Raw genomic sequence first — 267,595 nt, 5'->3', positions numbered from 1 at the left:
TGGTAATGTTTATTACTACTTGGTAATGTTTATTACTACTTGGTAATGTTTATTACTACTTGGTAATGTTTATTACTACTTGGTAATGTTTATTACTACTTGGTAATGTTTATTACTACTTGGTAATGTTTATTACTACTTGGTAATGTTTATTACTACTTGGTAATGTTTATTACTACTTGGTAATGTTTATTACTACTTGGTAATGTTTATTACTACTTGGTAATGTTTATTACTACTTGGTAATGTTTATTACTACTTGGTAATGTTTATTACTACTTGGTAATGTTTATTACTACTTGGTAATGTTTATTACTACTTGGTAATGTTTATTACTACTTGGTAATGTTTATTACTACTTGGTAATGTTTATTACTACTTGGTAATGTTTATTACTACTTAATACTTGGTAATGTTTATTACTACTTGGTAATGTTTATTACTACTTGGTAATGTTTATTACTACTTGGTAATGTTTATTACTACTTGGTAATGTTTATTACTACTTGGTAATGTTTATTACTACTTGGTAATGTTTATTACTACTTGGTAATGTTTATTACTACTTGGTAATGTTTATTACTACTTGGTAATGTTTATTACTACTTGGTAATGTTTATTACTACTTGGTAATGTTTATTACTGCTAATGTTTATTAGTACTTGGTAATGTTTATTACTACTTGGTAATGTTTATTACTACTTGGTAATGTTTATTACTACTTGGTAATGTTTATTACTACTTGATAATGTTTATTACTACTTGGTAATGTTTATTACTACTTGGTAATGTTTATTACTACTTGGTAATGTTTATTACTACTTGGTAATGTTTATTAGTTACTTGGTAATGTTTATTATTACTTGGTAATGTTTATTACTACTTGGTAATGTTTATTACTACTTGGTAATGTTTATTACTACTTGGTAATGTTTATTAGTACTTGGTAATGTTTATTACTACTTGGTAATGTTTATTACTACTTGGTAATGTTTATTACTACTTGGTAATGTTTATTATTACTACTTGGTAATGTTTATTACTACTTGGTAACGTTTATTACTACTTGGTAATGTTTATTACCACTTGGTAATGTTTATTACTACTTGGTAATGTTTATTACTACTTGGTAATGTTTATTACTTGATAATGTTACTTGGTAATGTTTATTACTACTTGGTAATGTTTATTACTACTTGATAATGTTTATTTACTTGGTAATGTTTATTACTACTTGGTAATGTTTATTACTACTTGGTAATGTTTATTACTACTTGGTAATGTTTATTACTACTTGGTAATGTTTATTACTACTTGGTAATGTTTATTACTACTTGGTAATGTTTATTACTACTTGGTAATGTTTATTACTACTTGGTAATGTTTATTACTACTTGGTAATGTTTATTACCACTGGTAATGTTTATTAGGTACTTGGTAATGTTTATTACTACTTGGTAATGTTTATTACTACTTGGTAATGTTTATTACTACTTGGTAATGTTTATTACTACTTGGTAATGTTTATTACTACTTGGTAATGTTTATTACCACTTGGTAATGTTTATTACTACTTGGTAATGTTTATTACTACTTGGTAATGTTTATTACTACTTGGTAATGTTTATTACTACTTGGTAATGTTTATTACTACTTGGTAATGTTTATTACTACTTGGTAATGTTTATTACTACTTGGTAATGTTTTTATTACTACTTGGTAATGTTTATTACTACTTGGTAATGTTTATTACTACTTGGTAATGTTTATTACTACTTGGTAATGTTTATTACTACTTGGTAATGTTTATTACTACTTGGTAATGTTTATTACTACTTGGTAATGTTTATTACTACTTGGTAATGTTTATTACTACTTGGTAATGTTTATTACTACTTGGTAATGTTTATTACTACTTGGTAATGTTTATTACTACTTGGTAATGTTTATTACTACTTGGTAATGTTTATTACTACTTGGTAATGTTTATTTACTTGGTAACTTGGTAATGTTTATTACTACTTGGTAATGTTTATTACTCAACTTGGTAATGTTTATTACCACTTGGTAATGTTTATTACTACTTGGTAATGTTTATTACTACTTGGTAATGTTTATTACTACTTGGTAATGTTTATTACTACTTGGTAATGTTTATTACTACTTGGTAATGTTTATTACTACTTGGTAATGTTTATTATTACTTGGTAATGTTTATTACTACTTGGTAATGTTTATTACTACTTGGTAATGTTTATTACTACTTGGTAATGTTTATTAGTACTTGGTAATGTTTATTACTACTTGGTAATGTTTATTACTACTTGATAATGTTTATTACCACTTGGTAATATTTATTACTACTTGGTAATGTTTATTACTACTTGGTAATGTTTATTACTACTTGGTAATGTTTATTACTACTTGGTAATGTTTATTATTACTTGGTAATGTTTATTACTACTTGGTAATGTTTATTACTACTTGGTAATGTTTATTACTACTTGGTAATGTTTATTACTACTTGGTAATGTTTATTACTACTTGGTAATGTTTATTACTACTTGGTAATGTTTATTACTACTTGGTAATGTTTATTACTTGGTAATGTTTATTACTTGGTAATGTTTATTACTACTTGGTAATGTTTATTACTACTTGGTAATGTTTATTACTACTTGGTAATGTTTATTACTACTTGGTAATGTTTATTACTACTTGGTAATGTTTATTACTACTTGGTAATGTTTATTACTACTTGGTAATGTTTATTACTACTTGGTAATGTTTATTACTACTTGGTAATGTTTATTACTACTTGGTAATGTTTATTACTACTATTACTTGGTAATGTTTATTACTACTTGGTAATGTTTATTACTACTTGGTAATGTTTATTACTACTTGGTAATGTTTATTACTACTTGGTAATGTTTATTACTACTTGGTAATGTTTATTACTACTTGGTAATGTTTATTACTACTTGGTAATGTTTATTACTACTTGGTAATGTTTATTACTACTTGGTAATGTTTATTACCACTTGGTAATGTTTATTACTACTTGGTAATGTTTATTACTACTTGGTAATGTTTATTACTACTTGGTAATGTTTATTACTACTTGGTAATGTTTATTACTACTTGGTAATGTTTATTACTACTTGGTAATGTTTATTACTACTTGGTAATGTTTATTACTACTTGGTAATGTTTATTACTACTTGGTAATGTTTATTACTACTTGGTAATGTTTATTACTACTTTGGTAATGTTTATTACTACTTGGTAATGTTTATTACTACTTGGTAATGTTTATTACTACTTGGTAATGTTTATTACTACTTGGTAATGTTTATTACTACTTGGTAATGTTTATTACTGCTTGGTGTGTTTATTACTACTTGGTAATGTTTATTACTACTTGGTAATGTTTATTACCACTAATGTTTATTTACTTGGTAATGTTTATTACTACTTGGTAATGTTTATTACTACTTGGTAATGTTTATTACTACTTGGTAATGTTTATTACTACTTGGTAATGTTTATTACTACTTGGTAATGTTTATTACTACTTGGTAATGTTTATTACTACTTGGTAATGTTTATTACTACTTGGTAATGTTTATTACTACTTGGTAATGTTTATTACTACTTATTAATGTTTATTACTACTTGGTAATGTTTATTACTACTTGGTAATGTTTATTACTACTTGGTAACTTGTTTATTACTACTTGGTAATGTTTATTACTACTTGGTAATGTTTATTACTACTTGGTAATGTTTATTACTACTTGGTAATGTTTATTACTACTTGGTAATGTTTATTACTACTTGGTAATGTTTATTACTACTTGGTAATGTTTATTACTACTTGGTAATGTTTATTACCACTTGGTAATGTTTATTACTTACTTGGTAATGTTTATTACTACTTGGTAATGTTTATTACTACTTGGTAATGTTTATTACTACTTGGTAATGTTTATTACTACTTGGTAATGTTTATTACTACTTGGTAATGTTTATTACCACTTGGTAATGTTTATTACTACTTGGTAATGTTTATTACCACTTGGTAATGTTTATTACTACTTGGTAATGTTTATTACTACTTGGTAATGTTTATTACTACTTGGTAATGTTTATTACTACTTGGTAATGTTTATTACTTACTTGGTAATGTTTATTATTACTTGGTAATGTTTATTACTACTTGGTAATGTTTATTACTACTTGGTAATGTTTATTACCACTTGGTAATGTTTATTACTACTTGGTAATGTTTATTACTACTTGGTAATGTTTATTACTACTTGGTAATGTTTATTACTACTTGGTAATGTTTATTACTACTTGGTAATGTTTATTACTACTTGGTAATGTTTATTACTACTTGGTAATGTTTATTACTACTTGGTAATGTTTATTACTACTTGTAATGTTTATTAATGTTTATTACTACTTGGTAATGTTTATTACTACTTGGTAATGTTTATTACTACTTGGTAATGTTTATTACTACTTGGTAATGTTTATTAGTACTTGGTAATGTTTATTACTACTTGGTAATGTTTATTACCACTTGGTAATGTTTATTATTACTTGGTAATGTTTATTACTACTTGGTAATGTTTATTACTACTTGGTAATGTTTATTACTACTTGGTAATGTTTATTACCACTTGGTAATGTTTATTACTACTTGGTAATGTTTATTACTACTTGGTAATGTTTATTACTACTTGGTAATGTTTATTACTACTTGGTAATGTTTATTACTACTTGGTAATGTTTATTACTACTTGGTAATGTTTATTACTACTTGGTAATGTTTATTACTACTTGGTAATGTTTATTACTACTTGGTAATGTTTATTACTACTTGGTAATGTTTATTACTACTTGGTAATGTTTATTACTACTTGGTAATGTTTATTACCACTTGGTAATGTTTATTACTACTTGGTAATGTTTATTACTACTTGGTAATGTTTATTACTACTTGGTAATGTTTATTACTACTTGGTAATGTTTATACTACTTGTAATGTTTATTACTACTTGGTAATGTTTATTACTACTTGGTAATGTTTATTACTACTTGGTAATGTTTATTACTACTTGGTAATGTTTATTAGTACTTGGTAATGTTTATTACTACTTGGTAATGTTTATTACTACTTGGTAATGTTTATTACTACTTGGTAATGTTTATTACTACTTGGTAATGTTTATTACCACTTGGTAATGTTTATTATGTTACTTGGTAATGTTTATTACTACTTGGTAATGTTTATTACTACTTGGTAATGTTTATTATTACTACTTGGTAATGTTTATTACTACTTGGTAATGTTTATTACTACTTGGTAATGTTTATTACTACTTGGTAATGTTTATTACTACTTGGTAATGTTTATTACTACTTGGTAATGTTTATTACTACTTGGTAATGTTTATTACTACTTGGTAATGTTTATTAGTACTCTTGGTAATGTTTATTACTACTTGGTAATGTTTATTACTACTTGGTAATGTTTATTACTACTTGGTAATGTTTATTACTACTTGGTAATGTTTATTACTACTTGGTAATGTTTATTACTACTTGGTAATGTTTATTACTACTTGGTAATGTTTATTACTACTTGGTAATGTTTATTACTACTTGGTAATGTTTATTACCTTGGTAATGTTTATTACTACTTGGTAATGTTTATTACTACTTGGTAATGTTTATTACTACTTGGTAATGTTTATTACTACTTGGTAATGTTTATTACTACTTGGTAATGTTTATTACTACTTGGTAATGTTTATTACTACTTGGTAATGTTTATTACTACTTGGTAATGTTTATTACTACTTGGTAATGTTTATTACTACTTGGTAATGTTTATTACTACTTGGTAATGTTTATTACTACTTGGTAATGTTTATTACTACTTGGTAATGTTTATTACCACTTGGTAATGTTTATTACTACTTGGTAATGTTTATTACTACTTGGTAATGTTTATTACTACTTGGTAATGTTTATTACTACTTGGTAATGTTTATTACTACTTGGTAATGTTTATTACTACTTGGTAATGTTTATTACTACTTGGTAATGTTTATTACCACTTGGTAATGTTTATTACTACTTGGTAATGTTTATTACTACTTGGTAATGTTTATTACTACTTGGTAATGTTTATTACTACTTGGTAATGTTTATTACTACTTGGTAATGTTTATTACTACTTGGTAATGTTTATTACTACTTGGTAATGTTTATTACTACTTGGTAATGTTTATTACTACTTGGTAATGTTTATTACTACTTGGTAATGTTTATTACTACTTGGTAATGTTTATTACTACTTGGTAATGTTTATTACTACTTGGTAATGTTTATTACTACTTGGTAATGTTTATTACTACTTGGTAATGTTTATTACTACTTGGTAATGTTTATTACTACTTGGTAATGTTTATTACTACTTGGTAATGTTTATTACCACTTGGTAATGTTTATTACTACTTTGGTAATGTTTATTACTACTTGGTAATGTTTATTACCACTTGGTAATGTTTATTACTACTTGGTAATGTTTATTACTACTTGGTAATGTTTATTACTACTTGGTAATGTTTATTACTACTTGGTAATGTTTATTACTACTTGGTAATGTTTATTACCACTTGGTAATGTTTATTACTACTTGGTAATGTTTATTACTACTTGGTAATGTTTATTACTACTTGGTAATGTTTATTACTACTTGGTAATGTTTATTACTACTTGGTAATGTTTATTACTACTTGGTAATGTTTATTACTACTTGGTAATGTTTATTACTACTTGGTAATGTTTATTACTACTTGGTAATGTTTATTACTACTTGGTAATGTTTATTACTACTTGGTAATGTTTATTACTACTTGGTAATGTTTATTACTACTTGGTAATGTTTATTACTACTTGGTAATGTTTATTACTACTTGGTAATGTTTATTACTACTTGGTAATGTTTATTACTACTTGGTAATGTTTATTACCACTTGGTAATGTTTATTACTACTTGGTAATGTTTATTACTACTTGGTAATGTTTATTACTACTTGGTAATGTTTATTATTACTTGGTAATGTTTATTACTACTTGGTAATGTTTATTACTACTTGGTAATGTTTATTACTACTTGGTAATGTTTATTACTACTTGGTAATGTTTATTACTACTTGGTAATGTTTATTACTACTTGGTAATGTTTATTACTACTTGGTAATGTTTATTACCACTTGGTAATGTTTATTACTACTTGGTAATGTTTATTACTACTTGATAATGTTTATTACTACTTGGTAATGTTTATTATTACTTGGTAATGTTTATTAGTACTTGGTAATGTTTATTAGTACTTGGTAATGTTTATTACTACTTGGTAATGTTTATTACCACTTGGTAATGTTTATTACTACTTGGTAATGTTTATTACTACTTGGTAATGTTTATTACTTCTTGGTCGTTTATTACTTGGTAATGTTTATTACTACTTGGTAATGTTTATTACTACTTGGTAATGTTTATTACTACTTGGTAATGTTTATTACCACTTGGTAATGTTTATTACTACTTGGTAATGTTTATTACTACTTGGTAATGTTTATTACTACTTGGTAATGTTTATTACCACTTGGTAATGTTTATTACTACTTGGTAATGTTTATTACTACTTGGTAATGTTTATTACTACTTGGTAATGTTTATTATTACACTTGGTAATGTTTATTACTACTTGGTAATGTTTATTACTACTTGGTAATGTTTATTACCACTTGGTAATGTTTATTACTACTTGGTAATGTTTATTATTACTTGGTAATGTTTATTACTACTTGGTAATGTTTATTACTACTTGGTAATGTTTATTACTACTTGGTAATGTTTATTAACTTGGTAATGTTTATTACTACTTGGTAATGTTTATTACTACTTGGTAATGTTTATTACTACTTGGTAATGTTTATTACTACTTGGTAATGTTTATTACTACTTGGTAATGTTTATTAAACTTGGTAATGTTTATTACTACTTGGTAATGTTTATTACTACTTGGTAATGTTTATTACTACTTGGTAATGTTTATTACTACTTGGTAATGTTTATTACTACTTGGTAATGTTTATTACTACTTGGTAATGTTTATTACTACTTGGTAATGTTTATTACTACTTGGTAATGTTTATTACTACTTGATAATGTTTATTACTACTTGGTAATGTTTATTAGTACTTGGTAATGTTTATTACTACTTGGTAATGTTTATTACTACTTGGTAATGTTTATTACTACTTGGTAATGTTTATTACTACTTGGTAATGTTTATTACTACTTGGTAATGTTTATTACTACTTGGTAATGTTTATTACTACTTGGTAATGTTTATTACTACTTGGTAATGTTTATTACTACTTGGTAATGTTTATTACTACTTGGTAATGTTTATTACTACTTGGTAATGTTTATTACTACTTGGTAATGTTTATTACTACTTGGTAATGTTTATTACTACTTGGTAATGTTTATTACTACTTGGTAATGTTTATTACTACTTGGTAATGTTTATTACTACTTGGTAATGTTTATTACTACTTGGTAATGTTTATTACTACTTGGTAATGTTTATTACTACTTGGTAATGTTTATTACTACTTGGTAATGTTTATTACCACTTGGTAATGTTTATTACTACTTGGTAATGTTTATTACTACTTGGTAATGTTTATTACTACTTGGTAATGTTTATTACTACTTGGTAATGTTTATTACTACTTGGTAATGTTTATTACTACTTGGTAATGTTTATTGGTAATGTTTATTACTACTTGGTAATGTTTATTACTACTTGGTAATGTTTATTACTACTTGGTAATGTTTATTACTACTTGGTAATGTTTATTACTACTTGGTAATGTTTATTACTACTTGGTAATGTTTATTACTACTTGGTAATGTTTATTACTACTTGGTAATGTTTATTACTACTTGGTAATGTTTATTACTACTTGGTAATGTTTATTACTACTTGGTAATGTTTATTACCACTTGGTAATGTTTATTACTACTTGGTAATGTTTATTACTACTTGGTAATGTTTATTACTACTTGGTAATGTTTATTACTACTTGGTAATGTTTATTACTGCTTGGTAATGTTTATTACTACTTGGTAATGTTTATTACTACTTGGTAATGTTTATTACTACTTGGTAATGTTTATTACTACTTGGTAATGTTTATTACTACTTGGTAATGTTTATTTACTTGGTAATGTTTATTACTACTTGGTAATGTTTATTACTACTTGGTAATGTTTATTACTACTTGGTAATGTTTATTACTACTTGGTAATGTTTATTACTACTTGGTAATGTTTATTACTACTTGGTAATGTTTATTACTACTTGGTAATGTTTATTACTACTTGGTAATGTTTATTACTACTTGGTAATGTTTATTAACTTGGTAATGTTTATTACTACTTGGTAATGTTTATTACTACTTGGTAATGTTTATTACTACTTGGTAATGTTTATTACTACTTGGTAATGTTTATTACTACTTGGTAATGTTTATTACTACTTGGTAATGTTTATTACTACTTGGTAATGTTTATTACTACTTGGTAATGTTTATTACTACTTGGTAATGTTTATTACTACTTGGTAATGTTTATTACCACTTGGTAATGTTTATTACTACTTGGTAATGTTTATTACTACTTGGTAATGTTTATTACTACTTGGTAATGTTTATTACTACTTGGTAATGTTTATTACTACTTGGTAATGTTTATTACTACTTGGTAATGTTTATTACTACTTGGTAATGTTTATTATTACTTGGTAATGTTTATTACTACTTGGTAATGTTTATTACCACTTGGTAATGTTTATTACTACTTGGTAATGTTTATTACTACTTGGTAATGTTTATTACTACTTGGTAATGTTTATTACTACTTGGTAATGTTTATTACCACTTGGTAATGTTTATTACCACTTGGTAATGTTTATTACTACTTGGTAATGTTTATTACTACTTGGTAATGTTTATTACTACTTGGTAATGTTTATTACTACTTGGTAATGTTTATTACTACTTGGTAATGTTTATTACTACTTGGTAATGTTTATTACTACTTGGTAATGTTTATTACTACTTGGTAATGTTTATTACTACTTGGTAATGTTTATTACTACTTGGTAATGTTTATTACTACTTGGTAATGTTTATTACCACTTGGTAATGTTTATTAGTACTTGGTAATGTTTATTACTACTTGGTAATGTTTATTACTACTTGGTAATGTTTATTACTACTTGGTAATGTTTATTACTACTTGGTAATGTTTATTACTACTTGGTAATGTTTATTATTACTTGGTAATGTTTATTACTACTTGGTAATGTTTATTACTACTTGGTAATGTTTATTACTACTTGGTAATGTTTATTACTACTTGGTAATGTTTATTACTACTTGGTAATGTTTATTACTACTTGGTAATGTTTATTACCACTTGGTAATGTTTATTACTACTTGGTAATGTTTATTACTACTTGGTAATGTTTATTACCACTTGGTAATGTTTATTTACTTGGTAATGTTTATTACTACTTGGTAATGTTTATTACTACTTGGTAATGTTTATTATTACTTGGTAATGTTTATTAGTACTTGGTAATGTTTATTACTACTTGGTAATGTTTATTAGTACTTGGTAATGTTTATTACTACTTGGTAATGTTTATTACTACTTGGTAATGTTTATTACTACTTGGTAATGTTTATTACTACTTGGTAATGTTTATTACTACTTGGTAATGTTTATTACTACTTGGTAATGTTTATTACTACTTGGTAATGTTTATTACTACTTGGTAATGTTTATTACTACTTGGTAATGTTTATTACTACTTGGTAATGTTTATTACTACTTGGTAATGTTTATTACTACTTGGTAATGTTTATTACTACTTGGTAATGTTTATTACTACTTGGTAATGTTTATTATTACTTGGTAATGTTTATTACCACTTGATAACGTTTATTACTACTTGGTAATGTTTATTATTTTACTTGGTAATGTTTATTACTACTTGGTAATGTTTATTACTACTTGGTAATGTTTATTACTACTTGGTAATGTTTATTACTACTTGGTAATGTTTATTACTACTTGGTAATGTTTATTACTACTTGGTAATGTTTATTACTACTTGGTAATGTTTTTATTACTACTTGGTAATGTTTATTACTACTTGGTAATGTTTATTACTACTTGGTAATGTTTATTACTACTTGGTAATGTTTATTACTACTTGGTAATGTTTATTACTACTTGGTAATGTTTATTACTACTTGGTAATGTTTATTATACTTGGTAATGTTTATTACTACTTGGTAATGTTTATTACTACTTGGTAATGTTTATTACTACTTGGTAATGTTTATTACTACTTGGTAATGTTTATTACTACTTGGTAATGTTTATTACTACTTGGTAATGTTTATTACTACTTGGTAATGTTTATTACTACTTGGTAATGTTTATTACTACTTGGTAATGTTTATTACTACTTGGTAATGTTTATTACTACTTGGTAATGTTTATTACTACTTGGTAATGTTTATTACTACTTGGTAATGTTTATTACTACTTGGTAATGTTTATTACTACTTGGTAATGTTTATTACTACTTGGTAATGTTTATTACTACTTGGTAATGTTTATTACTACTTGATAATGTTTATTACTACTTGGTAATGTTTATTACTACTTGGTAATGTTTATTACTACTTGGTAATGTTTATTACTACTTGGTAATGTTTATTATTACTTGGTAATGTTTATTACTACTTGGTAATGTTTATTACTACTTGGTAATGTTTATTAGTACTTGGTAATGTTTATTACTACTTGGTAATGTTTATTACTACTTGGTAATGTTTATTACTACTTGGTAATGTTTATTACTACTTGGTAATGTTTATTACTACTTGGTAATGTTTATTACTACTTGGTAATGTTTATTACTACTTGGTAATGTTTATTACTACTTGGTAATGTTTATTAGTACTTGGTAATGTTTATTACTACTTGGTAATACTACTTGGTAATGTTTATTACTACTTGGTAATGTTTATTACTACACTTGGTTATGTTTATTACTTACTACTTGTAATGTTTATAACTACTTGGTAATGTTTATTACTACTTGGTAATGTTTATTACTACTTTGTAATGTTTATTACCACTTGGTAATGTTTATTACTACTTGGTAATGTTTATTACTACTTGGTAATGTTTATTAGTACTTGGTAATGTTTATTACTACTTGGTAATGTTTATTACTACTTGGTAATGTTTATTACTACTTGGTAATGTTTATTACTACTTGGTAATGTTTATTATTACTTGATAAAGTTTATTACTACTTGGTAATGTTTATTACTACTTGGTAATGTTTATTACTTGGTAATGTTTATTACTACTTGGTAATGTTTATTACTACTTGGTAATGTTTATTATTACTTGGTAATGTTTATTACTACTTGGTAATGTTTATTACTACTTGGTAATGTTTATTACTACTTGGTAATGTTTATTACTATTTGGTAATGTTTATAAGTATTTGGTAATGTTTATTACTACTTGGTAATGTTTATAAGTACTTGGTAATGTTTATTACTACTTGGTAATGTTTATTACTACTTGGTAATGTTTATAAGTACTTGGTAATGTTTATTAGTACTTGGTAATGTTTATTACTACTTGGTAATGTTTATTACTACTTGGTAATGTTTATTAGTACTTGGTAATGTTTATTACCACTTGGTAACGTTTATTACTACTTTATAATGTTTATTACAACTTGGTAAAGGTTATTACTACTTGGTAATGTTTATTACTACTTTTTAATTTTTTTTACTACTTGGTAATGTTTATTACTACTTGGCAATGTTCATTACTACTTGATAATGTTTATTACTACTTGGTAACGTTTATTACTACTTGATAATGTTTATTACTACTTGGTAATGTTTATTACTACTTGATAATGTTTATTACTACTTGGTAATGTTTATTACTACTTGGTAACGTTTATTACTACTTGATAATGTTTATTACTACTTGGTAATGTTTATTACTACTTGGTAATGTTTATTACTACTTGGTAATGTTTATTACTACTTGGTAATGTTTATTACTACTTGGTAATGTTTATTACTACTTGGTAATGTTTATTACCACTTGGTAATGTTTATTACTACTTGGTAATGTTTATTAGTACTTGGTAATGTTTATTAGTACTTGGTAATGTTTATTACTACTTGGTAATGTTTATTACTACTTGGTAATGTTTATTAGTACTTGGTAATGTTTATTAAGTTTATTACTACTTGGTAATGTTTATTACCAACTTGGTAACGTTTATTACCACTTGGTAATGTTTATTACTACTTGGTAATGTTTATTACTACTTGGTAATGTTTATTACTACTTGGTAATGTTTATTTACTTGGTAATGTTTATTACCACTTGGTAATGTTTATTACTTGGTGATGTAACTTGGTAATGTTTATTACTACTTGGTAATGTTTATTACTACTTGGTAATGTTTATTTCAACTTGGTAATGTTTATTACTACTTGGTAATGTTTATTACTACTTGGTAATGTTTATTACTACTTGGTAATGTTTATTACTACTTGGTAATGTTTATTACAACTTGGTAATGTTTATTACTACTTGGTAATGTTTATTACTACTTGGTAATGTTTATTACTACTTGGTAATGTTTATTACTACTTTTTAATTTTTTTTACTACTTGGTAATGTTTATTACTACTTGGTAATGTTTATTACTACTTGGTAATGTTTATTACTACTTGGTAATGTTTATTACTACTTGGTAATGTTTATTACTACTTGGTAATGTTTATTACTACTTGGTAATGTTTATTACTACTTGGTAATGTTTATTAGTACTTGGTAATGTTTATTACTACTTGGTAATGTTTATTACTACTTGGTAATGTTTATTACTACTTGGTAATGTTTATTAGCACTTGGTAATGTTTATTACTACTTGGTAATGTTTATTACTACTTGGTAATGTTTATTACTACTTGGTAATGTTTATTACTACTTGGTAATGTTTATTAGTACTTGGTAATGTTTATTACTACTTGGTAATGTTTATAAGTACTTGGTAATGTTTATTACTACTTTATAATGTTTATTACTACTTGGTAATGTTTATAAGTACTTGGTAATGTTTATTATTACTTAGTAATGTTTATAAGTACTTGGTAATGTTTATTATTACTTGGTAATGTTTATTACTACTTATTAATGTTTATTACCACTTGGTAACGTTTATTACTACTTTATAATGTTTATTACAACTTGGTAAAGTTTATTACTACTTGGTAATGTTTATTACTACTTTGTAATGTTTATTACTACTTGGTAACGTTTATTACTACTATGTAATGTTTATTACTACTTGGCAATGTTTATTACTACTTGATAATGTTTATTACTACTTGGTAATGTTTATTACTACTTGCTAATGTTTATTACTACTTGGTAATGTTTATTACTACTTGGTAATGTTTATTATTACTTGATAAAGTTTATTACTACTTGGTAATGTTTATTACTGCTAATGTTTATTAGTACTTGGTAATGTTTATTAGTACTTGGTAATGTTTATAAGTACTTAGTAATGTTTATTATTACTTGGTAATGTTTATTACTAGTTGGTAATGTTTATTACTACTTGATAATGTTTATTACTACTTGGTAATGTTTATTATTACTTGTTAATGTTTATTACTATTTGGTAATGTTTATTACTGCTTGGTAATGTTTATTACTGCTTGGTTATGTTTATTACTACTTGTTAATGTTTATTAGTACTTGGTAATGTTTATTACTAGTTTGTAATGTTTATTACTACTTGGTAACGTTTATTACTACTTGGTAATGTTTATTATTACTTGATAAAGTTTATTACTACTTGGTAATGTTTATTAGTACTTGGTAATGTTTATTACTGCTAATGTTTATTAGTACTTGGTAATGTTTATTATTACTTGGTAATGTTTATTACTACTTGGTAATGTTTATTACTACTTGATAATGTTTATTACTACTTGGTAATGTTTATTATTACTTGTTAATGTTTATTACTACTTGGTAATGTTTATTACTGCTTGGTAATGTTTATTACTTCTTGTTAATGTTTATAAGTACTTGGTAATGTTTATTACTACTTGGTAATGTTTATTACTGCTTGGTTATGTTTATTACTGCTAATGTTTATTAGTACTTGGTAATGTTTATTACTACTTTGTAATGTTTATTACTATTTGGCAATGTTTATTACTACTTGATAATGTTTATTACTACTTGGTAATGTTTATTACTACTTGGTAATGTTTATTACTACTTGGTAATGTTTATTACTTTTTGTTAATGTTTATAAGTACTTGGTAATGTTTATTACTACTTGGTAATGTTTATTACTGCTTGGTTATGTTTATTACTACTTGTTAATGTTTATAAGTACTTGGTAATGTTTATTACTACTTGATAATGTTTATTACTACTTGGTAATGTTTATTACTGCTAATGTTTATTAGTACTTGGTAATGTTTATTACTACTTTGTAATGTTTATTTCTACTTGGTAACGTTTATTACTACTTGGTAATGTTTATTACTACTTGGCAATGTTTATTACTACTTGATAATGTTTATTACTACTTGGTAATGTTTATTACTACTTGATAATGTTTATTACTACTTGGTAATGTTTATTATTACTTGATAAAGTTTATTACTACTTGGTAATGTTTATTACTGCTAATGTTTATTAGTACTTGGTAATGTTTATTATTACTTGGTAATGTTTATTACTAGTTGGTAATGTTTATTACTACTTTATAATGTTTATTACTAGTTGGTAATGTTTATTACTACTTGTTAATGTTTATTACTACTTGGTAATGTTTATTACTGCTTTGTAATGTTTATTACTTCTTGTTAATGTTTATTAGTACTTGGTAATGTTTATTACTACTTGGTAATGTTTATTACTTCTTGGTAATGTTTATTACTGCTTGGTTATGTTTATTACTACTTGTTAATATTTATAAGTACTTGGTAATGTTTATTACTACTTGATAATGTTTATTACTACTTTGTAATGTTTATTACTACTTGGTAACGTTTATTACTAATTGGTAATGTTTATTACTACTTGGCAATGTTTATTAGTACTTGATAATGTTTATTACTACTTGGTAATGTTTATTACTACTTGATAATGTTTATTACTACTTGGTAATGTTTATTACTACTTGGTAATGTTTATTATTACTTGATAAAGTTTATTACTACTTGGTAATGTTTATTACTGCTAATATTTATTAGTACTTGGTAATGTTTATTACTACTTGGTAATGTTTATTATTACTTGGTAATGTTTATTACTAGTTGGTAATGTTTATTGCTACTTGATAATGTTTATTACTATTTGGTAATGTTTATTACTACTTGTTAATGTTTATTACTACTTGGTAATGTTTATTACTGCTTTGTAATGTTTATTACTTCTTGTTAATGTTTATAAGTACTTGGTAATGTTTATTACTACTTGGTAATGTTTGTTACTACTTGGTAATGTTTATTACTGCTTGGTTATGTTTATTACTACTTGTTAATGTTTATAAGTACTTGGTAATGTTTATTACTACTTGGTAATGTTTATTACTACTTCATAATGTTTATTACTATTTGGTAATGTTTATTACTGCTAATGTTTATTATTACTTGGTAATGTTTATTACTACTTGGTAATGTTTATACATGCTAAGAAAAATATCTAAGTTTTAAATAGTTTTTTATCTTCAAAAGTTTGGATTGTTTTCAGTTTAAATGACGATTAATAACTACTTGAACTGCTGTATACTGATACAAGTATACACACACATACTTGAACTGCTGAATACTGATTCAAATAAACATACACGTACTTGAACTGCTGTATACTGATACAAATATACACACACATACTTGAACTGCTGCATACTGATACAAATATACATACACATACTTGAACTGCTGTATACTGATACAAATATACATACACGTACTTGAACTGCTGTATACTGATATAAATATACACATACATACTGGAACTGCTGTATACTGATACAAATATACACACACATACTTGAACTGCTGCATATTGATACAAATATACACACACATACTTGAACTGCTGCATATTGATACAAATATACACACACATACTTGAACTGCTGCATACTGATACAAATATACACACACATACTTGAACTGCTGTATACTGATACAAATATACACACACATACTTGAACTGCTGCATATTGATACAAATATACACACACATACTTGAACTGCTGTATACTGATACAAATATACACATACATACTTGAACTGCTGTATACTGATACAAATATACACACACATACTTGAACTGCTGCATATTGATACAAATATACACACACATACTTGAACTGCTGTATACTGATACAAATTTACACACACATGCTTGAACTGCTGCATACTGATACAAATATACACAAACATACTTAAACTGCTGCATACTGATACAAATATACACACATATACTTGAACTGCTGCATACTGATACAAATATACATACACATACTTGAACTGCTGTATACTGATACAAATATACACACACATACTTGAACTGCTGCATACTGATACAAATATACACAAACATACTTGAACTGCTGCATACTGATACAAATATACACACATATACTTGAACTGCTGCATACTGATACAAATATACATACACATACTTGAACTGCTGTATACTGATACAAATATACACACACATACTTGAACTGCTGCATATTGATACAAATATACACACACATACTTGAACTGCTGCATACTGATACAAATATACACACACATACTTGAACTGCTGCATGCTGATACAAATATACATACACATACTTGAACTGCTGTATATTGATACAAATATACACACATATACTTGAACTGCTGCATACTGATACAAATATACATACACATACTTGAACTGCTGTATACTGATACAAATATACACATACATACTTGAACTGCTGTATACTGATACAAATATACACACACATACTTGAACTGCTGCATACTGATACAAATATACATACACATACTTGAACTGCTGTATACTGATACAAATATACACATACATACTTGAACTGCTGCATACTGATACAAATATACACACACATACTTTAACTGCTGTATACTGATACAAATATACACATACATACTTGAACTGCTGCATATTGATACAAATATACACACACGTACTTGAACTGGTGGATACTGATAATACCATTTTTTTCAGAATTTTTACCCCGATTTTGCTTAAAATCGCTCTTATTCCGGGCTATATATGAGATGAAAGGCAACTTATGAAGAGCACCCACCGCCAACTCTTTCGTTATTCTTGTCTGCCTGTTTAATGTCACTTTTATAACGCCCACCTAGTCACGTAACGAGAGTTTTCTAGTAACGGAACGCAGACCCTGAATATTTTCATATGCAATCCGGAAACGTGAACCAAATTTCTCATCCGGCTCTTTATCAATACATTTCTTCGAAATTTCGTGTCACTGTTTAAAAAATCGAATAAAATGAAAAACAAACTCAAGACGACCTTACCTGCTGTATTTTATTGGATAGTACATAGTGTAGTTCAGGACTGGTTGTTGTCAAAGTTTAAAGTATACAGTGAGATATCTATGTTACTCATTTGTGGTGTCGCATTATAGTTTTTAATTTCCCAAACCTTCAGAGTTTCCGCTGAGACACTGAGGATGGAGGACATTGTAATTATATCAGGTTTACTGTATGATTAATGCTCAGTGACTATTTTATTTGGTTTGAAGTTTCATTTTTCTGCAAATGCATGGGACAACGTTTCGCCTTCAGTATTAAGGTAAATGTATATCACTCTACGAACGCTGAGCCTACAGGGACTTCAAATCGACTTCTCTGTTGCACCTAAATTAGTCCAAAATACTAACTATTTGTTGTACAAAATGTTCGGTTTGTCAAATTACATGATTTAATCTCAGCTTTAACAAAAGTAAATAAATATAAGCTTATTTAAACGTAATTCGAAGTTTCTACAATTCAGTAATACAACGTGAATCATAGAAATATTTAATCATCACCAGCTGACCAATTATCAAGCGTTAATCACTACCAGTTATCCAATCACAGAACGTTAAACATTACAAGTTGACCAATCATCAAACACTAAACGTTGCAAGTTGATCAGTCAATAAGTGTCAATAATTATATTACTTTTAGCCTATACTATCTTTAATAAAACTAGATTAATCATTTAAAAATATTAACATTTATAAATACTGATCATATCTGATCAATCATACAAAATGTTCTTAGGATCTGTTTTGATTTTCGGTGTTCTTATTAATGTACTTCATAAAATTATTGACATATGTTACCATGAAACTTCTTATTGTAAGGGCCTCGTCTTTTCATTTCATTCAACAAAAATTTTGGGCTAATTCTAATAACGAATTTATCATCTTGGTTTTTTAGGGTAACAGCTAATACAGATATACTGGATCAGTTGGCAAAGATAAGTTATTGTTATTGAGTTAAGCACACAGCTACGAACCCGGCATGGCCAAGTGGTTAAGGCACTTGACTCGTAATCACACCAGACATGCTCGCCCTTTCAGCCGTGGGGGTGTTATAATGTGACGATCAATCCCACTATTCGTTGTTAAAAGAGCAGCTCAAGAGTTGGCGGTGGGTGGTGATGGTTAGCTACCTCTCCTCTTTGCTTACACTGCTAAATTAGGGACAGCTAGCACAGATATCCCTCTTTGCGCTAAATTCAAACCACAAAGCTACGTAAAGGGCTATACGTACTTTGCCGACCACGGTTATTGAAACACGGTTTTTATAAGTCAGCAGACATGCCGCTGTGCCACTGAATACAGTAAATATCTTGACATGAGAACCTTGTCCACTTGAAAATGAATGCCAACAAAATAAAGACTGGTCTTATTTAAAAGGAAAATTAACACAACCAGGGACTGTTTAACGTCTCGTTGCTGGGGTGGGACAAATGGGTAATTTTGGGGCCCTTGATGTGGTAATATTTGATCATTGGATATCACTTAATTGTAAGTTTATAAAATAACTCAGAAGAAATTGGAAAAAGTATACAACCAATGGCACAGCGGAAAGTTTGCTATAAACCAGGTTTTGATAACCGTGATGGGTAGCTTTGTTGCTTAATATTGCAAACAACAAGAACAGTTGACCAGAATTTGTCAGCTAGGAAGAGCAAATAAATCCGCTACCTATCCCAATCTTTGATCATAACAATGACACCTCCTGTTGGAACAGTATTAAAACATGTTCATTATCATAACAATGGAACCTCCTTTTGGAACAGTATTACAACACGTTCATTATCATAACAATGGCACCTCCTTTTGGAACAGTATTACAACACGTTCATTATCATAACAATGGCACCTCCTTTTGGAACAGTATTACAACACGTTCATTATTATAACGATGGCACCTCCTTTTGGAACAGTATTACAACACGTTCATTATCATAACAATGGCCCAATGTTTCTTCTATCTGAAAAAAGACATTATCACAACAATACCATGTCCCCTGAAAAGAAGTGTTATCTAAACAATTATATGTCTTCTTCAAAAGAAGTGTTATCATAACAATGCCATATCTTCTTCAAAAGAAGTGTTATCACAACAATTGTATGTCTTCTTCAAAAGAAGTGTTATCTAAACAATTATATGTCTTCTTCAAAAGAAGTGTTTTCACAACAATGCCATGTCGTATTCAAAAGAAGTGTTATCACAACAATTGTATGTCTTCTTCAAAAGAAGTGTTGTCATAACAATGCCATGTCTTCTTCAAAAGAAGTGTTATCTCAACAATGCCATGTCTTCTTCAAAACAAGTGTTATCTCAACAATTATTTATCTTCTTCAAAAGAAGTGTTATCACAACAGTTGTATGTCTTCTTCAAAAGAAGTGTTATCACAACAACCGAATGTCTGAATGTCTTCTTCAAAAGAAGTGTTATCTCAACAATTATTTATCTTCTTCAAAAGAAGTGTTATCACAACAATTGTATGTCTTCTTCAAAAGAAGTGTTATCACAACAACTGAATGTCTTCTTCAAAAGAAGTGTTATCTCAACAATTATTTATCTTCTTCAAAAGAAGTGTTATCACAACAATTGTATGTCTTCTTCCAAAGAAGTGTTATCACAACAACTGAATGTCTTCTTCAAAAGAAGTGTTATCTCAACAATTATTTATCTTCTTCAAAAGAAGTGTTATCACAACAATTGTATGTCTTCTTCAAAAGAAGTGTTATCACAACAATTGTATGTCTTCTTCAAAAGAAGTGTTATCACAACAACTGAATGTCTTCTTCAAAAGAAGTGTTATCACAACAATTGTATGTCTTCTTCAAAAGAAGTGTTATCACAACAATTGTATGTCTTCTTCAAAAGAAGTGTTATCACAACAACTGAATGTCTTCTTCAAAAGAAGTGTTATCACAACAATTGTATGTCTTCTTCAAAAGAAGTGTTATCACAACAACTGAATGTCTTCTTCAAAAGAAGTGTTATCACAACAATTGTATGTCTTCTTCAAAAGAAGTGTTATCACAACAACTGAATGTCTTCTTCAAAAGAAGTGTTATCACAACAATTGTATGTCTTCTTCAAAAGAAGTGTTATCACAACAACTGAATGTCTTCTTCAAAAGAAGTGTTATCACAACAATTGTATGTCTTCTTCAAAAGAAGTGTTATCACAACAACTGAATGTCTTCTTCAAAAGAAGTGTTATCACAACAATTGTATGTCTTCTTCAAAAGAAGTGTTATCACAACAATTGTATGTCTTCTTCAAAAGAAGTGTTATCACAACAACTGAATGTCTTCTTCAAAAGAAGTGTTATCACAACAATTGTATGTCTTCTTCAAAAGAAGTGTTATCACAACAACTGAATGTCTTCTTCAAAAGAAGTGTTATCACAACAACTGAATGTCTTCTTCAAAAGAAGTGTTATCACAACAATTGTATGTCTTCTTCAAAAGAAGTGTTATCACAACAACTGAATGTCTTCTTCAAAAGAAGTGTTATCACAACAATTGTATGTCTTCTTCAAAAGAAGTGTTATCACAACAATTGTATGTCTTCTTCAAAAGAAGTGTTATCACAACCATGCCTAGTCTTCTTTAAAACGAATGTTGTCACAGAATAACCTATTCATGTCATAAATGGAGGACAGCCTCTTAACAATGGATTTTTACCATGAGAATAAATTTTAAGAAGGATTCTTGTTGTTATTCATAAACAAACAAGTTCCGGAACGTGTATTTCGGCCTGTTGACAGCAGTTATTAAAATATAAGACATCCAATCTTAATGACACAAACGAGTAAATGGGCGGGAAGAAACAAACAAAAGCACATAATTGTAACGTATGATATTATGCCTGATAATAATAACCTTCGTAAAACAGTCGTACGTATTTCATGTGAGATCACATGGATGTGATCAAATGGATGAATGCTGTTATTCGACAGCAAAACTTGGTTTACCTGACATCAGATTGGGGTTTATATAACAACGCGATAGTGCATAACACGAAATCGATAGATACTTAAACACTAGAACGACAACCACGCCTTCCTGTTAAGCACCAAAAAGTCTGTTTAGTTCAAGTAAGGTTAATAAGAATTCTGTGTACCTGAATTCAAGGAGTAATTTTCCTGTTAGGTCTGTGTGTTTCTCTGAGCACACAGGTTTTAATAATTACTTCTTTCTTACAAAGTTTAATAGTGCTTTTGATTGCCTCAATATACAATTAATTTTATACTTGAAATATAGCTTATTTTATTGTGTAAATCTCTGTAAGTTTAGCTTATTTTATTGTGCCAAATTTCTGTAAATTTAAATTATTGTATTGTGCAAAATCTCTGTAGGTTTAGCTTATTTTATTGATCCAAATCTCTGTAAATTTAGATTACTTTATTGTGCCAAATTTCTGTAAATTGAACTTATTGTATTGTGCTAAATCTCTGTAAATTTAGTTTAATTTATTGTGCCAAATTTCTGTAAATCTAACTTATTGTATTGTGCTAAATCTCTGTAAGTTTAGCTTATTTTATTGTGCCAAATCTCTGTAAATTTAGCTTACTTTATTGTGCCAAATTTCTGTAAATCTAACTTATTGTATTGTACTAATTCTCTGTAAGTTTAGCTTATTTTATTGTGCCAAATCTCTGTAAATTTAGCTTACTTTATTGTGCCAAATCTTTCTAAATTTAACTTATTGTACTGTGCTAAATCTCTGTGTGTTTAGCTAATTTTATTGTGCCAAATCTCTCTAAATTTAACTTATTGTATTGTGCTAAATCTCTGTGAGTTTAGCTTATTTTATTGTGCCAAATCTTTCTAAATTTAACTTATTGTATTGTGCTAAATCTCTGTGAGTTTAGCTAATTTTATTGTGCCAACTCTCTGTAAATTTAACTTATTGTATTGTGCTAAATCTCTGTGAGTTTAGCTAATTTTATTGTGCCAAATCTCTGTAAATTTAGCTTACTTTATTGTGCCAAATTTCTGTAAATCGAACTTATTGTATTGTGCTAAATCTCTGTAAGTTTAGCTTATTTTATAGTGCCAAATCTCTGTAAATTTAACTTATTGTACTGTGCTAAATCTCTGTGAGTTTAGCTAATTTTATTGTGCCAAATCTCTGAAAATTTAACTTATTGTACTGTGCTAAATCTCTGAGTTTAGCTAATTTTATTGTGCCAAATCTCTCTAAATTTAACTTAATGTATTGTGCTAAATCTCTGTGAGTTTAGCTTATTTTATTGTGCCAAATGTTTGTAAATTTAACTTATTGTATTATACTAAATCTCTGTAAGTTTAGCTTATTTTATGGTGCCAAATCTCTGTAAATTTAGCTTACTTTATTGTGCCAAATCTCTGAACATTTAACTTATTGTACCGTGCTAGATGTCTGTGAGTTTAGCTAATTTTATTGTGCCAAATATCTCTAAATTTAACTTATTTATTGTGCTAAATCTCTGTGAGTTTAGCTTATTTTATTGTGCCAAATCTCTGTAAATTTAGCTTACTTTATTGTGCCAAATCTCTGTAAATTTAACTTATTATACTGTGCTAAATCTCTGTGAGTTTAGCTAATTTTATTGTGCCAAATCTCTCTAAATTTCGAAAGTAAAAACAATATTGTGTTGTTTGTTTAACCATGTGATTTCAGATTGAGTGGTTGCAATATTCGTTGTTATTTGATGTTAAAAGTATTAACAGACATAAAGTTTAACATTCCAGCATGATAGAACAAACTCTGAAGGATATTTTTTATAGTTCTAAAGGTATGAAAAGGAAGACTATAATTATGATCGATTTCCACAATTTAAGAGTACGGTTCAAACTAAGACTTAAAGATTAAAAATATAGACACTATAACATTTAAGGCCCGGCCTGGCCAGGTGGGTTAAGGCGTTCGACTCGTAATCTGAGGGTCACGAATTCGAATACTTGTCGCACCAAACATGCTTGCCCTTTCAGCCGTGTGGGCGTTACAATGTAACGGTCAATCCCACTATTTGTTGGTAAAAGAGTAGCCCAAGAGTTGGCGGCGGGTGGTGATGAGTAGCTGCTTTCCTTCTAGTCTTACACTGCTAAATTAGGGACGACTAGTGCAGATAGCCCTCGTTAGTTTTGTGCGAAATGCATAAAAAATTAACGTAACAGCTAAAACAGCTTGTTGTGAGATTACCTACCGATCAAAACATAGATGAAATAATGTTTAAAAACTTCGTGTTGCTATAGAACTCAAAACATCAAAAGACAAAATATAGATAGGTTGATGATGTGGTGGGATACTTAATGCAATAAAAATAAAAAGGCAGATAGTAAGAATTTAACGTAAAGTTATTTAACGTACTGAAAGCAACAGAAATAGATAGATGAAAGATAGTACAACGATAAATATCACATATGTCCCTAGTATGACATAAACCTCTACAACACATAAAGATATATATATATATATAGATTGCCATAAAATGTGTGCTTAGCAAAATAAAATTTAAACAAAAGATTTGGTAGAATTCTTCGTTTTTTATTGTTAATTAAGCCGGGTTTTGTTTCATGATGATAGTTTGATATCTGCTGTCTCTTTCCACTGGAGTCTTTGTCTTTAAACATACGTAGGTTTATTAAGTTGTTGGAGCTGTCATTATCAGAGCATATTGGGCAGAAAAGAATTTACATATCTACTTTCACTTTATTCGGGAGAGAGGTTCTGTTGGGATATATGTTAGTTTTGATCTATAACGTATAACAACTGATCTTTGTTCCTATCTTTTTCAATTAGTCTCATAAGCGAGTTAAATGAAACCAGAAAGTATAGAATACACTTCAGCATCCGGTTTTGTGACGGTACTAAATGCATCTCTGAGGTCAATGAAGGCGCAGGTAAACTGACAGAGGAGGTTTATAAGACAAGGAAGAATTTTTGTTTTCATGTCCATACAGAAAGAAAATACCGAGCGAAATTTTAAAAGTATACCTTGGTTATGATATTCTATAATGGAAGTCATGTAGTTAAGTTCACCTGTGAAGACGTTTGACAGTATCGAGAAGCGCACGTTCATCTATATCACTAAATTACTAGCCTTATCTATATCACTGAATTATTAGCTTCATCTATATCACTGAATTATTAGCTTCATCTATATCAGTGAATTACTAGCCTTATCTATATCAGTAAATTGCTAGCCTTATCTATATCAGTGAATTACTAGCCTTATCTATATCAGTAAATTGCTAGCCATATTTATATCAGTGAATTACTAGCCTTATCTATATCAGTGAATTATTAGCTTTATGTATATCAGTGAATTACTAGCCTTATGTATATCAGTGAATTACTAGCCTTATGTATATCAGTGAATTATTAGCTTTATGTATATCAGTGAATTACTAGCCTTATGTATATCAGTGAATTATTAGCCTCTTCTATATCAGTGAATTATTAGCTTCATCTATATCACTAAATTACTAGCCTTATCTATATCAGTGAATTACTAGCCTTATCTATATCAGTAAATTGTTAGCCTTGTCTATATCAGTGAATTACTAGCCTTATTTATATCAGTGAATTATTAGCCTTATCTATATCAGTGAATTACTAGCCTTATCTATATCAATGAATTATTAGCCTTATCTATGTCAGCGAATTATTAGCCCTGTCCATATCAGTGAATTACTAGCCTCGTCTATATCAGTAAATTAATAGCCTTGTCTATATCAGTAAATTGTTAGCCTCGTCTATATCAGTAAATTAATAGCCTTGTGTATATCAGTGAATTACTATCCTTGACTATATCAGTGCATTGTTAGCTCTGTCCATATCAGTGAATTACTAGCCTCGTCTATATCAGAGAATTGCCAGCCTTGTCTATATTAGTAAATCGTTAGCCTTATCTATATCGGTGAATTGTAATCTTCTATATCTCACCTTGTTAACTTTGTCTCTGCTAGGAATTGTTAACCTTGTCTCTAACATTGAATTGTTAACCCTGTTTCTGCTAGGAATTGTTAACCTTGTCTCTAACATTGAATTGTTAACCCTGTTTCTGCTAGGAATTGTTAACCTTGTCTCTAACATTCAATTGTTAACCCCGTTTCTGCCAGGATTTGTTAACCTTGTCTCTAACATTGAACTGTTAGCCCTACCTATATTAATGAATTTTAGTTTTGTTTCTATCAGTGAGTCGTTGGTACTGTGTCTACCAACGGTTTCTGAGTCATATTTCCTTCAATACATTTTGGTCTTTTTCTCTATTAATAAACTGTTAAAATATAAAGTTACTCAATTATGAAAACACTACGTGTCGTGAGCCCATTATTAAGTATCGGCAGCCTGTTATTCAGAAAATATTAAATACGGCTGTTCTGATTTAGCAAAAAATATATTTCTGTAAGTTTCTAAAGTAATAGAATCTGAGCTGACTAATTAAAAAGAAAAGTTTGAAAATCATTAAGCTGGTTTATCATGTGCTTACTTACCTAGAGCAAGCCAACATACCTCGTAATCGTGAGCAAGTAAAAGCGCTGATTGGCTAAAACGTTGGATGGCGCTACTTGCATACCTCTGATAGTCGTCTATTCTGCAGAGCACCGGGCGAAGCAAGTTAGTTGAGGCTGACTGACTAAACGATATAGACAACAAGTGCATCCAGCCGTGCTCTGAGGACCACTGACGATGTAATAGTCGTGTTTTATACCTGTTTCTCCAGTAAGAATGGATACCTGGACTGGACTGAAGGCGTTACTGACTCTTCTACTTGTTGTGAAAGGTAAGAACGTTCGTAGCACGAGATAAACGTGCTCTTTTGTGTGTATCAGCTTTGATTCCGTTATGAAGATTTATTTTAAAGTTTGTTTGATGATAAAATTCACTTTACGTGTCACAAGGAACGTCTTACTAATCTGTTGAACCTTTATTAAAGGAAATAAATCAGGAGTAAATGTATACATATATATCACAGGTTAGTGTGAGTAAAGTTAAAAACAAATTCGAAACCACCGTAAATATATATGTCGGAAATACTGGCCTTGCTTACGTTATATGTGTAACAGAACAATTAAAAGTATACAAAATAAGTCATTAAAACATTAAGAGCAAGGACTAGAAAGAAACAAGAGATCAACTTAGAGGAAAAGAAGAAAAGACAACAAAGTTGCAGTAAAGAAACAAAACTGATAAGAATATATTACAGACACTCAATTCTTATACAGTCTTAAACTGTACTGCTGACCCAGATCTGTGCTGGTGGCGAAGGAAACTGCTGTCTACAACAGAGGGTGTGTCCAATCAAAGAATTCATTAGGTCTCTACGCTACGGATTATATTTTCAGTTTTAACTTCCGTGATAAAAATTTGTAATCAAAACACAGAAGTAAAATCAGAATGTTATTAAATTGTGCAAGAAAGTGAAAAGCCGAACATTGGCTAATGTTACTTTAAGGTTATATAATTAGATATGAAATATTGGCTGAAGTTACTTTAAGTCTATAGAATTCGATATGAAACATTGAATAAACTTACTTTAAGGTTATAGAATTAGATATGAAACATTGGCTAAAGTTACTTTAAGGTTATTGAATTAGATATGAAACATTGGCTAAAGTAGCTTTAAGGTTATAGAATTAGATATGAAACATTGGCTAAAGTTACTTTAAGGTTATTGAATTAGATATGAAACATTGGCTAAAGTTGCTTTAAGGTTATAGAATTAGATATGAAACATTGGCTAAACTTACTTTAAGGTTATTGAATTAGATATGAAACATTGGCTAAAGTTACTTTAAGGTTATAGAATTAGCTATGAAACATTGGCTAAAGTTACTTTAAGGTTATAGAATTACAAGTTAGCTTTCTCTTTCCTACAGAATTGTACGTTAAGAGAGAGACATCACAAGTTAGCTTTCTCTTTCCTACAGAATTGTACGTTAAGAGAGAGACATCACAAGTTAGCTTTCTCTTTCCTACATAACTGTACGTAAAGAGAGAGACGCTACAAGTTAGCTTTCTCTTTCCTACACAACTGTACGTAAAGAGAGAGACGCTCAAAGTTAGCTTTCTCTTTCCTACACAACTGTACGTAAAGAGAGAGACGCTACAACTTAGCTTTCTCTTTCCTACAGAACTGTACGTAAAGAGAGAGACGCTCAAAGTTAGCTTTCTCTTTCCTACACAACTGTACGTAAAGAGAGAGACGCTACAAGTTAGCTTTCTCTTTCCTACACAACTGTACGTGAAGTGAGAGACGCTACAAGTTAGCTTTCTCTTTCCTACATAATTGTACGTAAAGAGAGAGACAATACAAGTTAGCTTTCTCTTTCCTACATAATTGTACGTAAAGCGAGAGACGCTACAAGTTAGCTTTCTCTTTCCTACAGAACAGTACGTAAAGAGAGAGACGCTACAAGTTAGCTTTCTCTTTCCTACAGAACTGTACGTAAAGAGAGAGACGCCACAGTTAGCTTTCTCTTTCCTACAGAACTGTACGTAAAGAGAGAGACACTACAAGTTAGCTTTCTCTTTCCTACAGAACTGTACGTAAAGAGAGAGACGCTACAAGTTAGCTTTCTCTTTCCTACAGAACAGTACGTAAAGAGAGAGACACTACAAGTTAGCTTTCTCTTTCCTACAGAACTGTACGTAAAGAGAGAGACGCTACAAGTTAGCTTTCTCTTTCCTACAGAACTGTACGTAAAGAGAGAAACCCTACAAGTTAGCTTTCTCTTTCCTACAGAACTGTACGTAAAGAGAGAGACGCTACAAGTTAGCTTTCTCTTTCCTACAAAACTGTACGTGAAGGGAGAGATGCTACACGTCAGCTTTCTCTTTCCTACATAACTGTACGTAAAGCGAGAGACGCTACAAGTTAGCTTTCTCTTTCCTACAGAACTGTACGTAAAGAGAGAGACACTACAAGTTAGCTTTCTCTTTCCTACAGAACTGTACGTAAAGAGAGAGACGCTACAAGTTAGCTTTCTCTTTCCTACAGAACTGTACGTAAAGAGAGAGACGCTACAAGTTAGCTTTCTCTTTCCTACAGAACTGTACGTAAAGAGAGAGACGCTACAAGTTAGCTTTCTCTTTCCTACAAAACTGTACGTGAAGGGAGAGATGCTACACGTCAGCTTTCTCTTTCCTACATAACTGTACGTAAAGAGAGAAACCCTACAAGTTAGGTTTCTCTTTCCTACATAACTGTACGTAAAGAGAGAGACGCTACAAGTTAGCTTTCTCTTTCCTACATAATTGTACGTAAAGAGAGAGACGCTACAAGTTAGCTTTCTCTTTCCTACATAATTGTACGTAAAGAGAGAGACGCTACAAGTTAGCTTTCTCTTTCCTACATAATTGTACGTAAAGAGAGAGACGCTACAAGTTAGCTTTCTCTTTCCTACATAATTCTACGTAAAGAGAGAGACGCTACAAGTTAGCTTTCTCTTTCCTACACAACAGTACGTAAAGAGAGAGACGCTACAAGTTAGCTTTCTCTTTCCTACATAATTGTACGTAAAGAGAGAGACACTACAAGTTAGCTTTCTCTTTCCTACACAACTGTACGTGAAGAGAGAGACGCTACAAGTTAGCTTTCTCTTTCCTACATAACAGTATGTAAAGAGAGAGACGCTACAAGTTAGCTTTCTCTTTCCTACAAAACTGTACGTGAAGGGAGAGATGCTACACGTCAGTTTTCTCTTTGCTACATAACTGTACGTAAAGCGAGAGACGCTACAAGTTAGCTTTCTCTTTCCTACAGAACTGTACGTAAAGAGAGAGACGCTACAAGTTAGCTTTCTCTTTCCTACAGAACTGTACGTAAAGAGAGAGACGCTACAAGTTAGCTTTCTCTTTCCTACACAACAGTACGTAAAGAGAGAGACGCTACAAGTTAGCTTTCTCTTTCCTACATAATTGTACGTAAAGAGAGAGACGCTACAAGTTAGCTTTCTCTTTCCTACATAATTGTACGTAAAGAGAGAGACGCTACAGTTAGCTTTCTCTTCCTACATAATTGTACGTAAAGAGAGAGACGCTACAAGTTAGCTTTCTCTTTCCTACATAATTGTACGTAAAGAGAGAGACGCTACAAGTTAGCTTTCTCTTTCTTACATAATTGTACGTAAAGAGAGAGACACTAGAAGTTAGCTTTCTCTTTCCTACACAACTGTACGTGAAGAGAGAGACGCTACAAGTTAGCTTTCTCTTTTCTACAGAACTGTACGTAAAGAGAGAGACGCTAAAAGTTAGCTTTGTCTTTCCTACAGAACTGTACGTAAAGAGAGAGACGCTACAAGTTAGCTTTCTCTTTCCTACAGAACTGTACGTAAAGAGAGAGACACTATAAGTTAGCTTTCTCTTTCCTACACAACTGTACGTGAAGAGAGAGACGCCACAAGTTAGCTTTCTCTTTCCTACAGAACTGTACGTAAAGAGAGAGACGCTACAAGTTAGCTTTCTCTTTCCTACATAACTGTACGTAAAGAGAGAGACGCTACAGTTAGCTTTCTCTTCCTACAGAATTGTACGTAAAGAGAGAGACACTACAGTTAGCTTTCTCTTTCCTACACAACTGTACGTAAAGAGAGAGACACTACAAGTTAGCTTTCTCTTCCTACACAACTGTACGTAAAGAGAGAGACACTACAAGTTAGCTTTCTCTTCCTACACAACTGTACGTAAAGAGAGAGACACTACAAGTTAGCTTTCTCTTTCCTACACAACTGTACGTAAAGAGAGAGACACTACAAGTTAGCTTTCTCTTTCCTACACAACTGTACGTAAAGAGAGAGACACTACAAGTTAGCTTTCTCTTTCCTACAGAACTGTACGTAAAGAGAGAGACGCTACAAGTTAGCTTTCTCTTTCCTACAGAATTGTACGTAAAGAGAGAGACACTACAAGTTAGCTTTCTCTTTCCTACATAACTGTACGTAAAGAGAGAGACGCTACAAGTTAGCTTTCTCTTTCCTACAGAATTGTACGTAAAGAGAGAGACACTACAAGTGAGCTTTCTCTTTCCTACAAAATTGTACGTAAAGAGAGAGACACTACAAGTTAGCTTTCTCTTTCCTACACAACTGTACGTAAAGAGAGAGACACTACAAGTTAGCTTTCTCTTTCGTACACAACTGTACGTAAAGAGAGAGACACTACAAGTTAGCTTTCTCTTTCGTACACAACTGTACGTAAAGAGAGAGACGTCACAAGTTAGCTTTCTCTTTCCTACATAACTGTACGTAAGTAGAGAGACACTACAAGATAACATATTATTTTTTCCCTCAGTTATCTTTCGAGAGTCACCTTTCATCTGTGCAAGTGACTAGTGACTAGTGAATATAAATTCAGTCACATGCAGTTAATTTGAAAGAGAATGTTTAAGATCGAGGGACGTTCAAAGAGTCTGTGTTTCAATAAGAACCATTATAAAATAACCTGTTATAAGTTATAAAACAATCTGTTATAAGTTATAAAACAATCTGTTATAAGTTATAAAACAACCTGTTATAAGTTATAAAACAATCTGTTATAAGTTATAAAACAACCTGTTATAAGTTATAAAACAAACTGTTATAAGTTATAAAACAACCTGTTATAAGTTATAAAACAATCTGTTATAAGTTATAAAACAACCTGTTATAAGTTATAAAACAACCTGTTATAAGTTATAAAACAACCTGTTATAAGTTATAAAACAATTTGTTATAAGTTATGAAACAATCTGTTATAAGTTATAAAACAACCTGTTATCCGGAACACACCCGTTCCCTCGTCACTTCAGAGGATCAGTTTTAAATCTGAACACTTATAACGCCAAAAGTCGGGTTTCAATATCAGCTGTGGGCAAAGCACAGGTAGTCCTTACTTAGCTTTGTTCTCAAAGCACAGGTAGTCCTAACTTAGCTTTGTTCTCAACAACCTAAACAAATAAACCTCTATAAGTGCAGAACTTTGTATTACTTGTCTTTAGAGATAGATAAACCTGTTAACCAACTTGTTAGAATAGTAAGTTTTTTGTAGAATTTCTTTAATTGTAGACTTGATTCAGGTAAGTTAACGTTAATTAACACTTTACAAGTAAATGTTTCAGACATAACGACTGAAACTAAATGAAGAAAACTACAAACAAACAAAGAGATTTTAATGAATTACCTTTTGATGAGATATTCTCGAAACGTTTTGTAATTTGCATATTTTATTACTCAAAATTTCGCCAGATGTATGAAACGCAACTCTGAAGAGATGACATTCACTGAATACAACTTTAACGTTTCGGATGAATTTTTTCTCCACGTGTCTGACATCTCACGTTTCGAGTACAAAAATCCGTCATGAAATATGCGCAGTTTGACGTTTCTCTATTTATTTTAAAATAGAATAACAATGCTTTGTTCGTGCGTCTTGTTATTCATCAACAGGTGGACAAGAAACAACAGAAGATAGTGCACGTTTACAATGATGACGAAATCTGAATGTTTAATAACAATACATCTGACTGATAGGAGAAAGGGTAGCCTTATATTAATCTAGATGGATTGTTCAGTGAAACATTATTTGAGATTTTAAACTACTACGTTTTAGGCCTATTGTTAGTGGCTTTAATACTACTGTAAAACGTTTCGTCCTGGAAATAATTAAGAAAAGATCGTAAAGAGAAGTTCTTTGGAAGCACGTTATCTTGTTCGGGCACAGCGAACACCAGCTCGTGGTGCGTGACGTGTGCTCGGGTTAATTGTACCTTAGATCGGCAACAACTACAGGCGTCCGATAAACCGCCTCGTGCAGAGATATTCATTTTCCACGTCCTTTGGCAGTCTGCAGTTACTGGGCGTTGGAGAAATTGTAAGTGTTTGCTATTTTATATTATGTAAACACAAATTCCAGGAACTAAGTTGTGTGACTCGCTGTGTGGTAAATAAACCACACGTGTTTTTTTTCACTATAGTTTGTCTGAGCTATTGATCGTCTATTTACTACGTTGACTCAGGTTATGTGTACAGAAAGATTTACGACGAACCACAAAAAATACGTACAGGAAATCTTCTACGCTCTTGACGTTTGTGTATTTTTGTGTTTTTAAGCACAAAGCTGCACAACGAGCGACCTGTGTTGTGCTTATCACGGGTATCGAAACCTGGTATTTTGCGATATAAGCCTGCTGACTGACCACTAAGCCACTGAGGTTCTCTTAATGTTGGAAAACGATTATTTACGGACTAATCAACGTGAAGGAAGTCATTATAACGATTAAGAGGGTGGAGTATTTGTGTGTTATTGAGCATAAAGCCACACAATGGGCTGTCAGTGCTGTGCCCATCGCAGATATCTGAGCCCAATCCTAGTTTTATGGCAATAGGCCGTCAGATTTACTGCTGAATTATGGGAGGGGAAAGTGGAAGGTCGTGTTCTGTGCATACCGTTTCGGTGTTTCAGTAAAATTACTAAACAATATGTTTTTCGTGTTGCACAAGTGTGTCTTGGAATAATTTCAAACGTAGCAAGGAATATTATAATTTATATATTCTATAAGTATGAAGAATATTTATACATATATCATAATAATCGTAATAATATCATCTTAATATCATATTTATTTCATGTACAGTTAGTATGAGACGCGAACACCATGGTATAGTTACACAGTATACTTGGGCCGTGATTATAAAAACGTCACTCAAGATAAAACAAAAACGGTTCCAATCATGACGCAGAACACGACACTAAGTCGTGAGGAATGACAACACTGTCCCATGGTAATGAATGCGCGTGCACAGTTCAAGATATGCAGAGTTAAATCGATATTCCAGCTTCGACATTAGAAAATAATACAAGACATTAAATATTTACGGTAAGATCGGATATCAGTTCTTGTTATGGTCAGTAGCCTATACTGTTGGATATCAACCTTTGTTATGGTCAGTGGTCTACACTGTTGGATATCAACCTTTGTTATGGTCAGTGGTCTACACTGTGGGATATCAACCTTTGTTATGGTCAGTAGTTTATACTGTAGGATATCAACCTTTGTTATGGTCAGTAGCCTATACTGTGGGATATCAAGCTTTATGGTCAGTAGTCTACACTGTGGGATATCAACCTTTGTTATAGTCAGTAGTCTATACTGTGGGATATCAAGCTTTATGGTCAGTAGCATATACTGTTGGATATCAACCTTTGTTATGGTCAGTAGTCTACACTGTGGGATATCAACCTTTGTTATAGTCAGTAGTCTATACTGTGGGATATCAAGCTTTATGGTCAGTAGCATATACGATCACCTATGTTTAATTACTAATTAGTTATGTACATACTAATACACAACTAATTTAAAATGTAAATTCTTTTAAAATATACCACTGTGAGAAAACTAAAACAATTAAAAGGAAACCTGTACTGACACTCGTTAGTATGAACCCGCGACCCTCAGATTACGAGTCGAGCGTATTAACATGCTATTCACTGACGAAAACCCCCAAAAAACAAGTGTGATTCTAGATCTCCTGACATTAGTGACTCTGGTACGTTACACATGAACTTACATATCAAAATGAGACCATCTACCAAGACTGAATCATTCAGAAAAAAACACGTCCTTTCACGTTTGGTGTTAAAAAGGGTTATTTTGTTTATTTCACAAATTTTCTCTCACAACTACCTAAGTGGAGTTTACGAATATCTGTTTCTAATTAAAAACTGAAAGTCAACAGGGAAAGCAACTAGTAAACAGTGAGCTACTCTTAGCTGACCTGATATGGGATTTGACTGTAACTCTTGTAACCATGAAAATGCGTAGACTGTCAACGGGCTGCGAACCACGAATTCTCATATGTACAGCTCGTCACATTTAAAGGGACCGTTGAAGTTTAACAGCGTTAGATATTGCTATAGTTGTTTCTTAGAGTTATGGAACTTAGAGTCCTGTTTCGTAGAGTTATGGAACTTAGCGTCCTATTTCGTAGAGTTATGGAACTCCGTGAATTATTAATACACTGATAAACACCTACCTACCTCCAAACCCAATGAAAAGCGTGCATTTATTTCAATAGAAGGATACAATACGTTATGTGTGCATTTGAAAATGTGACACCATCTTCAGTACGAAGTAACATTTGTACAGTTGCTGCTGTTTGTAATTAAACATGAAGCTACACAGTGAGATATCTGGGTATCAAAACCCGGTTTCTAGCAGTGCAACTCTAGATAAATACCGCTGTGCGACAGGGAGGCCACGTATACAATCGTTTTAATGAACCCAAGTACATTACTTATCCAAAATCTTGGATCGTTTTGAATTTCTCACAAAGCTACACGAGAGCCACCTGCACTAGTCGTCCCTAATTTAGTAGTGAAAGACTAGAAGGAAGGCAGCTAGTCATCACCAACCACTGTCAACTCTTGGGCTACTCTTTTACCAACGAATAGTAGGATTGACCATAACTTTATAATACCCCGACGGCTGAAAGGGCGAGCATGTTTGGTGTTACGGGGAGTCGAACCCGCGACCTTAAGATTGCGAGTCGATAGCCCTAACCACTTGGCTATGCCGTGCCTCAAGATTTTGGAACGGTAGCAAATGACACGAAAGGATGTAGGAAGAAAGAACTGCGTAAACTGCTGCACGTGACAAAATTAGGAAGAACTTATAACGTGTCTAATAATAATTACTGTTCATCTTTCATAGAGAAATACGGAACTAGTTGAAAACCAAACACGAACATTCTCTACGAGACACTGGTACAAGCTCCTAATTCTAAGTCATAAGCATATCACGTTTTTGGCTTTTAACACGAGATCAGCGACGTAATAGTTTTGTTTTACTTCAACATGTACTAATACTAAAGGTATTAACAACTGAAGCTTGAATCCATATTTTGTAATCAGTGTTATAACTGGTCGGTTATACAAGCAAAATGGTATCACTCCGTAATATAAACACCTTTTGTCTCAATACATTCTTTATACCAATTATGTTATTGTTTCTGTGGTTACTCGCGTGCATATTCCAATCACAACTCAACTTCAAATACACAATGGTGAAGTTTAAATCCAACATTTTTAGATGATTTTTGTTTTGGTTTTCGTATCATCGCTCAATAACTTCTCGCCACGTCCGTCTACTTTGTTGGGACACTAGGCACTAGTGCTACTAATGTTAATCCCATATGTTTCTGGTCCTGGAATTGTGATTGTCAAGTGATTCTGTTGTAATACCTCGATTACTGACACTCTAACACATTGTTTGTATTGAATGAGTAGAGTGACACTGCGCATGCCCGAACAGTTTTCTGACAACCACTTTTACATATCTCACAATATTTTTATGTCATTTTTGGGTTTCGTTTTCACTTTGTTCTTTAAGCACTGTGATAAGATCGAGTTTTAAATGTACTTTTCATTCTCTATTAGGCTTAACTACAAACAAAATAAAAATTCAATCCATATCCTGTAAGGCTTAATTACTTCCGAATTTATGCTTTCTGTTCAGTTTGAAAAATTAAACCGAAAAGACAAAGTTTAGTTTATACATAACTGAGACTACTAGAGTTTTGTCTCTTTAGAACTCAGTTTCATTTACTATTCTATCTCGTATCTTCTGAAGTTTTGAGTTTATACAAATTCTGATTATATTTGTATATAAAACGACGTTTTAGGTGGCAGTTGTCCAGTATGTACAATAGAAATGAGTAAACTGAGTGATTCAATATATAGAGAACGGAAGTTGTTTCTTTCAAAGCTTTACGAGGGCTAAGTGTTAACACCATCCATCGTTTATTATAGGGCCACTCTTGTTTAGTCAAATAATAGAATTTAACTGTCACTCCTATAACGCATCCTCGATCTCAGAGTAAGAAACCCGTATTTGCGACAACGGGACTCGAACTTTGCATTCTGGGATATTCACTTCAGGCACACTAACAACTAGTCGGTGAAAGAAACAATACAAAGAGAACATTTGAAATATAATTAGATAGTGTTGTTTTTTTCTTTCTTGTCATAAATCGTATAATATGCACGTTTGATTTCAAATTATTCAAAATCTTCGTAGCGTAGCTACAAAGCGAAGTCGTATATATTCCTTTAGGTTATCGACGAATATCGAAACTAGGATTCTTAGATTGGAGCTCACTGATAGTTTTATAATCAAATACCCAACACGTCGTTACTTGGTGATCAATTGTTTCACGTGCCAACGTTGATATAATTGATTTGATTTTGTCATCTTGAAAAGGTTTAAAACTGGTTCTAGCTAGAGACAGAAACAAAAAAATCGATATTAATACGTTTTTAATGTCTCGTATCAAAAGGGTAACAAAATGAGTTTTGATAACGTAGTGAAATGAAATACTGATTATTAAATGAACCACTAAGAAATATTTCCATTCGGTATAAAAATTAAAGAAAGTTAAGGTAAGCATTGAAGTGAATGAAATTTTTATTAAACAAGCCATCTTCAACGTGTTTTATACTAGCCATCTTCAACGTGTTTTATACTAGCCATCTTCAACGTGTTTTGTACTAGCCATCTTCAACGTGTTTTATACTAGTCATCTTTAACGTGTTTCATATTAGTCATCTTCAACGTGTTTTATACTAGCCATCTTCAACGTGTTTTATACTAGCCATCTTCAACGTGTTTTATATTAGTCATCTTCAACGTGTTTTATATTAGCCATCTTTAACGTGTTTTATACTAGCCATCTTCAACGTGTTTTATACTAGCCATCTTCAACGTGTTTTATACTAGCCATCTTCAACGTGTTTTATACTAGTCATCTTCAACGTGTTTTATATTAGCCATCTTCAACGTGTTTTATATTAGCCATCTTCAACGTGTTTTATACTAACCATCTTCAACGTGTTTTATACTAGTCATCTTCAACGTGTTTTATACTACCATCTTCAACGTGTTTTATACTAGCCATCTTCAACGTGTTTTATACTAGCCATCTTCAACGTGTTTTATACTAGCCATCTTCAACGTGTTTTATACTAGTCATCTTCAACGTGTTTTATACTAGCCATCTTCAACGTGTTTTATACTAGCCATCTTCAACGTGTTTTATACTAGCCATATTCAACGTCTTTTATACTAGCCATATTCAACGTGTTTTATACTAGCCATCTTCAACGTGTTTTATACTAGCCATCTTCAACGTATTTTATACTAGCCATATTCAACGTCTTTTATACTAGTCATCTTCAACGTGTTTTATACTAGCCATCTTCAACGTGTTTTATACTAGCCATCTTCAACGTCTTTTATACTAGTCATCTTCAACGTGTTTTATATTAGTCATCTTCAACGTGTTTTATACTAGCCATCTTCAACGTGTTTTATACTAGTCATCTTCAACGTGTTTTATATTAGCCATCTTCAACGTATTTTATACTAGCCATCTTCAACGTGTTTTATACTAGCCATCTTCAACGTGTTTTATACTAGTCATCTTCAACGTGTTTTATATTAGCCATCTTCAACGTATTTTATACTAGCCATCTTCAACGTGTTTTATATTAGTCATCTTCAACGTGTTTTATACTAGCCATCTTTAAGTTGCGTGTGATGGCTGGAAACGTTGCTAACCTTGAAGGTTAAATGGATTGCAAGGAGTATCATACACCTATATCATACACCTGTTATCATACAGCTGTTATCATACACCTGTTATTATACACCAACATTACAGGCTATACACGTTGTTTGGGTTATCATACATATTTCTGGAGACCTGGCCAACTTTACAGGCTATACACGTTGTTTGGGTTATCATACACCTGTTTGGAGACCTGAACAACATTACAGGCTATACACGTTGTTTGGGTTATCATACACCTGTTTGGAGGCCTGAACAACATTACAGGATATACACGTTGTTTGGGTTATCATACACCTGTTTGGAGACCTGAACAACATTACAGGCTATACACGTTTTTTTGGTTATCATACATATTTCTGGAGACCTGGAGTCTATAGAAGTTGTAAGGTTAATGGTTTACTTTGCTTGATTTTCTGCAAATGGCTTCACTTGGTCGTCCGAGTTCTATTGGAGGAAGAAAAGTTAAAACCATCGTAAATAAAACCTCTCACCAATGGTTGAGTTTATGGATGACCTTACTTGATAGTTGACAGCTAAAATAACCTGGAGACTTCGAAGTCTTCATAGTATGACATTTATAGGAATATGAAACTTGTATTATCTACAAGTTTGTTGACAGTGAAAGTTTGTCCTGCTTATTGTAGTTTTAAACTGAATTTGAACTTTTTCCACTTACGATGTAGAACTCAAATATGACATTATTCTGTAACAAAATACCAGAAGAAATGTTAGTTGGCCTCTGATTTGATGGAGTTACGACACGAGTTTAATACGTAAAAAAACAACATGTCGGAAGAGGTGACCACAACAAGTTCATACGTTTTTAATTCGATCGATATTAAGTAAACGTTTTGTACTGAACTAAATATGTTAAAATACATATAGCTTTGAAATGTGTGGACATTGTGTAATCACCAGGACATTTCAGGTCCCCTAAGATATATACATAGTGTAATCACCAGGACATTTCAGGTCCCCTAAGAGATATACATCGTGTAATCACCAGGACATTTCAGGTCCCCTAAGAGATATACATAGTGTAATCACCAGGACATTTCAGGTCCCCTAAGATATATACATAGTGTAATCACCAGGACATTTCAGATCCCCTAAGACATGTACATAGTATAATCACCAGGACATTTCAGGTCCCCTAAGATATATACATAGTGTAATCACCAGGACATTTCAGATCCCCTAGGACATATACATAGTGTAATCACCAGGACATTTCAGGTCCCCTAAGATATATACATAGTGTAATCACCAGGACATTTCAGGTCCCCTAAGAGATATACATAGTGTAATCACCAGGACATTTCAGGTCCCCTAAGATATATACATAGTGTAATCACCAGGACATTTCAGATCCCCTAACACATGTACATAGTATAATCACCAGGACATTTCAGGTCCCCTAAGATATATACATAGTGTAATCACCAGGACATTTCAGGTCCCCTAAGAGATATACATAGTGTAATCACCAGGACATTTCAGGTCCCCTAAGATATATACATAGTGTAATCACCAGGACATTTCAGATCCCCTAACACATGTACATAGTATAATCACCAGGACATTTCAGGTCCCCTAAGATATATACATAGTGTAATCACCAGGACATTTCAGGTCCCCTAAGAGATATACATAGTGTAATCACCAGGACATTTCAGGTCCCCTAGGACATATACATAGTGTAATCACCAGGACATTTCAGGTCCCTAAGATATATACATAGTGTAATCACCAGGACATTTCAGGTCCCTAAGAGATATACATAGTGTAATCACCAGGACATTTCAGGTCCCCTAAGATATATACATATAATCACCAGGACATTTCAGATCCCCTAACACATGTACATAGTATAATCACCAGGACATTTCAGGTCCCCTAAGATATATACATAGTGTAATCACCAGGACATTTCAGGTCCCCTAAGAGATATACATAGTGTAATCACCAGGACATTTCAGGTCCCCTAAGAGATATACATAGTGTAATCACCAGGACATTTCAGGTCCCCTAAGATATATACATAGTGTAATCACCAGGACATTTCAGGTCCCCTAAGATATATACATAGTGTAATCACCAGGACATTTCAGGTCCCCTAAGATATATACATAGTGTAATCACCAGGACATTTCAGGTCCCCTAAGATAAATACATCGTACAGTTTTTCTATATTCACAGTTCATTATGTAACATATAGGCTATTATGACAATCAATCAATGCATTAGTCCTAAGACTATAGATAAGATGATGGCATGAACTACTGTAATACATACTATTCACACAGCCATTAATCTACTATTGTAGTTCATACACTTCACATAACCCACAAGATAAAACAATGAGAGAAGGATGCTTTGAAAACGAAAGTTAAACAACTGTTAATTAGCTGGCTTCTTCTGACTGTATCTTTCAAATCACGAGCTCAGCGCATTGTTAACAAGTAGAAACAGACGACTGTAAGAATTCCAAAAGTCAGAGTTAACGTTGCTTTTCAAGAACAAAACTGCAAGAAATCATCCCACACTTGCTAATGAAGATTTACACCACGCAACGTTCTAACCGACACAGTTTATAAAAAGGTAATTCTGTTTCTTGCACAATAAAGTATCTTTGGAATAATAAACAGCAGAGAACTAAGAACATCACCAACAAAAAACTACTTGGAATTACTGTTTGTCACACACTGAATAATAAAGTCTAGTATTTCATTTCTTTGAACTGAGGATCGAAAGTTGTTCACTGGAACATCTCTTAACATGTTCAGATTTATTACTACACATTAATTCTACACCACCATATTTCTCAGTTCCTGTTCAGTCTACACCACCATATTTCTCAGTTCCTGTTCAGTGTACACCATCATATTTCTCAGTTCCTGTTCAGTCTACGCCACCATATTTCTCAGTTCCTGTTCAGTGTACACCACCATATGTCTCAGTTCCTGTTCAGTGTACACCACCATATTTCTCAGTTCCTGTTCAGTCTACACCATCATATTTCTCAGTTCCTGTTCAGTCTACACCACCATATTTCTCAGTTCATGTTCAGTGTACACCATCATATTTCTCAGTTCCTGTTCAGTGTACACCATCATATTTCTCAGTTCCTGTTCAGTCTACGCCACCATATTTTTCAGTTCCTGTTCAGTGTACACCATCATATTTCTCAGTTCCTGTTCAGTGTACACCACCATATTTTTCAGTTCTTGTTTAGTGTACACCATCATATTTCTCAGTTCCTGTTCAGTGTACACCATCATATTTCTCAGTTCCTGTTCAGTCTACACCATCATATTTCTCAGTTCCTGTTCAGTCTACACCACCATATTTCTCCGTTCCTGTTCAGTGTACACCACCATATTTCTCAGTTCCTCTTCAGTCTACGCCACCATATTTCTCAGATCCTATTCAGTGAACACCATCATATTTCTCAGTTCCTGTTCAGTGTACACCACCATATTTCTCAGTTCCTGTTCAGTGTACACCATCATATTTCTCAGTTCCTGTTCAGTGTACACCATCATATTTCTCAGTTCCTGTTCAGTGTACACCATCATATTTCTCAGTTCCTGTTCAGTGTACACCACCATATTTCTCAGTTCCTGTTCAGTGTACACCACCATATTTCTCAGTTCCTGTTCAGTCTACACCATCATATTTCTCAGTTCCTGTTCAGTGTACACCACCATATTTCTCAGTTCCTGTTCAGTGTACACCATTATATTTCTCAGTTCCTGTTCAGTCTACGCCACCATATTTCTCAGTTCCTGTTCAGTGTACACCATCATATTTCTCAGTTCCTGTTCAGTGTACACCACCATATTTTTCTGTTCCTGTTTAGTGTACACCATCATATTTCTCAGTTCCTGTTCAGTGTACACCATCATATTTCTCAGTTCCTGTTCAGTCTACACCATCATATTTCTCAGTTCCTGTTCAGTCTACACCACCATATTTCTCAGTTCCTGTTCAGTGTACACCACCATATTTCTCCGTTCCTGTTCAGTGTACCCCATCATATTTCTCCGTTCCTGTTCAGTGTACCCCATCATATTTCTCAGTTCCTGTTCAGTCTACACCATGATACACCTCAAACACCACCTTGTTTCCCAGATGAGCTATTATCTTAACATTGCAGCTGTTCCAAATCTAAAAATAAAATTGTAAGTTTAAGTCTTCAACTGTTTGTAATGAAAAACTGTGTTTTTATGTTCTGGTCTGTGCTTGTGTAATTAGCAACACTTTTAACTTTAAAAATACATTAGCTAATTCAAAGCCGTTTAACAGACGTCATTAATTCAAATGTTTCTTCGTTAGACGGCGTGAATAATTTCGTGATTAATCGCAAGAAAAACTTGCTTTGAAAACGATAAATTGTATACATTACCATTTTACATAGAACCGAAATAGTTGTTTATTTAGTATCAAACAACTATAGTAAATACGGTATGATTATACGCATAAGAATTGCTAGGTACTATAAAAGAAACACGTTAATTCACTGCATGTAGCTTAGAATGAAATACGTTGAGAGAAACGTATTTACCAAAACTAACTCTACATTATGCTTACACTTCGTAAGTGTAACGTAATGGAAACTAACTTGTTAGAAAATGTACTTAAATCGTTTGTTGTTGTTTTTTAAACTTAAATACCAAAATATTTTACTGTTCGAATGAGTTCATTATGCGAGTTCAGTGAAAGGTGTAATTGAGAATTCTGAGAAGTGAGGATGTGGCTGGACCATTACGAACGAGTGATGTCAGAACCATGCCTCATCATGTGCTGCGATTTCTTCTAAGAAAATGGAAAATAATAGCCTACCTACTGCCTGCTTTCTTGATGGCGTGGTTAACACGGAATGAGACAGATTTTATTATTCCCATCGTAGAAAACACACATAAACAACTTATTATAACGTGCCTTCTCTCTGGCTGGGTTCTTTGGTGGCGTTTTCTGAGCGAACAGTAGAGTCACTCAAATGTGAACGTGTCTGTTTCGAGCTCGCCCATTGTCATTTGGATGTGTGAAGAGGTGAGGAATATGACAGGTTTCGAGTTTTTACTGTATGATCCAGATGTTCCACAGGACAAAAAGATGATATAACTTGCCGTATGTTACGTGCCCTTCTTGTTCTCTCCAGAGCTGACTTCTGATGGTGTCAGCGAATAGAAATCAATCGTTGGATACTAGGTGTGACAATATCCAATTCAAAAAATACTTACATATACTCAAAAACTTATTTTCTGTATTTGATTATTTCTCAACAGTTTCAGCCCAAATATATTGGACTCATTTAACAAAAATGATTACCGCGCCTGGATATATGGAGAGAAACATAAATATGATTGATGATGTTAATTACTGTTCATTGGAGTTAAAACATTATTTAACCGCAATGTAGTTAAACCGTTTAGGTTTCATTAACTTATACAGAGTTAAACCGAACCATTAACCTCGCTGCTTAGGGTAGAGTTTGTTCACGTATTCACAATATTACGTTCGAAACCTAATTTAATAGAGATGCCAAGCACAGCATGAATCAATTTCTTTCAATGTCTTTTTTACACAGTTTATTACGATATATCCAAAATATTTTGTATATTAAGTTGGTATTATTTTAAAGCTTTGCTTTGGAACGGTTGATGTCAAATAACAAACCCAGCACCTGAAAAAAAGAGAAGAACTCTTCAAAGAGGAGGTTTTAAAGTGAAAACCAGGTTTATTATTTAACTCCTGAATAACGGAAAACGAAGAAGTTTTTATTTTGTTATTTTTTAAAAATAAGAACACGAACAATGAAATACATTGATTTTCGCTTTTTGAATAAAGAAAAACGAAAATTCGTTGTTCGTTTTTTTAAATAACATAAATAAGTTGATTCATTTTCATTGTTGATTAAAGTAAAATGTTTGTTTGTTTTTAATTTCGAGCAACGTTACACGACGGCTATCTGTGCTAGCCGTCCCTAATTTAGCAGTGTAAGACAAAAGGGAAGGCAGCTAGTCATCACCATTCACCCCCAAACGAATAGTGGGATTGACCGTCGCATTGTAACGCTCTCACAGCTGAAAGAACCAGTACGTTTGGTGCGAGGGGATAGGAACCCGCGACCTTCGGATTACGAGTCATGCGCCTTAACCACCTGGTGGCCATGCTGGGCCTGAAGTAATGTAAAGAAAGTATGAATTTGTTTTCCGTTGTTATTGTAACAAAATACAAACTGATTCGTTTTTGTTTTTTAGTTGTTGAAATAGGAGAAACGAACAATTAACCAGTTGTTTTTCAGTTTTTGAATAAGGAGAAACGAATAATGAACCAGTTTGTTTTTCAGTTTTTGAATAAGGAGAAACGAACAATGAACCAGTTTGTTTTTCAGTTTTTGAACAAGAAGAAACGAACAATGAACCAGTTTGTTTTTCAGTTTTTGAAGAAGGAGAAACGAACAATGAACCAGTTTGATTTTCAGTTTTTGAACAAGAAGAAACGAACAATGAACCAGTTTGTTTTTCAGTTTTGAAGAAGGAGAAACGAACAATGAACCAGTTTGTTTTTTTTTGAAGAAGGAGAAACGAACAATGAACCAGTTTGTTTTTCAGTTTTGAAGAAGAAGAAACGAACAATGAACCAGTTTGTTTTTCAGTTTTTGAAAGGGAGAAACGAATAATGAACCAGTTTGTTTCAGTTTTTAAGGAGAAACGAACAATGAACCATTTGTTTTTCAGTTTTTGAAGAAGGAGAAACGAACAATGAACCAGTTTGTTTTTCAGTTTTTGAAGAAGGAGAAACGAACAATGAACCAGTTTGTTTTTCAGTTTTTGAAGAAGGAGAAACGAACAATGAACCAGTTTGTTTTTCAGTTTTTGAACAAGAAGAAACGAACAATGAACCAGTTTGTTTTTCAGTTTTTGAAGAAGGAGAAACGAACAATGAACCAGTTTGTTTTTCAGTTTTTGAAGAAGGAGAAACGAACAATGAACCAGTTTGTTTTTCAGTTTTTGAAGAAGGAGAAACGAACAATGAACCAGTTTGTTTTTCAGTTTTGAACAAGAAGAAACGAACAATGAACCAGTTTGTTTTTCAGTTTTGAAGAAGGAGAAACGAACAATGAACCAGTTTGTTTTCAGTTTTGAAGAAGGAGAAACGAACAATGAACCAGTTTGTTTTTCAGTTTTTGAACAAGAAGAAAAGAACAATGAACCAGTTTGTTTTTCAGTTTTTGAAGAAGGAGAAACGAACAATGAACCAGTTTGTTTTTCAGTTTTTGAACAAGATAAAAAGAACAATGAACCAGTTTGTTTTTCAGTTTTTGAAGAAGGAGAAACGAACAATGAACCAGTTTGTTTTTCAGTTTTTGAATAAGGAGAAACGAACAATGAACCAGTTTGTTTTTCAGTTTTTGAACAAGAAGAAACGAACAATAAACCAGTTTGTTTTTCAGTTTTTGAAGAAGGAGAAACGAACAATGAACCAGTTTGTTTTTCAGTTTTTGAATAAGGAGAAACGAATAATGAACCAGTTTGTTTTTTCAGTTTTGAAGAAGGAGAAACGAACAATGAACCAGTTTGTTTTTCAGTTTTGAATAAGGAGAAACGAACAATGAACCAGTTTGTTTTTCAGTTTTTGAAGAAGGAGAAACGAACAAAGAACCAATTTGTTTTTCAGTTTTGAACAAGAAGAAACGAACAATAAACCAGTTTGTTTTTCAGTTTTGAAGAAGGAGAAACGAACAATGAACCAGTTTGTTTTCAGTTTTGAATAAGGAGAAACGAACAATGAACCAGTTTGTTTTTCAGTTTTGAAGAAGGAGAAACGAACAATGAACCAGTTTGTTTTTCAGTTTTTGAACAAGAAGAAACGAACAATGAACCAGTTTGTTTTTTCAGTTTTGAAGAAGGAGAAACGAACAATGAACCAGTTTGTTTTTCAGTTTTGAACAAGAAGAAACGAACAATGAACCAGTTTGTTTTTCAGTTTTTGAACAAGAAGAAACGAACAATGAACCAGTTTGTTTTTCAGTTTTTGAAGAAGGAGAAACGAACAATGAACCAGTTTGTTTTTCAGTTTTTGAATAAGGAGAAACGAACAATGAACCAGTTTGTTTTTCAGTTTTTGAACAAGAAGAAACGAACAATGAACCAGTTTGTTTTTCAGTTTTTGAAGAAGGAGAAACGAACAATGAACCAGTTTGTTTTCAGTTTTGAAGAAGGAGAAACGAACAATGAACCAGTTTGTTTTTCAGTTTTTGAAGAAGGAGAAACGAACAATGAACTAGTATGTTTTTCAGTTTTTGAACAAGGAAAAACGAACAATGAACCAGTTTGTTTTTCAGTTTTTGAAGAAGGAGAAACGAACAATGAACCAATTTGTTTTTCAGTTTTTAAATAAGAAGAAACGAACAATGAGCAAGTTTATTTCTCGTCATCCGTCAGCTTAAAGACGAACTGGTTTCTCTTTCATGTTTCTTTATTCGAAAAACAAACAGTTCGTTTTTCGTTATTCGAAAAGCGAACAACGAACTCGCTTCTAATTTCGGCTGGTTGTTCACACGAGTGGCTGACTTGAAGATTGATGAAACCGCTATTTGCAAAACTAATTTATATAGACAATTAATGTAAAGGTTTCCCAATGAAAATGCTCCCCGGAAAAAATAGTTACACTACAAATAAAATCAATATCTGGAACATGAACACATATGAACCATCACCAAGAAATATCTCGCTCTCTTGGCATTCATTATCCTCCATACGTGGTGGTCATAAAACTGGGAGAATAAGCTGGTAGGTCAGTTCTATGGACATCTGGTAAGACTCAATAATGGGATCTCATGAAATATTATTGATATTGTACAATGGCGTTGTTTGAACTGACACAGCTCTCTCAGTGAAGGGCAGAAGGCTACATCTTTAATGATGACAAGGAACCAGTAAATATTACCAATCCAGTTTTTAGGAGATAAAATACAATCTTGCTTACATTACATCACTGACAACGCAACAGTGATTTGTATGTATAAAACACCTTCTCTGTTGCAGTACTAATATCGGAGTGGAATGTTTTTAATGACGTCATATCGTGGTCAGTTCCTGAAGAGCACGTGACTGGTTAATTGATAAATTGTTGTACTATTTTACACGCGCAAGGTTCTTCAATGTAACTTAAGAACGTAGGGCGAAAGAAATGTCCCTTGCTGGTACGGCGGTAAGTCTACGAATTTACAACGCTAAAATCAGGGGTTCGATTCTCCTCGGTGGACTCAGCAGATGTGGCTTTGCTGTAAAGAAAACACTCGCACACATGAAATAACTGTGTGGTAAACTATTGTTGGTCAATGAGTTCAATAGACCTGTATCGTGTCACTGTAGACAATACTAACAAGATAAGAGAAACTTCTCACAGAAGTTGTGAGACATTCAGTCTTAACGTATCATAATATGTTTCAACTTGGTTTTAAAAGTATCAAACAATAACTCATACATTTCTTTGGTTGTCAGCATTTTGATTACGTCATCATAAGATTTATCTCGTGTTTCTTGTGTTTGTTTATTACGTCATATGAAGACGTGTCCTATGTTTCTAAGATTTTTTTGTTATGTTACAAGAAGATGTATGTTACTTTTCTAAGATTTTGATTACGTCATCATAAGATGTATCCTATATTCTTATGATTTGTTTATTACGTCATATGAAGACGTGTCCTATGTTTTTTAAGGTTTTGAGTACGTCATCATAAGATCTATCTTATGTTTCTATGGTTTGTTTATCACTGCACTAGAAGACGTATCCTATGTTTCTAAGATTTTGAGCATTATGTCACCATAAAATATACCCTATGATTCTAAGGGTTTCATTGTTACGTCACCATAATATCTTTTGCTCGTTCTGAATTTTACGCAAAGCTACACGAGGACTGTCTGCTAATTTGGCAGCGCAAGACTGAAGGGAAGGCAACTGGTCATCATCACCCACCGCCAAATTTTGGGCTTTCTTTATCAAAGAAGAGTGGAATTGACCATCACATTATAACGAAAACACAGCTGAAAGGGCAAGAATGTTTGATGTGAGGGGATTTAAGCACACGACCCTCAGTGAGAGCCCCTAATCACATGGCCATGCCGTGCCCTCAAGATCTGTTGTTTTTAAGGGTTTGGTCGCTACGCCACCAGATATATTCCATATTAGGAGTATTTTGCACTTTGCACTCTTTTCGGGAATACAGCTTTACACTTTGTAATGTGCGAGTTTTGAGAAAATAAATATCCGCATGTTCTCCTTTTCCCAGTGAAATTAGCAAAGAATTTCGTATCTTCGATGCAAGTTTCGCTTAGTGAATGACTGAAAAATGTATATTTAATTTTTACGTTTCGAATCAGGAATATTTCGAAAACTTTTGCAAAAAAAAACACGACAATGAAGTGTTTTCAGTTGTGCAGATTTTAAATCAGTCTTTACTACAGTTATCATTTCATAAACTTCACTTATAATTCTGTTGCTTCGATAGCTATACGTGCCATGCCTTCAAAAGGTCTTTTTCACCTACCAAACCTCATTGAGAGAAATATTTACCGACTTCATCTTGATACGTGTATTTATCAATTCGGAAATAACGGATAAGTCGTAAAAACTTTCCATAACTCTGCCATATACCCTCCGCCAAGCATTGATACCACATTAATTAGTATTCAGTACTGATAGAGATTATATGGTATTTGCTTTTCAATAATGAAAACCAATATAAAAAATGGAGAATGTAATACTCGTTTTTGGTTGCACAGGCGCCTACAATGACGAAGACTTTTGAGACTAAAATATAATTTCACAACAATATCTTTATTGTTTCAGTCACGTTTTCGGTAGAGCAGGCTCTTCAGACTCAAATACAATTTTACAACAGTATTTTTATTCTTTGAGTCATGTATTTGGAGTAGAATGTTGAGACTAAATTATAATTTTTCAACAATATTTTCATTGTTTGTGTCACGTATTCGGTAGAGCAGACTGTTGATACTAAGACATAATTTTACAACAATATTTTTATTGTTGGAGTCACGTATTTGATAAAGTAGACAGTGTAGAGTAAAATATAATTTTACAACAATATTTTTATTGTTTGAGATATGTATTAGGTAAGGAGACTGTTGAGACTAAAATAACAACAATATTTTATTGTTTAGGTCACGTATCTCACAAAGCAGACTGATGAGACTGAAATATAATTTTACAACAATATTTTTATTGTTTCACTCAAGTATTCAGTAACACCGACTTTTGAGACTAAGATATAATTTTATAACAATATTTTTGTTGTTTCAATAGCCTATTCCGTAGAGAATATTGTTATAATAAAATATAATTTAACAAGAATATTTTTATTGTTTGAGTCATGCATTCGGTAGAGCAGACTGTTGATACTAAGATATAACTTTACAACAATATTTTTATAGACTCAATCACGTTTTCGGTAGAGAAAGTTATTGAGACAGAAATTTTACAACAATATTTTTATTGTTTCAGTGGCGTATACGGAGCAGTCACTTGAGACTATTAACTAATTTTACAACAATATTTTTATTGTTTCAGTCACGTATTCGGTAAACCAGACTATTAAAACTAAAATATAATTTTACAACAATATTTTATACTTTTAGTCACGTATTCGGTAGGCAGACTTTTTAGACTAAGATATAAGTTTACAACAATATTTTTATTGTTTCATTCATGTATTCGTTAGAGCAGATTGTTGATACTAAAATATAATTTTACAACAATATTTTAATTTTTCAATACCGTATACGGCAGAGCAGAGTGTTGACACTAAAATATAAGTTAACATCAATGTTTTTATTGTTTGAATCACATATTTGGAAGAGCAGACGGTTGAGACTAAAATATAATTTAATAACAATAGTTTCATTGTTTGAGTCACTTAGTGCATAGATAAGACTGTTGAGAGTAAAATATAATTTTACAAAACTTTTTGTATTGTTTTAGTTAAGTATTAGGTAAAGCCGACTGTTGAGACAAAAATAAAATTCTAAACAATATTTTTATTGTTTCAGTAATGTATTTCATAAAGGAGACAATTGAGACAAAAATAATTTCACAACAATATTTTTTTCTTTCAGTCACGTATTCGCTAAAGCAGAGTGTTTATGCTAATATATAATTTTATAACAATGTTATCATTGTTTGATATCCTTATTTAATAAAACAGAGTATTAAGCCTAATATATAATTTTACAATAATATTTTTATTGATCAATAGCGTATTTGGTAGATCAGACTTTGAGATTAATATATAATTTTACAACAATATTTTTATTGTTTGAGACACGTATTCGTTTCAGCAGATTGTTGAGAGTAAATTATAATTTTACAACAATAATTTTATTGTTTGAGTTACGAATTTGGTATAGCCGACTGTTCAGGGTAAGGTATAACTTTACAACAGTATTTTTAATACTTCAGTCATGTTTCACTCGCATATGTAATAGTCACGGCTGTTGAGACTAAGATATAATTCTACGAAGCATATTTATAATTTTAATCACCTATTCCGTAGAATAGTGTTGAGACTAATATATAATTTAATAACAATATTTTTATTGTTTCATTCGCGTATTCAGTAGAGTAGACTGTTGAGACTGCAATATAATTGTACAACATTTTAATTGTTTGAGTCACGTATTCGGAAGAGCAGACTATTGATACAAAATGTAATTTTAGAACAATATTTTTATTGTATGAGTGACGTATTCCATAGAGCAGATAGTTTAAAGTAAAATATGATTTTACAACAATATTTTATTGTTTGAGTTACGTATTGGATAGAGGAGACTAAAACATAATTTTACAATAATATTTTTATTGTTTCAATCACGTACTCGGTAGAGCAGACTGTTGATAGTAAAGAATAATTTTAAAACAATATACTTATTCTTTATGTCACGTATTGCAAAAAGCAAACTATTGAGACTACAATTTAATTTTATAACAATATTTATATTGTTTCAGTCGCACGTTGAAGAGAGACGACTGTTGACACTAAGATAAAATTCAACAAAAAATAATTTTATTTTATTCGTCACCTATTTGGTAGAGTTGACTGTTGTAACTAAAATACAATTTTACAACAAAATGTTTATTGTTTCTCTCGCGTATTCGGTAGAGCAGAGTGTTGAGACTAAATTATAATTCTACAACAATATTTGTATTGTTTCAGTCGCGTATTCAGTGGAGCAAACTGTTGAGACTAAAATATAATTTTAGAGCAATATTTTTATAGTTTCAGTCACGTATTAGCTAGAGGAGACTGTTGATGCTAAAGTATAATTTTACTTAAATATTTTTAATGTTTAAGTTACGTATTCCATAGAGCAGACAGTTAAGAACAAAATATAATTTTACAACAACATTTTTATTGTTTGAGTCACGTTGTCCATACAGCAGAGAGTTTAAAGTAAAATATAAGTTTAAAACAATACTTTTATTGTTTGAGATATATATTAGGTAGAGGAGACTGTTGAAACGAAAATAGGATTTTACAACAATATTTTTATTGATTGAGTCACGTATTTCATCGAGCAGTGTGTTGAAAGTAAGTATAATTTTACCACAAAGTTACTAAATGTTCAGTCGCTTATTCGTTAAAGTAGAGTGTTGAGATTAAAACATAATTTTAGAGCAATATTTTTATTGGTTTATTTGTATATTAGTAGATCAAACTGTTGAGACTAAAATACAATTTTACAATAATATTTTAATTGTTTGAATACCTTATTATGCGATAAAGCAGAGTATTAATTCTGAGATATAATTTTCCAACAATATTTTTATTGTTTCAATAGCGTATCCATTAGAGCAGACTATTTAGACAAAGACATAATTCTACAGAAGTATTTTTACTGTGTCAGTCGCATATTCAATACAAACGACTGTTGAGTCTAAGATATAATTCTACAAAAATATTTTTATTGTTTCACTCACTTATTCGGTAGAGCAGAGTGTTGAGACTAATATATAATTTTACAAGAATATTTTTGTTGTGTGAGTCACGTATTCGCTAGAAACGACTGTTGAGACTAAGATACAATTCTACAACAATATATTTATTTTTTTAGTCACTTGTTCGGTTTAGCAGTGTTAGACTAAAATATAATTTTAGAACAGTATTTTGTTGTTTTAGTCGTGTATTCGGTTGAGCTGAGTGTTGAGACTAAAATGTAATTTTACAACAATATTTTTATTGTTTGAGTAACGTATTCGGTTGCACAGACTGTTGAGAGTAAGATATATTGTACAACAATATTTCTATTGTTTGAGTCACGTATTCAGTAGACTGTTGATACTAAAATATGTTTTATCAAATATATTTACGTATTCTGTAGAACCGACTGTTGAGAGAAATATATAATTGTATACAATATTTTATCGTTTTAGTCTCGTATTCAGTAGACTGTTGATACTAAAATATGTTTTATCAAATATATTTTCTACGTATTCTGTAGAACCGACTGTTGAGAGAAATATATAATTGTATACAATATTTTTATCGTTTTAGTCTCGTATTCGTTAGAGCAGACTGTTGAGACTAAGATATAAACTTACAACAATATTGTTTTTGTTTCAGTCGCGTGTTCGGAAGAGGAGACCGTTGAGACTATGATATAATTTTACAACAATATTTTTCTTGTTTCATTCGGTTATTCTGTAAAGCAGACTGTTGAGACTAAAATATAATTTTAGAACAATATTTTTATTGTTTGAGTGCCGTATTTGGGATAAAAATTTAAAAAAATGTTGACAATAAAATATATTTGTTCTGTAAGAACCTCATAATTGTTGAGCAGTAATTCTAACTCCTTATAAACGTTAGTATACGTGGTTCGATACCCTTTGTGGACATCCACAAGTATTCCATTGTTTAGTTCTTTACTTAACACTAAGAAGAAATATGTTTTTCGGGTAGCAAAAATGTTCATTATATACTTTCCCTAATGTGGTTCCTACATTAAAACCATAAAGTGCTTGCCTTTAAATTTGGTGTTAAAAATGACCGTTAACACAATATGAACAATCAGAAGTCACGATGTAAAAAGCAAACAACAATTATAGACAGTAAGGGAAAACTTACATAAATAAACCATGTAATTAATTGCTCATGTTTCTACCATCACAAATAAGGTTTGTTTGTTTGGAATTTAGTGCAAAGTTACATGAGGACTATCTGCGCTAGCTACCCCTAATCTAGCAGTGTAGGAATAGAGGGAATGTAGCTAGTCATCAACACCCAGCGCCAACACTTGTGCAACTCTTTTACTAACGAATAGTGGGATTGGCCGTCACAATATAACGTACTCATGTTTGGTAAGACAGGGATTCGAACCCGTGACCCTCTGATTACGAGTCGAACGCCTTCACCCACCTGGCCATGCCGGGTCCTGAGTGAAGGAAAACGATAGAACAGATACATATATTTTTGTAAAATCCCTCATAAAAAATAATAAGTGGAAAAACAAATTTTGTCGTTCTAGTTATTAGGCCTCTTAGCTATTGATCGTTCTAGTCATTAGCCCTATTAGTTATTGATCGTTCTAGTTATTATGCCTATTAGCTATTGATCGTTCTAGTTATTATGCCTATTAGCTATTGATCGTTCTAGTTATTAGGCCTATTAGCTATTGATCGTTATTAGCTATTGATATTATGCCTATTAGCTATTGATCGTTCTAGTTATTATGCCTATTAGGCCTATTAGCTATTGATCGTTCTAGTTATTATGCCTATTAGCTATTGATCGTTCTAGTTATTAGGCCTATTAGCTATTGATCGTTCTAGTTATTAGACCTATTAGCTATTGATCGTTCTAGTTATTATGCCTATTAGCTATTGATCGTTCTAGTTATTAGGCCTATTAGCTATTGATCGTTCTAGTTATTTGACCTATTAGCTATTGATCGTTCTAGTTATTAGGCCTATTAGCTGTTGATGTTTCGTCACAGAAATTAATACCCTCTCCTTTTTTCTAAAATATTTAAATTTTAAAAGTAAGAGTAAAACTTAGGCAAGTTACAAAAACTTGATGTAGAATGTTGGTTGACACACCAAGTTATTGAAAATTATACCTAATTAAACAACAAACTCGCATAAATAAATAAGCGAGGGGTAGCAGTATTGGTTATAGACGTCTTTAAGGTTATAAACTGGCTTATGAGTACAATTTATTTTTTGAAAGATCAAAGTTTTTGCTTTCGCATACGTTGGCTGTTAAAATAGTTATGTTGCAAGCTTTGTTTTAATGTTTCAGTTTATTCGCTTCGTGTTATGTGCTAGAAGATGTTTTGACATAATACAGTGATGATGTACAACTCCCAGTGTGTGGATTTAATGTTACAAGTGACGTCTCAAATTTCTAGAGACTTAGGTGAAGATGACGTAATGATATAAAACATGTAAATTAGCGATTAGTTAATTAGTTAGTGAGTGAGTTACTGTTGATCGATTACTGAATTAAAAAGTGTATTAATCAGCCTGTTTTGAGGCTATTCTGCTGATACCAGAAGAAATTTAATAAATCACTCTTTTAGTTTTATGTGTGTGTTAGGCCTATCGCTTGGCATCTTGTAGCACTAGTTGTGGAAGATATAAGACACTTTCCTCTTCGGTAAAGGAATAATAAACAAGAAACCATCCAAGGACAGACACCGTTATATAACTTGTGTCAGAATTGGGATTCATTTAATAGAAAGGGAACACAGACTAGATTTAAAAACGGTAGCGTTTATTTGAAGTGAAAGCCCGGCATGGCCAGGTGGTTAAGGCACTCGACTCGTAATCTGAGGGTCGCGAATTCGAATCCCCGTCGCACCAAACATGCTCGCTTTCTCAGCCGTGGAGGCGTTATAATGTGACGGCCAATTCCACTATCCGTTGGTAAAAGAGTAGCCCAAGAATTGGCGGTGGGTGGTGATGACTAGCTGCCTTCCCTCTAGTCTTACACTACTAAATTAGGGACGTCTAGCGCAGATAGCCTTCGCGTAGCTTCCTGCGAAATTAAAAACAAACGAAACCAAATCAAATTGACAAACACAAACACCAATAAATATGAATATGGAACAAGAGAGCCACCTATGACAAAAAAAAACAACTTTTGCATTACTCCAGTTATATTACTTTTCGAGGTATGGAAGATTTCTAAAACTTAACTTTTTGTCACGAATCTTTTTTATTGTATAGTTTAGCTGACAACCGTAGCAGGATTGTTCACATACAAAACTAACAGATTGTGACAGAAACGTAATGTAAGAGGTATATTAAAATAACTTTTAAAATGAATAGATAGAATAGTAAAAGTAAACAAGCCTTTCATCTTAGAGGACGCATCTAATCAATATTAAATAGTCTTCTAGTTGAGAGCAGTTATAAATATCAGGGCATTAGTGGATGACTTGTCAAACAGATTTGGAAAGGTACATCAGAAGGAAATTTCGACAACAAAGTGAGCAGAAGGAAAAGAAATAAAGGACTTTTGCCGAAGTTGCGGAAAGTCTTGTCCAGTTATCTGACACGAATAGTCCACGTAAAGTGTTGAATTATGTGACAACTTCATTGATACCATATTGGATGATGACATGTGAATTAGACTAAAATACAGTATAACCGTATTGGATGAGGACATGTGAATTAGACTAAAATACGGTAGAACCATATTGGATGAGGACATGTGAATTAGACTAAAATACAGTAGAACCGTATTGGATGAGGACATGTGAATTAGACTAAAATACAGTAGAACCGTATTGGATGAGGACATGTGAATTAGATTAAAATACAGTAGAACCATATTGGTTGAGGACATGTGAATTAGATTAAAATACAGTAGAACCATCTTGGATGAGGACATGTGAATTAGATTAAAATACAGTAGAACCATATTGGATGAGGACATGTGAATTAGACTAAAATACAATAGAACCATATTGGATGAGAACATGCGAATTAGATTAAAATACAGTATAACCCTATTGGATGAGGACATGTGAATTAGATTAAAATACGGTAGAACCATATTGGATGAGGACATGTGAATTAGATTAAAATACGGTAGAACCATATTGGATGAGGACATGTGAATTAGATTAAAATACGGTAGAACCATATTGGATGAGGACATTGAATTAGATTAAAATACGGTAGAACCATATTGGATGAGGACATGTGAATTAGATTAAAATACGGTGGAAAAATATTGGATGAGGACATGTGAATTAGACTAAAATACAGTAGAACCATATTGGATGAGGACATGTGAATTAGACTAAAATACAGTAGAACCATATTGGATGAGGACATGTGAATTAGACTAAAATACAGTAGAACCATATTGGATGAGGACATGTGAATTAGACTAAAATACAGTAGAACCATATTGGATGAGGACATGTGAATTAGACTAAAATACAGTAGAACCATATTGGATGAGGACAGTGAATTAGACTAAAATACAGTAGAACCGTATTGGATGAGGACATGTGAATTAGACTAAAATACAGTAGAACCATATTGGATGAGGACATGTGAATTAGACTAAAATACAGTAGAACCATATTGGATGAGGACATGTGAATTAGACTAAAATACAGAATAACCGTATTGGATGAGGACATTTGAATTAGACTAAAATACGGTAGAACCATATTGGATGAGGACAGTGAATTAGACTAAAATACAGTAGAACCGTATTGGATGAGGACATGTGAATTAGACTAAAATACAGTAGAACCATATTGGATGAGGACATGTGAATTAGACTAAAATACAGTATAACCGTATTGGATGAGGACATTTGAATTAGACTAAAATACGGTAGAACCATATTGGATGAGGACAGTGAATTAGACTAAAATACAGTAGAACCGTATTGGATGAGGACATGTGAATTAGACTAAAATACAGTAGAACCGTATTGGATGAGGACATGTGAATTAGACTAAAATACAGTAGAACCGTATTGGATGAGGACATGTGAATTAGATTAAAATACAGTAGAACCATATTGGTTGAGGACATGTGAATTAGACTAAAATACAGTAGAACCATATTGGATGAGGACATGTGAATTAGATTAAAATACAGTAGAACCATATTGGTTGAGGACATGTGAATTAGACTAAAATAATATAAGGTCAAGAGAGTTGTGATATGTTTGTTAGTTAGCTTGTTTGTTAGTTAGATGGCGCTGTTGATCGATTACTGAGTAACGATTACGTAAATTAGCAAGTTTTCAGTTTGTTCCGTGTTGGAGATTATTTAGTTTTATTTGTAATTTGACCTGCAGCTCAATGAACTAGTAATATAATAAAATATTAACCTTTCATAAAGTAAAATTGTCTTCACCTTCTGTTTATTGAATGATCAAAATGAACCTATCAAACACAAAAAATAATTACAACAATTATATAACAAATGGCTTTGTTTGAGTAAATTTAGATTGGGAGTAGATTAATTAATTATATGTTACGACATAAACTGATAATTAGTTATTAACTAAATGTTAAACATGATTTTAGAATAGTAATATATGTAGCTGAAATTAATTACACATATTAAATATTTGTATGATTAAAGATTTTGCTAAAGAATTGGCAGATTCACAATTGGACCTATTGATAGGTCCTGTGTTTTAGGGATATCAGTCTTATATTATAATATTGTTGAAAGTTATATGATCATCTCACTAAAGAGAAAATATTCTTACGCTGCCACAGCGTACTTACTTGTTTGGTTTGAATTTCACGCAAAGCTACTCGAGGGCTATCGCTGTTAGCCATCCCAAATTTAGCAGTGTAAGACAGTAAGTCATTACCACCCACAACCAACTCTTGGGCTACTCTTTTACCGACGAATACTGGGATTGACCGCCACATTATATCACCTCTACGACTAAAAGGGCGAGCATGTTTGGTGTAAGGGGGATTCGAACCAGTGATCCTCAGATTAAGAGTCGAGTACCTTAACCACCCGGGCCAGCTTATTTGTATTTATTAAATGAAATATTTGAAATCTTTCTGTTTAATACCAACATTTTTATCAATAGTTCATTTGGTTCGTGATGTTAAATACGATAATACTCAAATGAATGATTTTCTGTGATAGGTTATAACAGCTAAGTCTAATCTCTTAAATTAAAAATTATGCTTCTTTGAGTTTATTTTTGCGTTTAACAACAAACAAATAGAAAAAGTCAATCGGGTTTGCATAAACAATGATGTCATATTATTTAATTTATGTTAAGAATAATTTGTCTTAAATTTATAACGACATTTGATATTAATTAGCAACGTTTTAGAAATATTGTTGCACTTTTTAAGTCTTAGTTATGATTTAGTGTGATATGAAGAGTTCTTTGTCTACCTCACAGGTTCTGCCAGCTGGATATCTAATGTTGTTTTCTGTTAAGTTTTTACATGTTACTCATGAATAGAAATCCGTAACTGTTTTATATTCGTTTCTGTCACATTTTATAAGTGATCATGCGAAGAAATCAGTAGTAAAGACAAAGGTGTCGCTGATATAAATGTCTAAAAAGACCAATAATTCATCCGGGGATTTGGAAGTTTATGACGCTTTTTAGCTTTAAGCTGTCTCTTTGTATTGTGAGTTTTATCTCAGAGAGGATCTAAAGTGTCCGGGAGAAACATCATTATTTATAATCGTATTTTAAATTTTAAATTATATAAGATATTACCTCAAAGAAGTCCATTTTGATACCAGGACATAAGATGGGTTCGTTGTCATCTGCATTTGTCACTTATTTCTACTTAGAGAATTATTAAGTAAACACTTGTCTCTAATTGTATGAGTAAACAGTCAAACAGTCAATGATACAACGAATAAAATATTGCTCGTTTTTGGAGCTTTTTTATTACAGATTTTAAAAACTCAATTCCAAAGAAACGTTCGACAAAAAACATTGATGAAGGATTCGAAACAAATTGATTGTTTTCAATTTCGCGCAAAGCTACACGAGAACTATTTGCACCAGCCGTCCCTAATTTAGCAGTGTAAGTCTGGAGAGAACGCAACTAATCATCACCACCCACCGCCAACTCTTGAGCTACTCTTTTACCAACAAATTACGGAACTGACTGTCATATTATAACGCCCCTACGGCTGAAAGGGCGAGCATGTTTGGTGCGACAGAGATTCGAACCCGCGACCCTTAGATTACGAGTCGAGCGCCTTGACCCCCTTCAAAACAAATATATATACCCTAAATGTCGCTTGTCGTATATTTTTAATACCACTGTCCTTAGAAACTTGTTCCATTTGGAAGTTATATTAGCTTGAATATACTATTTATTACTTACTTTTATATAAAATTGTAGATAACACAGGCCTGCGATGGTTTTATTGTGTTAAAATGTTCACACGTTCCTGTACGCTGAATCAGAAAATTATTTTCACAAGACGTCAGATGTACTTTTAAATAAGTGAATCATTTTTAATGAAACCTTGTCACATTTTGTTACGCTAAAATGTTGACAACCACTGGCTGTAGATGTCTCTAGACCAATCGCGACGCGAAAGTCTTATAGATTGTTCTAGAACCGAAACATTATGGTAAGAAGCATTCATTGAAGTAGACAAAATAATAATTTGATCTAATGAAGATATTTCTGTCTTCCCGGTTTGTAAAAAAGAAATCTTTACTTGAAATAAAAAAAGAGAGTATTCTTTTCAAAATCTCCTTTCAGTGAATAATGAATAGTTGGTTGTTAAGCCTAAAACAATTTTTATGAAGTTTAAGCTTACGTTAAATAATATGTTTTGTGTGAACATTTAGAAACCACTTATCCTAACAGTTATATTTAAAGTACGTGAACTTTTCATGCGGCAAAGACTGAGTGAACGAACGTCTAGCTGTTTCACTATAGTAAAATGGAGTAATTGTTTAGATGACAGCATGTTTAATGTTGCACGTGTTTTTTATCTTCTTTCCCTCATATCAGTATAATTCTTGAAGCTGTTTATGGCCTGGTAACTGCTTGACAAAGTGCATTAATATCAGATTACATTGAGAAATGTAGCGGGTTTTTCAATATGACGCATAACGAGCTGATTTCCGCTTTCAAGCCACCACTGTTTCAGCTTATTTCTTGAAACAGTAGGTATTTTGTTTCCAAAAGTGACATCTATCTTGACCTGGTGTTAACAACCAGGTTTGTGAAAAAGGTGTCGCTGCAGTTGATGCATTTTAAAAAAAATATATTGTTTTGCCCATTTCAAAAATGAATTAGTAATTAATATAATAAAGTAAAGTAAGTTCTTCAAGTAGATGGCGCTGCAACCCACATTTTCTAAATTACTACTTAACCCCTCGTTTACGTCCTTCTTATCGACCAGCTTTGACGTACATTTTTTGCAGAGTTTATGACGTAGATAAAACACGATACAAAGCAGTTTATTGAGGTTAAAACGTGATAGAAAGTATTTCATCGAAGTTAGAGAGTGTTTAATGAAATGTGACGTCATCTTTATATTACTCAAAGTCTTACAGTTTCTTTTTCTGACCATTCAGTTTCTGCCTCTGACATTTTACTCCATTTATGAACCTCTAGACTGATATGAAACGTACTTTTTGTCTGTTTACAAATGTGAAAATTTATTGAAAAAAAGTTATTTGATTAAAATACAAATTAAAACAAATTAGTTTACGTAATGGGTTATTTTTTTTCCCTAGAGCCCAGAGATGAACTTAGCAACAAAAGGAAATCAAACACGTAAGGAATTTCTAGATGTTCGCCACTAAACATCTAATAATAGTGCAATTTATTTAAATTGCATCCAATCATCACGCAGTTTAATATTGATTGACAGAATGCAAATAACCTGTAAAATTATTTCTTTGGTTTAACTAATAATTCATCGTTTGTACTAGTTTCAGACACTTTAATAATTTCAAAATTAACAAGAGTAAAGGCAGTAAGCAACATATAATCATAGGTTTAAACTGTGATAATACGCTAATGATTATTTTCAGAACGTATACCTAAACTGACAAAACCATAACAACTAGCAGAACTGAATGTGTAAGTTGTAAGATTTGTTTGTCTGTTTATAGTTAAACAGAAAGCTACACAGTTGGGCTACTTGTGCTCCGCCCACAACACGTATCGAAATTCTAAGATGGGCTGCAATAAAATATTAATAAGATTCGTATTACTTTAAATTTTATAAATCATTTATTTAGCGAGAGGGGTTCTATGAGCAAAAGTGCACTCAAAACCACCAGGTGGCGTACCTGTCAACTGGAAAACGAGTTTAAAATTAAACTGATAATAACTCATGTTTTACTCATAATTTTGATTCATTTGAACATGCAAACTAGCTTTCAAATTAAGAAACAAACAACAATAAAATATGAATTATTTAGCTAAGATAATATAACTTAATTTTCTTATGATTAGATTAATGTATAAAATAGTGTTTAGTTTAAAAAAAAACAGTTAGAGAACAAAATAAGTGGCGAGGTTAAAAAAAAGCTATATACAAAACGTAATTAGACCCCAAAAATAATGAATCGTTTCTCTATACATGCTAGTATTATTATAGAAGCTTATATTACTCTTTCCAGCAGAAAATAAAACTAATTCGGACTTCAGGAACAGGTATTAGTTGAATTAAACACTGTACAATGTTTTGTTTTAAGAAATTCCGTAAAGTTTTGTCTTTCGAAATTTCTTTTGAGTTGTTTTGGGATTACTGATAATTGTTATTAAAATTCACAAATCAGAAAATGTGTTTCATAATATGTAGTACCATCAGCTGTTTATTGAAACACTTGTTTAATTAAGGGTGACAATTTAGATAAAATATAAATATTTTTAATTTGGTAGACAATTCATGCACGTGTGCTTTAAAGACAAGGCCAAAGACGTTACGGATTCAGGTATAGCTGTTACTAATTTTGTATGTAATAACATTAAAATCCAGAGCTTAGTCGGTGACTTAACTTCTTTAACCCTGAACCCTCCGACCATAAGGTAGAGTCACTAACACTTCTTGTACTTTCTAACACAGTGTTGTGTTATATTACAGAAGCAGACCGTTGTGTTAGGGATGACACGTATGACACTAATATATATTTACCTAAGGTGAATTTCTGATCATTCAACAGTGCCATGTTGACACGTATAAACTTAGTGTTTAGGGTTACGTTACAGTTATAACAGTGCCATGCTACCAAGTGTCGACTTCGTTAGGAGAGCTATGTCGAGCCCTTTCTGAAGAAAGATATTTTTAGAATGAACTCACCAAATACGAAAGGTTATACGACTTAATGGACGAACATCGTAAAACAGTAAATAACATTGGCAAGCTAAAAATTACCATAATAAAACAAGGCTGTAAAACCACTTATAAAATTACCATAATAAAACAAGGCTGTAAAACCACTTGTAAAATTACCATAATAAAACAAGGCTGTAAAACCACTTGTAAAATTAATATAATAAAACAAGGCTGTAAAACCACTTATAAAATTACCATAATAAAACAAGGCTGTAAAACTACTTGTAAAATTACCATACTAAAACAAGACTGTAAAACCATATGTATAATCATCATACTAAAACAAGACTGTAAAGCCATATGTAAAATCATCATACTAAAACAAGACTGTAAAGCCATATGTAAAATCATCATACTAAAACAAGACAGTAAAACCATATGTAAAATCATCATACTAAAACAAGACTGTAAAACGATATGTAAAATCACCATACTAAAACAAGACTGTAAAACCATATGTAAAATCACCATTCTAAAACAAGACTGTAAAACTACCTATAAAATCATCATACTAAAACAAGACTGTAAAACCATATGTAAAATCATCATACTAAAACAAGACTGTAAAACCATATGTAAAATCATCATACTAAAACAAGACTGTAAAACGATATGTAAAATCATCATACTAAAACAAGACTGTAAAACTAACTATAAAATCATCATACTAAAACAAGACTGTAAAACCATATGTAAAATCATCATACTAAAACAACACTGTAAAACTATATGTAAAATCATCATACTAAAACAAGACTGTAAAACGATATGTAAAATCATCATACTAAAAGAAGACTGTAAAACTACCTATAAAATCATCATAATAAAACAAGACTGTAAAACCATATGTAAAATCACCATAATAAAACAAAACTGTAAAACCATAGGTAAATCACCATACTAAAACAAGACTGTAAAATCACCATACTAAAACAAGACTGTAAAACCATATGTAAAATCATCATAATAAAAGAAGACTGTAAAACCATATGTAAAATCACCATACTAAAACAAGACTGTAAAACCATATGTGAAATCATTATACTAAAACAAGACTATAAAACCATATGTAAAATCACCATACTAAAACAAGACTGTAAAACCATATGTAAAATCACCAATCTAAAACAAGACAGTAAAATCATATGTAAAATCACCATACTAAAACAAGACTGTAAAACTACCTATAAAATCATCATACTAAAACAAGACTGTAAAACCATATGTAAAATCACCACTCTAAAACAAGACTTAAAAACCATATGTAAAATCACCATAATAAAAGAAGACTGTAAAACCATACGTAAAATCACCATACAAAAACAAGACTGTAAAACTACGTATAAAATCATCATACTAAAACAAGACTTTAAATCCGTATGTAAAATCACCATACTAACACAAGACTGTAAAACCATATGTAAAACCACCATACTAAAACAAGACTGTAAAACCATATGTAAAATCACCACTCTAAAACAAGACTGTAAAACCATATGTAAAATCACAACTCTAAAACAAGACTGTAAAACCATATGTAAAATCACCACTCTAAAACAAGACTGTAAAACCATATGTAAAATCATCATAATAAAAGAAGACTGTAAAACCATACGTAAAATCACCATCCAAAAACAATACTGTAAAACTACCTATAAAATCATCATACTAAAACAAGACTTTAAATCGTATGTAAAATCACCATAATAAAACAAAACTGTAAAACCATATGTAAAATCACCATACTAAAACAAGAATGTAAAATCATATGTAAATTCACCATACTATAACAAGACTGTAAAACCATATGTAAAATCATCATAATAAAAGAAGACGGTAAAACCATACGTAAAATCACCGTAATAAAACAAGACTGTAAAACTAACTATAAAATCATCATACTAAAACAAGACTTTAAACCATATGTAAAATCACAACTTTAAAACAAAACTGTAAAACCATATCTAAAATCACCACACTATAACAAGACTGTAAAACCATATGTAAAATTATCACACTAAAACAACGCTGTAAAACCATATGTAAAATCACCATACTAAAATAAGACTATAAAACTATATGTAAAATCATCATACTAAAACAACGCTGTAAAACCATATGTAAAATCACCATACTAAAATAAGACTATAAAACCATATGTAAAATCATCATACTAAAACAAGAGTGTAAAACTATATGTAAAATCACCACTCTAAAACAAGACTGTAAAACTATATGTAAAATCATCATACTAAAACAAGACTGTAAGACCATATGTAAAATCATTACACTAAAACAAGGCTGTAAAACCATATGTAAAATTATCACACTAAAACAACGCTGTAAAACCATATGTAAAATCACCATACTAAAATAAGACTATAAAACCATATGTAAAATCACCATACTAAAACAAGACTGTAAAACTACCTATAAAATCATCACACTAAAACAAGACTGTAAAACCATATGTAAAATCATCATACTAAAACAAGACTGTAAAACGATATGTAAAATCACCATACTAAAACAAGACTGTAAAACCATATGTAAAATCACCATTCTAAAACAAGACTGTAAAACTACCTATAAAATCATCATACTAAAACAAGACTGTAAAACCATATGTAAAATCATCATACTAAAACAAGACTGTAAAACCATATGTAAAATCATCATACTAAAACAAGACTGTAAAACGATATGTAAAATCATCATACTAAAACAAGACTGTAAAACTAACTATAAAATCATCATACTAAAACAAGACTGTAAAACCATATGTAAAATCATCATACTAAAACAACACTGTAAAACTATATGTAAAATCATCATACTAAAACAAGACTGTAAAACGATATGTAAAATCATCATACTAAAAGAAGACTGTAAAACTACCTATAAAATCATCATAATAAAACAAGACTGTAAAACCATATGTAAAATCACCATAATAAAACAAAACTGTAAAACCATAGGTAAATCACCATACTAAAACAAGACTGTAAAATCACCATACTAAAACAAGACTGTAAAACCATATGTAAAATCATCATAAAAAAGAAGACTGTAAAACCATATGTAAAATCACCATACTAAAACAAGACTGTAAAACCATATGTGAAATCATTATACTAAAACAAGACTATAAAACCATATGTAAAATCACCATACTAAAACAAGACTGTAAAACCATATGTAAAATCACCAATCTAAAACAAGACAGTAAAACCATATGTAAAATCACCATACTAAAACAAGACTGTAAAACTACCTATAAAATCATCATACTAAAACAAGACTGTAAAACCATATGTAAAATCACCACTCTAAAACAAGACTTAAAAACCATATGTAAAATCACCATAATAAAAGAAGACTGTAAAACCATACGTAAAATCACCATACAAAAACAAGACTGTAAAACTACGTATAAAATCATCATACTAAAACAAGACTTTAAATCCGTATGTAAAATCACCATACTAACACAAGACTGTAAAACCATATGTAAAACCACCATACTAAAACAAGACTGTAAAACCATATGTAAAATCACCACTCTAAAACAAGACTGTAAAACCATATGTAAAATCACCACTCTAAAACAAGACTGTAAAACCATATGTAAAATCATCATAATAAAAGAAGACTGTAAAACCATACGTAAAATCACCATCCAAAAACAATACTGAAAAACTACCTATAAAATCATCATACTAAAACAAGACTTTAAATCGTATGTAAAATCACCATAATAAAACAAAACTGTAAAACCATATGTAAAATCACCATACTAAAACAAGAATGTAAAATCATATCTAAAATCATCATACTAAAACAAGACTGTAAAACCATATGTAAAATCACCACTCTAAAACAAGACTTAAAAACCATATGTAAAATCACCATAATAAAAGAAGACTGTAAAACCATACGTAAAATCACCATACAAAAACAAGACTGTAAAACTACGTATAAAATCATCATACTAAAACAAGACTTTAAATCCGTATGTAAAATCACCATACTAACACAAGACTGTAAAACCATATGTAAAACCACCATACTAAAACAAGACTGTAAAACCATATGTAAAATCACCACTCTAAAACAAGACTGTAAAACCATATGTAAAATCACCACTCTAAAACAAGACTGTAAAACCATATGTAAAATCATCATAATAAAAAAGAAGACTCTAAAACTATACGTAAAATCACCATCCAAAAACAATACTGTAAAACTACCTATAAAATCATCATACTAAAACAAGACTTTAAATCGTATGTAAAATCACCATAATAAAACAAAACTGTAAAACCATATGTAAAATCACCATACTAAAAAAAGAATGTAAAATCATATGTAAATTCACCATACTATAACAAGACTGTAAAACCATATGTAAAATCATCATAATAAAAGAAGACGGTAAAACCATATGTAAAATCACCATAATAAAACAAGACTGTAAAACTAACTATAAAATCATCATACTAAAACAAGACTTTAAATCCGTATGTAAAATCACAACTTTAAAACAAAACTGTAAAACCATATCTAAAATCACCACACTATAACAAGACTGTAAAACCATATGTAAAATTATCACACTAAAACAACGCTGTAAAACCATATGTAAAATCACCATACTAAAATAAGACTATAAAACTATATGTAAAATCATCATACTAAAACATGACAGTAAAACCATATGTAAAATCATCATACTAAAACGAGACTGTAAAACTATATGTAAAATCACCACTCTAAAACAAGACTGTAAAACTATATGTAAAATCATCATACTAAAACAAGACTGTAAGACCATATGTAAAATCATTACACTAAAACAAGGCTGTAAAACCATATGTAAAATTATCACACCAAAACAACGCTGTAAAACCATATGTAAAATCACCATACTAAAATAAGACTATAAAACCATATGTAAAATCACCATACTAAAACAAGACTGTAAAACTACCTATAAAATCATCACACTAAAACAAGACTGTAAAACGATATGTAAAATCACCATACTAAAACAAGTCTGTAAAACTACCTATAAAATCATCACACTAAAACAAGACTGTAAAATCATATGTAAAATCACCATACTATAACAAGACTGTATAACCATATGTAAAATCATCATACTAAAACAAAACTGTAAAACTACCTATAAGATCATCATACTAAAACAAGACTGTAAAACGATATGTAAAATCACCACACTAAAACAAGACAGTAAAACCATATGTAAAATCACCATACTAAAACAAAACTGTAAAACCATATGTAAAATCACCATACTAAAACAAGACTGTAAAACTACCTATAAAATCATCATACTAAAACAAGACTGTAAAACGATATGTAAAATCACCACTCTAAAACAAGACGGTAAAACCATATGTAAAATCATCATAATAAAAGAAGACTGTAAAACCATATGTAAAATCACCATACAAAAACAAGACTGTAAAACTACGTATAAAATCATCATACTAAAACAAGACTGTAAAACGATATGTAAAATCACCACTCTAAAACAAGACGGTAAAACCATATGTAAAATCATCATAATAAAAGAAGACTGTAAAACCATATGTAAAATCACCATACTAAAACAAGACTGTAAGACCATATGTAAAATCATCACACAAAAACAAGGTTGTAAAACCATATGTAAAATTATCACACTAAAACAAGACTGTAAAACCATATGTAAAATCACCATACTAAAACAAGACTGTAAAACTACCTATAAAATCATCATACTAAAACAAGAATGTAAAACGATATGTAAAATCACCATACTAAAACAAGGCTGTAAAACCATATGTAAAATCATCATACTAAAAGAAGGCTGTAAAACCATATGTAAAATCACCATACTATAACAAGACTGTAAAACTACCTATAAAATCATCATACTAAAACAAGACTGTAAAACCATATATAAAATCACCACTCTAAAACAAGACTGTAAAACCATATGTAAAATCACCATACAAAAATAAGACTGTAAAACTACCTATAAAATCATCATACTAAAACAAGACTGTAAAACCATATGTAAAATCACCACTCTAAAACAAGTCTGTAAAACCATATGTAAAATCATCATAATAAAACAAAACTGTTAAACCATATGTAAAATCACCATACTAAAACAAGAATGTAAAACCATATGAAAAATCATCATAATAAAAGAAGACTGTAAAACCATACGTAAAATCACCATACTAAAACAAGACTGTAAAACTACCTATAAAATCATCATACTAAAACAAGACTTTAAATCCGTATGTAAAATCACAACTTTAAAACATAACTGTAAAACCATATCTAAAATCACCACACTATAAGAAGACGGTAAAACCATATGTAAAATGATCACACTAAAACAACGCTGTAAAACTATATGTAAAATCACCATACTAAAATAAGACTATAAAACTATATGTTAAATCATCATACTAAAACATGACAGTAAAACCATATGTAAAATCATCATACTAAAACGAGACTGTAAAACTATATGTAAAATCACCACTCTAAAACAAGACTGTAAAACTATATGTAAAATCATCATACTAAAACAAGACTGTAAGACCATATGTAAAAACATCATACTAAAACAAGGCTGTAAAACCATATGTAAAATTAACACACTAATACAACGCTGTAAAACCATATGTAAAATCACCATACTAAAATAAGACTATAAAACCATATGTAAAATCACCATACTAAAAGAAGACTGTAAAACTACCTATAAAATCACCATACTAAAACAAGTCTGTAAAACTACCTATAAAATCATCACACTAAAACAAGACTGTAAAATCATATGTAAAATCACCATACTAAAACAAAACTGTAAAACTACCTATAAGATCATCATATTAAAACAAGACTGTAAAACGATATGTAAAATCACCACTCTAAAACAAGACAGTAAAACCATATTTAAAATCATCATACTAAAACAAAACTGTAAAACTACCTATAAGATCATCATACTAAAATAAGACTGTAAAACGATATGTAAAATCACCACTCTAAAACAAGACAGTAAAACCATGTGTAAAATCACCACTCTAAAACAAGACTGTAAAACCATATGTAACATCACCATACTAAAACAAAACTGTAAAACTACGTATTAAATCATCATACTAAAACAAGACTGTAAAACCATATGTAAAATCACCACTCTAAAACAAGACTGTAAAACCATATGTAAAATCATCATAATAAAAGAAGACTGTAAAACCATATGTAAAATCACCATACTAAAACAAGACTGTAAGACCATATGTAAAATCATCATACTAAAACAAGACAGTAAAACCATATGTAAAATCATCATACTAAAACAAGGCTGTAAGACCATATGTAAAATCATCATACTAAAACAAGGCTGTAATACCATATGTAAAATTATCACACTAAAACAACGCTGTAAAACCATATGTAAAATCACCATACTAAAATAAGACTATAAAACCATATGTAAAGTCACCATACTAAAACAAGACTGTAAAACCATATGAGAAATCATTATACTAAAACAAGACTGTAAAATCATATGTAAAATCACCATACTATAACAAGATTGTGTAACCATATCTAAAATCATCATACTAAAACAAGGCTGTATAACTATATGTAAAATCATCATACTAAAACAAAACTGTAAAACTACCTATAAAATCATCATACTTAAACAAGACTGTAAAACCATATGTAAAATCACCACTCTAAAACAAGACTGTAAAACCATATGTAAAATCACCATACTAAAATAAGACTGTAAAACTACCTATAAAATCATCATACTAAAACAAGACTGTAAAACCATATGTAAAATCATCATAATAAAACAGGACTGTAAAACCATATGTAAAATCATCATAATAAAACAAGACTGTAAAACCATATGTAAAATCACAACTTTAAAACAAAACTGTAAAACCATATCTAAAATCACCACACTATAACAAGACTGTAAAACCATATGTAAAATTATCACACTAAAACAACGCTGTAAAACCATATGTAAAATCACCATACTAAAATAAGACTATAAAACTATATGTAAAATTATCATACTAAAACATGACAGTAAAACCATATGTAAAATCATCATACTAAAACGAGAATGTAAAACTATATGTAAAATCACCACTCTAAAACAAGACTGTAAAACTATATGTAAAATCATCATACTAAAACAACGCTGTAAAACCATATGTAAAATCACCATACTAAAATAAGACTATAAAACCATATGTAAAATCACCATACTAAAACAAGACTGTAAAACTACTTATAAAATCATCACACTAAAACAAGACTGTAAAACGATATGTAAAATCACCACTCTAAAACAAGACGGTAAAACCATATGTAAAATCATCATAATAAAAGAAGACTGTAAAACCATATGTAAAATCACCATACAAAAACAAGACTATAAAACTACGTATAAAATCACCATACTAAAAGAAGACTGTAAAACCATATGTAAAATCACCATACTAAAACAAGACTGTAAAACTACCTATAAAATCATCATACTAAAACAAGAATGTAAAACGATATGTAAAATCACCATACTAAAACAAGGCTGTAAAACCATATGTAAAATCACCATACTAAAATAAGACTATAAAACCATATGTAAAATCATCATACTAAAACAAGACAGTAAAACCATATGTAAAATCATCATACTAAAACAAGGCTGTAAGACCATATGTAAAATTATCATACTAAAACAAGACTGTAAAACTACCTATAAAATCATCATACTAAAACAAGACTGTAAAATCATATGTAAAATCACCATACTATAACAAGACTGTGTAACCATATCTAAAATCATCATACTAAAACAAGACTGTAAAACCATATGTAAAATCACCACTCTAAAACAAGACAGTAAAACCATGTGTAAAATCACCACTCTAAAACAAGACTGTAAAACCATATGTAAAATCACCATACTAAAACAAAACTGTAAAACCATATGTAAAATCACCATACTAAAACAAGACTGTAAAACTACGTATAAAATCATCATACTAAAACAAAACTGTAAAACCATATGTAAAATCACCACTCTAAAACAAGACTGTAAAACCATATGTAAAATCATCATAATAAAAGAAGACTGTAAAACCATATGTAAAATCACCATACAAAAACAAGACTGTAAAACTACGTATAAAATCATCATACTAAAAGAAGACTGTAAAACCATATGTAAAATCACCATACTAAAACAAGACTGTAAGACCATATGTAAAATAATCATACTAAAACAAGACAGTAAAACCATATGTAAAATAATCATACTAAAACAAGGCTGTAAGACCATATGTAAAATCATCATACTAAAACAAGGCTGTAATACCATATGTAAAATTATCACACTAAAACAACGCTGTAAAACCATATGTAAAATCACCACACTAAAATAAGACTATAAAACCATATGTAAAGTCACCATACTAAAACAAGACTGTAAAACCATATGTGAAATCATTATACTAAAACAAGACTGTAAAATCATATGTAAAATCACCATACTATAACAAGACTGTGTAACCATATCTAAAATCATCATACTAAAACAAGCTGTATAACTATATGTAAAATCATCATACTAAAACAAAACTGTAAAACTACCTATAAAATCATCATACTTAAACAAGACTGTAAAACCATATGTAAAATCACCATACTAAAATAAGACTATAAAACTATATGTAAAATCATCATACTAAAACATGACAGTAAAACCATATGTAAAATCATCATACTAAAACGAGACTGTAAAACTATATGTAAAATCACCATACTAAAACAAGACTGTAAAACTACCTATAAAATCACCACACTATAACAAGACTGTAAAATCATATGTACAATTATCACACTAAAACAACGCTGTAAAACCATATGTAAAATCACCATACTAAAATAAGACTATAAAACTATATGTAAAATCATCATACTAAAACGAGACTGTAAAACTATATGTAAAATCACCACTCTAAAACAAGACTGTAAAACTATATGTAAAATCATCATACTAAAACAAGACTGTAAGACCATATGTAAAATCATCACACTAAAACAAGGCTGTAAAACCATATGTAAAATTATCACACTAAAACAACGCTGTAAAACCATATGTAAAATCACCATACTGAAATAAGACTATAAAACCATATGAAAAAAAAACCATACTAAAACAACACTGTAAAACTACCTATAAAATCATCACACTAAAACAAGACTGTAAAACGATATGTAAAATCACCATACTAAAACAAGTCTGTAAAACTACCTATAAAATCATCACACTAAAACAAGGCTGTAAAACGATATGTAAAATCACCACTCTAAAACAAGACTGTAAAACGATATGTAAAATCACCATACTAAAACAAGTCTGTAAAACTACCTATAAAATCATCACACTAAAACAAGACTGTAAAACGATATGTAAAATCACCACTCTAAAACAAGACGGTAAAACCATATGTAAAATCATCATAATAAAAGAAGACTGTAAAACCATATGTAAAATCACCATACAAAAACAAGACTGTAAAACTACGTATAAAATCATCATACTAAAAGAAGACTGTAAAACCATATGTAAAATCACCATACTAAAACAAGACTGTAAAACTACTTATAAAATCATCATACTAAAACAAGAATGTAAAACGATATGTAAAATCACCATACTAAAACAAGGCTGTAAAACCATATGTAAAATCTCCATACTAAAACAAGACTATAAAACCATACGTAAAGTCACCATACTAAAACAAGACTGTAAAACCATATGTGAAATCATTATACTAAAACAAGACTGTAAAACCATATGTAAAATCACCATACTAAAACAAGACTGTAAAACTACCTATAAAATCATCATACTAAAACAAGACTGTAAAATCATATGTAAGATCACCATACTATAACAAGACTGTGTAACCATATCTAAAATCATCATACTAAAACAAGGCTGTATAACTATATGTAAAATCATCATACTAAAACAAAACTGTAAAACTACCTATAAAATCATCATACTTAAACAAGACTTTAAAACCATATGTAAAATCACCACTCTAAAACAAGACTGTAAAACCATATGTAAAATCACCATACTAAAATAAGACTTTAAAACTACCTATAAAATCATCATACTAAAACAAGACTGTAAAACCATATGTAAAATCATCATAATAAAACAAGACTGTAAGACCATATGTAAAATTATCACACTAAAACAAGGCTGTAAAACTATATGTAAAATTATCACACTAAAACAACGCTGTAAAACCATATGTAAAATCACCATACTAAAATAAGACTATAAAACCATATGTAAAATCACCATACTAAAACAAGACTGTAAAACTACCTATAAAATCATCACACTAAAACAAGACTGTAAAACGATATGTAAAATCACCATACTAAAACAAGTCTGTAAAACTACCTATAAAATCATCACACTAAAACAAGGCTGTAAAACGATATGTAAAATCACCACTCTAAAACAAGACGGTAAAACCATATGTAAAATCATCATAATAAAAGAAGACTGTAAAACCATATGTAAAATCACCATACAAAAACAAGACTGTAAAACTACGTATAAAATCATCATACTAAAAGAAGACTGTAAAACCATATGTAAAATCACCATACTAAAACAAGACTGTAAAACTACCTATAAAATCATCATACTAAAACAAGAATGTAAAACGATATGTAAAATCACCATACTAAAACAAGGCTGTAAAACCATATGTAAAATCACCATACTAAAATAAGACTATAAAACCATATGTAAAATCATCATACTAAAACAAGACAGTAAAACCATATGTAAAATCATCATACTAAAACAAGGCTGTAAGACCATATGTAAAATCATCATACTAAAACAAGACTGTAAAACTACCTATAAAATCATCATACTAAAACAAGACTGTAAAATCATATGTAAAATCACCATACTATAACAAGACTGTGTAACCATATCTAAAATCATCATACTAAAACAAGGCTGTAAAACCATATGTAAAATCACCATACTATAACAAGACTGTATAACTATATGTAAAATCATCATACTAAAACAAACTGTAAAACTACCTATAAAATCATCATACTAAAACAAGACTGTAAAACCATATGTAAAATCACCACTCTAAAACAAGTCTGTAAAACCATATGTAAAATCATCATAATAAAACAAAACTGTAAAACCATATGTAAAATCACCATACTAAAACAAGAATGTAAAACCATATGAAAAATCATCATAATAAAAGAAGACTGTAAAACCATACGTAAAATCACCATACTAAAACAAGACTGTAAAACTACCTATAAAATCATCATACTAAAACAAGACTTTAAATCCGTATTTAAAATCACAACTTTAAAACAAAACTGTAAAACCATATCTAAAATCACCACTCTATAACAAGACTGTAAAACCATATGTAAAATTATCACACTAAAACAACGCTGTAAAACCATATGTAAAATCACCATACTAAAATAAGACTATAAAACTATATGTAAAATCATCATACTAAAACATGACAGTAAAACCATATGTAAAATCATCATACTAAAACGAGACTGTAAAACTATATGTAAAATCACCACTCTAAAACAAGACTGTAAAACTATATGTAAAATCATCATACTAAAACAAGACTGTAAGACCATATGTAAAATCATCATACTAAAACAAGGCTGTAAAACCATATGTAAAATTATCACACTAATACAACGCTGTAATACCATATCTAAAATCACCATACTAAAATAAGACTATAAAACCATATGTAAAATCACCATACTAAAACAAGACTGTAAAACTACCTATAAAATCACCATACTAAAACAAGTCTGTAAAACTACCTATAAAATCATCACACTAAAACAAGACTGTAAAATCATATGTAAAATCACCATACTGTAACAAGACTGTATAACCATATGTAAAATCATCATACTAAAACAAAACTGTAAAACTACCTATAAGATCATCATACTAAAACAAGACTGTAAAACGATATGTAAAATCACCACTCTAAAACAAGACTGTAAAACCATATGTAAAATCATCATAATAAAAGAAGACTGTAAAACCATATGTAAAATCACCATACAAAAAGAAGACTGTAAAACTACGTATAAAATCATCATACTAAAAGAAGACTGTAAAACCATATGTAAAATCACCATACTAAAACAAGACTGTAAAACTACGTATAAAATCATCATACTAAAACAAGACTGTAAAACCATATGTAAAATCACCACTCTAAAACAAGACTGTAAAACCATATGTAAAATCACCATACAAAAAGAAGACTGTAAAACTACGTATAAAATCATCATACTAAAAGAAGACTGTAAAACCATATGTAAAATCACCATACTAAAACAAGTCTGTAAGACCATATGTAAAATCATCATACTAAAACAAGACAGTAAAACTATATGTAAAATCATCATACTAAAACAAGGCTGTAAGACCATATGTAAAATCATCATACTAAAACAAGGCTGTAATACCATATGTAAAATTATCACACTAAAACAACGCTGTAAAACCATATGTAAAATCACCATACTAAAATAAGACTATAAAACCATATGTAAAGTCACCATACTAAAACAAGACTGTAAAACCATATGTGAAATCATTATACTAAAACAAGACTGTAAAACCATATGTAAAATCACCATACTAAAACAAGACTGTAAAACTACCTATAAAATCATCATACTAAAACAAGACTGTAAAATCTTATGTAAAATCACCATACTATAACAAGACTGTGTAACCATATCTATAATCATCATACTAAAACAAGGCTGTAAAACCATATGTAAAATCACCATACTATAACAAGACTGTATAACTATATGTAAAATCATCATACTAAAACAAAACTGTAAAACTACCTATAAAATCATCATACTTAAACAAGACTGTAAAACTACCTATAAAATCATCATACTTAAACAAGACTTTAAAACCATATGTAAAATCACCACTCTAAAACAAGACTGTAAAACCATATGTAAAATCACCATACTAAAATAAGACTTTAAAACTACCTATAAAATCATCATACTAAAACAAGACTGTAAAACCATATGTAAAATCATCATAATAAAACAAGACTGTAAGACCATATGTAAAATTATCACACTAAAACAAGGCTGTAAAACTATATGTAAAATTATCACACTAAAACAACGCTGTAAAACCATATGTAAAATCACCATACTAAAATAAGACTATAAAACCATATGTAAAATCACCATACTAAAACAAGACTGTAAAACTACCTATAAAATCATCACACTAAAACAAGACGGTAAAACGATATGTAAAATCACCATACTAAAACAAGTCTGTAAAACTACCTATAAAATCATCACACTAAAACAAGGCTGTAAAACGATATGTAAAATCACCACTCTAAAACAAGACGGTAAAACCATATGTAAAATCATCATAATAAAAGAAGACTGTAAAACCATATGTAAAATCACCATACAAAAACAAGACTGTAAAACTACGTATAAAATCATCATACTAAAAGAAGACTGTAAAACCATATGTAAAATCACCATACTAAAACAAGACTGTAAAACTACCTATAAAATCATCATACTAAAATAAGAATGTAAAACGATATGTAAAATCACCATACTAAAACAAGGCTGTAAAACCATATGTAAAATCACCATACTAAAATAAGACTATAAAACCATATGTAAAATCATCATACTAAAACAAGACAGTAAAACCATATGTAAAATCATCATACTAAAACAAGGCTGTAAGACCATATGTAAAATCATCATACTAAAACAAGACTGTAAAACTACCTATAAAATCATCATACTAAAACAAGACTGTAAAATCATATGTAAAATCACCATACTATAACAAGACTGTGTAACCATATCTAAAATCATCATACTAAAACAAGGCTGTAAAACCATATGTAAAATCACCATACTATATCAAGACTGTATAACTATATGTAAAATCATCATACTAAAACAAAACTGTAAAACTACCTATAAAATCATCATACTAAAACAAGACTGTAAAACCATATGTAAAATCACCACTCTAAAACAAGTCTGTAAAACCATATGTAAAATCATCATAATAAAACAAAACTGTAAAACCATATGTAAAATCACCATACTAAAACAAGAATGTAAAACCATATGAAAATCATCATAATAAAAGAAGACTGTAAAACCATACGTAAAATCACCATACTAAAACAAGACTGTAAAACTACCTATAAAATCATCATACTAAAACAAGACTTTAAATCCGTATTTAAAATCACAACTTTAAAACAAAACTGTAAAACCATATCTAAAATCACCACTCTATAACAAGACTGTAAAACCATATGTAAAATTATCACACTAAAACAACGCTGTAAAACCATATGTAAAATCACCATACTAAAATAAGACTATAAAACTATATGTAAAATCATCATACTAAAACATGACAGTAAAACCATATGTAAAATCATCATACTAAAACGAGACTGTAAAACTATATGTAAAATCACCACTCTAAAACAAGACTGTAAAACTATATGTAAAATCATCATACTAAAACAAGACTGTAAGACCATATGTAAAATCATCATACTAAAACAAGGCTGTAAAACCATATGTAAAATTATCACACTAATACAACGCTGTAATACCATATCTAAAATCACCATACTAAAATAAGACTATAAAACCATATGTAAAATCACCATACTAAAACAAGACTGTAAAACTACCTATAAAATCACCATACTAAAACAAGTCTGTAAAACTACCTATAAAATCATCACACTAAAACAAGACTGTAAAATCATATGTAAAATCACCATACTGTAACAAGACTGTATAACCATATGTAAAATCATCATACTAAAACAAAACTGTAAAACTACCTATAAGATCATCATACTAAAACAAGACTGTAAAACGATATGTAAAATCACCACTCTAAAACAAGACTGTAAAACCATATGTAAAATCATCATAATAAAAGAAGACTGTAAAACCATATGTAAAATCACCATACAAAAGAAGACTGTAAAACTACGTATAAAATCATCATACTAAAAGAAGACTGTAAAACCATATGTAAAATCACCATACTAAAACAAGACTGTAAAACTACGTATAAAATCATCATACTAAAACAAGACTGTAAAACCATATGTAAAATCACCACTCTAAAACAAGACTGTAAAACCATATGTAAAATCACCATACAAAAAGAAGACTGTAAAACTACGTATAAAATCATCATACTAAAAGAAGACTGTAAAACCATATGTAAAATCACCATACTAAAACAAGTCTGTAAGACCATATGTAAAATCATCATACTAAAACAAGACAGTAAAACTATATGTAAAATCATCATACTAAAACAAGGCTGTAAGACCATATGTAAAATCATCATACTAAAACAAGGCTGTAATACCATATGTAAAATTATCACACTAAAACAACGCTGTAAAACCATATGTAAAATCACCATACTAAAATAAGACTATAAAACCATATGTAAAGTCACCATACTAAAACAAGACTGTAAAACCATATGTGAAATCATTATACTAAAACAAGACTGTAAAACCATATGTAAAATCACCATACTAAAACAAGACTGTAAAACTACCTATAAAATCATCATACTAAAACAAGACTGTAAAATCTTATGTAAAATCACCATACTATAACAAGACTGTGTAACCATATCTATAATCATCATACTAAAACAAGGCTGTAAAACCATATGTAAAATCACCATACTATAACAAGACTGTATAACTATATGTAAAATCATCATACTAAAACAAAACTGTAAAACTACCTATAAAATCATCATACTTAAACAAGACTGTAAAACCATATGTAAAATCACCACTCTAAAACAAGACTGTAAAACCATCTGTAAAATCACCATACTAAAATAAGACTGTAAAACTACCTATAAAATCATCATACTAAAACAAGACTGTAAAACCATATGTAAAATCATCATAATAAAACAAGACTGTAAAACCATATGTAAAATCACCACTCTAAAACAAGACTGTAAAATTATATGTAAAATCACCATACTAAAATAAGACTGTAAAACTACCTCTAAAATCATCATACTAAAACAAGACTGTAAAACCATATGTAAAATCACCACTCTAAAACACGTCTGTAAAACCATATGTAAAATCATCATAATAAAACAAGACTGTAAAACCATGTGTAAAATTACCATACTAAAATAAGACTATAAAACCACATTTAAAATCATCATACTAAAACAAGGCTTTAATACCATATGTAAAATTATCAGACTAAAACAACGCTGTAAAACCATATGTGAAATCATTATACTAAAACAAGACTGTAAAACCATATGTAAAATCACCATACTAAAACAAGACTGTGTAACCATATCTAAAATCATGATACTAAAACAAAGCTGTAAAACCATATGTAAAATCACCATACTATAACAAGACTGTAAAACCATATGTAAAATCATCATACTAAAACAAAACTGTAAAACTACCTATAAAATCATCATACTAAAACAAGACTGTAAAACCATATGTAAAATCACCACTCTAAAACAAGACTGTAAAACCATATGTAAAATCACCACTCTAAAACAAGTCTGTAAAACCATATGTAAAATCACCACTCTAAAACAAGACTGTAATACCATGTATGAAATCACCATACTAAAATAAGACTGTAAAACTACCTCTAAAATCATCATACTAAAACAACACTGTAAAACCATATGTAAAATCACCACTCTAAAACACGTCTGTAAAACCATATGTAAAATCATCATAATAAAACAAGACTGTAAAACCATATGTAAAATTACCATACTAAAATAAGACTATAAAACCACATGTAAAATCATCATACTAAAACAAGGCTTTAATACCATATGTAAAATTATCACACTAAAACAACGCTGTAAAACCATATGTGAAATCATTATACTAAAACAAGACTGTAAAACCATATGTAAAATCACCATACTAAAACAAGACTGTGTAACCATATCTAAAATCATGATACTAAAACAAGGCTGTAAAACCATATGTAAAATCACCATACTATAACAAGACTGTAAAACCATATGTAAAATCATCATACTAAAACAAAACTGTAAAACTACCTATAAAATCATCATACTAAAACAAGACTGTAAAACCATATGTAAAATCACCACTCTAAAACAAGACTGTAAAACCATATGTAAAATCACCATACTAAAATAAGACTGTAAAACTTCCTATAAAATCATCATACTAAAACAAGACTGTAAAACCATATGTAAAATCACCACTCTAAAACAAGTCTGTAAAACCATATGTAAAATCACCACTCTAAAACAAGACTGTAATACCATGTATAAAATCACCATACTAAAATAAGACTGTAAAACTACCTCTAAATCATCATACTAAAACAACACTGTAAAACCATATGTAAAATCACCACTCTAAAACAAGTCTGTAAAACCATATGTAAAATCATCATAATAAAAGAAGACTGTAAAACCATATGTAAAATTACCATACTAAAATAAGACTATAAAACCATATGTAAAATCATCATACTAAAACAAGGTTGTAAAACCATATGTAAAATTATCATACTAAAACAAGACTGTAAAACCATATGTAAAATCACCATACTAAAACAAGACTGTAAAACTACCTATAAAATCACCATACTAAAACATGACAGTAAAACCATATGTAAAATCATCATACTAAAACGAGACTGTAAAACTATATGTAAAATCACCACTCTAAAACAAGACTGTAAAACTATATGTAAAATCATCATACTAATACAAGACTGTAAGACCATATGTAAAATTATCACACTAAAACAAGGCTGTAAAACTATATGTAAAATTATCACACTAAAACAACGCTGTAAAACCATATGTAAAATCACCATACTAAAATAAGACTATAAAACCATATGTAAAATCACCATACTAAAACAAGACTGTAAAACTACCTATAAAATCATCACACTAAAACAAGACGGTAAAACGATATGTAAAATCACCATACTAAAACAAGTCTGTAAAACTACCTATAAAATCATCACACTAAAACAAGGCTGTAAAACGATATGTAAAATCACCACTCTAAAACAAGACGGTAAAACCATATGTAAAATCATCATAATAAAAGAAGACTGTAAAACCATATGTAAAATCACCATACAAAAACAAGACTGTAAAACTACGTATAAAATCATCATACTAAAAGAAGACTGTAAAACCATATGTAAAATCACCATACTAAAACAAGACTGTAAAACTACCTATAAAATCATCATACTAAAATAAGAATGTAAAACGATATGTAAAATCACCATACTAAAACAAGGCTGTAAAACCATATGTAAAATCACCATACTAAAATAAGACTATAAAACCATATGTAAAATCATCATACTAAAACAAGACAGTAAAACCATATGTAAAATCATCATACTAAAACAAGGCTGTAAGACCATATGTAAAATCATCATACTAAAACAAGACTGTAAAACTACCTATAAAATCATCATACTAAAACAAGACTGTAAAATCATATGTAAAATCACCATACTATAACAAGACTGTGTAACCATATCTAAAATCATCATACTAAAACAAGGCTGTAAAACCATATGTAAAATCACCATACTATATCAAGACTGTATAACTATATGTAAAATCATCATACTAAAACAAAACTGTAAAACTACCTATAAAATCATCATACTAAAACAAGACTGTAAAACCATATGTAAAATCACCACTCTAAAACAAGTCTGTAAAACCATATGTAAAATCATCATAATAAAACAAAACTGTAAAACCATATGTAAAATCACCATACTAAAACAAGAATGTAAAACCATATGAAAAATCATCATAATAAAAGAAGACTGTAAAACCATACGTAAAATCACCATACTAAAACAAGACTGTAAAACTACCTATAAAATCATCATACTAAAACAAGACTTTAAATCCGTATTTAAAATCACAACTTTAAAACAAAACTGTAAAACCATATCTAAAATCACCACTCTATAACAAGACTGTAAAACCATATGTAAAATTATCACACTAAAACAACGCTGTAAAACCATATGTAAAATCACCATACTAAAATAAGACTATAAAACTATATGTAAAATCATCATACTAAAACATGACAGTAAAACCATATGTAAAATCATCATACTAAAACGAGACTGTAAAACTATATGTAAAATCACCACTCTAAAACAAGACTGTAAAACTATATGTAAAATCATCATACTAAAACAAGACTGTAAGACCATATGTAAAATCATCATACTAAAACAAGGCTGTAAAACCATATGTAAAATTATCACACTAATACAACGCTGTAATACCATATCTAAAATCACCATACTAAAATAAGACTATAAAACCATATGTAAAATCACCATACTAAAACAAGACTGTAAAACTACCTATAAAATCACCATACTAAAACAAGTCTGTAAAACTACCTATAAAATCATCACACTAAAACAAGACTGTAAAATCATATGTAAAATCACCATACTGTAACAAGACTGTATAACCATATGTAAAATCATCATACTAAAACAAAACTGTAAAACTACCTATAAGATCATCATACTAAAACAAGACTGTAAAACGATATGTAAAATCACCACTCTAAAACAAGACTGTAAAACCATATGTAAAATCATCATAATAAAAGAAGACTGTAAAACCATATGTAAAATCACCATACAAAAAGAAGACTGTAAAACTACGTATAAAATCATCATACTAAAAGAAGACTGTAAAACCATATGTAAAATCACCATACTAAAACAAGACTGTAAAACTACGTATAAAATCATCATACTAAAACAAGACTGTAAAACCATATGTAAAATCACCACTCTAAAACAAGACTGTAAAACCATATGTAAAATCACCATACAAAAAGAAGACTGTAAAACTACGTATAAAATCATCATACTAAAAGAAGACTGTAAAACCATATGTAAAATCACCATACTAAAACAAGTCTGTAAGACCATATGTAAAATCATCATACTAAAACAAGACAGTAAAACTATATGTAAAATCATCATACTAAAACAAGGCTGTAAGACCATATGTAAAATCATCATACTAAAACAAGGCTGTAATACCATATGTAAAATTATCACACTAAAACAACGCTGTAAAACCATATGTAAAATCACCATACTAAAATAAGACTATAAAACCATATGTAAAGTCACCATACTAAAACAAGACTGTAAAACCATATGTGAAATCATTATACTAAAACAAGACTGTAAAACCATATGTAAAATCACCATACTAAAACAAGACTGTAAAACTACCTATAAAATCATCATACTAAAACAAGACTGTAAAATCATATGTAAAATCACCATACTATAACAAGACTGTGTAACCATATCTATAATCATCATACTAAAACAAGGCTGTAAAACCATATGTAAAATCACCATACTATAACAAGACTGTATAACTATATGTAAAATCATCATACTAAAACAAAACTGTAAAACTACCTATAAAATCATCATACTTAAACAAGACTGTAAAACCATATGTAAAATCACCACTCTAAAACAAGACTGTAAAACCATATGTAAAATCACCATACTAAAATAAGACTGTAAAACTACCTATAAAATCATCATACTAAAACAAGACTGTAAAACCATATGTAAAATCATCATAATAAAACAAGACTGTAAAACCATATGTAAAATCACCACTCTAAAACAAGACTGTAAAATTATATGTAAAATCACCATACTAAAATAAGACTGTAAAACTACCTCTAAAATCATCATACTAAAACAAGACTGTAAAACCATATGTAAAATCACCACTCTAAAACACGTCTGTAAAACCATATGTAAAATCATCATAATAAAACAAGACTGTAAAACCATGTGTAAAATTACCATACTAAAATAAGACTATAAAACCACATTTAAAATCATCATACTAAAACAAGGCTTTAATACCATATGTAAAATTATCAGACTAAAACAACGCTGTAAAACCATATGTGAAATCATTATACTAAAACAAGACTGTAAAACCATATGTAAAATCACCATACTAAAACAAGACTGTGTAACCATATCTAAAATCATGATACTAAAACAAGGCTGTAAAACCATATGTAAAATCACCATACTATAACAAGACTGTAAAACCATATGTAAAATCATCATACTAAAACAAAACTGTAAAACTACCTATAAAATCATCATACTAAAACAAGACTGTAAAACCATATGTAAAATCACCACTCTAAAACAAGACTGTAAAACCATATGTAAAATCACCACTCTAAAACAAGTCTGTAAAACCATATGTAAAATCACCACTCTAAAACAAGACTGTAATACCATGTATGAAATCACCATACTAAAATAAGACTGTAAAACTACCTCTAAAATCATCATACTAAAACAACACTGTAAAACCATATGTAAAATCACCACTCTAAAACACGTCTGTAAAACCATATGTAAAATCATCATAATAAAACAAGACTGTAAAACCATATGTAAAATTACCATACTAAAATAAGACTATAAAACCACATGTAAAATCATCATACTAAAACAAGGCTTTAATACCATATGTAAAATTATCACACTAAAACAACGCTGTAAAACCATATGTGAAATCATTATACTAAAACAAGACTGTAAAACCATATGTAAAATCACCATACTAAAACAAGACTGTGTAACCATATCTAAAATATAATGATACTAAAACAAGGCTGTAAAACCATATGTAAAATCACCATACTATAACAAGACTGTAAAACCATATGTAAAATCATCATACTAAAACAAAACTGTAAAACTACCTATAAAATCATCATACTAAAACAAGACTGTAAAACCATATGTAAAATCACCACTCTAAAACAAGACTGTAAAACCATATGTAAAATCACCATACTAAAATAAGACTGTAAAACTTCCTATAAAATCATCATACTAAAACAAGACTGTAAAACCATATGTAAAATCACCACTCTAAAACAAGTCTGTAAAACCATATGTAAAATCACCACTCTAAAACAAGACTGTAATACCATGTATAAAATCACCATACTAAAATAAGACTGTAAAACTACCTCTAAATCATCATACTAAAACAACACTGTAAAACCATATGTAAAATCACCACTCTAAAACAAGTCTGTAAAACCATATGTAAAATCATCATAATAAAAGAAGACTGTAAAACCATATGTAAAATTACCATACTAAAATAAGACTATAAAACCATATGTAAAATCATCATACTAAAACAAGGTTGTAAAACCATATGTAAAATTATCATACTAAAACAAGACTGTAAAACCATATGTAAAATCACCATACTAAAACAAGACTGTAAAACTACCTATAAAATCACCATACTAAAACAAGACTGTAAAACCATATGTAAAATCATTATACTAAAACAAGACTGTAAAACCATATGTAAAATCACCATACTAAAACAAGACTGTAAAACTACCTATAAAATCATCATACTAAAACAAGACTGTAAAACGATATGTAAAATCACCATACTAAAACAAGATTGTAAAACTATCTATAAAATCATCATACTAAAACAAGACTGTAAAATCATATGTAAAATCACCATACTATAACAAGACTGTATAACCATATGTAAAATCATCATACTAAAACAAGACTGTAAAACCATATGTAAAATCACCACTCTAAAACAAGACTGTAATACCATATGTAAAATCACCATACTAAAATAAGACTGTAAAACTACCTCTAAAATCATCATACTAAAACAACACTGTAAAACTACCTATAAAATCATCATACTAATACAAGACTGTAAAACCATATGTAAAATCACCACTCTAAAACAAGACTGTAAAACCATATGTAAAATCACCACTCTAAAACAAGACTGTAAAACCATATGTAAAATCATCATAATAAAAGAAGACTGTAAAACCATACGTAAAATCACCATACAAAAACAAGACTGTAAAACTACCTCTAAAATCATCATACTAAAACAACACTGTAAAACTACCTATAAAATCATCATACTAATACAAGACTGTAAAACCATATGTAAAATCACCACTCTAAAACAAGACTGTAAAACCATATGTAAAATCACCACTCTAAAACAAGACTGTAAAACCATATGTAAAATCATCATAGTAAAACAAGGCTGTAAAACCATATGTAAAATTATCCCACTAAAATAAGACTGTAAAACCATATGTAAAATCACCATACTAAAACAAGACTGTAAAACTACCTATAAAATCATCACACTAAAACAAGACTGTAAAACGATATGTAAAATCACTATACTAAAAGAAGGCTCTAAAACCATATGTAAAATCATCATACTAAAACAAGACGGTAAAACCATATGTAAAATCATCATACTAAAACGAGACTGTAAAACTATATGTAAAATCTCCACTCTAGAACAAGACTGTAAAACTATATGTAAAATCATCTTACTAAAACAAGACAATAAAACCATATGTAAAATCACCATACTAAAACAATACTGTAAAAACTACCTATAAAATCATCATACTAAAACAAGACTGTAAAACGATATGTAAAATCACCACTCTAAAACAAGACTGTAAAACCATATGTAAAATCACCACTCTAAAACAAGACTGTAAAACCATATGTAAAATCATCATAATAAAAGAAGACTTTAAAACCATACGTAAAATCACCATACAAAACAAGACTGTAAAACTACCTATAAAATCATCATACTAAAACAAGACTTTAAATCCGTATATAAAATCACCACTTTAAAACAAGACTGTAAAACCATATGTATAATCACCATACTGAAACAAGACTGTAAAACCATATGTAAAATCACCATACTAAAACAACGCTGTAAAACCATATGTAAAATCATCATACTAAAACAAGACTGTAAAACCATATGTAAAATCATCATAATAAAACAAAACTGTAAAACCATATGTAAAATCACCACTCTAAAACAAGACTGTAAAACCATATGTAAAATAATCATAATCAACAAGACTGTAAAACCGTATGCAAAATCACCACTCTAAAACAAGACTGTAAAACCATATGTAAAATCATCACTTTGAAACAAGTCTGTAAAACCGTATGTAAAACCACCTTTTCATCGCACAGTGCTGTTGCTACCAAATTTGTCGTCTTGGAAAAATCTCTTTCTGGAAGTGACTTCTGTTAGTTTTTACATTTCTATTGGGTATAATATTATCTTACACACAGATCGTTGAATAAATGATAAACATTTGATATAGTTTTGTCAAACAGATATCTTTCAGCTTATGAATGATGAACATGAAAGATCTTCTGATCTTTAAATCATAAAAACGATTTGTAATCTTCGCATTAGCATTGACAAAAATGTTGTCACTGCCATTAGTGTTCACCTGTTTTCATCTGTTACTAGACGCCACACTATGTTTAACACTGCAGAGTAGGAGAATTGCAAGTCTCTTTCCGTATGGTTCTGAGACCCAAAGCTGGTCCATATTTCTTTGTGTTTTAATGTAATTAAGTGAAAGGAAAATCGTTACTTGGAAAACCCTAAATCTTTAATCTGAGCACATTTTTATAATTGAGTGTATGATTATATTTTGTCAGAAAGTTCTTGCTAATAATTGAAAAAACTTCAGTGGTATCCACTACTTATGAAATGCCACACAGTTTCAAAATGTAGTTGTGATACATCCGTTCCACCACGACCATGTATCAGTTATGGTTGCTATATGACTTTCTGTTTTCAATATTCAAAAATAATATAGTAGAATATTTGGAGGTACGGTTTTTTTCATTCACATATTTCTACAATTTTTAATCCATGTACATTACGGTAATTACGTTAAAATAAATTATTTAATAAAGTTGTAATAACAAACTATTTACTATCAGATTTGTGAGAACATGTTTCATGTTTCAAACTGCACTTGTGAGTATCAGGTCAACATTAGGAACGAATTCTTATGAATGTTTTATTCGTACCTTCAAATCATTTACTTTGAGCACAAGTTAATGACAAGCATTTTCAACTGTTTACCTTCCACCTTCACTTTCAATCTGAGGATCGCAGGTTTGAATCCCCGTCACACCAAACGTGCTCGCCTTTTCAACCGTAAGAGCGTTATAATTTGACGGTCAATCACACTATTCATTGGTAAAAGAGTAGCCTAAGAGCTGGTGGTGGGTGGTGATGACTAGTTGCCTTCCCTCTAGTCTTACACTGCTAAATTAAAAACGACTAGCGCAGATAGCCCTCGTGCAGCTTTGAAGAAATTCAAAACAAACAAAGGAACCTTCACTTTCATTGAACCTATTCTTTTATCACATATGTAGTGTTTATATAAACACGCTTTTAATCCGGAAATTTTTACTTTTTCTCGTAAACTAATCCGGTCACCCCACACACCTTCTGGGTGTTTTAACAGACCGTTCATTTAAACACCCGCAATCTCATTTAACCTTAACGATTCTAAAAATAACCAGCCCATCAATCAATCTACATACAATCCTATCATCTGTCAATGTAGCGAACTATTAAAGTAATCTTCCTTGAGTATAATCACTTCCTAACTAATCTGTTCATAGATTCATCTGTTCATTGAATCACTACTAACTAACAATAAATAATTTTATATTTTCTGCCATCATTCAGTCCACTTCATCAACACACCTAAGTTATCCTAACCCAGACACTGCTGTGTATCATGTTTCTTTCTTTCAAGTCAACGTCTTATAAAACTAATCAGTTGTTCATCCGTCCCTCAGCTATCTGTGGTGTATCTTATAAAACTAATCAGTTGTTCATCCGTCCCTCAGCTATCTGTGGTATATCTTACAAAACTAATTAGTTGTTCATCCGTCCCTCAGCTATCTGTGGTATATCTTACAAAACTAATTAGTTGTTCATCCGTCCCTCAGCTATCTGTGGTGTATCTTACAAAACTAATTAGTTGTTCATCTGTCCCTCAGCTATCTGTGGTATATCTTACAAAACTAATTAGTTGTTCATCCGTCCCTCAGCTATCTGTGGTATATCTTACAAAACTAATTAGTTGTTCATCCGTCCATCAGCTATCTGTGGTATATCTTATAAAACTAATTAGTTGTTCATCCGTCCCTCAGCTATCTGTGGTATATCTTACAAAACTAATTAGTTGTTCATCCGTCCCTCAGCTATCTGTGGTATATCTTATAAAACTAATTAGTTGTTCATCCGTTCCTCAGCTATCTGTGGTATATCTTACAAAACTAATTAGTTGTTCATCCGTCCCTCAGCTATCTGTGGTATATCTTACAAAACTAATTAGTTGTTCATCCGTCCCTCAGCTATCTGTGGTATATCTTACAAAACTAATTAGTTGTTCATCCGTCCCTCAGCTATCTGTGGTATATCTTACAAAACTAATTAGTTGTTCATCCGTCCCTCAGCTATCTGTGGTATATCTCACAAAACTAATTAGTTGTTCATCCGTCCCTCAGCTATCTGTGGTATATCGATTAATTTTACTTCCTTAGTTATTTAGTCTTAACTGCTTATTGTATAACAGTTTCTGTGACAAAGAAGTGAGGCCCGGTATGGCCAAGCGGTTAAGGCAATTGACTCGTGATCAGAGGATCGCGGGTTCGAATCCCCGTCACATCAAACATGCTAGTTCTCACAGCCGTAGGGAAGTTATGATGTTGCTCTCAATCCCACTATTCGTTAATAAAAGAGTAGCCCAAGAGTTGGCGGTGGGTTGTGATGACTAGCTCCCTCCCTCAAGTCTTACACTACAAAATTAGGGACGGCCAGCGCAGATAGCTGTCGTGTATCTTCGCACGAAATGCAAAACAAATAAACTATTTCTCTCGTTCGCACCGAACATCACGTGAATTTTAATAGAAAGTAGAGATTGTTTGTTAGTCCTAGAATTACGATAAGAAGTACCTAACACAAAAGTTGAGATTAAAATCGCTTTATAATAACATCACTTTACTTGTTTAAATATATATTTTTATTGCAGTATTTATTTCGTTTCCACAAATAACCAAAGATCCAAAACTTCCGTTAGAACTGTAATTATATCCTCTTTATTGTTAATGGAACAGACACAACATATATAACATTTCAGTACAGCCATACCCCTGGTAACTAAGTTCCAAGTTTCACTGTATTTGGGTATTGATGTTAAATACTCAGGAGGGTCAGGTACATTTGACCTCTTCCTCCCTCCCGAACGATTATAGCATCTGTCTTTAGGGTTTTTTTTAAGCTTTGGGCCAGAGTAAAAGTATAACATCATACTCAGGCCCATTTCAGGGCGCAGTCCATGCATGGACGAACAAGAAGTTTTTGGTTTTTTTTCCTTTTATTATTTCTGTTGTGTTTTTTTTTCTTCATTTTTTATTATTTTTTTGTATTTTCATATATATATATATTTTTGTATTTTTCTCCTTTTTCTTCATGGAGAGAATGCTACTACTACTTGTAGTAACACACACACACACAAAGGAAGTAATAATAATTATTATTATTCAATACTTGAATAATAATTCAATAAGAGAGAGAAAGAAGTAATAATGATTAAAAAGAAAATAATAATTATAAAAAATAAAAAGAAACAAGGACTAAGTGTCTAGTGCATAGTGGCCAGCTTGTGTTACATTTCTTAAATATATGTTAAAAGGGGAGAGGTATTTAGGACCATTTACATCATGTACGTGATATCTGTCGAGATCACACATTAAGTCATTTTTATGCCAATTCTTATTGAAATATTTTAGAGAATTATGCAAGAGTCTTTCAGATATTGTATCTATGTTTGCATACTTGTGCATGAATGTGGTTGAGGTGCTACGTGGTACTTTATATGCTGAAGTTAGTACTGAATTTTGTATACGTTGAAGTTCCTGTACATGTGTGGGTGCTATGTTAATCCAGGCAGGTGATGCATATTCTATTGTTGGTCTAATGTACGTTTTGTAGATTTTAAGTATGTTGTCTGGTGATGTTCCTTGGATTTTACCTGAAAGACTTCTTGCATAGTTTGCTCTTTTCCAGATTCGTATCAGTATATTTCTAATATGTGGTAACCACGTTAATTTTGAATCATAGGTTAGACCTAGAAATTTAGCAGAAGTAGCAGTCAGTAAAAGTGATCCATTCATATAGAGTTTTGGTGGATCTTTTTTCAGCTCATTCAGTCTGCTGAATAATATGACTTGGGCTTTTGGAATATTGATTTTGATTCTGTATTTCTGGCAGTATTCTTTGATGTTATTTAGGACTGGTTGTAGGTTCGTTGCTGCTATTGACGGAGTGGGGGCACTTTTCCAGACTGCTACATTATCAGCGAACTTGGTAACTAAAACTTGTTTTGTTTTTGTTTTTCGAATTTCGCGCTAAGCTTCTCGAGGGTTCTTTGCGCTAGCCGTCCCTAATTTAGCAGTGAAAGACTAGAGGGAAAGCAGCTAGTCATCACCACCCACCGCCAACTCTTGGGCTACTCTTTTAACAACGAATAGTGGGATTAACCGTCACATCATAACATCCCCATGACTGAAAGGGCGAGCATGTTTGATGCGAACCCGCGACCCTCAGATTATGAGTCGCACGCCTTAACTCACCTGGTCATACCGGGCCAACTAAAACTTTTCCAAATATTAAAGCAACAACCACAAATTTATAAAGCGTGACCCTTATTTTGGCCTACTACATATTACCCAAGGAAAAAAAAATCCTTTCTTTTGTTCCTGGCCGTAAAGTGTTATTTCCCGATTGCTTATGTCTAAATTAGACGGAAAAGTCCTAGTTTTCTCTTCAAACTTTGCTTTTGTGAATTGGGAGAGTATAACGAAAACATGACGGTAGACTATATTTGGGGATGATACGTGAAAGTGATTTACATTACAGTCGCAAATCACGAAAAACTACTCACTTCTAAACATTTTTGTATAACTTTAGTATAAATACATGTAAATCTTGATTCATATGTTGTTTTATTCAGACCTTATGTAAATAAAAATGTATAAATTTGTCCGTTTTTACATAGAAAATAGATTAATTTCTAAATTTCATAATCCAGGTCACAAAATCAAAGTTTGAAGGGAATAATGGCCATTTTCTGTACTTTTACAACATAAGAAATTCAGAAATAACACACACTATTCAGGAACAAAACTTGTGTTACATAGTGTAATAACACATACTATCCAGGAACAAAACTTGTGTTACATAGTGTAATAACACATACTATCCAGGAACAAAATTTATGTAACATAGTGTAATAACACATACTATCCAGGAACAAAACTTGTGTTACATAGTGTCATGTATAAAGCTGCCACAATAGAAATTCAATGTTATAAGGCTGTGATTGTGGTTTAGTTCGTGTTTCATTACTTTGTGATGTCTACTTTATTTATAATACTCTTTGTTGTTTACTTTTCATGTCATACCAGTATACAATATACACTTTATCTTTAGAAAGCGCTGCTTATGCATCCATCGATATGTAGCGCCATCTGTTAGGTTGTAAAAATATTTAAGGAGTGCATCATATGTTTAGTATAAACATATTTTGATATTTATCGTAATATCAAAAGCGGATGCTCACAGACATGTCAAATAAGCGGGAAAAATTTTGTAGCGATAGTCCAAACCGACTATGTGCTAGCCCCGTTGACCTGAACAGGTAGTTAGGTGATATACTAAAACGTTCTTGTTGTAGAAATATTGGAACTGCTATAGCAGAAGTGTTATCAACAATAAATACTTTGAATGGTCTGATTTTTGCTTAGGAATAAATTTAATACCGTGTTTTTTTATCGGCGCGTGAATTATAAAGTACCACAGAACTTAAGATAGTGAATTGTCCAGAAATAAATGTCGTTTTTCAAATGCAAAGTTTGAAAAAGTATAAACCAATGTTGTGAAACATGCTTTAATCAAAGTAAGCAACATTTGTTTCAAAACACTTTTGCTAACGTGTAACGATGTTGTTTATGTCCATAGTGCAGAAATCTGGGTTTCTGAGGTCAATGAACTCCCTGAAAGCTTTCTCTGCAGCTGGCTGGTTTTTAAAGCGTTTATTGTTCAAAAGGTTGTCAGAGTGCTTGAAAAAATGAAAATCAGTCTTGGAAAAAGGACGAGCATGTTTGGTGTGACGGAAATTTGAACCGCAAGCCTCGGATTATGCGTTAAGTTGCTTAACCACTTGGCCAGTTATTCTTAGGACCGACCCGGCATGGCCAGGTGGGTTAAGGCGTGCGACTCGTAATTTGAGGGTCGCGGGTTCGCATCCCCGTCGCGTCAAACATGCTCGCCCTTTCAGCCGTGGGGGTGTTATGATATTACGGTCAATCCCACTATTTGTTGGTAAAAGAGTAGCCCAAGAGTTGGCGGTGGGTAGTGATGACTAGCTGCCTTTCCTCTAGTCTTACACTGCTAAACTAGGAACGGCTAGCGCAGATAGCCCTAGAGTAGCTTTGTACGTAATTTAAAACAAACAAAATTCATAAAACCACAATCCTTTTAAACTGTTTGATATTCCTTCATTACACTTTGTCACGTAGGGTGAAATAAAACCACAATAAAAGAATATTGGAGTTTTGTGTTACCGACAGATGTCTAAGACAGAAAACATTCGTCAAGCAATCTGACGGTCATGGGTTCGAATCCCGGTTCTACCAAACATGCTTCTCCTTTCAGCCGTGACGGTCAATCCCACTATCCGTTGATAACAATGTAACCCAAAAGGTTGGCGGTTGGTTTTGATGACTAGCTTTCTTTCTTCTAGTCTTTCACTTTTAAGGTAAGGGTGGCTGGCGCAGATAGCCCTCGTGTAGCTATTTTCAAAAAGAAACAAACATGGGTAATTTTTCTCACCGTTAATTGTGATTTACCTACAGCTATTTGAAACAGAGAATATGTCATTATATACTAGTTTTGTTTACTGTCAGATAGTTGAAACAGAGAATATATCAGTAACCCAAACGTTATTCTTACCGTCAGATGTCTGAAACAGAATATGTCAGTAACCCAAATTTTGTTGTTACCGTCAGATGTCTGAAACAGAATATGTCAGTAACCCAAACTTTATTGTTACCGACAGATGTCTGAAACAGAAAATGTCAGTAAACCAACCTTTTTTGTTACCGTCAAATGTCTGAAACAGAATATGTCAGTAAACCAACCTTTGCTGTTACTGCCAGATGTTTGGAACAGAAAATATGTCAGTGAACAGTTTAATTTGATCAAGAAACAGAACTTTTACTTTTTAAACAGATAATGGTGGGTTAAAATCGAATATATAATACGTATGTTTATAATTATATTGTTCCATTTTTAGAGACTGGACAGCTTCTTTCATCGAAAAGACCTGAACATATTTGCTCGTAACTTGAAAGATCAATATAAAGGTTAATATATTTCATGAAGCGTTCATTTTATGTTTGCGAAAGATTGTATTTTTTATTGTAAACACATGGCGTTTTGGATTACAAAAAAGTTTTATAACATTTGAACGGTGTGTGAAATAATTTTTGGACAATGAATAACATTAACTGGGTTAGCTATAAAAATTAAGTGGTTTTTGATAAATTTAGAAAGTTAAAAATGTGTAAACTGCTTGAGACTTACCTATGTTTTATGTCCTTACTAGTATATATTCTCTGATGTTTGGTTTGTTTGTTTTTGAATTTCGCGCAAAGCTACACAAGAGCTGTCTGCGCTAGCCCTCCCTAATTTAGCAGTGTAAGACTAGAGGGAAGGCAGCTAGTCATCATCACCCACCGCCAACTCTTGGGCTACTCTTTTACCAACGAATAGTAGGATTGACCTTTATATTATAACGCTCCTACGGCTGAAAGGGCGAGTATGCTTGATGCGATAGAGATTTGAACCAGCGACTCTCAGATTACGAGTTGAGCACGTTAATCACCTGGCCATGCTGGGCCTCTGATGTTTGAAGGAGATGTCGAAATATATAATGCAGTTGAATGTAACTATTTCTAGAGTGAGCTCAGTAGTTATTTAGTTAATGTTTAATGTGTTAATTTTCTGTATTTCATATTGATATTGTCATTCTTGTCCTAGAAATGGGCTAATAAGTCAGGTCAGAGGTATTTAAGGTTTATACCTAGCCATCCATGATTTATAGCTGTTTTCCCAATGGTAGAGTAGCCTGCAAGAAGTACCCGACATTTGAGTATCCACAGATAGCCGTATAACACAATTTATTGTACTTCCGCAGAGTTTTTTTAATTTTGGGCAAAGCTACACGAGGGTTATCTGTGCTAGCCGTCCCTAATTTAGCAGCGTAACACTAGAGGGAAGGCAGCTAGTCATCACTACCCACCACTAACTCTTGGGCTACTCTTTCACTAACAAATATTGGGATTGACCGTCACATTATAACGCCCCCACGGCTGAAAGGGCGAGCATGTTTGGTGTGAAAGGGATTCGAACTCGTGAACCACCTAGCCACGCTGGACCTTTTTGCAGAGAAACATAGTTTTGCTCTTTATATATATATAAACGGTATTTCCAAAGTGATTTGTCTGTGACGTCATACAAATAGAACCTTAGTACGAGAGTATAATATGTGAAGCCACTGAATGTTAAAGTACTTTTGGCAGTTGTTTTTCTGAAGGAGAGACAGTTTTGTCCCATAAAAAGAGGTTTGACTTCTCATGTTACTAATAATTTCATGAGTTATTTACATGCAACATTGTTAAAACAAGTCCAGTGTTGTACATTTATAAATGTATCACCACACGTCTGTACCTTCAACAGTGTTTAGACTTATTATGTTAGTAATTTCGTGAATTATTTACACGTAACATTGTTTTAAACAGATAATTGCACCGTCATGGTCCCGTGGGACGTACAACGTACAGAAACAAGTAATATACATTTAACATACAGGAAGGATGACATTAGCACACAGCTGTCCTTCTGATTGGTGGGTTACGTGTCGTTCGATAGAAACAACTTTCAGCGAAGTTTTAAACTCCTATTCGGCTGTAAGAATAAGCGAGTTATCACGGAATGTCCACCTAAACCTGAAAGTTTGAAATGGTTTGGAATTTTCTCTTCTCGCTCTGCTAGCTGGTTTCTTTGTTCAGTTCATACTTTTATGGTATTTGCAGCCCCGTATTTCCCTGTTGTATGGTAGTCCGTATAGGCTTTTATAATGCTAAAGTTCTCGAGAGAACAAAATCATAATAATAAAAACCCAGGGTTTTTCAGCGTTGCATGCCGTAAAGCTGTTGTAACGTTCGCGTCAGCAACGCCTACAAATGGTAGGAAAAATGATTTGTTATATAGAATTTCTCTACAGCGATTTGCGTCCGTGAAGGAGGGAAGAATGTATCTGGCCATATATTCAGTTTAACTGTAGACGATCAAATTTAAATTCGTAGCGTAGTTATGTTCCGACTAGTGCTTTATGACATAACAAGGAAATGTAACGTGTTTTGTTTTTAACGAGGTGGTTATAGAAACGTTTTTGCCTTTAACGTTTCGATACAAGAAAAAACGGACAGTGCAGAAAATATCACAAATTCCAAAATGCTAAAGGCCAGACATGGCTAGGTGGTTAAGGCACTCGACTCGTAATCTGAGGTTCCCGGGTTCGAATCCACGTCACACCAAACATGTTCGCCCTTTCAGCTGTGGGAGCCTTAAAATGTGACGGTCAATCCCACTATTTTTGGTAAAAGAGTAGCCCAAGAATTGGTGGTGATGACTAGCTGCCTTTCCTCTAGTCTTACCCTGCTAAATTAGGGACGGCTAGCGCAGATAGCCTTCGAGTCGTTTTGCGCGAAATTCAAAGCAAACCAACTTAAAATGCTAAAGCTTATAAAAATATAGATTTTTTTTTTCAAGTTTCTTAGTTGAATTTTCAACGCATCCAATTATATTCTTTGACTTAAGTGTTCTTGCTTCGAGGGTACTTTGTTGTATATGAATAATTATTCCTGTGTTTAGTTTCTAAAAGGAGGAACTCAGTATTTTAATTACCGATACAATAGGCCTAATGATCATTGCTTAAGTAGGGCGGGTGTCTCGTCTTCGGTAAACAAACTGTTCAAGTGAAGCTACAACCTATTCCGACAAACACTGTACGAAAAAGCGCTGTTAATTGATTGCGTTTCGAGAAGACAGGTTTAACCTGATATGTGAACAACATAACATCTGCTAAGGTTATTACATCTAGTGGAAACTTGCAACACTACCACGGGTATAATTAACACGATAGTAGCAAAAGCCGGGCTACACCTAATTTGATGATGATAGATAAACTAATGACATTTATAATACACCATTGTCTCGTGACAAGAATGAAACTTAAGTTTATAATTAATACCTAAGGTGATAGTTAAATTAGTCCAGACAAAAAGATAATTTGTCATTTAATCAGTTAATTAGATACAGAAATATGGAAATATTTTTGTGTGTTATTTCTTTATAATTTAAACGTATTATATTGTTGTTTGACTGATAGGACGTTCAACGTCACTTGATCGCGTGGTTTAAAATCTAAAATTTTTCTCTATGGATTTAAAAAAAGTTTTAACATTTTAAAATACGAGTTATGCTATTGTAGAAGGTAATTCATCTCCTTCTGGATTTTAAAGCTACACAGAGAGCCAAGAAATGAGATACGTTTATGTTTATGCTAATTAGTCTTTTAGTTACTTTAGTGCTATAATTAGCGAGTTTATGACGCGAAGCCATAACCGATTCTCTTTATGTTTTAGTAGAGCGAGGGAATCGCGAAACTGTCTACTGTGAAATGAGGCCTATCAATAAAAATTAGATGAACTAATTTGTAGAACGTTCTTTATGATAAAACTGATTTGAGTATCCACTCACGGTTGGTTCAAAATAACCCGTCTAACAAGAGACCCTTTTGAAACAATGTATTATTTGATGCGTATTACAAAGTAAGACAGATGTATTAAATGTTATTGTTTCATATTGTGATTATTCTTTTGTCTACCTATCAAATAAGGAAAAAGGAAATAATTATAATATCATGTTAAATAAACTAACGCCACCTGAAGAGAAGTGGTGCAAACTTTTCAGTTTGAATACTTATGGTAAATAAAGTTATGATAACACTTGAATTAAAGTATTTTTTCATATCACAAAATATTAGTCTAGCATCCGCAGTGTCGCAACATTTGTCTCTTTTCATCTGTACAAAATAAATGGATATATGTTTACTTAGAGGATGTGTGCACCTGCTTCAAGTTGGTCTTTCACTCAGAAATCTTGGGTACCTATTTGTGGTTGGTCTTTCATTTATAGATTGCGTGTACTCGTATGTAGTTAGTTGGTCTTTTATCTGGAGACCTCACGCACTCACTTGTAATTGGTCTTTCATTTACAGACCGTGTCTACTTCTTTGTAGTTGGTCTTTCTTTTAAATATTTCGTGTACTCGCTTATAACCTGGAGACCTCATGCACTCATTTGTCGCATTTCTTTAGAAACCGTGTATACTCGATTGTAGTTCTTATTTCGTTTAGAGACCGTGTCTACTTCTTGGTAGTTGGTCTTTCATTTAGAGACCTCATGCACTCACTTTGAGTTGGTCTTTCATTTAAAGACCTTATTTAACGCATGAAGAATACCATTTCACATCATTTCTTGCTTTAGCTGTTGGTGAACAAACGGGAAAAGATTAGGTATAGAAAAGCTACTTTCAATCGAGTTTTTCGCCATGAAACACTTTACAAACATACAAAGTGTTGAGCCAAGAAGTTACGTTGGTAAAACAAAGTGTATTCATAATACGAGATTATACTCTGTATATACAGAGAATTATAATTCCGCGTTTTAACAGAATCTGATGAAAAAATAACCGTTGTATAGTTCACGAGTTTTAGTAACTCTCTTTAACAATTAACAGAAGTGTTATTATAAGTTCAAAGAAAGTAATTTACACTTGGCTTTCGGTATCATTACCTGCTCTTATAACTGGAGAACATCTTTCAATTTTACTTCGATTATTTGTCACTATGTGTTCATAAGTCTTCTAATCTCGCTTGATAATGCGTGTCTTGTTGCTAGGTGGCGCTAGCGTTTGGTGAAACGTCAGCGTCACACTGGCCATATTACTGTTAGCGGAGCATAACGATCTGAGAAAAATCGATATTCTGTCATCATGTTTTGCTTCAAGCTTTATCTATCTTAACTTCTAGTCATAGGCTCTACCTTATTCTGATGTACAGTTTAGAAACACTGTGATATATATTGAAGAAAACTGTACTACAGAAATATTCCAATGTTTATAATAAGCGACATTAAATTATCATAATAATGGTTGTTAAGCGGTGGCCGAAGATAACAAAAGGAATTACTGTATACAGTGAATTACAGAATAACTACTGAATATAGTGTTAACCTTTGTACAGAATAACTACTGAATATAGTATTAACCTTTGTACAGAATAACTACTGTATAGTGTTAACCCTTGTACAGAATAACTATTGAATACAGAGTTAACCCCTGTACAGAAGCCTACTGTATAGTGTTGACCCTTGTACAGATATCTACTGTATACAGTGTTAACCCTTGTACAGAATAACTATTGTACTGATGAAACCACTAAACAGATAATTACTATGCACAATAAACCTGTACCAGTAACTAGTTTATAGTGTTATTTTGGTTTCAAGTGAAAACGATATACAACAAGAACAGTAACAAAGTTTGACTTACTTTGTAAGATAGAAAAACGATCTTATATTCTTAAGTTATTTTGTTTAATATCTCTAAGGATAATCCTAACTAAGTGTTAAGGGTAATCCTAACTAAGTGTTAAGGGTAATCCTAAGTGTTAAGGGTAATCCTAACTAAGTGTTAAGGGTAATCCTAACTAAGTGTTAAGGGTAATCCTATCTATGTGTTAAGGGTAATCCTAACTAAGTGTTAAGGGTAATCCTAACTAAGTGTTAAGGGTAATCCTATCTAGTGTTAAGGGTAATTCTAACGATGTGTTAAGGGTAATCCTAAGTGTTAAGGGTAATCCTAAGTGTTAAGGGTAATCTTATCTATGTGTTAAGGGTAATCCTATCTATGTGTTAAGGGTAATTCTAACTAAGTGTTAAGGGTAATCCTAACTATGTGTTAAGGGTAATCCTAACTATGTGTTAAGGGTAATAAGGGTAATCCTAAGTGTTAAGGGTAATCCCATCTATGTGTTAAGGGTAATCCTAACTAAGTGTTAAGGGTAATCCTAACTAAGTGTTAAGGGTAATCCTATCTATGTGTTAAGGGTAATCCTAACTAAGTGTTAAGGGTAATCCTAACTATGTGTTAAGGGTAATCCTAACTAAGTGTTAAGGGTAATCCTAACTAAGTGTTAAGGGTAATCCTAAGTGTTAAGGGTAATCCTAACTAAGTGTTAAGGGTAATCCTAACTAAGTGTTAAGTGTCTTGAATATGTAAAGTTACCACTGAAGACTCATTAATTAAAATTACTTTTCACAACGTGTTCTCATCAACAGGTTTATAGAAAGGTAGGAAGATGCTGTTATCTAACAAGTAATCTTCAGACTATGAAATATTAACTTCATAATAATATTGTATAAGATAACACCAGGATTCTTTTCTAATACAAAGTATAACTGAGCACGTTACTCATAGAATATTGTTCATAATGATTTGGACTCAACAAATAAACTTATATTTCCACTGTTTATCGGTGCTTACTTAGCAATAGGTTTCTTTCAGTTTCAGAATATTTTTCATTGTTATTCGGAATCATTAAACAAATTTAGTTGTTTTTTTTTACAATCAACGGAATGAGCACACGTTTCATTTTTATCCAACAATTTACAATAGAATGATGTTTGTTTGTGTTTAAGAATTTTCACGCAAACCTACACGGGGCCATCTGTATATAGTCATCCGTAATTTTGAACTGATGGAGTAGACCCATCTGCTTCCCCTCGGATACTGTTATCTGGCCGAATAGTGTGATCTAATTGTCAGTGTCACACGCGCCAAGACTCCAAGGTGTGTAAAGTGTTTCGCGGAGACGAGAATCGAACCTTGAACTTTCGATAACAGTCTATACAAGCTATCATCAAGTTTAGATTATATTTATAATGCTAGGAAAATACATATTTTTTCTCGTTGTGGATGCGTGAAAAGTAAACTGATTTGAACTAAACAGTTTGTTTGTTTGTTTTAATTTCGCGCAAAGTTACACGAGGGCTATCTGCACTATCCATCCGTAATTTAGCAGTGTAAGACTAGAGGGAAGGCAGTTATTCATCACCAACTCTTAGTCTACCATTTTGCCAACGAATAGTAGGATTGACTGTAACATATAACGCTCCCACTGCCGAAAGGGCGAACATGTTTAGTGTGACAGGGAATCGAACCCGTGATCCTTAGATTACTGGTCGAGCACCTTAACCACATGACCATTCCGGGCCTAAAGTGAAAATAAATCGTTAAACGGCCCATACACAGAAAGCTACTTTTATTAACGTTAACATTAATTATTTATCGTGAAATATATTAATTATTTTGAAAGGCAGTTATCTCTTTTAAGGCACCATCTTTATCCTTTAGGCTATTCTCACTATTCATAAAATGTTAGACATAATCACCGTTCGTCTGTCTTGTTAATCACAATATATAAGATGCTACTATTCAATATTTCATTATAAACTTTGCGCTTAACTTGTCTAAAAAAATGTTTTCAGAGACTGTTTTATCCGTAATGTGACTTTTAGTTCCAGAGTTTCTAGTAGTGTAACACCTATATGATGTCCATTTTCTTTCTTCTTCAGCCATTAGTTCTAATTAGTTTACATGGCTGTGAGCGTCGAAGGCTGAAAACGTGGACTCTGTAAAAACACAGATATCGTCTGCACGCAGCTTCGTTATTCAGTTTTTGTATTTTCATCGGAAAATTCAATAGAACCTCTTGTGTGCTTGAAAACAACACGGAAATTACGGTTTTTTTTTTGTATATGCAATTACCAGTCTAATTCTATATGCTTGTAATAATTAAGTGTTCTAACATAATATGTGATAACAAGCATCTCAGCTTTTCGTTTTTAACAACATAGCTAATACATTAATCCTAAAAAAAACAAACATTAGTGAGGGAAAATAGAACAGTGATAATACTTAATTATTACAAATACTACCTTTGAACGTTAGAAGTCTTATCAGTGAAACTTAGGACTTGTATTAAAAAGCAAAGAAAAACGTCGATATTTATCGAAGTGTTTTAAATGTAACTAGAAAACATAAACTATTAATACTGTGAGAGAGATAGAAAACATGTCGCCTTGCTAGCACTGATAAAACATTTGCTATTCATATATTTACGTCACACACTGCCAGGGTTTAAATGACAAGAAACACAGAGGAGTGCGTAAGAACTAAAACATGTTAATGTTCCCATGATTTTTGAATACAATTTATCAAACATTATAATGGCACGCGCGCGCACACACACACATATATACGTAATGATAACGTAATTAGGCCCAGCATAGCCAGGTGCTTACGATGTTCGGCTCGTAACCTGAGGGTCGCAGATTTGAGCCTCCGTCACACCAAACATGTTCGCTCTTTCAGTCATGGAGACTTTACAATGTTACGGTCAATGCCGCTATTCGTTGGTAAAAAGAGTAGCCCAAGAGTTGGCGGTGGGTAATGATGACTAGCTGCTTTCCGTCTAGTCTTATACTGCTAAATTAGGGATGGCTAAGGGCCCGGCATGGCCAAGGGTGTTAAGGCGTTTGACTCGTAATCCGAGAGTCACGGGTTCGAATCCCGGTCGCGCCAAACATGCTAGCCATTTCAACCGTGGGGGCGTTATAATGTAATGGTCAATCTCACTATTCGTTGGTAAAAAGAGTAGCCCAAGAGTTGGCGGTGGGTAATGATGACTAGCTGCTTTCCGTCTAGTCTTATACTGCTAAATTAGGGATGGCTAAGGGCCCGGCATGGCCAAGGGTGTTAAGGCGTTTGACTCGTAATCCGAGAGTCACGGGTTCGAATCCCGGTCGCACCAAACATGCACCATTTCAACCGTGGGGCGTTATAATGTAATGGTCAATCTCACTAAAAAGAGTAGCCCAAGAGTTGGCGGTGGGTAATGATGACTAGCTGCTTTCCGTCTAGTCTTATACTGCTAAATTAGGGATGGCTAAGGGCCCGGCATGGCCAAGGGTGTTAAGGCGTTTGACTCGTAATCCGAGAGTCACGGGTTCGAATCCCGGTCGCACCAAACATGCTAGCCATTTCAACCGTGGGGGCGTTATAATGTAATGGTCAATCTCACTATTCGTTGGTAAAAAGAGTAGCCCAAGAGTTGGCGGTGGGTGGTGATGACTAGCTGCCTTCCCTCTAGTCTTACACTGCTAAAGTAGGGACGGCTATCTACGCTAGCCGTCGAGTAGCTTTACGCGAAATTCAAAAAAACAACGAAACAACAAGGGACGGCTAGCGCAGATAGCCCTCGTGTAGCTTCGCGCGAAATTCAAAAGGAAACAAAGAAATAACGTAATTACATGTATTAAAGTAATTTTTATTTGGATGTAATTAAGCGCTTCGGATAATACAGTTTACTCAAAGAATAACTTACGTTATGTTTTAACGATTCCAGATAACATTATCTTTTGTAATTTAGCAGAGCCAAGTGAAAAGATCTTCATCTAAAACTTTTGTGAATTAATTCAGATTAATTAAATATTCCTGATTTAATTAGAGAACCTTCGACGGATTTTCCTAAGTTAATATTTTTAATCTTAACTTTCGACTCAGTAATAAAACATCCAACTTTCTCTAACCAAACCCGGTGGTACACGTTCAAGTTGTTTTTTATCTTTTTTACTGGAAAACTAATTAAGTCAACCAATGAGGATTTGCGTTTTTTTAATGGAGAATTACAAAATATTCTTACAAGTTTTAAAGTAATTTACTAGACAATGATATTATTTCCATTACATCTCACGTGCTTTTTTTTTTTTTTCTATATCATCATTAACGTAAGAGGTTACAAGTTTTATTACGCTGTGATTGGTGTATACATATCTCGAGACGTTATAAAAAGCAAAAGTTTCTCTAATTGAATAGGCTATAGTAGAGGTGCTATAGCTGAGCCGGAAAAGATTATGAGTCCGTAAGGAGTCTCTAGTTGTGCTCTTGAACGTTTCGTTTTGATTGAAGTGTACCCTGGTGAATAGATAGGCCAGACACGATCAGCTCTGTTTATCGAGGAAGGAGTTTTCTCCTATAACAACCTTTCCTGTACATATAGGAGAGAGATTGTCAGTTTCGCAAGCCGGAAATGACGGAACTGAATTTATTCTGTGTGGACTCACTTCTGGTGGAAGAGGATTCCCTGTGGATTAACTTCCAAGCTGTCCGGTAGTCCGGTAATGAAATCTGTTTCTCGATGCAAGTAAAACAAAAAGAAAACCATTTTCCCGAGATATGATACAAGTTGTTGAATCTCGTAAAACGTATTAAAGAAGTATCCTCGTGGAGCGAGCTGTGGTGCTGATAGAAATAAAAATTTAATATTCCCAATGTCCTTGCTTTAGGTTTTTAGCAAGAAGAAGAGATTAAAATGAAAAGCAATCCAGGTAAAATAATAAAACAAATACCGTTAAAAATATGTTCATACACAATTAATTATAGGCTGACATAACAATGTTTAATTTGGTTTTCGAAGCACAGATCTATATAATGGGCTATCTGTGCTTTGCCTATCATGGATATCGAAATATGGATTCTAATGTTGTAAACCCGCAGAATTACCGCTGTGCTTCTGGGGGTGGGGCGTTTAACTAGCGTAGAAAATATGTATTTTATTTGTGTCTAAGCGCGAGGATACACTACGGGGGCTATCTTTGTTGCGCCGATCGCAGGTATCAAACGTATATTTTAAGCGTTATTAGTTGTCACATTTATTACTGAGCATCCGAGAGGCAAAAAAGAGTAAATAAATCATATCAGACGAGATACAATTTGACAGTATTATTTTAAGGAATCCACAGTCTCAGAGTAGGGAACCATGAATTCTCCGATTCCTAGTCGGGACACGTTAACCTATTATTACCACGCCTAGCCCACAAAACGATAAATCAGCTAATATGTATATTTTATACCTTGCGTCACAGAGCTAACACAAAGAGCAATTCTACCACGTGTCCTATGACGTATTGCAATAGAAAACCATCTTCAGTATCAGAAACAAACATTACTCATTTTGAACGTAGATTCTAATACATAATTAATAATAGTTTAATCAATTTAATTACATACAATTATAAGAAATGAAAAAAAGGAAACAGATCAATTACCTGTTTGTATCCGATCTGTCTATTTATCTACACAACTATCCACCATATGTAAACTAAATAACTTTATGTTTATCAGATATCTACACAACTATCCACCATATGTAAACTAAACAACTTTCTGTTCCTCACACATCTACAGAACTATCCACCATATGTAAACTTAATTACTTTATGTTCTTCACACATCTACAGAACTATCCACCATATGTAAACTAAACAACTTTATGTTCCTCACATATCTACACAACTATCCACCATATGTAAACTATACAACTTTATGTTCCTCACACATCTACAGAACTATCCATCATATGTAAACTTAATTACTTTATGTTCCTCACACATCTACACAACTATCTACCATATGTAAACTAAACAACTTTGTGTTCCTCACACATCTACACAACTATCCACCATATGTAAACTAAACAACTTTATGTTCCTCACACATCTACACAACTATCCACCATATGTAAACTAAACAACTTTATGTTCCTCACACATCTACACAACTATCCACCATATGTAAACTAAACAACTTTATGTTCCTCACACATCTACACAACTATCCATCATATGTAAACTAAACAACTTTATGTTCCTCACATATCTACACAACTATCCATCATATGTAAACTATACAACTTTATGTTCCTCACATATCTACACAACTATCCATCATATGTAAACTAAACAACTTCATGTTCCTCACATATCTACACAACTATCCATCATATGTAAACTATACAACTTCATGTTCCTCACACATCTGCACAACTATCCATCATATGTAAACTATACAACTTTATGTTCCTCACACATCTACAGAACTATCCACCATATGTAAACTAAACAACTTTATGTTCCTCACATATCTACACAACTATCCATCATATGTAAACTATACAACTTCATGTTCCTCACACATCTGCACAACTATCCATCATATGTAAACTATACAACTTTATGTTCCTCACACATCTACAGAACTATCCACCATATGTAAACTAAACAACTTTATGTTCCTCACATATCTACACAACTATCCATCATATGTAAACTAAACAACTTTATGTTCCTCACATATCTACACAACTATCCACCATATGTAAACTAAACAACTTTATGTTCCTCACATATCTACACAACTATCCATCATATGTAAACTAAACAACTTTATGTTCCTCACATATCTACACAACTATCCACCATATGTAAACTAAACAACTTTATGTTCCTCACACATCTGCACAACTATCCATCATATGTAAACTAAACAACTTTATGTTCCTCACACATCTACAGAACTATCCACCATATGTAAACTAAACAACTTTATGTTCCTCACACATCTACAGAACTATCCACCATATGTAAACTAAACAACTTTATGTTCCTCACATATCTACACAACTATCCACCATATGTAAACTAAACAACTTTATGTTCCTCACACATCTACACAACTATCAATTATATGTAAGCTAAACAACTTTCTGTTCCTCAGATATCTACACAATTATCCATCATATGTAAACTAAACAACTTTCTGTTCCTCACACATCTACACAATTATCCATCATATGTAAACTAAACAACTTTCTGTTCCTCAAATATCTACACAATTATCCATCATATGTAAACTAAACAACTTTCTGTTTCTCAGATATCTACACAATTATCCATCATATGTAAACTAAACAACTTTCTGCTCTCCTAATGAAATAATGACTTGTTGGGTTCCATAAAGGACAACAGAAACAATAAATAACATAAAAATAATGACACGCAATTTGCTGTCGTAAATCTGACCATATGGTCCGTATATATAAATTCCAAATTAAACAACAACAACGAATCAAGGTAAACTATGAATGTCGGAGGTCAAGGTTACATTGGCCAATATGTATGTTACAATAGGCAGAAAACGTGACACAAAATTTACACATACTTTCGTTGTGTATTCTTGTCTACTCAAATCACACTCGTGCTCAATTAAAATCTAAATCTTAATCACGGTTTAATCACTTTTACTTTAATTTGTGATTTGTACAGTTGGGTGAGTTCCTGTTCATCGGTTAGTAAACAGGAAGCATGATGGGCCAAAGCTAAGGACACGGCTGGTGACAAAGGAGAAACTGGTTTTGATTTACTAATTTTCGTCATGCGTCCAGCCATGTTATAACTACATTAAATTAAATCAACTTGCACTACCTTTATTTACATAAGCTTCTGTTTAGAAAAGTGGTTATGTAGCATGCTTCACAACTTTACAAAATCAAACTGTTCGAGGCTCTAAGCCTTTAAATCGGTCACGACTCTGTGGGTTCGTGATAGACTTGTGTATTAAATCAAATCAAGAACCACTGTAACTGAAAGGCAACCGAGTAGAGTCAGTTTCCTTTGTTTTCACGATGAAGATAAATTTCTCGTGCGGCTCGTGCCTCTGAATAACCTTTCACGTTTGACTCTTCTGATTTAATAACTCACCAACTCAGTCCAATAAAATCACCAACTCACTCAGTCCAATACAAAAAAGGAAAGAAATTTTATAGTTCGGTTGATGAAATAAATCTGTTCCATTAACCTCATCAATAATAGATACTTAAATAACATCAACGTTTACTAGTGTTAATGAAATATTAACGCATCAAGTCACGGAAGACATCTCCCAATGTCTCAGCGAAAACTCTGAAGGCTTATAATTCTAAAAATCAAGTTTTGATCCCTGTAATAAGCACAGCACAGATGGCCCATTGTATTAATTTGCGCTTAAAAAAATACAAAACCCAAACCAAACACAACACGCTTTCTTGTTTCAACTTAACAAAAAAAAGAGGTAACAGGTTCGATCCCAGATCATACTTATTGGATTGAAAGTAGCTGTGACAATACAACGGTTTCTTTTTGCAGGTGGTTTACATTCTTATCTGACACTGGTTTTTAATGTTTTATTAACTCTGTGTAATGATTGGTCTATCCTAAATCAAATACCTCTGCATAATTTTGTCTGGTCATCTATAGTGTACCTGAACTTTTGTTTAGGTTCACTTACAACGTTAGTACACTTGTGTTAACGGCAAACCCCAGGAGACAATTGTATGTGCTATCAGTGGATCTTAGCTTTCTTCAGTGAAATGTCACAGTTTTATTAAGCCTAAAAAAATGTCGCTCAGGTTGAAAATACTAAACATTAATATGATGATTTAATAACGAAACAGTTGCGTCTTAAACACATACAACAACAGCCTGTTACTTCTACTAAACAAATGATTGATGTCTCCAGACAGAAATTAAATATATAAATTATTGCATAAAAAACTTATATCTCTCATTTAATAGAGTAATTACCATTAATTTAAATTACGCAGACCGCTGTTTACCAGCTCTTCGCTACACTATCCTTGTTGAAAACCATACCGAGAGAGAATCGATTTATTTTTATTTTGATCTCAATACGCCCTATTTGACGCTCATATTTTCACCATTTTTTAAACAAAAGAAGCTCCTAGAAGCTGTTATTAGAACGACTAGATGACACGAATTCTGAAAACTTTTATTTAAAGCTGAAAACAAATAAACTAAGGTTGTTTTATGTATCCTCGGCACACCTTTATATTGATAGCACTAGTTTCATTGGTTGTTTTCCTTACACAACAGATATTAGATTATCTTATGATCCTGGAGAAAAAAACACAAACAGAAACTAAGTGAAGCTCGTATCTGTATTTTTCTCACATCTAATATCTTTCATTTCAACGTGAAACAAAATAACCCTTATTACAGATATAATTTCGTATATTTTCGTGAACAACGTGACACTAGAAACTTCGTGTAGTTCACAAGTGTAGTAATACAACTGAGAAGTTTATAAATGGACCACCATCTACACGTTGTTTTCGATACTTACACCATCTACACGTTGTTTTCTATACTTACACCATCTACACGTTGTTTTCGATACTTACTGGGTCTGCACCTGCTATTTCGAGTACAAAATGTATTAATTTTCACAGGTGATCTTCTCCCAAGTAGAAACTAGGACTCGTTATATATTAGGACTAACATTTTTATATCGAATGATTTGTTTTTCAATTTATAAGAATATCTTAATACCACATAGTGGGCCAAGTGGGTTAGGGCGTTCGACACGTAATCTGAGGGTTACTGTTTCGGAGCCCGGTCGCACCAAACATTCTCGCCCTTTAAGCCGTGTGAGCGTTATAAATGTGACGGTCAATCCCACTATTCGTTGGTAAAAGAGTAGCCCAAAAGTTGGCGGTGGGTAGTAATGACAAGCTGCCTTCATCGTAGTCTTACACTACTAAATTAAGGAGAGCTAGCGCAGATAACCCTCGTGTAGCTTTGCGCGAAATTCAAAAAACAAGCAAACAATACCACATAACCTTTTTTTTTTTTTTAATAAAGTTTCCATCATCTTAAAACTGTTATTTTCTATTTACTTTCTTAAAAATATATTTTGTAACGTATACAATTAAAGTACAAACATATGGTTTTAAAATATTGGTTTCACTGGAGCAGGATTTCATCCGTAAGGCTGTGCTATTTTACATTCAACAATTCTTCGATCAGTGTTTCTTACGTTTCAAGAAATTTACAATAATAGTTTTATTTATTAATTACTTATAGCCGATTCGTAGTTCATACACTCGTTTGAGAACAAAACAATAAGTATAATAAGGGGCGTTCTTTCCATAACGCCCCTTCCCATGAAACGGTGACTCCATGACAAGCCAGTGATTTGGCTTATAACCCTAAAAAAACTAGGTTAAGATATCCACAGTTTTTGAGGCACAGGTAGCTCAGTGTAACTTTATGCTTTCCAATAGACAAACTAATACATTTTTTTTTTCTAATTAAACTGTTATTGATAAATATCATAAAACGAGATTACAGATACTGATATCGTGCTGTACCTACTGAATTAGAACAAATCGAACTGTAAACTGTAACCAGAGGGCGAGCAATCCGACAGCAGCGTCCTCTTCCACATGACTCGGTAGGTTTAAGAGGGTAGCGTGATCGGTTGTTACTTTAAAACACTCTAATAGCTGAACGTGAAGAACGCATCTCAAGCTCAAATCTGAGATTTTTACGAACCTCTGTTCAACACGTTATCACAGTGGAACTAAAAACAAACCTTATTTTAAAATTAGTAGTTCCTGTGACAATAAAACAAATAAACTAACTGGATTTGTTTTGTTTTAATTTTGCGTAAAGCAGGGGTTCTTAACCAGGGGTGCGAAGATGATTTCCAAGGGGTGCGAGGATGCCCATGAATAATTAAAGCAAATCTATATTTTTACATAAGAGTATGCTTTATATTTCTCCAGGAGGTGCGAGAAATGATTACTGATTTGAAAGGGGTGCAAACACTGAAAAAGGTTAAGAACCACTGGCGTAAAGGTACACGAGGGCTATCTGCGCTAGACGTCCCTAATTTAGTAGGCCCGGCATGGCCAGGTGGTTAAGACATTCGACTCTTAATCCATCCGAGGTCGTGGGTTCGAGTCCCTATGACATCAAACATGCTCGCCCTTTCAGCCGTTATAATGTGACGGCCAATCCCACTTGGTAAAAGAGTAGCCCAAGAGTTGGCGGTAATGACTAGCTGACTTCTTTCTTGTCTTACACTGCTAAATTAGAGACAGCTAGCGCAAATAGCCCTATGCTTTTTCTTTGCACGAAATTCAAACCAAACATTTTATCAATGAAAAGTGGGATTCATCGGAACATTATAACGCTCCCACGGTTGAGTAAGTTTAGTGTGATTGTGATTCAAACCCGTGACTCTGGATTACGAGTTCAACGCCCTAACCATTTGGCAATGCAGGGCCGGTCTACGTGGGAAATTGTATAAGGCTTGTATAGAAATATATGTTACAAGTACGTAAATCCTCACCGATCAACTGTTCATGTTTCGTCGCTAGAGGCGATATATATTATATGAATTAAAACCATCGCTGTTAGCTGTTTTATTGAAATAATTGATACTTTAATCGTGACAATATTGTAAAAACTTACAGAAAATGTTTATTTTATATTCAAGGATTCTATGAAGAAAGTTAAGGACTTTTTGGAGACAGTAAATATATATGTGTTAAAGTTTCAAGGTAAAATTAAGCAAAATAATGATTCTTAGGCTTAACAAAATTTGTCACTTAATTAGGTTCAGCTCAGACTTATTTTATCCTTATGGTTTATATGGAGAGTTTACACTTTTATTTTTACCTTCTGTTAGATAGAACTCTTGGTTTGATCGGTGATAAAACATTTAATAGTGTTAGAAACTTTTGTGTAATTTAAAGAGAAACATGAGGAGACAAAATGAGAACAGTAGTTAAAGTAATAAATAAGATGAACTGGAATGAATGTATAGTTTATTGTTGTTTGTAATAAGCACAAAGGGCCATCTATGCTCTGCTCACCACGGGTATCGAAACCCGATTTTTAGTGTTGTAAAACATGTCCCTTTGCTACTGGGGGAAGGCGAATGGATATAAAAGGGCATATCAAATTTATATATGCATTCATGTTTTATAACAGTTTGTACCATACGATAGATACCACAGGTACTTTTGTAAGCAAGCGTCTTGTAAAATATATTCTGTTAAGATTATTTACTTTTGGAGGCATTTAGAAAACAATAAGATACCATTCAATTCTCATAAGAATGCAGAACGATTATTTCTGTGTCTCCATTAATCCAATATATTTTATACTCAGAATTTGAATTTTTACATGGTCTGAGTTTTAAAAACCCTTTCACTCATCCATTCTTCCGAGTATAAATTGGTATTTGAGCAGAAAATCGAATTTATTTTCCCCCGCCTTTTTAATAAATGTGCCATTAACAACAGAAAACACATTGTTTCAAGAATAGAAACTCCCTTTCATCAAATTACAGCAAGGTGGGTACCGCAGAACTGAAAAGCACTCTATTCGTCGTTGCTAGCCGTATGTTATATACAAACCATTAAATTTTATTTATATATATATATATATACATATAAAAGCGACGCATTATTTTCACTAAGATCTCGTGCAAAGTTTATATTGATAAAGAATGTTACTTGGAAGTTACTAATAAAAACGTTATAACTATGTTAATAATAAATATATTATTAATGAAGACAATATTCGCATCTTACTAATAAAAATGTGATTAACAAGGATGATACTTGGGTGTTACTAATAAATATGTTACTTGTATGTTATTAATAAATATGTTACTTGGTTGTTTGTTTGTTTTTAATTTCGTGCAAAGCTGCACGAAGGCTATCTGTGTAAGACTAGATGGAAGGCAACTAGTCATCACCACCAACCGCCAACTCTTGGGCTACTCTTTTACCAACGAATAGTAAGATTGACGGTCACGTTATAACGCTACCACCGCTGAAAGTGTGAGCAATTTTGGTGGGACGGAGATTCGAACCCGCGATCCTCGGATTACGAGTCGAGTGCCTTAACCACCTGGTCATGCATGCCTTCTTGGTTATTATTAATGAATATGCTTCTTGGATGTTACCAATAAACATTTTACTTGTTTGTTAGTTATTTGGATGTTGTTAGTAAATATGTTACTAAATCAGATGAGCTTACTTTTAGAAGCTTTAGAATGGCTATAAACGCTCATGCTAAATGTGCAGAAATATATATGTGTTGTGTTTTATAACAAATGGAAAGTTACAATGACATACACACTACACACATTGAACAGTCTGATATAGTTCCTTAAAATATACACAGAAACAAATATACTCGCATATATTTAATCTCTGATACCACCTAAACCAGATGGCGTTCTTTAGATAGAGAAAAAAATTTATAACGAAATAACTTTACAAAAATTAACCAATATTAATCAGGGATTTTTTTCGAAGTGTTAATTTAAATACATCGTTAGACATATTCAATACAAACCGACTTTTAACTCAGAAAATAGTAATAATTTAATATATCGGTATGCCAACTCGTCTTCCGTTAGGGTACAATATAATACTAAGTCGTAGTTTATGTAAGCCTAATCTTTTATCACTTCTGGTGAACTTTTGTGTTACGTATTTTGCATTAGTATTTTAAAATACTGACAGATACCCGTAAACCATCTGCAGTCAAATTAGTATCCTTGTTATAAAAGTACTTCTTTAAACACAGGATTTCTAGAATAATACAAAATATTTTTGATCGGAGACACCAGACTTAAGCCTAACATTACTCATGTATGATCCATATTCAATAAAGAACTAAATTAACACTGTATCTTATTTACATTTTTCCTTAGTTTAGTCAAGGCTAAACTTTACCGTACTTTATACTGTCAATATATAAACTTATATTATAGTTCTATGACTTACTAGAACTTCTTTAAAAAACTACGACAACATTTGAACACGTTATTGTACAAAATGTCTTCTAAGATATACTTATAACCGCCTTTTCTTTGCGACCGTACGTGTGAAGTGCGTGCGCATCCGTATTTAGATAGTGAGGTGAGCACGCATTTTTAGAAAAGACAGAAACTGACTTTTATAATAATAAATTACCTTCATTCTCTAGGTTGAAGGTCGTTCCTCTCTTTAGTGATTTAGGTTGTTTAAATAAAGCTTAATTTTAAGAAATTTTAGTTCAATACTTTTTATTTGTTTCTTGAAGCGTCTGAAGTTGTTTAAAGAACGTTGGAAGATCATAATAAGTGTTGAAAAAAATCTATACTAGACTAACATGTATGTACATACACAGGGGGTGGACAAAAACGTGGCCCCATTTAAAATGTTGTTAATTTGTTATATATTTTAGTAGATAATAAAAAATATGTAAAACTATGTTTTAGAACGTATTCGACGAGATCTGTTCAAAAATGATTCCAAATCCTAGTTTTAACACTGACTATCGTACATACTTTTATGATTTTCGTTGTGTTTTCTCATAAAAATTGTTGTACACCTGCTGTAGTTTCTTAGATCTCCTTATTCCAATCAGCCTACAAAATGATCAAACAAGTTTCTCTCTAATAATCAAACGTAAAAATGAATCCCAAGATGACACAAACCAGTTTCACAAGTTAGTATTTAGTAATCATTCCCTTGTATTTCAGTACTGCTTCACATCAACATGACATGCTTTCAATGTGTTTGTACAGATAGTCCTGAGTAATTGACTGCCATCATTCTTTGAATGCTTAAAAAATTCATCTTCTGAGTTTAGTTTGCTATCCTTCGTTAATCGGATTAACACAGTCCATAAATTTTTCAGTTAGATTGATATCATGATTTGATATTTGGACAGATCTCATCGAGTGTGTTCTAAAAACATATAGTTTTACATCTTTTTTCTTCTGTTATCTAATAAAAAAATGAACAAATCAATAACATTTTCAAAGAGAGTCTTTTTTTTCTTGTCCATACCATGTATAATATAAATCTCTGATCATGAGGAAACACAACTTTAGGTGTTATATATAAGTATTAATATTGTTATATGTCCTGTTAGTATATTTTCTCTGAATCACTTCGTCATAACGACATATTAATAAAGTAGGTGATGAAATGTCATTGGGATTATGGCCGAAAATCTAGCTAACCAGTATGGTAATAAGCGATAAATCAATGTATTTTGATTAATTAATTAAATTATATTCATTAAAGTGTATTCAACTTCGAGTTAATTTTCAGTTCTGATCTGTGCAGACAGTTCACTTAAATCAAAGGTTAAAGATAATTGTTACGTAACCTTAAGTTGTTTCTCTTTGCTTAATGACTCGTCTTGTTTATGTGAATTTAAAACTGTTGTTTATTCTGTTTTTTACAGCTGCTAACACACTGCGGATCTTGAAACTCGTTGTTCCACAGACCGTGCAATCGGGTGAAGCAGTGGAACTGACATGCGCATACGATCTGGAGGGAGATAACCTCTACTCCATTAAATGGTACCGTGACGACATGGAGTTTTTTCGGTTTGTGCCCAGAGATAATCCACCCTGGCAATTCTTTCCACTGAAGGGAATCAAAGTGGACGTAAGGAAAGATAAGTTTGTTTCAGTCTAAGTGTTAGTTACCTACAGAAGACAGTATATTTGCCACTATTGGATATTCTTCAGTAATTGTTCGTGAAGGATTGACACTGGAAGTATAAATACACGCCAGATACAGAACATTCCAGAACACTTTGTGTATACGAACTAAAACTTAAAGATTTACTTCGGGTTTTGGTGTGTCAAATAAATTAAATATTTACTAATCATACATTGTAACGTTTATGTTAATTTGTCAGTAAAAAGTATTAGCAACTTCTACTCTGATATATTTCAACTCCCTTACCCCATTCTAAGTGTCTACATCATAAGTCTTAATACGTATAACTATGAAAATCGAGATTAGCCTTATTTTGAGGCTCCGGCTTGGTACGAATGTTCGTATTAAACACAAAGAGATCAAATCTTTCATTTAATAAACATAAGTAAGCCGGCCCGACATGGCCAAGTGGTTAAGGCACTCGATTCCTAATCGCGGATTCGAATCCCCGTCACGCCAAATTCGCACGCCCTTTCAGCCTCGATGGTGTTAGAATGTGACTGTCAATTCCGCCATTCGTTGATTAAAAAATAGCCGAAGCCTTGTCGATGGGTGGTGATGAGTAGTTGTGTTCATTCAAATTTTTAAATTAGGGAAAACTAGCGCAGATAACCATCGTGTAGCTTTGCACGAAATTAATAAAAAACAACAAAAGAAACCTAATTGGGAATAAAAGAGATAGTCCCTTGTATGAGTTTGTGCTTAACTACAAAAAGGAGAACAACTCAGACATATTTGGACCTGTAGTCTGTCGGTAGAAAAAGTTCGTAACCGTCTCTTGTTTGTTCGTTTATCGAAGTTCGTGGTTTGTAATTTACTAACAGTTAGAAGCCACATATATTGTTTTAAATAATTCCGCATCTGCTGATTAAGTCCAAACTTAATCCTAAGTTATGGTTAAGAAGCTAATAAACTTTGAGCAGAACTTAATGATAGTAACCAGAAAGAAGTAAAACTTAATGATAGTAACCAGAAAGAAGTAAAACTTAATGATAGTAACCAGAAAGAAGTAAAACTTAATGATAGTAACCAGAAAGAAGTAAAACTTAAGCTTAGCAAAACTGAGTTTTTCGTTGTTATGAACTAACTGATAGGACTTAACTCGCTATGGTTCTTTAGTTTAACTTATAGGAAGAAATTAAAAAGTAAGGCATGACAATTACTTGTTATTTTGTGCTGAATTCAGTTTTCCTTTAACCGATTCATAATATATAAGTCATTAATTTCTCAAAAGTCCACAAAACAGGGCTTGATATAAGTAAAGTAATAGGCCCATTTAAAAGGCATTCAGATATACATCATTACCATAATAATGATTTACCGTTAACTAAAATTATTGATGATGTTTGCTAATACTAGTTTCTCTTTTAACTGTACAATAAAACATGGCCAGTTAAAGAGTTATTGTGTAGAATGTTTTTCAGTTCTTATATAATCTGAGTGGTCAATTGTATCCAAGTGTTAAAGCGTTGGTTGATGAGTGGATGACCATATTCAGTTGTTGAAGTGTTGATTAACAAGTGGATGGCCATATTCAGTTGTTGAAGTGTTGATTAACGAGTGGATGACCATATTCAGTTGTTGAAGTGTTGATTAACGAGTGGATGGCTATATTTAATTGATGAAGTGTTGATTAACGAGTGGATGGCTATATTTAATTGTTGAAGTGTTGATTAACGAGTGGATGGCTATATTTAATTGATGAAGTGTTGATTAACGAGTGGATGGGTATATTTAATTGATGAAGTGTTGATTAACGAGTGGATGACCATATTCAGTTGTTGAAGTGTTGATTAACGAGTGGATGACCATATTCAGTTGTTGAAGTGTTGATTAACGAGTGGATGGCTATATTCAGTTGTTGAAGTGTTGATTAACGAGTGGATGGCTATATTCAGTTGATGAAGTGTTGATTAACGAGTGGATGGCTATATTCAGTTGTTGAAGTGTTGATTAACGAGTGGATGGCTATATTCAGTTGTTGAAGTGTTGATTAACGAGTGGATGGCTATATTCAGTTGTTGAAGTGTTGATTAACGAGTGGATGGCTATATTCAGTTGTTGAAGTGTTGATTAACGAGTGGATGGCTATATTCAGTTGTTGAAGTGTTGATTAACGAGTGGATGGCTATATTCAGTTGTTGAAGTGTTGATTAACGAGTGGATGGCTATATTCAGTTGTTGAAGTGTTGATTAACGAGTGGATGGCTATATTTAATTGATGAAGTGTTGATTAACGAGTGGATGGCTATATTCAGTTGTTGAAGTGTTGATTAACGAGTGGATGGCTATATTTAATTGATGAAGTGTTGATTAACGAGTGGATGGCTATATTCAATTGTTGAAGTGTTGATTAACGAGTGGATGGCTATATTTAATTGATGAAGTGTTGATTAACGAGTGGATGGCTATATTTAATTGATGAAGTGTTGATTAACGAGTGGATGGCTATATTTAATTGATGAAGTGTTGATTAACGAGTGGATGGCTATATTCAGTTGTTGAAGTGTTGATTAACGAGTGGATGACAATATTCAGTTGATGAAGTGTTGATTAACGAGTGGATGGCTATATTCAGTTGTTGAAGTGTTGATTAACGAGTGGATGGCTATATTCAGTTGTTGAAGTGTTGATTAACGAGTGGATGGCTATATTCAGTTGTTGAAGTGTTGATTAACGAGTGGATGGCTATATTCAGTTGTTGAAGTGTTGATTAACGAGTGGATGGCTATATTTAATTGATGAAGTGTTGATTAACGAGTGGATGGCTATATTCAGTTGTTGAAGTGTTGATTAACGAGTGGATGGCTATATTTAATTGATCAAGTGTTGATTAACGAGTGGATGGCTATATTCAGTTGTTGAAGTGTTGATTAACGAGTGGATGGCTATATTTAATTGATGAAGTGTTGATTAACGAGTGGATGGCTATATTTAATTGATGAAGTGTTGATTAACGAGTGGATGGCTATATTTAATTGATGAAGTGTTGATTAACGAGTGGATGGCTATATTCAGTTGTTGAAGTGTTGATTAACGAGTGGATGACCATATTCAGTTGATGAAGTGTTGATTAACGAGTGGATGGCTATATTCAGTTGTTGAAGTGTTGATTAACGAGTGGATGGCTATATTCAGTTGTTGAAGTGTTGATTAACGAGTGGATGGCTATATTTAATTGATGAAGTGTTGATTAACGAGTGGATGGCTATATTCAGTTGTTGAAGTGTTGATTAACGAGTGGATGGCTATATTTAATTGATGAAGTGTTGATTAACGAGTGGATGGCTATATTTAATTGATGAAGTGTTGATTAACGAGTGGATGGCTATATTTAATTGATGAAGTGTTGATTAACGAGTGGATGGCTATATTCAGTTGTTGAAGTGTTGATTAACGAGTGGATGACCATATTCAGTTGATGAAGTGTTGATTAACGAGTGGATGGCTATATTCAGTTGTTGAAGTGTTGATTAACGAGTGGATGGCTATATTCAGTTGTTGAAGTGTTGATTAACGAGTGGATGGCTATATTCAGTTGTTGAAGTGTTGATTAACGAGTGGATGGCTATATTCAGTTGTTGAAGTGTTGATTAACGAGTGGATGGCTATATTTAGTTGATGAAGTGTTGATTAACGAGTGGATGGCTATATTCAGTTGTTGAAGTGTTGATTAACGAGTGGATGGCTATATTTAGTTGTTGAAGTGTTGATTAACGAGTGGATGGCTATATTCAGTTGTTGAAGTGTTGATTAACGAGTGGATGGCTATATTTAATTGATGAAGTGTTGATTAACGAGTGGATGGCTATATTTAATTGATGAAGTGTTGATTAACGAGTGGATGGCTATATTTAATTGATGAAGTGTTGATTAACGAGTGGATGGCTATATTCAGTTGTTGAAGTGTTGATGGCTATATTCAGTTGTTGAAGTGTTGATTAACGAGTGGATGACCATATTCAGTTGATGAAGTGTTGATTAACGAGTGGATGGCTATATTCAGTTGTTGAAGTGTTGATTAACGAGTGGATGGCTATATTCAGTTGTTGAAGTGTTGATTAACGAGTGGATGGCTATATTCAGTTGTTGAAGTGTTGATTAACGAGTGGATGGCTATATTTAATTGATGAAGTGTTGATTAACGAGTGGATGGCCATATTCAGTTGTTGAAGTGTTGATTAACGAGTGGATGGGTATATTTAATTGATGAAGTGTTGATTAACGAGTGGATGGCTATATTCAGTTGTTGAAGTGTTGATTAACGAGTGGATGGCTATATTTAATTGATGAAGTGTTGATTAACGAGTGGATGGCTATATTTAATTGATGAAGTGTTAGTTGACGAATGGTTGGCCGTAATCAAGTATTGAAATATTAGTTGTGGCATGAATTTGTAACAATAGAAACAATTGAATTATTCAGATTTGTTGGAATAATACAGACAGCTGAACAGAGTAAAGTTTTAATAATACAGACAGCTGAACAGGGTAGAGTTTTAATAATACAGACAACTGAGCAGAATATAGTTTTAATAATACAGACAGCTGAACAGAGTTTTAATAATACAGACAGCTGAACAGGGTAGAGCTTTAATAATACAGATAACTGAACAGAGTAGAGTTGTAATAATACAGACAGCTGAACAGAGTAAAGTTTTAATAATACAGACAGCTGAACAGGGTAGAGTTTTAATAATACAGACAGCTGAACAGAGTAAAGTTTTTATAAAACAGACAGCTGAACAGAGTATAGTTTTAATAATACAGACAACTGAACAGAATAGAGTTGTATTGATACAGACAACTGACCAGAATAGAGTTGTAATAATACAGACAGCTGAACAGAGTAGAGTTTTAATAATACAGACAGCTGAACAGAGTAGAGATTTAATAATACAGACAGCTGAACAGAGTAGAGTTTTAATAATACAGACAGCTGAACAGAGTAGAGTTGTAATGATACAGACAACTCACCAGAATAGAGTTGTAATAATACAGACAGCTGAACAGAATAGAGTTGCCACATTCCAGATTTGAGCTTCGTTTTTCTTCACTAAATAAATAGTAAAAGAACATTACACAGTGTAATTAATCCAATATATTACTTAAATTTTAGTAATTAAAAAAGTGCATTGATGGACGTTCGTGCCTAGAGCTCTCACATCATTGGAACTTCTACTCTTCAGCTACGCTTGTTATTTCAAGATATAAAACTATTCAGCTCCGTATCGATTTATGTTTTACTTAAAGTTGTTCCGATGGGCTGATACACGTACAAGTACTAACTGCATGCGACAAAAGAGTAGTGAGCGACGTTATCACCGTAGCTTTGTCTTTATAAATAAGTTTGAAAGACCTAGATAGTTTTAAGTGGAAGTCAAACTGTAAGGGCTAACTCGGTGAGACAAGTTAAAAGTTTTGTACCTCATGTTTTATGAAATTATGTCAGAGAAGTGCAGTCTTTATTACCATCGAATTTTATCTTGTAGAAAGCTTGTCTGTCTGTCTGTGATTAGTTCATCGAGTTTATTTATCTGAAGTTTGGTCCATGGTGAAGTGGAAACAAATTCGTTTTGACAGCGTACTGAATAAAAGCTACTCATAAAATGATATCTAGCGTTGTAAGGTTTAAAACGTTTATATAAGGCACTCTGGAGTTCATGCGTACGCTATAAAACAAGTTTTGCTTTTCTTTGAATTTCACAAAAAGCCGCTAGAGGGCTATCGAAGGAAGATAGGTAGTCAACAACTCTGGCCGCCAATTCTTCGCATACCCTTTACCAACGACAGACAGAATAAGATTGACCGTCTCATTATAACACCTGCACAGTTAAAGGGCGAGCATTTTCAGTGAGAGAATTTGAAGTCGCGACCCGTCGGTCTCAAGTCCAGTGCTCCAACCTCTAGGTCGCACGAGACCTGTCGAAATAAAACAGTACCTAACTTACTATGTTGTAATGTAAATATCCTCATTATTTATCTAAGATAAAGTTAAGTATTATATTGTAAGAAATACTATAAACTTCCTTCAGGTTTCTTCGAAAACAGTGAGTTGATATAACATGCATAGAAATCTAATTTCAACTTCTAAGGAAGAAAATTTACCACACTTAAAGTATTATCAATTAAATACCCGGTTGGGTGGGTGATTCACTCCTTAAGGTGTAACGATCTTGTGTTTGGTTATAAGCTTGTATAATATGAAGACTGAATCAAAAAATACAAACTCGAGCACTTTGAACAGGTGGAACATCCTTAAGGTGTAACGATCTTGTCTTTGGTTATAGGCTTGTATAATATGAAGGCTGAATTTAAAAGAAAGTCTAGCACTTTCAACAGGTGGAACATCCTTAAGGTGTAACGATCTTGTCTTTGGTTATAGGCTTGTATAATATGAAGGCTGAATTTAAAAGAAAGTCTAGCACTTTCAACAGGTGGAACATCCTTAAGATGTAACGATCTTGTCTTTGGTTATAGGCTTGTGTAATATAAAGGCTGAATTTAAAAGAAAGTCTAGCACTTTCAACAGGTGGAACATCCTTAAGGTGTAACGATCTTGTCTTTGGTTATAGGCTTGTATAATATGAAGGCTGAATGTAAAAGAAAGTCTAGCACTTTCAACAGGTGGAACATCCTTAAGGTGTAACGATCTTGTCTTTGGTTATAGGCTTGTATAATATGAAGGCTGAATGTAAAAGAAAGTCTAGCACTTTCAACAGGTGGAACATCCTTAAGGTGTAATTATCTTGTCTTTGGTTATAGGCTTGTATAATATGAAGGCTGAATGTAAAAGAAAGTCTAGCACTTTCAACAGGTGGAACATCCTTAAGGTGTAATTATCTTGTCTTTGGTTATAGGCTTGTATAATATAAAGGCTGAATTTAAAAGAAAGTCTAGCACTTTCAACAGGTGGAACATCCTTAAGGTGTAACGATCTTGTCTTTGGTTATAGGCTTGTATAATATGAAGGCTGAATTTAAAAGAAAGTCTAGCACTTTCAACAGGTGGAACATCCTTAAGATGTAACGATCTTGTCTTTGGTTATAGGCTTGTGTAATATAAAGGCTGAATTTAAAAGAAAGTCTAGCACTTTCAACAGGTGGAACATCCTTAAGGTGTAACGATCTTGTCTTTGGTTATAGGCTTGTATAATATGAAGGCTGAATGTAAAAGAAAGTCTAGCACTTTCAACAGGTGGAACATCCTTAAGGTGTAACGATCTTGTCTTTGGTTATAGGCTTGTATAATATGAAGGCTGAATGTAAAAGAAAGTCTAGCACTTTCAACAGGTGGAACATCCTTAAGGTGTAATTATCTTGTCTTTGGTTATAGGCTTGTATAATATGAAGGCTGAATGTAAAAGAAAGTCTAGCACTTTCAACAGGTGGAACATCCTTAAGGTGTAATTATCTTGTCTTTGGTTATAGGCTTGTATAATATAAAGGCTGAATTTAAAAGAAAGTCTAGCACTTTCAACAGGTGGAACATCCTTAAGGTGTAACGATCTTGTCTTTGGTTATAGGCTTGTATAATATGAAGGCTGAATTTAAAAGAAAGTCTAGCACTTTCAACAGGTGGAACATCCTTAAGGTGTAACGATCTTGTCTTTGGTTTTCGGCTTGTTTAATATGAAGGCTGAATGTAAAAGAAAGTCTAGCACTTTCAACAGGTAGAACATCCTTAAGGTGTAACGATCTTGTCTTTGGTTTTCGGCTTGTATAATATGAAGGCTGAATTTAAAAGAAACTCTAGCACTTTGAACGGATGGATCTCTTTTCTTTGAGAAAGTAAAATAATACAAGAACATTCAGATAAAGTCAACGTGAGTTAAGTCTCAGCCACTTGATGATTATCTCTGTGTTAAAGAAGTAGAGATCAAGTACAGGTTGGTAGGTGGCGGCGAGAGTGTGAAATGCGTTAAGTCGCAAACTGTTAAACGCACAGGAGATAAAACAAGAAGTTACATCGTACAGTAGGCCAGGCGTGACCAGGTGGTTAAGGCACTCGACTCGAAATCCGACGATCACAGGTTCGAAACCCCGTCACACCAAACATGCTCACCCTTTCAGTCTTGGAAACGTTATAATGTTACGGTCGATCCAACTATTCGTTAGTAAAAGAGTTTCCCAAGAGTTGGCGGTGGGTGGTGATGATTAGATTCCTTCCCTCTAGTCTTACACTAATAAATTAAGAACGGCTAGCACAGATAGTCCTCGTGTAGCTTTGCGGGAAATTCAAAACAAACCAAACATTCCACATTCTGAACATCCAATTGTTTACCCTTTTATTTATCAGACATTCCAATAAAGGCTCGAATTAATCACACGATTATATTTGTATCCGGAAAATTGGTTCCTTGCGTTTCGATTGGATGCTTTCTCAGCACACAGGAAATGAACAGAAAACGGCATTAGTTATTAAATAAAACACTTTCTGTTATGTTCGTGTATTTCACAAGTCGTCTTTTTCTAATAAACATGATTCAACATAAAGCCGTGTTTAATAGGTTTCGAACGAAAAACAATATCTTAACAGTAACCAGAATAAAACTATTGTTATATCCTTGTAATGTTTCTTTATTTACGTTAGTAAATCAGTTAAGTCCAGATTGTTTTAAATGCTGGGTGATATATAACGAAGAAAGGAAGTTACAAGCACCATCTTCTTGTGGTTCATATGATGTCTGATCAGTTTAATGTTACACATATTCCACCACCGTCATATCTGCCTGTGTGAGATATACCATCAATTAATAAATTTCTCTACACGTGTTACTGATCCGTTTTTAGTTCTTGTTCTACATATAACCGTTTAACCTCCCCATGTAAAAGTCATTTGAACCACAACAGGTTTGGAGTAGGTGTTGCCCATCCTGTGCTAAGATAATGAAATTTTGTTGCTGTGATGTTTTAAGATGTGTCATTTTCTGTGTTTCTTTTAATTCTGAAGAACATGGAGAATTCACGATTATAGTTGAACTATCTGTGCTTAGCCCACCTCGGGTATCGAAATTCGGTTTTTAGCGTTATAAATCCGGAGACATACCACTGTGCCACTTGGGGGGGCTAGTGGGAGAGAAAAAACAGAACATTTAATATTAGAAAGTTTTCGTTGTTATGTGTGTTAGATAAATGTTTATAGTTGTTATGTTGATACAAAACACGGAAAGGCATAACGTTTAATAAATTACAAGCTGGAGAAATATTTTTTTTACACCATTCTGAATTTACCTGTGTTTTTTCGTTTTGACAAATACGTTTTTTTCCAAAACGTTATGCCAAACGGTGGGCGGAAACATACAAAGGTAATTAGGAACTCACTCGACAGTTGATTTATTTAGAAAGTCTGATAACGTACGTGTTGCACTGTAAGAGAAGGAACATCCTTTTCGTTTTTTTGTTATTCTCTGTAACTAAACCACATGTTTGTCCGTTGTTTGTCAAATGTTATCCATTTTACTACTACATGTTTCATGAAACAAATCTTCGTTTATCTTTTTCACTGAAAATAATTATATTAATTTTTATTACGATGGCCATTAGGAACAACATTTAAATTTAGGGTTACCTACGGAAGCTATCTCTAATTTTGAAGGGTCAGACTACGGAATGGCCAATCGTGTTAAGGCGTGCGACTCTAGAAGTGTAACATCTGTGTTTCAACTGTAACTGGTACTCTAGAAGTGTAACATCTGTGTTTCAACTGTAACAGGTACTCTAGAAGTGTAACATCTGTATTTCAACTGTAACAGGTACTCTAGAAGTGTAACATCTATGTTTCAACTGTAACAGGTACTCTAGAAGTCTCACATCTGTGTTTCAACTGTAACTGGTACTCTATAAGTGTAACATCTGTGTTTCAACTGTAACAGGAACTCTAGAAGTGTAACATCTGTTTTTCAACTGTAACAGGTACTCTAGAAGTGTAATATCTGTATTTCAACTGTAACAGGTATTATAGAAGTGTAACATCTGTATTTCAACTGTAACAGGTACTCTAGAAGTGTAACATCTGTGTTTCAACTGTAACAGGTATTATAGAGGTGTAACATCTGTATTTCAACTGTAACAGGTACTCTAGAAGTGTAACATCTGTGTTTCAACTGTAACAGGTATTATAGAAGTGTAACATCTGTATTTCAACTGTAACAGGTACTCTAGAAGTGTAACATCTGTGTTTCAACTGTAACTGGTACTCTAGAAGTGTAACATCTGTGTTTCAACTGTAACAGGTACTCTAGAAGTGTAACATCTGTGTTTCAACTGTAACTCGTACTCTAGAAGTGTAACATCTGTGTTTCAACTGTAACAGTTACTCTAGAAGTGTAACATCTGTGTTTCAACTGTAACAGGTACTCTAGAAGTGTAACATCTGTGTTTCAACTGTAACAGGTACTCTAGAAGTGTAATATCTGTATTTCAACTGTAACAGGTACTCTAGAAGTGTAACATCTGTGTTTCAACTATAACAGGTACTCTAGAAGTGTAACATCTGTATTTCAACTGTAACTGGTACTCTAGAAGTGTAACATCTGTATTTCAACTGTAACTGGTACTCTAGAAGTGTAACATCTGTGTTTCAACTGTAACAGGTACTCTAGAAGTGTAACATCTGTGTTTCAACTGTAACAGGCACTCTAGAAGTGTAACATCTGTGTTTCAACTGTAACAGGCACTCTAGAAGTGTAACATCTGTGTTTCAACTGTTACTTATTTTGCTCGCAACCAAAAGAAGATATTTCTGGCGTCATTTGAATTGCGCTAATAGTAAGAAACTGGGCCAAACCAACAATTAGTTATAACACCTTTTATAACATTAATTCTTTGATACATTTACTTGGACATTAAAAATCTCGTAGTTTTGTTTGTTAGCCTATTCGAATTAGTTTGAATTCATTGTTAATAAAATTTGGATATTTAATTATGTATGGTCATCTTATTCAAGTATAAGATCTCTATTTAAGATAACATGAAATTATAATTGATAAGTAAACAGAATATTCCTGTTTCATAGAGCTTGTTCGGCTCTCGTTTTACAGTGTCGCCACCTGCATTATTAAGTAATGAAATAATTTGTAGAATAGTATGTGCGGTTGATGATTGTCATATTGCACTGTTTATTTGACAGTGTCGACACTTGCGTTACATGGTAATGGTGTTACGTGTAGGATAGTAGACTAGAATAAAAACACCATCTTAGTACTGTTTATGGTACACTGTTGCCACCTGAGTTATTCGGTACGCATATATAGTGTAGAACAATAGAACGAACTCAGAAATTGTTGCGTTTGATGATTTCTCATACAGTTTGTCTCCACCCGTATTATTTGGGATGTCTTGGTGTGAGACAGGCTGTGCACCATCACATCTTTCTGACGTTCATTAGCTTTTCTTCATCATCAAGCCCTAGAGAACACCTACACTTCTTCTCCACATCCTTGAGGTGTCATTAGCTATGTGTGTCACGCTCTGTTTTCTAAGAAACTCGTTGTTAATAAGGTAACGGAACTCGTGAAGCACGCTTCAAATCACTAATGTTACACGAATGGTACTTCCTGTCGGGTAATGAGTGGAAAAATTAAAATAAAACCAATCTTAGCGGAATAAAAATAATTAAATCTGTGTCTTTTATGTCACAAAAAAGGCACGAATTCCAAATTTTATTACCCCAGAATGAGCATGAAATGTGTATGATGTAAGATTAAGACATTTCGGTCGTGGCTTTTTGTTTTGAGTAACTAATAGTCTAGAATATCCAAAAGTCACTCATTAACTGAAGTTAACCCTTCAGTACAGTTGTTTAATACGTTAAGTCACTCATCCAGTATTTGTTCTTTACAATAAAGTTAACCCTTCAGCACAGGTGGTTAATACGTTGAGTCACTCATCCAGTATTTGTTCTTTACAATAAAGTTAACCCTTCAGCACAGGTGGTTAATACGTTGAGTCACTCATCCAGTATTTGTTCTTTACAATAAAGTTAACCCTTCAGCACAAGTGGTTAATACGTTGAGTCACTCATCCAGTATTTGTTCTTTACAATAAAGTTAACCCTTCAGCACAGGTGGTTAATACGTTAAGTCACTCATCCAGTATTTGTTCTTTACAATAAAGTTAACCTTTCAGCACAGGTGGTTAAAACGTTGAGTCACTCATCCAGTATTTGTTCTTTACAATAAAGTTAACCCTTCAGCACAGGTGGTTAATACGTTGAGTCACTCATCCAGTATTTGTTCTTTACAATAAAGTTAACCCTTCAGCACAGGTGGTTAAAACGTTGAGTCACTCATCCAGTATTTGTTCTTTACAATAAAGTTAACCCTTCAGCACAGGTGGTTAAAACGTTGAGTCACTCATCCAGTATTTGTTCTTTACAATAAAGTTAACCTTTCAGCACAGGTGGTTAAAACGTTGAGTCACTCATCCAGTATTTGTTCTTTACAATAAAGTTAACCCTTCAGCACAGGTGGTTAATACGTTGAGTCACTCATCCAGTATTTGTTCTTTACAATAAAGTTAACCCTTCAGCACAGGTGGTTAAAACGTTGAGTCACTCATCCAGTATTTGTTCTTTACAATAAAGTTAACCCTTCAGCACAGGTGGTTAAAACGTTGAGTCACTCATCCAGTATTTGTTCTTTACAATAAAGTTAACCCTTCAGCACAGGTGGTTAACACGTTAAGTCACTTATCATTATTTTTACGCGATGAATCTTTCAGCCCAGTTGGTCGATTCCAGGAAATGCATGATATCAATTAATATAGCTGATGGTGGAACCACACACATATATACAATTTAACTATATGACGTGTTGACGGTGGAAAAAAGTGTTAAAGTTCAAAAGTTTATGTCACCTACACTAAACTGGCACTAAATCATATTTGAATTATCTAAAATATTGAATTTAATTTAAAAATACCAGGTGGAACTTTTCTTAATCATGCGTTCCATAGCAACAGTTAGGACAAAACCCTTAACCCCTTCCTAGTTTCAAAAGCTGGGGTACGTGCGTGGGCAGTCAGTTTCATGCGTTTTATTAATCTATTACCAGAGCTAAAACAGGTTTTGAAAGTGAATATTTACCTACTTTCTTTAATTTACTTAGGTATAAACCTATTCACGATGATATTTATATAATAAAAATAAAAAAGTTTTGAGAACCTGGAATTGTCTTGTGTGAGAACATAAAACGTGACAAAATCTATAGAATTTAGATTTTATTGACAGTTAACTTTAACTTCATAGCAATCAGTGAGATAAACCACAAAACAAGATGTTTTAGGAAACCAAGATTCTATTCCCGATGTTTTAAACAAAAATAAACATTAGTGTTATACTCTTGTCAAACGAAGTAAGCTTTTGAGTTCCGCAAAAGTTTACAAACAAATTATAGTTTGAATGGTGTATATCACTGTATATCATAATTACTTATGACTTATAATAGAGTGAAATTATATATTTGTTTCTCAGGGAAGGCAACTAATCATCACTACCCACTCTTGAGCTACTCTTTTACCAATGATTAGTGGAATTGACCTCCACATTACAATGTCCCCACTGCTGAAAGGGGACGAATGTTTGATGCTATGGGGATTCGAACCCGAGCTCTTCAGATTACCAGTCGAGAGTCTTAACCACCTGGCCATGCCGGGCCCCGTACCTGTTATGAAAATAATTCTTTCTTACTGTAAAAGCTGTAACTTTTAATAAAATAACACTTATAACCAGTGAATAATTTTAAAATGAAACCATAATATTTCATTGCTTCATAATCGTGAACTGAAAAACAGATGTGGTGTTTAACTTTCAAGCCACCAAACATTTTAAACTAGTAAGCACAGCTAGCATTAAAAATACTAAATTCATTTCTAGACAAGCTTAACATGAATATTGATAATAATATTTTATCAGAATATTATTTTGTACCTAGAATAATTTAATGAAGTAGGTGCAGCGTATATGAATATTCTCTAAATGTTTCTGGAAATACGTAGGTGGGAGTGAGCCACAAATGATATGTGGTAGTGACATGAAAATTTAAGTGGTAATTCGAGCCAACTGTTGAAATGCACGCAACGCGAGACGAACAAGAATTATTAACTAAAAATTCGAACATGTGTGTTACTGATTTTATTTCTCACTTCGACACAAATATCATGTTATTCGATACTGTTCTCACACTGATATTTTATAAAGTCTGTTTCTACCAGTTTCAAACCTTTTAGGATATTTATTTTCATAGGAATAACAGGTGAAGTAAAATTTTGTAACAATCTTTATTAGAGGGCCTAAAAAAAATCCCGATGAGACCATACGAAGAGACAACGAGCAAAATTTTATTTATATAAATGAAGTCATATTTTCAGTTCTGAACTTATTTTAATTCCTGGAAATCAATTAACGTAGCGATTCGGCCATTCGCTATTCTGTTGAATATTGTCTCGTAAGTGCACGCTACTGAAATGAATAATAATGCGTTACTAAAGTATCATAACGCGGAATTTGTTTGGGATATCGTTTGAGGTATTTTTGCTTTCTCTGTATTAAAGCTTAGTTCAGTCTGTTTGTTAAGTTCTCATTAGGCAAAGACCCAGGTAGCTCTCTAATTACCGGCCCGGTGTACAGATGGTTAAGGTGCTCGACCTGTAATCTGAGAATCGCGATTTTGAATCCCCGTCACACCAAACATGCTCGTCCTTTCAGCCATGGTGGCGTTATAATGTGACGGGCAATCCCAATATTCGTTGGTAAAAGAGTAGTCCAAGAGTTGGCGGTGGGTGGTGATGATCAGCTGCCTTTCCTCTCGTCTTACGCTGCAATATTAGCGACGGCTAGCGCAGGTAGCCCTGGTGTAGCTTTGCGCGAAATTCAAAAACAAACAAACAAACTGCGAACAAAGTCGAAAGTTCTTAGAACATCTTATAACACAATAATTGTGTTCTATTGTGTTCTATAAACTTAAATATTTTAAACAAACAACAACTCGTTGGTAAATTAAGTATGAAGACCAAAATTCTAGGTCTGATAAACTCGGAGGCCATGGCCCAGACAGTCCATTGGGTCACTTTGTGCTTTACGACAAACAAATAGACCTTTTATTTTTCTCATGAATATATTAGAACGAAACAAGTAGAATCTATAATAAAGGAGTCAGACTAATAGATCCAAAAGAAAAGTAAAAGATGATAAAAAATACGTTTTTGCGTCTTGTACATTTACTTAATTTAAGTTTAGATTGTTGAGACGAAACATAAATTACCACTTTAACATCAAAAATAAAATACAACTGTGTTAAATATTTAAATGAGGAATGAGGAAGAAGCGAAGTTTTAAACTCCAATAGATGCCGTGAAAACAAATTCTCTTCTCTAAGAAACTCAGAAGTGAAAACAAGTTGAAGTTAATTGAAATCCATGTATACGTTTTTATTAAAATCCTGTCAAAACAATCTGTTTTTAATACAAGGTTTCAGGACGTAACAATGTTCATTTTCCTTTTATTGATTCATATAACGCAAAAATAAGAGCAGTATTATTTGTATGATAATATTACATACAACTTCAAGAAAGTCTGTTCAGTTTGCACAGATCTCAAGGGATACTGGAAACTGGTTCCTCAACTGTTGTAACGTCAGTGACATTAGATTAGCAAAGGTTGTTGAAAACGTTCACTATTTGAATAAATATTTGCCAGTGATTTTAAAATAAAATTATAATAAAATGGATATTAAAATATATAATTTTGAAAGTTAAGTGAAATGAGGCGCTAATATGAACATCATTTGAAATAATTAAAACACTTTTGGATTTAACGTTTATATAAGCGAAGTTAAATAGCATTACTGTCTTGGGGAGTGTTTATTTCTTGATATCTGTATTAGCTGATTCTAATTTAGAGGAGATAAACTGGACGGAAGGCAGCTAGTCAATATTACCTTCCCTTTATAAACAGTGAACAAAGGCCAACCGTTACTTTATACTGCTCTCATTGCTGAAAGGGCGAGTGTATGATAGGATTAATAATCGAGTGTCCACGTCAGGTCCTCGAAGATATAAATAAGAAACAAAAATATTGTGCGCTCACAGAGGACCCTTGTTCTAATTCGATATCACGTAATTAATCGAAGTTGTTTTTAACAAGTGTGTTAAAAACACAAGTAAATATACGGTCACGTAGAATACTTGGGCAGTACGTCACTATAACCTGATGTAAGTGGAAGTTTTGAAGGTTGAACGAAACAACTACTTTTATGATGAAAATTTGTTATTGGCTTCAAAAGTAATGTATGACTTGTAGCATAACACCCACACGTGAGCTCCATCACAAAAACAAAATAAACACATCAACGTATTTATCTCTCAGTACCAAAAACGTTCTTCAACTCTAGAATACACTTCTCGCTGTGTTACTGGTTTGCCTGAGAAAAACAACTGTAGAATACACTTCTCACTTTGTTACTGGTTTGGTTGAGGAAGACAAGTGTAAAATACACTTCTCACTGTGCTAGTGGTTTGGTTGAGGAAGACAAGTATAGAATATACTTTTCACTGTGTTACTGGTTTGGTTGAGGAAGACATGTGTAGATGACACTTCTAACTGTGGTGCTGGTTTGGTTGAGGAAGACAAGTGTAGAATACACTTCTCACTTTGTTACTGGTTTGCTTGAGAAAAACAACTGTAGAATACACTTCTCACTTTGTTACTGGTTTGGTTGAGGAAGACAAGTATAGAATATACTTCTCACTTTGTTACTGGTTTGCCTGAAAAAACAACTGTAGAATACACTTCTCACTGTGTTACTGGTTTGGATAAGGAAGACAAGTGTAGAATACACTTCTAACTGTGTTACTGGTTTGGTTGAGGAAGACAAGTGTAGAGCACACTTCTAACTGTGTTACTGGTTGGATAAGGAAGACAAGTGTAGAGCACACCTCTAACTGTGTTACTGGTTTGGTTGAGGAACACAACTGTAGAATACACTTCTCACTGTGTCACTGGTTTGGTTGAGGAAGACAAGTGTAGAATACACTTCTCACTTTGTTACTGGTTTGCTTGAGGAAGACATGTGTAGATGACACTTCTAACTGTGTCACTGGTTTGGTTGAGGAAGACAAGTGTAGAATACACTTCTCACTTTGTTACTGGTTTGCTTGAGAAAAACAACTGTAGAATACACTTCTCACTTTGTTACTGGTTTGGTTGAGGAAGACAAGTATAGAATATACTTCTCACTTTGTTACTGGTTTGCCTGAAAAAACAACTGTAGAATACACTTCTCACTGTGTTACTGGTTTGGATAAGGAAGACAAGTGTAGAATACACTTCTAACTGTGTTACTGGTTTGGTTGAGGAAGACAAGTGTAGAGCACACTTCTAACTGTGTTACTGGTTGGATAAGGAAGACAAGTGTAGAGCACACCTCTAACTGTGTTACTGGTTTGGTTGAGGAACACAACTGTAGAATACACTTCTCACTGTGTCACTGGTTTGGTTGAGGAAGACAAGTGTAGAATACACTTCTCACTTTGTTACTGGTTTGCTTGAGAAAAACAACTGTAGAATACACTTCTCACTTTGTTACTGGTTTGGTTGAGGAAGACAAGTATAGAATATACTTCTCACTTTGTTACTGGTTTGCCTGAAAAAACATCTGTAGAATACACTTCTCACTGTGTTACTGGTTTGGATAAGGAAGACAAGTGTAGAATACACTTCTAACTGTGTTACTGGTTTGGTTGAGGAAGACAAGTGTAGAGCACACTTCTAACTGTGTTACTGGTTGGATAAGGAAGACAAGTGTAGAGCACACCTCTAACTGTGTTACTGGTTTGGTTGAGGAACACAACTGTAGAATACACTTCTCACTGTGTTACTGGTTTGGATAAGGAAGACAAGTGTAGAGCACACTTCTAACTGTGTTACTGAATTGGTTGAGGAAGACAACTGTAGAATACACTTCTAACTGTGTTACTGGTTGGATAAGGAAGACAAGTGTAGAGCACACCTCTAACTGTGTTACTGGTTTGGTTGAGGAACACAACTGTAGAATACACTTCTCACTGTGTTACTGGTTTGGATAAGGAAGACAAGTGTAGAGCACACTTCTAACTGTGTTACTGAATTGGTTGAGGAAGACAACTGTAGAATACACTTCTAACTGTGTTACTGGTTTGGATAAGGAAGACAACTGTAGAATACACTTCTCACTGTGTTACTGGTTTGGATAAGGAAGACAAGTGTAGAGCACACTTCTAACTGTGTTACTGGTTTGGATAAGGAAGACAAGTGTAGAGCACACTTCTAACTGTGTTACTGGTTTGGTTGAGAAAGACAAGTGTAGAGCACACTTCTCACTGTGTTACTGGTTTGGGTAAGGAAGACAAGTGTAGAATACACTTTTCGCTGTGTTACTGGTTTGCCTGAGAAAAACAACTGTAGAATACACTTCTCACTTTGTCACTGGTTTGGTTGAGGAAGACAAGTGTGAATACACTTCTCACTTTGTTACTGGTTTGCCTGAGAAAAACAACTGTAGAATACACTTCTCACTTTGTTACTGGTTTGGTTGAGGAAGACAAGTGTAGAATACACTTCTCACTGTGTTAGTGGTTTGGTTGAGGAAGACAAGTATAGAATATACTTTTCACTGTGTTACTGGTTTGGTTGAGGAAGACAACTGTAGAATACACTTCTCACTTTGTTACTGGTTTGCCTGAGAAAAACAACTGTAGAATACACTTCTCACTTTGTCACTGGTTTGGTTGAGGAAGACAAGTGTGAATACACTTCTCACTTTGTTACTGGTTTGCCTGAAAAAAAACAACTGTAGAATACACTTCTCACTGTGTTACTGGTTTGGATAAGGAAGACAAGTGTAGAGCACAATTCTAACTGTGTTACTGGTTTGGTTGAGAAAGACAACTGTAGAATACACTTCTCACTATGTTACTGGTTTGGATAAGGAAGACAAGTGTAGAGCACACTTCTAACTGGGTTACTGGTTTGGATAAGGAAGACAAGTGTAGAGCACACTTCTAACTGTGTTACTGGTTTGGATAAGGAAGACAAGTGTAGAGCACACTTCTAACTGTGTTACTGGTTTGGTTGAGGAAGACAACTGTAGAATACACTTCTCACTGTGTTACTGGTTTGGATAAGGAAGACAAGTGTAGAGCACACTTCTAACTGTGTTACTGAATTGGTTGAGGAAGACAACTGTAGAATACACTTCTCACTGTGTTACTGGTTTGGATAAGGAAGACAACTGTAGAATACACTTCTCACTGTGTTACTGGTTTGGATAAGGAAGACAAGTGTAGAGCACACTTCTCACTGTGTTACTGGTTTGGATAAGGAAGACAAGTGTAGAGCACACTTCCAACTGTGTTACTGGTTTGGATAAGGAAGACAACTGTAGAATACACTTCTCACTGTGTTACTGGTTTGGATAAGGAAGACAAGTGTAGAGCACTCTTCTAACTGTGTTACTGGTTTGGATAAGGAAGACAACTGTAGAGCATACTTCTAACTGTGTTACTGGTTTGGTTGAGGAAGACAAGTGTAGAGCACACTTCTCACTGTGTTACAGGTTTGGATAAGGAAGACAAGTGTAGAGCACACTTCTCACTGTGTTACTGGTTTGGACAAGGAAGACAAGTGTAGAGCACACTTCTCACTGTGTTACTGGTTTGGATAAGGAAGACAAGTGTAGAGCACACTTCTCACTGTGTTGCTGGTTTGGATAAGGAAGACAAGTGTAGAGCTCTAACTGTGTTACTGGTTTGGTTTATTTCATATTTCTCATTTAATGAACGATGTGAAGCGCCTGAAGAAAAATAATTGGTAGAACATAAAACAAGAGTAACAATTATACATTACCCTCATTCAACATTAGGTATCTAAATAACAGAATTATACATTACCCTCATTCAACATTAGGTATCTAAATAACAGAATTATACATTACCCTCATTCAACATTAGGTATCTGAATAACAGAATTACACATTACCCTCATTCAACATAAGGTACCTAAATAACAGAATTACACTTTACCCTGATTCAACGTTAGGTACCTAAATAACAGAATTACACATTACCCTCATTCAACATTAGGTACCTAAATAACAGAATTACACTTTACCCTCATTCAACATTAGGTACCTCAATAACAGAATTACACATTACCCTCATTCAACATTAGGTATCTAAATAACAGAATTACACATTAACCTCATTCAACATTAGGTATCTAAATAACAGAATTACACTTTACCCTCATTCAACATTAGGTATCTAAATAACAGAATTACACATTACCCTCATTAAACATTTGGTATCCAAATAACAGAATTACACATTACCCTCATTCAACATTAGGTATCTAAATAACAGAATTATACATTACCCTCATTGAACATTAGGTATCTAAATAACAGAATTACACATTACCCTCATTCAACATTAGGTATCTAAATAACAGAATTACACATTACCCTCATTCAACATTGGGTATCTAAATAACAGAATTACACTTTACCCTCATTCAACATTAGGTATCTAAATAACAGAATTACACATTACCCTCATTAAACATTAGGTATCTAAATAACAGAATTATACATTACCCTCATTCAACATTAGGTATCTAAATAACAGAATTATACATTACCCTCATTCAACATTAGGTATCTAAATAACAGAATTATACATTACCCTCATTCAACATTAGGTATCTAAATAACAGAATTACACATTACCCTCATTCAACATTAGGTACCTAAATAACAGAATTACACATTACCCTCATTCAACATAAGGTACCTAAATAACAGAATTACACTTTACCCTGATTCAACGTTAGGTACCTAAATAACAGAATTACACATTACCCTCATTCAACATTAGGTACCTAAATAACAGAATTACACTTTACCCTCATTCAACATTAGATACCTCAATAACAGAATTACACATTACCCTCATTCAACATTAGGTATCTAAATAACAGAATTACACATTACCCTCATTCAACATTAGGTATCTAAATAACAGAATTACACATTACCCTCATTAAACATTAGGTATCCAAATAACAGAATTACACATTACCCTCATTCAACATTAGGTATCTAAATAACAGAATTATACATTACCCTCATTCAACATTAGGTATCTAAATAACAGAATTACACATTACCCTCATTCAACATTAGGTACCTAAATAACAGAATTACACATTACCCTCATTCAACATTAGGTATCTAAATAACAGAATTACACTTTATCCTCATTCAACATCAGGTATCTAAATAACAGAATTGCACATTACCCTGATTGAACGTTAGGTTTTCAAATATGTAAGTGATAGGATTAGTTATCACCGTTATGCAACAGCAGGTCTGTAAGAAACTTGATTAGAGTTATGACTATTCTACATACGTGTTTCTAATAGTGAAGAAATAACACAAATTAATACCATGTTGAGAAGAATATATATCACCATAATTGAACAGGAGATATTCAAGTAACGGAAACAATTAGAAGTGAGTAAACACGAGTTTTGTTGGTTACAATAATTGACACTAACAGGCTTAACTTAAAATATTTGTATATATATACATATTCGTGATTTTAACACAAGATATTCTTTGAGCAGAAACATAAATCCACTAGTAAAGATAACTCTTAACATTTTGTAATTTATCATTTAAGAAGGAATTAAAGTTATAAAGGGACGTTGTTTTTGTATAACGGCACATGGTTTTTGTATAAAGGTACATGGTTTTTGTATAAAGGTACATGGTTTTTGTATAACGGCACGTGGTTTTTGTATAAAGGTACATGGTTTTTGTATAAAGGCAATGGTTTTTGTATAAAGGTACATGGTTTTTGTATAAAGGTACATGGTTTTTGTATAAAGGTACATGGTTTTTGTATAACGGCACGTGGTTTTTGTATAAAGGTACATGGTTTTTGTATAAAGGTACATGGTTTTTGTATAAAGGTACATGGTTTTTGTATAAAGGCAATGGTTTTTGTATAAATGCAATGGTTTTTGTATAAAGACACGTGGTTTTTGCTACAAAGTTATAGTTAATTCAGCTCCTGAAATGACTTTTCTCGTTAGGACTAGAAACTCTCTTGTTATAAAAAGTTAAGGTGTTAAAGTATTAGCCTATTAGCAAATTGTGAACTTAGTTTGGAAAGCACAAACGCCAAAATCTTTACTTAGGGTTAAAGTTCAATATGAATTAGTCACTAATAATGTTTATTATCCTTCAACATAATATTGTAGTTATATAATAATTTTTCTTCGTGGCGTTTTCCCTTATATTAGCCTTACCTGGGAAACATTTCCTCTTATCAGACCTTACTCGAGAAAATGTATAATATTTGACGTTTCTCTTGGAAGTGTACACTAATTCCTGACGCTTCTATAGGAAGTGTACACTAATTCCTGACGCTTCTCTTGGAAGTGTACACTAATTCCTGACGCTTCTATAGGAAGTGTACACTAATTCCTGACGCTTCTATAAGAAGTGTACACTAATTCCTGACGCTTCTATAGGAAGTGTACACTAATTCCTGACGCTTTTCTAGGAATTGTAAGCAATTTCCTGACATTTATTTAGGAAGTGTACACTATTTCCTGACGTTTTGCTAGGATGTGTACACTATTTCCTGACGTCTTTTTAGGAAGTGTACACTATTTCCTGACGTCTTTTTAGGAAGTGTACACTATTTCCTGACGTTTCTCTAGGAAGTGTATAATATTTCCTGACGTTTTGCTAGGATGTGTACACTATTTCCTGACGTCTTTTTAGGAAGGGTACACTATTTTCTGACGTTTCTCTAGGATGTGTACACTATTTCCTGAAATTTCTCTAGGATGTGTACACTATTTCCTGACGTATTTTTAGGAAGTGTACACTATTTCCTGACGTTTCTCTAGGAAGTGTACACTATTTCCTGACGTATTTTTAGGAAGTTTTCAAGGATCAAATGAAAACGATTTGAATGTGTTTCAAGTGATTGTTAATTAATCATTGAATTTTCGAAGAATTATTTATGGTTAAATGTTGTTATCATTTGTTTAATTTCACGTGACCTATGTACACAGTCCTATAAAATAAAATGTTTTTTTGAATATTGTTTCTCTTTACCTACATGCTACGTAAGTTGATATATAAATATAGTCATGTTGTTCTACATTTCATCGTTTAAATAATATCAGAACCTGTCATTCTACCCTGTATTTTAAGGTGACTAAATAAGTTAATTTGTTTACTTAACGTCAGTGAGATGCATGCTACAAAGGGGGTAGAACGCTGCCCGTACAGAGAAAGAAACAGCTGAGAATCACTTTCTACAGATGTCGAGTAAAATACATCAATCCATATCGCCAGACCCGGTCACCTTCCATCTGACGACAGTGCATCTTGACAACAGTCCTACAGTGTATTTACCACCACAAAAATGTTTCATTGTAAGTCATGTCCAAAGTACATCATCTCTGCTGCTTTCAACAGTTGAGTGCCGCAGAGGTTCGTTGCTTTCCAAAGGAATTTCGTGATTACCCATTTCTTTCTCCACTTACTTGAGATATAAAACAATTGTACGAGAGGTATGACCGCGAACCTATAGTTTGTTGACTTTGCTTACAGGTAGAGATCCTTCTACTGCACACTGTTGCCTGGAGTAAGTGAGTAGCTTACGTCAATATCCTATGTATTCGTGGGTTCTCATCTGTTATAAGACGCTGCACCTTGTTTACTACAGCTGCAGTACGCCTCTGGGCCATCTTCTAGGTGGTCCTGATACCCCAAGTTGATCCATATTACTTTTTTCTCATGTCATTAAATAATATATATGTATTACCGTCTTTTAAATTCTAACTTCTGAGTTTGAAATCATCTTTATTATTCAAGTTCACAAATATTTTCCGTTGGAAAGAACTATAACATGCCCTTCCTAAAATCGATAACTTTAATTCACAATGTACCACCAAATCATGTCAACATGTGGTTTTAGTACAACCGTGACAGTCAGAGGTTTTATTAATTCGTATATTAAAAATGACTCGATTATATCGTGCTTATTCTCTCTATTATAATTCAGCCGATGTGCAGTGTACATAACTTCAATAGTTGCTAGAACTGTAGAGAAATATACAACATTTCTTGTTATGTTTTTCAATTGACACGCGTCTCTAATACCTTGAGTTTTGACTTAAGAAAAAATCTTTCTCAACAGGTCTATATTTAAGTGTTTACTAGCGTAGTGATTGACTAATAACATCTCCTGATAAAGAATTAGTCTATTCCATCTGAAAACTATCACATCTCATCTGTTTGTACCTGGTCTATCTTAACACATCTTGGTTAGTCTATTCCATCTGAAAACTATCACATCTCATCTGTTTGTACCTGGTCTATCTTAACACATCTTGGTTAGTCTATTCCATCTGAAAACTATCACATCTCATCTGTTTGTACCTGGTCTATCTTAACACATCTTGGTTAGTCTATTCCATCTGAAAACTATCACATCTCATCTGTTTGTACCTGGTCTATCTTAACACATCTTGGTTAGTGTATTCCATCTGAAAACTATCACATCTCATCTGTTTGTACCTGGTCTATCTTAACACATCTTGGTTAGTCTATTCCATCTGAAAACTATCACATCTCATCTGTTTGTACCTGGTCTATCTTAACACATCTTGGTTAGTCTATTCCATCTGAAAACTATCACATCTCATCTGTTTGTACCTGGTCTATCTTAACACATCTTGGTGTGATTCTAGAGATACGAAGTTTAGTCCAACGTATCGGCATCTTTCATTAAATGACTCTTTAAGAACGGTTTAAAATAAAGTTGAACCGAAACGTTGTACAAAAGGAACGATTTACCTACATCTGGTTATCGAAACAGAACCATTTAATGTATCTGTACGCGTTCATTTTGCGTTTTAAGGGAAACACTAGACTGATATGACAGCACAAATGAACTCTAAAAGCGTTATATATTTCAATATTTAGTATCGTGTGAATCGTATCTTCAAAAAGAGGATTTGACGTTTGTAAAACACACACATAGTGTCATATTATGTTTTTCTTTTAGGGTAAATATATCTGTGTTTTTTTCCTCTCAGGGAATCAAACTACGAGATTTTCATTTTCACTGGAGATAGATATACAACTAATGTTATGTTAAGAGAACAAGAAACATAACACCAAATACCGATAAGGACTGACGACTATAGTTGTTATAACAACAAACATAACACCAAATTCCAATAAGGCTAGATTACTATAGTTGATAAAAGAACAAACATACACCAAATACCGATAAGGACTGATGACTATAGTTGATAGAACAACAAACATAACACCAAATACCAATAAGGCTAGGTTGCTATAGTTGATAGAACAACAAACATAACACCAAATACCGATAAGGACTGATGACTATAGTTGATAAAAGAACAAACATACACCAAATACCGATAAGGCTAGATTACTATAGTTGATAGAACAACAAACATAACACCAAATACCAATAATGACTGACAACTATGATTGATAGAACAGCAAACATTCACCAAATACGGATAACGCTGGATGAATATAGTTGATAGAATAATAAACTTAGCCCTGAGTGTGGCAAGACTTGATAACTGTAGTTGATTCATAACAATAACATATATCACACACATGATTTATTAGAAACCCTTTGATTTGTACAAGATTCTTTTAAAATAGTTTTTTTTGCAGTTATGGTTTCAACTACCTAATCAGTACTGACTGACATTATTACTGTCATCATATTTTTACTACTTACAAAAAGACAGATCTTAGAATTAAATATTGAAGATTCTTTGATAAAATTAATGGTTTGCGGAATTGAAAATACTTAGAAAATAACTCGTAGCCCCGCCATAACTTAATTAAAGGAGTTGACAGTTGACAAAAGTTTTGGTTAACTAACCCTGACCTGTAACGTAGCCCACGAACTGTTCTACGAGATATATTCTACATTGGTACAGCTAGTAGATCGATATACAACGTATGACAGGATATTATGGAGAATAAATTAATGACCATCTAGATGACCATTGGAATTTTCTTTTTCTTTCTGCTACGTATGCAGGAATAATGACTCGACTGTCTTAAGCTATCCAGCTATGTGCTACGTGAGTTAAAGTATGCACTAAGATCTAGGTAAAACTTTTACACTTATCACGTTGATTGTTTCTGAACTTCACGAACAACTGCAATAGAACTGTCTATATAGAGCTGTTTCTACTTTTGTATTGATGGACAAGAGAGAAAGCAGAGAGTCAATCGCACCAACCGCCAACTCTTTTCTGATCGAAAGTGCAATTAGACCGTTATCATTACATATGGACTGCAGCATGGCTTAAATAACGTTAAGGATGTTCTATTACATAGGTATGGACTATGTTGCAATCTGCGTAGTCGTGAGTCAGTACAACGTGTGCTTACTAAATTTGTTTCTTTTGAATTTCGTGCAAAGCAACACGAGGGCTATCTGCGCTAGTAGTCTCTAAATTAGTAGTGTGAGACTAGAGGGAAGGCAGCTAGTCATCACCACCCTCCGCCAACTCTTGGGCTATTCTTTTACCAACGAATAGTGGGATTGATCATCACATTATAACGCCCCCACGGCTGAAAGGATTAGCATGTTTGGTGTGACGGGGATTCGAACCCGCGACTCTCGGATCACAAGTCGAGTGCCTTAACCACCTGGTCATGCCGGACCGCTTGCCAAATATCACGAAAATAGTTAGACTAGTAAACAGCATGAATTATGAACGTTAAAAGCAAGCAATAGAAACATCCGGTACTCTCAATTTTGGTTTTATTTACTCTCGAAACAGAAAGCTTTCGGAGACCTTGCTGAAGTACATCTAGTAAACTGGACGAAAGGTAAAAAGACACGTAATATTAAAACCCTACAAATATACTGAATAAACAAAAGAGATTTAGTCCTAAAGTCACAGTCTTATTTTTTAGCCCTACTGTCGGTTAGTTTCTACTTCGATTATAACTTTGGTTGTTAAAGAACTGACTTCCTTTCTTCTATACGAAAAAGAAGAAAAATAATGAAATCATTGATAGTTAAAGAGACACAACGATTATTTTATTTATAAAGACTCGTCTGTTACTTAGGTCCGTGTAGTCAACAGTGACAATAATCCATTAGTAACTTGTTACATAAGTAGTAGAGAAATGTTAATATATCTTTAAAAAGCCGATATACTAACACATAGGGACAACGTTTTATAAAACTCGTATAGTTCTGATGTGATAAAGTTTCGATTCACAAAAATGACAAAAGACACAAACAAGGTTATGTAATGAAATTAGACGTATTTTTAATGGCCAACAGTGACAAATTGCAATGGTTCTCTTGTGTGTGATTAGAACATATAGTATGTAATTCTTAGATCATACACTATATGATTCTTAGGTCACACAGTATAAAATTGTTAGATCATAGAGTATATGATTCTTAGGTCACACAGTATAAGATTGTTAGATCATAGAGTATATGATTCTTAGGTCACACAGTATAAGATTGTTAGATCATAGAGTATATGATTATTTTACTTAAAACAAAGTTTGTAGCTACAGTTCTGTCTAAGTGAATTATTTTTACCAGATTTTTCGTAATTGTTATCACGTAAATGTCATGTGTTCAACTTTACACACAGTAACGGTAGTTTAGTAGCACTTATCCAATAGTAGTTGTAATATTTATTATCTAATAGTAGTTGTAATATTTATTATCCAATAGTAGTTGTAGTATTTATTATCCAATAGTAGTTGTAATATTTATTATCCAATAGTAGTTGTAATATTTATTATCCAATAGCCAAATAGTAGTTGTAATATTTATTATCCAATAGTAGTTGTAATATTTATTATCCAATAGCCAAATAGTAGTTGTAATATTTATTATCCAATAGTAGTTGTAATATTTATTATCCAATAGTAGTTGTAATATTTATTATCCAATAACCGAACAGTAGTTGTAATATTTATTATCCAATAGCCGAACATTAGTTGTAATATTTATTATCCAATAGCCAAATAGTAGTTGTAATATTTATTATCCAATAGCCGAACAGTAGTTTCAATATCTTTTATCCAATGGCTAAACAATAGTTTTAATTTGTCTTATCTAATAATCGTACAGTAGTTTTCATGTACTTTATTCAGTTTCGTTTAGAAAATCAATAGCAGTGTGTTTGTTACCTGGCAAATGGATTTTCCAATATAGTTTTTCATTGTATGTGGACTCAGTGTGTGGTATAGGTTGAAAACTACTTAGTTAAGAATTTGCAGAATTTGATAGTAAGGTAAGCCTAAATAGGCAAAGCAGGTTTACATGACTGTGAGACGTTTATTAGTGAGTAACTATTCATTTCATAGGTTCTATTAAACATAATAAAACACTGCATAGTTCAGTAACTTTAGCAGGAAAAATTATATCGTAAAAAACAACTTAATAAATTATTAAAGTAATGTTTGAATCGCTTATTTTTCCTTCTGAAACGAATTTCAGCATCTTTAGGACTTATTAGTTCATTTATGTAGATACATACAAGGAATAGAGATAAAAGTGCACCATCTGAGCTTGTTGTTAATTTATTATGTCTTTTATTAGATAACAGAAAAATATATATGTTTTAGGACACACCTGATGAGATTTGTTCAAAATATAATCTAACCCTAATTTAACATTTGCTTTGGTACATATCTGAAGTTACCATGATTCTAGTCACATTTTCTCATAAAAAGTGTTGTGTACCTGCTGAAGTTACTTAGACTTTCTTGTTCCAATTAACCTACAAAACGGTAAAACAAGTTTCTCTCTAATTATTTAGTCATTAATAGATATCTTAATAAGATAATTGATGTTATGGGATAACCGTAATTGATGTTATGGGATAACCGGATCAATCATCCGATATCAATGAGAGTGAAAATTTATGTTAATCCGATTAACGAAGGATAGCAAACTAAACTCAGAAGACGAATATTTTGAAGAACTCAAAGAACGATGACAGTCAATCACTCAGGACCATCTGTACAAACACATTGAAAGCATGTCATGTTGATGTGAAGCAGTACTGAAATACAAGGGATTGATTACTAAATACTAACTTGTGAAACTGGTTTGTGTCATCTTGAGTTTCAGGCTGATTAGAACAAGGAGATCTAAAACACTACAGCAGGTGTACAACACTTTGTATGATAAAATGTAACAAAATCATAAAAGGTTCGGGCATGTACGATAGTCAGTGTTAAAACTAGGATTTGGGATCATATTTGAACAGATCTCGTCGAATACGTTCTAAAAACATATAGTTTTACATATTTTTATGTTAGCTAATGTAGGATATAACAAATTATAACAACATTTTGAATGAAGCCACGATTTTGTCCACCCCATGTACATATATGTATATTAAGCGTTCTAAGTCTGAACAAAACGGACTTTCAATGATCATGGAAATAAACATTAATATGGTAATCAAAACACCACGATCTTCTGATCGAAGTAGGACAGTTAAATGAATATTTCTTAGATCTTTAAAACGAACAATCCATTGTTCTCTCACAGTTCACTCGATCCAGTCGACAGTCTGTGTACATCCAAAACGTTGATAGAAACACAGGAGGGAAGTTCAGATGTGAAGTTTCGGCAGATGCTCCATTGTTTAGGACAGCGGCAGCTGAGAAGGTCATGTCTGTAGAAGGTAAGTCTGAGAGATAAGATGATAGGTCGTCATGGAATATACTGTAAAACACAACATTCTGTTAATCTTATAAAAACATTTTCTACAGAATAATTAAAGAAAAAAATACGTACAATCTTGTAGTATTTATATAAAAGTATTAAACAAAATTTCACAAACGAAATAAACTCTTCTGTATCATTCTGTGTAAATTTTGAGAAAGAAGTACAAATAACCTCAGCAGAATTTATAAAACATTTCAGTATTCTGTACCACTTTTAATAAAAAATACGCATTTTTCTATGGGACTTATAATAAATTAACACAGAATATTCCTTAGAATTACGGGTTCGGCCTGGCCAGGTGGTTCAGGTACTCGACTCGTAATCCGAGAGTCGCAGGTTCGAATTCCCGTCCCATCAAACATGCTCGCCCTTTCAGCCGTGGGGGTGTTACAATATGACGGTCAATCCCACTATTCGTTGGTAAAAGAGTAGCCCAATAGTTGGGGGTGGGTGGTGAAGACTAGCTGCCTTCCCTCTAGTCTTACACTGCTAAATTAGGGATGGCGAGTGCAGATAGCCCTGGAGTAGTTTTGCGCGAAATTCAAAACCAAACCAATCTTCAGAATGTGTAATAAGGTTTTTTGTGTTTTTTTTTTAAAAGAAAAGAGAATAGAAGTAGCCAACGAAACGTTATTTTCTAAACTTTTACCGGTTTCTCTATTCGTGAAATGTATATATACATATATCAAGTGCGTTTTGATTCATAAAATATTTGGTTCGTGTCACAACAATATCAGACCAAACCAAATATGTGATTCAGCCCTATCATTGTGGCACAGTAACATGTAACGTATGGTGAACTTGTTCGAACTGTTAAAATAGTATGGCTAAACCTTTGTAAACTTATCAGTTAGACAGCAACGCATCTACGATTTATTTTTTAACTCTAGTTATTTTGAGCATGCTCAGTGGTGCTATCATTAGATAGCTGACTTTTTACGGTTTCCTTGCAAAGTTAGAATTTATCAGTTAACCCTAACTGTATGAGTAACAGTGGCTGTTACTTTACTTCGTTATCTATGATACATTACGTGCTTTGTTGAATCGCCACTTTAACTTCACATGGAGAGCTTAATAAAAAGAAATTGTTATCACAATTTATTAAAGAGTAATAGAATGTTCTGAGGGCTTATCAATACGTCACAACATGCGGAACGAACATGAAAACAAGAGTACAGAATCTCCGTGTTAAGTAACAATTTATTAATATTACTTTATGACCAACATAGCCCACAATTGAAAAACAGCTTGTTATAAGTAACAATTTATTAATATTACTTTATGACCAACATAGCCCACAATTGAAAAACAGCTTGTTATAAGTAACAATTTATTAATATTACTTTATGACCAACATAGCCCACAATTGAAAAACAGCTTGTTATAAGTAACAATTTATTAATATTACTTTATGACCAACATAGCCTACAATTGAAAAAACAGCTTGTTATAAGTAACAATTTATTAATATTACTTTATGACCAACATAGCCCATAATTGAAAAACAGCTTGTTATAAGTAACAATTTATTAATATTACTTTATGACCAACATAGCCCACAATTGAAAAACAGCTTGTTATAAGTAACAATTTATTAATATTACTTTATGACCAACATGGCCCACAATTGAAAAACAGCTTGTTATAAGTAACAATTTATTAATATTACTTTATGACCAACATAGCCCACAACTGAAAAACAGCTTGTTATAAGTAACAATTTATTAATATTACTTTATGACCAACATAGCCCACAATTGAAAAACAGCTTGTTATAAGTAACAATTTATTAATATTACTTTATGACCAACATGGCCCACAATTGAAAAACAGCTTGTTATAAGTAACAATTTATTAATATTACTTTATGACCAACATAGACCACAATTGAAAAACAGCTTGTTAATAATGGGTAGAACTAATTAAATAAATTGTTATTACGTTCTTACTCAAAATATTACAATGCATTGTTTTGTCCATACAGTAATCTAACTATCGGCGATATTATTGGCCATAATTCCAATAACACCTGGTGACGTTCGGTGTCAGACCAAATCCAAATATGTGCTGAAACATGTTCTATTTATTGCACTTCATGGCGTTATTTGATAGAATCTTCACATTCGATGACTAGATTTTAAGAGTGTGTCAATTTACCGAGTTATGTTTTCATACCTTTGATATTAATTCATTTAGGCCTCTGTAAGAAACTGTATATATCGAACACAGTAACATTTCATCACTTTCGCCAACGAACAGCTGACTGTATTTGAAGGAAAGCTAGTATACATTTAGATAAGACCTAGCCTATTTTAGGCAGGTCGAGGTCAAATTCTAATACACAGAAAGATAACCAAAATCCAAGACATTCTTATCTGTTAACATGGTGACCAATTTTTTACACAGTGATCGGATGTTGATGGAACCTAGCGGTCCTATATAGAATATTATTCTTCACTGTATTGACAATAATGGTCCATATCCTTTGGTGACAATGGACGTATGTACACATTCCTTTTTAATATTTGAGGGCCTAATACGATCAACGTTTCCTGACGGAGATTTGCGCTCTGTTGTGTGCTTGGTATTACGTTATTACATTAGATACAAGTAGATTACGTCAGGTATTTTATGGTAAAATAGTACTAAAGAATTCTCACTTTGAGTATTTTAAACCTATGGAAGAGTATTAAAAAATCATATTTTGTTATTTAACAATGAAAATAAAGTGAAATCATATAACTGTTTTTAACACACTATATTCCAACAAAAAACCTGTACAGCATATTAGACTCAGTGTTTTCTCTTCTGTCTAACGTCGTCTTCTGACTAGTATCCATGTATATATTTTACAACATTAAATTCCATATATCCTTGTTTTCTGTTAAATATGGAGTCGTCCTCTGACTAGCGTAAATGTATATAGTCTAAGGTATTGGATTCTTTATATGCTGTTTTCTCTTCAGTTTAACACCGTCCTCTGACTAGTATCCATGGATATAGTCCAGGATAATAGATTCCATATATCTTTGTTATCATCTGAGTCTGACATCTTTTTCTAACAAATATCCTTTTATACAATATGTGCGACATATATCTCTGTCAATCAGTTATTCTTAATAATACGTCCGATACAGTGGTATATGTTTATTCAAGTTACATGGATCTATTTATTTTCAAATGGCTCAGCATTGGCCAGGTGGTTAAGGCACTCGACTAATAATCCGAGGGTTGCGAGTTCGAATCCCCGTCGCCCCAAACATGCTCCACCTTTCAGCCCTGGTGGCGTTATAATGTGACGGTCAACCCCCTATTCGTTAGTAAAAGAGTAGCACAAGAGTTGGCGGTGGGTGGTGATGACTAGTTGCCTTCACCTCTAGTCTTACACTGCTAAATTAGGGACGGCTAGCACAGATAGCCCTCGTGTTGCTTTGCGCGAAATTCGAAACAAACAAACAATACTTCCAAGCTTTATATCGTGGCGACGTAAAAATGCAGCAAACAAACTACGATAGATAAACGAGTTTCATAAAGGCAGAAATCATCTTTAAAGCACTTCGTAGTGGATGTCTTATAGAGTTAGCTAAGTACCAGTTTATACAAGCTGGCGAAAAATATTTTTCCTCCATCTACAGCTGAATATTTTTGTATTCCCTATTGTAAATTCCATATACAAACAACAACTGCTTCAACCTTTTTTTTACAAACACATACACACGTGCGCATTGATCGTATAATCTCCTCCTTATGTTTATTGTTTTTCCAACAATACAAACTGGCTGCATTAGTCGGCGAGTCTCTGGTTCTCCAGTGCGGTGTCCATGCTTTGTGGTAAAATGAATGTTTTATTTTCTATATTATTGTCTTTGTTGAAGTGCGAGCCTAGGAATGTCGTCGAAGTTATTGAAATTCGCACGAACAGTGATAAGGAAGGTATAATTATTAAATATGGCCAAATGTCAGGAAAAGTTGATACATCACATAGCTTTTACTGTACTCAATTTTATACACACAGCTAGGGAAAATACATATGTAATACACAGAGTTTACTTACGCTCATGGAGACAGTAATAAGAGTTACGGAAAACTGAAGTAAGATTTTGTTTTAACCGAAATGTAACTCACATTCTGAACAGCAGTAACCCGAACCAGTTGACTGATGTAAGGTGTAACATATGGTTTAACTTAAGTAACCCTAACCAGTTGATTGATGTAAGGAGTAACATACGGTAGTGTAACTTAAGTAACCCGAACCAGCTGACTGAAGTAAGGTGTAACATACGGTGTAACTGAAGTAACCCCAACCAGTTGATTGATGTGAGGTGTAACATATGGTCTAACTCAAGTAACCCCAACTAGTTGATTGATGTAAGTTGTAACATACGGTGTAACTGAAGTAACCCCAACCAATTGATTGATGTAAGGTGTAACATACGATGTAACTCAAGTAACCCACGTAACCCTGACCAGCTGACTGATGTAAGATGTAACGTACAGTGTAACTCAGGTAATTTTGACCAGCTGATTAATGTAAGGTGTAACACACGATGTAACTTAAGTAACCCTAACCAGTTAACTACTGTAACTTAAATTACTCTGACCCGCTGACTAATGAAAAATTCAACGTAGATATATTTTCATCTTTTAAGAATCTTTCGTGGTCTTTAAGAAAAGTCTGTTTTAGCATTTCCACATTATACACATGCAATAGGAGTTGATGTAAAAATCGAAATGTGAAAAATTCTAGTAATAGTGTTTTATATTGGTAATTTTATTGAGTAATGAACACGTAGGAAACAATATTTATTTTTAATTTTTTTTACAGAGTTCACTGGAACCGCTAGCTGTCTTCAACATCCGTCAGGTGGAGCTGGTGTCTTACTGCTTCTTCTCAGTTGTGTGTTAAACGTATACCTGACTTACAAACTGGGATGATTTTTTTGTTATTTTTACGAGCAAAAATTAAAACTAACAGTAGTTAGACCAAAAATGGTAAATTGCTTTGTGGGTGACTTTAAAACGGATCACGTAATTCGCTTTTATCTAGGAGTGAAACTGGTTCTGAAAGAGTATTGAATGTTTTACGTGATTATTAGGAAAGACTAGTGATCACATGAAGAAAGATTTCCAAGGTTTGAATATGACATTAAATCATTCATTGAACTTTGTTCTAGAAACGTTTTGCTTCTCTTACTAATTGGATATTGAAGGAGCACCTTGGAAAACGAGGTTGTTTGGAAATTGAACGATCATTTAGTTCGAAACTTGCTATCTATAAAAATGTGAGTTGTTGTTCCAATTGATTGTATTGTGTGGCGAAGTAAACTATTTTAATCTATTAGCTATTAATAGCAATGATCATGTGTTATATTTAAGCAGAACGTGTAATGTGTTATATTTAACATGTAATTCTAAGAGAGTATTTGAATTCTGTTTGTTTATGTGAAGGTTTTAGTTTAATGGCTTTTTTCCCCTTTTCCATGCATTCATTCGACAAAGATTTAATTGGGCGTTTCATAAGAAACACTGGCATACGTGTTGAAACATAACTGGATGACGTGATTTAATTGGGCGTTTCATAAGAAACACTGGCATACGTGTTGAAACATGACTGGATGACGTTGACTTAAACACAAACAAGCAGCTTATATTTACCAGTAAAACAATACTTTAAAAGTGGAAAGTTGTTAATTTGTTTTACAAACAAATAGGTGTACAGTATTTGGCAAACGTCTCACAATTTGAAGCCTAACTGACGAGTTCTAGTATTAGACGAAAGACCTAAACGGCAGTACTTCTGAGAGACAAAGTATTTATCTGACCAGTTATTTTAACACACCTCTGATTTTAAACACATAATCGACAGATTAATAAAACTCATCTGCAGTTCACATTATAATTATCTCAGATTTTAGGCATAAACGCTAATATTATCAATATTTGTATGAAGATTACCTAGTGATGGAAGATGAGGAAGGGGTACCATCTTCTTCCATCGTCAGCTGGACTGCTTTGCCCTTTGAATCAACAACACTTAGTAATAACTATGTTAGAAACTCAATCTGTAAGAAAATACAGTTCAAATAAGCACTTAAGATCAAAGTGCTTTTAGTGGTACCTTCAACTTGTGGACTCCAAATGAGTTTTTAAAAAAAATTAAAAGTTAAACAAAGTGAATTAGAGAAAACTAAAGCTTGCCTCTCTCACACCTGCTTTCTAAAAATTAAAACAGAAATATATGTATAAATATAAACGTGTTGAACCTAATGCTAATCTAAATGTCATTCTTATCTTAAACTTAGCACGACTGGAGATTGCTGACATTGTTGGAAATTAAAGCTCGAATCGGGTTAAAGGTTTTAGTTTTGTTTTCTGACATGAGTTATCGCGTTTCATGTCAAAATACTCTTGTGTTACTGATGTAATAACTTTAAAAACAAGTTGCGACTTTTATTTAATTATCGCGTCTTTCTAACCTATCAAGACAACTTCTCTTTAGAAGTTTGGTTTTTTAAGTAATTTCAATTGTAAAAGTTGAACTGAAGCTAAGATCAGTGGCACTGGTTTAGCTACATAATGGTTTTCTATTTATAGCCAAATCAACTAAATATTTATTTCTCTTTATTATGTATAGTTTGTGTTGTTTTTTATCGTCATAAAATTTCTTTGTTGTTTCAAGTGATAAACATTTAAATTTGATTTGTAACTGTCAGTGAAAAGGGAATATATTTGATCTGCAATAGACATTCTTTAAAACAATAAAAATATCAGTGTTTTAAGTGTGTGGTCTGAGTTCTTATCTTTATGATTAATTTACTGCAAACAAATGACGATACCATTGAACCAGAAGTAATTTATTGATACGGGAGTACAAAACAAAAGATAATTCATCTGTTTAATAACGTGTTGAAAAAACGTTTTTATCCTAAATACAAACAAGGAATATTGACAACATAAGCTGTTCGAAACGTCTTAAAAAACGAAGATAAAAATTAATTTCCAACATCATATGTTACCTTCGTTCGACATCGTGACAAGAAAATAGAAAACATTCGGTTTTGGTAGGATGTTACACGACAGATGCCTGTAGTAGGCAGAGCAGAAAGCCTTTTGTGTAGTTTTGTGTATAGATAGCAAACAAACAAATCCTACATGCTGTTTAAAATGTTCTATTTTAGCTTTGTTTTATTAGCTAGAGAAATGTATTATTTTGTGTGGTTTTATTAGCTAGAGAAATGTTCTGTTTTGTATGGTTTTATTAGCTGGAAATATATTCTATTAAAGCATGTTTTTACTGCCTATAAAAATGCTTTATTTCAACATGTTTTTGCTAGCCGTAAGAATGTTCTATTTCAGCCTGGTTTTATTAGTTATAAAATGTTTTATTTCAACATGATTCTCCATGTTTTACATGCTCATAGTTGAGACATGTTTTGTAGATGCTGATCATTCTAAATGTGCATATCACACTTCGTAGCAAATACATATTATAAAGTTAATGCTCTTACATATTTTAGTAAGATGATTACCATCAGAGGGGGCGACAGATTAACTAGTTTGTTTATAAGTGTAAAGGTATTGTTGTTTTTGAATTAAGAACAAATCTGTACTTTGCCAACCTCGGCTATCAAAACGTGGTTTTTAGTGTGTGAGTCCAGAGACATATCGATGTGCCACTAGGGGGCGAGCATAATGTTATAAAATGATCTATTTGTGCTCAGTCCACTAACAGTATCGAATTCTGATATTTTACAAGTCCTCACACCTAGTGCCGGATCAAGATAATCGTAGGGCCTAGATATCTTCTGTTCGTAGGCCCTAACAACTGTATAAGTTATACCAAACATTAGATGGATTATAGATATATAAATTATGAATTCTGGATTAAAATTTCATAGGCCCTAAACACTGTGCTATTGTGCCTAATAAATAATCCTGCTCTGCTTACACCTACCAATGACATAACGGGACAATCAATAGGAATTATTGACATAATCAGGTAATATATATTGTGTCTTTATATTAAAGTATTTGTCAAATGGGGAAAAAACCACCATGTTTATCTTTGTGTGTATAGCATAAAGGCTTAAGTCCTATTCATTCCAGTCATGTCTTTATGACAGTATATGTTATTTAAATAACCATGTTTTCCTTATGCATATCAGACTGAGAATCACAGGCCATCTTCTTATCACTTATGTATTTTCTTTATGCATATCAGACAAAGAATCACAGGCCATCTTCTTATCACTTATGTATGCAAGATAATGGTTTTTCACGAAGATCAGTTTTAATAGAACACTTACAGTGGCGAAAATTCTGACCAGAATTTAAAATTTACAATATGCTTTCCAGTAGCTCACTGGTAAGCTAGAAGGCTTATAATACTGAAATTTGGGGCTTGATCTCTGCCCTAAGAACAAAATAGTGAGTCCACTGTGCAGGTTTGTGCTTAAGAACAATCTAATAATCTTTGCTAACTGTTAACATAGATTGAGTTGTATTGCTCGTTACGTAGTACAGAGAGGTTGAGCTGTCAACATTGAAAAAAATTCACGTGCTCTCATGAGCAGCGCGTTTTCTTTCACTATCCTTCTCATAGTTTTTCTGAAAAGACTACAAAGTCACGTTGCTCAACACGTGATTCAGAGAAACAAAACACACGTCACTTCTAGTCTACATGAACCTTCCGTGTGTGGTGTTTGAGTCGTACCTGGAGTGAAGCACTAGTGTTACCAGTTCTTAACTGGTGAGAAACCTACTTGAGCTAAAAATGTATCTCAGTACGACTGGTATGGGTATTAAAACTTTTATTAAAATAGAGAACAGAGTTTCAGAATTCTTAAGTCACCTTCAGCTTAATAAGATCGAAACGTTGCTCTCAACTTGACTTTAATAAACGATTTCCTATACCAGCCATCTTGAGATATATTAGTATAGGAACTGTTCGACATGTGAGAGACGACGGTTTGACTTTTAGGGCATAAAAAGTTTAGAACTACAAACATGGTTTACATGTTTAATAATAAATTGTAGTTTAAAGTAAAGTTGAAGTATATACATTCCTGGTAAAATGTTACTTCTAATATAACTACTGTTTCCCTTAGTGAATTAACGAGCACGCCACTGAAAGGTGTTTTTCATAGAACGTCAGAGTTTCCATTGTCATGACTGAACTTATTGGGTGTTCACGACAACACAGTTTCTTGTTTGTCAAAGAACGTCAGAGTTTCCATTGTCATGACTGAACTTATTGGGTGTTCACGACAACACAGTTTCTTGTTTGTCAAAGAACGTCAGAGTTTCCATTTTCATGACTGAACGTATTGGCTGTTCACGACAACACAGTTTCATGTTTGTTAAAAAACGTCAGAGTTTCCATTTTCATGACTGAACGTATTGGGTGTTCACGACAACCCAGTTTCATATTTGTTAAAGAACGTCAGAGTTTCCATTGTCATGACTGAACTTATTGGGTGTTCACGACAACACAGTTTCTTGTTTGTCAAAGAACGTCAGAGTTTCCATTGTCATGACTGAACTTATTGGGTGTTCACGACAACACAGTTTCTTGTTTGTTAAAGAACGTCAGAGTTTCCATTGTCATGACTGAACTTATTGGGTGTTCACGACAACACAGTTTCTTGTTTGTCAAAGAACGTCAGAGTTTCCATTTTCATAACTGAACGTATTGGCTGTTCACGACAACACAGTTTCATGTATGTTAAAAAAACGTCAGAGTTTTCATTGTCATGACTAAACTTATTGGCTATTCACGACAACGCAGTTTCAAGTTTTTCTTAGTCATTAGATTTTATCAACGACACAAACCAATTTTTAGTGTTTAACAAGACTTGTATATGTCAACATGACAGACTGTATTAAATAGTTCCAAACATGACTTAAGGCTATTAGGTTATAAAGAAAAACGTTCGTATGAAAATAGCTGAGAAATGAGAGAAGATATTTAAAACAATTGTAGTAAAATATGGGTAAACAATACTGATTCTTTACGACATTCATACAACAATACTCATCTCGTAAGTTACCACGAGAAAATAATAAACGAAAGCATCTATTATTAAACCAAACAAAGCCGTATAAAAAGAGACACCTATCGTTTGTTTTCAGAAAGTTATGAAAAACAGTGGGTCATTTTTTTTAATTAGGTAAATTTTTGGTGGTTTTTCTCGAAATTTTTTTACAAAGAACTAAAGATCTGGCCTCTAATCGTGTAGAGTTGGTATTGAGGTGACAAATTCGAATATTTTAGATCCAATGGTTTGTATATAGTATAATAATTAACTTAGGCTTAATTCAAGCAAAAAGGTAAGTTGAAATAGCCCTGCAAGGTTATCATTCTGCCCTCTGAAATTATGGTAACATAGAATTGTTTCCTATAGTATTAAAACTCTCACCACGTTGTTTTGATACTCAACAACAGTAGTGTTCATACAAGCAGTAAGTTAACGACTTATAATTCTAAACTCCGATGTTCGATTCTCCATGGTGAACATCGCAGAAATATACAGTGGTGTGTATAACTTTGTCATGAAATAAAAACTTGACTGTTCTAATAGAAATCTAGCCCTAGCAGCAAAATATTAAAGTTTTTTCTAGTCTATCACGGAAGGAACGGTTAACTGATATCATTTGAAAGTTCTGTTACTGGGGGTTCATATTTATTAAGTAACATTGGTAATATACCAGGTTAAGCTATCTGGAGGCTGTTAAAGACATTTGGGGTTTATCATAATTTATTAATGAAATTATCAGACTTCGAAACTGTTTAGTTAACAATTTATTTGTATTCAACATTGTGTACCATAAAACTGACGTGGAATTTCCTGACAACTCGTTTTCTTTGTGAATCAGCCAATTTAGGTTAGCTACTATTCGGTAGAGTACACATTTTTGATGTATTTTGTTTGTTTGTTTTTGAATTTCGCGCAAAGCTACTCGAGGGCTATCTGTGCTAGCCGTCCCTAATTTAGCAATGTAAGACTAGAGAGAAGGCAGCTAATCATAACTACACACCGCCAACTCTTGGGCTACTCTTTTACCAACGAATAGTGGAATTGACCGTCACATTATAACTCCCCCACGGCTGAAAGAGCAAACTTGTTTGGTGCGATAGGGATTCAAACCTGCAACTCTCAGATTACGAGTCGAATGCTTTAACTCACCTGGCCATGCCGGGCCTTTTCCGATGTATACTGCTGATTTATATCATTGAAATTTTTTAAAGTTTATTTCTCACTGCATCAAGTTAAGATACTATTGTAGGAATGGGCCAAAAAAAAAAAGATTGAACCAACCTTCGAGAACATCTTTCTCATAGTCCTACAAAGGGATTTACCGAATGGAACAATCTAGATGATACTGGAGTTGTTCACCAATTACTTGTGTTTCCTCCGAACCAAGAATCTGGATAAACTACATCGACCTGATGACCATCTTGTCCAGTTTAACCCTTTCATTGAGAGAAGAAAATTGGGAACTGAATGTGACCACACAGCATGCTTTGCGTATGAAAGGGTAAATTATGCTTGCTATATAGTTATGGACTGTTGTGTGCTCGTCTACAGGTGACAATATCTCATAATTGTTTTCTGTACATCTTGAGTCTACTAATACAAGTGAACAAACAGATGAAAATACAATTAACAAAGATATAAAGGTACACAGAGAACTTGTCAATTTAGCTTGAACGTCAGCATCATGGCAGCAAAATATCGAAGGTACTACGTCCGACTTTTGCGAGATATACTATAATGGAATTCTTGCTTATATGATACTGGAAAAACGTTATTTATGACGAGATGTGCAACCTCTAAATTTGCAAAATTTTTATCTCGTATGCATTTAGATTTACAATATGGGTCACGATTTGCCCATTTCACCTCTGTTTTTGTCATGGAGAACTTTATTTTTTTTTATTCTCAGGGTTTAGATATAATATCATGAATACGTCACACGCGGATCAATGCACTTGCGCTATCTGTATAAACATTATAGTACTGTCTGTTATATGTCCATGTTAATAATCTTCATATTGTGGATGGATCTTCACCAAAATTAATATGGAGGTTCATTAGGTCTATGGGGAAATACATAGAAAGTTTTAATTTTGCATTTTGTGGTTTTTGTGATTGTTTTTAACTGTTTTGTTTACCACTACTTCGCCCCTGCTGATGGATTTTCACATATTTGGCATGAAGGTTTGTTGGGTCCATGTGGAGATACATGCAAATTCACGGTTCACATTTTGCGTTTTGCTGTTTTTATGGGAGTTTTGGGAGTTTTTTTAAAAATGTATATAAAAAACAACTTTTCACGTTCTAAGATAACATTTCATTAATTATGAATTTACATAACTTCCGTCCAGGGTACAGTTACCCCAGCTGGTACTTTTGATGAAGGTACTTGGTTCTTAACATACTAATGAGATACTGGCATTGGCTATTACCCTTATGATAAGAGATCTCGCCTTTCAATGTTTCAAAGATGTTTTTAACATCTCTAAAACGCTACAGTAGCTCTGCACGTAACAAAAGGTTTGGCCATAACTAAAACCCTAGGCAAATCAGCGTATTACACATTAAACAAAAACCGAGTGAACACGGACCCACCAGTCATTAAACTTCATGATCGACTCCCAACACCGAATTTAAAAGTATTCGCTGATAGAAACAAAACAACAAAAGTCAAATACAGATACATCATTTAGGACAACGAGTTGTTTGTTTGGCACCGTGTTAATGATGACCTAAACAAGACAGTTAGACACGCAAGAGGTGTCAAAACATCTTCTGAACAACTTGCCTTGGTTCTCAATACTCCTAATGGGGATCAATATTCACAGAAAAACAACAGATGAATATCACGCCGTTGAACATCGCTTCTACAATCGATGGGAAAGCATCGGTGAATACTGTGAAAAAAGAACATCTAGTGGCATACCAATCTCTCATCCTCTCAAAGACTTTCAATAAATCTCTTGTTCTTTTTGACTGAATATTGTTTGAGAAAGACGAAGAATGTCACAGCTACTCAAACAGAATGTAGAACACACCTCTTCTCAAAACCCAACAAGACAAGGCTCTTCTGATTTCTAGTACAGAAAGTTATTTACAAATGAAGGTTAAACGACAAAATCATGTTTGTAATGACAATGGACAATTATCATCTGACGAATCAACAATAAGTTACTGCTATCCCAGAAACTGAAACTTGTCTCATGTCTCGAGAACTGCTTACCGATCTATCTTAGCTGTAGTCGATGATAAAGGCTTCTTGCTTTGGCTTTCCGTACGGACATAGCTGCTTCTATATATACCAAAGTGACATTCAAGCAAGAGTAAAACATTTATGTAAGAAAACAAGCCAATATACTTGGAGACTCTTTGTGTAAAGCTGTCATCTTGTGACACTCTTGTGGGTCGAGAAAAGCTAGCAGTCGAAAGAATTTCAGCAAGCGTTCAAGGACCTAGAAAAAGAATAGACATTACATTTCAAGCACTTTAAAATTTACAGGTTCTAACTGTATTTATCAAGGTACAAAGTGCACAACGTATTGCGATGTCACTTGTTTCGATTCTCATTGAGCCACTCCAGATACCATCTTGTGAAGATGTTTTTAACACAAGCACGTGCTCCGTGCAAATTATCTGTCATACAACAATTAAAACGAGAAGCCTGATGAGTTATCCATCACCAACTGGTCACAGGTGGAAAGTAGGTGAAGGCAATACGACGTTCAGTTTAACTGGATGGATGGACACATGCACCAGATACAGCCTTGGATCTGATGGTTTGACATTGCAAAAGGTGGCACGTAACTTTGTCACCTGTTCGTTCTTAATCAACAGTGTAAAGTGCACAAATATCTCTGTAAGCTAAAGAACTGGAAAAATCGGCCATCATAATCTAAAGATGTGAGAGTGGGACATGAAGAAACCAAAGAGTTAGACATCGAAGATTAAGAGATTACTTATCTCTTGTATTCATCAGTTAACGGAAACACAGAAGACATTAATTTGTGTAAGTGGTTCTCACGCATTACGTAGGTAACTGTAAATGACAAGTTTGGTGAATTATTTATTGTTTAGTTAGTCATTCCATTTTCGATTCCTGATGATATAAACTAAACATTCAGAAATTATATCTCAACTCATTATTTGATAGAATATTTACGCAGAGTATTTATTCATCATGAAACTTTGTGGAATGGACGGCAACTGCTTGTTGTGGAAACTCAAATGTAAAGAACGACGTTTTGAAAGTCTTCCGCATTTCGTATTCAGTGACCTAAAGACGGAAGACTTTCGAAACGTCGTCCTCTACACTTGTGTCTCCACAACAAGTAGTTGCCATCCATTCCACAAAGTTTCACACATATTAACTTGTTCAATGTCATAAATGACCATGTCACTGAAATTTAATGAAAATATGAACAATGCGGAGGTACAAAAATGGTTAAATTATGTTATGGTCTCACTTTTGTTGTTGTCTTAATCAAACTCTATTAGCACCAATAACAAATTTTAACATTCAATAAACTGTCTTTGATAAAAAGTAACAGTGCAGAGCTTTACTTAACTCACTAGTGAAGAACTGATAACAAAAAGTTATACTAATATTTGGTGCCATTTACAAGCTACGAAATGTTAAACATAGTTCAATAAACAGCGTCAGTGTTTCGTAATCTCATTTAAAACGTAAGTCAGCCTTGTTCATCTTGAACTGTCCTATAGAACTCAAACTGCTCTATTGTCACTACTACTTGGCAAATATGAATCCCCAAGAACAGAGCTTCCAAAGAAACAGTTGAACATTTGTCACGTTGAATGGTACATTATGACCAGTTCTGAGACACAAAACGAATTTGCTTACATAATTTGCAGTCAACTTTATGTGTAGAAAAACAACTTGCAAGTACATAAACGGTGTTTAAATAATTAAAAACATTTGAATGAAACTCCCAGTCTGCAACTTGATTTATCACTTTTGTCACTGATTCATAATGATTTGGGGGAATTTTACCACTTAACAGTAACTCTGAAGTAGATGCAAAGAGAACAAACAAAATCAGCCATTTTATAATGATTAGGGTGCACGTGTTATATATATGTACATATTGGGTATTCATTTGCCTTTTCCAAGCCACAGTTAACCTGTATTTATATATAAGAATTTGTAACACTGGTGGTATTAACTTATGTTGTGTTCCATTCAGCTGTTTTCAAGATAATTAGATATTAATATATTCGAATCATCTCATCATCTGTCGCTGAGTTATTATGTCGGTTTCGAGGAATTCTTCAGTGATAGAATGACAAATTAGCTCTCGTATTCATTTCTAATGTACGAGATATCTTGTCTACTAAATAATTCAGTATATTGGTTTGTTTCATTGATTTTGAATTCAGCACAAAGGTACACAATGGGCTATCTGTGCTCTGCCCATCACGGGTATCAAAATCTGGACATACCGTTGCACAACGAGGGTACAATTCAGTAGAATAATTTCGTATATTAACTGTTACATATTATTCAAGTCTTATGTAAGACAAAGTGTTCTATATAGAGTAAAAGACAAACAGAAGCATCAGAGAATTATAAAATAGATATATATATTTTAGCATTATTTACAGAGAAAGGTACAATATTTTATTATTCACATTTTAAAGTTAGGCATGTGGTCACTACGTTGTGTTATTTTAGTTTATACACTAATAGTACTTTTCTTTAATAATTACAATATTTTTTCTGCACTAAAAGTAATTTTAAACTAACAATAATTCTATTTCACAATAGTAGCAGTTTTCACACACACTATGCTTGGCATGGCCAGGTGTGTTAAGGCGTTCGACTCGTGATCTGAGGGTCGCAGGTTCGAATCCCCATCGCTCCAAACATACTTGCCCTTTCACCCGTGGGGGCGTTATAATGTGACGATCAATCGAACTATTCGTTGATAAAAGAGTGGCCCAAGAGTTGGCGGTGGGTGGTGATGACTAACTGCCTTCCTTCTAGTCTTAAACTCCTAAATTAGTGACGGATAGCACAGATAGCCCTCGTGTAGCTTTGCGCGAAATTCAAACACTCTAACAATATCTTTCTTTCATCTAATAGTATTTTCAATTCACAAAAATAATGTTATTATTGCAGCAATAATAGTTTTTTTTGTTTTTATTTACAATAACAGTAGTTTTAATTTCGTAGTAATAATAGTTTTCGATACAATCTGTAGTTTGTTCCGTAATCTCACACAAACTCATTATAATTTAGCATAAGAGCATATGCTACGAATACAAGTAGCGAATTATTCTGGGTTCAATGAACAGAAAATGTCTGATCCAGCGATTATGACTGGTCATGCTTTTTTAAAAAATCGCTAACTTATGTAGAAAATATACGTCCCTTTCATGAAAACAGGCGAAATTGCAAATCATTTGAATATAAAAATTATCTGCCCTGTCACGTTGGATTTTTCTAATGCCTTCTCTCTTCGATCATCCGAAAGACGCGATTTTATCAGTCGAATTATCTTTTAGGTGCTTAAATATGATCCGACTTACTAAAAATGATGGTACGAAAGGAGGGATATTTTTCTAGGTGGTTACTGATCCATACCAGGCAATTTCGAAAGTAAAAATCCATCTTAGAATACGATATCGTTCGCACAGACTGGAACCGAAATACGCTTTGTATGAAAATTGTCTAATTATGATTGGTTAGGTGTTTGTAGATCAGAACTTTCACGTGTGTAATGAAGTTTACGAGACGTTTCGAAACAAACAAATCCCTACATGCGTTAATAGCTGGGTGAATTTTCTTTTAATTTAAAAACTACAAAAACTTATGCAACAAATTTACAGAATTTCGACGCTAAAATCAATATGTTAAAAGGTTCCGTAGGAAACAATTTGAAGTTTTGATATATATATATACTTGTACATATATATGTGTGGTCGAAACTACGTGTTTGCCGCCAATGTTAATACATACACAGACCTACAAACACACACACATAAATACGTCTGATTGAAACTACACGTTTTTTACCACTGCTTATACATATATATTCTCTGTTTGTTTGTGTGTTTTTTTTAATGTCGTGCAAAGCTACACAAGGGTTACCTGCGCAAGCCGTTCCTAATTTAGTAGTGTAAGACTAGAGGGAAGGCAGCTAGTCATCACCCCCTACCGCCAACTCTTAGGCTACTCTTTTACTAACGAACAGTGGGATTAATCGTCACACTATGGCGCCCCCACAGTTGAAAGGACAAGCATGTTTGGTGCGACGGGGATTCGAACCCACGTCCTCAGATTACGAGTCGAGCGCCTTAACCACCTGGCCATGCCAGGGGCCTATTTTTTTATGCAAGCTACACGTTCACCAATGTTTATATTTATACTTATTGATGTAATGGAAACTAAATGTTTGTCACCAGTTTATATTTATATGATGAAAAAAGCAATCATAAAATCACTTCTTTGACACAAAATGGCTCTTCGTCCTACACTTTCTATTTACACAACTGAAGGTCTATTCATGAATGCAGTTTACTGTTCACGTTTACAACAATGGCCCTCTCGTCAATATAAAATCACTGCTAAATACTAAACAGTGTAAGCAAGTCTCCAACCTGTAACTGCTCAGAGAGAAACGGTAAATACTTTTATTTCTTCTTAAAGAAGATCGAAAAAATTAAAGCGATAAAACATGGTATTCAACAAATGTTGTATGCGCATGCTCAAGTCGCTACGTAGGAAATATTTTGCACAAAAATAAAAATGTAAGGCCTACTTTTTTATTCAGGCTCAAAACTTCTAATGTCAGTTTACTGTGTTACACAGATGTTTATATACTTGTATGACACACGGTAAAAATGAGAAACAATAGCTGAACTTCCTGTGAAGTTTTGCTTTTCCCTTTGAAAGTCGTTCCAAAAATATCTGTTTTATACCGCAGAAGAAATATAAACATTTAATTGTGTGATCTCCAGATGAAGCTAGGGAAGTTGATAATGTAATAAAATAACAGACTGGTTATTACTGTGAGTCTAATTGTTACGTTCATAACAGAATCAGGCTGTGGATAACTTAAACGTTGTTTTTCCCTGGTTGTTACTATGAGTCTACTTGTTACATTCATACTAGAATCAGGCTGTAGATAACTTAAACGTTGTTTTTCCCTGGTTGTCACTGTGAGTCTACTTGTTACATTCATACCAGAATCAGGCTGTAGATAACTTAAACATTGTTTTTCCCTGGTTGTTACTGTGAGTCTACTTGTTACATTCTTACCAGAATCAGGCTACAAATAACTTAAACGTTATTTTTCCCTGGTTGTTACTATGAGTCTAATTGTTACATTCATACTAGAATCAGGCTGTAGATAACTTAAACGTTGTTTTTCCCTGGTTGTTACTGTGAGTCCACTTGTTACATTCATACCAGAATCAGGCTATAGATAACTTAAACGTTGTTTTTCCCTGGTTGTTACTGTGAGTCTAATTGTTACATTCATACTAGAATCAGGCTGTGGATAACTAAAACGTTGTTTTTCCCTGGTTGTTACTGTGAGTCTACTTGTTACATTGATACTAGAATCAGGCTGTGGATAACTTAAACGTTGTTTTTCCCTGGTTGTTACTGTGAGTCTACTTGTTAAATTCATACTAGAGTCAGGCTGTAGATAACTTAAACATTGTTTTTCCTTGGTTGTTACTGTGTGTCTAATTGTTACATTCATACCAGAATCAGGCTGTGGATAACTTAAACGTTGTTTTTCCCTGGTTGCTACTATGAGTCTAATTGTTGCTTTCATACCAGAATCAGGCTGTGGATAACTTAAACATCACTTTTTATGTAATTGTTTGTATTAATATACGTATATAAACATATATTATTACATACACTCGACGTTCTATGCATTGTTTTTATTGTGTCTTTTACCACTGTTAGGGCTCTGATAAATTTTTCATCATTGGATTCTTGTTACAATAGTGTATTCCTTATTAAGTGTGGTGAAACTCTGCAGATCACAAAGAATTTTCAATAATATTGAGGACTTAAAAGTTTAACATTTAATTCTATAAGTGTATTTGATTACTGTTTAACATTTTCTTAAAAAATTTGCATTAAGTTGTGGGTCGGTTAATGTTGTTATATGTGTCCTGATAACAGAGGTTATGTAAAAACTTAAACAAAAACCTATCAAATACTGCAATTATTTTATATAACTAATTATGGATTGCACTCAATATTTTTGTTCGATTACTCATATTGAGTGTTGTTACAGATAATAACAAAAATTACTCTGTATGTAGATCCAAGTGGTTGTGAGTCGCAGGAAAACAAATCTGTAATTTTAGGGTTAAAGTTATTTCCACTCTACCGTTGAAACTGTTTAGATATTTCCTTTGAAAATCTATTTTTTCATCCACAATTTAAGTTTCATCTTTTTAGAGAAAGAAGAGACGTGCATGAACGTTAAATATCGATAGAAAGATTAAATATTTGCGAAAGGTTAATAAATTTATCTCTCTCTCTAATTATAAAATATTGAGATTAGTTACGTAGGATATTGTAGTCTATGAGGATGTGAGACGTTAGACAGTTTGATACTGATATGTCTCATGGTATTTGTTAAAATCTAACAGTATTAGTGTTAGAGCTATTTTAGTACTTCTGACCGTCCATCTTATCGATATATTTTCATAATGGTGAGAAATGAAAGATATTACACTTAATATTAATTTATTTTGAATACCAAATCTTCAAAAGTAGAAGGTTTTCCTACGAAAGAAAATATTAGCATACGACAGCTGTGAATTATAGAATGGATTAGGGTTCACTGTTATTGACATTTACTCATTGAAATTATATTACTCAGTTTAAAGATTTATATTTCCTGATACCTAAAATTCTCCAGGGTGCTTTAAGTAATACACAGAAGCAAAATTTTAATATTAAAATTGATTTCCGTGATAGAATTTTTCTAGAAACTACTATTTTTTACCCTTACAAAATTGCAGTCGATATTCTGATTTCTTAGGTATTACCTTGCACATTTTACCGTACACTCAAAATGAAACAAATTAATAACTAAAAAAACATTTATTTTATTTCTAACATACATTGTGGTAGAATAATTCACTGGTGGCTCAACAGCAAATTTGAGGATTTATAACACTGAAATTTGGGTTTCAAAACGCTTAGTGAACCTTATACAATTAGCCAATTGTGAAGCTACTGGTATAACAAATTAATCAGTGATATAAATAGAAGATAACTGTTATCTTTTTACTTTCAATATCAACTCAGTAATAAGTTTATATTTTAAAAACAATATTTGTCACAACTATCGAGAAGGATACTGAATGAAGACTAGTTATTTTAAAGAGGAAGAAAAACAGTTTGAATAACAAATTACAGAAATAATTTATAGTTCTTTTTGTTCCTTAGGAATTCGAATACCGAGATAACTGAATTTTGAATACACATTGTCTCTCACAAATGATAATTTTATGGTTAGTTATAAACCATAATGTTTCATTCCAGTCATGCACTACGTGGAACATGTATGTGTGTGTGTTTAAATATTTATTTAAAGTTTAGTGCCACATAACTCTTTTAATTTTCAAACTTTCTTGCTTAGTCAGAAAAAAGTATTGATATTGAAGATTGTGAATTGCTTTACTCGTTAGCCTGGTTTGAGAGTATGGTAAATAAGGTACTGTATATTATCAATATCCTGGTTTGAGAGTATGGTGAATAAGCTACTGTATAAAACAAGGCTTAAGGTGTACTCAGTATCTAAGATATGATTTGAGTGCAGTGTGTGGTAATGATATGTGGTAACTAAAAATAAAACAAGGCTTAAGGTGTACTCAGTATCTAAGATATGATTTGAGTGTACTGGGTGGTAATGATATGTGGTAAGTAAAAATAAAACAAGGCTTAAGGTGTACTCAGTATCTAAGATATGATTTGAGTGTACTGGGTGGTAATGATATGTGGTAACTGAAACTAAAACAAGGCTTAAGGTGTACTCAGTATCTAAGATATGATTTGAGTGTACTGGGTGGTAATGATATGTGGTAACTAAAACTAAAACAAGGCTTAAGGTGTACTCAGTATCTAAGATATGATTTGAGTGTACTGGGTGGTAATGATATGTGGTAACTGAAACTAAAACAAGGCTTAAGGTGTACTCAGTATCTAAGATACTTAGCAGTGAAGACAAATAACTAAACCTGAGGAAAGGTTTATAAAAGTCTATTTTTCACTGCACATCAACTTCTTAATGCATTATTTATAAAGCTCCGAACGCGTCTTACAACAAGTTTCGGACCGAAGTTGTAAACGGCCCGGCATGGCCAGGTGGTTAAGGCACTCGACTCGCAATCCGAGGATAGCGATCAGCTAAAAGTTATCTTGAGTCAAAATCATTTGCGGACCGAGGTTCGAATCCTCGTTATACCAAACATGTTTGCCCTTTCAGTCGTTGGGACGTTCGTTATAAGTGACGGTAAATCCCAGCATTCGTTGCTAAAAGAGTAGCACAAGAGTTGGAGGTAGATGGCGATAAATAGCTACCTTCCCTTTAGTCTTACACATAAATTAGGAACACCTAGCGCAAATATCCCTGATGTAGCTTTGCACGAAATTCAAAACAAACCAAAACAATTGGAACGTGTCTTACAACAAGTATCGTATGCATGTTGTAAAGAGCCCTAGACGCGTCTTATAAGAAGTTCTTGACGCATGTGTTTTACCAGTCTCTTACAAGTTTACTTGTTTTTTTTTTTAAATTTGCAACAGACTAAAATTACGTAGAAACCCGTTTCGGTTTCATAAGTAGAACTTCACACATAGTAACAAATTCTAAGTTAGAGTAAAAGAAGTGTGTAATTCTTTTTTGTTTTTAATTTCGCGCAAAGATACACAACAGCTATCTGGGCTAGCAGTCCCTAATTTGGTAGTGTATTACTAGAAAAATGGCAGATAGTCATCATAACCCACCGGCAACTCTTTATCAACAAATAGTGGGATTAACCGTCACTTTATAACGCTCCCACGGCTGAAAGGGCGAGCACGTTTGATGCGACAGGAATGAAAACCCGAGAAACCTCAGATTACGAATCGAACGCCTTAACCCACTTAGAACTGCTTTATTTGTGCTAAACGTTATAAAGTATAAAAATACAGAAGCACATGGAGGAAATTAAACAATGTTATAAAACAGTCGGTTTATTTAAACAGCAAAATTAAACAATACTATAAACAATTGGTTTATTTAAACAGCAAAATTAAACAATGTTATAAAACAGTCGGTATTATTTAAACAGCAAAATTAAACAATGTTATAAGACATTCGGTTTATTTAAACAGCAAAATCAAACAATGCTATAAGACATTCGGTTTATTTAAACAGCAAAATTAAACAATGTTATAAAACAGTCGGTATATTTAAACAGAAAAATGAAACAATGTTATAAAACAGTCGGTTTATCTAAACAGCAAAATTAAACAATGTTATAAGACAGTTGGTACATTTAAACAGCAAAATGAACAGAGACAAGTCACTCATTCATTTGGAACTATTAAAACTTATGTCTTTTGTGACCATGCTGATACATATATTAAAACCCAATTGTATTGTAATATAGGATTAACATCGTGCATACTACAAATAAAATTTCCTCTCACTTTAGGTTAAACAGGAAAACTATTTGCCTAATTGATGTGGCATATATATATTTTTTTTACGAAAGCAGAACAGCTGACTTTGAAACTAGCTATCCATCTCCTCCATGTTGAAAAATACCTGTCTCCATAAAAACAGCCAAAGAAATAATGAAGTGGACTATTAATCTTACGTATTTAATTGACGTAGTTTTCGCTTTTCATGTAAGTTTATTGTGACAGTTATGTTTAGCGAGAAAGTTATGGGTAGCTATAAGTTATAGTCTAAACAAACAAAGCTACTCTGTCCTATGAAATATTCCTTCTTCATTTCAAACCTTGCTGTTTCGGGAATGGGTTCTATATTACATGAGAAATAGTCGCAGAGAGTTGTCAAAGCGAACTGTGAAATATAACCTTATTTCGTGGCAATGTTCTTGGTCGTTTCACAACTCTAGTGTGACGTCACGAGCGTCATTTGTTGTGCGAAACGCTTTTTGTTCACTTTTACCAAACCAATTAGTTGTAGCTGCGTTACTGGTAAGATATTCTAATCACAACGAAACTGCTTATGGTAAGGTAATTTTTATTATAAATAACCCAATAAACCAATTGTTGGTTAGATATCCTTTACTGCAAAGTACACAAAAAGTCGTTGTAGGTTAGATATCACTTACTGCAAAGTACACAAAAAGTCGTTGTAGGTTAGATATCCTTTGCTGCAAAGTACGCAATAACTATTAGTTATTTTATAATAAAAATAATAACTTAATAGTAACAGGTTATGGTGAGTAGAGAGATAGCTTTTATATACAAACACACATACATACGTACATATATATTATGTATTACGTCACGTTTCAACAAACGAGACTTCAGTGATGAAAATTTGTCATATTTTAAACGATCAAACAGGAATCTTTGCAATTTTTCTATATATACTTTGTCGTGTTTCGAAGGACGACTTGGGAGCCTTTACATAAGTAAGTGTTGTGTTGTGTTATGTTTCAAAAGATGAAACAATAGTATTTAGAAATATTATTTGTACTGCGACATTTTTCAACGAATAAAACCAGAGTCGAGTGGAAGCGGAAGAGGATGGAAGACTTAAACACGTGTTGTGACTTGGTTCAACGTTTCAAACAATGTGACTAAAACACTTATACATGTGTTGTGACTTGGTTCAACATTTCAAACAATGTGACTAAAACACTTATACATGTGTTGTGACTTGGTTCAACGTTTCAAACAATGTGACTAAAACACTTATACATGTGTTGTGACTTGGTTCAACATTTCAAACAATGTGACTAAAACACTTATACATGTGTTGTGACTTGGTTCAACATTTCAAACAATGTGACTAAAACACTTATACCTGTGTTGTGACTTGGTTCAACATTTCAAACAATGTGACTAAAACACTTATATCTGTGTTGTGACTTGGTTCAACATTTCAAACGATGTGACTAACACACTTATACATGTGTTCTGACTTGGTTCAACGTTTCAAACAATGTGACTAAAACACTTATACATGTGTTGTGACTTGGTTCAACATTTCAAACAATGTGACTAAAACACTTATACATATGTTGTGACTTGGTTCAACGTTTCAAACAATGTGACTAAAACACTTATACATGTGTTGTGACTTGGTTCAACATTTCAAACAATGTGACTAAAACACTTATACATGTGTTGTGACTTGGTTCAACATTTCAAACAATGTGACTAAAACACTTATATCTGTGTTGCGACTTGGTTCAACGTTTCAAACAATGTGACTAAAACACTTATACATGTGTTGTGACTTGGTTCAACATTTCAAACAATGTGACTAAAACACTTATACATGTGTTGTGACTTGGTTCAACGTTTCAAACAATGTGACTAAAACACTTATACATGTGTTGTGACTTGGTTCAACATTTCAAACAATGTGACTAAAACACTTATATCTGTGTTGCGACTTGGTTCAACGTTTCAAACAATGTGACTAAAACACTTATACATGTGTTGTGACTTGGTTCAACGTTTCAAACAATGTGACTAAAACACTTATACATGTGTTGTGAGTTGGTTCAACATTTCAAACAATGTGACTAAAACACTTATACATGTGTTGTGACTTGGTTCAACATTTCAAACAATGTGACTAAAACACTTATACATGTGATGTGACTTGGTTCAACATTTCAAACAATGTGACTAAAACACTTATACATGTGTTGTGACTTGGTTCAACGTTTCAAACAATGTGACTAAAACACTTATACATGTGTTGTGACTTGGTTCAACATTTCAAACAATGTGACTAAAACACTTATACATGTGTTGTGGCTTGGTTCAACATTTCAAACAATGTGACTAAAACACTTATATCTGTGTTGTGACTTGGTTCAAAATTCCAAACGATGTGACTAAAACACTTATACCTGTATTATGACTTGATCTCATGACTGGTTAATTCTGGCTAAAGATTTTGTCTTTTAACTAAAGTTCAATCCGTACACGTCCGTCATTTCAAACACTTTTCTCTTAACGTAAAGTATATTTTCCTACTGGCTTAGCAAGTCTATGTCGAGACCAGTAATTCGTTTGTTTTCAGATTGTTCCTTCATGTTTACTTTTGCTGTTTTCCGTGACTGGAATTTAAAGCCCTGGGGAGTATACTTAATTACTGGAAGTGAACAGGTTTAGTTAATTTGGACTCTACTGTAACTGGTTCATCAGGGAATAGCAAAATCAGTTCTAGCTGCCTGGAGAGCAGTAGAGCTGGAAATGACAAATTCAAGCTACTAATAACACCTCACACTATCTTCAGTACGTTACAAGCACCAATAACTAGCAGACGTGCGTTGTTTTCACATTCTTCCAATACGTTATTTAACCTGCAGATAACGTTTTAAAAACTTCACCTTCTGAAAAGTATTACAAGACAGCGAAGTATCCGTTCTTGTACAGAAGTTTGAATAAACTATGTTAAACATTTTGGGACCTCCCCACGTCTTCATATTTCAAGTCTCTACGTCCAGCCTTAATCCAACTGACTATCGTGCCTTAAAATTTTTTACATCTAAAGCACACCACTCTTCTCTGCATGCTTTCTATGTTTCACCTAATATACAAAGATGATATTTTTCGAGCACCCATTTCAACAGGCCAAACGCGGTGAGATCCACAGACACTGAGTCCACCAACGTGATCGTTATATCCTTGTACAGAATATCATGAATACCCGCTTCATTCACCAGCTACTTGAGATAGAACACATACTATATTGTTCTCGTTTCAAAACTAGGAGCTTTGTTGATTATGTTTCATTTTGTCGCTTGAGGTACTAGAATGGCTTTTGCTTGTGAGCTTCGTTTTTGTAGATTCTGCTCTATTAAAAGACGCCGAACGTTTCTCTGCATTACTGAGATACAACTTGTTACAAGCCTCCTTTCGGATGGTTCTGGTCACCTAAGTTAAGCCTTCTTTCGGATGTTCCTAGTCACCTTAGTTAAGCCTCCTTTCGGATGGTCTTGGTCACCTGAGTTAAGCCTCGCTTCGGATGGTCCTTGTCACCTAAGTTGAGCCTCCTTTCGGATGGTCCTGGTCACCTAAATTAAGCCTCGTTTTGGATGGTTCTGGTCACCTGAGTTAAGCCTCGTTTCGGATGGTCCTGGTCACCTAAATTGAGCTAGATTCCTTTTAATTTTATTTTTAATGCTCATCTTTGAAATTATTAAGTCACAAAGTGAACACATTTTTTGTGGCTTCAAATTATCTACGATACAACAAATAGTGTTAAAATGTAGTTTTGGTACATTCAGTTCCACCAAAGTCTTATGTATGAGACGTAGCTATTAGCTGAATTACTGATTTGGATATTCAGTTTTTCTCAAATATTACCTACTCAACCCTTTTTATACATAGAATATTTAGTAATTTACATGAAGCACGAAATATGGAAACATTAATTGACAGTGAAATATGAAGCATGGAAACGTTAATTGACAGTTGAACAATAAACATGGAAACGTTAATTGACAGTTAAACAATAAACATGGAAACGTTAATTGACAGTTAAACATGAAACATGGAAACGTTAATTGACAGTAAAATATGAAACATGGAAACGTTAATTGACAGTTAAACATGAAACATGGAAACGTTAATTGACAGTAAAATATGAAACATGGAAACGTTAATTGACAGTTAAACATGAAACATGGAAACGCTAATTGACAGTTAAACATGAAACATGGAAAAACGTTAATTGACAGTTAAACATGAAACATGGAAACGTTAATTGACAGTAAAATATGAAACATGGAAACGTTAATTGACAGTTAAATATGAAACATGGAAACGTTAATTGACAGTAAAATATGAAACATGGAAACGCTAATTGACAGTTAAACATGAAACATGGAAACGCTAATTGACAGTTAAACCTGAAACATGGAAACGTTAATTGACAGTTAAACATGAAACATGGAAACGTTAATTGACAGTTAAACATGAAACATGGAAACGTTATTTCTGCTTTAGTTACAGGGGCAGGATAGTTTTGATTGCAAAGGTTTTTGTTAACCTGAAGATAACCCAGGAAGATCAAGACGTTGTTCTCTGCTCATCAGTAAAAGTGTTAGTACCAACACCAGAATACCAGAATACCAGCATGGTATGAATACTGGTATTACAATATGCAGTCACTACTCACTGGCTAAACGGTAAGTCTGTAGGTTTACAATGATTCTCGTGGCGTGCAGGTAACAAATAGCTATGAGCTTAACAACAATCAAATCAAACGTATGGACAAGGTTTGTCAAGAGGCGACTTGGGTTTAATCTTATACTTTAAACAACAGCAAACAAAGTTTTGATACCTTTATTTTAATAAATTCAATACGCCAACTGTGAGTAGGCCCGGCATGGCTAGGTGTTTAAGGCGCTCGACTCGTAATCCGCGGGTTCGAATCCTCGTCACACCAAACATGCTCCCCCTTTCAGCCATTAGGGCGTTATACTATGACGTTCAATCCCACTATTCGTTGGTAAAAAGAGTAGCCTAAGCTTTGGTGGTGGGTGGTGATGACTAGCTGCCTTCCCTCTAGTTTTACGCTATTAAATTAGAGACGGCTAGCGCAGATAGCCCTCGTGTAGCTTTGTGCGAAATTCAAACCAAACTGTTTTCAGTATGCCTCTCTATAAGTCTTAAGCTAAGCCTTTTTCTTTGTAACATTAAAAGATCCGTAAGGGAAGAAGTAAGTATTATTATAACTTGTTTAAAAACCTTCTAGAATGTTTAGTGGAACTTTGTTAACCCTTATAAGATTAGAAAACTCTGAAATATAGACGGTGAAAGTTACGTAAGATTTTGTTAAAGTAATAATATATCATGAAACTCCATAATCCCATTATTAGCTGCATCTCGCAATATGTAAGGCTTATTTTAAATTTCTTGAACACATATCTAACGAAACAAAGGTGTACCCATAATTATCAGGTGTGATGGTTAGAAAATACGTAGTGAGAAACATACAAGGACAGCTCTCTCAGCACAGAACTGTTAATTCGGTTCTTTTCTTTAACTTTACCAGCTAAGTACACAAGAATAGCTTAGTTTATCTGCATCTCACGTTGCTAGGGAACAATAATAAACGTTAATTCAATCTTGCTGACACGTTTTATTCACACTTGTTTTTCTTTACGTGTTCGTTCTCAGTACCAAAACCTAGGAGTAAAATACAGTCGTTTACGATCTATAAATTCTCGAAAATATGCTCAGCTAAGGAAACAAAAAGGTTTTATTGGATAGATTTAACACTCTGCCTTCTTAGGGAGCTGTTCTAGTCGCAGCGCCATCTCGCTTTAGATGAATGACAATATGGAAATAGTTTTATTTGTCGTAGCGATTCAATAAAAATACAAAACAAACTGAGAAACACTGTTTTCGGTAAACAGTTTACTTTGTGCATTTCTTAAACAACAACACAAGATTGAAAATAGTTATAGAACTGCTGTAATTACTATAGTCTGGTAACACAAAACTTGAAGTGGTACCAAAAATATTACAGTTCTTATTACATTACGACTCAGCTTATATATCTGCATGTTTCATTTAAATGAAACGGCCAATTTATTTTTATATAAAGCAGTCTTAAATTTCTTATACAAAACTATCCATTTACTAATCCAATAACTTCTCAAAGATAATTAATCTTCATAAAGCTGTTATTTTTATAAAAAAAACGTAAGAAACTCACGTTTTTATGACTGAGTATTTTAATAAAATTAAAGGTTTTCGACAAGAAGGTAAAATCGAATATTTCACTAACAGCTATATGGATAGAAAAGTTCGCTTGTTTTTTGTCCACATGAAGAACAACAAACAAACTCTGTAGTGTGGTATAACTGGTGGTCAGTTTGCTGAGACGTTATATTCGAGGGTTCATTGCTCGTATTCCTTAGTGGATCAGATATATTAGTCTGGAAATGGAATAGGCTGGTAGCCAGGGAACCCGAATCTAAAACTGCTGGTTAAGGGATCGAAGCACGTCACTAAAGAAACTTACCATTCCAGCTACTATAGGGTCATTATAACGTAACGGTCAGATTCCAGCTACCATAGGGTCATTATAACGTAATGGTCAGATTCCAGCTACCATAGGGTCATTATAACGTAACGGTCAGAACAAATTTTCGTTATTATAAGAGTGTGTGTCTTTTCTTATAGCAAAGCCACATCGGACTATCTGTTGAGCCCACCGAGGGGAATCGAACCCCTGAGTTTAGCGTTGTAAATCTGTAGACGTACCGCTATACCAGCAGGGGGATAATATAAGAGTAACCCAAGATGTGGCGGCGGGTAGTGTTCATTAGCTGCTTCCTCTCCTAGGACATCACATCTAAATTATAGACAACTAGCGATGATAGTTTACGATGCCGTACAGAACAACCAATACTGGTAAAAATACAATACACTTATTGATTCGTCGTTTCTTTCTCGTACATGTATTTTGTTATGGTTCAAATCTTCTGGTCGCGTGAGCGAAACGAAAGTCACTTATAAGACTTCCAAACTTACGAAGCCCATGAAATGACTCGTAGAGAAAAAGAATACACAAAACGAACGTTATTTTAGGGTTCAGCACTATCTCAGTTTGTTTATCTGAGAAAGTTGAAAGTATCAGACATATTTCAAATCAATGGTTTAAAGAGACACACAGATGGATGATTGGATACATGTATTGCCACAGCTGGATTTGAAATACAAAGTAGAAGCTTGGTACAAAATCTGTCGGGATAAAAACTTTATGAGTTACTTTACTGTTGAGTTATTAGACCCTGGGCTAGTCTAATTTTATACAATGGGTCCACAAGACTACACAATTTCAAATACGAAAAACATTTTGTAATTATGATGACGCCAAAAAGAAAAAAAAAATTAATAGCGTTTGTGTGAATTAATATTGAACATCATTAATGAAATACAAAAACTAAAATAACTGAATTTGTTAAACCACAAGTTGGACTCCAATACAAGAGATTAAATGTGTTATGTCCACAACCATGAGTACATTATTTAGCAGCGTTTTAAATCCATACTCATTAACGCAAATTTAACCAAACAAAATCTGAACTGACAACTTAAGCCTTTTACTTAAATGGATGTTCCGTGTTATTCCTGAGCAATAATTACGGATTATGTTTTCAAGGAAGTATACTTTAAAACGCTTTCAGCTATCTAAAAAGTTCGAGACAATAAATGAAGTGATTTTCCTAAAAACGCCGAGTTCTGTCTTTCTTGTGTATAAAATAACGCCATCTGTCTATTTTAGAGAATTCATTATAAAGACTGACTTCGTAACAGACGTTTTCCAATTAAATTTCTAAGTTAAGACCACAGTCTATGTTAAACAGAGACAACTCGAACAACCTGTTACACTATGCAACAAAATTTTTACTTTTTCTTGTTCCTGGTCAGAAAGTGTTATTTATCAATTACTTATGCCTGAAGTGAATGAAAAGACATATTTTTCTCTTCAAACTTTGCTTTTGTGACCTGGGAGCGTATAACAAAAACATGATGTGAGACTATATTTGGGGGCTGATGCGTGAAAGTATTTACATTACAGTCGCAAATCTCGAAAAACTACTCACTTCTAAACATTTTTGTATAACTTTAGTATAAATACATGTAAATCTTGATTGATATGTTGTTTTATTCAAACCTTATGTAAATGAAAATGTGCAAATTTGTCCGTTTTTACATAGAAAATAGGTTAATTTCTAAACTTCATTATCCAGGTCACAAAAGTAAAGTTTGAAGGGAATAATGGCCATTTTCTGTACTTTTACAACATAAACAATGGAGAAATAACACATACTATCCAGGAACAGAATTTGTGTTACATAGTGTTATTATTATTTACCATCTGCTATTATTATCTATTATTTGCTATTATTGAGACCATTAATATAAAGTTTGTTTTTTTGGGAATTTCGCACAAAGCTACTCGAGGGCTATCTGTGCTAGCCGTCCCTAATTTAGCAGTGTAAGACTAGAGGGAAGGCAACTAGTCATCACCACCCACCGCCAACTCTTGGGCTCTTCTTTTACCAACGAAATAGTGGGATTGACCGTCACATTATACACCCCCACGGATGGGAGGGCGAGCATGTTTAGCGCGACGCGGGAGCGAGCCCGCGACCCTCGGATTACGAGTCGCATGCCTTACGCGTTTGGCCATGCCAGGCCCTTATATAAAGTATATAATATAGTATATAAATATAAAGTATATTCTTCACGCGTGTATAATGGTTAAGGTAACTCGTCTCAAATTATCAAACATTTTTTGTAATAATAACAATGAATTTAATGAATATAAATCAAGTAGAATAGACTCAGGTTTTCCGTAGTTTAATAATAGGTGTAAGATGACAGAAACAGTTCTTGCTTTAAAAACGTTTAGGGAAGCGTTACTTCTTTGAATAGTTCTTAAAGCCTCGATGAATACACAGTGAGTATAGTGATAAATACATTGAATAGGTTCAGTTTTCAAGGTCTTACAAGTCCTGGGTTTTATTATCCATTATCATTTCTCATGTACGTAACTTCAAACATCTAATGATATCATTCAAATGCCTATTGACATCGTTAAAATATCTAAAGATATGCTTGAAATTCCAAGTGGTATTGTTTAGATATATATTTATGTTTCAGATGTCTATTGACATTGTTCGTATAGCTAGTGATATCATTATGACGTCTACTGATATTGTTTATATGACTAATAGTACTGTTTACATGTCTAATTATATCTTTCAGATGTCTAATGAAATTGTTCAGGTATCTAATAATATTTTCAGATGTCTAATGACATATTTTATTATGTTTATTCGAACTTTTCAGGCATATTGCGGTATTTTCACATGTCTAATGACACTGTTCAACATGCAAGTTTGTGTTCCAAGATGGCTGAAAGCACACTTCTTAAAACATATTAGTTTGTGTTCCAAGATGGCTGAACGCACACTTCTTAAAACTTCTCTAAGTTATAAAATGAGTTTAAAAAATCAAATATTACCTAATTATCATATTATCATATTAATTAATTTATAAAATTTAACTGGAAGTGGAATTTTGTAGCTAATTATTCAACATTAACTATCTTTTTTAATCTTTCACAAATAAAAAAAATACCTCAGGCTTCATGACAGAAATTGTTTTTCATGACCATTTTTGGACGAAAATTTTTATATCTACGTTTAGGGACTTAAAATATTCACGTGTCATTATTTAGTTTGGACAAGAGTCTTACGAAACAAAAGTAGTAAGCCATATTAGGAACAAAACGTCAAATGTCGAAGCTGTTGACTGTATGAAGCTGTTTCCAGTGTCACGCTTTCTTTTGAGAAAATTTTTAATTATATTTTGAGGACAGAGATGTTACATTTTTTAAAAATATTTATTCTGTGTAGTTAAACTTGTTCAAGACGTTAAGTACACGTTAATGAAGATATCCTGGGTTAGGTTTCACCGTTTTCTCATTTAATGATATAAATAACGCAGAAAATTAAAGTTACCGCTTCTAACAGTAAATAAGAGGATGTTTTTTAAATAAAGATATTAGTACATTTATTATAAAGTCAGATGAACCTTCTACCTATCAGATGGCGCGACGTAACTTCCTGTCTTTATATGAGAAGATTCTTCCTGTTAAGCCTACTTTGGTATATTTGTAACGCTATGATAATTATTTCAAATTAAGTATGGATAAATATGAAATCACTTCTATACATCTTGTAATGACAGAAAGAAAACAACAAAAACTACAACACTCTTTAAAACAATAAAAATATCACAGGCCTAAACTGTTGGTAAGTTGTCATCACACTTATAACACTACACAGCTTGTATCAATCTTTCGTATTAGAATTGTATTTATGGGTACCTGAATGAATATTAAAGTTGTATTTATGGACATATTAAGGAATATTAAATAGTACAGAGAACACACTTATTATCAATAGAGTGACACAATGAGCACGCTTGCTCTCAATGGAATAATGGAATGACACAAAGAGCTTACTTCTTCTCGATGAAGTGACACAAAAAGTTTAGTTATTATCTATGAAGTGACACATAAAGCTTACTTCTTCTCGATAAAGTGACACAAAAAGTTTAGTTATTATCAATAGAGTGACACAATGAGCACGCTTGCTCTCAATGGAATAATGGAATGACACAAAAAGCTCACTTATTATCGATGGAGTGACACAAAGAGCTCACTTACTCTCGATGAAGTGACACAAAAGTTCACTTACTATCGATTAAGTGACACAAAGAGTTCACTTACTCTCAATAGAGTGACACAAACAGTTCATTTATTACCGATGGAGTGACATAAAGAGCTCACTTACTCTAAATGGAGTGACACAAAGAGCTCACTTACTCTCGACGAAGTGACAAAAAACGTAAACTTATTATCGATGAAGTGACACAAAGAGCTCACTTACAATCAACCATTGTTAACATATTCAGAAAACATTGTTTATTTGAATATTATGTAGTACAAGGATATTACAATGATTTTCTATTAATTTATCAGTAAAAGGAACAACGTGAGATAAACATCTGACTACAGCTGAGACAATGGTTATTAAGAAGTATTATGTTACAAAATATCACTTTGTTTTTAATGCTGTTGACTGCTTCATTTTAAAGAGGTAAAGTAGGTACACACAAATGTCTCACACAAACAAAATATTTTATACACAACTAATAAGATAACTTTAGCACAAAACAAAATTGGCATACTTTTTTTTCTCACCCTGTACAGTTAATATCCCATAGACACGTGGAAATACAAAGTTTCTCATTCAGCAAGACGTAAAACATTAATAATTTGCGACTTCTATATTTCTGTTAAAACTCTGAAAAAAACAGTTACAGTTTTCACTTTCACAGATGTTTTTAATGTGTTTCTGCTACAATATTTCAACGTTCTACCACCAACTACAGTAATAAATTAACTGTGTCTTCATGAATGAACTGAAATACATGAATAATATGATACCAAGAAAAGCCACGTATTATATATGAACGAAATTGTATTTAATAAAGATATGTATATACGAACAGGCGTGCACATAAACGCTTTTGTGCATTCATGTGTAAGCATACAAATAAGAGAGATTTAGAGAGAAATAAAAAGACTTTCGGCTTTAAAAAAAATTGCTATTTTTCGTGGGAAACTCCCAGGTGTCACTGGAACGTTTCACAGAGCATTTTCTATGAGTGATAACAGTGATCAAACACACATCTAAGATACATCTGTATTTTTGTATGCAGTTTTGAGTACAACAAAGTGATATGTTTTTACCTCAGACGGGCGTACTATTCGAACATTAGTTATCCAAAATGAATTAGCTGAAACCCTATTAACGAAATGTTGAGATAAGACTAAAGGTGGCGCTGATACTGGTCCCTATCAAATATAGAGATGTAACAATAATAAAACAAATAAATTGTGATATAAATTATCATGAAAATTACAAAGTAAATTTATGAAGCATAAAAGAGTCTATAATCGAAGTAAAAACTTTAAAAAAGATTGGTGGAAGTTACGGAATATCAAAGTGTAAAACTATATTGTTCAGAGATGATGTTGAAAGATCACTAGGTTATGTAGAATTTGTAAAGTCACGGCGACTGATAGAAGAAAAAAATGTTTAATTAAGTTCCCAAAAATAGTACATTTCTATCATGCACAATTTTTAAGCCTACATTCACTAAAATAAAATGGTATGTTGTTTTATAGTTATTTACATAACGTTTGTGTCTTATTAAGATCCTAAAAATAGTACATTTGTATCATGCACAATTTTTAAGCCTACTTTCACTAAAATAAAATGGTATGTTGTTTTATAGTTATTTACATAATGTTTGTGTCTTATTAAGATCCTAAAAATAGTACATTTCTATCATGCACAATTTTTAAGCCTACTTTCACTAAAATAAAATGGTATGTTGTTTTATAGTTATTTACATAATGTTTGTGTTTTATTAAGATCCTAAAAATAGTACATTTGTATCATGCACAATCTTTAAGCCTACTTTCACTAAAATAAAATGGTATGTTGTTTTATAGTTATTTACAAAATGTTTGTGTCTTATTAAGATCCTAAAAATAGTACATTTCTATCATGCACAATTTTTAAGCCTACTTTCACTAAAATAAAATGGTATGTTGTTTTATAGTTATTTACAAAATGTTTGTGTCTTATTAAGATCCTAAAAATAGTACATTTCTATCATGCACAATTTTTAAGCCTACTTTCACTAAAATAAAATGGTATGTTGTTTTATAGTTATTTACAAAATGTTTGTGTCTTATTAAGATCCTAAAAATAGTACATTTCTATCATGCACAATTTTTAAGCCTACTTTCACTAAAATAAAATGGTATGTTGTTTTATAGTTATTTACAAAATGTTTGTGTCTTATTAAGATCCTAAAAATAGTACATTTGTATCATGCACAATTTTTAAGCCTACTTTCACTAAAATAAAATGGTATGTTGTTTTATAGTTATTTACAAAATGTTTGTGTCTTATTAAGATCCTAAAAATAGTACATTTGTATCATGCACAATTTTTAAGCCTGCTTTCACTAAAATAAAATGGTATGTTGTTTTATAGTTATTAAAAAAAATGTTTATCCACACGACACTAGATGGCTTCAAGTAGCATAGAAAAATTTCTGCGAAATTATAGCACTAGAAACTGGGTTGCGATACCATTGGTAGGCACAGCACAGATAACCAATTGAGCAGTTTTACACTTAACTAAAAAAACAAACCATTCTGAATATTCTGAAAAGTTTTGTGCCTCTCCAGTCTTTTGTAAACAAACACAGTGTGTTAGAAAACAAACAACCAAACGAGCGAATATTCTGTTTACAACAAAACCAAGACTAAAGTACTTATGTTAGGGTAAATGAAATTAAAATATAGAACCTAACATATATATAAATATCTATAAATATAAACATTTATATATTATATTTAAATATATATATATATATATATAAATATCTCGCTATGACAGAATACCTATAAGATATTAAAATCTAGCCCATTATATATATATATATATACACTTCTGTGGGCTGTTATAAAAACATCTGATGTAATAATTCTGAACTAGGTCATCAGATTGAGGTAACAGTCCATGATAATAGTTAATATCAGGCTATCAGTAACTTGTACAATGTATTTCTTTGTCACAGATTAGAAGTACTGACAGACATTAAACAAAACCTTAATACTATTACTATCTGTATGACTATAATAGTACTGGTTGTTGTCAGTACTGTACTATTACTATCAGTAACAGGTTTTTGTCAGTATCTCTACAGATGTAATTACACTGGTTGTTGTCAGTATTGTATTATCAATATCTCTAGAGTAATAATAGTACTGGTGTTGTCACTATCTCTACAGATGTAACAACACTGGTTGTTGTCAGTATTGTATTATCAATATCTCTAGAGTTATAATAGTACTGGTGTTGTCAGTATCTCTACCGATGTAATAACACTAGTTGTTGTCAGTATTGTATTATCAATATCTCTAGAGTTATAATAGTACTGGTGTTGTCACTATCTCTACAGATGTAATAACACTGGTTGTTCTCAGTATTGTATTATCAAAATCTCTAGAGTTATAATAGTACTGGTTGTTGTCAGTATTGTATTATCAATATCTCTAGAGTTATAATAGTACTGGTGTTGTCAGTATCTCTACCGATGTAATAACACTAGTTGTTGTCAGTATTGTATTATCAATATCACTAGAGTTATAATAGTACTGGTGTTGTCACTATCTCTACAGATGTAACAACACTGGTTGTTGTCAGTATTGTATTATCAATATCTCTAGTTATAATAGTACTGGTGTTGTCACTGTCTCTACAGATGTAACAGCACTAGTTGTTGTCAGTATTGTATTATCAATATCTCTAGAGTTATAATAACACTGGTTGTTGTCAGTATTGTATTATTAATATCTTTAGAGTTATAATAGTACTGGTTGTTGTCAGTATTGTATTATCAATATCTCTAGAGTTATAATAGTACTGGTTGTTGTCAGTATTGTATTATCAATATCTCTAGAGTTATAATAGTACTGGTTGTTGTCAGTATTGTATTATCAATATCTCTAGAGTTATAATAGTACTGGTTGTTGTCAGTATTGTATTATCAATATCTCTAGTTATAATAGTACTGGTGTTGTCACTATCTCTACAGATGTAATAACACTAGTTGTTGTCAGTATTGTATTGTCAATATCTCTAGAGTTATAATAACACTGGTTGTTGTCAGTATTGTATTATTAATATCTTTAGAGTTATAATAGTACTGGTTGTTGTCAGTATTGTATTATCAATATCTCTAGAGTTATAATAGTACTGGTTGTTGTCAGTATTGTATTATCAATATCTCTAGAGTTATAATAGTTCTGGTTGTTGTCAGTATTGTATTATCAATATCTCTAGTTATAATAGTACTGGTGTTGTCACTATCTCTACAGATGTAATAACACTAGTTGTTGTCAGTATTGTATTATCAATATCTCTAGAGTTATAATAGTACTGGTGTTGTCAGTATCGCTACAGACGTAATAACACTGGTTGTTGTCAGTATTGTATTATCAATATCTCTAGATTTATAATAGTACTGGTTGTTGTCAGTATTGTATTATCGATATCTCTAGAGTTATAATAGTACTGGTTGTTGTCAGTATTGTATTATCAATATCTCTAGAGTTATAATAGTACTGGTGTTGTCAGTATCTCTACAGACGTAATAACACTAGTTGTTGTCAGTATTGTATTATCAATATCTCTATAGTTATAATCGTGCTGGTGTTGTCACTATCTCTACAGATGTAATAACACTGGTTGTTGTCAGTATTGTATTATCAATATCTCTAGAGTTATAATAGTACTGGTTGTTGTCAGTATTGTATTATCAATATCTCTAGAGTTATAATAGTACTGGTTGTTGTCAGTATTGTATTATCAATATCTCTAGAGTTATAATAGTACTGGTGTTGTCAGTATCTCTACAGACGTAATAACACTAGTTGTTGTCAGTATTGTATTATCAATATCTCTATAGTTATAATCGTGCTGGTGTTGTCACTATCTCTACAGATGTAATAACACTGGTTGTTGTCAGTATTGTATTATCAATATCACTAGAGTTATAATAGTACTGGTGTTGTCACTATCTCTACAGATGTAATAACACTGGTTGTTGTCAGTATTGTATTATCGATATCTCTAGAGTTATAATAGTACTGGTGTTGTCAGTATCTCTACAGACGTAATAACACTGGTTGTTGTCAGTATTGTATTATCAATATCTCTAGATTTATAATAGTACTGGTTGTTGTCAGTATTGTATTATCGATATCTCTAGAGTTATAATAGTACTGGTTGTTGTCAGTATTGTATTATCAATATCTCTAGAGTTATAATAGTACTGGTGTTGTCAGTATCTCTACAGACGTAATAACACTAGTTGTTGTCAGTATTGTATTATCAATATCTCTATAGTTATAATAGTGCTGGTGTTGTCACTATCTCTACAGATGTAACAACACTGGTTGTTGTCAGTATTGTATTATCAATATCTCTAGAGTTATAATAGTACTGGTGTTGTCAGTATCTCTACAGATGTAATAACACTGGTTGTTGTCAGTATTGTATTATCAATATCTCTAGAGTTATAATAGTACTGGTGTTGTCACTATCTCTACAGATGTAACAACACTAGTTGTTGTCAGTATTGTATTATCAATATCTCTAGAGTAATAATAGTACTGGTGTTGTCACTATCTCTACAGATGTAACAACACTAGTTGTTGTCAGTATTGTATTATCAATATCTCTAGAGTAATAATAGTACTGGTGTTGTCACTATCTCTACAGATGTAACAACACTGGTTGTTGTCAGTATTGTATTATCAATATCTCTAGAGTTATAATAGTACTGGTGTTGTCACTGTCTCTACAGATGTAACAACACTGGTTCTTGTTGGTATTGTATTATCAATATCTCTAGATATATAATAGTACTGGTGTTGATAGTATCTCTACAGACGTAATAACACTGGTTGTTGTCAGTATTGTATTATCAATATCTCTAGAGTTATAATAGTACTGGTTGTTGTCTGTCCTTGTAACTACTGGCCAGGATGTGGATGGATCTTCACAAAATTGGTGAAGGTTCGTTAGAACCATGCCGGGGCGCATGCAACTTTTCATTTTTGTATTTTGCGTTTCCGTGGTTTTGGATTTTCACATTAACATATAAGGGAAGCAACTTTTCTTCTCCTAAAATAACATTTCATTAATCATGAATTTATATATTTTCTGTCCAGGAGACGGGTACTTCAGCTAGTTTGTTTAAAGGAATAAATATTTTGAGATTTACCATTATTACAAATATGTAACTTAGTCAGTTTGTTTTTCTTAAATCATAGATGTTTACAATCGTTGGGTTCCTGTCTATTTCACTAAGTGTAAAATAATTTGTGATATAGAGAATAATAAGTGAACCTTTGCCAGTGAACACTGTATAATCAAACATAGTTTATGTTGTGTGAAACACAAGTAACTACATAAGCTCAGTTACCAATTGTGCGTTTATTATTGACTAACAAAACATAATGCGCAACTTTGTCGTGTTATAAAAGTAAGGGATAATATGGCATGAATTAAAACACATCACAAAAAGTATGGTTCGAGAATTACCTCAGATTCTTTGCGTTTGTTCATAATGATACACATGTCACTTAAATCCAGTGTATCACTTCTGTAACAATGTTATGAAAGGCTCTGTGTAACGTGAATTATAGTCTGTAATAATGATATTAATAGTTACAGATATAAATAAATTTTATGCTATTTTATTAAGAGTACAGAAAAAAAATATTGGCTTAGAACAATCAGTAGAGATTAATATCATTTTGAAACAACCATGATGTAGCCATCAGAATGTTTGACCAAATATAGAACATCTGACTTCAATCATATTTTACTTCTTAATGTCATTACTACAAAGTTTAAGATAACTGATTACTATGAAACCTAAAAAACCTGACACTTACCTATTTACACCTATGAATCCAAGTACAAACCACCAATAACATTATCATTGAATGTAACACCTCCGGAATGCTGCTATCTAAAACCAACCATATCTTTTTTATTGAACTAATCCCGCCGATATGAAAGAGGTTGGTTTGGTTTGGTTTAAATTTCGCGCAAAGCTACAAGAAGGCTATCTGCACTAGCCGTCCCTAATTTAGCAGTGTAAGACTAGAGCGAAGGCAACTAGTCATCACCACTCACCGGGCTACTCTTTCATCAACGAATAGTGGGATTGAGCGTCACATTATAACGCCCCCACCGCTGAGAGGGCAAGAGGCACGTATCCCGTAGATGTTAGTGTATATTATCCTCGTGTGAACTGCTTGTTTCTATTTACCTTGCAGTATTTCTACTCTAATATGACGACATCAAAGTAACACTTGGTATGATAATCTTGAACGTATAACCCGGATGAACAATTTTCACTGAAACAACACGAGGGTTACAAGGGCTAAGGCTGGAAAGTGTTACATGTCACTCGTCGTGAAACACCTGCAAGTGTTTTATGTTTTTCTGCTCTACTGGGTGCTAACCAAGGGTGCAGCTGTTACGATAATATAAGAGTTCTTTTGTTGTTCCTATTCATGGTACAAACGTATTAAGTCTGGGTAATACACGTCGAAATAAATCTTTAAGAGGAAAGCCTAAAGTAGATCTATTAACGTTACGAAGAAATGCCTTCTTCTTGAAGTAATACCCATAAAATTTCATTATATTGTAATTAATGTTCCTCCGATTGTAGCTAACCCTGAGGAAAACGACACTCTCTTATGTTTTTTTAGAGTAAAGACAGAATGAATTATACGTTGCGAATTTTAACAATTTGCTTCATATCATTTCCAAACGTTGATTTATAGAATTTGAATTGAATTTTTGAATTTCTCGCAAAGCTGGTCGCGGGCTATCTGCGCTAGCCCTCCCTAGTTTAGCAGTGTAAGAAATGGAAGGCAGCTAGTCATCACCACCCACCGCCAACTCTTAGGCTACTCTTTTACCAAATAATAGTGGGATTGGCCGTAACATTATAACACTCCCACGGCTGAAAGGGGCGAGTATGTTTGGTGCGACGGGGATTCGAACCCTCGACCCTAATATTACGAGTCGAACGACTTAACCCTCCTGATTTAGAGAACATTTATTTACTCTTTTCCACGTTTAACAGCAGTCTTATAACTGAGTGATGATTTTTAACAGTTTCTCTTTAACGTCATTGGTCAACAGCATGAAATCTAATACGTAACGTCACGAGCAAAATATTTATTTCCAAGGTTTTTCCAATCAATAATAACATTTACAACAAAACATGAAACGTTTTAACTTAATCATAGAAAAAGTACAATCGACACATGTTCTCACACTGATAAGGTTTCGCTTTGTTTTCTAAGAGTAACAAAAGAAAACGTTTTTAATATACCAGCACAGCATAACGATCTGTTTGTTCGTTATAATAAATATTAAACCGTTACGACTGCATCTTTAGAAACTTTTGTCGAATCCCACCATGGGATACTGCTATGCTATATAATTTATAAACACGTTTTATTTCAAGCCATAAATTACTAGAGTATATTAGGTTTGAGCTGGTATCGATTCAGTAATACTGGTCTTTTATGTCACTGGACAAATGAAATGTATGTCCAGCTGGAGGTTTCCCCCCTGCGGATATCGAACATCTCAACTTTCGTGTAGACTTAGGAACGTTCACAAAGACACCTACGGATGTACATAACAACCGCACGGATTCTTTAGCTACGGTGCTAACGATCGTAATTATACACTTGTATAATTGTACCATCCAGTACAAAAATTTTCACGAAGTTGCTCGGGTCTATATATCTCTTAGTTTCGTCTTGTCTCTGAAATTACAGAATATTTTTAAATCACATTAGACTCTATCTGTTGGTCAATAAGTAAGTAACATTGAGTGTAAACTGTGGAAATTATTCTCTACAAACGTCCTTAATTCAGAGAGTGTACAAACATCGTACAAACATTTCACTGTATTTTTATTTTATCCACACCAACTGAATGAAATCATTTCTTTAATTAGGATATTGTCGCTATTGATAGTCGGATTTCCTCGAAGAAAGTGTTGGCTATCCTAATCACACGACTGGAAGAAAGTGTTGGCTGTCCTAATCACACGACTGGAAGAAAGTGTTGGCTATCCTCATCACACGACTGGAAGAAAGTGTTGGTTTTCCTAATCACACGACTGGAAGAAAGTGTTGGTTGTCCTAATCACACGACTGGGAGAATGTGTTGGCTGTCCTTATCACACGACTGGAAGAAAGTGTTGGCTATCCTTGTCACACGACTGGGAAAAAGTGTTGGCTGTCCTTATCACACGACTGGAAGAAAGTGTTGGGTATCCTTATCACACGACTGGAAGAAAGTGTTGGTTGTCCTTATCACACGACTGGGATTGCATTTCCCAGTTTCTTCGTGTTACATAGTTGCGACAAATTACTTACAACACTACTGCTTGGTTAAGTAAAACAAATAAATAACAGTGTTTTTTTTGCTAGTATATAAAACATTAAAGTTGGTAGTTTGATTCTCTCCTACGACCTTCTACAACATTGTTCTTAGAGTAAAACTACAGAATGGGAAATTTGTGTTTGCTCTGCCAACCATGAGAAATCGAACTCTGGATTTTAACGCTGTTGGTCCGCATTTCTAGACTTTCTGTTGGTTCGCATTTCTAGACTTTCTGTTGGTCCGCATTTCTAGACTTTCTGATTTAAGAAAGTATTAAAATAAATCAAACATAAAAAACTATTTATAAAAACCATACAATAAAAATAAATCTGAAACTGACAACACTAAACGTGATGTCATGTGCTAACAACAATATTAAATCTGAAACTAGCAACACTAAACGTGAAGTCATGTGCTAACAACAATATTAAATCTGAAACTAGCAACACTAAACGTGAAGTCATGTGCTAACAACAATATTAAATCTGAAATTAACAACACTATTTATGAAAGGGTAATGTTCTTACACATCTAAAAGGGAAAAGGTCATGTTTTAAAATATATTCACTCTTGTTTCGTTTTTTTTTATGATTTAAATGATTTTGTGTTTGATTCATATTGTTGTTGAAATGAGTAAAAATCCTTTCGTTATCACAATAAAGTAATAAACAATAAAAAAATGGTTTAAAGTAGCAACAAATAAAACCGGATATTTCAAACCCGAGGCAAACTTTAAACGTAAATAGAAATTCTAAAACTGCACAACTTGTATTCATGTTAAAATGCACTGCACGCTCTTAAAATGATCGTGCAACTTTTATTTAATACATTCAACAAACCACTTCATTTCTCAAGTGGTATTTTTTCTGTAATGAGATTTGAAAGGTCGTATCCAAGTATATTCTTCCTGTGACTCAAATCTTATCAAGCAAAAACAAAAGAGCCAAGATATTTTTATAAGGTTATTTAGGCCTAACGATTTCCTATTTTTGTATTTATGTTGCTTATAATTCGAGTTGCAGTATAGAACTAGGGTTAAGTATTACCCTTTCTTTTTCCTGTTTAACTTTCAATTTTTTTTATTATATCTTAAGAAGGTTTAGATTCTTAAATAACTTATAATATTTTTTCAATGTTGCAGTTTTATGTGATTGACTCCTTTGTCTCGAGTTTCATGTTTTAGGGCATGTAAAGTATTTTGATAAGATATTATCACTTTGTTTTGACGAGAAGTACACTTTATTTATATTACATTACAAGTGATAAAGAAATGTAAGACTCACACTTCCTAAAATAACAGTTCACATACTTAGGTATTATTTGCACACACACGTTCTTGTTTGTTCAGAAGGTCTATTAAGTAAACTGGATTATTTGTGTGTTTATGTCTTCTTCCAGCAAAGCCATATCGGGGTATCTGCTCAGACCGTCGAGGGGAATCGAACCGCTGATTTTAGCGTTGTAAATCCATAGACTTAACGCTGTACCAGCGAGGGACGGATTATTTATGTACATTTAATATATTTCAAGTGCTTTTCATTAAAAATTATGATATATTCTTTTTACATATGTTGCTTATTGGTTTGTGTTAACTTTCGCGCAAAGTTACACAAGCGCTATCTGCGCTAGCCGTCCATACTTTAAGAGTGTAAAACTAGAGAGAAGGCAACTATTCATCACTACCAACTGCCAACTCTTGTGCTGCTCTTGTCCAAACGAATACTTGGATCAACCGTCACATTATATCGCCTCTACGGTTGAAAAGGCGAGGATGTTTGGTGTGACGGGGATTCGAACCTGCGACCTTCGGATTACAAGTTGAGTGCCTTAATCATGTGACCATGGCGGGTTGTTTTTTATTAAATAAAGCTGTTTTATATATTAAATGAAATTTATTTTTTGTGTTCATTAAAACTTGAAGTCCATTTAAACATTTTATTTTGATACTGGAAAAAAAGGACGAATTATGAAAAAGTAAAACTATTTTCATCATTGTTTTAATTATTATTTCTGCTAATATGTTTACAGATATCTTAATACCATGTATTATTTTGAAATCAATCAAAGCCAACACTTCACCCTTAGGAAGACTTCAGTTCTAGATATTAGCCCCAAGTACAGAGTTTATTTCACATTTTAGATACTCAACCCAATACCCAGAAGTCATCAATTCTAGCTTAGTGGATGTGAAAGGCAATGCGCCATTAACAATAAATATTCATATAAAATATGAAAATATTTTCTACAGTTGTCACGTCTTAGTTGAGATAAATGTCTGCCAGCGGAATTTTGTTTCGTGTCAGCCCTTTTATTACCTGGTTTGTCTCTACTGCAAAGAGAAACCAAAAGCAGTGATTTATCGTATTTTTGTTTTGTCTCCTTTATTTGATATAAAACATATCAGGAACTTCTAATATGACTTAATAGTGTTCACATCTGTTCAGAAACAGAGACATCTCAGACATTTGATCATCTGTGGCAACATCTTAGACTTGTCCAATAATTGAGATCTATATATACAGTCACAACTGAAGAATCACTACCGTAACATCACATCTGTTTTCTTAATATTCGGTAATTATCATCATCTTACTATAATGGAACTCCTGCTTGTATGATATTGGAAAAACTATTTTATTACGTGAAGCGCAATATCCAAATTAGAGACATTTTTACTGTGTGTACATGTAGACTTGCAAAAGGGGGTCACAATTTTCCTGTCTCGACTCCTTTTCCCGTTACGGAGAACTTTACTTTTCTTCATTCTCAGAATGCGAACATGACGTCATGAACACGTCACAGGCTGTTCTAATGTGATATTTATGACAATGTTTCTCTGGAACGGTCTATTCATTTTGATATAAGTTCTGCCAAGATGCAGACACAGTATCTTTAAAAGATAATAACTGCTAATAATAATAAACAGTACAAACTTTTGTTTAGAACTTTTGTGCAAAGGCGAACATGCTGTCATTTCTAGGTAATCGCCCCTAATTTTGAACTGAGAGGCAAAAGCAATACTCCCTGCAAATTCTTCGTGCACTGTGTAATAGAGATATTTAACTGTCACACTTATCATTCACCTAATATTCCAAGTGCGAAGCGTATTTTTATGAACAATGGAACGCGAATAAGGAAACCTCGGAGTCAAATCCTGGACATGCAAAACTACTGGACCACACCCGATTTAAGATAACTGAAACTTCTATAGTTTTAAATACTGCTAGGTTACTCACTGACTTCAGAACAGCCCGGGTACAGTAGAATGTTTTTACGCTTTTACTGACGACAAAGTGACTCAACCTATATCCTAGATCCTGGCAACAGTATTGTTGGTTAAAACGTTATCAAACGTCAAGTAGAGACACCATGTTTATTTTGATACCAGTCTCCCATCTCTTCTCTAGAAATGCGTGATTTTAAATCCACTGTATATGATCCTTTGTTTGTTTTTATTGCCTTCAATAAACAAACGTTTAGTCCGGAAAGTTAACTATGATGACACTCACGAACCAACACAAACACGTGCGATCGAAAATAGACAATTCACAGTCCAAGAAACAAGTCGGTTGGAGAAATTTCGAAATGTGTACTTAGAAAGGCACGAGAATTCTCAAGTATGTTTCTATCTAAAATATACAGACCTGTGTCAACATTGAACTTTCTATTGAATGTTAATATAATTTTTGGCATTTTTATAGAAGTAATATTAGTGTAATAACAAAAAACTTGGACTACAAAAGACAGCTTTGGGTAATAAATCAACTTTCAAGTCTTGTTTGTTCGTTTCTTTATTTGTAAATAAGCGCATAGATACAAAGTAAGCTATCTATGCTGCTATCCCGATTTCTAGTGTTACAAGTTTGGAAGTCTATCGCTGAACCTAGGAGGGGGATTCATGCTACATTAGTTATTAAAAATGTATATATTTTTTAAGCAGTATTTGAAACTATTGAGCTAATAAACACAGTAGCTCTGGCTCTTATTTTAACATGTTAATCCGTAAGTTGTCCGATACTAAACCCAGGCATTCTCATGACGGTAGCTCTGGTTCTTATTTTAACATGTTAATCCGTAAGTTGTCCGATACTAAACCCAGGCATTCTCATGACGGGAGCTCTGGTTCTTATTTTAACATGTTAATCCGTACGTTGTCCGATACTAAACCCAGGCATTCTCATGACGGGAGCTCTGGTTCTTATTTTAACATGTTAATCCGTAAGTTGTCCGATACTAAACCCAGGCATTCTCATGACTGTAGCTCTGGTTCTTATTTTAACATGTTAATCCGTAAGTTGTCCGATACTAAACCCAGGCATTCTCATGACGGGAGCTCTGGTTCTTATTTTAACATGTTAATTCGTAAGTTGTCCGATACTAAACCCAGACATTCTCATGTCAGTAGCTCTGGTTCTTATTTTAACATGTTAATTCGTACGTTGTCCGATACTAAACCCAGGCATTCTCATGACGGGAGCTCTGGTTCTTATTTTAACATGTTAATCCATAAGTTGTCCGATACTAAACCCAGGCATTCTCATTATTATTGTAATATGGTAAACCACTATTTGTCGAGCTGTCAAACCTAATTATTTTGGTTCTTAATTAATGTAGTATATATTTACCCATTTAGTTGGCTGAAAAAGTTCAATTTTGATAAACAAATCTCTACTTTTCGTTTGCACGGATAACACGAAGGAGTCTCATAAAGTACTGAGTGTAAGAAACGTAATGTCTCTTCGAGTACTGTTTTACTGAAACGTAACGGCAAGCGGAAACGCTAGATAATAAATATCCAGGTTTTTCCTAGAGTATTGACTGTGTGATAAAAAAAAACAGCTCTAAACCTATCTAAGCTTTTATCTTAACAGTTTCCACAAAGACTTTTATTTAGATATGTTTATAATCACATTTCAGTTACATTTTCCTTTGTTTCCGCCCATGACGTACAGGCTTCTCATCCAGTCCGTGACGTTGTGATATTGTTTAGATTACAACACATAAAGTTTTAATAGTAACACTGTTTATGTTAGTCGTTTACGATACATCAAGTTGTGTGTTCTGTAACACTAAATTTGGCGAAGCGTAATCTCTTGTAGTGTTACCATGGTGATGAAACATTGCAATAAGACCCATAATGTTTCTAAGCACTTTATTCTTAGCTGTACCATTTGTGTTGGAACGTTGTGTTTCTTCAGCTATAGTGTTATTCAGCTTTAATCTTATTTGTCGTTTACTTTTATCTTTCGTCCATAGTTTCAATTTCTTCGACTCCACCATTCTGTCACGTGAGACGTCGTATTAAATAATACATACTATTATTATTAACCAATACACATTATACTGCACAATACTGAAGCATTATATACGTCGACCTTTAACAACATTCTTAACGTAATGCCAACCTTTAACACCTTTCTTAATGTCATGTCAAATTTTAACACATTTTTAACATCGTCATTAATTTTAACACATTTTTAACATCATGACAAATTTTAACACATTTTTAACATCATGACAAATTTTAACACATTTATTTACGTTCTCCTAACTTTAAACACATTTTTTAATGTCATGTCAACCTTTAACACCTTTCTTAACGTCGTGTCCACCTTTTACACCTTTCGTAACGTCGTGCCAACCTTTTACACCTTTCGTGATGTCGTGTCCACCTTTTACACCTTTCTTAACGTCGGCCAACCTTTTACACCTTTCTTAACGTCGTGTCAACCTTTTACACCTTTCTTAACGTCGTGTCCACCTTTTACACCTTGCAATATTCACAATCAGACAGAGTTAGAGGTCACGTCCAATATTAAATCACTGTCAATATAAACAATAATTTTCTCTTTTTATCTCTCAGTATGAACGAAATAAACAATAATAAAACTATTCCTAGTCGGGAGCATTACTCGTATTTATTACCAATCAAAGCAATGATGAAAATAAGGTACAAATATTGTTGGACTGAAAACTAATTATATAGACATTTCACTATTCAAAGAAAGGATCAAGACATTCAAATAAATCATGTTACGTCAGCCCATCGTAAATTATGCTGTTTACAGCGGGTTTTTTTGTCTTTTTTACATTCCTATAATTGTTCTGTTCTCGTGAAGCGTGCTCATGCACGAGACACATAACGTAGTGAGAGTTAAATTAAATTCTGAACACCGGAAGTAAAAATCATCTAGACATACGGAAATGTATCGAAAAGCGGAAATAAGAAACCATTGAAAAACATGGTGAACAGGAAATAAAACAGACGGAAGTAAATATTTGGATTCAAAAACATGATTCCAGTTAATTATATTTATGATAATTTTATAACACTGCATTATTTATATATTCCCTTAGGGATTTAAAAAAAAAAAAGAAAATTATATAAGTATATCGATATTATAACGGTATGTTTACCATATAAAAAATATAATAGACCAATTACCAATTTGTTAAGACAAGCAAAATTTAGAATTTTGTTTGTTTCCGGATATTCGAGCAGAGCTATAGATGAAATACCTGAATAATACTATCTTAATTATGAACTGGTTAAACTAACAGGAAGGTAGTTACTTACAGCACCTATCGCCAAGTGATGGGAAACTCTTGTAGAAAATAGGATATGATCGTCACACTTTTTACGCATCCACCTTCCCAACACTAGTAATTTCGCAGCAGTGAGAGGCGAACCATAGAATAGACTCTGAACTCACAGTTCAGCAAGCTGTTAAGCCATTCCAAGTCCAGAAATATATAGCACTTAAATATGAAGTAGAAACAACATAGGAACAAATGTTTATTAACACGTTGATGATTCGGTTTACATGTTAAATAACCAAAAATTAAAGTTTACATTGCGTGTATAACACCCTAAAGTCAAGTAATGACGACTAATGTATTGATTCAAAGGGTATATCACCCTAAAGTCAAGTAATGACGACTAACGTAATGACTCTAAGGGTGTATTACCCTAAAGTCAAGTAATGACGACTAATGTATTGACTCCAATTCTATATCAATTCCCAAAGTACAATTCGTACAATAAAACATTATATTAATCCAGGAAACACTCGTACAATAATACACTACATTAGTCAAGGGAACACTCGTACAATAATACACTACATTAGTCAAGGGAACAATTTCTACAATAAAATGCTATATTAGCCTCGGAAACCCTCGTACAATAAAACACTATATTAGCCTAACGAACACTCGTACAATAAAACATTCTATTTACCTAGCGAACAATTTGTACAATAAAACGCTGTACTAGCCCGGTGAACACTCGTACAATAAAACACGATATCAGCCTATCGAATACTAGTACAATAAAACAGTATGTTAGCGTATCGAACACTCACACTATAAAATACTATGTTAGCCTAGCGAGCAATCGTACAAAACAAGTTGTGATATTAGCCTAGTGAACACATGCACAATAAAATACTATGGTATTAGCCTGAATTGCATAAGAAACAGCAGATTAACTGAATAAATATATATTTACAAAAACAACACCGTATTAAAGACACATCGTATTGGTACAGGGAATATCATACTTTCATATCAATCCACTTAATGCTTTTATTGGCATGGTATGACTTGAGAGATAAATTCTAATTACTAAAATGCTCACCTTTTTAACCTTGATGTGGTTATAAAGTTACAGTCAATCCCATTAGTCGTTGGTAAAAGAGTATTCCAAGAGATTGAGACGGATGATGTGTAACAAATACCTATCTTTAGTTTACCGCTTAAAAATTTGCGATTGCTACTACAAATACGTTCTCGATAAATTCGACAAATAAACAAATACTCGTACATTATTTTAGGGAATATAGGCCAAGCGTTATTAACTTATAAATAACATCGTGGTTTCATATGAGATTTCTCACAAATTTATCAACATGCGGAGGTTTATTTTTGTTTTTTGTTAATATTCTCCGAATATATTTTTTCAACATTCAGTTTGTAAATGTCGACCAATCACGAAACGCTTTATTTTCTGTACACATTTTCACGAGACCAATCACGAAACGCTTTTTTTTTTGTACACATTTTCACGAGACCATGTGACTTTGCACTCTTGGTCTACGCGACACCAACCGTCATTTTTATGCAACAGATGTAATTAAAAACCGATTCTAATATTTGGAGATTCTTGGGATAAAAATAGTGAACTTACGATAAAATGAGAAAATATTGTGGAAGTAACTGCAGACGAGTGAATGTTCGAATCTATGTGTTGCGAAGTGATGACGTCAAACAAACGAAGAGTTTATGTCTATATGCATGCATATATACATAAGATAAGATTAGATGAGTTAGAAAAATTTATTACGCAATTTACTAAATCTCGTGACTTCGCGAATTATTTGAGACGCGAAAGCCGAGACTGGATTCTCGATTTAAGAAGTTATTTTTATTTTTATGTTTTTATGAACTTTTAAGTACGTCTCGTTTAAAACTAATAATTCGTTAAAGAAGCGTTACAAAACCTTGACCCATTCAGACAATTAATTTTAGACTATTTTAGACTGTTGCACCACATTCATAAAACAGAAGAAAATATGTCTAAAGACTTTACGCAAAATCGTAATAATGTAAACCATTATAGTTGAGTTTAGATAAGAAAACGCCTATCCTGAAAAAGTTAGTTGTGAATAGCTCTAGTTCTTATCTAACTCGAGAGGCCTGGCAAGGCCTAGCGCGTTAAGGCGTGCGACTCGTAATCTGAGGGTCGCGTTCCCCGTCGTGCCAAACATGCTCGCCCTTTCAGCCGTGGGGGCGTTATAATGTGACGGTCAATCCCACTATTCGTTGGTAAAAGAGTAGCCCGGTGAGTGGTGAATACTAGTTGCCTTCCCTCTAGTCTTACACTGCTAAATTAGGGTCGGGTAGCACAGATAGCCCTCGAGTAGCTTTGTGCGAAATTAAAAAAAAACAAACAAAACTAACTCGACGATAATATCACCAAGCACCGCTCGGTGCAAAGGTATTTTGATCTTTCTTGGGTGTCGCTCAAAGCCACATGAGGGCTGTCTGCGCTAGCCCTATATAATATTAGAAATGTTATGGGAGGCAGATAGTCAACACCACAAAGAACCAACTTTCAAACACGAATGTCAGATCAAATAGTGGGATTTGACTGTTGCTCTTGTACACATCTAGTGTCCCAAAATATGGGCCACTTTATTTTTATTTTGCTGTGACAAGAAGCCAACTATTCTATTTTCTAGTTATACCTTCCAGTTAGAATAACTAAACATCGTAGGTGTATAAGTTATTACTATTTTTACACAACTTAGTAAACATGGCCCATTAAACGAATTGAGGTTTGGACCAGTATAAACTCTCATTAATAAGGTAATAATAACTTATATCTGAAGGACCGTTTCGTGATGAACTAAGCATTACACTCAAATCAATAGTTCTTCATTCAAAATAGTTTACTGGGTTTCTGTTAATTTTATCTAGCAGTTTTTAGGCACTAGAACACGTCCATTACGGCACAGTAGGTGTCGCTTCACATGACTGTCTTTTGAGTCTTCAAAAGCAACCAACGTTAATATTTGTTTGTGTTTGGTTTCGAATACCGCTTGAAACCACATAAGGGCTAGTGTAAGTCTAGAGAGAAGGCAGCTAATCATGACCACCCTCCGCCAACTCTTGGGCTGCTCTTTTACTAACAATAGTGGGATTGACTGAAACATATAACGTCCTTACGGTTAAAAGGGCGAGCATGTTTTGTGTGACGAGGATTCGAGCCCGCGACCCTCAGACTGCGAGTCCAGCTCCCTAATCACCTGGCCATGCTGGACATCATTTTCTTGTGTGAAACGGTGACTACCCTGGATCCACGGTTTAGTAGCTAATAAGGACGAATGGAATAAACAGTAATGACCTCATGAAACAAATTGGTTCTCTCTATTGTTATCGATGGATGCACAAAACAATATAAAACACAATGTAAACAGTTGTGAAAATATTTAAACAGTTATTTTAATAATCACAAGTAGTTGTATATTTTATTTTTCCTTTTGTTTCCACGGTGGATTTAAACACAACTACAACGTGGGATGGATTAGAAACACTGAATAATGGCTTACATACAAGTCTGTTGGAAAAGCCTATATCTTTTACTTATGTCACAACTACTGATCTTTTTACAAAAAAAAAAGGAAAGAAACAAAGAAAAGGAGCGTGCTTAACTTTAAATCTTAAAAACTGTTTCAATAAATCGTCATGAAGTCGTCATGACAGTTCTACGACACACCCGGGACGCGATGAGATGGGAAAAGTTTGTGGCTCGTCCTGAAATGTTTCGTTAAGACATGTATTAAGACAAATTTAGAGATAGTGTACAGCAACACATCCGTTTCACTGAAACTTAAACGAAAATAAATAAGACACGAAAAAAAAGTTCAAAATTCGATATTCCAGTTAGAAGCATTACTGGATATTTCTTACAAGTTAAGAAACTGTAAGGTCTTTAAAACCTAAATCTCTCCGTTACGTTTAGATTAGTTTTAGCTGTATTTTCATACACATTTTTAAATGTTATGTTTATCATTTCTTATTCTGCGCAACGTGGAATTTTTTTCAGTAACGTAGATGATTATTTTACGAGAAGTTGATAATATTTGAAAATAAAACTATTTTGATGAAAGTGTTAGAGCTCGGGATTATACACAAACGGTTTAGAGAATTTCAAAGAGACCTAAAACTTTAGCATGATAAATATTTGACTAGTCTTGTTTAGTCTGATTCGGAAGAACAGTGAACATTCTAGAAAATTCCCTGAAGAAACAGTTACTTAAGTCAACACTATTGATGTCTATATGTGAGGAAAAATGTATTTAATTGTAATAACGAATTATTTGTGTTATTTAAAAGGTTGTATTAAATAATAAATCTACAGGGTCATATGTTTTTAATGTTTCTATAATACAGCGGACTTCAGAAACTTTATAAGACACTCCAGTATAAGGTACTAAAACTAACTCGCAAAACGAGAGCTTCTGGGTTAAGGTTTATTTAATGTTATCTCTAACTAAGTGGAAGAAATGTCACGCAGAAATATTGTGAATGGTCGCATAACAGATGTCCTGTGGTCAGTTCATGTCAGTAACAGTTTCACTGTGTTCCAATCGATTTTTATTTTCCTTGTTATCAACTAACAAGTTGTAGAAGTAAAACCACACGCAGAATACGCTGATTCACAATCTTTGTCACATGTATTATCTTGATACGGTATTATAATTTATGATTGGTGTTACATGGCTTGCTACATCGTTCATTCTGTAACACGTATAAACATCAGACATACGGTATGTGTATTCTACCTCTTTTAAATACACCTCTGGAAGCATTCGTGCTTGTATTCTAATACTTTGGTAGGTAATGCTAAGGTATTCACATTTATTTGTATATTATTTATATTCACTGAATGATTCAGTGAATATTTAATATTTCAAGTACAAATGTCAAATTCTCTATACTGTCTTTATTATATTCACAGCACGTTAATTTATCTTTTAGTATAAACTTAGTTCTTGTGGGAACCTTTCCTATGGAAACGAAGTTTGTACTGACAAAGAAATTAACAATTTTTTGTATATATTACGTCATTTGATAGATAAAAATATTGGTTTTCTATTGGTTATACATAATATAGTATTGAACGTAAGAGAGAATTATTGACAAATCATCGTAGAGAGGATGTGACAGGCAGGAGGGTCAGTGTATTTCATAGTTATGTAACCAAATACAATTAAAGGCTATATAAAGTATGCTTTCCCTGAGCAATGACAATATTATAATTAGTAATTAACTTTTTTTTTCACTTCTTGGAGGAATGGCAAATTAATTAGAAAAGAGAGGGGTAATTAGTGAAAAAAACACATTTATCACACGAGGAGAAAATTCAACATTTTTAAAAAATTTGTATTATAAAAACAGAAACTTAGAGTTTATATAATATTATGATATGGATTATTAGTTATAAATTTATGCTATATTAATTGGTGTAGCATTAACAAAAAAGCGACTCTTAATCTGAGGGTTGTGGGTTCTAATCCCTGTCATATAAAACATGCTCACCCTTTCAGCCGTAGGGTTGTTATAATGTGATGGCCAATCCCACTATTCGTTGGTAAAAGAGTAACCCAAGAGTTGGCGGTGGGTGATTATGACTAGTTGCCTTCCCTCTAGTCTTACACTGCTAAATTAGGGACGGCTAGCGCAGATAGCCCTCGTGTAGCTTTGCGCGAAATTCAAAACAAACCGAACCAAATCAACAAAACGTAGCTTAAGTACGTTTTGAATAGAACTTACTGAAAACATCGTGACATGCTCAGTAAAAAATGGTTATGGTAAGATGGTTAAACCACATCAATATTGTAAAATCACCTAAAAGTTTAATGTATTACATTATTATTAATCCAGTCAAGTCTCAGCTGAGAGAATCTGAGATGACTACTAAACTGCTATCAATGGTACATGAACACCTCCAAATGCTAGGTTTGTTTGTTTTGAATATCGCGCATAGCTACTGAGGGCTATCTGCGCTAGCCGTCCCTAATTTAGCAGTGCAAGACTACAGGAAAGGCAGCTAGTCATCAACACCCATCGCCATCTCTTGAGCTACTCTTTTACCAACGAATAGTGGGATTGGTCGTTACATTATAACGACTACACGGCTGAAAGGGCAAGCGTGTTTGGTGTAACGGGGATTCGAACGTGCAATTCTCAGATTGCGAGTCGAACGTTCAAACCACCTTGCCATGCCCAGCCATAAAAATATATTATATGTAAATTATAGAATATAACATATGTAAACTAATTTCGCATTTTTGTTGAACTACACTTTTATTATTTCATTTATTTAGTATTATATGTTTTATATACCATATTTTGTATTATATAAAAGAGATATTTATTATTATTATAAATAATTTTCTGCAGTTAAACTAATTTTTTATCTTCTGAAGTATTATCATTATAAACTAGTTTCTATTTGACTGAGATATATGTTACAACTGAGATAAGTTTTTTCCATTTCTAGCACAGTCGTGATGCAAAGCTAAAGAAGTCTACATCTGGCTGAGGCAACTCCATCTTGGTGCAGCAGCCAACAATAACAACATACTGGTTTCGTTTGTTTGGAATTTCGTGCACAGCTACTTGAGAGCTATCTGCGCTAGCCCTCCCTAATTTAGCAGTGTAAGAAATGGAAGGCTGCTAGTCATCACCACCCACCGCAAACTCTTGGGCTATTCTTTTATCAATGAATAGTGGGAAAGGGCGAGTATGTTTGGTGTGATGGGGATTTGAACCCGTGACCTTCAGAGTGCCTTAACCACTTGTCTATGTCGGTCCCCAGCATACTAATTATAAGTCTACACATCCTAGTTGGAAGCACATAACTAACAAACTTGTCAGTTTTAATGAAACGCTTCTCAATGGTGGATTCAAAAGATATTCAAGACCTAATGACAGCCATAGATTCTTACTATATTCTCTCCAGTGGCAAGCATCTATCTACATTGTTTATGGTACCAGTGGCAAGCATCTGTCCACAATGTTTATGGTCCAAGTAGCACACATCTGTCTACAGTGTTTATGGTTTCAGTGGCAAGCATCTGTATACTCAAAGTTTTATACTCACCTATTAACATATAAAGAAGGCCTATTAACTTACAACACACTTTACAAAACTTAGTTTATATTGTATTTTTGAAATTAATATAAAAACTTCGAAGACCACTCTCAAATTTACTGCCTACTTTAAAAATGCGCCATGACAACGTCACAAAGAAACTTTTATTATTTGAATATACACAATTCATGTAACAAATTGAAATATATTTATTGTTTCTTGTCCAGTAAACTTGCACATTTTCTATCCTTTTCACAGTTATTCAAACTCACAGCTTTTTATAAATGTCTCTAAACAATACGTCCCACAATGTTTAACAGGATTCCAATTAAAGCTTTTCAGAGTTTACTAGTTAACAATAAAAGTTGTTTAACAATACAAGTTTTTCTGTGTTACCAATGATGATGCTAGGGATAATGTTAATGAATCATCTCCATGATAATATCTAAGTGTCCAGAGGCTATGAATGAATCATCTCCATGTTAAGAGCTAAGTGTCCAGAGGCTATGAATAAATCATCTCAATATTAAGATCTAAGTGTCTAGAGACAATGAATGAATCATCTCCATGTTAAGAGTTAAGTGTCCAGAGGCTATGAATACATCATCTCAATATTAAAATCGAAGTGTCTAGAGACAATGAATGAATCATCTCCATGTTAAGATCTAAGTGTCTAGAGGCTATGAATGAATCATCTTTACGTTATGATCTAAGTGTCCAGAAGCTATGAATGAATCATCTCCATGATAAGATCTAAGTGTCTAGAGACTATATATGAATCATCCCAGTGTTAGGATCTAAGTGTCTGGAGACTATGAATGAATCATCTCAATGTTAAGATCTAAGTGTCTAGAAGTTATGAATGAATAATCTCCATATTAAGATCTAAGTGTCCAGAGGCTATGAATGAATCATCTCAATGTTAAGATCTAAGTGTCCAGAGTCTATGAATGAATCATCTCCATGTTAAGAGTTAAGTGTCTAGAGACTATGAATGAATCATCTCCATGTTAAGATTTAAGAGTCTAAAGGCTATGAATGAATCACCTTCACTTTAGGATCTAAGTGTCCAGAGGCTATGAATGAATCATCTCCATGTTAATATATAAGTGTCCTGAGGCTATGAATGAATCATATCAATGTTAAGATCTAAGTGTCTGGAGACTATGAATGAATCATCTCCATGATAAGATCTAAGTGTCTAAAAGCTATATGTGATTCATTCTCATGGTAAGATCTAAGTGTCTAGAGACTATGAATGAATCATCTCCATATTAAGATCTAAGTGTCTATAGGCTATGAATGAATCATCTTTACGTTAACATCTAACTGTCCAGAGGCTATGAATGAATCATTTCAATGTTAAGATCTAAGTGTCTAGAGACTATGAATGAATCATCTCCATGTTAAGATCTAAGTGTCTAGAGACTATATATGAATCATCCCCGTGTTAAGATCTAAGTGTTTGGAGACTATGAATGAGTCATCTCTATGTTAAGATCTAAGTGTCCAGAGGCTATGAACGAATCATCTCAAGATCTAAGAGTCTAGAGAATATGAATGAATTATCTCCATGTTAAGATCTAAGTGTCCAGAGGTTATGAATGAATCATCTCCATGTTAAGATCTAAGTGTCTAGAGACTATGAATGAATCATCTCCATGTTAAGATCTAAGTGTCTAGAGACAATGAATAAATCATCTCAATGTTAAGATCTAGGTGTTTAGAGACTATATATGAATCATCTTCATGTTAAGATCTAAGAGTCTAGAGGCTCTGAATGAATCATCTCCATGATAAGATCTAAGTGTCAAAAAGCTATATGTAATTCATTCTCATGTTAAGATCTAAGTGTCTAGAGACTATGAATGAATCATCACCATGTTAAGATCTAAGTGTCCAGAGGCTATGAATGAATCATCTCAATGTTAAGATCTAAGTGTCTAGAGACTGTGAATGAATCATCTCCATGTTAATATCTAAGTGTCCAGAGGTTATAAATGAATCATCTCAATGTTAAGGTCTAAGTGTCTAGAGAATATGAATGAATCATCTCCATGTTAAGATCTAAGTGTCTAGAGACAATGAATGAATCATCTCCATGTTAAGATCTAAGTGTCTAGAGGCTATGAATGAATCATCTTTACGTTAAGATCTAAGTGTCCAGAAGCTATGAATGAATCATCTCCATGATAAGATCTAAGTGTCTAGAGACTATATATGAATCATCCCAGTGTTAGGATCTAAGTGTCTGGAGACTATGAATGAATCATCTCAATGTTAAGATCAAAGAGTCTAGAAAATATGAATGAATCATCTCCATGTTAAGATCTAAGTGTCTAGAAGTTATGAATGAATAATCTCCATATTAAGATCTAAGTGTCCAGAGGCTATGAATGAATCATCTCAATGTTAAGATCTAAGTGTCCAGAGTCTATGAATGAATTATCTCCATGTTAAGAGTTAAGTGTCTAGAGACTGAATGAATCATCTCCATGTTAAGATTTAAGAGTCTAAAGGCTATGAATGAATCACCTTCACTTTAGAATCTAAGTGTCCAGAGGCTATGAATGAATCATCTCCATGTTAATATCTAAGTGTCCTGAGGCTATGAATGAATCATATCAATGTTAAGATCTAAGTGTCTGGAGACTATGAATGAATCATCTCCATGATAAGATCTAAGTGTCTAAAAGCTATATGTGATTCATTCTCATGGTAAGATCTAAGTGTCTAGAGACTATGAATGAATCATCTCCATATTAAGATCTAAGTGTCTATAGGCTATGAATGAATCATCTCCATGTTAAGAGCTAAGTGTCCAGAGACTATGAATGAATCATCTCCATGTTAAGATCTAAGTGTCCAGAGGTTATGAATGAATCACCTTCATTTTAAGATCTAAGTGTTCAGAGACTATGAATGAATTATCTCCATGTTAAGATCTAAGTGTCTAGAGGCTATGAATGAATCATATCCATGATAAGATCTAAGTGTCTAGAGACTATGAATGAATCATCTTCAAGTAAAGATCTAAGTGTCCAGAGGTTATGAATGAATCATATCCATGATAAGATCTAAATGTCTAGAGACTATGTATGAATTATAACTGTGTTAAATTCTCTGTGATAAGGTTAAATATACGATCACTCTAATGCTAGAGATATTTCGCTTTTCTCTGTTTCAAGAAAGTTGATTAGATTTTAATGTCTCAGTTCTTGAATAAATCTTGACTTTCAGTTAGATTTTAAATTTTAATTACGAGAAAGTTAAGAATGTTTACTTTACCGACTACTGGAAGCTGGTTTGTGTAGAAGACGTAAAATCACAACGATAAAAATGAAGACGCCAGTCGCGAGACTAAAAGTGGGCTGCGAACATCCTCGTGGTACCCGTGTTTGAGCAATATTGATTATGTAACAGACGTGAACATACCCTGATGAATTAAAACCCACGTAAAATTTAGACACTTATTATACAACACTTAAGCAAAAGTTTTACTTGGTAATATTCATCCCACAAATAATGATATATTGAAGGGTTCGGTAGGGAAAAATAGTAAGCCTACCTACACTTATCACTAATGGCTCATTTACGTTTACACTTTAAATGTTCGTACTAATGGCAGGATTAATTCAAAACTTTGCAAGTTTCAAAAAATTACTCTAAGGTAATTAAATTTATCTTCGTTTTAAGGCTTTAATTGATGAGCAACAAATTGTATTTTTTGTTGATTAAACTCTGGAAACACATCTCATGAGCTTGAAAGAAATTCAAGCCAAATTACGTGGAGAAAACGAAAAAGTATTGAATATGCAGATTCGAAGAATTTCGTTTAAATTATCTATATATGAACGAAAACATATTTAGTCTTCAAAAAACGGAAAATGATATTGTGTTCCAGGAAGTCATGTCTATTTATAATTTTCATTTATACTTGTACCATAACAACAGATTGCCTCGTGTTTAGACATTGTTTCCTGTTGGAACAAGCTTTAAGTGGATGGACAGCGGAAACCAAATTAATAAGAACATCTTACGTGTTTAAGAGTGATTAGTGTTGGCTTCCTTTCCACCATTATCATACAGTGGTAATGTTAGCTTCTAGCCATCTCAGACAAGGTAATTGTCAGATTCCACCCATCCTAGTGTGACTTCTCTTAGCTTTTAACCATCTATATTTAGCTTGAGGTTCCAGACATTTGTATTCAATCCTAGAGTGACTTTTGCTAGTTTCAAACCATTCTTACTCACCCATTAATGTGACTACTTTTAGCGTGTAACAATCCTTGATCCGTGGTACAATAACTATTTATTTCTAACAATTCCTCATCCGTGGTATAATAACTATTTATTTCTAACAATTCTTGATCCGTGGTATAATAACTATTAATTTCTATCAATTCTTGATCCGTGGTACAAAAACTATTTATTTCTAACAATCCTTGATCCGTGGTACAATAACTATTTATTTCTAACAATTCTTGATCCGCGGTACAATAACTATTTATTTGTAACAATTTTTGATCCGTGGAACAATAACTATTTATTTGTAACAATTTTTGATACGTGGTATAATAACTATTTATATGTAACAAACCTTGATCCGTGGTACAATAACTATTTATTTCTAACAATGCTTGATCCGTGGTATAATAACTGTTTATTTCTAACAATTCTAGATCCGTGGTACAATAACTATTTATTTCATACAATCCTTGATCCATGGTACAATAACTATTTATTTCTAACAATCCTTGATCCGTGGTACAATAACTATTTATTTCTAACAATTCTTGATCCGTGGTACAATAACTATTTATTTCTAACAATTCTTGATCCGCGGTACAATAACTATTTATTTGTAACAATTTTTGATTCGTGGTACAATAACAATTTATTTCTAACAATCCTTGATCCGTGGTACAATAACTATTTATTTCTAACAATTTTTGATCCGTGGTACAATAACTATTTATTTGTAGCAATCTTTGATCGGTGTTACAACAACAATTTATTTCTAACAATCCTGGATCCATGGTACACTAACTATTTATTTCTAACAATTTTTGATCCGTGGAACAAAAACGATTTATTTGAAACAATCATTGATACGTGGTATAATAACTATTTATATGTAACAAACATTGATCCGTGGTACAATAACTATTTATTTCTAACAATCCTTGATCCTTGCTAAAATAAATAATTATTTGTAACAATCCTTGATCCGTGGTATAATAACTATTTACTTCTAACAATTCTTGATCCGTGACGTGGTATAATAACTATTTATTTCTAAAAATTCTTGATCCGTGGTACAATAACTATTTATTTGTAACAATCCTTGATCCGTTTTAAATTTAGCTTTCATTCATCCATGTAATGGTACTACTAGAGTAACAAAAGTTAGCTTCTATTCATCCATGTATTGGTACTATTGGAGAGACCAACTTTCGTTTCTATTTATCCATGTCATGCTACAACTGGAGTGACCAAAGATAGCTTATATTCATCAATGTAAAAATACTATTGGAGAGACCATCTTTCGCTTCTATTCATCCATGTCATGGTACTACTGCAATGAAAAAAGTTAGCTTCTATTAATCGATGTAATGGTACTACTGGAGTGATAAAATTTAGCTTTTGTTCATCCATGTAATAGTACTATTGGAGTCACCAAAGATCGCTTCTATTCATCCATTTCATGGTACTACTGGGTGACAAAAGTCAGCTACTAGCTATCCATGTAATGGTACTACTAGGTGACTGAAGATAGCTTCTTTTCATCCTTGTCATAGTACTACTGGGTGACTAAACTTAGCTTCTATTCATCCATGTAATGGTACTACAGGAGTGACAAAAGTTAGCTTCTATTCATCCATGTAATGGTACTACTGGAGTGAACAAATTCAGCTTCTATTCATCTATGTCATGGTACTACTGAAGTGACAAAAATTAGCTTCTATTCATCCATGTAATGGTACTACTGGAGTGAAAAATGTTAGCTTTTATTCATCTATGTAATGGTACTACTGGTTGACTAAAGTTAGCTGCTTGCCATCCCTGTAATGGTACTACTGGGTGACTAAAGTTAGCTACTAGCCATCCCAGTAATGGTACTACTGTGTGACTAAAGTTAATATCTAGCCATCCGTGTAATGATACGACTGGATTGACAAAAGTGAGCTTTTATTCATCCATGTAATGGTACTACTGGAGTGACAAAATTTAGCTTCTATTCATCTGTGTAATGGTACTACTCGGTGATTAAAGTTAGCTTCTATTCATCCATGTCATGGTACTACTGGAGTGACAAAAGTTAGCTTCTATTCATCCATGTTATGGTACTACTGGAGTGACAAAAGTTAGCTTCTATACATCCATGCAATGGTACTACTGTAGTGTCAAAATTTAGCTTTTATTCATCCATGTAATGGTACTACTGGAATGACAAAAGTTAGCTTCTATTCATCCGTGTAATGAAACTACTGGAGTGACAAAAGTTAGCTTCTATACATCCATGTAATGGTAATACTGGAGTGACAAAAGTTAACTTCTATACATCCATGTAATGGTAATATTGGAGTGACAAAAGTTAGCTTCTATTCATCCGTGTAATGGTAAAATTGGAGTGACAAAAGTTAATTCTATTCATCCATTTAATGGTACTAATTGAGTAACAAAAGTTAGCATCTATTCATCCATGTAATGGTACTACTAGAATGACAAAAGTTAACTTCTATTCATCCATGTAATGGTACTACTGGGTGATTAAAGTTAGCTACTAGCCATCCATGTAATGGTACTGCTGGGTGACTTAAGTTAGCTACTAGACATCCGTGTAATGGTATTGCTGGGTGAAAAAAGTTAGCTTCTATTCATCCATGTAATGGTACTACTGGAGTGATAAAATTTAGCTTTTGTTCATCCATGTAATGGTACTATTAGAGTGAACAAAGATCGCTTTTATTCATCCATGTCATGGTACTACTGGGTGACAAAAGTCAGCTACTAGCTATCCATGTAATGGTACTACAAGGTGACTAAAGTTAGCTTCTAATCATCCATGTAATGGTACCACTGAAGTGACAAAAGTTAGCTTCTATTCATCCATGTAATGGTACTACTGGAGTGACAAAAGTTAGCTTCTATTCATCTATGTAATGGTACTACTGGTTGACTAAAGTTAGCTTCTAGCAATCCGTGTAATGGTACTGCTGGGTGATTAAAGTTAGCTTCTAGCCATCCGTGTAATGGTACTGCTGGGTGATTAATGTTAGCTCCTAGCCATCCATGTTATGGTACTACTGGAATGACAAAAGTTAGCTTCTATACATCCATGCAATGGTACTACTGTATTGTCAAAATTTAGCTTTTATTCATCCATGTAATGGTACTATTGGAATGACAAAAGTTAGCTTCTATTCATCCGTGAAATGGAACTACTGGAATGACAAAAGTTAGCTTCTATACATCCATGTAATAACACTACTGGAGTAACAAAATTTAGCTTCTATTCATCTATATAATAGTACCACTGAAGTGACAAAATGTAGCTTCTATTCATCCATGCAATGGCATTACTGGAGTGAACAAATTTAGCTTCTATTCATCTATGTCATGGTACTACTGAAGTGACAAAAGTCAGCTTCTATTCATCCGTGTAATGATACTACTGGAGTGACAAAAGTTAGCTGCTATTCATCCGTGTAAGGGTACTACTGGAGTGACAAAAGTTAATTTCTATTCATCCATGTAATAGTACTACTGGAGTGACAAAAGTTAGCTTCTATTCATCCGTGTAATGGTACTACTGGAGTGACAAAAGTTAACTTCTATTCATCCATGTAATGGTACTACTGGAGTGACAAAAGTTAGCTTCTATTCATCCATGTAATAGTACTACTCGTGTGACAAAATATAGCTTCTATTCATCAATGTAATGGTATCACTGGAGTGACAAAAGTTAGCTTCTATTCATTCATGTAGTGGTACTATTGGAATGACCAAAGGTAGCTTCTAGCCATCCGTGTAATGTTACTACTGGATGACTAAAGTTAGCTACTAGCCATCCCTGTAAGGGTACTACTGTGTGACTAAAGTTAGCTACTAGCCATCAACGTAATGGTACTACTAGGAGACTAAAGTTAATATCTAGCCATCCGTGTAATGATACGACTGGATTGACAAAATGAGCTTTTATTCATCCATGTAATGGTACTACTGGAGTGACAAAAGATAGCTTCTATTCATCCATGTAATGGTGCTACTGGAGTGAGTAAAGTTAGCTACTATTTATCCATGTTATGGTACTACAGGGTGACTAAAGTTAGCTACTAGCCAACCCTGTAATGGTACTACTGTGTGACTAAAGTTAGCTACTAGCCATCAATGTAATGGTTCCACTAGGAGACTAATGTTAACATCCAGCCATCCGTGTAATGATACGACTGGAGTGACCAAAGATAGCTTCTATTCATCCATGTAATGGCACTACTGGGGTGATGAAATTTAGCTTCTATTGATCCATGTCAGGGTACTACTGGTGACAAAAGTTAACTTTATTCATCCATGTAATGGTACTACTGGAGTGACAAAAGTTAGCTTCTATTCATCCATGTAATGGTACTACTGGAGTGAAAAAATTTAGCTTCTATTCACCCATGTAATGGTACTACTGGAGTGATAAATGTTAGCTTCTATTCATCTATGTAATGGTAGTACTGGAGTGATAAAAGTTAGCTACTATTTATCCATGTAATGGTACTACTGGACTGACCAAAGTTAGCTTGAATTCATCTATGTAATGATACAACAGAAGTGACAAAAGTTAGCTTCTATTCATCCATGTAATGGTACTATTGGCGTGAAAAGGTTAGCTTCTATTCATCCATGTCATGGCACTACTGGAGTGAGAAATGTTAGCTTCTATTCATCCATGTTATGGTACTACTGGAGTGACAAAAGTTAGCTTCTATACATCCATGCAATGGTACTACTGTAGTGTCAAAATTTAGTTTTTATTCATCCATGTCATGGTACTACTGGAATGACAAAAGTTAGCTTCTATTCTTTCGTGTAATGAAACTACTGGAGTGACAAAAGTTAACTTCTATACATCCATGTAATGGTAATATTGGAGTGACAAAAGTTAGCTTCTATTCATCCGTGTAATGGTAAAATTGGAGTGACAAAAGTTAATTCTATTCATCCATTTAATGGTACTAATTGAGTAACAAAAGTTAGCATCTATTCATCCATGTAATGGTACTACTAGAGTGACAAAAGTTAACTTCTATTCATCCATGTAATGGTACTACTGGGTGATTAAAGTTAGCTACTAGCCATCCATGTAATGGTACTGCTGGGTGACTAAAGTTAGCTACTAGACATCCGTGTAATGGTATTGCTGGGTGAAAAAGTTAGCTTCTATTCATCCATGTAATGGTACTACTGGAGTGATAAAATTTAGCTTTTGTTCATCCATGTAATGGTACTATTAGAGTGAACAAAGATCGCTTCTATTCATCCATGTCATGGTACTACTGGGTGACAAAAGTCAGCTACTAGCTATCCATGTAATGGTACTACAAGGTGACTAAAGTTAGCTTCTAATCATCCATGTAATGGTACCACTGAAGTGACAAAAGTTAGCTTCTATTCATCCATGTAATGGTACTACTGGAGTGACAAAAGTTAGCTTCTATTCATCTATGTAATGGTACTACTGGTTGACTAAAGTTAGCTTCTAGCAATCCGTGTAATGGTACTGCTGGGTGATTAAAGTTAGCTTCTAGCCATCCGTGTAATGGTACTGCTGGGTGACTAATGTTAGCTACTAGCCATCCATGTTATGGTACTACTGGAGTGATAAAAGTTAGCTTCTATACATCCATGCAATGGTACTACTGTATTGTCAAAATTTAGCTTTTATTCATCCATGTAATGGTACTATTGGAATGACAAAAGTTAGCTTCTATTCAACCGTGTAATGAAACTACTGGAGTGACAAAAGTTAGCTTCTATACATCCATGTAATAATACTACTGAGTAACAAAATTTAGCTTCTATTCATCTATGTAATAGTACCACTGAAGTGACAAAATGTAGCTTCTATTCATCCATGCAATGGCATTACTGGAGTGAACAAATTTAGCTTCTATTCATCTATGTCATGGTACTACTGAAGTGACAAAAGTCAGCTTCTATTCATCCGTGTAATGATACTACTGGAGTGACAAAGTTAGCTGCTATTCATCCGTGTAATGGTACTACTGGAGTGACAAAAGTTAATTTCTATTCATCCATGTAATAGTACTACTGAGTGACAAAAGTTAGCTTCTATTCATCCGTGTAATGGTACTACTGGAGTGACAAAAGTTAACTTCTATTCATCCATGTAATGGTACTACTGGAGTGACAAAAGTTAGCTTCTATTCATCCATGTAATAGTACTACTCGTGTGACAAAATATAGCTTCTATTCATCAATGTAATGGTATCACTGGAGTGACAAAAGTTAGCTTCTATTCATTCATGTAGTGGTACTATTGGAATGACCAAAGGTAGCTTCTAGCCATCCGTGTAATGTTACTACTGGATGACTAAAGTTAGCTACTAGCCATCCCTGTAAGGGTACTACTGTGTGACTAAAGTTAGCTACTAGCCATCAACGTAATGTTACTACTAGGAGACTAAAGTTAATATCTAGCCATCCGTGTAATGATACGACTGGATTGACAAAAATGAGCTTTTATTCATCCATGTAATGGTACTACTGGAGTGACAAAAGATAGCTTCTATTCATCCATGTAATGGTGCTACTGGAGTGAGTAAAGTTAGCTACTATTTATCCATGTTATGGTACTACAGGGTGACTAAAGTTAGCTACTAGCCAACCCTGTAATGGTACTACTGTGTGACTAAAGTTAGCTACTAGCCATCAATGTAATGGTTCCACTAGGAAACTAATGTTAACATCCAGCCATCCGTGTAATGATACGACTGGAGTGACCAAAGATAGCTTCTATTCATCCATGTAATGGCACTACTGGGGTGATGAAATTTAGCTTCTATTGATCCATGTCAGGGTACTACTGGTGACAAAAGTTAACTTTTATTCATCCATGTAATGGTACTACTGGAGTGACAAAGTTAGCTTCTATTCATCCATGTAATGGTACTACTGGAGTGAAAAAATTTAGCTTCTATTCACCCATGTAATGGTACTACTGGAGTGATAAATGTTAGCTTCTATTCATCTATGTAATGGTAGTACTGGAGTGATAAAAGTTAGCTACTATTTATCCATGTAATGGTACTACTGGACTGACCAAAGTTAGCTTGAATTCATCTATGTAATGATACAACAGAAGTGACAAAAGTTAGCTTCTATTCATCCATGTAATGGTACTACTGGGTGATTAAAGTTAGCTACTAGCCATCCATGTAATGGTACTGCTGGGTGACTAAAGTTAGCTACTAGACATCCGTGTAATGGTATTGCTGGGTGAAAAAGTTAGCTTCTATTCATCCATGTAATGGTACTACTGGAGTGATAAAATTTAGCTTTTGTTCATCCATGTAATGGTACTATTAGAGTGAACAAAGATCGCTTCTATTCATCCATGTCATGGTACTACTGGGTGACAAAAGTCAGCTACTAGCTATCCATGTAATGGTACTACAAGGTGACTAAAGTTAGCTTCTAATCATCCATGTAATGGTACCACTGAAGTGACAAAAGTTAGCTTCTATTCATCCATGTAATGGTACTACTGGAGTGACAAAAGTTAGCTTCTATTCATCTATGTAATGGTACTACTGGTTGACTAAAGTTAGCTTCTAGCAATCCGTGTAATGGTACTGCTGGGTGATTAAAGTTAGCTTCTAGCCATCCGTGTAATGGTACTGCTGGGTGACTAATGTTAGCTACTAGCCATCCATGTTATGGTACTACTGGAGTGATAAAGTTAGCTTCTATACATCCATGCAATGGTACTACTGTATTGTCAAAATTTAGCTTTTATTCATCCATGTAATGGTACTATTGGAATGACAAAAGTTAGCTTCTATTCAACCGTGTAATGAAACTACTGGAGTGACAAAAGTTAGCTTCTATACATCCATGTAATAATACTACTGGAGTAACAAAATTTAGCTTCTATTCATCTATGTAATAGTACCACTGAAGTGACAAAATGTAGCTTCTATTCATCCATGCAATGGCATTACTGGAGTGAACAAATTTAGCTTCTATTCATCTATGTCATGGTACTACTGAAGTGACAAAAGTCAGCTTCTATTCATCCGTGTAATGATACTACTGGAGTGACAAAAGTTAGCTGCTATTCATCCGTGTAATGGTACTACTGGAGTGACAAAAGTTAATTTCTATTCATCCATGTAATAGTACTACTGGAGTGACAAAAGTTAGCTTCTATTCATCCGTGTAATGGTACTACTGGAGTGACAAAAGTTAACTTCTATTCATCCATGTAATGGTACTACTGGAGTGACAAAGTTAGCTTCTATTCATCCATGTAATAGTACTACTCGTGTGACAAAATATAGCTTCTATTCATCAATGTAATGGTATCACTGGAGTGACAAAAGTTAGCTTCTATTCATTCATGTAGTGGTACTATTGGAATGACCAAAGGTAGCTTCTAGCCATCCGTGTAATGTTACTACTGGATGACTAAAGTTAGCTACTAGCCATCCCTGTAAGGGTACTACTGTGTGACTAAAGTTAGCTACTAGCCATCAACGTAATGTTACTACTAGGAGACTAAAGTTAATATCTAGCCATCCGTGTAATGATACGACTGGATTGACAAAAATGAGCTTTTATTCATCCATGTAATGGTACTACTGGAGTGACAAAAGATAGCTTCTATTCATCCATGTAATGGTGCTACTGGAGTGAGTAAAGTTAGCTACTATTTATCCATGTTATGGTACTACAGGGTGACTAAAGTTAGCTACTAGCCAACCCTGTAATGGTACTACTGTGTGACTAAAGTTAGCTACTAGCCATCAATGTAATGGTTCCACTAGGAAACTAATGTTAACATCCAGCCATCCGTGTAATGATACGACTGGAGTGACCAAAGATAGCTTCTATTCATCCATGTAATGGCACTACTGGGGTGATGAAATTTAGCTTCTATTGATCCATGTCAGGGTACTACTCGGGTGACAAAAGTTAACTTTTATTCATCCATGTAATGGTACTACTGGAGTGACAAAAGTTAGCTTCTATTCATCCATGTAATGGTACTACTGGAGTGAAAAAATTTAGCTTCTATTCACCCATGTAATGGTACTACTGGAGTGATAAATGTTAGCTTCTATTCATCTATGTAATGGTAGTACTGGAGTGATAAAAGTTAGCTACTATTTATCCATGTAATGGTACTACTGGACTGACCAAAGTTAGCTTGAATTCATCTATGTAATGATACAACAGAAGTGACAAAAGTTAGCTTCTATTCATCCATGTAATGGTACTATTGGCGTGAAAAGGTTAGCTTCTATTCATCCATGTCATGGCACTACTGGAGTGAGAAATGTTAGCTTCTATTCATCCATGTTATGGTACTACTGGAGTGACAAAAGTTAGCTTCTATACATCCATGCAATGGTACTACTGTAGTGTCAAAATTTAGTTTTTATTCATCCATGTAATGGTACTACTGGAATGACAAAAGTTAGCTTCTATTCTTTCGTGTAATGAAACTACTGGAGTGACAAAAGTTAACTTCTATTCATCCATGTAATGGTACTACTAGAGTGACAAAGTTAACTTCTATTCATCCATGTAATGGTACTACTGGGTGATTAAAGTTAGCTACTAGCCATCCATGTAATGGTACTGCTGGGTGACTAAAGTTAGCTACTAGACATCCGTGTAATGGTATTGCTGGGTGAAAAAGTTAGCTTCTATTCATCCATGTAATGGTACTACTGGAGTGATAAAATTTAGCTTTGTTCATCCATGTAATGGTACTATTAGAGTGAACAAAGATCGCTTCTATTCATCCATGTCATGGTACTACTGGGTGACAAAAGTCAGCTACTAGCTATCCATGTAATGGTACTACAAGGTGACTAAAGTTAGCTTCTAATCATCCATGTAATGGTACCACTGAAGTGACAAAAGTTAGCTTCTATTCATCCATGTAATGGTACTACTGGAGTGACAAAAGTTAGCTTCTATTCATCTATGTAATGGTACTACTGGTTGACTAAAGTTAGCTTCTAGCAATCCGTGTAATGGTACTGCTGGGTGATTAAAGTTAGCTTCTAGCCATCCGTGTAATGGTACTGCTGGGTGACTAATGTTAGCTACTAGCCATCCATGTTATGGTACTACTGGAGTGACAAAGTTAGCTTCTATACATCCATGCAATGGTACTACTGTATTGTCAAAATTTAGCTTTTATTCATCCATGTAATGGTACTATTGGAATGACAAAAGTTAGCTTCTATTCATCCGTGTAATGAAACTACTGGAGTGACAAAAGTTAGCTTCTATACATCCATGTAATAATACTACTGGAGTAACAAAATTTAGCTTCTATTCATCTATGTAATAGTACCACTGAAGTGACAAAATGTAGCTTCTATTCATCCATGCAATGGCATTACTGGAGTGAACAAATTTAGCTTCTATTCATCTATGTCATGGTACTACTGAAGTGACAAAAGTCAGCTTCTATTCATCCGTGTAATGATACTACTGGAGTGACAAAAGTTAGCTGCTATTCATCCGTGTAATGGTACTACTGGAGTGACAAAAGTTAACTTTTATTCATCCATGTAATGGTACTACTGGAGTGAGAAAAGTTAGCTTCTATTCATCCGTGTAATGGTACTACTGGAGTGACAAAAGTTAACTTCTATTCATCCATGTAATGGTACTACTGGAGTGACAAAAGTTAGCTTCTATTCATCCATGTAATAGTACTACTCGTGTGACAAAATATAGCTTCTATTCATCAATGTAATGGTATCACTGGAGTGACAAAAGTTAGCTTCTATTCATTCATGTAGTGGTACTATTGGAATGACCAAAGGTAGCTTCTAGCCATCCATGTAATGTTACTACTGGATGACTAAAGTTAGCTACTAGCCATCCCTGTAAGGGTACTACTGTGTGACTAAAGTTAGCTACTAGCCATCAATGTAATGGTTCTACTAGGAGACTAAAGTTAACATCCAGCCATCCGTGTAATGATACGACTGGAGTGACCAAAGATAGCTTCTATTCATCCATGTAATGGCACTACTGGGGTGATGAAATTTAGCTTCTATTGATCCATGTCAGGGTACTACTGGGTGACAAAAGTCAGCTACTAGCTATCCATGTAATGGTACTACAAGGGGACTAAAGTTAGCTTCTAATCATCCATGTAATGGTACCACTGAAGTGACAAAAGTTAGCTTCTATTCATCCATGTAATGGTACTACTGGAGTGACAAAAGTTAGCTTCTATTCATCTATGTAATGGTACTACTGGTTGACTAAAGTTAGCTTCTAGCAATCCGTGTAATGGTACTGCTGGGTGATTAAAGTTAGCTTCTAGCCATCCGTGAAATGGTACTCCTGGGTGATTAATGTTAGCTACTAGCCATCCATGTTATGGTACTACTGGAGTGACAAAAGTTAGCTTCTATACATCCATGCAATGGTACTACTGTATTGTCAAAATTTAGCTTTATTCATCCATGTAATGGTACTATTGGAATGACAAAAGTTAGCTTCTATTCATCCGTGTAATGAAACTACTGGAGTGACAAAGTTAGCTTCTATACATCCATGTAATAATACTACTGGAGTAACAAAATTTAGCTTCTATTCATCTATGTAATAGTACCACTGAAGTGACAAAATGTAGCTTCTATTCATCCATGCAATGGCATTACTGGAGTGAACAAATTTAGCTTCTATTCATCTATGTCATGGTACTACTGAAGTGACAAAAGTCAGCTTCTATTCATCCGTGTAATGATACTACTGGAGTGACAAAAGTTAGCTGCTATTCATCCGTGTAATGGTACTACTGGAGTGACAAAAGTTGATTTCTATTCATCCATGTAATAGTACTACTGCAGTGACAAAAGTTAGCTTCTATTAATCCTTGTAATGGTACTACTGGAGTGACAAAAGTTAACTTCTATTCATCCATGTAATATTACTACTGGAGTGACAAAAGTTAGCTTCTATTCATCCATGTAATAGTACTACTCGTGTGAAAAAATATAGCTTCTATTCATCAATGTAATGGTATCACTGGAGTGACAAAAGTTAGCTTCTATTCATTCATGTAGTGGTACTATTGGAATGACCAAAGGTAGCTTCTAGCCATCCGTGTAATGTTACTACTGGATGACTAAAGTTAGCTACTAGCCATCCCTGTAAGGGTACTACTGTGTGACTAAAGTTAGCTACTAGCCATCAACGTAATGGTACTACTGGAGTGAAAAAATTTAGCTTCTCTTCACCCATGTAATGGTACTACTGGAGTGATAAATGTTAGCTTCTATTCATCTATGTAATGGTAGTACTGGAGTGATAAAAGTTAGCTACTATTTATCCATGTAATGGTACTACTGGACTGACCAAAGTTAGCTTGAATTCATCTATGTAATGATACAACAGAAGTGACAAAAGTTAGCTTCTATTCATCCATGTAATGGTACTATTGGCGTGAAAAAGGTTAGCTTCTATTCATCCATGTCATGGCACTACTGGAGTGAGAAATGTTAGCTTCTATTCATCCATGTTATGGTACTACTGGAGTGACAAAAGTTAGCTTCTATACATCCATGCAATGGTACTACTGTAGTGTCAAAATTTAGTTTTTATTCATCCATGTAATGGTACTACTGGAATGACAAAAGTTAGCTTCTATTCTTTCGTGTAATGAAACTACTGGAGTGACAAAAGTTAACTTCTATACATCCATGTAATGGTAATATTGGAGTGACAAAAGTAAGCTTCTATTCATCCGTGTAATGGTAAAATTGGAGTGACAAAAGTTAATTCTATTCATCCATTTAATGGTACTAATTGAGTAACAAAAGTTAGCATCTATTCATCCATGTAATGGTACTACTAGAGTGACAAAAGTTAACTTCTATTCATCCATGTAATGGTACTACTGGGTGATTAAAGTTAGCTACTAGCCATCCATGTAATGATACTGCTGGGTGACTAAAGTTAGCTACTAGACATCCGTGTAATGGTATTGCTGGGTGAAAAAGTTAGCTTCTATTCATCCATGTAATGGTACTACTGGAGTGATAAAATTTAGCTTTTGTTCATCCATGTAATGGTACTATTAGAGTGAACAAAGATCGCTTCTATTCATCCATGTCATGGTACTACTGGGTGACAAAAGTCAGCTACTAGCTATCCATGTAATGGTACTACAAGGTGACTAAAGTTAGCTTCTAATCATCCATGTAATGGTACCACTGAAGTGACAAAAGTTAGCTTCTATTCATCCATGTAATGGTACTACTGGAGTGACAAAAGTTAGCTTCTATTCATCTATGTAATGGTACTACTGGTTGACTAAAGTTAGCTTCTAGCAATCCGTGTAATGGTACTGCTGGGTGATTAAAGTTAGCTTCTAGCCATCCGTGTAATGGTACTGCTGGGTGACTAGTGTTAGCTACTAGCCATCCATGTTATGGTACTACTGGAGTGATAAAAGTTAGCTTCTATACATCCATGCAATGGTACTACTGTATTGTCAAAATTTAGCTTTTATTCATCCATGTAATGGTACTATTGGAATGACAAAAGTTAGCTTCTATTCATCCGTGTAATGAAACTACTGGAGTGACAAAAGTTAGCTTCTATACATCCATGTAATAATACTACTGGAGTAACAAAATTTAGCTTCTATTCATCTATGTAATAGTACCACTGAAGTGACAAAATGTAGCTTCTATTCATCCATGCAATGGCATTACTGGAGTGAACAAATTTAGCTTCTATTCATCTATGTCATGGTACTACTGAAGTGACAAAAGTCAGCTTCTATTCATCCGTGTAATGATACTACTGGAGTGACAAAAGTTAGCTGCTATTCATCCGTGTAATGGTACTACTGGAGTGACAAAAGTTAATTTCTATTCATCCATGTAATAGTACTACTGGAGTGACAAAAGTTAGCTTCTATTCATCCGTGTAATGGTACTACTGGAGTGACAAAAGTTAACTTCTATTCATCCATGTAATGGTACTACTGGAGTGACAAAAGTTAGCTTCTATTCATCCATGTAATAGTACTACTCGTGTGACAAAATATAGCTTCTATTCATCAATGTAATGGTATCACTGGAGTGACAAAAGTTAGCTTCTATTCATTCATGTAGTGGTACTATTGGAATGACCAAAGGTAGCTTCTAGCCATCCGTGTAATGTTACTACTGGATGACTAAAGTTAGCTACTAGCCATCAACGTAATGGTACTACTAGGAGACTAAAGTTAATATCTAGCCATCCGTGTAATGATACGACTGGATTGACAAAAATGAGCTTTTATTCATCCATGTAATGGTACTACTGGAGTGACAAAAGATAGCTTCTATTCATCCATGTAATGGTGCTACTGGAGTGAGTAAAGTTAGCTACTATTTATCCATGTTATGGTACTACAGGGTGACTAAAGTTAGCTACTAGCCAACCCTGTAATGGTACTACTGTGTGACTAAAGTTAGCTACTAGCCATCAATGTAATGGTTCCACTAGGAGACTAATGTTAACATCCAGCCATCCGTGTAATGATACGACTGGAGTGACCAAAGATAGCTTCTATTCATCCATGTAATGGCACTACTGGGGTGATGAAATTTAGCTTCTATTGATCCATGTCAGGGTACTACTCGGGTGACAAAAGTTAACTTTTATTCATCCATGTAATGGTACTACTGGAGTGACAAAAGTTAGCTTCTATTCATCCATGTAATGGTACTACTGGAGTGAAAAAATTTAGCTTCTATTCACCCATGTAATGGTACTACTGGAGTGATAAATGTTAGCTTCTATTCATCTATGTAATGGTAGTACTGGAGTGATAAAAGTTAGCTACTATTTATCCATGTAATGGTACTACTGGACTGACCAAAGTTAGCTTGAATTCATCTATGTAATGATACAACAGAAGTGACAAAAGTTAGCTTCTATTCATCCATGTAATGGTACTATTGGCGTGAAAAAGGTTAGCTTCTATTCATCCATGTCATGGCACTACTGGAGTGAGAAATGTTAGCTTCTATTCATCCATGTTATGGTACTACTGGAGTGACAAAAGTTAGCTTCTATACATCCATGCAATGGTACTACTGTAGTGTCAAAATTTAGTTTTTATTCATCCATGTCATGGTACTACTGGAATGACAAAAGTTAGCTTCTATTCTTTCGTGTAATGAAACTACTGGAGTGACAAAAGTTAACTTCTATACATCCATGTAATGGTAATATTGGAGTGACAAAAGTTAGCTTCTATTCATCCGTGTAATGGTAAAATTGGAGTGACAAAAGTTAATTCTATTCATCCATTTAATGGTACTAATTGAGTAACAAAAGTTAGCATCTATTCATCCATGTAATGGTACTACTAGAGTGACAAAAGTTAACTTCTATTCATCCATGTAATGGTACTACTGGGTGATTAAAGTTAGCTACTAGCCATCCATGTAATGGTACTGCTGGGTGACTAAAGTTAGCTACTAGACATCCGTGTAATGGTATTGCTGGGTGAAAAAGTTAGCTTCTATTCATCCATGTAATGGTACTACTGGAGTGATAAAATTTAGCTTTTGTTCATCCATGTAATGGTACTATTAGAGTGAACAAAGATCGCTTCTATTCATCCATGTCATGGTACTACTGGGTGACAAAAGTCAGCTACTAGCTATCCATGTAATGGTACTACAAAATGACTAAAGTTAGCTTCTAATCATCCATGTAATGGTACCACTGAAGTGACAAAAGTTAGCTTCTATTCATCTATGTAATGGTACTACTGGTTGACTAAAGTTAGCTTCTAGCAATCCGTGTAATGGTACTGCTGGGTGATTAAAGTTAGCTTCTAGCCATCCGTGTAATGGTACTGCTGGGTGACTAATGTTAGCTACTAGCCATCCATGTTATGGTACTACTGGAGTGACAAAAGTTAGCTTCTATACATCCATGCAATGGTACTACTGTATTGTCAAAATTTAGCTTTTATTCATCCATGTAATGGTACTATTGGAATGACAAAAGTTAGCTTCTATTCATCCGTGTAATGAAACTACTGGAGTGACAAAAGTTAGCTTCTATACATCCATGTAATAATACTACTGGAGTAACAAAATTTAGCTTCTATTCATATATGTAATAGTACCACTGAAGTGACAAAATGTAGCTTCTATTCATCCATGCAATGGCATTACTGGAGTGAACAAATTTAGCTTCTATTCATCTATGTCATGGTACTACTGAAGTGACAAAAGCCAGCTTCTATTCATCCGTGTAATGATACTACTGGAGTGACAAAAGTTAGCTGCTATTCATCCGTGTAATGGTACTACTGGAGTGACAAAAGTTAACTTCTATTCATCCATGTAATGGTACTACTGGAGTGAGAAAAGTTAGCTTCTATTCATCCGTGTAATGGTACTACTGGAGTGACAAAAGTTAACTTCTATTCATCCATGTAATGGTACTACTGGAGTGACAAAAGTTAGCTTCTATTCATCCATGTAATAGTACTACTCGTGTGACAAAATATAGCTTCTATTCATCAATGTAATGGTATCACTGGAGTGACAAAAGTTAGCTTCTATTCATTCATGTAGTGGTACTATTGGAATGACCAAAGGTAGCTTCTAGCCATCCATGTAATGTTACTACTGGATGACTAAAGTTAGCTACTAGCCATCCCTGTAAGGGTACTACTGTGTGACTAAAGTTAGCTACTAGCCATCAATGTAATGGTTCTACTAGGAGACTAAAGTTAACATCCAGCCATCCGTGTAATGATACGACTGGAGTGATCAAAGATAGCTTCTATTCATCCATGTAATGGCACTACTGGGGTGATGAAATTTAGCTTCTATTGATCCATGTCAGGGTACTACTGGGTGACAAAAGTCAGCTACTAGCTAACCATGTAATGGTACTACAAGGTGACTAAAGTTAGCTTCTAATCATCCATGTAATGGTACCACTGAAGTGACAAAAGTTAGCTTCTATTCATCCATGTAATGGTACTACTGGAGTGACAAAAGTTAGCTTCTATTCATCTATGTAATGGTACTACTGGTTGACTAAAGTTAGCTTCTAGCAATCCGTGTAATGGTACTGCTGGGTGATTAAAGTTAGCTTCTAGCCATCCGTGTAATGGTACTGCTGGGTGATTAATGTTAGCTACTAGCCATCCATGTTATGGTACTACTGGAGTGACAAAAGTTAGCTTCTATACATCCATGCAATGGTACTACTGTATTGTCAAAATTTAGCTTTTATTCATCCATGTAATGGTACTATTGGAATGACAAAAGTTAGCTTCTATTCATCCGTGTAATGAAACTACTGGAGTGACAAAAGTTAGCTTCTATACATCCATGTAATAATACTACTGGAGTAACAAAATTTAGCTTCTATTCATCTATGTAATAGTACCACTGAAGTGACAAAATGTAGCTTCTATTCATCCATGCAATGGCATTACTGGAGTGAACAAATTTAGCTTCTATTCATCTATGTCATGGTACTACTGAAGTGACAAAAGTCAGCTTCTATTCATCCGTGTAATGATACTACTGGAGTGACAAAAGTTAGCTGCTATTCATCCGTGTAATGGTACTACTGGAGTGACAAAAGTTGATTTCTATTCATCCATGTAATAGTACTACTGGAGTGACAAAAGTTAGCTTCTATTAATCCTTGTAATGGTACTACTGGAGTGACAAAAGTTAACTTCTATTCATCCATGTAATATTACTACTGGAGTGACAAAAGTTAGCTTCTATTCATCCATGTAATAGTACTACTCGTGTGAAAAAATATAGCTTCTATTCATCAATGTAATGGTATCACTGGAGTGACAAAAGTTAGCTTCTATTCATTCATGTAGTGGTACTATTGGAATGACCAAAGGTAGCTTCTAGCCATCCGTCTAATGAAACTACTGGAGTGACAAAAGTTAGCTTCTATACATCCATGTAATAATACTACTGGAGTAACAAAATTTAGCTTCTATTCATCTATGTAATAGTACCACTGAAGTGACAAAATGTAGCTTCTATTCATCCATGCAATGGCATTACTGGAGTGAACAAATTTAGATTCTATTCATCTATGTCATGGTACTACTGAAGTGACAAAAGTCAGCTTCTATTCATCCGTGTAATGATACTACTGGAGTGACAAAAGTTAGCTGCTATTCATCCATGTTATGGTACTACTGGAGTGACAAAAGTTAGCTTCTATACATCCATGCAATGGTACTACTGTAGTGTCAAAATTTAGCTTTTATTCATCCATGTAATGGTACTACTGGAATGACAAAAGTTAGCTTCTATTCTTTCGTGTAATGAAACTACTGGAGTGACAAAAGTTAGCTTCTATTCATCCGTGTAATGGTAAAATTGGAGTGACAAAAGTTAATTCTATTCATCCATTTAATGGTACTAATTGAGTAACAAAAGTTAGCATCTATTCATCCATGTAATGGTACTACTAGAGTGACAAAAGTTAACTTCTATTCATCCATGTAATGGTACTACTGGGTGATTAAAGTTAGCTACTAGCAATCCATGTAATGGTACTGCTGGGTGACTAAAGTTAGCTACTAGACATCCGTGTAATGGTATTGCTGGGTGAAAAAGTTAGATTCTATTCATCCATGTAATGGTACTACTGGAGTGATAAAATTTAGCTTTTGTTCATCCATGTAATGGTACTATTAGAGTGAACAAAGATCGCTTCTATTCATCCATGTCATGGTACTACTGGGTGACAAAAGTCAGCTACTAGCTATCCATGTAATGGTACTACAAGGTGACTAAAGTTAGCTTCTAATCATCGATGTAATGGTACCACTGAAGTGACAAAAGTTAGCTTCTATTCATCCATGTAATGGTACTACTGGAGTGACAAAAGTTAGCTTCTATTCATCTATGTAATGGTACTACTGGTTGACTAAAATTAGCTTCTAGCAATCCGTGTAATGGTACTGCTGGGTGATTAAAGTTAGCTTCTAGCCATCCGTGTAATGGTACTGCTGGGTGACTAATGTTAGCTACTAGCCATCCATGTTATGGTACTACTGGAGTGACAAAAGTTAGCTTCTATACATCCATGCAATGGTACTACTGTATTGTCAAAATTTAGCTTTTATTCATCCATGTAATGGTACTATTGGAATGACAAAGTTAGCTTCTATTCATCCGTGTAATGAAACTACTGGAGTGACAAAAGTTAGCTTCTATACATCCATGTAATAATACTACTGGAGTAACAAAATTTAGCTTCTATTCATCTATGTAATAGTACCACTGAAGTGACAAAATGTAGCTTATATTCATCCATGCAATGGCATTACTGGAGTGAACAAATTTAGCTTCTATTCATCTATGTCATGGTACTACTGAAGTGACAAAAGTCAGCTTCTATTCATCCGTGTAATGATACTACTGGAGTGACAAAAGTTAGCTGCTATTCATCCGTGTAATGGTACTACTGGAGTGACAAAAGTTAACTTCTATTCATCCATGTAATGGTACTACTGGAGTGACAAAAGTTAGCTTCTATTCATCCGTGTAATGGTACTACTGGAGTGACAAAAGTTAACTTCTATTCATCCATGTAATGGTACTACTCGTGTGACAAAATATAGCTTCTATTCATCAATGTAATGGTATCACTGGAGTGACAAAAGTTAGCTTCTATTCATTCATGTAGTGGTACTATTGGAATGACCAAAGGTAGCTTCTAGCCATCCATGTAATGTTACTACTGGATGACTAAAGTTAGCTACTAGCCATCCCTGTAAAGGTACTACTGTGTGACTAAAGTTAGCTACTAGCCATCAATGTAATGGTTCTACTAGGAGACTAAAGTTAACATCCAGCCATCCGTGTAATGATACGACTGGAGTGACCAAAGATAGCTTCTATTCATCCATGTAATGGCACTACTGGGGTGATGAAATTTAGCTTCTATTGATCCATGTCAGGGTACTACTCGGGTGACAAAAGTTAACTTTTATTCATCCATGTAATGGTACTACTGGAGTGACAAAAGTTAGCTTTTATTCATCCATGTAATGGTACTACTGGAATGACAAAAGTTAGCTTCTATTCTTTCGTGTAATGAAACTACTGGAGTGACAAAAGTTAGCTTCTATTCATCCGTGTAATGGTAAAATTGGAGTGACAAAAGTTAATTCTATTCATCCATTTAATGGTACTAATTGAGTAACAAAAGTTACCATCTATTCATCCATGTAATGGTACTACTAGAGTGACAAAAGTTAACTTCTATTCATCCATGTAATGGTACTACTGGGTGATTAAAGTTAGCTACTAGCAATCCATGTAATGGTACTGCTGGGTGACTAAAGTTAGCTACTAGACATCCGTGTAATGGTATTGCTGGGTGAAAAAGTTAGATTCTATTCATCCATGTAATGGTACTACTGGAGTGATAAAATTTAGCTTTTGTTCATCCATGTAATGGTACTATTAGAGTGAACAAAGATCGCTTCTATTCATCCATGTCATGGTACTACTGGGTGACAAAAGTCAGCTACTAGCTATCCATGTAATGGTACTACAAGGTGACTAAAGTTAGCTTCTAATCATCGATGTAATGGTACCACTGAAGTGACAAAAGTTAGCTTCTATTCATCCATGTAATGGTACTACTGGAGTGACAAAAGTTAGCTTCTATTCATCTATGTAATGGTACTACTGGTTGACTAAAATTAGCTTCTAGCAATCCGTGTAATGGTACTGCTGGGTGATTAAAGTTAGCTTCTAGCCATCCGTGTAATGGTACTGCTGGGTGACTAATGTTAGCTACTAGCCATCCATGTTATGGTACTACTGGAGTGACAAAAGTTAGCTTCTATACATCCATGCAATGGTACTACTGTATTGTCAAAATTTAGCTTTTATTCATCCATGTAATGGTACTATTGGAATGACAAAAGTTAGCTTCTATTCATCCGTGTAATGAAACTACTGGAGTGACAAAAGTTAGCTTCTATACATCCATGTAATAATACTACTGGAGTAACAAAATTTAGCTTCTATTCATCTATGTAATAGTACCACTGAAGTGACAAAATGTAGCTTATATTCATCCATGCAATGGCATTACTGGAGTGAACAAATTTAGCTTCTATTCATCTATGTCATGGTACTACTGAAGTGACAAAAGTCAGCTTCTATTCATCCGTGTAATGATACTACTGGAGTGACAAAAGTTAGCTGCTATTCATCCGTGTAATGGTACTACTGGAGTGACAAAAGTTAACTTCTATTCATCCATGTAATGGTACTACTGGAGTGACAAAAGTTAGCTTCTATTCATCCGTGTAATGGTACTACTGGAGTGACAAAAGTTAACTTCTATTCATCCATGTAATGGTACTACTCGTGTGACAAAATATAGCTTCTATTCATCAATGTAATGGTATCACTGGAGTGACAAAAGTTAGCTTCTATTCATTCATGTAGTGGTACTATTGGAATGACCAAAGGTAGCTTCTAGCCATCCATGTAATGTTACTACTGGATGACTAAAGTTAGCTACTAGCCATCCCTGTAAAGGTACTACTGTGTGACTAAAGTTAGCTACTAGCCATCAATGTAATGGTTCTACTAGGAGACTAAAGTTAACATCCAGCCATCCGTGTAATGATACGACTGGAGTGACCAAAGATAGCTTCTATTCATCCATGTAATGGCACTACTGGGGTGATGAAATTTAGCTTCTATTGATCCATGTCAGGGTACTACTCGGGTGACAAAAGTTAACTTTTATTCATCCATGTAATGGTACTACTGGAGTGACAAAAGTTAGCTTCTATTCATCCATGTAATGGTACTACTGGAGTGAAAAAAATTAGCTTCTATTCATCCATGTAATGGTACTACTGGAGTGATAAATGTTAGCTTCTATTCATCCAGGTAATGGTAGTACTGGAGTGATAAAAGTTAGCTACTATTTATCCATGTAATGGTACTACTGGAGTGACAAAAGTTAGTTTCTATTCATACATGTAATGTACTACAGGAGTGACAAAAATTAGCTTCTATTTATCTATGTAATGGTACTATTGGAGTGACAAAAGTAAGCTTGTATTCATTCATGTAATGATAATAGAAACGTGACAACAGTTAACTTCTATTCATCCATGTAACGGTACTACTGGTGTGAAAAAGGTTAGCTTCTATTCATCCATGTCAGGGCATTACTGGAGTGAATAAAGTTAGCTTCTATTCATTTATGTAATGGTACTACTGGAGTGACAAAAGTTAGCTTCTATTCATCCATGTAATGGCACTATTGGAGTTACGATAGTTAGCTTCTATTCATCCATGCAATGGTACTACTGGACTGACCAAAGTTAGCTTGAATTCATCTATGTAATGATACAACAGGAGTGACAAAAGTTAGCTTCTATTCATCCATGTAATGGTACTATTGGCGTGAAAAAGGTTAGCTTCTATTCATCCATGTCATGGCACTACTGGAGTGAGAAATGTTAGCTTCTATTCATCCATGTAATGGTACTACTGGAGTGACAAAAGTTAGCTTCTATTCATCCATGTAATGGTACTACTGGAGTGAAAATATTCAGCTTCTATTCATCCATGTAATGGTACTACTGGAGTGATAAAATTAGCTTTTGTTCATCCATGTAATGGTACTATTAAAGTCACCAAAGATCGCTTCTATTCATCCATGTCATGGTACTACTGGGTGACAAAAGTCAGCTACTAGCTATCCATGTAATGTTACTACTAGGTGACTGAAGATAGCTTCTTTTCATCCTTGTCATGGTACTACTGGGTGACTAAACTTAGCTTCTATTCATCCATGTAATGGTACTACAGGAGTGACAAAAGTTAGCTTCTAATCATCCATGTAATGGTACTATTGGGGTGACAAAAGTTAGCTTGTATTCATTCATGTAATGATAATAGAAAAGTGACAACAGTTAACTTCTATTCATCCATGTAATGGTACTACAGGAGTGACAAAAGTTTGCTTCTATTCATCCATATAATGGTACTAATAGAGTGATGAAAGTTAGCTTCTATTCATTCATGTAATGGTACTATTTGAGTAACAAAAGTTAGCTTCTATTCATACATGTAATGGTACTACTGGAGTGACAAAAGTTAGCTTCTATTAATCCATGTAATGGTATTACTGAAGTGACAAAAATTAGATTCTATTCATTCATGTAATGGTACCACTGAAGTGTCAAAATTTAGCTTCTATTCATCCATGTAATGGTACTACTGGAGTGACAAAAGTTAGCTTTTATTCATCCATGTAATGGTACTATTGGAGTGACCAAAGTTCGCTTTTATTCATCCATGTAATGGTACTATTGGAGTGACCAAAGTTCGCTTCTATTCATCCATGTCATGGTACTACTGGGTGACTAAAGTTAGGTACTAGCCATCCATGTAATGATACTGCTGGGTGACTAAAGTTAGTTTCTAGCCATCCGTGTAATGGTACTTTTGGGTGACTAAATTTAGCTACTAGCTATCCGTGTAATCGTATTGCTGGGTGACTAAAGTTAGCTTCTAGCCATCCGTGTAATGGTACTGCTGGGTGACTGAAGTTAGCAGCTTGCCATCCCTGTAATGGTACTGCTGGGTGACTAAAGTTAGCAGCTTGCCATCCCTGTAATTGTACTACTGGGTGACTAAAGTTAGCTACTAGCCATCCCTGTAATGGTACTTCTGTGTGACAAAAGTTAGCTTCTATTCATCCATGTAATGGTACTATTGGAGTGAGAAAAGTTAGCTACTAGCCATCCCTGTCTTTAGATGTTAAACACCAGTGACACATAAAACCCAACACTGTTATATCTAACTAATGATAAACTTGTTCTTGGATAAATCAACAGTTGTTCTATCATACCCTGATTGTTACGTTTTATTATATTTTCTTGCTGCTACGAAAGGTGTTTTATCGTAAACACATTCACTGTAATCAGACTGATGAAGATAAAAATTGTTTTCGACAGACATTATACAAGTTGTTTTTTTTTTAATTTCGAGCAAAGCTACTCGAGGGCTATCTGCGCTATCCGACCCTAATTTAGCATTGTAAGAGTAGAGAAAAGGCAGTTAGTCATCACCACCCACATCCAACTCTTGGGTTACTCTTTTACCAACGAATAGTGGGATTGACCGTCACTTTATAACACCCTCCTGGGCTGAAAGGGCGAGCATGTTTAGTATGACGGGGAATCGAACCCGCTACCCTCAGATTACGAGTCGAGTGCCTTAACCACCTGGCTATGTTGGGCTTCAAGGTGTGGAACATTGTTGTCCGTAGTAAGTGATTGGGTTCAAATACGAACGGTTGTTTTTGAGATTGTCACCAGATAACAGTGCTAATACAGCAATATCTGTTTTGTTTTTGTTTTGCTTGTTGACAGATCCACACGATAAAGAGAAGATAACCGTTAACAGGAGGTTACTTTTGTTTTGTTTCGTTGTTAAGCGATTTTACCTGCCCTAAGAAATGTTTGTGACGTATTGACGATATACGATAAAAGTTTAAGTAACGCAATATGTGAAGGAATAACTCATGTACAGCTTTGCAAATTTCATTCAAGTAAATAAAACTGACAGTATAAACAAATAAGTGTATATGGTATAACCTCATGTATTATATTACACATTACTAAGGAAAACGTGTCTCCCATTACATGGCCATCTCAGACAACAGTGTGTTTTTGTGTTTTTCTTTCAGCAAAGCCACCCTGGACTATCCGCTGTATCTACAGAAGGGAATTGAACCACTGATTTTAGCATTGTAAATCCGTAGACTTAGACGATTTGACTCAACATGCCTTTTGTATTAGAGATGTTTAGCGGGTATCGTGTTGTAGAACAGGCTTAACCTCCCAATCTTTGAGGCGCCCTTCACGACCTTCTGATTGGTTCAGAATTCTGCCTTCTTAATCTCTAGCGAAACGCCCAGCATGGTCAGGTGGTTAAGGCACTCGACTCGTAATCTGAGGGTCGCGGGTTCGAATTCTTGTCTCTCCAAACATGCTCGCCCTTTCAGCCGCAGGGGCGTTATAATGTAACAGTCAATCCCACTATTCGTTGGTAAAAGAGTAGCACAAGAGTTGGTGGTTGGTGATGATAACTAGTTGTCTTCCCTTTAGTCTTACACTACAAAATTATGGACGGCTAGCGCAGATAGTCCTCGAGCAGCTCTGCGCCAAATTCAAAAGAAATCAAACCAAACTCTAACAATAACCAAGGATATCACTCAAATTATAATGACGGTTTATGTTTTATACAGTTGATACATTCAAAATCTAAATACTAAAACTAAAAAAAAACAAAACATTTCATATGCAAAGCACGAGTTTTCACACTAGTACCGAACTATATTATTAATGTGTAACTGCGTAAACCAGTGTGTGACGTCCAGTGTATACAGAATTGCATTATTAATTAATGTACATGTTTAAACCAGTATATGACGTCAAGCCTATACTGACTTATATTATCTATTTATGTAAATATGTTAACCAGTTACGACATCTATCCAATGCAAGTGTATTTCAAAATATTTTATATTTTTGTACGTTTTATTATTTTTGGTTTCGTTTTTCTCATATAATAATTATCCAATGTTTTGTTCATTTCACACTGTTTTAATCCCCTTGATTTGTATAATACATACCATAATAATCCCCTGGATATGTACAATGAAATGACCAAATACTGAGTTCCGGTTTGAGGAAGTTTAATTAGAGAAAAAAAGGAAAAGATACGATTAATTTCCGGGTAATTTCCTAATGATGATGACAGATTAATTCAATTCTTAGGTCCTGTAAGAAGTTACTTTACAATGATTTCATCTATCTAATGGTTTACGACTGTCTTTAAAGGTTTTAATTAATGGGCGAGTGGAACATTCAGAATATTATGCGACTATGTGCCACGAAGCTAAAAAATTTACCAACTAAGTTATATATTATATTTGTTTAATCAAATGCACAGAAAAATGTACGTTTTAGGTGCTTCATTTTACATCGGTATCAAAACATCACTTCTATAAAACACTGGCCAAACACAAGTGTGGTGCTATTTCTGTTTACATTTTGTTTCAAACTTAATTAATAATTACACTATGTAACAAAATGTTTACTTTGTATTTTTCCTGGTCAGAAACTGTTATTTCTCAATTACTTATGCCTCAAGTAAATGGTAAAGACCTATTTTTCTCTTCAAATTTCGCTTCTGGGATCTGGGAGCGTGTAACGAAAACATGACGGGAGACTATATTTGGGGGTTGATACGTGAAAGTGATTTACATTACAGTCGCAAATCTCGAAAAACTACTCACTTCTAAACATTTTTGTATAATTTTACTATAAATACATGTAGATCTTGATTAATATGTTGTTTTATTCAGACCTTATGTAAATGAAAATGTGCAAATTTGTCCGTTTTTACATAGAAAATAGGTTAATTTATAAATTTAATTATCCAGGTCACAAAAGCAGAGTTTGAAGGGAATAACGACCTATTTCTGTACTTTTACAACATAAGCAATTAAGAAATAACACATATTATCCAGGAACAAAACTTGTGTTACACAGTGTTATATAAAGTAGATTGTGGTTAAGTACAACACATTGTATTATAATAACGCATGAAAACCATAAAAATGTTATTAAAAACATTGAATAGATGGAAAACCAAATCCACCAACAGCGACTGATACATTTGTAGTACATCTTCGGCACCGAAGTGCGGAGTGTGTTTCTAGAGCAAGTGTCTGTAACCATGAATCCTCCGTAACATATTTTGTGTACTTTAACAACTAGACTGCATCCATTGCAGGTGGTACTAGTATTCACAATAGTGTCTGGTGATGAGGTCTTTGTAGATATCCGACCACAATAATTATGGATCTTAATCTGGTAAGGTTGACTTATAATAATAAAAAGGTTTATGTGATGGATAAATTCTGATAAAACTGAACTGTATTTATGATGCCTGTTATATGACGTATTGGCTGATAATTGTTATTGTTAGTTGTGTATATAAACATATATGCTAACCTTTGGTAATATATGAATGTAATGTTTAATAATGAGCGGAAGACCGTGTTTATAATTGAAGGTTTACAAAATAATCGTTTTAATTATCCTGACATATTGCACCATTAATCGTAATTAAGACGTGCTGCACGAGCCTGCCAGGAAGCTGATGACGTAGATTTAAGAAAAAAAAAAAGTCATTTCGAAAATGTCTTTGTTGTTTTTACCAGACAAAAAGAAGTCGCTTGGCAATACTTTTTAGGCTTAGAACTTTGGATCTGAACCACGACCTGACCCGAAGCAAAATAAACACAATAATGTCGTTATCTTCAGAAAGAAATCATTATTTGTAATACAGTGTGAAACTGTTTGTTTGTTTTTTAATTTTGCGCAAAGCTACTCGAGGTCTATCTGCGCTAGCCGTATCTAATTTAACAGTGTAAGACTAGAGGTAAAGCAGCTAGTCATCACTACCCACCGCCAACTCTTGTGCTACTCTTTTACCAACGAATATTGGTATTGACTGACACATTATAACGCGCTCACGGCTGAAAGGGTGAGCATGTTTGGTGTCACGGGGATTCGAATCCGCGACCTTCAAATTACGAGACAAGTGCCTAAACCACCTGGCCACGACGGACCTGTGTGAAACTAAGAACAGAGTGAAGTCCAAAGTTGTAGTGTTGAAGTAGGAGCAGATGCCCAATGCATCACAAAATGATGTCTCTAGTAACTCTCAAATAAATATGTTATTTCTTTCAATGAAGATTAATTATGAGAAGAATGATATAATACCCAGTATGACATCACCACCATATATATTTCATTATGTCAAATTTCTTTATAACACCCAGTTTGACATCACCACCATATAGATTTCATTATGTCAAGTTTCTTTATAATACCTAGTATGACATCACCACATCACCACCATATAGATTTCATTATGTCAAGTTTCTTTATAATAGCCACTATGACGTCACCACCATATAGATTTCATTATGTCAAGTTTCTTTATAATACCCAGTATGACATCACCACCATATAGATTTCATTATGTCAAGTTTCTTTATAACACCCAGTATGACATCACCACCATATAGATTTCATTATGTCAAGTTTCTTTATAACACCCAGTTTGACATCACCACCATATAGATTTCATTATGTCAAGTTTCTTTATAATACCCAATATGACGTCACCACCATATAGATTTCATTATGTCAAGTTTCTTTATAATACCCACTATGACGTCACCACCATATAGATTTCATTATGTCAAGTTTCTTTATAACACCCAGTATGACATCACCACCATATAGATTTCATTATGTCAAGTTTCTTTAATGTATTGTTTGTTTCCTTTTCATTGCACAAGTTAGGCTGAACTTCATTTATCGAGATCTATTGAAGTCACCCTAAATCACCGTTTTCCGGAATGACCTTTATGTTTACCATCGTAGGACTAATACTAAAAGACGTTGGGCTGGTTCGTGTGACAGTTGCTAATAAATGACTTACGTCTAATCCTGGTCCATGTAAGCTACAGAACAATAATTAATAAATATTGGAAGTATAACCTTGGATCCATGGAAACTACAGAAAGGTCGAATTTGTTGATCATTCTAGGATCAATACTAAAATATGCTTCGTGTAACAGGTGTTAAAAACAAGCAAAAGAAAAAATGTGGGATTTTAAAGTTTCAAAACTACCCTTTCAAAGGAAGGTTGAAACATTGTTATCAATAGACGTGTTAATACCCATATCAGCCGTTCTGAGATACATTTTTATTTCCAGTGGATTTCTCGTCATCAAGAACGGTTTTTTTTTCCCCTACTTGACACATGGTCATAAGTAATTTCAATTGGTTTGTTTGTTTTGAATTTTGCGTGAAGCTTCACAAGGGCTATCTGCGCCACTCGTCCCTAATTTAACAACGTAAGACTAGACGGAAGGCAGCTAGTCATCACCACCCACCGTCAACTCTTGGACTACTCTTTTACCAACGAATAGTAGGATTGATTGTCACATTATAATGCACCCACGGCAGAAAGAGCGAGCATGTTTGGCGCGACGGGGATTCGAACTTATGACCCTCAGATTACGAGTCGAACGCCTTAACCCACCTGGCCAGTTTCAATTGAACAACATTATAATGAATATTCCTGACATCAGCTGAGCACTGCACTTTTATCACAACTGTTAGGCTGAAAAGATATCTGTAGTTTCGTGATTTTCTTTCATAACGAATATCAGATGTGAAAATAAACGTACCCAGGGCTCGTGACTTTTCACCTCTTATGTTAGGCTTATTGGTTTATAATAATGCAGCCCGGCATGACCAGATGGTTAATGTGCTCGACTTGTTATCTCAGGGTCATAAGTTCGAATCCCCTTCACACCAAACATGCTCGATCTTTCAGCCGGTGGGGCGTTATAATGTTAAGGTCAATCTCACTATTCGTTGGTAAAAGAGTAGTCCAAGAGTTGACGGTGGGTGGTGATGACTAGCTGCCTTCTCTCTAGTCTCGCCCCCCGTTAGTACAGCGGTACGCCTACGGGTTTACAACGCTAAAATCAGGGGTTCGATTCCCCCTTGGGTGGGCTCAGTAGATAGCCCGATGTGGCTTTGCTATAGAAAACACACACACACTCTCTAGTCTTATATTGCTAAATTAGGGACGGCTAGTGTAGATAGGCCTCGTGTAATTTTAAGCGAAATTAAAAAAAACAAACAAACGTAATGTTTCGTCTGCCTTAGACCTTTAAACTGAAATTTTAATGAATATATTGTTATAATTTAGACTGACAAGTTTACTAGTTAACGTACCCAGACTGTTAATGCGATTGTAATTGGTTCGCGTCTCGTTACTGAAAAACATGTTTGGCACTTTGAAATCATAGATGTAATAAAAATAGTGTTTAAATTTTAAGAATTGGCGGTGGGTACTGTTGACTGATTTCCCTCGGCTATGCATAAACAGCCGTTTGTTCCACTTTGCAGAAAAACATTAATAAACAAACAAACTTTATGTACCTATTTGTTTATCTATTTTCATTCACTTAATTTGCTCTCTCTCTCCCTCGTTATCTTATTTATCCATCTGTTTATCAATATAAAATTATTTATTTAACTTTATTATATGGCTGAAGGGTTCCGTTTTCGTTTGCTACTAGAATTTTACAAACAGTACAAGTGCAATCTCTCTTTGTGAAAGCCAAACAAAAACAAAAAACGAAGTAAAATAATTATAACTCTTCAGTTACTTATGGCACATGTAGGTGGTGCTCTAAGGAAAACGCTATATTCTCGACGTCCATTCGTGACACTCTGAGGATGTAGATATAGTGACTGATTGACATGGAAACTTGGTTTGATTTTATAATTATCGGTTTGTACAATAGATATACGAGAAAGGCGTAATTCCGTTTCAGTGTTTATTGTAATATAGAGAAAAATGAACAGCGCAACCTGTGATTAAAACAATATCATTATTCGGGAAAAAGTTTCGTTTGTTTGTTTGTTTTCGGATATTCGCGTACAGTTACTCAAGAGTTATCATTACTAATTTTCAATTAGTGTAATACAAGTAAGACATCTAGTAAACAGTATCCACCGTCAACTTTTGTCTCACCAAACAGTGGGATTTGACTGTCACTCTCATAATACACCACGGGGTAGTATTTTTTTTTCCCTTTAACAGCTCACAAATCATGGACTCACACTTTCACAGCTCGCCACACTAGTCATAGGTATTGTCGAATCTTCTAGATGGTATTTAGCATATATATGTAAACATACATACAAGCAAGGATATATAATATTATGAAGACAAATAATAATAAATAAATAATAAAGATTATTATTTTTGTATTACATTATTTATTATTATTATTTTCTTATACTTCCCTTTGGAGAACAGTCACCTTTCCACAACTATCTGCAAGCAATGAAGGGTGATATAGATGTGGGACAACGTGGACTTGCACACCCGCATTTCGCTGTCATATTTTCTATTTATTTTCCATTTAATCACTTTATACCACTTTATACGAACGAAGGTTAAGGATGATAGACGGTGTATCCCCACCATAATGTGAGTCCTATATCATCAGTTAGCTCCACAACCTAGGGTACATTTTATATCCCATTATAGCTTGTACTCTGAGAATTCTATCGATTAGTACAGTATTTTTTTTATTTTTGTTTCGGCTTGTTTTTGTTTATAACGAATTATTATTAACAAGAGATTTTGATTTGCTGTTTTAACGCAGTTCTTTCTTTTGATTTTGTTTTACTTTACTTGACTGTTCAGAATTAATTTTATATATATATATGTGTACAATGAAAAGATATATTCAAACAAATTGTGCCAAGATGGCGTCGACTGAAGCTTGTGACAATCGTATAAAATACAAATAAAGTGTTTGTAATGTAAGTGTAATGATAAGATGCAATGTTCCGAAGTAAGTTTTCCAAATTAAATAGATACAGTTGGCCTCCATTAAAATGGAAACTTCCATTGATCTTTGTCGGTTTTTTTTTTTTTAAATAATGAATATGAGTGTTGAATTTAAAGTCATACAAATTAAAAATCTCCTTTTGGGTTGTTTAAAAAGGATATCTGGAGATGCTATGTAAATATTTATAAACACATCTCAGAACATTTTAGTTATATTAAATAAGAATTCTTTTTCTTTCACTATGTTTTGGGATTTCAATATTAACAGCTCATACGAACAAAATATATATCTGAGCAGACTGTTTGGTTTTATTCTACTGGAATAAAATCAAAATAATAAACATCCTCGTCTTATTAACAAACATACATAGAGAGAAGTAGTCCATTCATAGATTATGCTATAACTAATATTGAACAAATTAATATACATTTATTGTTTTTTTTCTGTAGCTGATCAATATCCGATACATTGCTTAATTTTTGTAATATATTAGAAGATATATAAACAACTTATAGAATAATATGTGATATTAATGAAAAGAACAGAGATTGAGTGGAGTTTTATCAGTTAGAATACGGTACATGGAATTCTTGATTTATATGAAGTATACAGACTTTTACCTCTAATTATTTTAAACAGTCTTATAAGTAACATTTGATTTTGAGTTGGTTATGAAATGGCTTAAAACCTTTAATCACACTTTATTACAATTTTATAAACCATCGTCTATGATTCGGAAATGTTTCTTGAGGAAATTGTTTTGGAAAAAAAATTAAATTTCTTGTTGCAAAAATTGTAAAAATAATTTTAGGTCTAAATTATCAAATTTCTGCTTTGCGGCCTTTCCATAAAATTAACATATTAAACATTTATAAAATGTATAAATAATCAGCGGGTGTTTTTATGCATAATATATGAAATAAAACAACATACTTGGAGTTTTAAAGATATTCAAAAAATAATAAAGACACTTTCAGCTACGAATATCAAACATGGATTGTTCAATAATCAATACATTTTATATGAATAATAATATGGAATAAAAGTCTTCGCAACCCACCGCCAACTCTTGAGCTACAGTTTTGGGTTGGTTTGTTTTTAATTTCGCGCAAATCTACATGAGGACTATCTGTGTTAGCCGTCCCTAATTTAGCAGTGTAAGACTAGAGGGAAAGCAGCTAGTCATCACCACCCACCGCCAACTATCTGCACTAGCCGTCCTTAATTTAGTAGTAAAGTCTAGAGGAAAGATAGCCAGTCATCACCACCCACGGCCAATTCTTGGACTACTCTTTTACCAACGAATAGTAGGATTGACCGAAACATTATAACGCCCCCACAACTGAAAGGGCGAGCATGTTTTGTGTGACAGGGATTCGATTCCGCGACCCTCGGATTACGAATCGAGTGCCTTAAACCACCTGGCCATGACAGGCCTTTTCTGTTCGAAATTATTGTTATGATAAAATGTAAAGGAAACAGCGAAAGTCTAGGATTATCTTAGTAAAGACACAGTTATAGACATAACACAACTGTTGTATATATGTATGTGTTTGTTATGCACTGATTACAGACACTTATAAAATGTAGAACAACAACCTCAATACAATAAAAACCAAACAATACCATACAATAATAAAACATGTGACAATCACATACGTATATAAAATTCAAACAGTTGCATGTACAGATTATACCCTTTGGAAAACCAGAGTTAAGAATTATATAAATCAATTACTGGCCTTTCACTATCAACACTAGGCCCGGTATTTAAGGCGCTCGACTCATAATCCGAGAGTCGCGGGTTTGAATCCCTGTCACACAAAGCATGCTCGACCTTTCAGCCGTGGGGGCATTATAAAGTGACGGTCAATCCCACTATTCGTTGGTAAAAGAGTAGCCCAAGAATTGGCGGTGGGTGGTGATGACTAGCTGCCTTCCCTCTAGTCTTACACTGCTAAATTAGGGACGGCTAGTGCAGATAGCCCTCGTGTAGCTTTGTGAGAAATTCAACTAACTTAATACATCGATTAAAGTGAAATGTTCTCTGCATTTAAAAATAGATGCGAATCACAAATGTAGCCAGAAACACTGAAAATATCTTAGCGTTTTATGAACACCCTTATAAATTGTATCATCCGAGATGAATGTACGTATTTCTCCCATGAGCAAAATAGCCAATAAAATAAGGACATTCATCTCAGCCCAAATGACCACACTTTTGTTTGTGTACGTGCGCGTTGTTTTAAACTGTGATACTACGAACGTTTCTCTTGAAACTGTCAACCATTCGGTTGGATTGCCAGAAATCAAAAAGGTTTATATCGAGTAAGGGACAACAATTTTGAGCTTATTAACATTCCAAACAACTACCGATCTCAACCATAGAAGTATTATAATTATTTAACTGTCAGGCGTTCATTAAATTATGTTCCCTTCTGGGAAACTTGGCGTCTGTTCAACTGACTGTCAGGCGTTGATTAAGACACGTTATCACATCCGTGTGATTCTCAAATGATGACTAAACTTTGTTCACTTCTGGGAAACATTATGACTATGTCATTATCAGGCGTTAGTTAAGCTACTATCTTGTCTAGAAGGATTTATACCTATTTGACTGCCAAGTATTTCTATCTATTGAAACAAAGTACCACAGTTTGAAAAGCTAGTCCCTCGGGAATATGATGTGCTACCGTTTGAAAAGCTAGTCCCTCGGGAATATGATGTACTACCGTTTGAAAAGCTAGTCCCTCGGGAATATGATGTACTACCGTTTGAAAAGCTAGTCCCTCGGGAATATGATGTACTACCGTTTGAAAAGCTAGTCCCTCGGGAATATGATGTGCTACCGTTTGAAAAGCTAGTCCCTAGGGAATATGATGTGCTACCGTTTGAAAAGATAGTCCCTCGGGAATATGATGTACTACCGTTTGAAAAGCTAGTCCCTAGGGAATATGATGTACTACCGTTTGAAAAGCTAGTCCCTCGGGAATATGATGTACTACCGTTTGAAAAGCTAGTCCCTCGGGAATATGATGTACCACAGTTTGAAAAGCTAGTCCCTCGGGAATATGATGTACTACCGTTTGAAAAGCTAGTCCCTCGGGAATATGATGTACTACCGTTTGAAAAGCTAGTCCCTCGGGAATATGATGTACTACCGTTTGAAAAGCTAGTCCCTCGGGAATATGATGTACTACCGTTTGAAAAGCTAGTCCCTCGGGAATGTGATGTACCACAGTTTGAAAAGCTAGTCCCTCGGGAATATGATGTACTACCGTTTGAAAAGCTAGTCCCTCGGGAATATGATGTACTACCGTTTGAAAAGATAGTCCCTCGGGAATATGATGTACTACCGTTTGAAAAGCTAGTCCCTCGGGAATATGATGTACTACCGTTTGAAAAGCTCGTCCTTCGGGAATATGATGTACTACCGTTTTAAAAGCTAGTCCCTCAGGAATATGATGTACTACCGTTTGAAAAGCTAGTCCCTCGGGAATATGATGTACTACCGTTTGAAAAGCTAGTCCCTCGGGAATATGATGTACTACCGTTTGAAAAGCTAGTCCCTCGGGAATATGATGTGCTACCGTTTGAAAAGCTAGTCCCTAGGGAATATGATGTGCTACCGTTTGAAAAGATAGTGCCTCAGAAATATGGTGTATTAACTTTTGAAAGCGAGTCCCTCAGGGATATTATTTATTATCGACGTAAACTAAGCTACAATGTACTATTAAGCTAGTCTGTCGGACTTACGATGTACGGTTATGTGATAAGCTGACATGTACTGTTATGTGATAAGCTGACATGTACTGTTATGTGATGAGCTAACATGTACTGTTATGTGATAAGCTGACATGTACTGTTATGTGATGAGCTAACATGTACTGTTATGTGATAAGCTGACATGTACTGTTATGTGATAAGCTAGCATGTACTGTTATGTGATAAGCTAGTATGTACTGTTATGTGATAAGCTGACATGTACTGTTATGTGATGAGCTAACATGTACTGTTATGTGATAAGCTGACATGTACTGTTATGTGAAAAGCTAGCATGTACTGTTATGTGATAAGCTAACATGTACGGTTATGTGATAAACTAACATGTACTGTTATGTTATAAGCTGACATGTACTGTTATGTGATAAGCTGACATGTACTGTTATGTGATAAGCTAGTATGTACTGTTATGTGATAAGCTGACATGTACTGTTATGTGATAAGCTGACATGTACTGTTATGTGATAAGCTAGCATGTACTGTTATGTGATAAGCTGACATGTACTGTTATGTGATAAGCTGACATGTACTGTTATGTGATAAGCTAAAATGTACTGTTATGTGATAAGCTGACATGTACTGTTATGTGATAAGCTAGCATGTACTGTTATGTGATAAGCTAGCATGTACTGTTATGTGATAAGCTAGCATGTACTGTTATGTGATAAGCTAGCATGTACTGTTATGTGATAAGCTAGCATGTACTGTTATGTGATAATCTAACATGTACTGTTATGTGATAATCTAACATGTACTGTTATGTGATAAGCTGACATGTACTGTTATGTGATAAGCTGACATGTACTGTTATGTGATAAGCTAGCATGTACTGTTATGTGATAATCTAACATGTACTGTTATGTGATAATCTAACATGTACTGTTATGTGATAAGCTAGCATGTACTGTTATGTGATAAGCTAACATGTACTGTTATGTGATAAGCTAAAATGTACTGTTATGTGATAAGCTGACATGTACTGTTATGTGATAAGCTAACATGTACTGTTATGTGATAAGCTAGCATGTACTGTTATGTGATAATCTAACATGTACTGTTATATGATAAACCAGTCTGTCGAATGTATTATTTTTTGATAAGTTAGTATTTCGGAGTTATAACGTTCCATCGCTTCATTAATTTGTCTGTCGTTGTTATCACGTGCTGTTATCAGTAAAATTGTTTTTCCTTTGTTAAACACAAAGCTGAACTATGGAATAGCGATGTTGTGCATACTGCGGGTATCGAAACTCGGTTTTCTGTGTTATAAACTTCCAGACTCAGAGGTAAACCACTAAAGTGGAGGGTAGTTCTTCCAAGGGAATAATTATATTATACAGGAATATAAAACTTTTTATTGGTCATGGAATATGAATCACGTGTTTTCTTTTGTTTTTAACAGATAAACTAAAGCTCAGCCAAAGTTCAAGAACAAATTAGACAACGTTGTTTCGAAACAGTCGCTCCATCTTCGTTATATAACTTAGTAAATAAAGTTTTGACTTTAAACTCCCTATGAAGAGCCACGTACATTTTAAAAATATGTTATCCATAAAAGTCTGTAATATCCAATTAATCTTTATTAGGATTAATTAAGTACAATATATGAATGGCTTCTCGGAGATAGCTTATAATCTTCAATAATTTTTATTTGACTACGAATCATTCTCTGAGAATTTAATATTCTTAGACAAACTGTCACATATCATAACTGTCGACTACTAAGTTTCATCGCTCCAAAAATACCACTCTACTGTCATATATGTGTGTGTAACACGAATTATGACACTGCTTGTGTGTGTAACACGAACTATGACACTGCTTGTGTGTGTAACACGAACTGTGACACTGCTTGTGTGTGTAACACGAACTGTGACACTGCTTGTGTGTAACACGAACTGTGACACTGCTTGTGCGTGTAACACAAACTATGACACTGCTTGTGTGTGTAACACGAACTGTGACACTGTTTGTGTGTGTAACACGAACTATGACACTGTTTGTGTGTGTAACACGAACTATGACACTGCTTGTGTGTGTAACACGAACTATGACACTGCTTGTGTGTGTAACACGAACTATGACACTGCTTGTGTGTGTAACACGAACTATGACACTGCTTGTGTGTGTAACACGAACTATGACACTGCTTCTGTGTGTAACACGAACTATGACACTGCTTGTGTGTGTAACACGAACTAGGACGCTGCTTCATAATAAGGTTCGCACAGGAATTTGCTCAAAGCTCTAATAGACCATTCAGGCAAAAAACACCTTAAAAATCAGACTTATTTTTGAAACAACACTAAAAACCATCCTTTTCAATAGTTAAGATCACACAAGTATTGATAACAAACGAAATAAGTGATTTCACGATTATATACAAAATTAAAATATGCTCATTGTTTCATATTATTGTTAATATTGTTGTTTCACAGACCTACAACAAAAAACAACTAAGTTTTCACCAAACTCTAGACTTATGTACTATTTGTAGCGTTGCTAGTGTTTGTATCCTACTTAGAAGTTGATTAGTTTTCATTGAAATTTGATTTGCCTGGTTGTAAATACGTAACACATGCAATGTTGTTTTGAGAGGCTGTTTTTGTACTCGGCGCGTGTTAAATGCGTGTTTACACGAAACCTCAGGCATAAAGTCACTTGGTTCAGTGAATAACCATTTCAAAACACACGGAGCTTTATTTAAAGTGATGCTTTATTTGAGAAGGCTGTTTTTCTAATGATAAAATGTTATATGTGCTTAGTGGGAGTTGTGTCTTACTCTAGAAAAATGTTCGCCCGTTACTATGCATTAACGACGACAATATATAACATAATTAATATTTAAGAATTTATAATCTTCAAATTGAAATACCAAAAGCGGTAAGCAAACAGGATTGGATATCTTCTGCTGACAGTTTGCTCAAGCTCCATATCCCTGTTATGACTTCACTACAAAATTATTGTAACTAATATCTACTATAGCGTTATATTACAAAGAAATTTTGTAATAAAACTGAGACTGAAAGCTTTAAACATAATCCAGTCTTCTTACTTTTGCCCTCATATTCTAAGTCCTTCACTTGCCAATATATTTATTTGTTTATTTTAAATTTCGCACAAAGCTACTAGAGGGCGCCTTGCCGATATAAAAAAAAATCGTTGATTTCCGAGTTATTTTGACACTTCATCTCATGTATTTTCTAGTACATTAATTGTAAACTGCAACGTTAATGGTTCCTAAAGTTACATTTGCATATCGTTACTCGAGTGGCTTCTGTTTATCGTTACGAGAGTTCTCTGTCTCTACGTAGATTTTCGCGACTGTATTTCAACCAGATTTTAACAGTAGACCATTACAATAGTAGCTTTTGCTACTTAATGGTGGCTATTTCTACTATTTCTTAAACATAGTTACTATCGTGACTGCGCTTTCAGTATTTATTACCACTGCATATTGTACTATTTTCCATAGCTATTGCTATTTTTAAATAGTCGGTGTTAAAGTGGCGGTTGTTAATGTTGATGCTAATTGCTGACTTACAATAAGTGTGTCGCTGTTGTCTATTTTGTATGCATTATTTATGTCGCCTTATTCTAGTAAACAATTGTGTACAACGCGCAGTTGAAGAATGTACGTGTATGTCAAGTAGGCCTAACAAGGTAAGTGTGTGTGCGTGCGTGTTTGATGTGTTTTGAATTTCGCGCAAAACTACACGAGGGCCATCTGCGCTAGGCGTCTCTAAATTAGAAATGTAAGACTAAAGGGAAGGCAGTTAGTCATCACTACCCGCCGCTAACTCTTGGGCTACAATTTTGGTTTGGTTTGGTTTGTTTTTAATTGCGCCCAAATCTAAATGAGGACTATCCACGCTAGCTGTCCCTAATTTAGCTGTGTAAGACTAGAGGGAAAGCAGCTAGTCATCGCCACCCACCGCCAACTCTTTGGCTACTCTTTTACCAACGAATAGTGGGATTGACCGTGACATTATAACGCCCCACGGCTGAAAGGGCAAGCATATTGGGTGTGACGAGGATTCAAACCCTCAACCCTCGAATTACAATTCGAGTGCCTTAATCACCTGACCATGCCGGGAACTAGGAGGACTTTCTAACTTCAGGATTGATCTAAAATCTCCCACTAAAACTTGTTCGAAATCACAAACTGTTGTGGCATTTGATAACATTTTCATTAGTTATATGATTGTTTTCTTGTTTTATTTTTACTTAACAAAGTGGCATTTCTTATGTTTAACCTTAACTTTTTATCAGAACTTCCTTCTTTCAGCAAATTTGGCTAACCTGATAATTAGAGTACTCGATTCACAATCCACGTGTATCGTAGGATCGAAACAAGTCACTGAAAGCTATTTTAGCTGAGGGAACGTTATAAAGCCACGACCAATCACACTGTTCTTCGATAAAGGACAGCTTAAAGTTGACGGTAGGTGGTGCTGACTAAATGTCTTCCATCTAATCTACAATTTTAGTGTTAAAAAGATTAAAGAAGGTATCCTTAGATTAAACTTCCACAAATATGTTGCCCAAAAGCCTAGGTGCTTATTGTAATATTAGTATACTTTAGAACAGTGAAAAACTTTAACGACAATAAGTAAATCTTTTCTTTAAAATCTGATAGAAAATAAATGTAGCGTTAACTTTTATTATCTGTCTTGTTGAGTGATAAAAACAGTGATTACAAAGAAGCTATTTAGATAAAAACATTTAAAAATCTATAATTAAAGCGTTAAAAAAAACTTCGACCAGCCCAAATGTAAAGTGGAAACTACTCCGACAGTGCTGAAAGCGAATTACAATAAGTTATACAAATCCACATAATCAACAAAGGCTTGTTTCTAACACGAAATAATTTATCAATGTAATTAGAGAAAACACTAATTAAGAAATATTCGCTTTTTTATGTAAGGTAAAAACAATATGCAATTTCTATTGTTTTGGTAGATAAGCAGTAAAGGGTTGTACAAGGCGTTTCGTGAGATGGTTTAATTTGTCACGATTATGCAACACGTTTCGTGAGATGGTTTAATTTGTCACGGTTGTGCAACACGTTTCGTGAGATGGTTTAATTTGTCACGGTTGTGCAACACGTTTCGTGAGATGGTTTGATATGTCACAGTTATACAACACGTTTCGTGAGATGGTTTAATTTGTCACGATTGTGCAACACATTTCGTGAGATGGTTTAATTTGTCATAGTTGTACAACACGTTTCGTGAGATGGTTTAATTTGTCACGGTTGTGCAAAGCGTTTCGTGAAATTCTTCAATATGTCACGGTTTTATAACACGTTTAGTAAGATGGTTTAATATGTCACAGTTGTACAACACGTTTCGTGAGATGGTTTAATTTGACACACTTGTACAAAGCGTTTCGTGAAATTCTTCAATATGTCACGGTTTTAGAACACGTTTCGAAAGATGGTTTAATTTGTCACAGTTGTACAGCACTTTTCGTGAGATGGTTGAATTTGTCACGGTTGTACAACACGTTTCGTGAGGTGGTTTAATTTGTCACAGTTGTACAGCACGTTTCGTGAGATGGTTTAATTTGTCACAGTTGTACAACACGTTTCGTGAGGTGGTTTAATTTGTCACAGTTGTACAACACGTTTCGTGAGATGGTTTAATATGTCACAGTTGTACAACACGTTTCGTGAGATGGTTTAATTTGTCACAGTTGTACAACACGTTTCGTGAAATGGTTTAATATGTCACTACATAAAGGTCTATGTGTAAATTGTTAACTCTCAGTACTGGTGGTTGAATTTGTTTCGTACTGTACCATTACAGTTACCTTCGTTTTTACAAACCATTTGTCAAAGCAGAACTGTTGCTAACCTTGCACGTCCAACAGTGGTTCTAGAAGATAAAATTGTAAGTAGGCACGTTATTTCAAAGAGTTCGTAGATGCGTTGAATCATTATTTTTATATCATTGTAACACGTTCTTGATGTATCTGTAAAAAATCAAGACAGAGACGGCATCTTTTGTCGAAAACAGTTACTGCCTAGCTGAAATGTATATCAACTTAGTGTAGCATGTTTTGTGAGATATAACTAGACCAATTTTCGCCAGAATACATAGGTATTCTCTTTACTTCAAACACATAAAAAAAAACACAAAAACACAAGGGCATAAAAAGATTAAATCTATTTTGTTGCAAAAATATTAAAAAACATGTCGAAAACGTGATTTTAATAAAGTAAAAATAATTAATTAAGTGATAAAAGCTTTGTCTTATCTGAAATTTTACACTGTCACTATACACGCTGTTAATGGTTTATTAATGCCAGTTTGTTGGTAGGACGCAGACCTTTGGATAGAGATACAGAGTGTGGATCTAATATTCGATATTTGGATAGCTGTTATAAAAAAAATATCTCAATCCGTTCTTTTAGTTCGCGTATTACAAAAGTGAGAATCAAAAAATCTACTTCGTCAGCTCACCCTCAGAGATGGAAGATGGTGACTCGCTGCCTCCCCACAGTCTCTCTCTTCAAGATAAGTGACGGCTAGAGAAAATAACATTAGCGTTAACAATAACAGTAGGTCTGAGTAACAGTAACCATACAGATGTACTTCTCTTATGAACAGTAACCATACATATGTACTTCTCTTATGAACAGAATATTTTAAGAATCTCATATGAAAACTCCTCTGTTATTAAGTAATCCTCCTCTGTACTATTCAATGTCCTTCTTAAGGTCCAAGAATTAACACAGTTTTCCAAATTTGGCCTAACCAGTGAGTTATACAATTAAGTTATACAGTATTTGGACTTGTATTCAATATTTCTTTAGATTCAACCTAAAATCCTGTTTGCATTATCACTAACAACAGGAAACTGCTTGATGGTTTTAGAGACTGATCAACCATTGCACCACGACTTATTTATTTAATAACCTTGTTAAGGTTATTCGTATTTAAATTATACTTATAATTCAAATCATGATAGCACACATGCATTATCTTGCACTTATTATAATTAAAACTCATCTACCATTTATCTGTCCAACTCACTAAATGATCCAAATCTATTAGTAAATCAGCAGCGTCCTCTTCACAGCTAGTAATATCCAAGACCTTGAAGTCATCAACAAAGTTAAGTTATTTATTGACCATTTCTTCATCTATGTGATTCACGTAAATTAAAAAGGGCAATGGTGTGAAGATTGAGCCCTGAGGTACCACACTTTACTTTAGTCCAGTTTGACTGACCTCCATTTGTAACAACCTTTTGCTTTCTTCCATCCAGTCCTACTTCTTGAAGATAGAAGTGATGACAGATAATTTCCAACCTACTAGTTCTTGTCCACTGTTCAAGGACTTGCAAATAAACATTTGTGGTAAGTGGCTTACATATCCAGTTTTTTACCTCCTTCAAAACCCTTGGGGAAACTATCTGGTCCAGGAGTTGTATGGTGCTTTAAACTTCCCAATTTCTTCTTAATAAAGTCAGAATTAATGCAGTCAATGTTTGAACTTATAAAACAATATGTGTCTTTTACACATTAAACTGTCCAAGTAAACATGATTTTACACCATAAACTATTGTATTAAGTTAATTGCATGGTATTTCACACAGTGCTGATAAAATACCGAGATATTACGATAACTCAATATCTAGAAGTGGGGTCAAATTCTGACTAGAATTTTTGAAATCAGGAACATGAACTAATCCAGAATCACTTGACCTTTCTCCAATAGTAAACATTTTGTAGTTTAGTGTTATAAACCACTACTTAGCAGAATATGGTTGCATATTATAAAGCAATATTTAACAGCTGCAGGTTTTTAAACAACACACGTCAACACTAGACTGTGTTATTGAACAACGAACAGAGCACAGGTGACCTATTTTGTGTCTTTCTGTTTATCGACAAAAGGTTATAATGATAAATAAATTATTCAAAGTGGAAACTCGGAAACACAAAATGTGCAACGAATAATTATAATTAATTAATGGAAATAAACTTTATCTGATGGTTCTGCAAAAAAAAAAAATCAGGTACATGGTGGACAGTGGACAGATGGATAGTACATTGTATAGCTTTAGGCTTAACAATAAAGCAAACCAAAATCAAAAAGGAAAATAGTCTAGTAACCCCATCTATTGAAACAATGTAAAACTAACATATAATTTGTTTGGTAAGATGGTATTCTAAAATACGTGCTTGTGTTTTTCCATTGTAAATTAATTTTAAAATTGAGGTTATTCATCGCAAATTCTCAAATATTGACCGAGATAAGTAGACGATAATTTCACGAACTGCAATATTTTTGATAACTAAGTGTGTCTAATAATTTATTTCTATTTTTCAGACGCGTTCTTTAATGTTATTGGTTTCGAACATTTGCACGATGCGTTCATATATTCTGAGTCGGTTAACCATCTCCGCTTTTAAACTGATGAATTTAAAGGATAGTAGTTAGACACCAAAACCCACCGCCAACTTTTCAACTACTCTTTACCAACGAATAATGGGAATGACGCTCACATTGTTTATTAATGGCAGGATTCGATCTCGTGACTCCCAGATTACGAGTCGAGAGACCTAACCCTAAACTAAGCCAGGTACTATAATTTGGATCGTTAAGCTACTATGCAAACAGTGCTATCGAGAGTGAAATATTTTGATATAACTACATCCGTAAAAACAAAATTATACGTAACGTAAGTACTTCAAAAGTTTTAAAATATAATAAACGTTTGAATTTTATGAGGAAGAAACAAGAACGACATATTAAAATTGACCACTAACACAAACCGTAGGGGGATTCGTTTGTAAGGTCATTGTTTTACGCGACCCTCGGATCACCTTAACCACCTGGCCATGCCGGGTCCCATTCAGGTTAATTTTACTTACATTGGTCATAGGAACATCCTGATATTCCAACATCTAACTGAAATGGTTTATTCAAAAGTATGTTTTCAAGAACTTTTCTTAGAACAGAAAAAAATTATTTTGTGAGGTCATTGTTTTAGAGCAGTGGTTCTTAACGGAGTCCACTTCAAGTCCAGGAGAGGAACTGGGAAGAATTATGTACCTTCTCAAACTATTCCTTGGAAGTGACAGGCAAGTAATAGTTCTCTGCGCTTGTAAACCGAGCCAGACGTTTTTGCTACCATCTAGTGAGCGCCAGATCAACTACACTCAGCTAATGCTTCCCTCTGTCTGGTGTGCAGAGACGTAAGCAGTCCCGTGTTTTCTTCGTATTTCTTTTCGTTTCATGTCACTTTTGATAGTTTGTATCACACATATGTATTCAGTATTGAGTGATCTATAAGATGATGTAGTGTTATTAGCCTGACACAATATATAAAGCCGCTAAATTACTAAAATTGTGTTGTTGGTTTTTTTTTTTGAGGTGCGAATGTTATTGAAAAAATGTTTTGGTAAACATAGGATCGTAGATGTACATACCGGTATTGTTTTGTGGTTGTGAGTGATTTTATGGATATTATGATGTACATACCGGTGTTGTTTTGTGGTTGTGGGTGATTTTATGGATATTATGATGTACATACCGGTGTTGTTTTGTAGTTGTGGGTGATTTTATGGATATTATGATGTACATACCGGTGTTGTTTTGTGGTTGTGGGTGATTTTATGGATATTATGATGTACATACCGGTGTTGTTTTGTGGTTGTGGGTGATTTTATGGATATTATGATGTACATACCGGTGTTGTTTTGTGGTTGTGGGTGATTTTATGGATATTATGATGTACATACCGGTGTTGTTTTGTGGTTGTGGGTGATTTTATGGATATTATGATGTACATACCGGTATTGTTTTGTGGTTGTGGGTGATTTTATGGATATTATGATGTACATACCGGTGTTGTTTTGTGGTTGTGGGTGATTTTATGGATATTATGGTAACCACTGATATCCATACATCTCTCATATCCACATATAGCTAGTTGTGGGCAACTGAATTGTTTTTGGTTGTTTGGTGGAGAGAAGATGGTGAATTTCTCCTGTTTTATTATATTTATGTTTTTCATTTTCCAAATCTGTAAGTAAGTATCTACGTTTCTTTGTTATGTCTAACTAACATTTTGCTTTTTGTTTTTCCATACTTACATGCAAATTACCAAAACGGACATTTTCTGAGCAGTTGGCGTCTGTAAACGCTAACAACAAAGTACACTAACCCTGAGCGGACCATCTAAATTTTAGTTTTATTCGTGAAGCTACTGATGAAACCAAACCTTACTGCTTGTTATGCCGCAATTCCCTTTGTACTGATTCCATGAGGCCAGCAAACCTGGTGGGACAATTTTAAAACGAACAACCAGAACACGCAAAGAAACCTCTCGAGTACTTCAAACGCCAAAATGAAAATAAACTAGTATAAATGAACATGGGCTCCAAGCTAGTTATGAACTCAGATTTCTTCTCGCTAAGAAATCTCGACCTCACACTGATGGTGAAGAGTTGCTGAAACCAGGGTTTGAGGTTTACCTCTGGACAATACAAGAAAACAAAAGAGGTGACCAGGAACTTGCCACCTTAACCCTCAGCAGCGATACTCTCCGCCACCGTATCGATGCAATTGCAGGAGACGTCGAGAACTGGACTAAACAATGTAAAAAAGTGATTAGTTTGGTAAATTTGATAAAAAAATCCATCCTGAGAGCTAGAGAATGTTCAAAGCGCTTTGTCAGGACATGAACTGGGACTACATGAAACTGTTTTTCATACACACCTGCGATGACTCTTGAAAGGCAACTGTCTGGAAATTTTCATTGCTCTGTGCGACACCTTGTTGGACTTTGGTGGGGTCCATGAAGACTTTCAGTTATTGAAATCTAGTGAACCGAAGGCTTTAAATAAGGAAGTGCAAGATGAACAAAAAACTCTCATGGACTATAAAATCAAAATTTGTTCTTTTATAAACAAACTGAACTTTTAATAGACCCAGACCTAGAAGAATAATCTTTCCCAATTTACGCATCTCAGAAAATGTGAATCATTAGATGATGTCCTCCGGTTCATCTCTAAACATCTTCCAAACCTGGATGTTAAGTTGAACGACAAATTTACCGATCCCCAACAACTGAACTTTCCTTCTTGGATCACTCAGCCATTTCTTTTTATCTGCGAATTTGACGAAGTTGACAGCGTGAAACTGATCCATGCCTCAAAAAAGAACAACTGGTGTTGCTGGATACTCAAGCCAATGTCAAATATAACGAACCAGCTACGGAGGCTCAGCAAGTACTTCTGTCTTTTCCAACCACACAGTTGGTTGAATGGGCCTTCAGTGCTGTTACGGATATTCTGACGAAATATGAGGACGATCTTCAAGCAAAATTAACTTGTTTTGTTCTCAATTTTCTCATTTATTAGGTTGTCTAGAAATGAATGTTGTGTTTGAACTATGAAGTTTAAAAAGTATAAACCAGTGTTGTAAAACATGCTTTAACCAAAGTAAGCAACATTTGCTTTAACACACTTTTACCAACGTGTAACAATGCTGTTTATGCCTCTGCTGTAGAAATCAGAGTGTCTATGGTCAATGAACTCCCTGAAAGCTTTTTCTGAACTGTCTGATTTTGAAAGTGTTTATTTTTCAAAAAGTTGTCACAGCGCTTGAAAAAATGAAAATCTGTAGGGGAAAGCCTGGGGAAGAAGGTGGATGAGGCAGAACCTCAATTTCCAATTTGTTCAATTTTTGGAGCGTCATCCTTGACAGGTCTCATAACACCGATTTTGTTGATCTTCAGTCAGCTTATGCAGAACCCACTTAATCAAACTTTTTCCTCTTTTGAATCGTACCCAGGTGGTTGGCAATGCTTGAATTGCTTGTGCCTAGCTTTCCTGCAAGCTCACGAGGGTCTGTCTCAACCGCTTTCTTTAATGTGTTTTTATCTAAAGATGGCTTCTTTCCATGACCTACGTGGTCTTCAAGACATTCATCTCCATGTAGAAACTCTTGAAACCAATGCTGAACTATAAGTTCAGTAACAGATCCAAGGCTGAATACCTGGTTGATGTTCAGTGTAGTTCCGGTAGCTTTTCGTCCAAGCTTGAAGTCGTAGAGGAAAATCAGACGAAAGGTTTTCTTGTCCATGCTGTCTTGGGGGTTGCAAAACTTACTCTGAGTTGAAATAGTAGATAGTTTAGACACCTTGTAAGCGACAAACATAGGATTAAACCAACAATAAATTACTCAATATTCAGCATATAAATGTCATCTTGAGAATTCCGACATTTATTTCTAGACAACCTAATAGTTTCTTAGCACGAAACTGAAGGTTATCATCAAAGTTGTACATTTCGAATGGAAATCTGATATTAAGTTACAAATCCGAAATTAAAGTTGTTGTTTTTCCTTCTGTAATTTTTGGTGAAACAATTATCTTTAATTTAAATGTTTGTTAATTAAAGCCGAACAAAACAAATCTTTTCTTTTATTGCAAAAGTAAATATAAATAAATAAATAACAAATTATTACAATTCGAATCCTATTTAATAAAGATATCTTCTATTCCTTGAAGCCTAAAATTGACGAGTTAAGAAAAGTGTTCACAAACTGAAATACTCATTACGTAATATACTCTTCAAAAAACGAAACGCAAAAGGCAAAATTTGAGACATATTGTTAACAAGTTTATTCCGGGTAGTTCTGTATAACATGTGTGAAACTTTGCACATTCACTGCTGAACATCCAAAGTCTGCAAAGGCGAAGTCCACGCTCACTAGTTGAAGTTTAACGTCACTCAACGTCAATAACGAGTATGCCCCCCGTGAGCATCAATAACTGCTTGGCATCTCCTGCTCTTGGAAACGATGAGATGACGAATCACATCCTGTGGAATGGCTGTCCACTCAGCCTGCAAAGCTGCTGCAAGCTGAGGTAGAGTCTACGGTTGAGGTTGTCGCCGTCGCAGACATCGGTCCAACTCGTCCCAAAGATGTTCGATGGGGTTTAAATCTGGTGATCTGGAGAGCCAGAGAAGAACGTTGATGTTGTGGTGTCTCAAGAAGACAGTGTTGAGTCGGGCTGTGTGAGGACGGGCGTTGTCATGTTGAAAAACGTCATTGACGCTCACCATGATGGGTTGCACATGAGGCCTAAGAATCTCGTCGACGGTTGCGTACGGTTTGATCAGAAATCCTACGCAGCCCTGGTATGGTTGAGGCAGTAGACGTCGCAGTGGTGGTCCTATCCCGAAGGTGACGTAACCGGATGTAGCAATCTTGTGCGGGCGTGGTCACACGAGGTCTGCCAGATCGTGGACGGTCACAATTTGATTCATGTTGTTGGTGACGATTCCATAGCCTTGTGATGGTGCTTGGGTAAACATTCACAGCTCTGGCAACATCTGATCGAGATTCGCCTGCTTCCATGCGACCAATGGCGTTGTTGCGTTGTGCTTCAGTCAGTCTTGGCGTAACTGTATTGCGTGTCGGTGGTTTAACACTGAGCTATGGAAACCGAGAACCCGTCACTTTTATAGGGATTTTGCATATGTTGCACTTGCAGAACATGCAGATCTCTCAAACAAATTTATTGGACACGCATGCCTTTTGGCGAAAAATCCGATGTTTTCCTCCGTTTTCAAAGTGCACAACTTTTATTGTCATTTTGGTCTGACAATCAGTGCCTTAAAATCACATACTCTGAGCTTGTAACGTTATTACATATATTTCTCTTTAAAATAACAAAAATATCCCTTTTGCGTTTCTTTTTTGAAGAGTATATTTCATTAAACAATTTTAGCCAAAGATAAAGTTTCGAGAAAGCATTGATATTCTATAATGTTTAAATTATGTCATTCTATACGAATAGTTAATGAAACAAAATGATGATAAGATAAGAATAATTAGTATATGATAAGATTAATTAATCAAGATTGAAACACAAGTAAAGTATGAGTAAAACCGAAACGAATTAATATTAAAATCAAATTAATTAAAAAATAAAATAAATGTAAACTAGGAATAAAATCAAATTAATTACTAATAAACTCAAAATGAATTAACAATAAAATAAAAATAAATTAGGAATAAAATCAATTTAATTAATAATAAACTCAAAATGAATTAAGCATAAAATAAATGTAAACTAGAAATAAAATCAAATTAATTAATAATAAACTTAAAATGAATTAAGCATAAAATAAATGTAAACTAGAAATACAATCAAATTAATTAATAATAAACTCAAAATGAATTAAGCATAAAATAAATGTAAACTAGGAATAAAATCAAATTAATTATTAATAAACTCAAAATGAATTAAGAATAAAATAAAAGTAAAGAAGCAATAAAATCAAATTAATTAATAATAAACTCAAAATGAATTAAGAATAAAATAAAAGTAAAGAAGCAATAAAATCAAATTAATTAATAATAAATTCAAAAGGAATCAAGAATAAAATAAAAGTAAACTAAGAATAAAATGAAATTATTTTATAATAAACTCAAAATGAATTAAGAATAAAATAAAAGTAAACTAGGAATAAAATCAATTTAATTAATAATAAACTCAAAATGAATTACGAATAAAATAAAAGTAAACTAGGAATAAAATCAAGTTAATTAATAATAAACTCAAAATGAATTAAGAATAAAATAAAAGTGAACTAGAAATAAAATTAAATTAATTAATAATAAACTCAAAATGAGTTAGGAATAATATTGAAATGAATTACATTTTTAAAATCCAAGCGAATAACTTATTTAGAACATTATTTCTAAAAAGTTGATTCAAAAATATCTCTACAAATTAAGAAAATGAATAACATACTAAGTAGACAGTTTCAAGCAAGTAACCTTTTAAAAATTACGTATAGGTTACAATTTATTCTGTCGCCTTTGTTCTCTTTTTAAAGTTCCTAGAAAAGTGTATTTTATTTCTTTATAGTGTTTAACCACAAATCTTAGATCCCAAACGAAAGAGAATCGTGTTTGGTTTAACGGAATTATTTATTTTATTTACAGCAACAAGGTAGATTTATAGAAGTTAATATTTAATTTACATTAAACTTTAGTTATATAATTTTACTGCAGGTTAAATATTATTCGTAGATGAGTAGATTGATTAAAAAATAAAATGTTAAATGTGGAAATGCCACAGGAGTTGAGATTGCAGAAAATTCTCCTAAAACCCTTTCATTTAGAGTTAATTTGTTGAAAATATGTGAATTTTGCTAAAATGATGCATGAGATAAATTAATGACTGGATAGTTATTCTTCTTAACAACTATCTATGAATAAAACTTTCTATACGTTCTATTCTGGACTAGTAAGGGTAATTCTGAGTAACGTATTTACAAAATTATAAATTGATTTCAGTTCCAAAAGTAATTTTCTCGACATGTAAGTTCTAAACTTGACTTGAACTATAAACTGAGGTTTCATTAGCCTTCTTACTACACAAAACCTTAAATTGCATATAATAATATATTTAAATAAAATTAATGCTAGTATTAAAAAAAAAAAAGATATTCCTTAATGATAACGTTTATACATACTAGATGGCAGCATAATCGCCATTAAGAAATAATGGACGAATTTTTGAAAACGGATTTTATTGAGTATGTCCATCATAATTTATTTTCACCGCATCGTGGTAATATTAATTTAAGTCCATATTGAAGCAATTATGTTTATTCATTTTACTGAAACATCAAATCGTCTTCGTCAGGTTAATAAAAGAACAGACAGATAGGAAATTTAAAGCTGGATAGACAGATATTTTAAATAACGTTTGTTTGTTTTGGAATTTCGCACAAAGCTACTCGAGGGCTATCTGTGCTAGCCGTCCCTAATTTAGCAGTGTAAGACTAGAGGGAAGGCAGCTAGTCATCACCACCCACCGCCAACTCTTGGGCTACTCTTTTACCAACGAATAGTGGGATTGACCGTCACATTATACACCCCCACGGCTGGGAGGGCGAGCATGTTTAGCGCGACGCGGGCGCGAACCCGCGACCCTCGGATTACGAGTCGCACGCCTTACGCGCTCGGCCATGCCGGGCCTTTAAATAACGAAACAATGAAGTTGGCATCAAACGAATCATTCCCTGAAAGTAAATTTTAGATTAGTCAAGTGGAGAAAGACTTACTATAGATGACATTTTGGCTCAAGCTTAATCTTTTATTTGATCTACGAGAAAATCCAAATTCCCTCATGACAACGATTGCCGAAAATATAACCTTTAGTTTCAAAGCCTGTTTCACTATGTTGAACTTTTACGTTTAATTAACAGACAGTAACTGGAATCTAAACTAATCATGTGAACTTTACTTCCATTAAACCTTTCTTTTGTAATGTTAACTTTTTTCATTGCAAGCTACCTACACAGATCTGGGTAGCTAGAATATTTATCAGTAATACTTACAAACCAGAAATAATATTGTATGTGATAGTTAGTGAAAAACCGAAACAAGTGAAACTAACTATCAGAAGTCTTGAAATTAGATAAAATAGTTTAGACACATTCGCGAGAGTCGCATTATTTCCTGAAAGGATAACGAAACCAAAATCGACAAAAGAAAAACGTAACTGATGACGAGAAACCCACTTGAAATAAATATATATATCTCAGAATGTCTGGTATGGGTATTAACACTTTTACTCACAACGAGAGAACAACGTTTCGACCTTCCTAGGTCATCTTCAGGTTAATAGAGAGTTTGAATGTGAATGTTGACGGACACATGTGTTAGGGGCGAAAAGTATAAGCGGGTACGGGAATGTAGAGGGCGCTACAGGTAGATGTTAGGTTATAAATCAGTATAGGTATAAAAGTGTTCATTTATGTTGGTTTAATTTTGTTTTCGTTGCAATATCAAAGAAGCCCTACTTATACAGCAACTAAAACTAAAATTAAACCAATGTAATGGAACACCTTTATACCTGTACTAATTAATAACCTAACATCTACCTGTAGCGCCCCCTACAATCCCGTACCCGCTTATACTCTCGACCCACCCCTAAGACATGTGTCCAACAACGATCAGTTGGAAACTATCTTTGTTATCCTGAATATGACCAAGAAATGTCAAACGTATTTCTTTCCTTATCCCCTCGGTGGGCTGAGCAGATAGCCCTTTGTGGCTTTGCTATAAGAAAAACACAAACACAAACACAAACACACCTTATCAAGAAAAGTGTTACTACCCATACCAGCCATTCTGAGATACAGTGATAATACCCATACCAGACGTTCTGAGATATAGAGATAATACCTATGCCATCTGTTGTGAGATACAGAGTTACTAACCATACCAGCCATTCTGAAATATAGTGTTAATACCCATACCAGCCGTTCTGATATACAGATTTAATACCATACCAGCCGTTTTGAAATTTAGAGTTACTACCCATACTAACCATTCTGAGATACAGAGTTACTTCCCATACCAGCCATTCTGAGATACAGTGATAATACTCATACTAGCCGTTCTGAGATACATAGTTACTACCCATACCAGCCGTTCTGAGATACATAGTTACTACCCATACCAGCTGTTCTGAGATACAGTGTTATTACCCATACCAGCCGTTCTGAGATACAGTGTTACTACCCATACCAGCCGTTCTGAGATACAGAGTTACTACCCGTACCAACCGTTCTGAGATACAGAGTTACTACTCATACCAGCTGTTGTGAGATTCAGAGTTACTACCCATACCAGCCGTTTTGAGATACAGTGTTACTTCCCATACCAGCCATTCTGAGATACAGTGTTAAAACCCATACCAGCCAATCTGATATACAGTGTTACTACCCATACCAGCCGTTTTGAGATACAGTGTTAATACCCATACCAGCCAATCTGATATACAGATTTAATACCCATACCAGCTGTTTTGAGATTCAGAGTTACTACCTATACCAGCCGTTCCGAGATACAGTGTTAATACCCATACCAGCCGTTCTAAGATACAGTGTTGATATTAACACATCCAGCGAACACGCTGGATGGTCTTAAAGTATCACGTTATTTGCCATGAAAAAGTTCTTTGTCCTGCGGGCATTGTGGATTGCAGCGTTGTACTGCTGAAAGATCCAGTCATTTCCACACAAGCGAGGGCCTTCAGTCGATAAGAATGTTCTCTCCAACATGCTAATGTTGCCAGCTGCTGTTTTATGCCCCTGTATAACCTGAATCTCCATTGTTCCATGCAAAGAGAAAGCACCCCAGATTATGATGGAACCTCCTTGACTGTGTCGTATATAAAATAGAAAATATCTCCGGTGGAATGTCCTTATCGTGCTAGTAACGTTGGAAGCCATGTGGACTATCCAGGTGAAATTTGTTCTCATCAGAGAACAAAACCTTCGTCTTGTTTTCTACGTCTCATGTTTTGTGCTTCTCAGCAAAGTTTAACCGAGCTGTTTTGTGGTGTGGAAGGAAGCGTGGCCTTTGAAGACGTTTACGATTTTTAAAGCTTTTCTTTTGAAGATGCTGTCTTATTGTTCTTCAGTTGCATTCTGCGTCCGTGAAGGCCTTAATCTGGTTCGACGATCGGCTGGTATCTTGCCGGACAACCCGTCGAATCCTCCTGCTCAACGCCGGCGAAATTTTCTTGGGCCGACCATTTGAAATTCTTGTTCCGTATCCCTCAGAGTCTTTTAAGAAATTTGCAACAGCAGTTTAACTACGCCCAATCTCATCAGCGATGGCACATTGACAGAGACCTTACTTTTACAGCTCGACAATTCTGCCACCTTCAAACTCTGTCAACTTTTTAGCCTTTGCCATGTTTTAACCCAAGGTTACACAGGAGATGTCGTTGGGAAATCAGAAAACGCTAATGCTTGAATACAAATGACAAAATTTCGTTACGTGTTTACCGATTAACGCTTAGTTTCAGTATGGTCTTAAACTTTCGACCAGCTAGAATTTAGGCTAATTTCATAGTGTTCACATTTTCCTTATTAAGTGCTAAAAAAGTTTTTATTTTTATTTTCCCTTTTCATATTTTCATCTTTCGAAGCTCTATGCAAATAAGTGGTTGAGTCTAACAACGCAAAATGCATATTTTTTCTTTATGTTCATTGGCCTTAAGATTTTGGCCAGCAGTGTATCTTAACAATGTGAAATAAACATTATTGTTAAGATATACACGTTAATTTAACAATGTGAAAATGGACATTATTGTTGCGTCGTTAATGTATGAAGAACGTGAACTAAACAGTTTGAAAAATGTTATTATTATTCAACTGTTAAGATATAAGAATAGAAAATTGAACAGTTTTAAAACACCCGCTATTATTATTACATTGTTAAGATATGCACGCAAATTCAAAAGTTTCAAACCAGACAGTGTTGGTCTGACACGGCCAAGCGTGTTAAGGCATTCGACTCGTAATCCGAGGGTCGCGGGTTCGAATCCCGGTCGCACCAAACATGCTCGCCCTTTCAGCCGTGGGGGCGTTATAATGGGACGGTCAATCCATTATTCGTTGGTAAAAGAGTAGCCCAAGAGTTGGCGGTGGGTGGTGATGACGAGCTACCTTCCCTCTAGTTTTACACTGCTAAATTAGGGGCTATCAGCGAAGATAGCCAGATCCAGTTTAATAGCATCTGTGAACTGCTTATTAATAATGCAACACGTGCATTCAGCTGTATCCTCAAATATATATTCTTCTTGAGACTCTACTAACTTAGTCACTTCTGCCTTCGATCCACCCAAACTCAAAACACTTCCAATGTTGTTAATCTGTCCTCTAAAACAATAACTGAATCTCAACACAAATCTCTCAGTAAAGATTAAATTTTTCTTTTACGTCAAAAAAGATAGTTTTAAACTTTTTCTGACCTAGAAGAACTGGTTAGGGCGCCTGACTCTTAGCCTAAGTATCACGGGTTCGAATCCTTGTCACACCAAACATGTTTGCCCTTTCAGTCTTGAGGACGTTAATATGTGACGGTCAGTCCCACTATTCGTTCGTAAAACAGTAGCCCAATAGTTGGCGGTGGGTGATGATGACTAGTTGCCTTCCCTCTAGTCTTACACTGCTAAATTAGGGGCGATCAGCGAAGATAGCCCTTGGGTAGTTAGGAAAATCAAACAAAGAAAGTAACCAAACGCCCTAGATTCTTCTCTACTAAAACTGGAAAAACACAACACTATATCATTTTGTCTATTTTCCATCATTTTCACCATCATTTTGTTTATATTTTTTATATTTAAAGGACAAAAGTTAACATTTCTTACAACTATTATCACACTTAAGTCTTGTATATACTGTACATACCTGTCTAGCATAATCTAAACTTGAACAAACAATTTTAGGTTTTGACTGGCTAGTTCTCAAGGTCTATTCATATTGAACACTCATTAAGCATAACCCTTTAGTCTCTTAAAGTGAAATAGTGAATATCACTACACTCATTAAACATTACCCTTTAGTCTCTTGAAGTAAAATAGTGAATATTACTACACTTATTAAACATAACCCTTTAGTCTCTTGAAGTGAAATAGTGAATATCACTACACTCATTAAACATAACCCTTTAGTCTCTTGAAGTAAAATAGTGAATATCACTACACCCATTAAACATAACCCTTTAGTCTCTTGAAGTGAAATAGTGAGTTATCAGAAAGCGCTCAAGTTTTGGGTCTCGTTTGAAAACTACGAAAACCAAACAGTTTGAAAACAATCGTCACTGTTAAATTAATTAAAACGTGAAATCATTGAAGCTACACTATTGAGATATAAGAAACGTCCACTTTATCCAAGTTTTGATTTTTCATCAAGCAAGTTTGAAGAAACGCCGATGTGGACAGAATGACAAAAGCGATAAATAAGTAAAGTGTTTTGTATTCATGTATCTCACAACGTTAACATTAGGTCATCTTCAGGTTAACTAAAGCTCTAGGAAGGTCGAAACTTTGTTCTTTGCTTATCAATAAAAGTGTTAATGTTCATGCCAGCCGTTGTGAGATACATTTTTTTTCATCAAGAATGTTTTCTATTCAAATAATAGAATATGAAGTACTTGAATTCCAGGTTTCAGTTCAGGTTTCTTCTCATTCAGACCAGTTATGGGATTTGTTTTAGTATTACATACAAACATAATAGGAGTGTACAAAACTACGGTAAAATTTGTTCAGAACGTGGAATAATTACTGTGAACGTTAAGAATGTATAGTTTAGTTTAAACTTGTTCTATGAGTAGCTTGACTTTTAATCCTCAAGAATATAATTATTAAACTACACAGTAGTTTTCACTTTTAATCTTCGAGAATAATATTATCACTAAACTTTACAGTAGTTTTGACTTTTAATCCTCGAGAATATAATTATTAAAGCCACAGTAGTTTTGACTTTTAATCTTCGAGAATAATATTATCACTAAACTTTACAGTAGTTTTGACTTTTAATCCTCGAGAATATAATTATTAAAGCTACAGTAGTTTTGACTTTTAATCCTCGAGAATATAATTATTAAAGTTACAGTAGTTTTGACTTTAAATCCTCGAGAATATAATTATTAATGTTACAGTAGTTTTGACTTTTAATCCTTGAGAATATAATTATTAAAGTTACAGTAGTTTTGACTTTTAATCCTCGAGAATATAATTATTAAAGCTACAGTAGTTTTGACTTTTAATCCTCGAGAATATAATTATTAAAGTTACAGTAGTTTTGACTTTTAATCCTCGAGGATATAATTATTAAAGTTACAGTAGTTTTGACTTTTAATCCTCGAGAATATAATTATTAAAGTCACAGTAGTTTTGACTTTTAATCCTCGAGAAAATAATTATTAAACTATACAGTAGTTTTGACTTTTAATCCTCGATAATATAATTATTAAAGTCACAATAGTTTTGACTTTTAATCCTCGAGAATATAATTATTAAAGCTACAGTAGTTTTGACTTTTAATCCTCGAGAATATAATTATTAAAGTTACAGTAGTTTTGACTTTTAATCCTCGAGAATATAATTATTAAAGTTACAGTAGTTTTGACTTTTAATCCTCGAGAATATAATTATTAAAGTCACAGTAGTTTTGACTTTTAATCCTCGAGAAAATAATTATTAAACTATACAGTAGTTTTGACTTTTAATCCTCGATAATATAATTATTAAAGTCACAATAGTTTTGACTTTTAATCCTCGAGAATATAATTATTAAAGTTACAGTAGTTTTGACTTTTAATCCTCAAGAATATAATTATTAAAGTTACAGTAGTTTTGACTTTTAATCCTCGAGAATATAATTATTAAAGTTACAGTAGTTTTGACTTTTAATCCACGAGAACGTAATTATTAAAGTTACAGTAGTTTTGATTTTTAATCCTCGAGAAAATAATTATTAAACTATACAGTAGTTTTGACTTTTAATCCTCGAGAATATAATTATTAAAGTTACAGTAGTTTTGACTTTTAATCCTCGAGAATATAATTATTAAAGTTACAGTAGTTTTGACTTTTAATCCTCGAGAACATAATTAGTAAAGTTACAGTAGTTTTGACTTTTAATACTCGAGAATATAATTATTAAAGTTACAGTAGTTTTGACTTTTAATCCTCCAGAATATAATTATTAAAGTTACAGTAGTTTTGACTTTTAATCCTCGAGAATATAATTATTAAAGTTACAGTAGTTTTGACTTTCAATCCTCGAGGATATAATTATTAAAGTTACAGTAGTTTTGACTTTTAATCCTCGAGAATATAATTATTAAAGTTACAGTAGTTTTGACTTTTAATCCTCGAGAATATAATTATTGAAGTTACAGTAGTTTTGACTTTTAATCCTCCAGAATATAATTATTAAAGTTACAGTAGTTTTGACTTTTAATCCTCGAGAATATAATTATTAAAGTTACAGTAGTTTTGACTTTTAATCCTCGAGAACATAATTATTAAAGTTACAGTAGTTTTGACTTTTAATCCTCGAGAACATAATTATTAAAGTTACAGTAGTTTTGACTTTAATCCTCGAGAATATAATTATTAAAGTTACAGTAGTTTTGACTTTTAATCCTCGAGAACATAATTATTAAAGTTACAGTAGTTTTGACTTTTAATCCTCGAGAACATAATTAGTAAAGTTACAGTAGTCTTGACTTTTAATACTCGAGAATATAATTATTAAAGTTACAGTAGTTTTGACTTTTAATCCTCGATAATATAATTATTAAAGTTACAGTAGTTTTGACTTTTAATCCTCAAGAATATAATTATTAAAGTTACAGTAGTTTTGACTTTTAATCCTCGAGAATATAATTATTAAAGTTACAGTAGTTTTGACTTTTAATCCACGAGAACGTAATTATTAAAGTTACAGTAGTTTTGATTTTTAATCCTCGAGAAAATAATTATTAAACTATACAGTAGTTTTGACTTTTAATCCTCGAGAATATAATTATTAAAGTTACAGTAGTTTTGACTTTTAATCCTCGAGAATATAATTATTAAAGTTACAGTAGTTTTGACTTTTAATCCTCGAGAACATAATTAGTAAAGTTACAGTAGTTTTGACTTTTAATACTCGAGAATATAATTATTAAAGTTACAGTAGTTTTGACTTTTAATCCTCCAGAATATAATTATTAAAGTTACAGTAGTTTTGACTTTTAATCCTCGAGAATATAATTATTAAAGTTACAGTAGTTTTGACTTTTAATCCTCGAGAACATAATTATTAAAGTTACAGTAGTTTTGACTTTTAATCCTCGAGAACATAATTATTAAAGTTACAGTAGTTTTGACTTTTAATCCTCGAGAATATAATTATTAAAGTTACAGTAGTTTTGACTTTTAATCCTCGAGAACATAATTATTAAAGTTACAGTAGTTTTGACTTTTAATCCTCGAGAACATAATTAGTAAAGTTACAGTAGTTTTGACTTTTAATACTCGAGAATATAATTATTAAAGTTACAGTAGTTTTGACTTTTAATCCTCCAGAATATAATTATTAAAGTTACAGTAGTTTTGACTTTTAATCCTCGAGAATATAATTATTAAAGTTACAGTAGTTTTGACTTTCAATCCTCGAGGATATAATTATTAAAGTTACAGTAGTTTTGACTTTTAATCCTCGAGAATATAATTATTAAAGTTACAGTAGTTTTGACTTTTAATCCTCGA

At 33.1% G+C, this 267,595-nt stretch overlaps 1 protein-coding gene and 1 long non-coding RNA gene across 3 annotated transcripts; one reads left to right on the top strand and one right to left on the bottom strand.

The window, feature by feature from the left end:
• Nucleotides 1-27,424: 27,424 nt before the first annotated feature.
• Nucleotides 27,425-154,040, top strand: LOC143251223 (uncharacterized). Its single transcript, XM_076502669.1, has 4 exons — nt 27,425-27,594; nt 117,236-117,441; nt 147,158-147,293; nt 152,163-154,040. Exons 1-4 carry the CDS (start codon nt 27,540-27,542, stop codon nt 152,270-152,272), a joined length of 507 nt encoding a protein of 168 aa, XP_076358784.1. The 5' UTR covers nt 27,425-27,539; the 3' UTR covers nt 152,273-154,040.
• A 34,960-nt stretch (nt 154,041-189,000) lies between these two features.
• LOC143251224 (uncharacterized) lies at nt 189,001-198,343 on the bottom strand. 2 transcript variants are annotated; one of them, XR_013028540.1, is made up of 3 exons: nt 197,879-198,343; nt 196,817-196,998; nt 189,001-190,496 (listed from the first exon to the last, which is right to left on the bottom strand). It is a non-coding gene; the product is annotated as an uncharacterized LOC143251224 (long non-coding RNA). The 2 variants fall into 2 exon arrangements; XR_013028539.1 differs by lacking the exon at nt 189,001-190,496 and adding an exon at nt 194,037-196,062.
• Nucleotides 198,344-267,595: the final 69,252 nt, after the last annotated feature.

The sequence above is a fragment of the Tachypleus tridentatus genome, chromosome 5 (genome assembly GCF_004210375.1).
Source record: "Tachypleus tridentatus isolate NWPU-2018 chromosome 5, ASM421037v1, whole genome shotgun sequence".
Classification (NCBI taxonomy): Eukaryota; Metazoa; Arthropoda; class Merostomata; order Xiphosura; family Limulidae; genus Tachypleus; species Tachypleus tridentatus.
The sequence above is the reverse complement of the archived record's forward strand: the minus strand, read 5'-3'. Positions and strand labels throughout refer to the sequence as shown.

Coding starts and splice junctions, on each gene's coding strand:
- LOC143251223 (XM_076502669.1), top strand. CDS start 27,540: ATGGATACCTGGACTGGACTGAAGGCGTTACTGACTCTTCTACTTGTT. Junction 117,442..147,157: donor TGAAGGGAATCAAAGTGGAC/GTAAGGAAAGAT, acceptor GTTCTCTCACAG/TTCACTCGATCCAGTCGACA. Junction 147,294..152,162: donor GAAGGTCATGTCTGTAGAAG/GTAAGTCTGAGA, acceptor TTTTTTTTACAG/AGTTCACTGGAACCGCTAGC.